At 36.1% G+C, this 288,358-nt stretch overlaps 1 protein-coding gene across 9 annotated transcripts; it reads right to left on the bottom strand.

The window, feature by feature from the left end:
* Nucleotides 1–101,704: 101,704 nt before the first annotated feature.
* GABRB2 (gamma-aminobutyric acid type A receptor subunit beta2) lies at nucleotides 101,705–280,031 on the bottom strand. 9 transcript variants are annotated; one of them, XM_068697748.1, is made up of 12 exons: nucleotides 280,010–280,031; nucleotides 258,697–258,814; nucleotides 257,661–257,893; nucleotides 257,446–257,537; nucleotides 256,436–256,503; nucleotides 199,187–199,407; nucleotides 168,705–168,787; nucleotides 127,452–127,589; nucleotides 126,099–126,251; nucleotides 124,627–124,871; nucleotides 107,389–107,439; nucleotides 101,705–103,879 (listed from the first exon to the last, which is right to left on the bottom strand). In XM_068697748.1, exons 3-12 carry the CDS (start codon nucleotides 257,735–257,737, stop codon nucleotides 103,532–103,534), a joined length of 1,476 nt encoding a protein of 491 aa, XP_068553849.1. In that variant the 5' UTR covers nucleotides 257,738–257,893; nucleotides 258,697–258,814; nucleotides 280,010–280,031; the 3' UTR covers nucleotides 101,705–103,531. The 9 variants fall into 9 exon arrangements, with proteins under 9 accessions (XP_068553849.1, XP_068553847.1, XP_068553845.1 ...); XM_068697746.1 differs by lacking the exon at nucleotides 280,010–280,031 and adding an exon at nucleotides 259,665–259,790; XM_068697744.1 differs by lacking the exon at nucleotides 280,010–280,031 and adding an exon at nucleotides 259,524–259,657.
* Between the last annotated feature and the right edge of the window lie 8,327 nt (nucleotides 280,032–288,358).

Here is a 288,358-nt window from a genome sequence, read left to right as displayed (position 1 = left end):
CACTAGAAAAATATAAAGGAAGAAAGAGGCCCTTGTTGAAATGTAACATCTCATTTATGGTGAACGATTCATATTAGAGGGGACTTTACTGAAGAGAGAGCGAGGCTGTGCTTTTTAACCAAACTGCTGTACATCAGGAAGGGTTGATTACACAAACCTGAATCTTTTATAGGAACACGTAAACTTCATCAGCACATGGTAAAGCCTTATGCCAAAGCTTTCCTTCAACCAGCATTTGTATGCAACTAGTAATGAAGAGTTTCAATGTTTATTTTGCAGGAAATCTTTTTGTAATTTATGTAGAAAGGAAATTGGCCTATTGTCAAAATTGTTCAAATTGAAATTCAAGATTCAGTCAGTTCAAGATATTCAGCTACCAACTCTAAGAAAGAAAAATCCTTAACTATGTTTATTTGCTATAGTCTGGTTTATATTATAAGTTGCCTATGTGGCTTAGCAAAAAATTGTATCATCTACAGACAATGGATTGCTTTGGCTAGTTGTGCAACATATCAAATGGCACATATTCCTCATTGAGAATAGACCAACAAAGTAAGTAATATTATGGCTGTAATGAATAAATTCCTTTGTTAGATGCAATGTTATGAAAGTAAAGGAAACTATTTGTACAAAGATGGTTCATTTTTTCTCTATATGGGGGGAAACATCTTTGGTTATCCCATTATTGTTAAAGACATCTGAGAATGTCTAAAGTAAAAAGATAGAAAAAAAAATGGAGAAGGATTTGACAAGTTTCAGTCATTGTATGCATGATGTATGTGTTCAGATTGGTAAAACTGTATTGCATTTTTATTGTTTCCTGTAATAAACTTTCTGCCACATCACTGTCCTATACATTAAACAAAATAAAAATAGAGTAAGGATACTAATTTTTAAGCTGATCACCATAAGTGCCCTCACTTGGAAAGAAATAAGTGCTTTCAGGGGTTGTCTAATTTAATTCCAAGCTAGTATGCAAGAGACACAGAACAGACTGCTTTTTAAGATTCTTTATTCTCCCCATTGATTCTACTGGGAGCCTAAACTAGATGCCTTATTTTTGTATGTCTAGAAGAAACATTCAGAAAATGCAAACATATATTAAAAATTATCTAGGAACTGAATTTAGCTAGTTCTAATTGACAATGGCTAAGTGTTAATGAGAGTTCTGAAGCTAAAGACACAATCTTGGACATTATGTTATTTAAGCTTGTTCATATTTCCTTTTCTTTTCCCTGCTCCTTAAACTCGAAAATAAGTCCCTCATTCAAAGTATTTGTCAGAAAAAACAACAAACAAGGCAATGCCAGCTGGCTTTTAGATATCATATAATATTTCTTTAGATAACTCAATACGAAATGGCAAAACAAACAAACAACCTACCTCATTAAAAAGTGGTTTGAAAAATATGAATTCAATTGTAAAAAGATTTTTCTGAGCCTATGTGGATAAATACAGACAAGAGTTAAGTCATTATAGCATTAATATGGAGGAAGAGATACCTGTAAAGTTTTGCACTTCCGTGCAAAATTTCTCTAAAATTTTACTCTAAAATTGGATGAAAAATTATGACTGCTGAAGTCACTGCTGCTGCACAAAGGTGACCATAGCACTACTGGACCCTCAATAAAACATGAAGGTAAAGTTTCATTGTGTTATGCTTCCATATTCAGTGAAACAGTGATGGAAATGTTATACATTCCAAAAATCTACACACTGCTTGCTGACAATATTCTGTTTTAAGATACTGAAGAGCATCATAAAACTTGATCCTGGCATTCAAGAATTAGACATTTTGGGCAGAACACAGAAGAGTCTGCATTCCACCTTATGGTAATTCCATAAGGGGTTAACACCACATTCCTGTATCACAGCTGTGATCAGAGAGGAAGCTTGAAATCTTCTGTATGAAAACTTGTGCATTCCTTTAAAATTGAACTTCCTTTAAGTGCCTCAAGCTACCCCATCTTACCTCTTACACAAGGTGTTTGATCCATGGATTTTATAGTACAGTTGCTGGAAATACGTGCTCTAGGCGATTTTAAAGACCCATATAGTACATAAAAAACTGCTGGGAAGACGAAAAAAGTATTTTCAGTTTTAAAACATTTCAGTTTTTGCCCATCTCTTCCTTTTTTTGCACGTCTCTTTCATTGAAATCTTTATTTCTTCTCTAAGCAAAAGAATTAATTGGGGAAAAATATAATATAATATAATTAGATAGAATGGGCTGTTTGTGGAATAAATTGTGAATTTGTTGAATAGATCTGCACATTTGTAGAAGATGTTTTAGAAAGAGCAGTGATGTTCCTTAACTATCAAACTGCATCCTTTATGCCACACCGACAATGGCCACATTTAAATGATTTAATGATTTTTTCCAGCCCCCTTTGTCTTATCTACACCAACAGTAGATGTAAAGTTTTGAGCAGTGTAGTATATGGACACTTTAATGCCCCAAAGCTTTTTTCTATTCTATATAACTTACAGAAAGGGTTCCTACTAGAAAGAGTATAAAAGAACAATAGTGAGAACTGTTCAAAGTATGGGTATGTTTAAGCAGTGCACTAGTCATCTACTGCATCTACTAAGGACCACAACAATTCACAGGATGAGTACCTTTATTAAAGCGGAAATGTAAATGGAAATACATTATCTGGATTAGTCATTCAGAAAGAATTAGAAAATGTTGAAAATGCCCCTATACAAGGAAACTTTAGTAACAAAGTGATGATGTTTTCTTCACTAGTGACAAGTTTTACATTTAAATGCAGTATTAAATGGCATACAAATGAAAGGCTCTAAAGTTGCAAGGTAGTTCACAAAAGATTCAAGATAATAATGTCAAAAGCAATGCCATTCTGTATTTTTAAGTGTTCAACTCCAGAATACCTAATGTTTCACTGATGGAAACCAAGTTTTTGCTTCTTCTGTTCCTCATGACAGTGGAAGAAGAAAATAGCATGTTTGAAATGGACACCTACAGACAACATTCACTTTGCTGACTTCAGGCAAAATAAATACCCTAATAAGTATGTTAAAAGTTTTGAATAACAGTAATAATTGCTGTTTAGCAAAGACCTGATCTTTACCAGGCCCTAGCTGTAATGTTTAAAGGATTTACTAGAGGCATTTTTACAGCAGATTTTTCAATGTGCTCAGAGATAAGTGTGAAGATCTTCACAGAGCTTCATTATTACTAGACAAAACTTGAGAAACAACACCACACAAATAAATTTATCAAACTGGCATCTTGTTGCTGAGAAATGACCACTTCAAGGACATACTTAATTTATCTACTATTGAAAAACTAACAACTCCCCTTCAGAACCTAAAATAATAGATTATCAAATAATGTGCTACAATCTGCATATAAGGTGGAATGAAATATATTCATAAAGATGATTATTGCTTTTGTCACTCAGTGACGTTTGTTCCCTGTGGTTTTTGAAATATAAATTATTTAAATTAATTGAGAGTAGCATGGTTTAAACATTAGATATCATCTAAATATTCACAGTACAAAAGCATTCCTGTTGCTTAGAGTGTTTAATAAATGACATTATTTGCCATAAAGAGTCTACAAGAGGCAACAAAACTATTAACTTCACATCTCTTTAGCTTAATATCATTCCTGCTTACTGCACAGAACACTAATAGACAATAAATCCTCACATTAAAAAGCACTAGAATTTACAGAATAACTTACATCATAAGTCATGTAATCAACCCTTTTATTGTTTCACCTCTAACGTTTTTTGGGGATTTATCATCTAAATAAGTTTTAAGTAGTTTTTATAATTCTATGCTTTGGTCATAGTTTTCTAAATGATAGTCAATCATTTATTAATGAATTCAAGCATGGTTTATGGGTGAAAACACTCTGGCATATGAACAGATAATCATGCATGCACATTAAAAACAGACTAAATAGATCTCAACAATAAAACAAAACAAATAAAAACAAAAACATACAAACAAACTAAAAACAGAAAATATAAAGTCTCTAAGGGGGTATATATTTTGATGTGCTGTGCTTTTAGTCACATTACCTATCCAGCCTGTGACTAAGATAAATTTGTCCTGTTCTGCTTCTAAGAAATGACGAATGGAGTAATACTTTTCTAATCGTTTTGTGGAACTGACATCAATAGTACGCCTGCTCTCATCTCTGCATAAACAAGAGCTAAAGTTGTCCACTTTTTTTCAGAACTGTTGTAAAATGGACTTACAACAGTACATCAATATATGAACCGCAACTTTCAGAAGCTATTGTGTTAAAAAAATTGCATGAGTCAAATACACTAAGCATCCTTTGCCTACCACAGCCTGAATACAGAAATTTGAAGCTGTACCTTGAATATCAATCAGACTTGGACTCTTTGTTTTGGTCTTACCACAAAACAGTTTCTGAAACAAAGAGCTGGTGTTCTACTAAAATAGAACAGCTGCTTTAACTCTACAAAGCCATGGGTAGAACCTACAAAATGGCTAACATCTGGCTGTACTACCAAACATTTGATTATCTTTTACATTATAAAGATTTTATCAATGGCATAATTGTGATTCAAGTTCTTTGTAATTATTGTAAAGCTCATGAACCGCTTCTTGCATGTTTAAATTGACTGAATAGGTATTTTGTAACTGCTATATTGAATTTAATCTCTTCTAATTCTATTTTATTTCCTTCACCAGAACAAGCCTCTGCAAAAACTCTAATTATTTTTCTTTGGGAACGAGTTTTGGGCACCCCTTCACTTTTAAATTTCCTTTGTGTAATTTTGGATAATGATTTTCATCCAAGAAGCAAATTGTACTAAAAAAAAAGTAAGTATTATTTTAGTCCAGAGAATTTTCACAAAATGATGACTTTCTCTGCTGGGTTTTCTTTATCATGTCCCGTTATTATCTGCAAAATAGAAGATTTTTTATTTTATTTTATTTTATTTTATTTTATTTTATTTTATTTTATTTTATTTTATTTTATTTTATTTTATTTTATATTTTATTTTTTTTCCCCTCAGAATTACTAGCATAGTTGGAGTAAATAGAGAAGGGAACTACAGAGATAGTACATTTTCTAATTTGTAAACACTAGAAATTTGAAATAACTACCATAAAATGATGCATTCAATTCCTGCACAAATTTCAAGCAACATAATGTGAAAATGTATTCATCTTTACAGAGACCATTTGTCTTGCAATATGTGATTTTCCTTTCATCATTTCCAGCCAAAGCAACTAATCTCTGTTGATGATGCTTGTGGATTATTTCCAGTTGCCCACTGGACTGACTGAATAGGAAAGGAAGGACTGTCCAGAGGTTAGTGTGTGTATGTAAATTAAAGACTTTCCTTCTGACTTTAAACTGAATGTTTAGGCTGAGATTCTGCTCCCACCTAACCCTAACTATTTCAAAGTCTACCACATTACTGTCTACCACTGACTAATTTTAAGGGCATATCATTCATCTGAATTAAGTGACTTTTGGCTTTAACCTCACAGAATCTCATTTTAGTATCTGGAATTAACACCATTATTGAATCTTCCCTGTTGTGGGAAGAAAGATTACAGATGATGCTATGTTTGAATATTTGGAATGAGAAAATAATCTAATATCAACTAGAAAATTTTAGTCTGTAATCTTCTAAAATTATGTACTCTAAGTTATGTTATGCTGAGAAGTTGTTTTTTTTTTTTTTTTTTTTCCTCATGTATTGTCACAGTCAAAGGGAAAATGAAGGAACAAAAGGGAACACATGGGCAGAAAGGCTTAAGCCACAGCAGCATGAGGCTGTGCTGTTATGTCCGGAAGATGGCAGATGGTCTTAAAAGCAGGCTTCAAGCCTGGCTATGGCAGTCAGCACCAAGGACAGCATGTTGCCCTGGGATGGGTTTGTATAACCTACAGGTTATACAAAACCACATTTCCCCCATATTCATATCAAGGCTTTCTTCACCTCTACATTTGTAGCAGGGATCAAAAAGGACAGCTGAAATTGTGATCAAAATCTTAATTAGGAAGGAAAGCCAAACTGATTTGCAGTTCTCTGTACATTTTTTTTCCCCTTCTTCTTAAATAATAAACAGTGAAGTGGCATTTCCTGAAGATTCTGCCTGTGGCATTCAGGCATCCTGACATTTGAAAAAGGACCTGTACTGAAGAACACTAAGGCAACACAGCATCTCCCTGGAACAGTATGGTCTGGTCATTTTATTATTTATCCTTCACTAGAAGCAGTGGAATAAAAATAGCCCTAATCAGAAGAAGAAGAAAAAAGATTGCTTATGAAGATCTGATTATCTTCTCTTTATTTCTTCTTCACAAGCACATAGTGTGCCCCAGCAAATCTATTAAGCTTTTATTATGGTTTTTTAAAGCTTGGGTTCCACACCACAAAGCAGGCTAGGGGGAGGAGCATGAGATACGCAGTCCAACAGGCCACGTTATTTTTCAAGAACCCAAGCATTACTATATCATGAAAAAAAGATAAATAGACAATCTCAGTAATATGGTGACTGGGTAAATAAGTGTCACAGATACTGGAACCCAAGACCCCTTAGGGGAAAAAAAAAAATAAAAGTACAGTTGAAAAAATGTCACTTCTTTCTAGAACTCCTTAAAATATTATTTTCCAACAGATGGACACACAGTACTCCAAAGCAATCTACTGGAAATCACATGACCTTCATTTTAAAACTTATTTCACAAAGTGTACACCCTAATGATGTGAGGAAAGCGAGTGTAGCTCTATAAAACAGTTCCTCATTAAAATCAGAAAGGAAAAAAAGTCAGCTTTTTATTTAAGAAGTCTATCCTAATTCATTAAATTCAGACTTAAGTAAAAAAAGATAGAAAATAGTCTATTTGCATTTCTGCATTATCCTCATTTTCTAAAACAATAAAAGAGTGAATTTAATGATATCTGAAGATAAAAGATTTGGAACATTTAAGATAAAAAATAAAAAATAGAATCACCACTGCATAGTACAAAGATCTAGGGTAGCTTTTAAATTCTGTGCAAGTACATCCTTATCAGCTATGCTAGATTTCAGAGTCTAGTGCTGTCATTTTAAAAAGGAATAAAGTACATTCTTTTTTCCTCATTATGAATCATCAATTTTCATGAGAAGAGAAGAGAAGAGAAGAGAAGAGAAGAGAAGAGAAGAGAAGAGAAGAGAAGAGAAGAGAAGAGAAGAGAAGAGAAGAGAAGAGAAGAGAAGAGAAGAGAAGAGAAGAGAAGAGAAGAGAAGAGAAGAGAAGAGAAGAGAAGAGAAGAGAAGAGAAGAGAAGAGAAGAGAAGAGAAGAGAAGAGGGAAAGGCAAGGCAAAGCAAAAGAAAAGAAAAGAAAAGAAAAAGAAAAGAAAAGAAAAGAAAAGAAAAGAAAAGAAAAGAAAAGAAAAGAAAAGAAAAGAAAAGAAAAGAAAAGAAAAGAAAAGAAAAGAAAAGAAAAGAAAAGAAAAGAAAAGCAGCAGGAGATGGGGGTGGGGCAGGAGTTGGAACCAGCAGAGAGCTTAGGGCATAGAATGAAAGGGAGGCCATGGGGTGGGGAAGAGGATGCTTGAAACATCCAAAAGTATCGTTGATCTTTGCTGTGAATTGATCCTATGAATTTGAATCTCCTAAGAACAGTATCTTTTTTTATTCACTTCAATGGACTTGTATCAGACTCTTAAAGTCTTGTCAGCTAATTAATTCCCTACAAGGCAGCTAGTGAAACTTTTGAGCGATATTACTATTTTTACCTTAATTTCTTTTTTCAGCTGAAATAAAAGCAGATCACTGACTAGATTATTAAATCTTATACATACAAACAGAAAAACACATTTTAGTAGATTTTTTTTTCTGCCCCAAATTTCTATGGGTTGGTACACAGTACTTTCTGTAAAAGTTATGTTCTTTCTAGAAAATATTCAAAGTCAGGAAGCCAAAAATATGCACACAGCCTGATGGATCTTGTTTCTGAAAATTAGGTGAAATTTAGGCTGAAAAAATTTATATTTTCTTTCTTACCATGGGAATTATTATGAAGAGGTAGATTGTATATATATATATAGTATATATAACTACAAACTATATATAACTATAAATTATATAAATATATAGTATATATTAAGTATATATAGCATATGCATAGCATATATACTAAATATATAGCATACATTACATAATATATAAATTAAAATATATGTTACTTATTTGTAAGGTAGTTAGAAGGCTTAATATAGACTTCTAGTGAAAATATAAATCTAAGTGTCTCATTTCAAGTACTTAGATTTTGTTATTATAAAGTAAAATGGAAAAAGTACATTTCCTGCTTCCTAGTGTTTTTAATATTTCTAACTGTTACATGATCAGCTAACTTAATAAGTCTCCTGATAATACTCTATCTACATTTTTTTTTTATTTGGCTCTTGTGAGTCCAAGTATTTTAATACTTTTTTTTTTTTTTTTTTTTGACTAACTTTTACTATACCCTAGTCCCCAAAATTTATTTATTTATTGCCTAAACTTTAGTTCTAGTTCTGTATGTTCTCCAATACAAATTAGTACTAGAATATATTTTAGGACTCCAGAGAGGTAGGATACTGTATCAGCTCAGAAAAGAGAGATAAGTTTACTGGACACAACATTAATCACAGAATCACAGAATCACAGAATTTCTAGGTTGGAAGAGACCTCAAGATCATTGAGTCCAACCTCTGACCTAATACTAACAGTCCTCCACTAAACCATATCCCTAAGCTCTACATCTAAACGTCTCTTAAAGACCTCCAGGGATGGTGACTCCACCACTTCCCTGGGCAGCCCGTTCCAATGTCTAACAACCCTTTCGGTAAAGAAGTTCTTCCTAACATCCAACCTAAAACTCCCCTGGCGCAACTTTAGCCCATTCCCCCTCATCCTGTCACCAGGCACGTGGGAGAACAGACCAAACCCCACCTCGCTACAGCCTCCTTTAAGGTACCTGTAGAGAGCAATAAGGTCACCCCTGAGCCTCCTCTTCTCCAGGCTGAACAAGCCCAGCTCCCTCAGCCACTCCTCGTAGGACTTGTTCTCCAGACCCCTCACCAGCTTTGTCGCCCTTCTCTGGACTCGCTCAAGCACCTCGATGTCCTTCTTGTAGCGAGGGGCCCAAAACTGAACACAGTAATGAGAAGGGGAAAAGGGAAAACATAAAGAAAGATTACTTGCAGAACCTCAAAGATTTAATGAGGAGGGACCTGTTCTATATGAAGAGAGGATGAGAATGTGTATAATGAGAACTGTCTCTTATCTGACATGGGGCAGCTTCTGGGCTCTTCCCACAGAGACCACCCCTGCAGCCACCCTGCTATCAAACCCTTGCCAGATAAAACCCACACACAAACAGACAACTTTTGAGTCATTCAAAGTTTCTCAGCAGTATAATCAATTTTAAATAACTTCAAAGTAGGTCACGGTTGAGATTACAATATTTTGTGATTAATCAAGTATAAATTAGTTCTTTCATTAGTGCATGCTAAGCATCACAGGTTACTCTGTGAGCACAAAACCAGAAAAACAAAAAACATAACAGGTAGAGTTTGTGCTGGTATGTAGGCCGTGTATACATGTAAGATACAAGGTAGAGGAACTAAAGCTAAAGTGCAATCACGTATCATCAGAATGTATGCAAAGCAAACGATATGTAACAAGTATGAACCAGAAGGTTGAAAATGGATTTTTGGGAGCACAATCTCACAAGATAAACAGTACCTAGGCAACCATGTAAGTAACACCACAGAACATGAAGATTACCTAGGTAACAATATCAGATATATCAGTTGTGAGATTTAGCAAAACTAAGATTAACAGGAACAAATAGTTGGGAAATAATGATAGTATCTCTATACGAAAAATTAACAAAACAGCTTTAACAAAAGTCAAAAGCAAGGCTAGTAACATTATAAAAAACAGCAACATTTCATTAGCTTTGTGATCCTGAGTTATGTCATGAGAGGAGCTTGTCTGGACAAACAGTTTGTCTGGACAAACACACACATACAGAAGGAAAACATGCTAACTAAAAGAGTAGCAGAGAAGTACCACTTGCAACAACTATGGGCAAAACAATTGTATTGGCCAGCTGCTTCTCTAGCAGATTTTCAAGGACTAGTTTCAAAAGAGCACACTGGGAAAGGTTCCTCTGAAACAAAATAGCTCCATAGCATCTGGCTAGTTCAGCAGAACTCTTCTATACTGGATTATGTAATAGATTTCTTAACAATGGTATAAATACAATTTATGTTAGGAAAAGTGATAGATCAGTCTCAGTGGTAACCTGGTCTTGAAGAGAAGTAGCATAGGAATTGAACTAAAGATTTGAGAATTTGAACCTAATGAACCAATTTCCTTGTTGCCTCCTATCATCTCTTTCTGAGTTCAAACAAATTTTCACTTTTGTTTAAAGTGCTGGTTTATACCTTATTTTAGAAAGAATGCTTCACTTCATCAGAGAAAGTAAAATGTATTTGAAACTTCTGGTTTCCAAAACTTTCTAACTGCTGTACAGGCTTGCAGCACACTAGGATGTACATATGCATCCCACAGCTCAGCCAGTAATCATTCTGGGGAGTGCTAATCTCAATGGGAATAACTTTTATGTTTCTCCTTCTGTTAAAGCAAACGGCACTGGTGTGTGACATTGCACTGAAAGTGAATGCACGTTCCATGCATTAAAAACATCCATGAAATGCATGCATATTGAGTCTCATTTTCAGTACAACTTAAGACCAACAAACTTGCAAGATATACAATGTTCCTAGGTGCTTGAGGCAATTTTCATTATTTTGGTAGTTCTGAGCTTTTTTTCTATTTAATTTTATAAAAGAACAGATAAGAAGCAAAACAGAAGGATGCACTGAATAATGTTCCACAAGTGTATGTTCTTATTCCATAATTTCATGTTATCCTGGCAGATGAAATAAAGATTAGGTTTATTAAATTTGCAGACTAGTATTAGTACTTTGCCAGTATGCTGAGAACTCATATTGATCTTGACAAATGGGAGATTTGATCTGGAAAAAAAGGATGCTATTCAAAAGGACAAGATAAATTTGTTATATCTAGGAAGAATTTTAAGCTACATAAAATGAATATGGGCAACAGTTCTGCAAAAGAATTTCTAGGTGCTGTTATGGATCCTTAACTGAGACTATTTCATAATAACAGGTAAAGTCAGTCACAGTGTTACGATATAGCATCAGCTGATCCTGTGAGAGACATGAAGTTTGTTTTCTTGTCTTTACTGGTATGGAATACACCCCAGCTGATGCTCTAGATCTTAGGCACTGCCAGGTGGAGTATCCAGAAAAGAATAAAGAGAATGATACAAGATGTAGAAACAGGTCCTAAATGTGAAAATATATATATATATATCTTTCATAAGGAATAGCATAGATACTGAGATACAATGAAAAGGGTTCACTATATAAAACAGTGTTTGGGAGCACAAAGAAGCAATCTTTCTTTGCTGTTTGGTGGAACGAGACACGAAATAATAGCAATAAATTTCAGGAAGAAAGATTCAGGTGACACATTAGGAGAAAATTTTTTAGTAGTAAGGACAGTCTAAAGATCTCTCAGTGGGACTATAAGTAGGCATCAAATAATGGAGGTTATACTAGTGGCTTATAAAAAATATGATAGCACGGTTGACAATGAGTGAAGATTGGCAAACAGAGGAGATGAGATGAACTTTCTGCCCTTGACTCTTTTACTGATATTTAATTGTGACTGAAAATGCATATGAAGTTAAAACATGCATTTTAGTAGTGGGGACTGTGGTGGGAGAAAGGAAGAAAACCCGCAAAATATGATTTGTCCATGAGCCTTGCTAGTGTATTGACATTACTTAGAATTTATCCTAGGACTTTTGGAGTGAAGTCTCATGAGACACACAGACATCAGGGTCACTTTTGAATTACTTGTTTTAATTTCAGAAACCTGGCTAGAATGATTCACAAGCATGTTATGATTTTGAATATTTTTGTAGCATTGCCATGGCAACCTGATGTGGTATAACAGATGCAGGGGATACAAAAGGCATAGAGGTCTGTCTGAAAAGATGTTGAGATGTTAAGGAGAAGAAAAGATAGTGAAAATAAAATATAGAATGCATACTTGCAGCACCTAGATGTTACTAGATAGAAGGAAAACAAGAATTTTCCATGTAAATATGGCATTCTTACTGCTACTAAATGCTATTGTTAAAATAAAATATTACATCACAAAAGGATCTAAAAAAGATTTTTTTTTTTTTTTTGATCTAATTCATTACAGAATTTCAAAGGAAGTACACGTTTTAGAACTCACGATGAATACTGCAATTGATGCGCTACTACACCACGTACACTGGAATACGAGAAAAAATCAGATTTGGGAGCACACTGCTCTACAGATCAGCATTGCCTACTAGTGATCCAGAAGCTTCCATGGGGGAAAGAAAAAGAAAAGGTTTACAGTGTGGGGTGAGAGATTTATCCCATGACTTTGGTGCCACACTACACAAAGGAAAGACTCAAACTGGTACAGAATCTAACTAAAAGTGTTATTTTGAAAATGACAGCCCTGAACTCCTGAACTGCTACTGTTGTATGGTTAATTAGATTGGTACAGGCAAATCCATGATAGTTTTCTAAGTAAATAGAGACAAGATATGCAGTGGTAATGCCACAGGCATCCAAAAGAATTGGCGTAGATTGCAAATGCTCTTTATGTGTCTGTGATTTCCTTCACCACTCCCAATTTATCTAATGAAGAGGGGAACAGATGCTGAGGGAGTCTTGGACCAGTCTGCTCATGTTAAATTGATTCTGTTGGCAATATAGACTCAGAGTCAATGGAAATGTAAGATACTGTAACTTGTTCCCTTTCATACTAAGCATGGCAATTTTAATGAGTAGTTGATTCATAAAACTCAGTCTGTTCTGATAACCCAATACTATAGGATATCTTGCAATATCATGCTAGAGAATGTTTATGGTCTATATACAGTTAGTGGAAATACTTGGTATGGAAACATGTCTTTATGGTATATACTGTGCCTGATTGATAGTATATGGGTGCATATTGATATGAATATGGATATGCATATGGGGAGACCTAAATGTTATTCTAAATCACACCAACCAAATTCCCCCTTGCCCCCCCACAACCAAAACAATATGAGAAATAAATAAATAAATAAACAAAAAGAACCACAAGCCCCCCAAAACACAAACATCCCCCCAAAAACCCAAACCACACAAATAAATATAAGCATGACTTACAGAGGTGGGTTGGAAATATGACTTCATTTCCACTTATACCTTTTACACCTTTAAACTGATTTATTTTATTTTCCCATTTTGTCCTAAAGTAATAACAAACAGAGGCTGGCATTCTCTAACCTGGAACTTCAATACCAGGATTTCCATTTCTGTAGGAGAAACTGTCCATAAAATATCCAGTTATAAAGCAATAACGGTAATGTCATCTTTTATGAAGATTTTATTTTTTTTTCCCTTATGCACAATCAGATTTCATTACTTCTTCTATTTTGTAATAATTTTATTACAAAAGATTTTTAACCATGGATAACAAATCACAGCAGCAGTTTCAATCAGCAACTCCTCCCTTATTTCCAGTTATTTCCAACTCCTCCTGTCTTCAGGAGTTCGATTCCCCCAAGATTACAAGGACTAAATCTTGATATTATTCCTTCATTGGAACTTCTTGTATTTTTCTTAGTCAAACTCCTAATTAGATAACCAATTAAATAAAAGATTGCGATAAATTTATTCTATACTCTTGGACACGTAAATCTTTGCATTTGCATCTCATACAGGAATTTATGCATTTTCCAGAGCACTGAGTCCTGTGACTATGAGAAAGGACAGGAAAAGAAACATTTCATACTTGCATGTTTTCACCTATTTATGGAAGCTATGATGTGGCAGTTCCAAGAGTTTTGCATGCCATTTTCTCTCATAACCTTGTTTTAGGGTCAGTTAAAAAGGCAGTTAGTTCACTGCCTTTTTAAAGGGTAGTAATTGGATGCTTATTAATTTCAGAAACTCATATTCATTATAGACAATATCTTGAGAGGAAATAAAAACTGTAAATAAGACAAATGCATTGCATCTCTTGACACCTTGCTTTCACTGCCTGAGCACACAATCACCTTGTTTTTTTTTTTCCCATTTCTAACAATGTTCTTGTTAATCAAAAAGAATAAAGCAAGTGTCATAAGAAGTTAAGAAGTTAATATGACATTAGCATATAATTGCACTTGTTCTTTGAAAAGATATCTCAGGGGATAAACACAGAATAGATGATTGAACTGTGCTGCCTTTTTCACTTTACTAAAAACTCACACAAAAGACTAATAGTTTGAAATATTTGAATCTAATAAGCACACATATTTACCTATTTCTACCTTTAGCAACATTCAAAAGATAACCCTGGAAATATCTGTATTTAATTAAAAGTCTATAATTGTATACTGAGTGAGAAGAAATGAGAGCATATTCTGAAGATTCAGATAAAATGGATTTAAACCATCCGGTTGTTTCCTTTACTTCTTCCAAAGCCTGAAGAATGACATGCAGTGAAATGAAAAAAGCTAGTATGTTACTAAAGGAAATTTTGAAGATTTTCATAGTGATCAATTGTTGTTGGTAGTCAAGGTCAAAATTGGAAGATAACTGTATTTGAGCTGTAGCTGAGGAATTTGAGACATCAAAGTCCTATTGATTAAGTCTAACACTACTTTGTCTTGAATTCATTCTTAATGCTGTTGGAATAAAGAAAAAATCAGCTTATTATTCTGTGCTTGTATCTCATGGCACAATGAGATTTTTTTTCAATGAAAAGATACTGCAGATAATAAATAGTTCTTTTTTATTTTTATTCAGTTTTTGGTAGTCTGTATAATCTTTTCAATGGTTAAGATACTTTAATACACTATACAGACGGCAAATTCATGCTGATAGCAGAGTAACTGCTCTAGGGACATAAACAGCTCTCCTAATCTAGAGAAATGAAATTAAGTGAGACTTGAGAGTTTCACAGTTGTTAGTATAAGACTTTATCTGACAGAGATCTTCCTCGGTGTAGTTTCACTACCTGGAAATTGCCAACAGAATGTGGCATGAAGAATAGAAAAGGTTTATTCCTTGGTGAACTTCTTAGTCACTGCAAGAAGATTTTGAGGTCTCTGAAAAACCCTCTTCTATATTGTAATTATATCTGTAATTCATACACAGATAAAGAGGCTTACAAGATAACCTACATTTCAAACAAGAACTATCACTAAGTGTAAATTTTTTTTATTATTATTTTTTTACAACAGTGAAATTATATAATTATAAAACATTTGAGCATCAGAGAGTGAACTTCTGACCTAGCAATTGCAGAAATGATAAGAGGTGGTAAAAGTGGAGAACTGAGTTAGAATTCTTTTTTTTTGATGTCATTGTGGCAACTAGAAAAAATGTGAGGCATTATATATTATATATATATTATACTATACATAATATATATATATAATATATATATATAATTATATACAATATTAACAATATATAATATATATTATATATGCCACATATATTATATATGATATACATTATATATATCATATAATATATAATATATATTATATAAAATATTATATGTATTTTATATAGTGCCCAAAATATAATATTTTGGGCACTATATAAAATACATATAATATTTTATATAATATATATTTTATTATATATATTTATATATTACATTTATATTATATATTTTGGGCATTAACATGTAATTATAATTTAAATGGATTTTGTTCTTGTAAAATATGGTTTGTGATATATTTTGCAATTTCAGAAAAGGTTTTGTGAATAAATATGAAACTGATATATATATTTGTCAAAAAATATTATTAAAAGTGTTACTAAATCATCAGATTTATTTATTTTGACATTTTATTTCACTTGCTGAGATTTAAAACCATTTAGGTAAATTAACAAATACTTTCTCCTTCACAAATTTGTATCAGAAAGAAACTCAATAGCTTGGCTTAACCAGTAATCATCATCATAAATTTACAACAGGGTCACTGTGCAGCTGTAAATCTTAGTGCTATCAAAGGGCGAGTCTTCTGGATACCTTAAAACTGGGATAATAAAATCCAAAGAGATAAGAAGAGACTATATATATATATATATATATTTTTTTTTTTTCTTTTTTAACTAGAATCTTCATTTTCAATGTGTCTATTGTGAAAAATTTAGCTTTGTTTCAGGTTATTTCAGAAACCTGGAGTAAATACTTTATTATTGTCCTTATTATTAAAAACTATCAATATGACTGCTCAACTTTGGATTTATTTATTTATTTTAAAATTTTATTAGCAGTACATTATTGATAATGTAGTAATGTTTGCAGTAAATGGTAATGCAAAAAACAGACAATTTTGTATATATGCTGAAATTTAGCTGAGTCTGCCAAAGCACCATGGATGACAACTGCTATTGTATTCAGGTGTAGAATTTAATTCTGAACACTAATATTGATGCCAGTCCACTAATAACTACCTGAAGTCAGCAATTAAAAGCATCTTTGAAAAGAAGGATGGTTCCTGGTTTCAGATGACCATTACAAGTAGTCTTTCCCGATCCTTCACTGTCCTCAGAATTGTAAAATATGGAAAACTAATTTTGACTATTATTCTACTCAACCCACTGTAGTACTTCCTGACTTATTCTTGCTTGGTTCTGAAGATTAACATTATGTTTATCTCCTAAACTTCTACAGGGATGTCCCTACTTTTAAACTTCACTATTTATAAATTGTTGTCCCAGCATTTTTTCTTCCTTTTAATTTTCCATCCATATTTATTTTGGAAGTGGATTATACAGCAAGACGTGAGACTGAGCACACTTCAGAATATCAATGCAGAACATCATCTTTTAATGTCTAAATTATTGTTTTCTAATTTTTTTTTTTTTCTACCTCGTTTTGAATTCGGATGGCCTCTAGGTAGCCATTTTATGTAAGGTAGAAGCACAAAAAATATTGCTGAATTCAATTCCAATTTCTGTAATCCATCATTTTTTTTTTTTGATTTCCATAAAAAAAGTACAGTTTATTTTCAAATATACCTTTTGACTGTGACCTGATCAGAGAAATTATTTCTGCTGCTAAACCTTCTATCCCCACCTAATTCTGAAGTGTTTTTTTTTTTTTTTTCTTCTTTTTTTTTTTCCTTTTCTTTTTTTGTAGCTGGGTACTTAATTTCAATTATAAAGCAGCAAGCAGCTTTCGCTTATGTCAGAAGACTAAGACAATAGAGGTAGGGAGACAAGGCCTTCCATTGCCTAGACAGCACAAAACACACTTCTGTCTCCTTTCCAACAAGAAGAGTGCTAGTTACAGCAAGGAAATGAAAAGTATGGTAATGATCTAGTTTGGCCCTCACAGTTGTCTCAGTTCCTTCTTGTAATGACAGATGAACTTTAAAACTCGTCCTGCCTCTGGATTAATCACACAGCAGATAGGTAAAATTGATTTTCCTTTTCAGTGATATATTGGGTTTATGTGACAAGATTTGGTAGCAGGAGGGCTACAGGGGTAGCCTCTGTCAGAAGAGTGCAGTAGCTGTCCCATTGTAGATGAGTCAGTGCCTGTTCACTCTAAAAGGGACTTGCTGCTGGTGGAGCTTGGTTACCTACTTGTATTAAACAAACATAAATGATCAGTGGTTTAGAAATAATTACTGCAGTGTCAAAATATGTTCAAGTGGTAGGATTGCATGATGATGAAAGCATTCCTCTCTGCTAGAGACTTGTCTGGGAGACTTTGGAATTCCCTCAAGAGACAATCCGTCTTCTTTCCTACATGGCTCCATCTCTGCTATGCCTATGCACTGAATTAAATGCCAACATATTATGCATGAGTTTGCTCAAAGAATTTTTCTGCTGTTCATCAGTAATAGTTAATTGACCAAGAAATTTCAGATCCATGTCAAAAATGCTCAAATTAAAAGTATTATACCAAAGAAGCTTTACATTATGAAATATTATTTCAGGGATGGTTCTTTCTTTTGATTTATAAGGTTAATTTAATTTTATTGTGGAATAATCTTATTTGCTTTAAAAAAATAATCTGAGCTTTTTTTTTTTTTCAACATCATCATGAAAAAGACTCTGTATATAAAGAATTTCATACCTGAGAGATATTTTTGGTAACAATCTATTTTTATTAGGCACAATATCATCATGTTATCACATAAACCAATGGGAGTCTTTTGCTTTGGCAGAAGGAGGATGTGATGAATCCCACTGAGTTTACACAAGCTTTCAGGATCACTTAGAGGAAGCAAGAAGTGTCTTAATGATCTGCCTACTATTTTTATACTTTTGGAGGGTATTATATCATTTAAATTATTATTTTACTCACTTCAGAGCAGGCAGATACATGCATGCAGCTGCATTTTTCTGTTATCACCTTTCCTGATAAACAAGACAAACACTTTGCTCTTCCTGGCCTTCTGCCTTCCAAACCCAAACACAACAAGTGGCATTGGAATAGGTTGCCCAGGGAAGTGGTTGAGTCACCATCCCTGGAGGTCTTTTAGAAGATGTTTAGATTTAGAGCTTAGTGATATGGTTTAGTGGAGGACTTGTTAGTGTTATGTCAGAGGTTGGACTAGGTGATCTTGGAGGTCTCTTCTAACCTAGACGATTCTGTGATTCTGTAAATTACCATTTTAATAGGCCTGCACAGAGCTGTATGGGCAAGGATGCTCCATAGGGCTGCTCAGCTGCAGGAATGAAAGGCCACATGACAGTGCCTTCAGCCATCTTGTCTACTTCTGAATTCCATCTAAGAGAAACACTAGAAAATCCAGAGCACTTCTTATATATCACAGCTTTAGAAATATGGGAAAGATTTCTGTTTTGATTTAATTTAACAAAAGTTTATCGGATTAACCCACAACACTATGTGCAGAACATTCTCTTTCCTTTCCTAACATATCACAACAGGAATCTTACAGTCTCTTATATCCTACATATATTTATATATGTTATATACTATATTATATATATATATATATAAAGAGAAAAAAAGTTGGGAATCATCTCTAGCTGCAAGTGTACACAGCCAAGAACAGACAAATATACACATCCAAGAACAGATATTTTTATATTCAGAACTGCCTCTAGTCATGATTTTTTTCAATTGGCTACAATGCTACTATAACTGCATTAATGAATTACTGGTCTTTGTGACCCTATCACTGTAGTATCTCCTTCAGGTTCAATAATACTGACCCTATCTCGGTGTAATGTAGCTACACAGCTTTGGCACCAGCCTTTCACTATATCTTCCGTAGAACTGGCTGCATAGTATCAGTCCAGTCTTGTCAGTATTAAATAGATCAAAGCAAAGTAGCTCTAACAGGTAGATCAAAGCGAAATAGCAGAGCAGATTCTGGACAAGTACACCAGTGCTTTCACTAAAGGTTCAGGAGATTGCCAGGCAGATGTAGGCAACTATATTTACATGGCAATTCAGTTTTCATAATGAGGCCTTCACAGCAACACACAACATAGGCAGCCCGGCTGGCTGCAATATTCCTCCATCTGTGATTAGCAAAGTACAAACAGACTCCTCTTGGTCTCTGGACTCTCATCCTCTTACAGACTTTTAGGAGTCACATGGCATCAGCTAGAGGATTGAACATTGTCTCCAACATAATTATTTTGATTTCGTGTTTTTTCAAATGAAAGTTTCTATACTCCTCTCTGTTCTCAATTAATAGATATAACACTCTAAGCTGAATTCTCTCTCTTTTTTTTTTTTTTTTGTATACAAATATATGAAAACTTTTAGACACTATTTCCAAATTTGTTTTCAGAGAGTAACATAAATCAACAATATTGTTACTTTATGTTTATTAAATGTGGAATTTTACTACCATTAGCTGTGTGCGAATGGTGAGAAAAGACTTAAATAATGGGGAAAATTCCTGTACCGTACATTCATGTATGTGACTGACAAGTTCACTTCCTCCTCTTCAAAGTACTGCCTCAGACAAAATCTCTATGAATCACAGATAGGAACCATTTGCTACAAGTGATATCTGTCATTTCTTCCAAGGGTCTCAGAAGAGCTCTGAGCATTTCTATGAGCTCTGGACTTGCCCTCAACTGAGAATGAATAAGTTGAATATGAACTAAATGAGGCCTTTTCTCGAATTGCACTATGTATACTGTATCCAATTTTACAAAATAGCAGACCCATCAGCTGGATATTTCACCAATATGCTCTTTTTGTTAAAGCCTCATAAATTCATCTTTTAGTAAAATAATTTGTTAGAGATACTGTTCTCAATATTTTAAGAAGGTAAAATGACTCTACATTACCCCTATCTAGCAGTATCCCTCTTTTCCTTTTATCGTATTTTTTAACACCATTATAACAAAATATGTAACCCTTCATCCTGAAATGTCTGACTGAATAGATTTTTGAAGCAAACAGCAATCTAGATTTTACCTAGAAATTCTAGAGTGCTACCAGAAGAGTAGCACTGCTGTCCTCATATATGGATATACTGAATTTTCACTGCTTCTACAACAGCAGATTGCCAGTCCCAGAAATCCCAAGAAGCTCAGGCTGATTACAGTTTATTTGCTGTGCTTGACACCACAGGATAAATGGAAAGCCTTCTTGGAAGGATACCCATTCCCCCTGGCATAACATTCATTTAATGATGTTCACAATTATCTTTACAGCAAAGATACTGGCTTATTATGAGCTATCATTTAGCCTGTGGTGCCATGTCTCTCTCAAGAAATTGCCAAAAATGATACAGACTGCAATGAAAGCAAGCTGTGTAAATTAGCTGTGTAGGGAGTTGCATAAAAGTCACAGTGCATGTTAGGAATTAAGATGGGGACACTCAGTCTTCTGTATAGTAAATATCAGTATGCAGTCACACGGTAAAAGTGGAATATAAGGTTTTCATATAGATGTGTCCATGGCAACTGACAGATTGTTTTCATTTGTCTCCAAAGATTTTTCCAGCATGAAGGACTCATAGAAAATGAAGGACTCATAGAAACCTCATAGATAAAAGTTAACCTCAGAAAGAAGACAATCTTTTAAAATTACATTCTGTTTTTAGAGGGGAGTGGGACTTAGTTGTTTCATAAACCAACTCCTAATCATTTTATATGACAGGAAAAAATGAGGGGGAGTTTTTCATATACACAACATATAAAAACCTAAGGATTTAAGGTGATTGTAAAATGATATTGAATTAAAATTGTAACATTCTGGACCTGTTTTCCATTGAGTGAGTTGTTACAAAAGGTTAAATGTAACTCATGAACTTCAAGAGTCAAACTAATTAACAATTACACATTGGAACAGTTGACTGGAACATATAAGCAAAAATGCAATACAGAACATAGATGTGTGACTTACATGTAGATCCTGACTGGTGTTTCCCTGACACAACTGTAATGTTGAAATATTTAATAGGCCCTTGAAACTGGACTTCCCAAGCTGTAAGACATGCTGTGAGAATGCCAAGGAAGTAGAGCTCTCTGGAAAACGTATGACCATTAGATTACAAGGGAATTACACAGTTAACGATAGTAAGAAGAATGAACCACACAGATCCCTTCATTAAGATGGCCACTGAGAAGATCTGTGCTGGGGATTGCAATATTACAAGAAACTAGATATCTGTTTCTAAAGCAGTATATCTATTAAAAATCCCTACCACAGCACATGCTGTGTTTCATGCATTGTCTTATAGTAACTTTAATTTTTGCCCTAGTGTTGCAACTTTTCAGGGTTCTTGTGACTCTGTTATAGAACAAGCTCTCTTCTCTTTCAGTTCAACATTGCTTTAACTGAAAATCAAGCAACACATTTTCCATGAGAGCTAGACATTATTTTTATTTTTACTATGTGTATCTTTCATTATTTGTTTTAATATTACTAGATTTTCAATAACATTTTTGATGCCAGTTTTTACCTTTTGTCTAAGCTTTATGACGCCTGAATCAGATCTCATTGTTGATCAATCTGTCTCTCCATTCCCTGGGGGCTCATTGCATATTCCTAATTTTCTCCTCTTGAATCCACTGAGTGTCTTTGAGACCATTTCCTTCAAGGAAAGGAAAAGTTTGTAAAGATGACTCTGAAGAATTACAGACTTTTATTTAATAGCAGAAAAAGGAAAAAAAAAAAAAAAAAAAGGAACAAAAAAACCAAACCTCATCCCCACTAAAAAGCTGGAGGTCTTCAATACTACTGAATTCACTGACAATTTTACTTTCTTAAATCATGTCCTTTTGAGATAATAATAAAAACAACTTAGTAAGCTATTTATTTTACATTTATATTATATTTAAATTGAATTTAAAAAAAAAAGACCAGAAGACCTGTGGCAAAATGAACAATTATCTGTTTGTATGGACAGAATAATAATGAAGACATACATCTTTTTGGTAACTATTATTTAACCACCACTTCACCATCTGCAAATCAGTATAAAACAGCCTGTTGCATAGTTTGTCTCCTCTGCCTTGTTTAGGAATTAATTTTGCATTTTTATACTTATTGTTTTTTATTGGATTGTTGATATTATAGATTTCTGCTCTGCATACACAAGCAGGTTCTGTGAAGCCTATTTTCATTTAATTGTATGAACACTAAGAATTTGTAAGTTTAACTTTTTCTTAATTTAACTCCAAACAGCAAATCATCATTAGTTAGACACCCTGCAGGAACAGAGATTAGAGATACAAAACCAAACCAAAAATCTCTCTCTTATTTTTTTTCTTTTCAGTTCCTGCTATGCAATATTTACAAAACTATATCAGAACACTTTGAGTATTTGTTAAACAGCAAGAGTATGTTAACAACTAATGTAAGAGTAAATACTTCATGTTCCTTGTTCTCTTCCCCAAGGAAAAAAATGCATTTCAGGAAGCAACAGAAGCGACCAAATTATGTTGCTTAGATTACTAATGAGATCTGACCTTGAGTTCCCCTTTCCTTGAATTTGCTTAGACCATCAGCACTCTCATTTTGCTTGAAGATGGTGACTTACAGTTTGAACCACTCATCTCAAGTCTGCTCAGTCTCAAGGTACATTTAAAACTAACTGCTGCCAAAGCATACTGTTATATTGCTGATGTTTGGCCCATCTGTGATTAGAAACAAATTCAGAATGCAAGTGGATTTCAAATTTCTCCATCCTTTACTGGATGCGGGGGGAAACTTAGTTACAAGAGATGAGGAAAAGGTGGAGGTGCTTAATGCCTTCTTCGCCTCAGTCTTTAGCGGCAATACTGGTTGTTCTCTGGATACCCAGTACCCTGAACTGGTGGAATGGGATGGGGAGCAGGATGTGGCCCTCACTATCCACGAAGAAATAGTTGGTGGCCTGGTACGGCACTTGGATGTGCACAAGTCGATGGGGCCTGATGGGATCCACCCAAGGGCACTGAGAGAACTGGCAGAGGAGCTGGACAAGCCCCTATCCATCATTTATCAGCAGTCCTGGCTATCGGGGGAGGTCCCAGTCGACTGTCAGCTAGCAAACGTGATGCCCATCTACAAGAAGGGCTGGAGGGCTGACCCGGGAAACTACAGGCCTGTCAGTTTGACCTCAGTACCAGGGAAGCTCATGGAGCAGATTATCTTGAGAGTCATCACGCAGCACTTGCAGGGCAAGCAGGCGATCAGGCCCAGTCAGCATGGGTTTATGAAAGGCAGGTCCTGCTTGACGAGTCTGATCTCCTTCTATGACAAAGTGATGCACTTGGTGGATGAGGGAAAGGCTGTGGATGTGGTCTACCTTGACTTCAGCAAGGCTTTTGACACCATCTCCCACAGCATTCTCCTCAAGAAACTGGCTGCTCTTGGCTTGGACTGGTGTACGCTTTGTTGGGTTAGTAACTGGCTGGATAGCCGGGCCTGAAGAGTCGTGGTAAATGGAGTCAAATCCAGTTGGAGGCCAGTCACTAGTGGCATTCCCCAGGGCTCGGTGCTGGGGCCAGTCCTCTTTAATATCTTCATCGATGATCTGGATGAGGGCATTGAGTGCACCCTCAGGAAGTTTGCAGATGACACCAAGCTATGCGCATGTGTCGATCTGCTTGAGGGTAGGAAGGTTCTGCAGGAGGATCTGGATAGGCTGCACCGATGGGCTGAGGTCAACTGCATGAAGTGGCCAAGTGCCGGGTCCTGCACCTGGGGTGCAATAACCCCAAGCAGAACTACAGGCTGGGACATGAGTGGTTGGAGAGCTGCCAGGCAGAGAAGGACCTGAGAGTGATGGTTGATAGTCGGCTGAATATGAGCCAGCAGTGTGCTGAGGTGGCCAAGAAGGCCAACAACATCCTGGCCTGTATAAGAAACAGTGTGGCCAGCAGGGCTAGGGAAGTGATTGTCCCCCTGTACTCGGCTCTGGTGAAGCTGCACCTCGAGTACTGTGTTCAGTTTTGGGCCCCTCGCTACAAGAAGGACATCGAGGTTCTTGAGCGAGTCCAGAGAAGGGCGACAAAGCTGGTGAGGGGTCTGGAGAACAAGTCCTACGAGGAGTGGCTGAGGGAGCTGGGCTTGTTCAGCCTGGAGAAAAGGAGGCTCAGGGGCGACATTACATTTTCAAAGGTGCACTAGCAACTGAGATGCTTAAGAAAGAACTTACTCATTTATCATTTTATTTAGGTTTTAGAAAACCCTTATTCTTATATATCTACCTGTATCTAGGTATCAGTAAATTCAGTTTTAAGGCAAATAAGACATTATGAGTCATAATACAACATTGAAAACATTGACAACATTATAATCACATTCACTAAATTGAAGGATTTGTTTTTTAAATAATACTTGTATATTTCTGTGTGTGAGCAACAGGAAGAGGGAGAGGTGGAGACAGACAGAGACAAAGCCTACAGGCAGGAAACTCAGAAATATCTCTTGGGATTTTCCTGTGAATATTATAGTTGTGAAATGGTAGATTACCAAGTCTGCCCCCAAATCAGTCACAAAATTCCACTGAGATAAAAACCCGTGGACTAGCAGTCTCCTCTGGCAACGGGCACAGGTAAACTTCAGAGCAGATTTTTCTTTCCACTTTTTTGACTCAAGTAAAATCCTGGTGTGTAACTCAATGCTAATTTAAGAACATGAAGACCATGCATGTCCTGGTGGATAAGTTTTTCATTGGGAGATATTCTGCTATTATCCTTTAAGAATTGAGCTGATTGTGGGGAGTTAGCACAGTTTTCTCCTACTTTTATTTTTCCTGAATCACATCTCCTGCATTCTACAGCTGAGTAGTTTAATCTGTCTAGTTGCTGCTGTATTCACTGCTATTCACTGCTAGTAACTATAACCTCAGTTTTTACTATGGCCTCCTTTGCTTTATTACTTCAGCCGACTTGTATTCTGCATTTCTGAATTATATTCTACATCATATTCTGCATCTGCAGTTTCCTCCATTCTAATATTTTGTCAGCTTCAGTTACTCTTACCATTTGCTTACTTAAAACCTTATTTAAGCTAATCACTTTACAGTTCTATTCCCATTGTCTGTTTTGACTGCTTTCCTATGACTAGGGTTATTATCAAAAACTTATCAACTTAAGGCATGCTGGGCTATGCAGGGGAACAAACAGTTTCTAGCTAGGGAGATCAGTCATTAAGTGACACCCTGTTCAACTGATTTTACTTGTACTTAAGTGGAAATAATCAAAGGTTATTACTCCTCACCTGGAGTACTGTCAGGCCTCACCTGGAGTACTGTGTCCAGTTCTGGGCTCCCCAGTACAAGAAAGACAGGGATCTCCTGGAAAGAGTCCAGTGGAGGGCCACAAAGATGATACGGGTCCTGGAGCATCTTCCCTATGAAGAAAGGCTGAGAGACCTGGGTCTGTTCAGCCTGGAGAAGAGAAGACTTAGAGGGGATCTCCTCAGTGTATATAAATATCTGAGGGGTGGGGGACAGAAGGATGTAGCCAACCTCTTCTCAGTGGTTTGTGGGGATAGGACAAGGGGCAATGGCTGCAAGTTAGAGCACAGGAAGTTCTGCACTGACATGTGAAGGAACTTCTTCATGGTGAGGGTGACGGAGCATTGGAACAGGCTGCCTAGGGAGGTTGTGGAGTCTCGTTCTCTGGAGATATTCAAAGCCTGTCTGGACGCCTACCTGGGCAGCCTGCTCTGAGGAACCTGCTTTGGCAGGGGGGTTGGACCCGATGATTTTTCAAGGTCCCTTCCAACCCCTACAGTTCTGTGAAAGCAGTAAGCCATTTCTCATCTATTCACTCTGTATTTATGCATAGAGATTAGCAAAAAGTTAATCTTGTTTTCAGGCTTTATGGAGGATGTATTTCTTTAAACAAAACTTCTGAAGTTCTTGGCATTTGTCTTTTTTTTTTTTTTTTTCCATGGAGAACTACAGAAATATTACAAAAATATGGATGTGTTAATAAGATCTATTTTTAATTTCACTTATCAACTAAACAAAAACATTGAGCAACTCATTTAGAACGAAATCAAAAGTTATTTTCAAATTTTCATGTATTTGAAAAATAAGGAAAACTTCAACATATGTATTATTTCCATGGTATGCTGAACGTCATTTTTCATTCACATCAGATTCACTTGGTAAGGAAGTGATTTTGTTGTCTAATAAATCTCTGTAATGTTAATTACGTTTAAAAATATTTTTCCATAGTGTATTCATAATGAAGAAATGATCATTCACCAATGAACTACTTACATACGAATTTTCAAGTGTTTTCTCATAAATTATACTATAAATTCTGATTAAAACATTTATAAATCCATCTACTAATGGCAAGGACCCTGCACTCCTTGACATTACACACACTTGCAAAACTCTTCTCAGAAAAAAATCAGTGCAGAATTATACACAAGAAACAAAGTTTCAGTGAAAAAGTTGTTAAGTTAGAAAAAGAAGAAAACCCAGGTTTGAATATCCAGAAATCTGACAGGGCTTAATCCAATAAGTAGGTTGAACTTACCCATCTAAATCAACCTGATCAAAAAGTTGATCCAGCGTCTTCATTTTCTAAGAAAATGCTTTCAGTATTATCTGCTCTGGTATTTTCACCCTCTCATGGTTGTTTTCTAGGGTAAAAAGAATAAATGAGACTGTAAATAAATGCCCAAAGGTACTTGAGACAATGTGTACTTTCCCAGAAGTTTCTTACATTCTCATTTTATAGAAATGAAAAATTTCACTGAAAATTTAGTGGCATAATTTTTTGTAGTATTTGCAAAGATCTCATAAGACACTACATTGCTGTAAACGAGGCAATCTTTTACATGATATATTGCTCTTCCTGATGGATTTTGAGAAAAGCAAAAAGTTATGGTAACTCTGGAAGTATTCAATTTTAAACATAGCTTTGTTTTGCTAGACTTTTCACTAGACTAGACTTTTACTGTACTTTAGCTTATATGGACTCAAATATCCTCCAAACTTATAATTTTATACAGCTATAGGTCAGATACTGTTCAAAGTCACCACATCACCTCATGCGATTCTAAATTTAGGCTAGCTCTTCACAATCTATGTTCCTTAGTGCTTTGATTTGGAATCATGATGTTTGACTATGTAAACTGTTTTACAATTTTGATTAGCAAAATATTTTTTTAAAATTTCACTACCATTATAAATCACGTGGTAATGCAAGTCAGCAACAGAATGAACATCCTCCTATCTTCCTTCTTTTCTATACATTACTTCAAGTTCTTGCACCCTTTATTCCAAGCTAAAAAGACCGATAGCAAAAGTGGAACGATTACTGGTATGGTCAAATGTGAAATAGATTTGTGTTCCTATTAAAGATTCTCTTTCTATAGGAAAAATACATTTTTGTTTCCCAAATTCATATATATATACATATATTTGCCTATGACTTAAATTACAGATTGTACCTGAAATTTTTCATGCAGATTAAACTGCGTTTTTATGCATTACTTAATTATTTTGTTGGTAATAATATGGTTTATTAATAGTTATATGCTCTTAAACCCAGTAAGATTTAAAGAAATATGGAGAGGGCAACAAAACAAGTAATACAATTTTTGGTAAAATGGATAAATCTGGATTTTCAAGCTACATTAAGAAATATCAAGAGCTAACACTGTCATACTCCTTTAAAAGGATGATATTTTAATATAGTTCTTTTGGTGTAATGATTTCCTTACCAAATTAGCACCCACATATTTGCATACTGGTTGCTTTCTAAAATTTGGAAACACTTGCCTAAATAAGCCTGGATCCTTCCTTGTAATTGAAGGCAATGAGTTGCAAGACTTATGTGTTTCTTCAGGACTCTGACAGTGCAAAAAACAGTAGCCATATTGCCTGCTTAAACTTAGCTGTTTTATTCCACTTCATGAGTTTAGCCTGCATTCCCTGTTTCTGCTAAAAAGTTTTGAATGTCTTCGTCTATATCTAAATTCTTCCTAATCCATATTCACAAACACTGTTTAAATAACTGAGCTAAATCTTTCTCTTTAAAAGACTCAGTGTTTTAAGGCATTTTAAAACTCCTTAAAGTGTTTCAGAACTCCTTCATTTTGACAGTTTTGTTTACTGGACTTCTTAAATCTCATATAAGAGCTGCTTTCATGGATTAATGACTTTAGGAATAGTTTATTTATAGTTCAGTTTTGGTGTCTGTTATGTCATATTTCCATAAACGCAACCATAAACCAAAAAAAAAAAACCCAAAAGCTCATACAGGCACTCCTATTTTCAATTTATAATAATGTCAATATTTATAACAAGCATAACAACTCTGTCAAGTATATACAATCATAGCCCCATTCTTCCTTCAGGCACAAATTTATCCCTGATGGTTTTCAAAGGGATAAATTTTGTTCCAAACCATTACACATATAGAAAAGCAGATTCCATGGAAGTAAAAGACTAGCACATTGATATTATGGTTCACAGAAGAAAATGCTATACTAAACTTAAATAATATGCACCAGGAAGATTGGCACTATTCTAAGGTTTGTTCCTTTCTATCCATTTACAACAATATTGGAAGTTTTACTGAAACAGCAGCTTACTAATTATCTTGTGCTTATAAGGTCATTTGGTAATACTATGGTATGAGTAACTGAATTCAACTTATGTTCCAGGAAGCCATTACCAATAACTTATCGTATTCATCTGGTATTTCTACTCTCCCTCCTCCCCCAAACACCTCAAAACCTGGGATCAGTGCTGGATTAAACTCATATCCTCTGTGAATACAGCTTTTCCAAACTCAGAATTGATCATCACAATGGAAGTACTGTAAAAGCAATGGAGCTGGCCGTTTTTCACAAGCAAGAAAAATGAGCCTCCAGCTCAGGAACTGGACCACACTGTCTGTAATATTTTGTAACATCTTGTTATCTAATATCTAAAATGAAAAGTTTGCTGTATCTATTTTTTTATGGATATTTGTTTAAGACACTGTGCTATAAAAGAAACACAACAAAACAATTTATTTGAATTGCTGTGACACAGTTAAATGTAATTCTGGGTTGATATTGTTTTAATTTTATTGAATATAATTATTTAAGTATACTTACTATGGAATGATTGTTGTATTATTTTATATAATTAACTATGTATTGATCTGTACAATTCAGCAGAAAATTCTTTTATGATATTTTAAAAGTCAAATAGATATATTTCAGGAAGTCAGTTTTAAAGTTTTCAATATGTTCTGGCTCATTAACACTTTCAGCCTTGTAGACACAAGGCATGGTAGTCCTTGACCACAACAAACTTCCAGCATGTCATTTACTGGAGGCTGCTAAGCCCTCTCAAATTTACATACTCAACATGTATCTTACTAGCACTTTTGCACTTTTCAGTTCTTTCCCTGGAACACTGAATAACTACTTCATCTTATCACTGTTGGCTTGTTTGTTTATTGTCAGCTGCATACCCAAGAAGGAACAGAATCACATTGCAGTTAGTGCTGTAGGCAAATCTAATCCAAAGAATGTACTGAGTAACTTCAGCTGAATAACATAATAAAATGACAATACAATACTCGTAATGATTGATTACATATGATTCTTATTATGAGTATCTAGTGAATGATTTTAAAACTGCTTTCCAAACAGGTTAGTTTACTAGAGCAAATTTTAATAGGTTTAATTCCAAAATATATATTTATGAATTAACAGGAGATACTCTTAAGACCTTTGATGTTATGTTTTGAAGTATAATGGACTGTTAATTGAATCACACTTGTGTTGGCTTTGGCTCACTGCAGTCTTTCCAGTGAATCACTTTTGCTTAGAAGCAAGTTATCTATAGACTAATAGAAAAGCATTTAAAAAATAAACACTTACAGCAGGGCAGGATAATAGTGAGAAACCACTAGGTTTTGACTGGAACTTGTCACAGTAAAGAAATAATTTGTAACAAAGCTTTCAATCCTTTCAGTGATGTGGAGTCTCATTATAGGAGAAGTATACAAACCAGGTCACTCCTACCATGAACAGCTCACAGTTAATTCTAAAATTAATTAATTCTAAATTAGAATTAAAACTAATTCTAAAAGGTAGTAACATAAAGCACAGAAATAAAAATACAAATGAGTATGAATTTGCTATTATTCTTAGCCCTTTTTTCCCCCTCTATTCAGTTGGACTTTTCTATTGCTTTAAGAATGTTTATTGTTGTTCTTAGTATTGAAGCATTAATATTAAAGTAAAATAACTACAATTCTATCCTCAAATTATTATACTTATTGGTCCATTAATTTTTATGTTCAAGGACTTTTGTTTGATTTTTAAGTGGAGCAAATGGAGAAAATCCCAGGAAAGCAGTAATAAGAAGTAATCTGCAAGCATAAAATATGAAAAATATTTGAAGGAAGTGGATTTGGTTAATCTAGGAAGGAGAGGTGTAGTACAAAACTTTATGTACATTAAAAATACCTGAAAAGAAGGAGAAAAAGAAGATCTGTTTTCTCCTGTCAACAGAGGATATGATAAGATACAAAAGTCTCTAGCTGGACAGAGAGGAGAGCTGGAATTGCAAAGCACTGATTGTCTGTTTTGGACTGACTGGTTTCATTCAGTCTATGAATTCATCACCCCTCACTAGCTTGTTTGGATTTTTTAAAGTAAAACTAAGAACTGAAAAGACAGTTCTTTTCGATATTAAATGAAACAAAAATAACACTAAAAATGACACTATTCTGACAGTGGAACATGATGCCAGTGTGTGTGTAGGTGTTATTCCACTCAGGAATGTAAGACAGCAGCTTCACAAATTGCCATAGTGACTCTAGAACTCTGCAGTCTCCATGTTCTTCCTGTCTTCCATTAATAAGACACAAAGACAATTGTCTATTTTTGGTCTCTTGAATTCTTCTGAGGTAACAAATTTTGCATTTTCTTGAGATGTAAATATAAATCATGCTTGGCTGTTATACAATTAATTAGGTACATAATAATTAGACATTACAGATCATTTATGAAAGAGCCACAGGCAGTAGTCTGAAAAATCACAATTCTTTTGGTCTGTAAATAAAAACAGAAAGGTAAGAAAAATTATGAAGTAGAAGAAAAATTATGAAGAAAGTAGAACTAGAAATCACTGCAGGTCTCAAACATTTTTCTACAAGAGTAAGTGAATTGAAAAAATTTGCCTCATACACAATGATACTTCCAACAAAATTATTCAGAAATGATAGTCCATGAAAGAGTCCACTTTTCATGTTAGAGGTCTTAAGTAATATGTGGGTGTTGTATTGATGGACATCCTTACATTAGGCCTATACTTCACCCTAGGCTTTCTCTCCCTGACATTACATGGTCTTTTCTTTCAACAAGGATACTTTATTTTCATGTTATGAACCCAACTGCTGCTATACTTTAAGGCAGTAGAAAACAAAGCTTAGGAATAGGAGTTAAGATATAGACAATTAAGGCATAGGAAACAAAATGGGCCATCTCAGGCCTAATCTAGTACAGAACAAAGATAAGTATATACAGTTTTCTACTTCACATACTTACACCACTGAGACAGCTTGTCTGCCAACAATGGAAAACACATCAAAAACCTCGTAATACAACGCTCTGTTTTTCAGATAGGAAAGAGAGAGAGAGAGAGAGAAGTGTATGTGCTTACTCTAGAACTGTAATGTAAGTCAGAGTAAGAACACCAAATAAAACGGTTATTCCCCCTCCATCTTCACCATACACACACACTTTTGTTCCAGACATGTTCTTCACTTACTGGATCAGACCTGACTGAACAAAGGCCAAGTCAACTCTTTTAAGAAAAAATGTTAGGAACATGATTTTATTAGTGACTGCTCTCTCTCTCTCTCTCTCTCTCTCTCTCTCTCTCTCTCTCTCTCTCTCTCTCTCTCTCTCTCTCTCTCTCTCTCTCTCTCTCTCTCTCTCTCTCTCTCTCTCTCTCTCTCTCTCTCTCTCTCTCTCTTTCTCTTTCTCTTTCTCTTTCTCTTTCTCTTTCTCTTTCTCTTTCTCTTTCTCTCTTTCTCTTTCTCTTTCTCTTTCTCTTTCTCTTTCTCTTGTGTGTTAAGGCTCACAAGCAATTTCAGCCAACTGATGATCGTCAGGCAATAAACAACACCTTGTTCTAACATAGGGCATCCTTAAGCACTTTCCAGCAAGATGGGTAAAACCTTACTTGTTCAAGGTCACTGAAGTGATGGAATTTGTCATTCTCAACCTGCCATTGACCTAGGTCAAGTTAGTATAGAACAGGTTGGTACTTAGTTCAGGGCTTCTTGTAACCCGTTGTTATTCTGAACTGAAAAAGAAGCCAACAAATCTTTTTCCTGTGTTATCTGGAAAAAAGCAAGTTCAGTAAGAAAAGAAAAAATCACATTAAAAATACTTCTTTGGAATTTGGAAAATTTGATTCAATGTGACAATTCCAACAGCATTTTCTCATTTATTTTCTTGAGGCTGTGGTAAAACAAATTAAAAAAAGGGAAAAAATGATTGAAAGAAGACAAACAGGTACAAGGTTGAGATTACATCCCACAAATCAAACAAGTATATTAAATGAAAGATATTTTAGGTATATTTAATATTTAATAGCAGTAATAACACTTTTTTTTTAGAAAATGTCTCAGACTTTAAAGCAGACCAAGTTATTGTTAAACAGTTTTATAGTTAAAGTCCAGCAGTTTCAGAGACAAGGCTCAGAGGAGGTGATAAGTTGACATTTTTGAAGTTTGGCCCACTGTGCCAAATAACCATATAATTTCAATTATGCAACCATATAATTTCAGTTATATATTATACTAGGTTTTGATTTAGGATATTTTTCTTAATGCATAGGTGTATTTTCATAGAATGACATGATTGCAACTGCATGTGTCCAGCAGAAGGAAGAGTTAAGTCCTCTAGGAATTGGAAATTCATGGCTCCATTAGTCAGTGTTAGCTTTTCAGCTTCTATATGTTTATTACGTTCATTCCTGATCAAAATGATTTACTACCCAATCTCCATATTTTATTATTTTGCCTTACACATCTTTCACTCAAGTGGCTGACTATAATTCCCTGCAGTTGTTCCAATAATAAAATAAGTCTGTTAATATGATTTCATCCATAGATCATTTAATATCATTTAATATTCATCACACCTGGATAACATAAATGATTTATGTTAGGTAACTGAGATAAATGGAAGAAAGAATCCTACAGCTCTGTTCAGAAAACTGAAAAACAGTGCCTTATTACATCTTTATTATGTCAACTAACCCATTGTGATCACAACTAGCCCATTTTGATCAACACTTCAGATCATCTGGTAAAAATGAGCTTTTGGCCAAACTAAAGAACAAGAATTCAATACCATATACATAAGTCATAATAGCAGCTGGTCAGAACATGATATCTTTACATAGTTCTGTAAATCAGATTTCTGATTTACATAGTACTGTTACATAACAGTAACAATATCCATTGTATCAACCGAGGCCAGGATTTCACCTTTGACCTTACAAAACTAACCTCTTAACATGTATTTGAAATATTAGGCCTGATGCAATGCTGGATCTGTTATATTTATTAAAAAGCCTCCTACATAACTTTGAAAGGTTATGTTATGTACCTGTCTTATAAGAAAGAAAATATTTACTGTTAGGCAAGTTTTACACTTACTGTTCCTAATTATATTTATTGAAATATAGCAGGATTAAAAAATATACAGAAATAAAAAAGACAACAGTGGAAATAATATTCAGGAAAACATGGTGTAAATCTAAAATTGGAAGGCTGAATTTTGAAGCAAGTTCAGAAACATTTTCTGAAAAAAATAATATATCTTGGTGGACATAAATTTGAATATTACTGTAAAATACTTTTGAAGTGGTGACTTCCTTCTTGATGACTTTCTAATACTTGAACAAATATTAGTGGTGGTTTTATTATCATATACATAAAAATGAAGATAAAACAAAGTACACGGCCCAAGAATTCTTGGGCATGTCTTGCTTGAGTGGTCACGGTTGTCTATTTCTGAAAATCAACAGTTTCAAAGGTTCTCATCTTTTCACAGAGCGTATCCCAGATTAGTGCATGAAATGAACCTTTCATTTTATGTGTAAAATATTTTTTTTGTTTATGATTTGTCTTTTGTGGGAACCATTTTAATAATCTATATTTCAAAAAAAAAAAACACAACTGTGATTATAATTTTAAGCATATGTACAATATATCAGAGAAAGCAAATCTATTTTTTTCTTACATAATATCTCAAAACCTCTGCAACAACAACACAGTAAAGAAATGACATTTGCTTCTTTGAATTCTTACATCTCAGATATGTGCCTATTCTTTGATTGAATGTGTCAACGAGACAATAATGATACGTAATTATGAATGTGAAAAGAATATGGAACAATAATGTTTCTATTTTACACAGCCATAATTGAGATGCAAATGCCACGGTTTACAAAGTTAGAGAAGCTATGTGTATAAATTCAGGTTACATATTTGCCAAATAAATTTCTAATCAACAACCTTTTGAGAAAACTGTTTCCATCTGGACTACTCACTTCTTGATATTTGATCATCTTGGCAATTTTGCCTCTTGCCATAAGATAGGCTGATAAGGACAATTGGAAAAACAGAAGTATTAACTTAAATGGTAAATGTCAAAATGATTAGATAACAAAATATTGCTTACTGTCTTTAAAATCCTAATACAGAAAATTTTAGTAAAGGACAGCAAGCATGTAGAAGAGCCAGGAAAATAACTTAGGTTTTATGAATTGCTGAACAATAGATAACTACAAACCAATGCAGATTACTAATATGGTTCATGATTTGAAAAGGCTCTCAATGTTTTACATGCTTATTATTTGTTCTCAAAGATACATATGAGCAAAGAGACAGATTGATACTTTGAGTCAACAATAGATATCAGGATACCTTGACGACCACTGCATGTGAACTGAATTAGCACACTGAAGAACCTACGGTTATATCCAAATACTTGTGAATTTTTGGAGAATTAAAATAATATATTACATTATTTCCCTTATTATAATATAGGAAAAAAAAAAAAAGGATTAAGAGAAGTTGACATGAAGTGGACAATTTTATCAGATACCAAGGAAGAAAAGGCAAATACTACCCATGACGGCTTTTAGGTTATTCTTCAAGTGGAAAATTTTAATATCACATAAGTTAGAAAGGCACACAGCACTGCATGTTCTTACCTTTCACAGAATGTTTGAAATATTTGAATGTTTGAATATTTTCAAACCATTTAGAAGAATAAAAAAAAATTAATCACCTCACTTTTTGTTCAGAATCATGTTCAGTATTTTTATTAGACACAAAAAGAGAATTCTGCATAAAATGGGATCAGCATAAAATGGTAAAATATATTTATTAACTACAAAAATATTCACTCTGTCAAAGTGGGTACTTTCATTTGACATGTTCACTAAACCAATTTGAGCTGCATGTCATAGTTGTCATTTAGTTAGGAGTAAAGATACCTTTTTGCTTTCATACACACAGCTCTCAATGTATTTATTATAGCTCATTTTTGTGCTCCAGAGAAACTACCTGGAATCAGTGGAAAATACCAATAAGATATAAATAATTACGTCTAGCAAAGGGAGTGATAGGTGATTGCAGCTTGTTTCATCCTAAGTTCATGGAAACTCCTTACAATGAACTTTTGCTCGGGCCATATATGTCCTAATTTGTAAAACACCATAAACACCAATTGTACAACCTTCTTCTCAATTTGGAGATCTCTTAGAAAATAGGAAATACCACTTCGCTTTGTGAGACATAATAAACTTAGCCTCAGGACCAAAGCTGTGACTTAACATGAGTGCATAAACTGAGAGGCCAACAGTGTAGAAAAATCCAAACAAACACTTGGATATTGTTTTCAGACACCAACATTTCAGCTACTAATACTGAATTGATAGGGTCAAGCTGCACACAAGCATGCCCTGGGGCTAAGGGAGAAATAAATCTTCAGAATCACATCAAGGAATTAACAATTCTTTTCACTAATTTGATCTATTTTTGAGCAAGTCATGTGTGTGTGTGTGTGTGTGTGTGTGTGTGTGTGTGTGTGTAATACAGACATTGTTAACCATGAGTAATTAAGGCAGCAACAACAGCAGGACTTGCATTCCGTCACTTGCAACTTATAAGGACACTGTATTCTTTAATTTCTTTGCTCAACTGGATTAAGATTCAGTTGAACAAATATATTTTGTCATTTACTATTTTGAAGGATACACCTCAAATAAAAATAGCAATCTCTTCAAAGACTCAATTTTCACCTTCTTAGTATGAAAAAGCAGTAATTTATGGACATCATAACATTGGTTTTATGCACCTTATGTTTGCTTTTTTATATTGTAGACATTACCACAGTAGTTCTTTTGAAAATCCATACTATTAATTTGAAATATTAAAGACTCCATAAACTAAACAAGGGATTTTTTTTTTCTTTCAAGAGCTATTACCAATATCAAGATTTCTTAGAAAAAGTAGAGCCAAGGTCAAGAACTGAACATGTTTTTATTCTGCACATTCATATTTGCAAAAACCTGCTACAAAAATCAAAGATGATAAATAACACGTAGTTTAATACATAATCTGTAACAAAATAGAAAATAGTATTTAGTTACCTGGAAAACCAGAAAAAGCCATATTTATATACAGATACTTTATATACTGACACAAAAAGATTTTTTATTAGACAATTAGAGGAATGAATGTCTTTGATATAATTTAGATCATATTTGATAACAGCATCTCATAAAATATGTAATCCAGTCAGTAACAATCTAGGTTTTACCATAGTTAAAGGAAAGAGGGGGGAAAAATCTTGCTTAAGAATCCTGAGGCAAAAAGATTACTTTTGCAGTAAAGATGATTTCCTTGATCTCTAGAACAAATTTGCATTTATAAACAATTATTTTTTGCTTTTCCTATTAGGGTACATCATCACAACTTAGGTCCCAGTGTTCCATTGCCAACAGGTACTTTTTTCTAAGTGAAAATTTTCAGTAGAATGTAGAATTATATTAGAATTACTTTAAATTATAATTTTTTTTACTCAGGTTTTAAAATAGCATTTTTGTTTCTATGAAGGCCATATTTTTGCTAATTTTACTTGACTGTCAGAAAATTTTGGAGGGAACAACTGATATTATCTAATTTCAAAAAAGTGTTTTTTTTTTTTTTACTCGGGAAAAAAAAATCCCTTGAAAATATCCCTCACAAAATTTGAGGACTATAAACCTTATGCCTTACGGTCTGTTTTAGACTTTGTAAGGTTATATCCTTTATCAGACATTGTCAGTTTTAATTCCCTTAGCATAGCATTGGGCAACTTAATGTATTTTAACAGAATGAATTTGGAGAGTTGAGGTAAATAAACAAACAAAAAACAACATATAGCCTGGCCTGAGATAATATGGCTCCCTAGATCACACTTTACTCTATTGCTTACTTCAGAATTCATTTGTTGACCCTGCTGAATCAAAAGACTCTTTCAATTAATACATCTCTGTTTAAAGGGTGATGGTTCAAACCAGTAGCTCCCATTCAGCAGCTGAGGTTATAGAAGTGGCTGTGTGAATTCATTGATTTCTATATGGAACTAGAAGGACAGAAAAGTTCATCTGTAAGTAATCACTCATATCACTGGGTCCTGAGTATGTTTAATTGTTTATCAAAAATGTATGGAAAAAAAAAAAAACAAACAAAAAACAAAAACACAACAAAAACCAAAAACCTAAGTAAACTCAACATAGTTCAGAAAAGGATGGAGATTTTTAGTTTTGGAAAAAAAGGTTCTGCTCTTCCTTCTTCTGACTAGTCGAACCTCAAATAGTTGCTGCAGACTCATTAAATTTACACTTTAGAATTTGGATAAGTTGGACATAATAAATAAGTTGTCATAGTTGATAATTCTGAGGACAGTGGCTGAATTAACAGAAGGCAGAATAACTTTGGAATAGAACAACAATAAAAATAGGTAAATATTCATATGGAGAGATGCAAATCAAGTTGTTAACATAAACCTACATGTTGTCTGTGATATTGGGATAGACAAGCCAATAGTAAATTTTAAGAGAGAGATTCTTGGAAACATAATACAAAATGGGGTGATAAAGTAAGAGTAATTTTATTTATAATCCTTGATTCTACCAGTAGTATCCTCTTTCACAGAGGTTAACACCTCAAAAAACTACCATAGGTTTTAGAATGTCTGTTAGGAATCAGGAGTATTAATATGTAACCTAGTGAGTTACACATTGAAATACCTGCTCTTGTTAACTTGATTTTTTTCCACTTCAGTGTACAAGTAGCCTTCACCTCTAACAACTGATTTGTGTTCCTCTAATTAGACCCCAGCTTGGCTCAGTTAACAAAAATGCCCTGCTTTTATCCTTAAAGTTATGATCTAAGCACCTGAAAGAGATTTTTTTGAGAGCAAATCCATAATTTGTTAAGAACTTTAAAAAATGTAACTCTACTATTGTAGCTGATTCTCAAGAGAGTCTATTCATGTTCAAGTATGCTCTTAATATCCTCATAATCAACAAAGATGAGAAGGGAAAAATACATTCTAATATTCAAGAGGATAATGAAGCCCAAATGACTGAATTTCCTGGCTTTCAAGACAGAGTATAACCAGAGGTGTTAACCATTTGTTTATTTTTATTTTTTTGACATAATAGTATGCCTGAACAGTTACTGGACCCCATTACATAAAGGGCTGTATGAGTAATATTGCATTTACCAGGTCAGATTGGTACAGCAAGGTGAAAAACAAGATGTTTTGTTTGAACTGTATTAGCAGTATCTGATGAACTTAACCTCCTTGAGCAACTGCAGTTATCATTGATGTAGTAAGACCAGTAAAATAAATTGGAAGTAACTCTTATTTTGTAACTGTTGTTAAATTACGTGACATTTCTGCCAAAAAAAGCCTCACAAGCTGCCATACCAGCTGGAAATACTTCTGTTTAATATAAGAAGTGCAACTCTGAAAAGCTTTTATAGATATGACTAATTCAGTTTAGCTTCATTGTAAATTAATGTATTGGGACAGCCAATAGTAAAGCTATCAAACAAATGAAACAGTGGTGGAATTGTCAAGATTTCTCCCTTAGCATGCATTTAAGAAGATAATTACAGCTACATGGGTCTCCAGTCAGTGGCAGAGACTGTCATACATTACATTCAAACATACATGAGATTTTTTTTGGAGAAAGGACTTGAGCAAAATAATCTGTCTTACCCACTGAACAGTACTATGTGCATGCAAATTAAATTTAGTTTAGTTAACAAGACAAAAGGGATAACACTGCAATTAAACAAAGAATGCACCCTATCAGGAAAAAGCCTGTCCAAACAGATGGGCTTTCCAATACACTTGAAGGTCAACAGAATCTGAATTTGCCTATGCATTTGTCAGTAATTGTAAGAGATGATAGTCATTTTCTATTGAAGCTACTGAATCTAACCTGTACATTTCTTGGCAATTAAAAGGTAGGGCGCATAAAGTAACTACCAAAGCAAATTAAAAACAAAAGTATGTCCTGTTTTGTTAAAGAGAAAATAAATTGTGCTAGCCCTAACTGGGAGAAGGTTGATAGGCAGTTTTAGTTTCACTGGGGGCTATTTGAATTTTGTCTGTAATCACAAAAAAAAAAAAATAAACCAACCAAAAAACCAACCCCTTCCCCTGCCCCAAACACTTAGAAACTACAGGGAGAAAATTTTCTAAGATCCTTCTGTCAGACTGACTTAGAAAAGAAGGAACCTTTGAAGTAAGGAAATGTAAAACCAGAGGTAGTCTGGGTTGATCATCAAAGTTTTTGTTGTTGTTGTATATGGAAATTCTTTTTCGTTTTGTTAAATGCATCTCAAGGGTAGTTCTTTAAAAGTGAAATTTAAATGAATATACAAAATGGACTTCCACATGGAATATTGATGTTTTAGCATGACTTATTGGATGCTCCATCTGTACAGTCAAAGCAGGCAATTCTTATTTGAGAATATTTACAAATATATGGATAGAAGATGAGATGTTGACTCGTGGAAAGCTGACTCCACAATCAGTAAGACTGTAAAATAGGTATGTTTATTCAGCACTGGGCAGCACGGGGGTTGGTCCCACCAAAGTCGTGCACACCTAATGTGGCAATTTGCCGTGGTTATATGCAGTAAAGAGTTATATATATGTGAAGTTTCCCAATACACCTATACATATACATAACCCGTCCCTGCTTAGTATTAACATTAGCTACAAGAAGTCATTTCCATAAATTCCTCTTGTCTGCGCTTGCTCAGTGCCTTGTGGTGGTGGGCGCTGAGGGTAGTGGGGATGAAGTAAGATGTCTTCATCTTTTCACCTCATCTCTGTGCATGCTGAGGCCTTGGTCACAATCTGGGCCATAAGGTTGTTTTGATCTGGTTCTTGGGGTCTGAAGGGCTCCTGTTATCTCGAGGCCTTGTATGTTTAACATTCCTTATCTTGTCCCTTTGTAAACAGTCCTCCTTATCTCTGACCCCTTGGTTAAAGTCTGAACCATGAGGTTGTTTTGATCTGGTTCTTGGGGTCCGAGGTGCTCCTGTTATCTGGAGGCCTAAGCGCAGCACAGGCGCAGTACATCGCAAGTATAGCACCTATGCATTCTTAATCAATCACTCTCTAATTTCTAATCCCAATGTTTCAATGTGAAATTCTGAATCTTAGCCTTTGGCAAACTGAATGGGCAGGCTGAAAAGGACCTTTTATTGTGATAGGTGTGGACAATGTCCTGGCACTGAATATTTACCACCAAATATCACTGCCTTAATATTATATTTTCAATAATCAAGGCAAAATGACCTTTTCTTTTTTGCATTGATACAAATCTTACATAGCACTATTAAAATCAATGAAAGATCCACTATATAACTTAAAAATAAATACAGAATTTAACAGTTTTTCACAGTCAAGTTTTCCAGGACTAAGAATTTAAAGAATAGCAGAGTTTGATCCAAATTAAAGTGGTTTATATATCCTCATTTCTCATGTACCCTTTTCTAAAATCCATGTCTTCACTCAGTTTCTTTCTTCCATTTACTTTTCTTTATTACTCTCCTTTAGCTTTAGAAGACTACATTTGAATAATAAGCACCTATAGAAGGTAATACTTAAGTAACTCAAGTCTTGCTCTCAATGGGGCTTTATTATGTTTCTTATTCTGTTTTACTTCACTCATCTATCTTCATATTCAGCCTATCACTCCATTCCTTCCTTTTTCACTCTTCATTTTAGTCTTCTTCCTTTGTCTTGGAAAAAGAAAAAAAAAGGGAAAAAAGCTCCTGGAACCACTAAAAACAGACCATCCATTCTGATAAATTACCAACACTGAAGACTTAGTTGGAAGAAAATTCTAATCAACTGGGAACACTTTCTCAGGGAAATCTCTTACCCTAATATTCTTACCCATCCTGACATCGTGGCCTGAATAACATAAAAGCAATTTATTTCTATTTCTTATGTTTCTGAAAGGCTGCTCTCATCCACCTCTCAGCATCCTACATTGTGTTTCTCTTTCTGACACAGAAAACCTTTGGATCTACCAAATTTAATTTGGATTTGTTTAAGGATAAACCCACACAACCAGCCAGCCAGCCAGCCAGCCAGCCACACCTCCTTCCCCTCCCCCACCCTAACATACCAGAAGGAAAATAAGAAGGTAAAATTTAAACACTGGTGGCAATATGGCTCACCCAATCTTCTCAGATGTATACAGTATACAGTACAAAACGTTTTCATTACTAAACCTTATTTCTTCATTTCTTGCCTAAATCTTAAAACTACAGTTTGAACAATGAATAATTATCACCATTGTGCTTTGTAGCACCTTCTGAGGTTCAATTCACTGCAGTAACCCACAGAAGTATCTCTATACTATATATCTTTGTAAATAAACTCTAAGAGAGATTTGTGTTTTAAAATAATGAAATATGCATCTCTGCACGACCAGTATCACAAGTCAGAATAAGGACTGATACTCTTTAAAAGAATCCTTCCCCTTAGCTCAGCTCAAAAACACAATTCAACACAGGTTTTCAGTAGAATAAAAAGCCAGCTTTTTAATTTTAATGAAAGGAAGCAATTGTACAGAAAACACTTTTGCACAGAAGTAATCAGATGTAGTGTATACGCTTCAGATTATTTGCATAAAAAGATAGGAAGATCTTTCCTCTGGCAGAGGACAGCCCACAAACACTATTCATGTTTTTTTAAAAGAATTATTAAATATCAAAAAAGGAGAAATCATCTGGATAATAGTATATGTGGACTTCTAAACACTCTACACTATGTTCTCTGCAAAAACACAAAAAGTCTTTGCATTCATTTGCAAGAAAATGATTTTATCTTGAGAAAAAAGGGAAGACACTTTTGTCAAACAAGAAAACACAGGTAGAGATTATACAGATTATACGATTACATAAATTCATAACAATAGGATTTAAGTCTCAGAGAATTATATACAGCACCTGTGTTGCGGATATACATACTTATATGATCTGAAAAAATCTCAGAATACTAAAATTCCTGTGCTAAATGTTTCATAAAAAGTAAAAGTAAAACTTACTACAAAGAGCTGCAGAAAAAAAATCTCACAACATAACATGGCTTGGCAATAAAATTGCAGATGAGATGCAGTATGAATACAAATTAATACACATAGGGGAAAAATCCCTAAGTATATACAGATAGGCATGGGTTCTAAAATACTACAATCAAGAATAAAAGTCTATGGGAATATAAGTTATTTCCTCCACAACAGTCAAGGAAAATTTTAGAAAAATAGAGAAATGGTTAAAAGAACTGAGAGCAAAACAGAAGGCATTTTAAAGTGATTGTTCAAATTCATCTTTTAAATAATAGTCACCCAAACACAAAAAAAGATGTAGAAATAAAGTGTAAAGACCAGGGTGACAAATAGGTATAGAAGACACACCAGAAGACTGTATGGCTGAACAATAAAATGAATTGAAAACTATGCCGCTTGAGGGAGGAAAAAAAAAAAAAAAAAAGGGTAAAATAACAGTAGTAAATTGAATCAGTTCTGTTATCAGAATCACCATATGGGCACAGAAGCACTTATGCCAAAACAAGTGGTAAGGCAACATGGGGACAGGGATTAAATAACTGGGGGAATACAGTGATTACACCTTTCAGGGACGATCCTGTCATAAAACATTTTTAAAATAACAGATTAACTAGACCACAACACTTCACCTCAGAAAGAAAAAAGCAGTCAAGAAGGGATATGAAAGCAACGGAACAAAAATTTCATAACTGAGCTCCTACATACAATATTTCCAAAATCTCAACTGAAGGGAATGAATTTTTGCTTCACCTCATTCTCAAAATCTCTTGGGTACCAATTTACCATTATTTGACAATCCCTTCTGTACAACATGGTTCATTCTTCAGGCACTATATTTATGTTAATTGAAATGTTTTAGGCAACTGAACAATTTGTCAAATACAGAAAATGTTAATATACCATTTTTTCAGTCCCATAACTGCTCTAAAGGATACATTATTATTATTATTTTTTAATTTGATGAAGCCTCTGATCAATAAAAACTGATTTAATGTTTTTCTATAAGATTTACCATTTTCAATAAATGTTTATATCTTTTGATCTACATCTTGCATTTACACTAATTTCATCACTTGCAAGATCAGAGACTGAAAACAGAAAGGACAATTGATAAATGAATGAAGTAACAATCATGAATAGATAACCTGAAATTTGTAACACGTACTCTTCGTAAAATTCTTTCAGGCTCAAATATTGACTACTTTTTTACCCCTGCTTTACAGTAAGATAACTTACAAGTTACCCATTTGCAACATATTCAGTAGAATAAAAAGTCTGAACTTTTTTGCAATGACTATTCAAAATTTGGAAACTACTAACTTGTTTTTCCTTTATTTCTCTTCTTACAGTGGTTTGTTTAGTTACAGATGGTATTAGGACAAAAAGAAAGCAGCAGTTTTTAATATTATCCACATCCTAAAATGGAGCAAAAACAAAATTTCAATTTTCCCAGTTTCATTATTTCCCCCAAAGCTCAAAAGTGAATCAGATGTTCATAGCAGAAATATAAATTAGAAAGCAATATATGATGAACAATGATTATAAAACACTGGTCCTCACAGAAACTGAAAATCAGATAGTTCTGAATTTAGATCTGTCTTGAAACAAGTTTTCCCTGTAGTGTTACAGGGACGCTTTGCTTCTTGAGGGAAAATAAACTCATGTCCTATTTAGAAGATAGTATATAAACTTGTGGCTCTCAGAGAATATAAAATAACCAACACCTAATTTACTCCTTTAGTTGTTTATTTTTTTTCTTCTTTCTGTTTTTTAATCTTTCTCACTTCGTTAAAAAAATTCTTCAAGTAATGCTAATAACTAAGCTTCTTCAGCTTATGAGAAATTATGTAACAACTCTGGGAAACCCATATGGCAAAAAAGTTTCAAAGTTGAAGGATAGTTAAATTTGAATCACCAGAAATATCTTTAAATAAAATTAGTGGGAGAAAGACTATTAAGCATTCCAAAGGGCTATTCTTGCTTTGGTATGATTCATGCTGGCAAACAACTCTTTTTTTTTTTAAAACTAAACAAGGCCTAACACAAAGTCAGCTGAATTAGGCCACCATCCTGATGAAGAAAGGCTCCAGATAGCTGATCTTGATGTACCTGTGTGCTGCTAATTTCATCTATGCAGAAAATGAAGGTGAGTCTATGCACCCAGCATGTCAGTTGTAATAGTTCCATTATACATTGAAATTATATTAGCAGGAAGGATTTTTCATGCAGTTCTAGAGTGGCTGTGTACAAATATTTTTTTATGCTTTTTCCAGATCTGCCTGACAAGTCTTTAAAAGCTGCCATGATTTAGGAATCCAGAGGCAGGGATTGGTTCATACAGAAGAATGCTGGGATCAGCATTGAGAAGATCTACAATAGAGAATAGTGGAATGAAATGTGCAAAGCTATGACAAAAGAATGACTTGAGAATAGGAATAGAATTGTTTATTTGGGATTTAGAAGAATTAAAACCAGTATATCTTGGTGGTTCACTGCTTTACCTTCCACCAACTGAGTTAGAGTCTGCGTTAGAACATACCTAAACAAACACATATAAATGTTGGAGATGACTTACACTTGCATAGGGAGATATATCTGAATTGTTCTAGATAAAAATTGTAGTACAACGATTAAATTTCATCACTTAGTACAGTGTCACACCTATCATGCAGTCAGTATCAAGTCAGTATCATGCACTGTAGATCTTGTTTCCAAGCAATATGCAGGCCTGAGCTGAATAAATAAATTAAACATGGCAGGCGATGCCCTCCCCTTCCGGCCCCACCTTCCCAGGTGCCCTTACGAAACAGGTTTGAGGCCCTGGAGATTGAGAGACCAGCAACTGAGGAAGAGGTAGAAAGTGTTCCCAGGAGGATGCCTAGGGCGAGGAGGTCGACTCCACGCCTCAGGACTGCCTCCACCAAGAAAGACAGGAGGGTGATTGTTGTGGGAGACTCTATCCTTAGGGGAACAGAGGGTCCTATTTGTCGGCCTGACCCTACCCGTAGGGAAGTCTGCTGCCTCCCTGGGGCCAGGGTCAGGGACGTCGCCAAGAAAGTCAAGCGCCTGGTACGGCCCACTGACTACTACCCGCTACTGGTCTTTCAGGCTGGTAGCGATGAAGTAGCAACGAGAAGTCCGAAGGCAATCAAAAGAGACTTTAGGGATTTGGGGCGACTACTTAGAGGATCAGGCGCACAGGTTGTGTTTGCCTCTGTCCTTCCGATAGGGGGTATCGAAGCAGAAAGGTGTGCTGTTCAAATAACCTCATGGCTTCGAGACTGGTGTGACCGGCAGAACTTTGGGTTCTTTGATCACGGGAAGGTCTATGCTACACCGAGCCTGATGGCACCGGATGGGAAGGGCCTCTCTCGGAGAGGGGTAAGGATCTTTGGTCAGGAGTTGGCAGGGCTGATAGATAGGGCTTTAAACTAGAGTCGAAGGGGGAAGGGGCTAAAACCAGTCACGCCGGTGAAGACCTAAGGGATGGTACGCTAGAATCAGAGGGGCTGTGTGCCAGTGAGGTCCTTCGGTTAGATCCACAAGGTGCTGAGTGTAAGGAGACGCACCTGAAATGCTTCTACACGAACGCACGCAGTATGAGGAATAAAATGGATGAGCTAGAAGTCCTGGCCTAGTCCCGCAACTACGACATCATTGGCATAAGCGAAACCTGGTGGGATGAGTCCTGTGACTGGGGTGTTGCGATAGATGGTTACAGGCTCTTCAGGAGGGACAGGCAGGGTAGGCGAGGTGGTGGGGTGGCGATGCATGTGAAGCAGGGGCTGTACTGTGTGGAACTTCAGGTTGGCGATGGCAAAGTTGAGAGCCTCTGGGTAAGGATCAAGGGACGAATGAATAAAGGGGATGTCGTTGTGGGAGTCTATTACAGACCGCCTGGCCAGGATGATAGCGCCAATAAATTATTCTTTACAGAACTAAGAAAGGCCTCGAGATTAACTCCCCTTGTCCTTATGGGGGACTTCAACCTGCCAGACGTTAACTGGGAGTGCCACACGGCTGACACGAGCAAGTCCAGGAGGTTCATGAAGCACCTAGATGATAACTTCTTGGTGCAGGTGCTAACGGAGCCAACTAGGAAAGGTGCCCTCCTAGACCTGTTGCTAGAAAACAGAGAGGGTCTGGTGGGAGATGTGGTGATTGGTGGCTGCCTCGGTCATAGCGACCATGAAGTGGTTGAGTTCAAAATTTACGGTGACAGAAGGAAAAGTGCCACCAAAACCTCATCCCTAGATATGGGGAAAGCGGACTTCAGGCTGCTCAGGGAACTAGTCAGCAAGGCCCCCTGGGAAGCTGCTCTTGAAGGCCTCGATGTCCACCAGTGCTGGTCATTCTTTAAGCGATGCCTCCTAGAAGCACAAGATCAGGCAATTCCTAAATATCGCAAGTCAGGCAGGCGCGGCAGGAGGCCGGCGTGGCTGACCAGGAACATTCTGATGGAGATTAGGCAGAAACAGAGAGTGTTTCGCTACTGGAAGGAGGGCCGGGTGTCATGGAAAGAGTACAGGGATGCTGTTCGTGTTTGTAGGGAGAAAATTCGTGTGGCTAAAGCATACCTAGAGTTGAAGCTGGCTGTGTCTGTGAGAGAAAATAAAAAGGGTTTTTTTAGATATGTGAATGGAAAAAGGAGAACTAAAGAATACATAGGGCCGCTCCTTGATAGGGAAGGTCTCCTCACAGACAATGACATAGGCAAAGCAGAGACGCTTAACGCCTTCTTTGCCTCTGTCTTCTATGCCGATAATGGGCTTCGGGACCCAGGGTGCCCTGAGCTGGAGGACCAGGACGGTGGGGATGACAAACTCCCAACCGACCCTGAACGTGTGCGGGATTTGCTACTCCACCTGGATCCCTACAAGTCCATGGGTCCGGATGGGATTCATCCCCGGGTGCTGAAAGAGCTGGCGGACGTCATCGCGGAACCTCTCTCAATTATTTTTCAACGATCCTGGGAATCTGGAGAGGTCCCGGTAGACTGGAAGCTGGCAAATGTTGTGCCGATTTTCAAGAAGGGTCAGAAAGAAGACCCTAGCAATTACAGGCCTGTCAGTCTCACGTCAGTGCCTGGTAAAATCATGGAGAAGATGGTTCTCGAACTTATTGAGGCGCACCTGGGGGACAAAGCAGTCATTGGTCCCAGCCAGCATGGGTTTGTGAAGGGTAGGTCCTGCCTAACTAACCTGATTTCCTTTTATGATAAGATCACCCGTATGGTGGACCAAGGGAAACCAGCTGATGTGATTTTTTTGGACTTCAGCAAGGCTTTTGACACGGTTTCCCATAGGATCCTACTGGACAAAATGTCCACCATACAGCTAAATAAAAACATCATACGATGGGTGAGCAATTGGCTAACGGGCAGGGCCCAAAGGGTTATGGTAAATGGGGCTGCGTCAGGCTGGTGGGCGGTCACCAGTGAGGTACCTCAAGGCTCCATTTTAGGGCCGGTACTTTTAAATATTTTTATAAACGATCTGGACGTAGGAATAGAAGGTATTTTGAGCAAGTTTACTGATGACACCAAACTTGGAGGAGTTGTGGACTCTGTTGAGGGTGGAAGGGCCTTGCAGAGGGATCTGGATAGGGTGGAGAGCTGGGCGATGACCAACCGCATGAAGTTCAATAAGAGCAAGTGCCGGGTCCTGCACCTGGGACGGGGAAACCCTGGCTGCACATACAGACTGGGCGATGAGACGCTGGAGAGCAGCCTAGAAGAGAGGGATCTGGGGGTCGTGGTAGACAGCAAGTTGAATATGAGCCAGCAGTGTGCCCTGGCAGCCAGGAGGGCCAACCGTGTACTGGGGTGCATCAAGCACGGCATCGCTAGTAGGTCGAGGGAGGTGATTGTCCTGCTCTACTCTGCGCTGGTGTGGCCTCACCTCGAGTACTGTGTGCAGTTCTGGGCACCACAGTATAAAAAGGATATGAAACTGTTGGAGAGTGTCCAGAGGAGGGCTACGAAGATGGTGAAAGGCCTGGAGGGGAAGACGTACGAGGAACGGCTGAGGGCACTGGGCCTGTTCAGCCTGGAGAAGAGGAGGCTGAGGGGAGACCTCATCGCAGTCTACAACTTCCTCATAAGGGGGTGTCGAGAGGCAGGACACCTTTTCTCCATTAACACCAGTGACAGGACCCGCGGGAACGGGGTTAAGCTGAGGCAGGGGAAATTTAGGCTTGACATAAGGAGGGGGTTCTTCACAGAGAGGGTGGTTGCACACTGGAACAGGCTCCCCAGGGAAGTGGTCACTGCACCGAGCCTGACTGAATTTAAGAAGAGATTGGACTGTGCACTTAGTCACATGGTCTGAACTTTTGGGTAGACCTGTGCGGTGTCAAGAGTTGGACTTGATGATCCTTAAGGGTCCCTTCCAACTCAGGATATTCTATGATTCTATGATTCTAAAATAAAGATGGAAAAAAAATCAAAATATCTTATAGTTGTCTTTTTTTCTTATGAAATCTTCAACAACATGTTTCAAGCCTCAGATTGCATACGATGAACACAACTAAATTAATCAGAATATATTTTCTTTCTAAAGCAAATTGGACAAATTCCAGGGTTACCAAAAAAAAAAAAAAAAAAAAAAAAAAGAGTAGGACTGTTACAGAGAATTGAATAAATCATATTCTCTTGTCATTTTGTGACCAATTTTCAACCATCTGCAAGTTATTACAAATTAACAATTTTTATTCTCCCCTGACCTCAGCACGGAATTTATTTCACTCTCTAATGAAAGGATAATTTGTAATAGAACATACAATCATTTTGCACATCACCTAGGTCCTCCTAGCTGTTATTTCATATTTCACACAAATATTTGCCCACCTCCTTTTCAATGAAATGCCCAGATTCTTAAATCTTTTTCAGAAATGCATACAAGAACTTATTTCTTGGCAACGTGATTCACCCCAGTGTCTTAGCTTCATTAGTAAGCAAGGCAGATGCTTGGATATTACTGCTGTCTACAGCACATGTATTTTTATTTAGTGTTTCATTTATATCTATATTTTTATATAGCATATCATGTAATGTAGATGATATGATTATACAAATATGTATACAGAATGTATAAAAATATATATATGTAATGCCTTGTCTTGGGAAGAGAGCATGAATTTTTGATTGCATGTTAACAATTCTCACTCATACTTACAACTATCTTATTTACTTTATTTCACTGCATGGTTTTCTTCTTCAATTTTTGTCATGAATTATGACAAAAGAAGAAAATAAACCTCCTTTGGGACATTTCATCTGAATGCATTATATATTCCAAAATGCCAATTGCAGAATCTCTTATGGTTTAGCAGTTGATAGTCTGCAGACTTTAATCAAGCCAGAAAGCTTTAATTATACTGCTAGAAGCATCCAATTAACATTTATTTCCTTTAATAAGAACTCTGTGAGAAAAGAAAGAAAGAAAGAAAGGAAGGAAGGAAGGAAGGAAGGAAGGAAGGAAGGAAGGAAGGAAGGAAGGAAGGAAGGAAGGAAGGAAGGAAGGAAGGAAGGAAGGAAGGAAGAATAAAAAGAAAAAAGAAAGAATAAAAAAGAAGGTAAAGCTTGCAGTTCATTGGAAAGAAAGAGGAAGACACTCCTCTGTTTCTTAAACACAACCAAATATGAAAATTATCACTATGAAAGAATGATATAATTTGTTTTCTTTCATGGCAAGGAAGATACTGTTTGATACTGTTAATCATAATGCATTTGGAAAATGCGACTGTACTAACGATAGAATTCTAAATAGAATTCTCCTCCCTAGCCATTTCCCTTTTCTGTCTTCTGGCATTTAGTACAGAGAGTGGGTAGCCACATGCAGTTGGGATCTGTGCACCTGAGCAAATACAGGTGTAAGAACAGCATGCCACTTGCCCTATTTAAGCTCACCTTGAACAATGTCAAAGCAGGGGATTTTAGTTTGGGAAATGGAGCATCAAATATAAGGCCTCCTCAGATCCCTGCTTTGTGAAAGAGACCATTATAAAGTGATAACATTTTGCTGAATCTGTTGGCTTTTTAAACAGATTAAAGAAAAAAAGAGCAGAAAGACTTTGCTGTCACCCATCAAGTCAGACTTTCTCTTCATTTTGGAAGGACAGCATCATTTCACATAATAATTTTTTTTATATTTACATGGATGTTCCAGCACTGCTACTAAAGTCATGATTGCAGTTATTTTTGAATATTATTATTTGTTATTTCATGAAATAAAAAACATCTGTGGAAGTAATGATATACTTTTGATCATCTGTACTTTTGGGCATGATTTCATAATTTGCCTCAAGTTTTCTCTGAGAATGAGCTTATTAGCCCCAGGGTTCCTGACTTTTCTCCAATTCAGGTAGCTCTTCTCCACAAATTCTCTTTAATCTTCATTTGGATACAATATTTCTCTCCCTGTTCTGAAAGTACTATTTATGTAACATTACTATTACAAAGTTTTTCCTCATTCATTGTACTCCACATTTGGTAGCACCATACGAATGAAAAATAATATATATGTGATCAGTAATGGCTGTAAAGTTACAGCTGGAAGATATATGATGAATAGGACTCTTAATTTGTGTCACAGTGTCAGGTATCAGGATAATAGACAATTTGGCTGAAATCGCACTTTATACAAGATCAGCTCTGCTGACAGACTTCAAGTTTGACTGAGCAAATATAGCACATTTAAAACAATGTAACTGCCCCCCAAACAGATAAGATACCTAACCACAGCTTCAAAAATGAACTTGAATGTCTAATACATCAATTACATGGAATTTAAGCTCCCAGACCCAAAGATAAAACTTTTTGAATATGCCCTTGCATTATTTGGACTCTAGGTAGCATATAAAATAAAAAGGAAGTTCAACATTACAGTCCTCCATATACACAAATTTCTGCTTCTCTAAATGTCAAGAAACAAATTGGTCACAATAGGCTTAAGTGTCAGGTACCTCACTACAGTTGGCAAACCTAACCATTCCTCTACCTTACTCTTCTAAAAGTCTTGAGCTAGCAGGTTTTAGAGTGCACCACAATCAAACTAATTTCCTCTTAATAATAATAATAATAATAATAATAATAAAAATCTCAGAAACTGTTTTCTATTTCAAAATGGCCAAAAAAAAGACTTAGATTGTCCTTCCTCCTAGACAGAATAGCGACCATGTTTCTGTATCCACCATCCAGAAAAAAAAAGGACAACTGTAATATAAAACAATAAGGAGAAAAAGTGAAGGAAAGGGGATCTTTCCTTAAATGTTGTCCATTTTTCTTCTTTATCTTCCAAATGGAATTCATCCAAGACAGCATAATAATTTTTTGGAGATCATCCACAGCTATTTCATAAAGAGAATTGTACATCTTCACTGCCACTAATTATAGTAATCATGTTCCTCCATAACAAGCCAAGAGCTTGTGCCAGAGCAACTAATTTTGCTTTCACTCCTGACTCCAATTTGTTACTACACTGTCCAACCTTCTTTCCATTAGATTGTCTAAATGTTTAGGTTGACATAAAGCAGAACAAGTAATAATGTTTGCTTCAAGATGAAGATCAGTTTCTAGATGTAGATTGTTCAATAATTCTGGATTTAGCAGAAGAAAGAACTACATTTTGAGGTGTTTCTCAGGAGACTGGGTGTCAGGTATGTTTTAATATCATGTTTACAAAGAATCTACCTTTCAGATAAAAAGCACTTCAGAAAGTCTTGTTATGTCAGCAAGAACAGTTAAATCATCCCTCAATATTATCTCAGTTTTGATGAATGAAAAAGGACTAAACAAGCCAGCTATGTCAGAAGTGTAATTTTCTGAGGTGTCAAAAAGTGTACTAATTATTTTTAATTAACATTCGGTAGGTAGTTATGGGAGCCAAAAAAAAAAAAAAAAAAAAGAAAAAAGAAAAAGAAAAAGAAAAAGAAGCACTGGGAAATAAGGGGAAAAGGATATACTTGTTTAAAAAAATAAATAATTACATTTTAATATCTGTGACATTCAGAAAATTCCTGCAGAAGTCTCCTGATTGATCTGAAATCTAGTTGTAACTTTGAAAACTACAGTACATATTAGAGTGTGGATACTATTCAGAGAAATTAAAACAATAATGATAATAGAAAAGATAACAATTATTTTTTGCAGTAACTTCCTCTAACAATTACTGATTTTTTAAGAACAAAGATATTTATCCTGTCTTGTAAGCATTGTATCTAAAGTCATGTTAGATTAATTCTGTTCCATGTTTTTCCCATTGCTAATACTTTTGTGATTTTAAAATTATTTATACCTATGCAAGCTAGAAATTTTCAAACAGTATTTTAATTTATTTTTTGTGGTCACAAATTATTAGTTAGATGCACAGCATGAGACTGATATGACTTCATTCAGACATCTAAATGATACATTAGCCTCAGCTAGCCTCTTCAGTATCAAATAAATAGCCACCCTCTCTCTCCCCTTAATACTTAACAAATAAAGGAATTATCCCCCAAAACTAGACATATGATTGTCTTAAAAATACAGAAATTTTCTATGTTGTAGTGTTCTAGTCACAGTCCAAGTTAAGAGAGTGCAATGAAAGTCATAGTTTATTGCATAATGGTGCAAAGTTTCCACATGTTTTCTGTACTCTTCACTGCAAATACCAAATGTGAAAATGAACTTACTAGCTTGCGGTGGAACTTCAGTTGCTGTTCTCTGTCTTTTCATAGTTTTACTGTCCTTAAGTGCCCTTGAAGGATTAGGATAACCTTGAGTTAAATAAAAATAAAATAAAATAAAATAAAAAGTAATTTATTGTGAACAGTACAACCACAGAAGCTTCATGTTGATAACGGAATAGCCCTGGAAAATGACAAATGCAAATAAGGCAGGCAGTAATGTACAGCATGTTTAAGAACTTATGTTCTTAAGTACTTCTTACCAAGTACTGGGGAAATCATTTCTTATCTAGTATGGCAGTTTTTGATAGATTTGCAAACACCATGATGCCGTTCTTAGAAATGCACTGTTTCTTATCAATCCTCCCACCCTTAATGTGTACATATATACACGTTTATAAACATGATTAATAAAAACCCAAATCAATTCAAAAACCATTTTACGTATTTTACAGAGTGTGCACTTATGGGATGAATTTTAAGTAAAACACTCAATTCAAAGTATGTTTCAGAACAAGTTATTGCAGCTCTAGTTTGAAGAAGACAGGATATTTACAAGGTAATTCTAATTACCTAAAAAGGTAATTATGAGAACAATGTAAATAGAAGTAAGTAGAATCAAAAACATTCAGAGCCTCTCCCCTCCCTCCCCCCCAAGTTTTATGAAGTTACAGAATTAAAAATGGAAAACATTAACAGAATGCAGGTTAATAGCTTGGGTTTTGCTTAGGGAATACCCCTTTTTCTGTCCCATGCTCTCCTGAAAGCATTTTGGATCCTTCAAGACTGCAGCATGATAGATAGATGCTCATGTAGCTATTGCACAAATGAGTTTGTACCTCATCCAGCCTGAAGTTAAGAAAATGAGACACAATAATAACATAATAATAATCAAAGTGATAGCAATTTATCATCTCTTTCATTACTCAAAATTCAGATCCCTTTTTCCTCCAGCATGCTGTTTCATTGCAGACAATTATACTATCAGAATGTTTAGTATGATGGTGCTTCTCCTATGAGATATTTGCATATTTGATATATTAGATATGAGATATTGCATATTTGATATGCAATGAAACATTATGTGGGTTGGACCCGATGACCTCTTGAGGTCCCTTCCAACACCTACAATCCTACGATTCTGTGAATATTCTCTAAAAAGTCTTAGAACTGTTTTCCTGTTACAAAAATAACAGGAAACAGATAACAGACTGGCAAATAACTCTCTTGGTCACTTTCTTCTTTAATCTTTTTTATATCTAGAAGGTTATCTGTTCCCTTTTTCTCATTTGGAGAGGTATTGCACTACACAACACTTACATGATAAGGTACCACATTATTTTGTCTCATCTTCAATGAGCTAGTCAAAGAATGTGAAAGAAGTTTAAAAGATATATAATGTGGCAAAATATATTTCACATAGCATATGAATAAAAATGGAGTGTCATTAAAGCCAAGCATACAAAGAAGTACTGTCAGAACCAGAATGTTTTACTCAGCTTGATAAAAATGTCAGAGAAGCAACATTCGAATACTGTATTTGAATTTCTATGCCTGTCAGTGATAACTTTTCAGAGTGACATTTGAACATCTTATCCGCATTTGTTAACTGAAACTCATGACGCTATTCCTGCAAATCCAGGAACTGTATGAACATGAAAATTTTATAAGTAGAGGAAACAAGGAAATTATGAATCCGGTGTTCCAATACACCAAATTCTAATTGCTCCAGATTTTTGCTTGAGCTGATATGATAAATATTTGTCAAAATAAGAAAACAGTTTTCCAGCGTCTTGTACATAAAGTTATTCTTCCTGTGTAGCTATCCCACATTCATGTATTTGGAAGACTGTGTTTTATCTTTTATTACCTAAAACTGGCATGGTTAATCTACTGACATTTTCAAAAACTACGAAAGAAATCTTTGATCCTTGCTGTAGCAAAATCTTTGCTTTACTGACCAAAAATTTGATTTCTACTTCCTTAGGAGTAACAATTCTAAAACATTTTCATATCCCTTTATCTGTTACTCAAATGTCACCTTTTCTGAATACTTTTCATTAAAGTTACATTTTGAAACTGAGTTCAGCTTTTTGGTCAGAGTAAATCACAACTTTTTTTCTTTAACTTTACACTTTTTCTTCAGCTAGGGTTGACACAAACTTTTTTCAAATATTCAAATTATTTTTCTCTAGTGGAAGTTAATATAGGTTTGCACAGTATATTGTTCTCATATGACTCCGTCAGCTTTAACAGACTTTTACCTCACCTATAAGGATGTTTTTCAGTGATATATAAATCAATAGTTCAGAGACTTCATTGTCAAACAGTTGATACTAGGCACTAATACACAAACCATTTCAATGTATAATATACCAAACCAGGAAACTTCCTCTCTCCTATTCCCTAACATCATTCATTATGTGAATCTTTACAGCATGGCTATTGATTTCCTAATACAAGAACAAAGAATCTTTTATTTCTCCTTTTCTTAACACAAAAATCACTTTTAAAATCACTTTTAGACACCTTATACAAGTTTTTTGCTCTATTCCACCCACTAACTTGGAGGAAGTGAGACTGAAAGCCTCTTATGCCATTGGTTGAGTTCACTGAGACAACTACAGAAAAAATAAAAATCTCAATTATATATTCACTCTCTGAAGTTTTCTGTTTTCAGAGAAAAAGCTTTTTTTTTTTTTTTTTTCTCTCTCTAATGATGTTGCCTGGCTTTAACTATGTTCTTGTTCGTTTTCCTAGATTATTTGAAGTGAAGGTGTATGCAGGTGTCCTATTTTTGAGGTTTGAAGCACTGGTGGGAAGGGGATCAGGAAATTACTGCTGCAAACATACCCAAAACATACCCACATAAACCCTTTAACTTAGTTACTTCCTTTTTGTGTTGAGGTGAAAATGCTAATACTTTTTTTTTTTTTTTTTTTTTTTTTTTAAATGATCTTTGGGTAGGTGTGCAGTCTCTTATGCGATTTTCCTCATTCCAGTCAAACAAATTTTGTTACTCTAATCTCTGTGTAAGAAAGCTTATGTTGAGTAATTCGTGGCTATTGGAATTTGTATTCCTTGCACAGGCAGAGCACCCACACTATCTAGCTCATTACTGAAAATTGCTTCAGAATGCCTTCAGTATGAAAGGTGCTATTATAGTATCAAATTCTCCTCTAGTCTGCATTTCAAATTCTTGATTAAAACAGTATTTTGGGGTAACAGCTTCTCCATTAACAACTCACCTATGTTTCACCCTGAATAATTCTAAATGATTTGTTACAGCCAACGAAGTTTAAGGCTGCTTAGAATAATAGCCTACTATCATTGCTTCAAATGAGATGTTTATTGCAACGTTGGATTTGTTATTATCAAATATTATATTCAGTCAACCACTGCCACCAATAGAAGCTTCTAAACTCCTGTGATGAATGGGAGCAATTCAGGGCTAACATCAAACACATAAGTGTATGATCTTCAAATGTATAAGTTAAAGGTAGATTCAATTCAGATTTATTTTTTTTCCATGCATAACAGTCTGAAATACAATTTTGAAAAATTGCCATTTAAAGATACATACACAGTCTTTGCAGTAAGCATTACATACACTTCCTTTTGCAAGAGTATGAACAGGACCAGGTTGTCTTACTCTTGCTTTTGGGAGTCTGGTCAGATGCACAACCTTAACATAGTGGTCTCCACAGAGACAAAGACTTACAAAAATAAATTAAAATGAAGTCCAGGACACAGAAATCCAAGGCCTGTTTATGCATTAGTTTGTTTGGTTTAGCAGCGGTTACTGAGGACTAGAAAAAGTTAAGTATTCTGTGGGAAATGGTGCCATAGACTGCATTTCTTGTGTCCCCATCAAAAAAAAAAAAAAAAAAGTTCCAAAAACACTGAGTGGATGCTTTTTGTTTTGTTTTGTTTTGTTTTGTTTTTGTTTTGTTTTGTTTTGTTTTTTTGTGTTTTATTTTGGTTTTGTGGTGGTGGTATATCAAGGTAGCAGAGGCCTAATCTGATTACCAGAGGTCAAGTCTAGAGGCATTGGGTGCTGAGGATGTCAGGGACCAAGAACACCATCATAAGCCTGGGTTATGGTTGAAAAGGCAGAGAAACCCTGAAAACACCAAATAGCTGTATCCCAACTATACAGCTGAAGTTGGGATTGTAGGACTTGGAAACCAGACTGCTAGGAGAGCCTCTGTGGAGAAGACCTGAGTAGAGCCTCCCTGGCCCTTTGTACCAAGCAGCAGCAGGTCCTCAGTGTTGGCCTGAGCAATGGTGTCCCCACACCTGCGTTGGCCTTTTCACTGGCTGATGGGACATCTCAGCCTGCCCTCACTGTGGACCAGTGTGGTGGCCAGTGGCTAACCTCAGTTATTGCCACCAGTGGCACCACTCTCCCTGTCAGATGCAGAGGGGCTGCAACTGGTGTGTGAGGACCCCAGCAGCCATTTTACCTCTCCTCTGCTGCTCTCCAACAGGATTTTCCTCAGAGCTGCTTATCCTCCTTGCCTCCCCACAAGCTTCCCAGCACAGCATCAGGAGACAAAGGCCGCCTTCCCTGCAGGCCTGTGTGGGAGAGCTCATGTTTGGCATACTGTTACGAGGCCTGACTCATGGCCCATGTCCTGCCACAAAGTGCCTCCCACCTTTGAAAAGAAATCTGATTGCCCCATTCCACTGGCCCCAGGACCTCAGACCCTGGATGATTCTTTGTCATCAGCACAAAGACTTTTATTTCCAGGTAAAACTAAATTGCCAACACACCTCATGCACTGAGATACGTGACAGAACTGCTTTTCTCTGCACAGGTATAGCTGTAAGACAGTACCTCAATGATGTTTGACATTGGATCTTCTCCCCAACAGAGAGGCCCATGTCCTGGAATTCAGAGGCATAAAAGCAGTAAAGCTGCTTCAGAAGAGTTTAATATGCAAGACAGGAGTGAGTAGGCAGAGAAAAAGACAGCTTCAGAAGTGATCTAAGAAATTGGGTCAGACCTAGTTCCCATGAGGGTATGCCAATCCCTTAAGCGACTTAAATATGCATGTAAACTGCTTTATCAAAGTACTTCCTGACATCCTTACACAGAGAAAAGTTTCTTTCTACTATTCATACAATTGATTACCAAATCAAATCAAAAGTAGATTTTAAAAATCAAATTTGTGAATTTTGAGGATGTTCCTTTACTTCTAAAAAATAATGTCACAAGTTCCCAAAGGAAAAACTGCCAAAGACAAATGTGCAGGATGACTTGATACACAGGACACTGCAGCCATATGCTGGATTAATGGTAGAGAAATTACGAAATTGCATCTGCACAGGTAAATGTCAGACACCTCAGGAGCTAATCTAGAGAAGAGTAAGAAAAAATCAGACATATTTTAGTCTTGTACCATAACTTGGTTGAATAATCTTCAAAAATGGTATATCTAGCAGGAATATATCAGAGCCATTTTCATCCACATCTGAAAAAACATAATACTGAAGGTTGAAAATCTGCAATAATTTATGGCAGCTCATAAAATTCCAAAAAATCAATCCTTACATATCTTGGATGATATTTACATTTTCAGAAGAACTCTTGATTTAATTACTCATTATAAACATTCTACAACCTCTGGAGAAGTGTGCAGGTGTTTTTCCCTCTACATCTTTAGGAAGGATACCAATTTGGTCCACAATGATCTGAGTAGTTTACAGAAATGTGGGAGAAAGAAACTGAGAGGTAAGCCTTTTGCTTAATAATAATACATATCATCCATGAAAGGCATAGCCTTCAGTCAAGTACAAGCAATAAAATCAATTAGGATAAAGTCAGAAATGAGATTTTGATCCAAAAAAAAAGTGCAGACTAACTATTCTGTTATTTACACTTCCCCCAATAAAGAAGTTTGAAATAACGTTTTCCCCCACTGATAGCCAAATAACTCTAGGCTATAATGATTCTTTGATAAAAGTATAAAGCAAAATACTTTCAACGCTGCCAAAAAAAAAAAAAAAAATCCACAAGCTCAGCCTCAGTTCTGATGACCTTGATCTAAGTACCTCACATAGACTTTGAAATGACGAACACAGCTTAAAAGGAAGGACAAATAATTTGAGACCTGTTCTAGTTCAAAGTTAAAATTACATATCTTCCAATAAAAGACAAAACATGAAAATTACTTGATTTTGCATTATATTGCTACATGTTCACCATACAGTTAATGTTGTCTAGCAGGTCTTCACTATGATGAATTTATCTATGCATTTGAATCAGAAGCAAGCAAAATATGTTCAAAATTAAATTCAAATCAGTTAGATCTATTTAATCTTCATTTTGGACATGGTCCTGGCCATGTACCACCAAGAGGACACTATAATCAGATATAGGAAGAGGACAAATGGGTGGGCTGACTAGACCATAATCTGAACAATGAGTCTACAAAGCATGAGAAACAGAGCCACTAAGTAAACAGGTAAAGAAAATTAAGTGGAACAAGCTGAGATAGAGAAGATGTGGATCTACAATTAGAATAAATAAGACAAAATGAATGGGAAAGGATTATACATGGCAAAGGAGCACAGAAAAATCTTTGACTGCTGGCGTAAACCCTTCTTTGGAGTTCACATTGGAAACAAGATTCCTGACACTTACTGTTCTGTCAGCTACGATCCGGAAAAAACATCAGCCACGTTGAAAACACAAAGTTTAAATTACAGCATTTACTTTTTTTTTTTTTTTTCCTACTGTTTATTTTGAATCCATAAGATTTTCTCTTAACAGATATCTGGAACTTTTAATAAGTAACATTCAAACATTTGGTTATTAAATGAAACTCATTGATTCTCAATTCAATTTAGAATTCAACATTTGCTCATGTCTCTGACTCAGCATTCAAAATCAATTTGCTCTATTGCACATTGTTTTTTATTTATTATCATCCTGGTACATGTGTGTGTCTGTAACTATTCTGTTCAGTTACATATAAAAATTCTAAAACATTAGCTATATTTAAATGATTGCCACCTTCTGACCATGAATTCAAAATTGATATTTCTCAGCATCAAACAAGCAATCCAGGTAGCAAGATTTGATACAACATCCTACTTACCTTACAGCCCACGTTAGACTGGACTAGGAAGAGATGTAAGCTCATGGACTAATGAACACAGTTACATATATCTCCTAACTTATTAAGTTAGGCAAGAATTAACTTGACAAGAATTAACTGTTCCAAAAGCATTGATTGTATCTTCAGTGAGAGTAACTGTTATGGTTTCAGGTGGTACTGACTCAGTGATATTCACACCATCCCTCTACTATAGATGATGCCATCTCCCTGGGGTGCATCAAGCACGGCATCGCTAGTAGGTCAAGGGAGGTGATTGTCCTGCTCTACTTTGCGCTGGTGCGGCCTCACCTCGAGTACTGTGTGCAGTTCTGGGCACCACAGTATAAAAAGGACATGAAACTGTTGGAGAGTGTCCAGAGGAGGGCTACGAAGATGGTGAAAGGCCTGGAGGGGAAGACGTACGAGGAACGGCTGAGGGCACTGGGCCTGTTCAGCCTGGAGAAGAGGAGGCTGAGGGGAGACCTCATCGCAGTCTACAACTTCCTCATAAGGGGGTGTCGAGAGGCAGGACACCTTTTCTCCATTAACACCAGCGACAGGACCCGCGGGAATGGGGTTAAGCTGAGGCAGGGGAAATTTAGGCTTGACATCAGGAGGGGGTTCTTCACAGAGAGGGTGGTTGCACACTGGAACAGGCTCCCCAGGGAAGTGGTCACTGCACCGAGCCTGTCTTAATTTAAGAAGAGATTGGACTGTGCACTTAGTCACATGGTCTAAACTTTTGGGTAGACCTGTGCGGTGTCAAGAGTTGGACTTGATGATCCTTAAGGGTCCCTTCCAACTCAGGATATTCTATGATTCTATGATTCCCTTCAAAGTAAGAAGGACAGAACAAGTGCCCATCCCATGGTCTTTTAATTCAAATTCATGTTTACCTGCAACTTCAATTAAAGGCCTAGAAATTGGCTAGAAATGGTTGAAATATTATTTAATGTTCCTGATTCTGTTAAGAAACCTGACACTTCTGACATAATTGGCAATAGCAAAAAGCTTAGGAACTGCATTTTATACATCTGTCTTTACCTGTGAAAGATGGAAACTTGTGCCTTTTAAAGAACCTAAGTTTTTAAATTTGTCATGTTATATTTACAGAGATCAAAATACGCATGTCTTGCTTACTGCATTTCACAAAATAATTATATCTGTATCAAACTCTGAGCAGGGAACAAAGCCTTGCAGGAAACAAAGAGGCAGCTCTCTGGAAGTGTGGTACTAGACCAAGTAATAATTGGCTATTCTACTTACAAGAATGCAAGACATGTAACAGTCAATAACAGAACTCAAGAATGCACTGGAAAATGAAATAGGGTTGATAGTGCTTTGCACTGGAATAGTAAGTGTAAGAAAGACACAATCACATAATCCTTTTTGTTCAGATAAGAATCTTGTCTCTCCTGTGTTTTTTTTTTTTTTTTCTTGTTTTCTTCATTTTATTTAGTACTGCAGACCATAGATCGTCCATGTCAGTCCCGGAAAAGCAATTTTTAGAAAATAAATTGAAGGCTTTACTTGAGTTGCCTGAATGAGGTGACTTTTCTGACTCTAAACTCTTCAAAATTTAGAGCTTTTTATTTTTATTTATTTTTTTTTCCTCACATCAAAATGTGTCAGGTTCTGAAGCATTCAAGAAATCATTATTTTCTTGCTATCATACATGCTCTTTGAGGATATAAACTCTTTCTGCTAGGACAAGTGAAATCAAGACTTATCATCCAGGATGGTATGTATACAGATCTCATTCCTTGACTCCCTGTTGCTCACAGGGTGATATTTACATTTGTTTTGCATAGAAAGGCTCAGCAACATTTGCTTCCTATATGTTAAACTGTAATAACTCTACTTCTAGCAATTATTTCTTGAACTTTGAGTAAATAATCTGTCAATGCAGATGCCTCTAATGCCTTTTTTCCTCAGTTCATATTTTGCTACATTTCAAAGAGAAACTGGCTGTCCATTTGAAGTACCATGCTGAACCACAGAGGGTTACAGCCCACACCAGCTGGGAGAGCCTGTCATGTGGTAATGGTGTCTTAATATATAGGTGATTGCCTAGTTGGCTCATAAAAATGGTGAAAAAAGCTAAAAATCGCTTCCCTAAGTAAAGTCAGCTGAAGTAACTCATTTTTGTAACTAAAAATCTCCCAAACCACATTTCTGCAGAATTAGCTTTTCAAAAAAGGGGGCATTTGCACAACTTTCTAGAGAAAAGTCAGCATAATGGAGAAGAGCCACATGGGAGCAAGAGAGTAGCCTGAATAAAGTTTGATTTATTGAACAAAGTAAATTGAAATATCTTGGCAGCATCATTTACTAAGTCCTGAGGAAGAAATAATAGAATTATTAAAGCTTTAAATGGTTATGAAAATTTTTTCTCACATTGACTGAAGTATTAATGTTAAAATTGCCTAGCTATGACAACCAAGATAATGTTATTCTTTTTATGTTTATTGATTCTTTTTTTAACATGCAAACACAGCTTCATTTTTTTTCCAAATATTTTCTGATGTTGATACATGAAGACATTATTCTCTTTTCATTTATTTTATTATTTCTTTCCCCTAACCACTCAGATCTTTGCAAATTCCTCTCTACTCATACAAAAGCTTTGTTTGGTTGATTTTCAGCATATTTTTTTCTCTTTTTATAATACGCAGTTATTTGCTAAATAATATACGTGGCAGAATTTTCTCTCTTGTAAAGCTTAGAGGGAAGAAGAGCTCCTTTGATTAAATTTGCCTGTAAGAGGATAATATATTGTAAATCAGCAGTGATAATAGTCCATTACAATTAAAACACAAGAATTAAATGACTACTTTATGACAAAACATTTAATAAACCACAAAAAGTAATTTCAGTAAGAAGTATAAACTTGGAAGAAAAAAAAAAGTACAGCTGCATATGCCAGTTTTCACTTGTTTGTTTGTTTGTTTGTTTTCTTTTTAAGTCAGGATATAAGATGACTGTGCTGTCAAGTTGCACATACATTTCAAGGGATGTGCTACCATATTATGATATGTATTAATACAATTTGCATTAATTCCTAATAAAAATATAAATTTCATGTTAACTTTTTGATAGATCTCTTTATAATTTGTCTTATGCTAATATTTGAACTCATTCTCTGAGCCATAAAACATTATTTGAAACAAATTAACCTCAAACCATAATCAAATCAATTTATTTGCTTGTCTGATAATTTGTAGGATAGGCTATAACATCAATGACTGTAAAGTGATGTAGCCTGACCACATCATGTGAGATCACACTATCAGATGTTTGAAGATGTGGCCTTTGTTTATTTTTGTTTAGGAGCTATATGTGATATAATTATTTATTATAAATATCACATAGCTGTCAGGTTCTCTGTATGGCAGAAACTATCTAGAATATCAGAAATAAGTCAGAGAAAGCTATTTGTGAGAAAGCAAATAAGAGTCAGCCAATAAAGGCTTCACACCGAGAAAGGTTCTTTATGTACATGCGCAATTAATTACTAGTTCTATTATGGCCAATACAGATGACACAGTTTTCACTTCTTAAACTGAAGACATGCCAAGTGAGTACAACTTTTGAATCTGGAGTAATAAGGTAGTGACAGAGAACAGGAAGGTAGTGAGGAGTTCACAGGACTGAGATAAGTGTTTCTGACTCTCCCTCTATGTGGCAGAATGTGCTCTACTAGTTTTCTCACAGATTTTAGTCCTTTTCTATCTTCTTCACAGAATCACAGAATCACAGAATTTCTAGGTTGGAAGAGACATCAAGATCATCGAGTCCAACTTCTAACCTAACACTAACAAGTCCTCCACTAAACCATATCACTACGTTCAACATCTAAATGTCTTTTAAAGACCTCCAGGGATGGTGACTCCACCACTTCCCTGGGCAGCCTGTTCCAATGCCTCACAATCCTCTCAGTAAAGAAGTTCTTCCTAATATCCAACCTAAAACACCCCTGGTGCAACCTTAGCTCATTCCCCCTCGTCTTTCACCAGGCACATGGGAGAATAGACCAACCCCCACCTCGCTACAGCCTCCTTTAAGGTACCTGTAGAGAGCAATAAGGTCGCCCCTGAGCCTCCTTTTCTCCAGGCTGAACAAGCCCAGCTCCTTCAGCCGCTCCTCGTAGGACTTGTTCTCCAGACCCCTCACCAGCTTTGTCGCCCTTCTCTGGACTCGCTCAAGCACCTCGATGTCCTTCTTGTAGCGAGGGGCCCAAAACTGAACACAGTACTCGAGGTGCGGCCTCACCAGAGCCGAGTACAGGGGGACATCCACTTCCCTAGCCCTGCTGGCCACACTGCTTCTTATACAAGCCAGGATGCCGTTGGCCTTCTTGGCCACCTGAGCACACTGCTGGCTCATATTCAGCCGACTATCAACCAATACTCCCAGGTCCTTCTCTGCCTGGCAGCTCTCCAACCACTCATCTCCCAGCCTGTAGCTCTGCTTGGGGTTATTGCACCCCAGGTGCGGGACCCAGCACTTGGCCTTGTTGAACTTCATGCAGCTGACCTCAGCCCATCGGTGCAGCCTATCCAGATCCTCCTGCACAGCCTTCCTACCCTCAAGCAGATCAACACACACACCTAACTTGGTGTCATCTGCAAACTTCCTGAGGGTGAACTCAATCCCCTCATCCAGATCATCGATGAAGATACTAAAGAGGACTGGCCCCAGCACCGAGCCCTGGGGAATGCCACTAGTGACTGGCCTCCAGCTGGATTTGACTCCATTCACCACAACTCTTTGGGCCCAGCTATCCAGCCAGTTACTAACCCAACAAAGTGTGCGCCGGTCCAAGCCAAGAGCAGCCAGTTTCTTGAGGAGAATGTTGTGGGAGACGGGGTCAAAAGCCTTGCTGAAGTCAAGGTAGACCACATCCACAGCCTTTCCCTCATCTACCAAGCGCGTCACTTTTTCATAGAAGGAGATCAGACTCGTCAAGCAGGACCTGCCTTTCATAAACCCATGCTGACTGGGCCTGATCGCCTGCTTGCCCTGCAAGTGCTGCGTGGTGACTCTCAAGATAATCTGCTCCATGAGCTTCCCTGGCACTGAGGTCAAACTGATAGGACTATAGTTCCCTGGGTCTACCCTCTGGCCCTTCCTGTAGATGGGTGTCACGTTTGCTAGCCGCCAGTCGACTGGGACCTCCCCCGATAGCCAGGAGTGCTGACAAATGATGGAAAGCAGCTTGGCCAGCTCCTCTGCTGGTTCTCTCAGTATCCTCGGGTGGATCCCATCTGGCGCCATCGACTTGCATACATCCAAGTGCCGTAGCAGGTCACCAACCATTTCCTAATGGGCAGTGAAGGCCACATCCTGTTCCACCAGTTCAGGGTACCGGGTATCCAGAGAACAACCGGTATTGCCGCTAAAGACTGAGGCAAAAAAGGCATTAAGCACCTCCACCTTTTCCTCATCTCTTGTAACTAAGTTTCCCCCTGCATCCAGTAAAGGATGGAGATTCTATTTAGTCCTCCTTTTTGTGTTGATGTATTTATAAAAACATTTTTTGTTATCTTTAACAGCAGTAGCCAGATTGAGCTCCAGATGAGCTTTGGCCTTTCTAATTTTGTCCCTGCACAGCCTTGTTACCTCCTTGTAGTCCTCCTCAGTGGCCCACCCTTTTTTCCAAAGACTATAAGCCCTCTTTTTTCTCCTAAGCTCAAGCCACAATTCTCTGTTCAGCCAGGCCGGTCTTCTTCCCCATCGGCTTGTCTTTGGGCACATGGGGACAGACCGCTCCTGTGCCATTAAGATTTCCTTTTTGAAGAGCGCCCAGCCTTCCTGGACTCCTCTGCCCTTCAGAACTGCCTCCCGACTCTACCAACCGGTGTCCTGAACAGTTAAAAGTCAGCCCTCCGAAAGTCCAATACAGTGGTTTTTCTGGTCCCCTTCCTGGCTTCTCCAAAAATGGAGAACTCCACCATTTCATGGTCACTCTGCCCAAGACAATTTCCAACCACCACATCTCCCACCAGTCCTTCTCTGTTTGTGAAGAGAAGGTCTAGCAGGGCACCTCCCCTGGCAGGCTCACTAACCAGCTGTGTCAGGAAGCTATCTTCCACGCTCTCCAGAAACCTCCTAGACTGCTTTCTCTGGGCTGTGTTATACTTCCAGGATATATCTGAGAAATTGAAATCCCCCACAAGCACAAGCACCGACAATTTCACAACTTCTGCCAGCTGCCTGTAGAATTCCTCATTCATCTCCTCATCCTGGTTCGGCGGTCTGTAACAGACCCCCACCAGGATGCTTCCCTTGTTGGCCTTCCTGCTGGGGGACTCAACCTTATCATTCCCAGCCTCAAGTTCCATGACATCAAAACTCTTTCTGATATAGAGAGCCACACCACCACCCCTTCCATGCTGCCTGTCCCTTCTGAAGAGCCTATAGCCAGACATTGCAGCACTACAGTCATGAGAGTGGTCCCACCACGTTTCCATGATGGCAACCAAGTCGTAGCCTGCCTGCCGCACAATGGCTTCCAGCTCCTCCTGTTTGTTGCCCATGCTGCGTGCATTAGTGGAGATGCACTTCAGTTGGGCCATTGCCTTGTCTCCCAGCCTTGCCGTTGTTACCCCTGGCACAGCTCTAACAAGCCTTGTTTCAGCCCTGTCCCCCTTCTCACCTAGTTTAAAGCCCTCTCAATTAGCCCTGCCAGCTCTTGGCCTAGGATCTATTTTCCCCTTAGAGATAGGGACCCGTCTGCAGCCATCAGGCCGGGTGCCAAGTAAAGTGCCCCATGGTCAAAAAAATAAATAAATTCTGTGTTGGCACCAGCTTCTGAGCCACGTGTTTATCAGGTGGGCTTTCCATGTACTCTCTGTACCCCTCCCTGCCACCACAGGGATGGACAAAAACACCACCTGTACTCCCACTCCATCCACTAACCGTCCTGGTCCCCTAAAGTCCCGTTTGATGGTCTTCAGGCTTCTCTCTTCAATGTCATCACTGCCAGCCTGGACTAGCAAAAGAGGATAATAGTCACAGAGGTGAACCAGGTTGGGAAACTTTCTGGCAATGTCCCTGACCCTGGCTCCAGGGAGGCAGCAGACTTCCCTACGGGTAGGGTCAGGCCAACAAATAGGTCCCTCTGTTCCCCTGAGAAGGTAGTCGCCCACTTCCTCACCCTAGGCATCCTCCTGGGTAGACTTTCTACCTCTTCCTCAGCTACCGGTCTCTCAAGCTCCAGGGCCTCAAACCTGTTGCGTAATGGCACCTGGGAAGGTGGGGCCGGTAGGGAGGGGCACCACATGCGATGTTGAGCAGGGACCTGTCTCCATTCCTCCTCAACTCCTAGGTCCCCTACCTCTGCCTGACAGCAACAGGGCAGGGGGTCCACCCCCATTTGGGGTATCTCATCCCAGTACCTGTCCTTCAGGTCATGCAGGGAGTTGCTCCACAAGTCTATCTTGCGCTCACACTCCCTGATATCCCTCAGTCTCTTGACCTTCTTGAATTCTGCCACAAGGCGGACCAGGCCGTCCACCTGCTCACACCTCATGCACACAGTCTCTTTGCCCCCCGCAGGTGGTAGCAACAGGCTCAGGCAATCCCTGCACCCAGAGACCTGAACTGATGCAGTTTTGAGTGGGCACTCGGTCTAGGTGTGTACAGACTTCCTGGAGAGCACCTGGTGTACACCATTGCAGCTGAGCTAGCAGTGCACAGCCATTAGAGGAGGTGTTCGTATGGGTGAGGGGACACGCTCTGCCCTTCTTGCTTGCCCTGCCTGCGCGAACTGCCGCGCCCTTCTCTTCTGACACGCCACGCCCTGTTTGCCCGTCCTGGTCAGTCATGCTCTCTAGGGGCAGCTTATGAACGGCCGGGGAGGGGGCGCTGCTGGCTCCGCCTATGCCTCGTTCTCGCCTCCTTCACCTCCCTCGCGAGGGCTGCCGGGTCCTGGTGGCTCCCTCGAGGGGGCTCGGTGACGGAGGAATTAGCCCTGCCAGTCCGATCCCCCGCTCTGCTGCAGAACGCGTCTGCCCTGGAGCCGATCGCATCGGCGAGTGGCTGCGAAATGGCAGTGGCACCTGATTTAAATGGCCCGCCGCTGACGCTGTTGGTTTCCTTTCTGTAAAGAAAACAACAACAACAAAACAAAACAAAAACAGCCCACTGTTTTGAAAAGGTTTCAAATTTTTATATTCAGGTATGGTCAGTCTTTTAAAAGGAAAAACTCGTAATTGCTAATTTGCCTGTCGTGTTTAAAATAGTCTGGATATAGAGAACAAGTTCTGTACTGTATTAAACTGCAGGGCCACCCAACTTAAGAAGATGAATTATGTTTATATATTATCTACCAGGATAATTGCCCTTCCTTGCAAGAATACTAAATTATTGGTGTAATAAAATAGCCCCGTTTAAAATAAATAATTCAATGTACACAAACAGGATAGTTTTTAATAAATGTAAATTAACTGAGGCTATATAACCTTCCCTCCAGATCTATTTTTTTTTCTTTTTAGATTTAAATAGCATGTCATTTCTCTCTGTACTGGGTCCGGCTGGTATGTTAACTTTCCCTGCAGCAGCCCATACAGTGCTGTGCAGACACTTGTAGCTAGAACAGCAGTGGTATCACACCTGTATTGTGTCTGCTGCTGAGCAGTGCTGGCACAGCATCAGGACTCTAACCCTCCTAGGGAGTGGGCAAAAAAAGTGAGAAAAGAAACATCACCAGGGCAGCTGACCTAAACCAACCAAAGGGATATTCCATACCATCTGATGTCACACCCAGCAATAAAAGGTGGAAAAAAGAAGAGGGGCATGGTGGGCTCTCGTTGTTAAAACAGTCCTCCTCCCAAGCACCAGCTATGTGCATTGAGGCCCTGCTTCAAGGACATGGTCAAGCATCACTCATTTGTGGGAAGTAGAGAGTTCCTTTCCTCTGCACTTCCACATAGCCATTATTATTATTATTATTCTATTTTTCCCTTTCCCCCTCCCTTTTTCCTTTTCCTTTTTTTCCCCCCTTTAGTTAAATTGTTTAGTTAATGAGAATCTTTCCTTAATGATAATAATCATTATTTTTCCTTTAATTAAATTATCCTTATCTCAACCCGTGAGTTGTTCTTTACTTCTTCTCCTCCTCATCTAAGGAGGGGGAGTGAGAGAGCAGTTGTGGTGTTTAGCTGCCTAGCACGGTAAAACTACCCCACTCTCTATAATACAGTCTAACTTCTTTGTGTTCACTGGAATCATTTTTTTTTTCTTTATTGTCAGTTTAAATGCTCTACAAATCCTCCAAAGTTTCCACGTGAACATTATCATAACTACCAAAAGTTTTTTCTGTGGTTTAGTAGCAGCATCAATATCACCAGAAAATCCATGGAATTCTTCTCAGTGATCTCTTCTTCCTTGAAGACTTAGGACAAAAGGTGAAAAAGTTGGGACACTGTCTTCCCGTCTAACAGAACACTTTCATTTGCTATCTTAACCTCTATAGTCAAGTTTAAAAGTCATGATGCTATTCAGATAGGTTCAGCTGAACTGTTTCATTTAATTTTACTTTATCTTGTGTCTTTTATACACAGAATATTAGTGCTTTCTCATTAAAGATAAGAAATGAGAATGAAGTGCTCTAATAAATTGGGTAGATTGCCCTCATACAAACAGAAAGACATATGATTTTTGAAAATTTACTGAAGTCTGAAGAATGTGGATAGTAATTGCGCACAGCAGGAAACAGTAAAAGATAGAGATTTGAGTAAATCTTTCAATAACTAAATAAATGATCTGTGCATTATCCACTTGAAAACACACAGCCCAGCTATATTAACTATTTATAATTTTCTCTTTTTATAGGTACTTCAAATTAAATAACAAAAAACATTGGTTAAGAAAATGACCATACATGCACATGTTCATTTTATACATTTTTTTCCCCCCAAAAAGATATCTAAAAGATAATGTAGGAGGAGTAAGACTAAGTCACAATATTTCCTCTCCAATCCTATCTTTTGTAGAACAAACTTACATTATTCGCTATGCTATTGCCATCCTATTATCACAGAATAGCAGAATCACAGAATTTCTAGGTTGGAAGAGACCTCAAGATCATTGAGTCCAACCTCTGACATAACACTAACAGTCCCCCACTAAACCATATCCCTAAGCTCTACATCTAAACGTCTTTTAAAGACCTCCAGGGATGGTGACTCCACCACTTCCCTGGGCAGCCTGTTCCAATGTCTAACAACCCTTTCGGTAAAGAAGTTCTTCCTAACATCCAACCTAAAACTCCCCTGGTGCAACTTTAGCCCATTCCCCCTCATCCTGTCACCAGGCACATGGGAGAATAGACCAACCCCCACCTCGCTACAGCCTCCTTTAAGGTACCTGTAGAGAGCAATAAGGTCGCCCCTGAGCCTTCTTTTCTCCAGGCTGAACAAGCCCAGCTCCCTCAGCCGCTCCTCGTAGGACTTGTTCTCCAGACCCCTCACCAGCTTTGTCGCCCTTCTCTGGACTCGCTCAAGCACCTCGATGTCCTTCTTGTAGCGAGGGGCCCAAAACTGAACACAGTACTCGAGGTGCGGCCTCACCAGAGCCGAGTACAGGGGGACATCCACTTCCCTAGCCCTGCTGGCCACACTGCTTCTTATACAAGCCAGGATGCCGTTGGCCTTCTTGGCCACCTGAGCACACTGCTGGCTCATATTCAGCCGACTATCAACCAATACTCCCAGGTCCTTCTCTGCCTGGCAGCTCTCCAACCACTCATCTCCCAGCCTGTAGCTCTGCTTGGGGTTATTGCACCCCAGGTGCGGGACCCAGCACTTGGCCTAGTTGAACTTCATGCAGCTGACCTCAGCCCATCGGTGCCACGAGCAGACTGTTTCTTGAGGAGAATGTTGTGGGAGACGGGGTCAAAAGCCTTGCTGAAGTCAAGGTAGACCACATCCACAGCCTTTCCCTCATCTACCAAGCGCGTCACTTTGTCATAGAAGGAGATCAGACTCGTCAAGCAGGACCTGCCTATTATGCCTATTATGCAACAAAGTTATGAAATTCTTAGAATTTTTGCCAAGAGTGAAACTAAATAAAGAAGAAAAGAAAGAAAACCCAGGACATTTCAACAGCTGTGGAAGCAAAATTATTCCTATTTTTAGCATTCAAATATAAATACTAAAAATAACACAAGAAATAGAAACACTTACTTGAAAAAAAGTCTGTTGAAATAAGGAAACACTTTCAAAATTGACTGGATTATGAATGGAAGAAAGAAGAGGAGATTGGATTTTGAGATCATGTTTATGGAGTTAAAAATTCATCTCAGTATTCTGTGATAGATCAGAAAATCAGAGGAGAGTGATGTGGAATTCCTATAATGGATTCTGCAACCAGTAAATATGGTTTTGCAAAGGATCTGAAAGTGTACTGCCAAGTGACATTCACTAAAACTTAATTCACTCTCCTTTGGCAACTAATATATGAGAAATTACTTGCAAACCTTGGTGTATGTGATTGAAACCTTCTAGTAGTTTGTAGTACTAGAATATACAAGAATATGTAGTACTAGAAATACAACAATACTTCCTTTCTTATAGTTACCCAGGAATAAGCTGGCCCCAGGATTTGGCCCTCTATTTTTTAAAAAACTAACTCTTCAGAGATATGATTCTGAGTCAAAGTCATAGCTCTATGCTGCTCTCAGACTTCACTGGTATGAATCCAATTATTAACTTGAATTTTACCATTGCACTTACTGTAATTGTTTCTAAATCCCAAATATAATTTTAGATATTGAAATCCTGAAAAGATTAATTCTCTTTAAAAGTCAGAAGAAATAAAAGAGCTGGCAAGAAGGAGTAACATGGAATATCTGATTTGCACACGGAATGAGCATACTAGTACCTAAGGACATTGTTGTCCTTTCTATTTCTTTACTTTATCTTACCAGATATATGTGAAATTGTGTCTGAATTAACCACTTCCTACAGTAACTTTGAAATGTGAGTTTCTGCTGAAGAGAAGTAAACTTCTGATCTCAGCCACTGAAAATTTCAATGTCTTTTACTCAGCTGAGTAAAACAAAGGCTATTTGATTTTTCTGAGGTGGAAGGGTGTTATCCATACACAATAAAATAATTAGAAGTATATGAAGCAAGTGTTTTATTATTTAAAGACTTTCTTCAAACAGTTATCCCTGGACATTACATTTATTGCTAAATCTACTCTCATTGCTTTTATTTAATGAAATGCATCTTAAACAAATGCGTTTCTGATAGTTCTGTCACTTTTTCCCTTTTTAAAAGATGAGTAATAAATGCATTAGTCATAAGTGTTTGTTCTGTAACCACATATGTATCTTCATGGCAGTGAGGAACACTAAGTGACTAAGTATTATGTTCAGGGTTACCATAAAAGATTAAATGTAGACAAAGTTTCTATAAAATATATTAAATTAAAACCAAAGTTAACATGCATGCCCATCAATCATTAGATACATTACAAACTAGATAGAAGACAACTTGGTAGAAAACTGCCAGTAAAAATGCTGTTGTAAAATTTCATTGCCAAATGACTAGGTCTAAAGTTAAGCTTATAATTTATACTTGAGAGATAATCTTTGTGAGACACTATGCACTAAAACAGTTGCTGTTGCTAGAAGGTGTCTGTATTAATTATTGGATCCTCAAGATAAAAGCTCCATTCATAAATTATTTTTTGAACAATTCTTGAATGAAAGTACTTTGAAGTGTATTAATTTGTCAGAAAGTAAAGGTGGAATTAAGAAGGTAATACCATTTAAAGAACACAAGTTAGCACTACTTGAAAGCTAAGTCACTCCTCACAGAACATTTTTTTTTTTTCATTATTGATTCAATTTTTGGTAGAATAGAATCAAGGAAATATCAGGAGCTGAAACAGAGAAAGCAGCTGTGATTCTAACAAATTACATTATTTAAAAATTAAGCTGTTACTTCCTGTAAGAGAAAAACGGAGCCAAAATTCAGTGTTTTGCTAGGAAACTGTCAAAATCCTTCTTCAATTGCCAAGTGGCTCTAACTTAAAAGAAGAGGGACTAGGAAAGGATTTTGCTTAAAGTGAGTTGTAAGTGAACATGATGACAAACTTTTAGTACATGGCTAAAAATATCATGCATAATTATCTTCTAACCTTACAACAAATGTGGTTCAAGTAAACTATGGAAAACACTACAGAAAAGATTTTACTTTATCTTCCTTCTTGTTTTCATTTATAAGTAAAAATTAACTTTCCTTTCTCAATACCCCTAAAGCACTTCTACAGTCTCTTCTTCTCAGCAATTCCTATAAGCCTGTTTCTTAGAGTTGACACATGTAGATTCCTTATTCCACCCCTATACACATACTTAATATCATTATGTAGTACTGTTCAACATTCTCAGTATTGGCCTCATGAGGAAACAACAAAGGTTGAGGAAAAAAACCACACAAAACAAACAAACAACAACAATTAAAAATCCCACAAAGTAAAAAGAAAGAAAAGTAGTAAAGTGGTCCCATACAATTGTACAATTTAGGTTAACATTTTTAGATTGGCAAGCCAAGAATTCTACAATATCATTTTTCTTATGCAATTAAACAAACAAACCAAAAAGTATAATTCCTGCTATTGTTTTGGTAAAACCACCTTGAATACATTTTTATTGTGTAGCCATGTCTCTTCAAAGAGAAGAGCCGGAATGTTACAAAGAAAGCAAAAACAAGGCAGAAGTCTGCAAACTTATTTTGAAAGGAAATTTGTATTCATATTAATGAGTAATTTGAAGCAATAACAACAAACCTACAGAACAAAAGAGTTAGTACTGAGGCCTCAATTTTTGCACTGCATATGGTCTGAGTTTTATTTCAATATTCAGTCTGACCCTCTGGACCTCTTGCCTCCACCAGTAAATGGTACAGAATGCTCCCTATCCTTGTTACTATTCCCAGCTAAAAGCTAATTTAGACAGAGCTTGCAAGTATTAACACAAACACACAGGAAAAGGGAAAAGAAAAAATGGGGGAATTTCCCCTTTTCCTCCCATTGTTCCATCAAAATATTTACAAAATGATGAAATATTTGTCCTTGGAACACATACCTGTGCAGAGGTTTGCATTGTGGTCTTCACTATCATCTTGATAAACCAGGCAGCGACATTATGCTAGAAAGCAATGTGAATGCGTAAAGAAACATTTGCAGGAAATATTTTATTGTAACAGTTTGCTGCAGGCTAACATTCATTGTAGACTCACAGAATAGTCACAAAGTTAATGTGAACAGAAACACCTGTTGGAAAAATGGCATACTGTTTAGAGATAGCCCATTAGTGTTCATCATAGTTGGCTTTTAGAAACACTTGGACAATATATTAATGTGCCCAGAAAGGGAAAAAAAAAAAAAAAAAAAAAGCTAAAATTGGCAAAATAATTTTTTCAGAACAGTATAACTCTCCACATGGGTGTCACAGAGAGACATTTTCTCTCAATATAGTTTTTAAGGTAAAAAAAAAAAAAAAAGAGCTAACCCCCCTTCCCCCCCCCCACCCCTTATCTAGTTCAGGTTAGTCTACTGCCTTCAGTGTGAATACCCCTGTGTACAGGAGTTGGCTCACTGTGCCTCCAAACAAACCAGAAAGATCACTATTTGCAGCTGTAAATACTCAGACAATTTTCTTTTCTCCTCTGAGATAAGTGAAGATTCTGGGTAACTGACTATCCTGAACTCTAGTAGAAACAGCATCTTCATATGCTGTATCTACTAGAAAAAAAAAACATATGTTTGTTATTACATTAAAAAAAATATTAACCTTGACATTTTTATTTCTGGCTTCAGTATCAAATTTTGTTTTTAAGCTTTAAATCTCTGAGTGTGTTGATTTTTTTTTTTCAGATGCAATGACAGAATAAAAATGTCATAGATTATGTATATGTATGAATTGTTATAGCTGTACTATTCCACCATAGTTTCAACAAGCAAGGGATTTAATGTATGAAGACATTATCAGCAGTCTCCTTTCAGTACCTCATCATTTTAAACCAAAATTGACTTAATGGGCTGGATGAAAGATGGAGTTTCCAATTAGGGAGGAGGAAGTCATTTAAAAGTGGGCTGGTGGAATTTAGGCTCTTCTGAAATAACAGCATTCAGCAAACAATATTACTGTTTAAATCCAATATGTAATAAAAGAAGCAGATGGATGAAGTAATTCAGGTCAATATGCATATATAAGCTGTATGACATTTTGGCAAATACACAGTTTGATACAGTTTCAACTATTATGACTGCTCGTGCAGGCCAAACAAATGATAAAAAGCAAGGCCCACCTCTAGTAATGAACCATATCAATGGCCACAAAAAATCCCCAAAGTATTCAGGTACACCTCTAAATATTAGGAAAAAACATTGAAACACAACTTGGACATTCCCTGAAAAGCAAAACAAGATTTCTCACATTACTCACTGAAGAAATAATATGGAATTTTGGAAAACAAACCACAAGAAATGGCTTATATTACAAGTATGCAGAAAACTCATAAAATTATTTTCCTGCTGCCCCGTGCCACATAGAAAATCTGGTTAATATCTGTCACTATTCTGCAAATCAATATCCAGTCTTACAATATTTCAACTTATTGCTGCTTCTTAGAGGAGGCACCCTGGGAAGGGAGTATCTCTGAATTTCCAAATTCAAGAGGTATTGGTTTCAGCTGGTTAGAATATTTTCAGAGCTCTCATAACAGCATTGCAATTATTATACAATAACTTCTGCCTAGATGTTGTTTTCACTGACCAAAATCTTGATGAGGACACACAAGTACTTACTAGTAGCTAGCTGCTCTCTTCTAGAAGTCTCACTTGTTCAAAGTTGACCCCACTTCAAGGAGATGCTGAAATTCATCAGTTTGAACATTACTTCAAACTATGGGTTTTAACACTGCAGAAGGATTATTGTCTGACTCTTCCCATCTTTACAGGTAATACTTCAGAATGATTAGACTATCATTTCCTGAGTAAAGCGTAACTTACTCATGTATCTACAGTACTGACATGAAACCTCAGGATGTTTTTCCACAGCACTGATCTAAAACAGTGCTGCCATAATTTTGTCAACTCTGTCTTTCTCTGGTAGTACATTCCTGCTTCTTCCCTGATGTCAGCAATCATGACTGATGAATTATGAGGTGGAGAAGTTCGGGAGCTAACTGGGGATGGACTATTTCTCAGCAGTTTTAAATCTGATATAATACAATGCACAGACAACGAAAAGGAAGGGACAGCTTACCTGGATAAGCATACTTAGTACCTTGTTCTTTATAAACTGAAAGCTACACAGATACAATCATCAAGAGAACTGGGCACAAAACTGTGTTTGAAGGTCCTGTGACCACTGGCCATAGAGGGAATCAAGCCATATGGGATGATAGAGGTTTTATAGCAAATTCAGATTTTGTAGATCCCAGCAACCCTGTGATATACCTGCTACATATATGATACTTCTAAAAACACCTAGGAAGGCTACTAGATGTGGTGTCAGAAGCATTCACCTGTCTCAGAGTTCAAATATAGTATGGATGAATGATGCAGAAAAAAAACACATGAGCACATGATGGAGTGAAATCATGGTCTAGAACATGGTCTAAACTTTATATTTATTTATGTGCCTCTAAACAGTTGATTACAGCAAAGAGCTACAGGTTGGCTGTCTTTTGGCTGTTGCTGCTCTCTGGTATGATGTTGCCATCATTAGAATCAAACTTAGATAACTGCCATGCTGGATAAATAATGGAGGCAGATGGAAGGACAAAAACAAACAAAACAACAACAATCACAAAACAACAACAACAAAAAGCCAAACCAACAAAAAAAAAAACAACGACATAAATATTAATTTCCACATGGCAGGAACTTGACATTAGAAGAGCCCTAAGGTGGGTTCTGCCCCACATTTCCTCAAAATAAATATATCCCCATCCTGAGTTTCAGTCTCTAAAGGAAGATTTTATTACAACATGATAAACCTGAAAAAAATAATGAAAAAAATGACAACTTGAGGTCATCTAGGTGAGACAGACCTTGGGAGTGCCAATCTGCCCAGTTACCTGTGTCCTCAGAGGGCAGCTCCTTGCCCCTGTTCTTTAGTGTCTTTGAGATCTAAATGAACCCCATCCATTTTGCTGGCCCCGGCAATGTCCCTCTCTCATCTTGGTGGCTTGGCTATGTGTTCACCCCTTCCTGCTGCCAGAAACCTTCCTGTCAGCTCCCTTGAACCAACCTCTCAAACTTTTCTTTTTTAAAAGTCCAGAAAGCAGAGCATGTTTTACTTGTCTAAGTAAAAATACATTCTCCTTACTAGAATAAGTGATCCAGGATACCCTGCACAACATTGCCAACCCAGCTGAGTCTTTCACCCAAGTGCTGCACAGTACCGCCTCAAATTGCTTATACTTACACTCTTCATCACAAACAGGATACGCAAAAGGCCCTGAAAAATGACCCATGTCCAGCAACAGGGAGAAGTGAAAAAGTTACCAGATTTTTTTTTCCTGTTTGTGGTATTGTTGTTAGTAGTTATTAGTGGTTTTTTTCTACTTTGAATTCTTTTTTTTTTTTTTTTAACTAAAAAAAAGTAACCTGGAAGGAAATAAAACATTAAAATATAAGCTAATTATATAAAGTTCTATGAAATAACAAAATCAAAAAGTAAAACAGAAATTACTTTAAAGCAAATCTGTCAGTCTTTCACTCTGCGGTGCCACTTGACTCTGTGACATTTTACCACCATATTTGATTCTTTGTGTTTACACAATTACAAAATTTACATGATTCCCAGGAGACTGCACACAGTTTCCCCTTTCTCAAGAGAACAGTAACTAAATCAAAAATAGCCTTGCAACATACCAAACATACCAAAAGGTGCTAATCTGTAAGAAAGGAAGAATTTGAAAAATAAAAGAGGTTAAAATGAATTCTGCCCTTCTGCTCAGGTTTTGTGCTCAAGCCAAGCATCCACTTTTTAAATACTCAGTTAAAGACTTTCTACTGCTGCTTATGCCTGGACCACCTGTTCCCATCATGCACTCATATCAGCAGGTTTTGGCACTGTGGGAAATAGTTCATAAAAATACTAGCTCAATGTCAGGCATTTGGGGCGAGCAGTCTGAACCGTGTGACCTGAGTGCTATTTCATTAGCATGAAAAAACAAATGGTTAGGAGGAAGGAAAGAAGGACAAATACTGTGTAAAAATTGAGTACTGTATGTCAAGTTAGTAGAAATGAAGAAAAGAGTTGGAAGGAAGTTCTAAACTGTATTTAACAGGATGAGAAGGGAGGAATGTGGATTATAGTTTCTGGAGTATGAATGATGTTGAATAAAGAGGTGAAAGAGGCAATTTTTCTATTGATAGGTAAGAAGTGGAAGAGCAGGTGATAAATAATCTTATGCAAAGAAGCAAATAGGTGGTATAAAAAAGATCAAGGGGAAAGGAGCAGGTGAAGTGATCGATGGTTAACAGATTGAATAGGCTAGTTAGATAAATAATTCCTGAGTGCCAGTTTTAAAAGCTCTCTGAATTATAAATTTTAAATCAACCCTTGCATCTGACCTCTAACAAAACTTTGTTATTGATAGCAATATATTCACATCTGGGAGAAAATATCCAGAAAGACAGTTACAAACCTTCTACATTTAGTTCATAAGAAACCCTTCTAGCTGCAAAGATGGAGATTTCTAGTCTTTTGTCTTTAAATTTCTCTCATTGTTTCAGACATTAGACTCTGCAAATAGTTCACATTTCCTCAGGCAATGAGTGAGAAAGTACTGCCATCCCAGGAGGTGATGAGAAAAAGGGGCTCCTTCTCTTTTTGGAAGGAAGAGCTTGTCACTCATTCCAGTCATAATAGCAGGCCAGACCGCTGTCATGCAGAAAATACATTTTTTCATGTAGAAAATATTTTATTCCAGGTCTTGGCATGGCAGTGTTATTTGGCACTCAATCCACAGGGGTATTATCCCACAAATAACACCATACTATAGGTTAATTCCAGACTTTTAAATAAGCAATATGAAATCTCATCCATTTCTTCCTCAAAAACAAACAAACAACAACAAAAAACAACCAACCAACCAACCAACCAAAAACAAAACAAAACAAAACAAAAAATAAGGTCTTTTTATATCCTTTCACCATTTGAAACAGAATGTACAACCTTATCAGGTCAGTGCGCATTACATATTTCCTGGTAAAACAAGAGGCTTTCTTGGGTAAAGGTAGCTTTCTCTGAAGAGAACATGATACTTCTTAGTTAATTGGAACGTTAGTTCTGGAACTTGAAGAGGGGTTGAGAGATGGGTTAAAAAGGCAGTTCTTTGTATGAAGCAGATCACAAAGGTAGAAATAAATGAATACTGGAAAAGAATAAAACTTTTTATATGCCTGCTTGTATCTGGCAGTGCTAATACAGACTCAGAGCCAGTAAAGCCCCCAAATCCCTCTGGTCATTCTCTCCAGTTTCTGTGCTTGCAGACTAACAATTATGAGCAAAAGGTGTGTCCATTATGGCTGGAAATGTACAGCTGGCTTTGATCCATAATGCTGAACAGTTTCATAATATCCATAATGATTTCTTCATACACTTTAAAAGCTTTTATAGCTCTAATGTTTCATTATCCATGGCAACCTGCAATTCAGAAGACAAGTGAGAGTTGGCACAATTAAATATGTATATATATATATATTATATTGACTAGGATATATATATATAATCCTAGTCAAAGCAGAAGTCTAAATTCTTAGTAAAGATGTCAGGGAATTAACACAACATGAACCTAAATAAATATTACAGGAAAATACCTCATACTTAAAATGCATACCTTCCTTTAGGATTCTGCTCATCTACATACCACCACATGTTCTTTTTCGATTTCACCATGCTGATATCAAGAGTCATTGTTGAATTTAAGACAATTCTCTGAAAGAAATTTGGATTTTCTTAGTACCTGAAACTGAAATTAAAAATGATTCCTCTGTCTCTTTGTTACACAGGACTGAGCCCTTTTAACAGTGCCTTTGTGGTGTCTTACCACTTAAAAAACTCAGTACACAGAAACAGGTAGAAATTATTCACATTTTCTTTTGAGAATACACACTACATTGCACTGCTTATTAAGCTGTAGAACCTGTTCTTTTCTATTCTTTTCTAGGAACAAGGATTAAGTTAGTTTTCAGAGAGCTACATTTATTTTGTTATTGTCATTTCTTGATGAAAGTAGAAGAACTATAATACTGTTTTCTTTGAGTGATGTCCAGCTTGTCCTTTTGTTTGCACCTCTATAGAGAATTTTGGACATTTGCCCCTGCATTTTTGTTGGTTTGGATCCCTCCACTAATCCTGAACAAATGCATATTTCCTACACTTTCTGACATCGCCAAGCTGGCAAATATCTCTTCCAATTGCTGCAGCAAACCAAGACACTGGCATGGCTTTCTTGAATGGTAAATATCATCAATGGTGTGTAACAGCTGAGAATGTTGCCTCCAGCATCTGCCCACATGCTGAAGCACTATCTGGCACACCCGCAATCTGTCTGCTACCAGAAAACTGCAAAACAAGCAAATCAAATCAAAACAAACAAAAAACCACCTCTCAAAAACACCAGAACTTTCAGCTTTAAGTGAATTTAGCCCTTCCTTTAATGAATACAAGAACATTACCATAAAAAAAAAATAAGGTTAACAAGGAGAAAATCACTTATGCTACCCACACTGGCTCCTTCAAAGCTGCAAACATGATACAATAACAGAGGAAGAAATTCTGTCAAATTTTGTGTGGTTACTGTTGCTTGGGAAACCACTTCCTTGGTAACTACAATACATTCTCAGCACGTCTCAGTATCAATTTCTCTCTGTCTCTGAGAGACACAGACCTGCAGTATTGGTGTGAAGACAAAAAAAGGAAAAACAAAACAAAACAAAACAAACAAATAAACAAACAAAATCCCAAAACAATAACAATAACAAAACAAACCCGAAGGAAAAAGGAGAGAACGCGCTAAAGATTTGCTGTTGTTGTTCTTTCAGATATGTCTAAATGAAAAATAACTGAAAAAATAACTGGGAGCTGTTTTTAACATTGTTAGGAGTCAAAATTGCTGATATATGTAAATAAGTGTGTCTGGAATCATAAACATGAGGTTGGAGACAGGTGCTCGTGGGGCTCTGGATTACTGGTGCAAAGGTGGCTGTTGCTGCCATTTTCTCCTCTCTGATCCACCATTTGTCAGTGCATTTGTTACTGAACCAATACTATGTTGCAGAATTCAGCTTCAGAAAATGTCCCTTAAGATAATTTCTTACCATTTAAAAATAATTTCTTAGCAAAATCATTATAAAACAAAAATACCGTAAGCTACAGAATTCTCTTACAGACTGCTCTATAGTCATAGCTACAGGAAACAGTGAACTTCTCCATCTCAGCAAATGTGGAAACTTAAACAAGAATGTTAAAAAATAATTCAAATCACCCTTGTTATCACTGTAACAATGCATTCTTTTTATATGTATCTGTGTGGATGTGTCTGTACATAGGTGCATACACATACTCCTGTATTTAGTCCTTTTGTTGCTATTTTTGCAGACAAAATAACTAACCAGCTGAAGTTCTTTTTGTTCTCATAGGTGCAACATCATCCAAAACCATTAATAGTGTCATTTTAACACCCTTAGTTCAATCAAGCCTTCCACCCACAGTCCAAATGGTGGAGGATGTATGTAAACCACAGCTCTTCCAGGAATTCAGTAATTTACCAAGTCAGTGGAAACATTGGTGCTAAACTACAGTAATGTACTCATCCATTTCCCAGTGCTGATTCCTGGATTAAATATGAAGGCGAATTAAGAAATTTGAAAACTGAAGACTAGACTTTAAAGTGTGGTCTCTGAAAATATAGCAGTTTGTATGATATCTACAATATAATGTACGGCTAGTTGGGAGAGGGCAGGAGGAATACTTTTCTTATTCTGATTACAAGAAAACAGATGATGGAGGGATACAGAACTATGTGACAGTAATGGAAAGTATAGGAAAACTCTTTCTGTGGTCATCACCTGGGTCAACACTAGTTTCTCACAAAGTATGCCTTAATTTATAAAAATAAAGGAAGCTGTCCAGAAGAGTTGGGCTGATAGTCTATTGGGCTACTCTTCCCAAGTACTTGAAATATGTTCTTTAGCATATGCTTATTGAGCTTTGAGAATGAAAATGATAGTGGGAAATGCCAAGTCTTCCACATTACTGCCATAGCACTTGAAAAGGTTTGGCAGTACACCTTTCTCTCCCTGTGGAAGTTCAGTTACTCTATCCAAAAGCACCAACTAGCCATTAATATTAAAATTATTCAACTATGGATGCTATGAAAGCTCTAGTGAATGTGAACTCTAGGGCATCTGATGTATTTTATTGTTACCAAATTAATTTTGACAAAAAGTTACATATATGGAAAAAAAAAAAAAAAGATAGCAGAGAGGCCAAATCAAGACTGTATGTTTGAAGTCTCTATATGCTGACATTTAACCTTCTCTGTCTTCAAATGTGAGCTAAATGAGAAACTGCCAGTTTCATTAGGATGACATTCTGATTTTCTCACAGCACATTGGGTGACATCTTACTTCAAGAGCATCCCATTCACTCTGGGTGAGAGGACTTACTAGAAACATTTTAGACAAAGAATAATCTAGGAAAAAACAAAACAAAACAAAACAAAAAACTATAGAAATTTGACGGAAAAAAATCACTCCTGTATTGTCTCATATATTTTTGCTTACAATCAGATTATCTGTTCCTCCTCTGTTAAATAGACAGATACCACTGATTCTTGCATATTGTTGGCTTGATTCAAGCAAATCCATCTAGCTCTTTAAAAGTCACTGTTTGTATATTTAATTTCTCAGAGGATGATTCAGTTATACCTACAGTCCATGGAAGTCAAGTGAGATAATTACTCTTGCCTCCCAAATATTCACTTGTAGGTGTATCAGGTTTCTATGATTTTTTTTTTTTATATTTATGTTTGCAAAGATATGCACTGTCTCTTGCACAAGGAGGTATACATTAATTTACCTTTATTTGCAGCATGTTAAAAGATGAATGGGAGTTTATTATTTATTCTATGTTAAAATAACTTCTCTTTTATTTCTATTGCAATGAGGGACTGTATCATCATCCCTATTTCTTAAATGGTTTCATTACAGAAGTCTGCCTTTCTCCTGAAATGTTTAGCGTCTGTCTGTGAAGCTTTCCAAACCATTCACAGCAAGCTGTACTGCTCTTAAATATTGGAATACGCTGATAAAATTTCAAAAGAAAGGCTTTTTAAAACACCAAAAAACTCTGAAGTATTTTTATGTACAAACATATTAAGAAGGGCTTTACAGAGCAAAACTGCACTGAACTAGCAGTGATTCCTAGCCAGAGCAAGGATTTGCACAGAACAGGGACAAATCTCTCTCTCTCCTGTGCCTTTAGTGGAAGTCCTAATCACTGGGATATTGGTATTCTGCACCATTTCCCGTACTTCTTTTAAATATTCATCAAACTAACGAAGGGTGATTTGGAACATTGCCCATGACTTAACGAATCAGGAAGCACAACATCTCAAACCTCAGGCTCCCAGCAGCTATTCCATTGTTGCTCTCTCTGATGTTTTCACAAACTTAATTTGCATAGTCTTAATTTGCTTCAGTGCAGAATAAAGAACGAATGTCAAAGCCTTACAATTTTAACAGAGCTACCAGTTTTCAATCAGCCTTCCCTGCCTTTTCTAAAGATTTTTCCTATTGCCCAGCAGAGTCACATTCTCATAGACAAAACCTGAACACAGTCCCACAGAAACAAAAGTTTTCACTGAACTAGGATAAAAAAGCAAGTAATTTGTCCAAATGGTAACTAACCCTACACCCCTGCAACCCCTCCTCCCGCCACCTCCCCTGTAGTTGCAGAGAACTCAAGCAATATCAGCTCGAGACAAGCTGATTTTGCAGAGAATGCCAGACCATTTGGGCCAAGCCAAGATCTTATCTTTCCAAACATCTATCTAAACCCCAGCAAGGAGCCACAGGTGGCACCTTGAAGAAAGCAGTAAGGCAACAGACCAAGTTCAGAGAACACCACCAGGAAGTGGGCATAAATATTACAGTGGTAAAGCAGGGATCTTTCAAAGGGAAATCCACAGAGTTTTAACAAGACTTTCATCATGTTCAGCACATAACTTCCTCTGTTTTGACACTTGCCCATCGCCACCATGATGCAGGCTTTTCTCCCAAGTTTCTACATTAAAAATGCTTTTTTTTTTTTTTTTTTTTTTTTTTTTTTTTTTTGTCGCCCTTACTCTGTCACCCATTGTTTTTACTGCTTTGTTTCCACTTGAATGTGTTTTTCATCTGTAAGTTTGAGGGGGAGAATGTATAGATGCTATAATTCTGTTCCTTTTCCTTGTGTTTTTCATCTACTTCTCTATTAATTATCGTTTAAAAAACAAATACAGACCCCTCCTCTTAGACATGATTATTACTAAGAAATAGTAACTAGATTTTCTACTGGTGATAACTTAAATGCAATTGAACCAGTGGTACCTGCAGGAGGCAGGTTTTCAAAAATTAGCACCTTAAGTTAGCTGAAAGCATTCCATATAAAATAGTTCCTCTCCTGACAAGCATCAGTTTTCATCCCAAATTGCACAGCACACCCTGCACAGCTAAGCATTTCTGTCTTCTCTTTCTTAATTACTACATGTCCATATTCTCTAAGATCTCAGCAGGGTGAATTTGTAGCAACAAAATTTCATATGAATTACAGACCATTGCAAATTCTCAAGCTACTTTGTAAAGCAAATATGTTAAAGGCAATGCAAATAAGGTTACCACTAAATACTCTGTCTACCATTAGGTTATTTGCTTTTTCTTTCCAGCCTCATAAATAATACTCTTTTTACAGAGTATTCCTGTAACTGAAAAGGTTTACGATATGTCTTTTAATGACATATTAACATTTTTAACACAACCAAATGCAGAACATACAGAACAAAGTCAGTGATCTTTGCTCTCATGGTTTAAAAATTCAACAGCATGATTAGCCAGGGAAGGTAAAGATAGAGATGAAAGGGAAATACAATAGGGATCTATAAAGTTTTCAATCTTTTCTATGGAAAAGTTTAGGAGCAGTATTCATTATTTTAATAAAATGATGGTGAGCCAAATGGAGAAGCTTCTTCACACAAACTCAGCTGTAGAGATTATTGCTAATGCATATCTTAGATTCATAAGTTTATGTAGATTCTACAAGTACATAGACTAACTTGTGGAAGGAGAATCACAGGATAAGCCATCTCTGATCCCCCTGACAAATTTTTGTGGCCCCATACCACAGGCAGAATACATTAGATAATCATACATAGACCAGTCCAACAGAGCCTCTAAAAATGGAAAGCTCCAGCTGGTAACTTGGACCAATAATTTAGGACACTATCTATGTGGATTTAAACACCATTAGGGTGTTGTAATGTCTACCTGTAATGAGAGTAATACATGTATTTGAAGCCGAATGATGACTGCACTGAAAGTTTGAGCAGGCTCTTTATAATCTAGATCATAATCAGTATCACAGAGGATGCAAAAACCATCATTTACTCTTATTTCTACAGATAGTTAGTGTATGTCTCGCTTTCCAGTTTCTCATAGACTCTATACCTGGACCAATGGGCCCAGATATAGAGTTGACCCCAATGGGTCAACTGCAAGAAGTTCAACAAGGCCAAGTGCTGGGTCCTCCACCTGGGGTGCAATAACCCCAAGCAGAGCTACAGACTGGGAGATGAGTGGTTGGAGAGCTGCCAGGCAGAGAAGGACCTGGGAGTATTGGTTGATAGTGGGCTGAATAAGAGCCAGCAGTGTGCTCAGGTGGCCAAGAAGGCCAACAACATCCTGGCTTGTATAAGAAACAGTGTGGCCAGCAGGGCTAGGGAAGTGATTGTCCCCCTGTACTCAGCTCTGGTGAGGCTGCACCTTGAGGACTGTGTTCAGTTTTGGGCCCCTCGCTACAAGAAGGACATCGAGGTGCTTGAGCGAGTCCAGAGAAGGGTGACAAAGCTGGTGAGGGGTCTGGAGAACAAGTCTTACAAGGAGCAGCTTGAGGGAGCTGGGCTTGTTCAGCCTGGAGAAGAGGAGGCTCAGGGGCGACCTTATCGCCCTTTATAAGTATGTTAAAGGAGGCTGTAGCGAGGTGGGGGTTGGTCGATTCTCCCACATGCCTGGTGACGGGACAAGGGGGAATGAGCTAAGGTTGCACCAGGGGTGTTTAAGGTTGGATATTAGGAAGAACTTCTTTACTGAGAGGGTTGTGAGGCATTAGAACGGGCTACCCAGGGAAGTGGTGGAGTCACCATCCCTGGAGGTCTTTAAAAGACATTTAGCTGTAGAACTTAGTGATATGGCTTAGTGGAGGACTTGTTAGTGTTAGGTCAGAGGTTGGACTCGATGATCTTGAGGTCTCTTCCAACCTAGACAATTCTGTGTGTGATTCTGTGATCTTCCCTTTATATATTTTTCCCCCATATAGTTTTGCTTAAATTTGACTTATTCCTTCAAGTAATGTTAAACACACAAATCATTTTAAAATATTTCATTTTCTTAACAATGACATTACATTTATTTTAGATTTCCACAAAAGTGAATAAAGGGATAGTCTGGTCTAAAATAATATTTTTTTTCCTTTTTACATATTCATCTAAACACACAACAGTAACATGACACTGTACATATAGAACATACCTGTGATTTTGGGTATAAAAATAATGCAGAAATTAACAGTTTGCTACAGAATCAATACTCTATGCACAGATCACTACATTTTTAAGGTTGTATTAAAACAAAACAAAAAAAACAACCCACTGTATCATATGTAAGCATGGCCATCAGAAGTCAAGAGTGGCTTTGCCTTTAGCTGCTGGCTATACTCTGTACTCAAATACTGCCCAAAATACAGTTGGCTTCCCTGCTGCAAGAGCACACTAAAGACGCAGTCATCTGCTTTTCCCCAAGGTCTCTTAGGCCCTTTTCTCCAAAGGTGACACTTCCTAAAGGTAGAAAACTGCTACTCACAGCATAAGAACTCCATTAAAACCCAATTTTCATATTCTTATCCACTTTTACAATATTGATATTTATGAAGGCCAGAAAAAAGCCCATATTTTGAATTATTTTAAGCGCCTCCTACGTAATCATCAGACCTAGCAAACAAATGCTTTTGTTACTGAATCTGACAGTGATCTTCATTTAGACTGTTGAATTATTTTCCTACCCAGAAGTAGTCCAAATAATGATGCAGAACAGTACTGTATTTCCAGCTGTATTCATAGATCAGTAATTACAGTCTACATTAACCTTTTCTCAATTTAAAAACTAACCTATGAAAGCTCTGGTTCTTCATTAAAATGAGCTTAAGAAAACATTTTTTATAATTCATGAACCTTCAGGTTATGCATGAACTTTCCTGATGACCAGAGGATCAAAAGGAGTTTATTAGCTCCCAGACTTTACACAGCCTGCAAGGAAAGGTTCAGGTTTTAAATCCTCAAAACTTTATTTCCTTCCCTTGCCCCAAACTCTTGACATTTTCTCTAATGCCATTTGAAATGGTAGCATATATACTGTCCATTTATTTGAGTTTCACTTAAGTATGTCTTCTCAGTGCAACACTTTAAAGACAAAAGGAAGCTGCAAATGCATGTAAAGATTTTTTTTTTTTTAAATGCAAACACAGGAAGATATGTTTAGCAAATTCCTTAAGGAAAGTATTTGTTAAGGAATATGTTTTACTATGTATTTTGATGTCCTTTCAATTCTTCAGAGAAACAAACCTGATTTAAACCCAATGCATTTTGAATATATTATAAGTTCAACTGGAATGCATCTCTTCCTGTCCACTGTTGCTAAGAGATACACCTAATCTAAATCTATTTAAAAACAAAAGGGACTGGATGCACAACGTTGTAGAAAGATGAGGATAACTTGAGTTTGAAATTTTTAAATGGAGACATTGAAATCTGCTCCTTTTTGAATGATAAGAGAGAAGGAGCACTGGAGACAGTGAGGACTCCTCCCTTTGGGTTTCTTAAGCAGAACCTCAGTCCTCTCCTGTTCTGGAGATAGAGAATTATTTTCTGCAGAAAGCTCCAAAGGAAGATGAAGGGGTAGAGGCTGGGACAGCTTGATATTTACTATTGCAAAGACCATCACTGAAACATAATTCTAGCCCAACATTCAGCTAGTCTAATGCAATGTCAAGACACCTGGAGGAAGAAAACATACTTTTGTCACCCATCTCTGCCTATCCAAGAGGGGAAATAGAATCTGTGGAGAGATGAGTCCATTATCACTGCCCATAACCTCACTTCCATAGTTATCAGGACCAATGGATGTTGTGCCATTTTCTCAGGACAAAAATCATGTAGAATCACTTAAGCTTGAGGAGATGTTTCTTGCCTGAAAGGATGCAATTTATTAAAGCCTAAAGAAAAAAAAAATCAAAGCAAAAATCCTTTCAATTTAACATGCTTCTCTTCTTTCATATAAGCTTGTAAACATCTACTCTACACTTGTAAACATCAACTCTGTTTAATAAATTATCAGCTACTTGACCACATGAGGAAGCCACATCAAACACTAACATAATAGTCCTCCATATATTCTTCTACAAAATAAGGAAAGTTTATGGCAGAATTCATAGGAACGTACTTCTTGTAGATAATGGCTTATAATAATCTGAAGAGATTTTGAGCTTGAGTCTGCTCTTTCTCTCCTCTAGGAGGGGGGACAGTTATGCTTTGCTTTTTTCATTTTGTTAAAAACATGCTGGAATTTGGAAGGATTCTTCTCACATCCTACTTCAATAATGATTAAAAAAAAAAAAAAGCTTTTAAAATAGCATCATAGGGCATATTTTGAAACTGTGCAACTAAACTGACATTATCTATATGTAAGGGCAACTTCTGCTTCACAGTCTTTTCTATTTGCTGTGCTGTTTAGTGGCAGAAGAACCTATAAGCTCCAGGAGCCAATCTGCCACTGTTGTCTTTTTATATAATCTGAGAGAATTTACATGGGCTGGCAGACAAAATTGCCCTTTGTATGCTTTGTCTCTAGGGGAATTTGCAAGTATGTTCAAGTTTTATAAAATAATGATAATCATTCTATACATCAAGCACAAAGGACAGATTTTCCCAGAGAGTCTTTTCTGAGCAAGTTAAAACTGTGGACAAACAGAAAATAACAGATAATACTTAAAAGAAAACCAACCCATTTATGCATCAAAGTTAAAGTGGGTCACTCTGCAATGTAAAGCACATTTTTACTGGAAATAAATTTAGCAGTTCTCTGCAGCACTATGCATGACAGCAGTCTTGTGATATTTCAAGTACAGAATGGGTCCTTGGAGACATCATGTAATTTATAATGGACTAACCATAATAAACTATAGCTGTCAGAAAGGGAGCTGCTTCCAATGAAATAAGGCATGCTGGTTCATTTGTCTCATAGGAAAGTCCTGTTGAAGTTCTAGCTTTTCTGAGGTCAGCTAGGAGGCTGGTTAGTTGTTAAAAATATTCCAAAATGGAGCCTCTCCTTCTTCGTCTTTCAGAGAGTAAAAAACAGAGAGGGAGAAAAAAAAAAAAAAAACACAAAGGGAAAAAACAAAACAAAACAAAACACAACACAAAAACAACGAACCAACACACAAATACAAAGGATCCCAGTATACTTCTTCCATCAATTAATGTCCCCCCTGTCCCCCAAGTGCACAGTAAATGCTTTAGTGTTCTTTGAGCTGGCAAGGCTGTATCATAATTGTTGCAGTAACAAAATCCAGCAATACCTGAGGGATCATACGTACTGTCTTCCTCAGGTTTTACTGCAAATTAATTAGATGCCAGCTGTCTACAAAGTCTCTCTTTATTTTTGACATATCTGTAACTTCATTTTTTCCACACAGTCCTTGCAGGAAGACTGTGGGTGTCTGTTTTCTCTGTTTGTAGCTACTGAGGGTTGATAACCCAACAACTCATGCTCTGATATGAGAAATGATAAGTAGATTAAAGGTGCTCTTTTCCAAAACACAGATGTAGCTAGCATATCCACTCAGCACTGAAATCTACAAGGTCCACAATTAATGAAAGAATTAGATTTGGTACTGGTATTCAAAACCCAGAACTTATTTTCTAGATCCTAAATTCTTATAGGCCTTTGATGACCTGATAATCTAGAAAAGATTGGATCTCTGAAGAGAAAAGTTTCGTTTGACTTTTTCCCCATTATGGCACTTGATCGTTTGAAATAAATGTTAAAAAAAGTTGTTCTGGTTACACCATATTAATGATATAATGAAGGCATAAGTAATTAAAAATGTACTTAACATGAGATGTAATAAATTGAAATACTTTATATTTAATTTAACAATAGTTATGAGAGGTAAAAGGCTGCAGTAAATCTTGTAGGACTGTTCTGTTGCAAGTTGTTAGCAGGTGTCACTGACCTAGGCTGTGCTGTGTGCTCAAGGTGTTTCTCCTTGAACTTTGGTGCCATCACTCACTCACATAACACCAAATGTGAGGACAGCAGAGGGCATTTTTCTCTTCAAGGAGAGAAAAAAGGGAGATGCCACATGGGATACAAACCTCAGGCAAATCCCCATCTGACAACAGTCTTATTGTCTAGCTGCCAGAAGTATCTAGACATCCAACAACATCTTTTGAGTTCACACTATGCAAAAGCTATGGTAATCTTGCATATCATGATATGCAAAAGCTATGGTAATCTTGATTCAGTTCCTCAAAGCAAATTGACCTGGGTACAGCAAACATAGTGATACTAATAAAAAAATAAATAAATAATTGATTGCACTTTGCATGCATGTTCATGGGTCCTACCTTGCAGCAAGAAGAGAAGTTGAGAGCAAACAGAAATTGAGGAGACCAGGTCTGCAGAGAGAGCACCACACAGGCACCCAGTACTCATGTTTTACTAGGTCTCAGAGCTTTGAGCATCTCTCATATAAGAATTTTAAACTTTTAAAAGAAATGACAACCAAATCAGTTATACAGTGTACAGAATGAACCAGAAAGTTCAAGATTATGGCCACCAAAGCAGGCAGACTGAAAATGCCTTCATTGCTAGAGTTTTCTTGTCCATTCCTAATTCCTCATCATGCATTCAGAAGGAAGCTAACTGCTGAGTTGAAGTACTTAGATTTTATTTTTTCCAGAAAGCTTGGTGGAAAAAGAAGATAACATTTTAGCAAGCTTAACATAAACACCAACATTTGACATAAAAAATAAAAAAAAATATTTTAGTTGAAAGTAAAAATAAAATCTCCTAGAAAAGAAAATCACTTCCATGGGATATTAAAATAACTTTTTTTTTTTTAGTGTTAAATAATGTACTAATACAGTAATGTTTTTTCTTTTCTTTTCTTTTTTTTTTTAAAAAAAAAAAGCTTTCCTAAGATACGTATTTTGTATAAATTTAAATCCAAAAGCATCACAAAACCTTTCAAGGGTATAAAGTAACAAATACTAACTTTTCAAAAATAATTATATCCACATAGCATATATTTTTCCATAAATATTTTTGATATAGATAGACTCATCTAACAAGAAATGAACAGTGTTTTCTCCAAGCAGTCACAATTAAGCAGTCCAGCTATCAACAGGGATATAACTTTTATAGCAAACAATCATTGCATCTTCACAAAGCAAAATGTTTGGGAATGTCAAATTTAGACATCTTGCTAATGAAAACAAACAAACAAAAAACACAAAAACCCAAACTCATCTATTATTTTATGCATTATGATTCACTGACAAAGAAATGGTTACCATGTGCTTTTAAGCTGGGAAAGTAGTGGCACAATTCTTATCCTCTTTCAGAGTAGATCTCACAAATACAGAAACTAGCAAGAGGCATTCTGCATCTACTAAAGAATAGTGGTGCAGAGGTGTTATAAAATGACTTTTCAAAGTAATATGCACAGTGGAATAATATACGTCATTAGAATTAAATAGCTCACTTTACATCTACCACTAAGGAGAAAAGCCAAATCTGTTCCCAATACCACAGAGATTTTACATACGGTGTAGTTTCCACTTAGCAATGTGTGACTTCTTGCAAAGTCTAACCAAGTTGTTTGAGTTTATAGGCTAACAGGTTTGCATCGTTATGTCAATTATTATTCAAGGAGGAAGATCTTCCCTTCCCTTCCCTTCCCTTCCCTTCCCTTCCCTTCCCTTCCCTTCCCTTCCCTTCCCTAGCTTTCAAGGTGTGCCCAGTAAAGAGAAATGATTGGTTTTATAAATGATGTTTAACCCCTTGTGAAATCCTTTGGGTCTGAACCTGCTCATCTGTGCAAAGGGAGCAGGATTTGGTATTTGTTTTCAAACACTCTCAGCTGTGAAGTATACCCCTGGAGAAGAAGCATGGACTTATGCTGGACATCCTTCCGGCTCATCAGCACCAGGAGGGGCTTCCCTGACCCATGACTTCCCTGTAAGCAATCTGAGTCAGGGAGTGAGCGGGTGATGGATGGGCAGGTTGCAGTTAATAGACAGAAATATACTATGACAGAAAAAGAGCCTGAATGTAATTAAAAATCTTCTAGCATGAGTGAGAAATTGTACTTTATGCTTTATTTGCCTCTTCTATCCATTTTTTATTTTTATTAAATATTTCTTGCTTTTGCAAATTTCCATTTGGATCTCATAAAAAGGTGTTTTTTTGTTTTTTTTTTTTTTTCCTTCCCTCTTCCTCTTATCCTTAATTAGTGTGAATGTCAAACCTGTTCAGTAATCATGTAGCTTTGGGTAGTAATGAAGGCAAATAAATAATGCTTAACCTTTCACAGAGAGATCTGGAAACCCTTCCAAAAACAATTAAGACTTGTATGATTCACAGGAATTAACAAAGGTCAGCAAGTTAAGTTTCCAAACTTGTGTAAAAACAATATCATTAAAATAAGGTTGTGTGTGTGTGTGTAAGGGTGGAGAATAGATAGTCTGTCCTTCCTACAATATTAAACCCCTCTAATTTTAAAGCATTTGTTATGAGTTGGAGAAATTAGGCAAAGTTGATTATGTGCTGATGTTGGTTGGGAGGATTTCCCAAGCTGTGTTTCTCTTGCTTTCTTCTTATCCAACACTCCCTGTGAATTTTCTTCTGCATGCTTGGCACACACTTTTCTTTCAGATAAGTTTTGATGCAAAAACAATTTGATGTGTCTGGAAACATTGCAGACAAATCCTTCTGTCCTGACATGGAGGCTTTGGCTTCTGTATTACCACATTTCTTTTCCAGACAATGCCTTCTCTCCTCTAGGAACAATTTCTTTGCATGACATGGAAGGGGAAAATATCATCCTCTATAATGTAGCCATTTCTAGATCCTTTCATTACTACCTCAGCTTTTGTGCTGTTGGTTTATCACTGCACATCTTGTCCTTTTCACTGCTGTCAAAGAGCATACAAAGGCCTTTGTTCCCTGTAACTTGCATGACATTGTACACCTGTGCCTGCCAGTCATCTCTCCTCACAGGGTTTTATAAACATCAATACTGTAAAATTTCAATAAAAAGTTGAAAATTAAAGACAGAGATGATCAATCAATTTTTCAGACAAGATCTTTGGAAACATCTAACAAGGAGATCTCAAAGGCCTCATACCACTCTTTTGTGAGCTTAGGAAACATCAGTCTTTAGACATATCAACAAAACTTAGAAATGTAAATATGTGTGACTATGCACATCAATATATATCTACATATCTCTACTCAAGTAGTATTTGAACAACAATTAGCACCAGAAATAAAATGTGCACAGTTTACATGATTTAGGTTTTAAAGTAAGGGAACCTGAGTCAATCTAAAACCCAGAACTACAGGAAGATTTTTTTTCCTTAACTATATTCTGTCTAAAAATGGGAAAGTTTAAAAAATGGTCACAGCTGGAAACATGCTGTTAAAGTGCCAAAATGAACATCATAAATCAGCCCTGATGACCCATCAGAAATATAGAAAAAATAATCTTTTTCCAAGAATAACATATTTTCAAAAGCTTTGCCCTAAAATTAAAAATGAAACAAAACAATACAATCACAACAACAACAACACAAAAATAACAACAACAAAAAACCTTGTCTTGGCCAGAGTCTTAGTCCAGTGAAGTGTATCTCTATTTGCATGAATAATTTACATCACCTGAAAATGCAACCTCATTTCTGTAGGTAACCATCCCTTTTTAATCTATTGAATACTTAGACTCATGAACATCATAATAAATCAGTCACTCAAAATACCCTTCAAGTATAATAAGCATTAAAAATTAATAATGTCATGCTGGTTATTAATTTTGATAACCAAATAATTTGCATTAGTGAATTTACTTGCTATTTACTTATTAATGTTAGATTTATTTAACATGCAACAGTTACAATGTGTTACAAGCCAGTTCCCACTATTTGATTCTTTCACAGCTGTTCAATGTTTGGCTGATGCATGTTTGTTCCTTTAAATAATGATTTCCCTTTTATAATTTGAGAACTGTGATATGTTAAATAATTTTCAATAAAACATTTTGTTACTCTTAGATTATAAAGAAATAGTCAATAGTACAGTTTACCAATAAGAAGTTGGTATTAATATTTCTAAATTGCAGTCAAGTAAATTGAATGAAAAAAGGACTTTACCCAAGTTGTGAAATAAGTGTTAAAACTCAGAATAGAAAAAAATAAAAATCAGATATTCTGCAGCATAAGCCCTATTTTTGTGCCAGTGGGTTTGATATAACACTTATTAGGATGTGATAACATTAAATGTATTTATAGATACAGCAGATAAAAGGGTAGATATATAATTGCTCTCTTTGGATTTGGAAATTATACTAAAAATATTTGAGATATTTGATACTCAAATAAAAATATTCTTAGACCCCAAAATCATGAATCAGTCTTAAAACTGTAATACATTTATTTCTAGCTTGTAACAACCTCTGAAAATAAGGGGCAACTGTCCATCACATACTTGTAACAAAGCAAATGTGCTTACATTTAAGTGTTTTCTCAGAACTCGGATCTACAATTCAGAAGCTCAGAGGAAGATGCGATATATTACAAAGACTGAAGAGCTGAAATCATGCTCGAGATTTCCTTAACAGTCTGTAATATTTTACTTCTCTTGTATGTTTCCTGATGCATACCCAGCATCCCGTCATGAGCAGCTCCTCACCTCAGTACCAGATGGCAGACTCCGGATCTTCCCAGCTTCAATCTCCACTCCTTTTCTGCAGTAAAGGTGCTCTTTATCCACAGAAAACTGATACAGAACAGATCAGCCATAAAACTAAGACTGTTGGGCTGGGAACAGAGGGTAGCCAGGTGGATTACTTCAAAAGGAATTACCTGCTGCTGTCTGTGTTTTCAGACAAGAAAGAAGATTTGGCAGTTTTAGCCTTTGGCAGCCTTTTGCCTGTTGGCCATTCGTTCTCTTTTCTGGTGCTCCATCTGCTCCCCCTTGTTGGGCCAGCTAAAGAATCCAGTTGTGGCAGGACCTGTGGGTCCTTTATGCTACCTATAGGTAGCCTATAGGTAGCCACATAAAGCTACCTATAAATACCCTGCCATCTCCCCCATGTAGCAATACTTAGGGTTTGGAAACACAGCTATGAACTCCCTTATGAGCTTCTGGCTGGGCTGTCATAACACAAGAAGAAATAATAGACATGAACTGTTCCCTGAGCAGCTTGACAGAGCTCTCTTCCTGGTTTGTTAATCTTGAATCATCTCATGCAATAGAACAACTCCAACTGGAAAAGAGCTAATTCCACTATCCTTAAAAAGTCAATAAGTTGGTTATCCGGGCCGTCTCCTGTTAGAGGTTAAGCAGAAAGAGGAAGGAACAGAACTTGGGTTTTCCATATGGGAACACTACATAAAAGACTGTTTAGACTTTCTTCTCTAAAAGGGAATACTATCCCGCCACAAACAGCCACTGCCATATTTCTGTAACTAGGGCACCAGCAACTGATCAGAAGAGTTGACTCTGAGAAGGACTTACCAAACTTCCGAAGAGAGATTTTCAGCTGTTTCCCTTCCCTCAGCTTTTTCTGATTGACTAGCACTAAACTTCTCACTGTACATTGCTGATGTTCCTGAGATCACCGACTCCCCAACTACTGCACAGGCAAATCAACACCAAGTTATGGGTTCCCCTTCACACATTAAACCTACACTTCAGGAATGCCCAGCTTCCTTTTTTGACCCCAAAAATCTTAGGCATTCACTTCAGATGAGAGCTGTGACCGTTAAATCTTCTGCAGCTTTGAGAAAAGAACCTGCCCAATATGACACAACTACATATACATCTTTTAGGTTTTCTTTATTTATATTTTTTTTTTAGTTCAAGAATTACACACTAGCCAACATTATTATATATTTACATGCTGAAACTGGCTGCAATAATTTTAAATTCAAGAAAATATCTCTTATGTGCTACTCATTTACAATCATCATTTTACTACCTCATATATCCCAGAGGTTAGCAGTCCTTTTGAGAAAGACATGAAGATCTGATGTGATGATATCCACTAGTATTTTGCATTTTCTAGCCATTGGAAAATGTGCATTATGTGCATATAAGAAAGGCTACAAGGTCATTAGTAAGGCTGATGATTACTACATTATGAATTAAATTGTACTAAGTAAAAAAGATAAATCAGAACTGTGCAAAGACAGTACTAACAGAACCATTTAAACACCCATGCAAATAAAAATGTGATAGAAATCATATCATAGTCAGCTTGTTAGAATTAATAATGTTTCAAATGTTCTTTTTGTCTTCAACTGAAAGTAACAGGACAGACCATGAACAATACAGCCTGGTGAATATCTGTCAAATGACACTAACAGTGAAAACATACAAAACATTATCAAATTGGAATAGATGACCTTATGTCTGAAAAAACATTAAAAAAATACAACCCTTAGTATGAAAGTATATGTGAGATTTTTCATCATTTTTTTTTTTTTGTCAAAGCACTTACAAAGAAAATACTTTTATACTTATGAAATGTTTCTGTTGCATATTCTTGTACAGCTGAACTATTTCAATTTAATATTAATGGATATTTAAATCATTACTATTTTTACAAAGTAAATTGGGCAGTATTTTTGATCAACATTCCATTTGCTTCTTAAAAATTTAGACAAAGTTCCTAGTGCATTTTATTAAGCTTTACCTTTGGTGTTAAGCAGTGACTTAATAGATTTCCCTTTTAAACAATTTCTGGAGTTAAGATTCTTTGGCTTTGGGGGGACTATGCTATCTAACGACAGTCAAACTTTTTTTTTTCTCGAAAGAAAAAATGTAAGTCTACTATTAGATATCATAAGAGATACAGATTTCAGAAACAGACGCAGTATGCAGGCTTTCTGTAACAAAATCACTAACAGCTGAATTCTCATCTACCCTGGATTCCTTCATATCACCACTCACAGGAGCAACATAAAGGTACCTTATTGTATGTGAAAATCAGGCCCTATTTGTTTATGCTATCTGAGTACTGAGTGCCCGACTACTGTCTTCTGCTGCTTGAACATTTTAACCATACCAAAAAAAAAATAAAAAAAATTGTGCTAGCAGTAATAGAATTGCAGCGGCTATTTTACACAACAGTACTTTCAATACATTTTTATATCTAGAATCCAAATCTTTTTATGCAAAAGGGTGTTTAAATTACTCTGCTAGAGCACTGCAATTATTGTACTTAGTAAAAAAAAAAAGTCACTAAACAATTACTGTATCTACTGACTGCTCATTTACAGCTTATTTAATTATTTACATAATTTTAGGACACATTAATCTAAACCATAAATAGAATTAGCTTTTTGCCTTACCATAAAGTACAAATTAGAAGTTAAAAATGTTTAAGAAATCTGATAATATTTACACACGCTCAGCTTAAGTTATGGTTGCTCACATTTAATGTTTTATGTACACATAGCAAAATGTTATGATCTCTACTGATATAGTATTGTACCCTGGCCATCCCACTCTAGATTATTTTCTAGAAATAGTTAATATTTTTGTCATTTTTTCTTGGTTCCCTTAGGACTGTTTTTGAAAACTTACTAGTGGACAATGTTGTTATAAAAAGAGAGAGAAGAAATAGGCAAGCAATGTGAGGACTAGTCTAATTTCAGATGCTAGGAGGTATAGTACTATCATCATGTCAAATGGTGCAATGCTCCATATGAATTATATGCATTGATCTGCTGATATAGAAATGCCCAGTTACCCTGTATAGTAAGTTGTTTTTTTTTTTTTAAATACATGAATGTTTTTTTTTTTTTCAAAAATATATTCATACACTGATTGATGGCAGAAACAAAACTATTATTAGCTTATTCCTTTAACACACCAACATATGAATGTGTGTGCATATATATACACTCATCATTTGTGTATATACACACATATGTCCATACAGACATTTAGACATATGTCCATATGCACATATAGTTGGATAATGTTTAACATTTGTTCTCTTATGTTCAGTACTGTGTTAATTATAGAATTGTAACTGACTAATAATTATAATGAAAAGTATTTAACTTTAATTTTAATGCATATTTTGTCTGAAATAAGTAGGATTTGCTCCCCAGGTGTGAGACAACCTCTCATTTTCTCTATGCATTGTGCTTTTGTACCTTACAGATTTTATGTCTTTTGTATTAGAATGTAAAAAATCTCTGAAGAACTCTGTGACATACTGTTATCCATTTTCCTCCCCTGGGAATGAGAAAATAAATGTTCAAAATGTCATTGCTTGAGTCTTTCTTCCCAGTCATTAAACTGTAATAGGAAAGAAACATAACATTCCTTATGCAAACACATAAATATGCTGCATGGATTTTCAGTTCTGAAAATGTTTATCATACTTATTAGCAGTCATATACAGTAGATATTTACAGATTGATCTCAAAGATTTCATTAAAACTGTGCCATGTTACAGTCATAATTTGCCCAAGATTTTCACAAAGATGAAAAACACCTTAATTGCTGGCTATCATGTCTTGTAGAACAATAAAATGTGCAACTATAATTACATTACAAGGTTCATCTAAATTATTAACTTTTATATTTTGCTTATTGAAACTAACAACAACCAACAGGATTAGTAAGATCTAGAATGTTGATTTTCTGCCAGTTCTAAAGCAAAAGCAAATTTCTTCTTGTTTACCTGGAGGGTAGCACACCCATATCTCACGTACATTGTCATAATTTCTCACTTTCACTCAAGTATCTCAGAAGAGGAGTGCTCACCTTGAGTTCTACTTTTCCCTTGACAGTGCCTTACCAGTCTTTCTTACCCGCATCTTTTTGTATCACAGTGTTCAGCCTTAGTAAAATATGATAACCACTCCTTTTCTGGAAGAAGCCTTCCCTTTCACTGAGTTTATATATCACATTAATAGCCAGAAGGACATAGTAAAAGCAAAAGAGCTCCTTCCTCCCAGGTAATACATCTGTCCTAGTGGTACCTGAGCAGAAACCAAACATTCTCTTTCACGCTCTGAATAGTGACATCAGAGAGTATTATGGCTTATACTATAACTTCAGATAAATTGATGTGCAGTTCTAGGATTCAGTTTTTGCAGCTTTCATAATTAGCTCATTCAGTAAATCAATGCAGAGAGTCAACATATTCTCTGTAGGGTTTCATATTTGAGGTGTATCAACCACAAACAGGTTGCCAGCTCCCTGTATTCACTCTATGCTTCTGTGAAATAAATAAATAAATAACAAATGAAAAAACACAAAGGGTTGGTTGGTAGCAATTTAAGAAATGAAAAAAAAACTTCTACAGAAGAATACTATAAGATGGCTTTTATTTATGATAATGGGTACCATTATTAAAGAACAGACTTTGAAAAGAAATTCTGAATTGTAATGTGGCACTTTTGAAGTTTTCTTTGAATTGGGAAAAAAAATCCAACATGATTTACTCCTAACACTTGAAATTCCACATGCATCTACACAGCCTAGTGCATTGTGCATGAAATGCAGTCAGAAAGTAAGTATACGAATTAAAAAGCAACATTTTTTGACTTGGAAAGTTTATCATATGATGAAAGCTTGACTCCTACATGTTGCAGACTCCAAACCTGAAAGTAGTACGTGAACATACAACTCCATTGAGAACAATAGATGGTGTCTATGCCCAGCAAATCCCTTTTCTGGCTTAAAACTATTCTCTCCCCATTGGAAAAGGAAATAAGCATGCCACATGCTCAAAGCAAAGTCAGAAAATCACTTATTATTTCACAGAACTGTTTTGTTCCCATCACTGTCATTGACTGTTAATGGGGGGTGAGGGGGAACCAAACACACTAATTTGCAAGAAAATTACTTAAAGCAAGAACAACAACAACGAAAATATTTTATGAAAAGTGTTCCTATGAACTACTTTAAAGCATTGCCAAAGTTAAACAGGGAAATAGTAACTGTCTGAAAAAAAATCTTTTGTTAGTTGGAAGGTACTGGAATTGGAATTTATTTCAGAAATATGTACGCAAATGAGAGGTAGCATAGATACAATAACATGTGGCTTTTGCTTCATTAAATATTTTCTGTTAAACAAGACTGCAGATCTGATTTTTAAAAGCCATCAGGAATTTACACTTTTTATACCATTCTTGGAAATGTTTATTTTTTTCATTACAGAAAATGTTTCCACAATGGACTAAATGGCAAACTCCACTTTAACCTATAAAATTTTATTTTTGTCTATTCTGTTTTGCCTATAAAATTAAAGCTCTATAAAAAAATACCTTAAACAAGTTTCCTACAGCAAAAAATGAATTTTGCTAGTTTGTCCAATGGAAAACATCCTAAAGCAGGAGACTTGCAAAAGGGTGGTGAGGCACTGGCACAGTCTGCCCACAGAAGCTGTGGATGCCCCATCGCTGGCAGTGCTCAAGGCCAGGCTGGATGGGGCTTTGAATAGCCCGGAGTTTTGGGAGATGTCCCTACCCATGGCAGGGGGTTGTAACTGGGTGATCTTTAAGGTCCCTTCCAACCCAAACCACTTTATGATGCTACAGTGTAAGTAAACTATTAAAGCGATAGCTACCAAATCTTTCCCTTTAAAATAGTACATTAATCAAAGCAAAACAAAATGTGAAATGGTATTACCTACTCCAGACTGAGAAAATACCCTGTCAGTATCTTTGTACTGACATACATATGCTCAGATATTTACTGTTGAAAGAGGTATGATAACTTTAATCAAACTGAATGTTATGTGTTAAGCATAATGACAGTGACAAGCATAACACTAAAGAGACTGCAAACTTTTAAGAAATCACACAAACCCACATGAATATTTCAGACTAAGGTACATACTATGATTGACAACATTCATTTGCGATGTTTGTGTATTTATGCCTGTATACACAGACAAGTAGGTATAGGAATGCACACAGACATATATACACACACACACTCTTATGTAGCCTTATGTAGCCTTAGCGTATGTAGCCTTGTTTTTTCTTGGTGCTTGATTTTTAACTGTTCTCTGCCTTTCAGTAGAATGCCAGGGCACCATTGATTTCCTTCAGCCACCTAGAGAATTATCTGGCCAACCAACTTTTGGCACATTGGAAAAATGATTCCCCTTCCCCAACACAAAACAACAGCATGTCTACCTATTCAGGACATGATCACTTGATTCATTTTTATACCACTGCTACATTCCTCTACAGATCACAACCACAGTCATTGAGACTCCAAGCATATGCTATCTCTTTAAAACCCAAACAAAACTAGTGCTTTATGCTTCAGCATCTGTGCAAACACCCAACCCTAATATTATCAGTCAAAGGTTTAGCTCATATAATAAACAGGAAATACCTGAATATGATTGGGAAACCTCTGAGCATCATCATCTTGGAAAGATGATAGGCACTACTTGTTTTCAAGTTTACACCTTTAAAAGGTAAACCGTGTGTTTTATAAGCATGATAGCAGTACACTCTCTTAAGTTTAGATGCATGTCTTGTACACACAGTTTCACAGGGAATGGTATATACTGCTGTTGAAATTAAAACCTGTTACACCTGTAATTTGTGTCACTAAACTTACATGAGCACTAAAAGAAGATTGCGGGGGAGAGCGAGACAGAGATGATTGTCAGAATCTAATTTGCATTTGCATTTGAATGCACTTATAGTTTGATAAGGGTATGTGTCTATACTGCAAATGTACATATTTATGATTTAGCAGGAATAACCACAATGTTACAAAAGCAGACCAGAGAGTGGGCCAGCAACTAAGGTGTTTTAAAATAACTTTTTGTCCTGAATAGAATTTTTCTAAGTCCCACTTTTGGCTGTACAACTGATTTGAAGAGAAATCCAGTTCTTGCTTCCTGTGTGGCTTTGTTTCTTAGTTCACATAGTAAAGCCAATAGACAATATTGAAGAAGGAAAAAACAACAGGGAAGAATATGCGTGACCATCTATCTATGGCATTTACATCAGTCAAGTCAGGGATGGTAATTTTCAGTTGAGATGCACGTCTCCGTAGCCTACTTTTCTTCTGTGCCACGTGCCGCTCCAGGGCATTGCGACCAAAGCTGTGTCTGGGTAAGCCAGCTTTCCGGTACTGGATGCTTGAAGTGTCATAGGCCAGCATCGTGCTCCTAGGGTCCCCAAGCCCCATCACAGCCTCAGAGGCAGCCATCTCATTTTTAATTTCAAGTGTGCTCAACAAAATATTTTCATGTGGATCCATCTGTAAGAAATAAGAAGGCAGATTTAACAAGGTAAGAAAAGAAGCCCATTCAATTGCAAATTGAAGCCATGCTGGCTACTCATTCTTTGGATGCCAGCCTGTCTGAAAGACTTTAATCATAGCTGTGGCTATATTTTTTTGCCAATTATCTGTGAACTCAGGGAGCAATATGGCTGATATCATATAATGAAATAAATGTTATCTCTCTAGACCCTATATTTAGTCAGCAGAAGCAATACCTGCATGTGGTGTATATGCTCAGCTCCTGAAAGTGAGATTTTGCCATTGGGTAGGATATCTGGGGCTATTATTCTACTTAGTAGGGTTTATGGAGTGAAAGCAGGTGGAAAAGCCTTTGCTTTTTATTTGTTTGTTTTGTTTCTTTCAAATGAAAGCTTCTGCTCTGACAAGAACTTCAGGTATTTGCAAGGTGTCTGCCTCTATAAAAAAGAGGCCTGGAGCATTGCACAGGAGGATGCACCTTTTCACTCCCCATTTGCAGACAGGACTACTGCTTACATGGGGAAAGATTCTGGCATAGTGTAACCATCTGGAATAGTATAACTATCTCCACTCCCCAGTGCTAATGTGTTATGTAACTACAGTGTGCATGTTGTGGAGACCTGAACACTGGAATAGCAGATGGTTGCAATTTAGAGCAAGGAAAAACTCAGACATATAGTTCAGAGTGTAATCACATCAAATGTGCTTTGAACACTTGTTTCAATAAACAGTTTTGACGAGTATATTTATATATATATATTTAAGACAGTTCAGAGAGCAAATGTGAGTGCAATTTTGAATATAAAATCTTAGAAAGTTAAGATTTCAAATATGAACCAATTCCACTCTTGGTCAATCTGAAATAGATCTGAAATATCGTAGAACTTCAAAATAAGTAATATATAGAAAACTAACATAAGGTCATTTAAGGAGTTCTAATTCTCCTCAGCCTCTCCTCCAAGCATATATTTTGAATTGTGAGTATAGAGCATAATTCAATAAAAATACTTTCAAACTCAATAATAGCTAGTGAGCAGCTAAATAACTACACTGACTTGAGTGATGGCAGTGCAGGTTATACTCCAGGCCAAATAAGAAGTGGAACTGTTCCAGAGCTCCTTTAGGAATAACTCATCCATTTTAACCATTTATCATGTACATATTATATACTATGATTATTATTGAAAGTGCACAAATTGTGACTTTTGTGAATTTCTAAACAGTAATATAGAATTAATTCTTTTGTAATATTTAAAAGCCATCAGCCACCACCAGGCACCTCAGTGTGCTACCTGATAAAGCACAGTATTTGCCATTAGCTAAAAAAAAAAAAAAGAAAAAGAAAAAAAGCTATGTCACTTCTTAATAGCATCCATTGCATAGTGAAAGATAGGTACTCACAAAAGTACTTTGGACCTACTGAAAACATTGCCATTTGGAGTGATTACATCTGTTCAAGTGATGCATGAAAATCAGCATCATTGAGATGCCAGATTTCCCTTCTATTTTTCTCAATTTTTGAGAGTTTGCACCCCTCTAGTTTCATTATATTTTACTTTTAGATTAAATGTAATGACTCAGTGTGAAACAGCCAACATCACTTACTTTGCTTGCTTCCAATCACAACTATATGAGATCTCTGAATTTTCTAGCTAGAGAAATCAGCGTTTGCTTTTGAGAAGCACCAGGAAAAATAGGAAAGTTGGGCTGAAACTCATGAAGAATTCCTTTAAGTACTTGATAATGAACACAGCAAGGAAATACTGTGTTCTAGCCAGGAAGATCATCAAATCAGTTCTCATACGCATGAAGCAGAATTAAGGCAAAAAGTGTATTCTGCTATTGTAATACGAACAAAAGCAAACATACAGAAAATTATCAAATAGATATATGAAACTTCACAAGAGGGTCTGCAATTATTTCCTTATAATGAGTACAGTTATTTAGAAATTTCTGAAGAGATTTCTGGAGACAAAATTGGCTGTCATAAGACTGAAAATAAAAACGATTGTTAGATCTCAAGAATTTAAAAAAAAAAAAAAAACAACAGGTAAATTATCTTACAAGAGGGGTGCAAAGACATTTTGGAAACTACATTGTTCATATTTTCACATATCCTTACAAAGACAAAATAAATTTTAGTTCCAATGACATAAGGGGAAATTTGACATAACATTTACTAATACAAGGGCTTTACCCCAAAGCCTAGAGCTTGGGTTATTTTCACCTTTGTGTTGTGCATTCTAAGACACTATCTTTGGAAAGATGTCAGTGCCAACAAATTTGTTCACCTCTTAAATATTCTTAGTCTGAATACACTCTAAAAATTTTATCCTTTTGATCTGCAATGATATTAGAAATTTGAGTGCTCTTTACATACTCATACACTTTGCTATGGAACACAAATATAACAAAAGTTATTTTAGTCTACCAGAGTTTAAAATAGACAGTGTACAGCTGTTATCATTCTCTCAGTTAACTTTTTGCTTTGATTCATTTGACATTGGATTTTATATTAAAATCAATGAAGTAAGAAATTTACTGAATATATGTTGCTAACACAGAAAATTGCTGCATATATCTGGCAATCTTCGGCAGTAGTTAGCAATATTAGTGATGGTGGGCAGAAAGAACATCCAGCAATATTCTAGACTATCTTCTAGGGCAAAGTGTCTTCTTCTGCACATACCACACTGATATAGGAGTTGGAACAAAGCATTTCTCAATATTCCAAGAATTTCTCATAAGAAATAATTTGAAGTAAAGTAAAAATTAGTGATGGGCGAACCTTCAAGTGTTAGAACAGACAGGTAAGCACCACAAAGTTCAGGTGCTTCTCCAGCACAAATCTGAATTTCCTGCACCCATTACAGTGATTGACAGTTACAAGAACTGATTTTTTCATAGTATTTTGAAGAATTCCAATCCAGTTCCAATCTAGAAGTACAAGTAAATGAGTAAATATGAAAATAAATGAAACAGCAACAATAGAACAAAATTAACCCGACTTTTCAACCTCTGACAAAAGTTTCCTCAGTAGATTAGAGAGAGCTGGAAGTGTTATTTTCACCAAGCAGGTTCGCCCAACTCTAATAAAACATGCTTCACAATTAAGGGAAGTGTGAGATAGAATGTTAATGATTTACATTTATTGTACACACCACCACCCATTCAAAAGGATCCCAAAGCGCTTTACAAGCATTAGAAAGTAGAACCACTTCCCACTGAAGTGCAATCACCTCTGAGGTGAAGTGCTGAACAATACGCTATATTTTAGTCAAGGAAATGGAGAATGCTGTAGCCAATTAAAACTATGGGGTGGGTGAGTAGTGGTGGGGAATGTTAGGTAAGCAGAACAGTTACATAAATTGATATTTGGCCAGATGCTTGGGGCTGAGATGACCACTCTATAAAAAAAAAGTGCCATGGGATCTTTAATGACCATAAGTGGTCAGGACCTGAATCTTAAGTCTCTGAGGATAAAAGCAGAAAACAATGAAAGATACCTTTGTTGAATACATTTCTGGACAATGATATGTGCCAATTATTCTTCTGTCCTGTAAGTTAATAAAATCAAGACCAGTTTCCTTAGAGATAAGGCAGCTATTATCTTTCATTTAAAATTAAAGCACTCTAGGGTATTAATAGGACAACTAATTAGAAGATACAGGGACCTCTAAGCCAACAATTATCATAGGTATATTCTGGCTTCAGAGGTGCCATTACTGCCTTGCCCTGGTACTCAAGGTAACATAACTTTGTGATGTGAATGTATTTTTTCCAACTGGTCACTGTGACCAAGGAAGATATGATGATATGAAAACAACTGTTAAAATTATTCTGGGGGAAAAATAAGTGTAAAAGTGATTTAAAAAGAAGGTGGCAGAAGGTTAGAAAGCTCTCTCGGTGCTGAAGGATTGTTCAACCATACAACTAGACTCTTTATGGTGAACAGGAGAATTCAAACAATGGAAAAACTCCCAGGGGCAAGGAACAAAGGGAGGATGTGAAGATGAAGAAAAAGCAGCAGCAAGGGCCATGAAAATAAAAAAGGTGAATGTGGAAGTGAAGGAGAAATGACCAGAGCTCAGCAACCATGCAAGAGAGTTTGTTTTTTCTTAAAATCAATCTTAAAGGTGGATGAAAAAATATATGATATAAATGATATTCACTTATAGGTCCAGGTCAACCAGTGAAAAAGCTGACTCTGGAGCCTAGAAAGTGGCCATGACATTTTGATGGCCTCAAAGAGAATAGAGGAAAGTGTAGAAATGTTACCATTATATATTCTTCCTGCTATCTAGACATTCCAAAATGATGGCTATCTTGAGGAATTCCTCTTATGCTAATATATTAGCAACTGCAAAATACAAGGAAATTACAACTCTCACAATCATACATGCAGGCAGACATATGTACATTAGGAATCCTCCAACGATGACCACATCTCTGAAACTAGTAACATCTAGTAAACCAGCACCTTGGTGATTAAACTTTGCTGTTATGCCAAACAATTCAATAGTAGGAGGTAAATTCATACTCATGAATTGAAAAGATATAGTATTGTCCCTTTTTGCTTTCTCATATTCTATTCTTTTTCCCCTGTAAGGTAATCTTCAATTACAGGCAGGTACTGGTGGCTCACTTTATGGCAGGATGGCACAAATACCATGGATGAAACACTCAGCAGGACTGAAATTTCCAAATGAAAAACTTTATGAAACAAAACATTTGTAAATTCCATAGAAATAGTTGTTTGATAAGTAAGGCTGCCATTAACTAAAAGAAAATATGGTAAGCTAAACCAAGAATGGAGAACAGGAGTCGCTGGTCTGCTACAAAGTTAACACTACAGATTAGGTTTCAGCATTTATAGGTCCTGTGAACCAACATTCTTAAGAAGTGAAAACACAGAAATAAATATCCCTGTAGCAGTGAAAGTCAACGTGGCATGCCTAGATATATAATTTAATTTGTTAGAGATAAAACTCTTAGTGTTATCCATAGCATACTTTCCCACCTCTTTGTTACTGAACTTAGAAAACCAGTAACAACCCATTCCTGACTAATCTTAGTAGCTCTATCAATATTAGGTGACAGTGCAAAACACTCTTTACATATAATAGGGACCTCCCACTTCATCAGTAAGGATTGCTTTATTGTTCAGGAACCACTGATCTCTGGGGATTGCACTGACTACTCAAGGTAACACATAGAAGGTTTTATATAAGATGCTGCAAGTTTCACTCTGGAAGAAAATAGAAAAAATGATTTTCAAATGGCACCTACCTACAGTTGTACAGACAATTCTACTGAGACAAAGCTATATCAACTAATAAAGCACAAATGCCTAATATTTTAAAACATCTATATGTGAAACAATGCCCCTAGGAACGTAACTAACACTGTATTTCCATTGTCTGTATAAGATGAAAATCATTGCCAGCATTGTAGTAACTGTTTATGAAACCACATTAGGATACTTTGACTCAGTTTGTGTTATACACCTAAGACATGAGTCAGGCTGTAAAGTATGCAGTTAGAGGACAATAAAAATAAGTTGACTTATAATTTTGGATTATTTTATTTAATTTCAGATCAGAAAATCCAGAAAAACTCTCCAAATTCAGTTGTGATTTTCTTTTGGGTCTTGAGCTTCTCAAAGCCTAAAAATCGAAGAAAAAAAAAAAAAAGGCAAGCCAATAAGAAATAAAGAAAAAAAATCAGAAAAAAATGTGAGATCTGGACACAGAGCTTTAAACACTTTTCTAATTCCTTGTAATTCAGCTTCTAAGCATCTATTTTTACCCTGCAACATATGTGATTTCTTGATCATTATCATTAGTAACACATCAGTAAATTAGTCGTTAAGCATTGTTGAACTCTGGAGTAATGGTTGAAAACATATGCATTCTTTTGGCATCTATTACTTACATACAAGATTCCATACTTAAGACATTCTAGAATAAGTGCTTAAATAATATTAAAAAGGGTGAACTATCTTTGACTTGAAACCGGAATAAAAATCGTTTCATAGGAACTTGTGCAAACTACTGCATGGAATCTAACATTCTGAACCAAAATCCAGCAAGCTAAATATACAAAACCAGGGGGAACATAGGGAGAAACAGTAAAATTGCCCTTATTTCTGTCCTGAGGCCTGAAGCTTACACCAACATCTTGTGAAATATTATGAAAAAAAAATATAAAAATTCTGTTCTGCTTTTTTTTTCTTTTCCTTGAATAAAGTGGGCTAAAGCACCTTAGCCAATCAAGAAAGAAAGATGTAAAGTACACTGTAATCTACAGAAATATATACAGAAATACAGAAATGCATCTTCTTCCATCTCACCTTTGACCAAGATAATTCAGTACAATGCAATCTCTAATATAAAGTGGAAGGAATAAATTACTTAAGGTCTTGATCTTGCACATAAAATTTCCATTCCAGTATAGAAAATATAGTATACCATAAATAGTAAACAAGTATGTAAATCAGGAATGGAGCTTGTGACTTTCTTTAAGTGGATACATTAATTTAATGGGACTTAAACACATACTTAGGTTAAGTCATGCTTTCAAGTGATTTCCTGACCTGTGAATGAGACTGTCACTTTTAATCCAAAGCCGCAAATTGTTTCCTTCTTCTGTGTATATGCAATGCTTTATTTTAGTCTACAAGAATATGTTACAATGGTGGATCTAAATACTAGTTATGATGAATTCTAGCTGGTAAGTTTTTTTCATTTGAATAAAGTTTGTATATTTAAAGGTAGTTGCCCTCTCTTCTGGAAGCTTTAGGTACAGATTTCTTTTTTTGTCCTTGAGACTGCAAAACAATCATTCAGATCAATGTCTTGAGTAAGTGACTGCATTTTAAAAATTGAACCTTTCCACACACAAACAAACAAACAAACAAACAAAACAAAACAAAACAAACAAACAAAAAACAATCAAATAAAACCACAATTCTTCTACAGTAAAGTGTAAAAAAATCTCTAGGATAAAAGTTGCAAAAATTAAAAATGAATCTCTCTGAACCACCTGAGAGCATGTATTTCTACAAGGCCAACGCTATAAACACTAAAATGGAAGAAAATTAATCTTGAACCAGAAATAAACATAAAGAAAGTGATTTAAGTAGAACTGGACTTTTTGAAAATTCAGCTTCAATTTTCAACCATTTTTCTTTACTACTGAAACATTAAGAAGGAAGCAAAGGTAGGATATTTAGAATAGAAATCTCCTGGAGTACTGATTAATGACAGTCATACCTTTTCACCAAGAAACAAGGAATTAGGCAGCTCTCATTCTTATTAATACTTCTCTAACAATATAAATTGTTTGTTAAAGTGTCATCAAAGTTACATGTATGCATTTAACTCTCTTCAAGATCCTATAAATGAAAAACAAACCTGCAAGAGCGTTCGAGCATTTTCTTTCTGTAGTAGTTTCCATTTCCTCTATGCCCATAAACCACGTTTCCTATTATGCTGTCTTGCAAAATATACTTTAACTAGCTAGAATATATAGAGCTAGCACCAGAAATCTACTACAGAAACACAGTAAAATTTCTTCGATATATGTAGAAAAGCTTCATGAAAGATGAAAAATACATGAAACATTTGATTATCATTTTAACTGGAAAAATTTCAAAGGTATAATTTGAATATAATTATGGTTCTGATATATGAACTGGGCAGTAAAAATAGGGTTGATAAAGTAGCTTTTCTAGAACAGACTTTTATAAAATTCATAGATGCTACTTTTCTTGCTTAAAGTCAAATACAACATGGAAAGCACGACACATCATGCATTTGTCATAAAGGTCAGTGGGCTGTATGGCAGTCTACCAATGTTTCATTCTCCTGAAACTTCCATCCATTTGCCTACAGACTTAGGCTTGTGATTTTGTAGAAGAACACCACCATGATTCATGGGCTCAGCCCAAAAAGTGACATGGTCAAAGGCAGTAGAACATACAAGGAAAGATTTCAGGAGCAGTGACAAATGTCAGACAAAACAGTAGAGAGAAATTCAATTGTGGTGAATTTGACTCAGGAAATTCCTGAGATTTTTTATGGAAAAAAACAGTGTCACATTTTCACTGTGGGGAAAATGAAGATGAATTTCCAATTTTTGACACTATATTTTCAAATTAAAAAAATCTAGAAATGTACTTATGATCATGTTCAGGGCTGATATAGAAGCCTGAAACACTGCCAGTTTAACAGCTATAGATTTTGCAAGGCTCAGAGGACTGGTTCTGACAATATTAAAAAGAACAGTACTTAAAATAATCAGAAAATCTGAATTTGTTGACAGAATTAGAATATTCCTGCATGATTCACTTGCATGCTGATAGTCTGATGTTTTGGGGAGAATCTAATGTTTTGTCACTCATTTAGAAATGAGTGACAAGAATGAAAAAAACTTTGTTGACAAGAAATGCTTAGTCATTTCAGATTTGTTTCTAGGTAAATTTCTGTATATTCACTATATACCAATATTGTGTATCATGCAAATTATATAGCAATATTATGCACCTTTGCAAATTTTGTATTGTACTTAATTTGTTTTTGTGTATGAATTAATCTTAGAGAAAACAAACAAAATTAATTAGTCTTCTTCCTGTCATTTTAGTGTTCTTTTGTGCTTATATATTAAAATTGTCTTGAGTTTGATTAGTTAAAAATGTTATAGTTTTATAGTAACATATATACACATACAAAATATACACATTTGAATTGTAGGAAAATTTCAGAAAACATTTAAAATGAAGAAAAAATGACCCCCTCCCCCTCCCCCCCCCCCCCCCCCCCCCCCCGTGTTTGGAGACCAAATCTAGATGTATTTTTATGTTGCAAATGATATATGCCTCATACACATACATATGAAAAGGAAGAAGAAATATAGAAATATAAGTTGAAGAATTCTCTTCCCCACAGAAACCCTCTTCTAATGATAACTACATAGAACTGGCTTTAGATCTTCTCCTCCAGACATATTATCATGTATTTTAGTAAAACCCTCATGTAACAATTGAAACTTATGTAAAGACACTTTTCCTATCCCAAATTACTATATCTTTTTGAAGCATAAAACCCTAGAATACCATCTAGCAGAAAGTAAGCTAAAATCTTCATTTTCAAAAGACTTTCTTTTAAAGTTACCTGCAGAAACCTTTGAATAGTCAAATAAATAGTAAAAAAAAAAAAAAAAAAAAAAGCCAGAAAACATTACCCTAAAATAATCATGCTGCTTTAGGCTGTGTGACCTTTACTGTTACGTCCCTCAAGCCAGCCCCAAAGTGTTAAATTTCTGACAGCTAAATTAACAGAAAGCTGAGTTCATTTTGAGGATAAAAGCAAGAATAAGTAAGCAAGGTTTTCTGTAAAATGCATTAAGTTCAGGGAGAAGACTTAAATTTTCTGGTTGGGGAAGAAAACTAAATTTCATTCTCTCACACCTCTAAAAAGAGCAATGGAGACATACAGAAAAAAATAATAAAATCTCTCTCTATATATACACACAGTTCTATGTTTTAGTATCTTGCATCATTACGGAGTGATTTTTAAACCTAGTGTCTAAAGAGTACGAAAGATATATTCATATATATACACATTTGTATATATACATACAGATATATATTTTAACTTTACGCACAGTCTTATTAGTCTCCTAAACCTTTTCCTGAGTTAGATAAAGAAAATAATACCCCATGTCTATCTTTCTCCATATGCAGGATTCTGAGAAAGCAGCTAGTACCCAATGAATGAGTAGCAAATTGCATTTACAGAAAACTGTAGGTCTTCGTAGCCCAGAAATAGTCTTTTTTTAAATTTAACATACACATATGCAATACACTCCCTAGCACCCTTTAAAAATAATATTTATAAAGAAATATAATAATTTGCATAGGTCTGTATGCATGCCCTGTTCATATACTACATGAGTAATATTTTGCTATGACTAGTGTTCAGCATGTTATTTCTAGGTTGCATGGGCTATTCTGCTCATTAACCTTGCTCTGTCTTGATCTTCATGTAAGGCATGCAGTGTCTTTGTGGCAGGGTGACTGGATGGTTTCTCCCCAAAGGAATTAGAACATTTCCACTGTTGAAAAAAACACGCTACTTTTGAGGAAGATGTGTTTTTGAAATATTGGGAAAAAAAATCTTTAAGATGTGTTCTACCACAAATATATATATTTTTTATATATTGTTGATCATGCAGCTTAAAGTGTAATAATAAAAATAAAGTGTAATAATAAAAGGTAAGGCATCATAATTAACAGTTACAGATTGACTACAAATGGGCAAAAACTACAGAAGAGGAATTTTAAATATCTATCTTTCTTACTAGTTCAGGATTATATCATTCTATTTATAAACAATTCTGATATGAATTTTAGATTCTGAATTTAGATTTTAGCCTGAAATTGATTTCCCCTAAATTAGACAACAACAAATTGTTGTTTGCTAAAAGAAACTAAAGAGATGATCATTCCAGTCAGTATAAATAAAGCAAAGGTAGCAGGGTTTGACAGACACTTCCTACATTACAGTAATATTTTTACCACTTAGTGTACATACAATCCAGTGATCTCAAGATTCATCAACACAACCAGGTAACATCCCCTAGCATACAGCATTTAGTACAATCTTTATAATGAGTTATGAATTTTTATTTTTTTTAAATAGGAATTGACTGACTCAGGGCCATTCAATTAAACCTTGTGAAACTCTTCAGAACTGATCTGCTTTGGGAAACCAATTCCCCAGATTAACTAACCAGACATCTCTTATAGATTGTAGTTTAGTACATTGCTTCTACTTCACTATATATATATATATATTTTTTTTTTGCTTGTTTGTTTTTGTGAAGCAATGCTTTTATTCACCTGCAATCTGAAATAATAATATAAATTGTATTAATAGATTCTTTTTTTTGTTTTTTTTCTTAACCAAAAGTGTATTTAATTCAGGGTCACTGGTGGATGGCAGGTTTGTAGATGAGCTACATAAGCAAAGGGAATAATATGCTTTCAACAAACGGATTGTACAGGCACTGTTCTTATATTAATTAAACATGGCATTCAAAGGAGTGCAGCTGCAGAAAGAAACCCTCATGCAGTCGACTTGACCTTTATTCAGATGTCATGTTGAATATCACTACAGTTCACGGAAATAAATCACCTTCTGACTGCTTCTGCAAAGTGCTGCAGGCTAAAACTGGAACTGCCTCAAATTTCACTCCTATCATACCCCCCTGTTTCAACAGCACATGCAGAGGCTGGCTGAGCACTCTGCATTGCTGGTTGTTTTGTTTGCAGTAATTCATGGAGGTCAAGGAGGTGTAGGGAAAACGCAAGAATGTAAATTGAGGAGAAACGCTGAGCTTTTATAATCCCTGCCTACTTTTGCTCCATGTCATTCAATAAACTTCAGTGTAAGTCCCTCTGTCCCTGGCTCAAGAATCAGTCCTCATGCAGTTTTATGTGTCCTTCAAACAAAAGAAAAACTCTCCTTGGAGAAAAAAGGAAGAAGAAAACTACCACTGAAATCTGGACAGTGGCAGAACTATCTCAAGTGATACAGAACAGAGCGGATATAAGATTTTAAACTGAAATTTTAAGAGCTTTATGTTGCTACAGTGTTTTAATATCATGTAGAATTCATTAAGTGAGTTAATGATTTAAGTGAGTTAATGTTGTACATAGGGATCTTAAAATTCTTTTTTTTTTTTTTTTTTTTTTTTTCCCCTATGCTCACAAAGACTAGAAGCATCTCTCCTGCTTTTGGTATAAGGCATAGTTGTATGTAATAAACAACAATTAAATAGTTCTTCCTCCTCATCAGACATGCATTTACACAATATTTTCAGAGAGAAATGAACAAATATATGTATTTCCATGAACTGAAAAGGATGCAGGGATGCCAGAATGGAAATATCAGAGAAAAATCAGAGTGGAAATAAAAGCATTAGCCAAGGCTAAACTAATGAATGTTGCTTTGGAGCAGGATATATTATCTCAGGCTTGGGCTCTGTTAATGCATCTTTACACCACAGTCTGAAAACTGAGGAGACTGACCTTGTGCATTTGCAGTGTACCAAAAGCTATCACAAGTTAGCCTGTAAAGGCCCATATGTATATATCTGTGCATTCTCACTGGCTGACATTAATGCAGTCATTCCTCTAATTCTACCCCTTTTTTTAAAAAAAAAAAAAAAGACATATGTATGGATGTGGCAGTAAAAAAAAAAAAAGAAAGAAAAAAAAGCAGACTCTTCCATTTATTCATTGGTAAAGAAAGCTAGGAAGCAGTCATGATGTCATGAGAGAAAAGCTAAGGTGGCACAGCAGTACCTGAGCTCACTCTATGCCATTACAAAGCATGCTACTGTAATGGGTGGCACTGCAGACACAATGAAACAGAGTGTTCTGTCTTTGGGTTAGAACAGCCCATACCATGCCAGTCAATCTAATAATGGGCACTCGGAGAAGAAGGATGCATGTCCTAGACCATACAATGGCCAGAGACCATCTACTCCCAACCTGCCCAACTCCATAGGCGTAAGAATTAGGTGTGATCACTTACAAAACAGGTTATTGCATACTTTTGTTTGTCTTAAACTCTGATAATACAGTGGAGTCCTTTGAAAATGAAAGACCTAAGGACAAGTTTTCTGGTTAAACTTTGTCTAACTCTTCCTCGGTCAAGGAGGTGTAAGGAAAAACTCAATTAGCAGTTGACACAAAATGAAGGGAAAGAAAGTTACCATGTTAAGTGCAGCTGAGGGGCAGGTTAGGCTTTTATTTGCTTTGTTCTTGCCATCTCCTTTAGCAACTGTGTGCTAATTTGGATATAAAACAGTGGGTCAGGAGGGCAATGAATTGCCAAGATACCTATATTTGCTTAAATCTTCTTAGCTGCCTAAGCCCCACATTCATTCTTCTAGAGAACATTTCTATTGTTATTCAAATCTATTAATATCCAGTTTAATCTCATTATCATATTTAAGTTCCATGTTCTCTACATGGTACTCAAATTTCTGATAGAAAAAGGTCTGACAATTAGTCTGACAATTTCTGTTGGTCGTGACTTGGCATTGTGTTAACAGCAACACACTGCAACTCTCAGGCATACTGACTTTGAATACCTTACGTAAGAGACTACTGAGTAAAGAATTACTCATAGTTTCAAAAATACATGCAGTATATTCTTAAGAAAGTCTTTGTGTCCAGAAAAAAACACAAGCAAACAAATACCTCCACAGCTTATTTAAACTTGTAGAGGCTAGCAATATCAGAACCTATATTTCTATGATTTTATGTCAGGGACATTTATTTAAAAAGACACTAAAAAAATATGAACAGTTTAATGAAGTGTTGCACAATATGCTGACATACTCCCCCTCTCCCCCCCCTCCTTTTTTTTCCAGAGGGAAATTTCTTTATTAAAGCTTACAAAAACAATCATGTGATTGCAACATCAGAGGTAGAGTTTTATTTACATGACTTATGTCATCACATACTTCAGGTATATAGCCTATACACTTGCAGCTTCTCTTTGCTTCAAGCTAGGTTGGTAACTTCAAGGCTTCAATTATTACTGTAGTGTGAACATTGTGATCTATCTACATTATGCAGAACGCTTCTATGAATGCAAATCAAATTACTTTGAATCAACATAATAAATAAATTTTATATAAGAAATGTTAATTTACAATAGCCACTTAATTTTTCTAAACATAGCTGACCTAACTGTACAAAATAAATATGATTTTGTAATAATTCAAACACAGCCTGTATAACACACACAAATGGTAAGCATAGGACTAGAAATGAAAGGCAAAATGCACCTAATGTTAACACATCTTATGATAACACATCTATTAAGGGGATAGGGAGCAGGAGGTGGCCCTCACTATGCGCGAAGAACTGTTTGGCGACCTGCTACAGCACTTGGATGTGCACAAGTCAATGGGGCCAGATGGGATCCACCCAAGGGCACTGAGAGAACTGGCAGAGGAGCTGGACAAGCCACTATCCATCATTTATCAGCAGTCCTGGGGATGTCCCAGTCGACTGGCAGCTAGCAAACGTGACGCCCATCTACAAGAAGGGCCGGAGGGCTGACCCGGGAAACTACAGGCCTGTCAGTTTGACCTCAGTACCAGGGAAGCTCATGGAGCAGATGCTCTTGAGAGTCATCACGCAGCACTTGCAGGGCAAGCAGGCGATCAGGCCCAGTCAGCATGGGTTTATGAAAGGCAGGTCCTGCTTGACGAGTCTGATCTCCTTCTATGACAAAGTGACGCGCTGGGTGGATGAGGGAAAGGCTGTGGATGTGGTCTACCTTGACTTCAGCAAGGCTTTTGACACCGTTTCCCACAGCATTCTCCTCAAGAAACTGTCTGCTCTTGGCTTGGACTGGTGCACGCTTCGTTGGGTTGGAAACTGGCTGGATAGCCGGGCCCAAAGAGTCGTGGTAAATGGAGTCAAATCCAGCTGGAGGCCGGTCACTAGTGGTGTTCCCCAGGGCTTGGAACTGGGGCCGGTCCTCTTTAATATTTTCATTGATGATCTGGATGAGGGCATTTAGTATACCCTCAGGAAGTTTGCAGATGACACCAAGTTAGGTGCGGGTGTTGACCTGCTCGGGGGTAGCAAGGCTCTGCAGGAGGATCTGGATAGGCTGGACCGATGGGCTGAGGTCAACTGTATGAAGTTCAACAAGGCCAAGTGCCAGGTCCTGCACCTGGGGCGCAACAACCCCAAGCAGAGCTACAGACTGGGAGATGAGTGGTTGGAAAGCTGCCAGGCAGAGAAGGGCCTGGGAGTATTGGTTGATAGTCGGCTGAATATGAGCCAGCAGTGTGCTCAGGTGGCCAAGAAGGCCAACAGCATCCTGGCTTGTATAAGAAACAGTGTGGCCAGCAGGGCTAGGGAAGTGAATGTCCCCCTGTACTCAGCTCTGGTGAGGCCGCACCTCGAGTACTGTGTTCAGTTTTGGGCCCCTTGCTACAAGAAGGACATCGAGGTGCTCAAGCGAGTCCAGAGAAGGGCTACGGGTCTGGAGAACAAGTCCTACAAGGAGCGGCTGAGGGAGCTGGGCTTGTTCAGCCTGGAGAAGAGGAGGCTCAGGGGTGACCTTATTGCTCTCTACAGATACCTTAAAGGAGGCTGTAGCTGTAGGTGGGGGATGGCCTGTTCTCCCACATGCCTGGTGACAGGACGAGGGGAAACGGGCTAAAGTTGCGCCAGGGGAGTTTTAGGTTAGATGTTAGGAAGAACTTTACCAAAAGGGTTGTTAGATATTGGAACAGGCTGCCCTTGGGAAGTGGTGGAGTCACCATCCCTGGAAGTCTTTAAAAGACCTTTAGATGTAGAGCTTAGGGATATGGTTTAGTGGAGGACTTGTTAGTGTTAGATTAGAGGTTGGACTCAATGATCTTGAGGTCTCTTCCAACCTAGAAATTCTGTGATTCTGTGATTCTGTGATTCTATTAGGTTATATATCTAAATTAAGAAAAAAAAAAAGAAACCAACCTACCAAACAAACCAAACCAACCAACCAACCAACCAACCAAAAACAACCAGCCAAAAAAAAACCAACAAAACAAAACAACAAAACCAACAAATTCAAATACTCTGTCCTGTTTCTAGTTAATATCTAGTAAGGAAAACACACACATGTCCAAAAAAATACCGACAAGATGTTCTATGTGGAGATGGATCTGTAGCCTTTCTTTTTACAAGAGTCTTGATGAAGGAACTGATACCAATACTCACAGCCAGCACCATTTCTCTGCTGCCTGACACTCTTCCAGTCTGTTGTTTTGGAAGAGGACGGCATACAGCTGCTTTTCCATTGTAATCACCCCTTTTCAAATGTACAGCTGGTACTACCCAAGAAGTGCTTCTTTACAGAGGAAGAGGCCATAAATCAGCCTTTCATTCAGCCCAGTATGTTTACCATGTTGTTCTTTAAGATGACAGTTCTGATTTCCATTAAAATACTAGATAGCTGTAGTGAATGTTTTCTGATTTATCTAGAATAACAAATATACAAATATCACTGATATTGAAAAACATTTTCACCTTCCTTACACCTCCAGAGAAGGTAATATATTTAGTAATCTGAATTAAATGAGCAACTGTCGAGAAAACAGCAATAAATCCAAAAGACATAACAATAAGTAGCAGGTTGAATGGGAATTTAATAACACAGGAAAATATACTGGAAACCTGACAGGCAGTCAAACTGTAAATCTCATGCAACACAAAGAGAAGATGCAATGGACACATCACAGTGATCACCAAGCCCATTCAAACCACAGTTCCGGGATGGAAACAACCAAGCTAAAATTAGTGAATCAGCAATGCAAGAGAAAACACCAAAATTAATGAAAAACTAATTTGGCTATTGGGATACCTGAAGAAATTTCTGGGGAATAAATCAGTACTGAGAAAACGCACCAAGAAGTTTGAACTACAAGAAAAGAAATTAGTTATATTAAAATGGCTGTTGTACCAAGTTTACACTGAGATCCTGGCTAGGCTAATCATCTTGAAGATGAAATCAGGCTTTATAAAGGAGAAAACTAGGAGGGCTGTATCACAGTTATTTGTTTAACAGATGGAAGTTATGGAATTCACTGAAGCCTTTGACACATGATCTTAAAAACTGAGGGTAAAATAAGACACAGGTGTGTGTACAATTGCCCACAGGAATAGTCAAATGAATTACATTTATGAAGCCAGAGGTTATAATTTACCCCCCCCCCCCAACCCCAATATGTATATATGTATCTGTTAATCATGGGAAAGAACCACGAGAGAATGAAACAGATTAGTGCACTGAGCCTAAAGAAAAGTTGGCACAAAATGTGACTACAGAGGATCAAAAGAATACAGACTCCTGTCAACATTCCTATAAAAAATAAAAAAGTCCATAGAATAAAATTTGTGAATAAAGTATCACAGAATAAAATAAAGTAGTTAATGGGATAGAGTATATATATATACCATAGTTCACAACACATTATATCTTCAACAGCAGAAATGCCACACTCCCTGTTTATCCACCCTTCCATGTGTGTTTGCAGTATTATGCACTTCAGAACAGAAAAGATTCCTAAATCAGAGACTATAGAGATAATAAAGGCATTGAAGAAATAAGGGAAGATATGAGGACATGCTTGGAAAAGAGATGTGAGGAGAAATGCCATCTCCAACAATGGAAGGATGTCTAGAGTAAGAAGAAAGACAATGTAAGATAATTTACCTGTAAGGAATGTGACTGTTTACAGAGAGAACAATTAGCCTTGACAAAGGCAAAAGATGATGAGAGTTAGACTAAAGGAATAAACTGCTGAAAACAGCTCTAGAAGTTTCAAGAGTGGAATGATTACACACACAGTCATTTCAACATGAAGTCATGGCAAAGAAAACTGAGCATGTGAGATTTAATGAGTCTGTGATAGCATATCTAGGGAGCATGAGTCTCCCTTGACTTTATGTCCTTTGAATTTATCCATGATTTTATTATTCACATTTTAGAATGCAAGAAGAAAACCAAGATATAGCTCTAATCTCTTCTCTGCTTTTCCTCTCCACATCCCAATCAGAGCCAATCTTTGAAAGTAAAAGAGTATATAAATTCACAATCTTCTATTACATGACATTTCAAAACAACAATAAACCCACAACCAACCAAAAACAAACAAACAAACAAAATAAACCAAAAAACACCACCAAAAGAAACCCACAAAACCAAACTCACCACATTTGGCATATGACATTCAATCTAAAATTTAAAGAAATATTTGTCTACAGTTCCATCTGGAATAGCCCAGGAGAAGCTCTGAAGCCAGTCTGATGGTGTGTGCTCATATAGAAAAAATATGGCATTCTCTTTCTGAGTCACCAAATCTCCAAGGGATTACTTGGGATTTAGCTGATACCTCAGACATGGAAGAGCAGATTCTGTTTTGCTCCTCTGCTAGTTTGTAGACTCCGTGGTATCTTCTGAATAACACTGAACAAAAAAATGAGAAGCTACCAGTGCCTTTACCTGTCCTAGAACCTTTCTATACCAGAGAATTTAACAGCATAAAGGGCATAGGTATTAACTGGTGCCCATAATTTTGCAAGTATTTGTGGGTGGAAGAACTAATGGACACTTCTCTTATGACCAGCATTTGCTATTCAGACAAATTCTAAGATGCTGTTACAAGAATTGTTGTTAGAAGATGAAGGAATTTATTATAGATTTGCTGATGTATACTGTATAAACAAAGATGCTGCACTGCAAGCAGCAGTTCCAATAACTATTCACCTGCCTTATTTACAATGTCTATATGCAGTAACAGAGCTGTATAGAAGTGTTGATCCTCATCATTTCAAGGTTTATTGCTACTGCTATTATTTTTTTCCTCATGTTGTATCCAAAGACACAAGCATAATTTCATAATATTCCATGTACTGATATTTGAGGAATCTAGTAATATCACAAAAGAATACTTGTAGTTCATAGTCCTTCAATGTTGGATCCTAATTAGACACAGAGTGCTCATTAAGGCTCGTTAAGACACGCTTCTGGTTCTTGTGCATGAAAATATTGCACAATATAATAAAATATTATACAATATCTGTCCCCCTTTCAGGAAGAAAATAACTAGGTCCATTAAATACAAACCTTTTTTCTTGTTGATGATCAGACAGAAAGAGCAACTGTCAGCTCCTCTCCTCCTCCCCAAAGCTCTCTATGTGCAGCAGGACAAAGTTCTCAAATTACTGTTCTTTTTTCCTCTCCTATTTGGTTCTCTGTCTGTTGCTTAAGGGATTGCAAACTTGATCATCAGATCAAGGTGTGATTGGGATCCCAGAGCAGAACTGCCACAGATTATGAACTGCACTGGCCTGGTAAAGCTAAAGGTTCAATTTCAAAAATGTAAGTACTGTAAAGTTTTCCCCAATGTACTCCATGTTAATGCTGTGAGCTAATGAATTTCTGCAACAGACATTCAAAAGGACTAGTTAGTGCTTTCAAATTCTAGTTCATGATTAGTGATTTGCCAATAGACTTTGATACTCTATTATATGAGAGAATATCAATATGATATCAAATATGATAGATCTATTGTATGATTAAGTATATAGAGAATCTCACAAGCAAAATAGTAGAGGGGCTTGGAAGACATGCTGATATCTAAGAATCTTAAATTTCCACATGAAAGGCCTTAGGTAGATGCAGACAGAGACTCAGAAAATTATCTATGTTATCTATAGTTTCTTAGTTAATGGCTTTCATTATTTAAAGGGAACCTGATTATTAAAAAATAAAGTTGAAAAATGAATAAAAGGCTATAAAAAAAATGAAATACTTTTTATTATTTTATACATTACTGAAAAATAACCAATAGAAAGAGAATTTATTTTGGATTTAAATAGCAATCATGAACACTGCAGAAGTAAAATGAGCAGTAAAATGAGTAAAATGAGCAATCTATGGTATCATACCATCAAAACTAACCTCTTCATTATGTATTTGCCCTCATTCATTAAAACATGTCTCTCTCAAATTAAAAGAAAAAAATAAATTATTGAATGAGTGAGATCTCAGCCATGAAAATGTAATCCTGCATCTTAAAATACTATAAAACTATGTACACCATAGGCTTTAAAACTGTAACTGTTTAATATTACAGATATGTGAGTTTTTGCAGTTCCATCTTCTGTCCATGGGCACTCTATGACAGCACAGAAATCCTGAACAAACATGAGAAATTCCACCACTAGAGCTGTATGAAACTTTTGTTTCCACTCACAAATATATTTTTTTTCTTTTTCCTTTTCTTTCTGATTTAGATTTTTTTTTTAACCTCTCTTCGAGTATCATGCTGAATTATGAATACAAGAAGCTTTCCATACCAAAAGAAAAAAAGAAAAAAAGGAGGGAGTATATAACTTTATTTAACTTTCTAATTTTGCATCTGTGTGAAAGTTTATACATTTCACACTGAGTACATTTTAGTATTCAGCCCAGATTTGCCACTGTGTGAAACTCATCAAAAATGGTCACAGTGAAAAATGACAAGTGCTTTATGACAAGTGCTCCATTTTCATAAAGCATAATGGATACTTTTTCCAAAAGTGTACATCTTGGCAAATGTCTTTTCTGCCTTCAATTCTCCCTCCCCAGGGTACCATTTTCAGATTCAGAATTAAGTACACAGTAAGTTGATGCCTTATTTCTGAGCAGTTTCTTCTTTAGTCAACAACATTCTGGGCCATTATATGTTGAAAATATGCAAACTTTCCAAGCTTTAAACACTTCTGTAACAAACATTTACTATCTAGGACATTTGAAAGATTTATTGAAATAGGTTAAATTTAATTTTTCTTTCAAATGTTCCATACAGCTCTTACTAGAATATCAAATATAGCCATCATTTTGGATTTGTTCCTTTGCAAACAGATTAGATATATTTAAGTCTACAACCCCACTGAGAAAACAACTCACAGTAAAGTTTATCTGAGTGCATGCCTTAGAAAAAAAAATCATTCAATTTTCCAGGCTAGAGGGCAGCATTCACTGGTGAAGTGGCTAAATATGCTGCTCTACAGAAAGCTAAGGCAAAATCATAATAATTCTGCTGCATTCATTTTGTATCAGAAATAACATTTTAAAGCTCTATCTTGCAGACCTGAAAGTCAGCTTATTGTAAGATACCTTATTGACATCCATTCGCAACTTCTCATTGTTGGCACTGGCAGCTTTTTCTGCTGCTTTCTTCTGACGCTGAGGTCCCCTGCCAAAGAAGATGTAGTTGACCAAAGCATACTCCAACAGAGCCATGAAAACGAAGACAAAACATCCCATGAGATACATGTCAATGGCTTTCACATATGGAATTTTGGGAAGAGTCTCTCGAAGATGGGTGTTAATTGTTGTCATTGTGAGTACAGTTGTGATTCCTGAAAGAAAAAGAAAAAGAAAAAGAAAAAGAAAAAGAAAAAGAAAAAGAAAAAGAAAAAGAAAAAGAAAAAGAAAAAGAAAAAGAAAAAGAAAAAGAAAAAGAAAAAGAAAAAGAAAAAGAAAAAGAAAAAGAAAAAGAAAAAGAAAGGAGAAGTCTGATTGAATTCATTTTTAATTTTCTAACATTTTAGTTCATAATATTCAAGTGATAGTGCTGAAAAAAATCTAGGTGCTTCTAGATGCTTTTTTTTTTTTTTTTCTGCTAACAAGCAACTTCTGTTCATATTCCTTCCTTATCCTGCACAGCAAAGAAAATTACACACATAACTAATTGTAATCAAAGAAAGAAACAGTAGTTATATTCAACAAGCATGCTTTTAACCAGCTAAACCACAATCTTCTCTAACAATCTGTTATAAATTACCAGCCTAGAGTCATTGTATCTTGCCTTCCTCCAGCATTTTCATGCTGTCTGCAGACTTAAATTCTTACTACAAAATGAAAAAAGGCCTGGAAAAAATAAATGTTATATAAATTTTAAATGTCAAATTCTCAGTTGTCTTTTGTGGTGATTTACTTACTTATCTGATTCAGGACCATGCAGAAATCAGTCTGATTTTACAAAATTTGACAGTAGATACTCATTTATTTTTGTAACATGCTTGGATCCTCTGATGAGGGGCACAGTATAAACAAGGACACGGGATTACTGATGAGATATGAGTTCTCAACAAATTAATTAGGCAAATGGTTTTACTTTTAGAATGCAAGGTAACAGTAAGGAAAAAAAAAATTAATGAGCTTCAACTTCAGAGAAGTTACCTATAAAACCTCAGTAAAACTTTATTTAATTCATACCCAAAAGGAAAAGCAATTTGTATTCCATAATATGGTGCTGAATGTATATTCTGGACTGCCATGAGCAAAACCAAATGAAATGCATTCTCTTTGGAGAACAAGCAGTAAAACAACAACAGAAAACATTGAGACAATTAGGCTAATTCTGGTTACAATGATTATACAGTTAGCTAATTCAGACATGAAATCACTTTAATTTTTATTTAAATTGGGATGATTTAAATGCTGATTCAAAATATACAAAGCTTACAAGCCAGACATAAAAAGATCTGAGATTTATTTTTCAAATCATGCACTATCCACTAAGTCACAAACAAGAAAAAGAATTCAGTTAGTGCACACTACATGAGATGTGTAAAAATGCCTACCTAAAGCAACTCTTGCAGCTGAAGCATCATAATTAATCCAGAAGGAAACCCAGGACAGGATAGTGATCAGAATAGAAGGCATGTAGGTCTGTAGAATGAAGTAACCTATGTTTCTCTTAAGTTTAAAGCTGAGAGACAGCCTTGGGTAGGCACCTAAAAGAGAATATTTGGTATGGCCATAATTTACTTGCACAAAACCTGAAAACACTTTCCTGTCATTCTGGTTTTATTGCTTCATGCAACATAGAGTACACACAGGGTTGAAAGATCCAGGATAATAAGCTGTAGAATTTCTAGCAAGAATTGTGATTAAATAATCTTTTATTTTAAGGGTAACAAGGATGCTGCTAGGTTCTTTCCTGATGGTAATTATAATATTCAGGAATCGACATCCAAAACATACTTCACAGAATTAAAGCATAAAAATGCTTCTTCATTGACAAGTTGCAGCATGCCTCCTTCAGGGTAACCTTTGTTCTAACCTTCTATCCAAACAACGCAATACTTCACTTCCCCTTTGTCACTGGACATCAGAAAAAAAAAGTATATGAAACACTTGTTGAAATGGGTACCTACAGATCACTATGTATTCAAGTACTGCTCTCCCCAGTTTTGAAGAATTTGGAATGCACAGTCCTTCTATACTCCTTCCCAAGATGATTTCTGTCCATATCTAAAAAGTGTTTTTTTTTGTTTGTTTGTTTGTTTGTTTGTTTGTTTTCTCCTAATTTTATTTTGAACATACCTAGCAGCTTTCTCAAGTAGGTAGAGTACATAAATACCAATAGCCCAAGTCTTGTTTCCCTTGAATGATTTAATATGTCTTTGAAATGTTTTAGTTGTTTGTTCGAGAATTCCAATCTTATTTTCCACTTCTTGTCATACAAAATATTTTCAGCCTTCCAAAAGTCATATGTTAGCTAGCATAGGCTAAACTATAGTCCTGTGGAAGGAGGACATGAAAGATTTTACAGTGAAAACAAAATAATTAACCTAATACCACTTGGCACAAAGAACATCTAGAAACAGTCAGAGAAAGGTTTCTGCAAGCTGGGCTATATCTAGTTGGAGGTAGGGCACCAAGGTGGCTTAGTCAATTTTCATAGAAAAATAGAAAAAGACTTATTTGACTGAGCTATAACAAGACAGGCTATTGTATCTCCATCATATGTTAATGACTGATACACTGTGGAAGCTGTAATAACAACTACTTTATTTTTTAAAAATTCAGTTGCTGCCTTAATTTACTTCAATTTCTAAAATTTTTGTTCAGAACTGAACTACATATTGAGAACTTGCTCATTTTTAAAAGTCTTTCCAGTGAATTCCCCCTGTAGCTTCCCCTCCACAAACCTGTAGAGAAAACAACATTCTTGGTGATAAGCTTGTAGTCTACAATGGAGAACTGTGGCAGTTCGATCTTTGTCACTCCTGTGACTGCATTATCACCCCCTCGCCAATAAAATTCAATGTCATCTGTTGTATAGCCATCTATAAAACAGGAGCAAAGAGTTAAGATACACATCACTTCCCACATCATGGAGAACAGTCAAAAGAATTCATTCATAAAATACTTTCAAATATATTTCTACAGCACTAGCGATAAAATAAATAAGTACACAGACAGACACAGGTAATTCTAAATATCATTTCAAATGGCAATTCCAGGTGTGTATATACACACACACACACATATATATATTTAATACTGATATATTCATAAAGCAAACCTTTAATAGGAAATTACAATTACATACATCCTATCTATGGATAGCAACTGCACATTCAACAGCTCAAGGTAGCAGCTGATCCCAAGACTGAAGAAAACAGTGTGGCTTTACTGCAATTGCAACACCTGAGCCAAAACATCAGCAATGGTAACCAAAATGTAGCCAGGCCACCAAGAGAGGTACAGAAGAGATGTACTTGTTTTGTGCAACCTGGTCAACGTAGGAAAGAGGACAGTGAGAGGAACATGGTTAAGAGAGAAGTTCAGCATACAGTGTCTTATGACGTTTGCTCTGGACACAGTGTGGTTTATAACCTCATCTGTTATTTAATTTAATTTTTTTTTTTTGGATGAAAATGAAAAACTCTGGTTCAAACCCATTTAGATTTACTTATAAAACAAGGCCACTCCTTCTTCCAAAAGAGGCTTGAATGCAAGAAAAGACAGTCACATTTGGTGTGGCACCCACAAAAAGCAACACTAACAGATTCAAAAGACATCACACTCTGCATAGCTAAAACAAACAACAACATCAAAACAAACAAACAAACAACCAAACAACCAAACAACCAAACAAATAAAAAGATAGGAAAAAAGAAAACAGCATTAGTGTTCTCACAGTCATAGAACATATGCATGAAATCTGAATCTGGGTTCTCCTAGCAGCTGTTGAGCTAACCTAAATACTCTATTGGTGTAGAAAACTGACCAGTGGAGAACAGAAATAAATCTGCAACAAAAATAGGAAATAAGACCCTCTCAAATGTCTGTAACTTATTAAAGATTTTTGCTATTGAAAATTGAAAATATAAAGAAACAGTTATGAGCAAATAATGACTATTACCTTGTGGGAAACTCACAAAATTATATATACATGTATTTGAGTTTGATCTTGCCCACAGACAAAAAACAGAACAACACTGAATGACATTCAAGAGTGCTCAAATGTGATTTGATTCCAAGTAATAATGCAAGTAATATATATTTTGTGATAACCCAGAATTTATAAAAACTGGTACCATGCATCATTAATTTTTGATAAACCTAGTATAAACCAGGTGTACAGCAGTAGCAGAAAACTAGCAAGTTTGAAGATATGAATCACATAATACATGAAAACACTGAAACAACCATAAAAATCTATTCGACATACAGTATTAAAGTTTTAAAGTATTTTGGTAGTCACGTTCTTACAGCATTTTGATGGCAATTCCAGTTTTGTGTGTGTGACTCCTATTTTTCATGATGCTAGTATCATGAAAACCTAAATAAGTTTGATGGCAGAAAAATGAAAATTAAATTCAGCAACCAGAGCCATCTTACTTATATAGGACAGATTTTGAACATATGGTTGACATCAAGAATTCAGGATGGAACCTGCTCTTCTTTCAGAATTGCTGATATTAACAGCAAAACTAATGATAATAGATTTTTTCATCTCTTTGTGAAATATGTTCTTTCTTAACCTTGCTTTTTATCAAAAAAAAAAAAAAAAAAAAAAAAAGACTCACTCTGACTGACAACATAAACCAAAGAAAAGAAGAGACCCATATCTTCCAAATAAGCTTGTGCAGGGAGAAAAAGAAACAAGCAAACAAACAAACAAAAACACACACAATGAGAAACATGCTATGCCTTTTGATGTATTCAGATTCCTTAAGAAACAGAGTTTGAATTCACATCATCAAAGAGCTTACATCAATAGTTACCAGTTTGTTGCCAGTCGTACTTTCTCTTTTGCATTATCAAGAGGAAAAGCAAGGGAAAAAATTAACATAATTTGGACTAATAGCCTCACATAATATTTAGCTTCCCTCTTCTGTTTGGACATTGCCATCAAGTAAATCACCTAAATTCCTCTATACTGAATTTTTGTGAAATGAAGAATCTCATAGATGTCAATTTTTACATTTAATGCATATTACCTGTTCATAGTCTAAAACATGAGAGATCTGAAAAGAAGCCAAGATTAATGCTATCTGTCAGTGGGTCTAACCTTTGTAATCAAATGAGCAGTAGCTTTGATTACACAATTGTACTGATGCTTCTTACATACTTTGTGATAAAACACACGTTCAAGCTTTCACTTTTAATCATCAGAACCTACCAGTTTTGATTTAGCTCATGTAGAAATTTACACCATAAAATTGTAGCCTGTTGACCACGAGTTGCAGTATCTAGAGATAAGAATAATTTTAGCACAACTACTTCCGATGACTATGCAAGACATTCTTTGTTCAGCCAAGCCTCTTGTTAGAACTGTTCTATAGCATCAGTTAAACTATTAAAAAAAAAAAAAAAAAAAAGTCAAATTTCAGATTTACCCAGGAGAATTTGTTCTCATGAGGAAATAAAGTAATTTGCATAATTATTATTTTCTGAAACTGCATAATTACATGAGTGCCTCCCTTCCTATCTCTCATTTCTTCAGTTAACCTTGTTATTTTTCCTCAACAGACTAAATCCAGCAAAAGGTGGTTGAAGATGGAAGGATGGAAGAGTACAGTACTTTAAGTCTCTTCCCATACAAAATGTCCTGAAATACTGAGGCCCTTCTAAGTATTTAACATGTTAAGTAATGAGGAATTAGTTTCTTCAACCAATGAATCCAATCTGTGAAACATACAGCTTGAAAACCTTTAATAATAATAGTAACAACATATACAAAGCAAGTGATGCACAATACAGTTTCTCATCACCTGCTGACTGATGACCATCCCTTCCCTAAGCAGCAGCAGCCCCTCTGACCAGCCTCCCCAGTTTTACTCTCCCCTCATGATGCTGCATGGTACGGGATGTCCCTGTGGGCACCCTGGGTCCTGCCCTGTCCTGGTCCTGCCCCTTCCCAGCTCCTGGTGAACCCCCCGTCTCCTTGCTGGCAGGGCAGCATGAGGATCTAAAATGTCCTCAGCTCTGTGTGAGCACTGCTCTGCAACAGCTTAAATATCAGTAATGCAGAAAGTAAAGCATACTAAAAACAAAGTTCTGCAAGTATTTTTTGCAATAATCTGATTTTAGTAAACAAACAAACACACTACTATTTGATTTTGATTGCAAAAGAGCTATTGTTTTACTGTATATTAAATTGTATGTAGCACTGCAACCAGGACAGAGAATCTGATTGATTGCTTTTTCCTAAATCATTTATATATCATCAGCAGCATGATTTACTTCACATTCAAAATGTTCAATTTCTCATTTCTGTCATGCATCACACATCGGCAGTCAACCAAATCAATACATTGCCCTGGAAATATGGCACCAATCCTGAGAGAAGCAAAGCATTCTCAACTCCCATTAACAGGGACAGGGTATTTATCATTGCCTGTACTTCAGTGCTTTATCATCTGTCATTCCTTGTAGAAGGAAAACAAACAACTAGAGGCATGAAGAATAAAAACCTCTTCATACACAAAGTACAAAAAAATTAATAAAAAATCAGTCTTTTTATCAGAAATAAAATTTATAAGCTCTTTAAATGCAGACAACCTCAAATGAAAGCTGTAATATTACTAGCTGAGCATGAGATTATTTAAAACAAGAGAGTTATCAGAAACACCACACATTGTTAAAAAATGCCAATTTATCTAAATTGGATTGATTAGAGGGATTCATTGCCTCACAGTGCTTTTGTTTGTACATGACAGCAGGGCTATATTATTGACATATAAAGATACATGTACACTACTAACGAGCAGTGTACACTCCGTACGGAAATTCACGTAGTCCACATAGTAATGCTACTGTAGCACATGGAGACTAGAGATAAGATATTTGTTGTTTTAGGGAAAAAAATAATGACAAACATGAAAAACAGTGTAAATACAGCCAAAAAGTAGAGAGGATTCCAAGGCTGTGAATTAATGTCATTCTGTTCTGAACCATCAGAAAATTGTCTGAGCAGGTTTAGAATATTGTTGGGGAATGAAAGCTTTCATTCTGCATCATGTCCAAACTAAGGAAAACCACTTCAGCATTAACAATAAGCCAAAAGGATGCTGTTGGGAGCTATCTTAATCCTAACTCTGTTCAAGTTCATCAGAGTAAATGTCCAAGTGTCCCTCTAGTTAGATCTTCTATCAATTGTTCTAGGCATGATTTATCTGCGCTGAAGCATGATGTAGGACTACTTGGCCACTCCAATGAGATTTTTGCCCAGCAGGTCTAGAGGTTTGGTAAAAGCTGACGTTGCACAATCTTTCTGATGACCTAGCATATTTGACTTTTGGTCACCACCACCAAACACGTAAAAACTAAGCAGCAGGATCTGAAAAGAAATACTATTATAAAGCAACCTTTTACAAGAAGAACAGCACACATGTTGTGGAGAATAATACAGCTGTATTATAAACACTATTTTTTTGAAAAATGACAGCATCTTTGCAATATACAAAAATCTATGGACTCATAGGCCATCATTAAGCAAATGGACAGTAGTTCTGTTCAACTGTAATACTTTCACTGGATTTGTGCAGTGTTTTATTAACTTATTCTCTAAGGGACTGAATAATTAAACAAGTACTGTATTAAAAACAAACAAACAAACAAACAAACAAAAAAAAAACAAAAAAAACAACACTACAACTTTACAGTTCCTTTAAAAAGGTCTGTATTATTTTTTCTACATAACAAGCACACAACAATTGGATAAACTGATTGAGCATACTGGGGGCAAAATCACCCAAGAAAAAAAGTTAGTCATAGCTGTTTTAAATGAGTGAAAGGAAGCCACAAATCTCCAAGGCAATAAATACCATGATTTCTGGTCCTACACTATTTTCTTGCCCTCCTTCTTCTGTTGATGGTACATTTCCTCAACTGAAGCCATTTGAAGGCATTCCACTATCTTAGTCAGCCTTAATCTGCTTAGTCTTCACTTGTCAAGTATCCTACGCTATGCATAAATATAACTGAGGAAAAAAATTGACAGAATCTACCTCATACATTTGAGGAAATACCTTTGTCATTAACAGAAGGACATACTTGCAAAATAACTAAAAATTGAATAGATTTCGCATAGGTAATCTCTTCAACTGAATTCAAAGAATCACATATGAAGTCTCATGTGTTTTTAAATGACACACATGCAACTGAAGATTCAATTTGTACTTTTTAATTACATTAACAAAGTACTGTTATCTTTTGGCACAATATTTAGGATCCGGGTTGGGTGTGGAGGGAACATCTTTTTGGATTTTGATGCAAATATATACTCAATTTCTCAGTTGTATCTCAAAGAAATAGTTTAGAAGGTTGATAAAAACCCGAGCTTTATGGACAAAACTCAAGATTGCTTCTATGTTCAAAAACAACTATTAGTAATTGTCTTCTGCACCTGACTAGGAGGCTATGTTTTCAGGAAGAAGACTCTGGTAATAAAATGTTCATCGACACTGGGTGGGTAAAAATAACAAATATTCTCCTCCTACCCCTTACTATGCACACAGATCAAATGAGAAAAACAAATACCTACATTTACACCAATGCCATCATTACAACCTGTATTCATCCTCATATTTGTTCTGATATCTACATTTTTACTTTGATTGGCCACATTAATTTCAAATATATGCCTTGGAAAATCTGTGTACAAAAATTGTATATGTTCCAGAAGAGATGAAAGGGTTCAGACATTGAATATTGTTTTCTAAGAGGTAAATAAATCTCCAAATTTTCTGATTTAAGAGAAGACATCAGTGAAATACTGTGTATGTTGGAATTTTCCAATCAATAAATCTGATTTGAGATTTAGCCTTTTCAAAACTGAAAATAAAAAGCTGAGTATATCAAAATAAATGAAACAGTAAAGCATCATCTACATAAGCTCATTTTAAATACCTTACAACATTTGGTTTTGATATCCAAGTTCCCCACAACCCATTATCAGCCTACAATTCGAACACCAATGTACATTAAAAAAGAGAGAAAATTTGAACAACATCTGGCAACCTTAACATACTAGTTATAAAACTGCATTAATACTTCACTTTGCTTAATTATTTCATAGCTATACAAAAAAATCCAAGGCTGCAAGGAGAAAAATGTAATTTGTAGAAGAAAGCCCTGCTGTCTGGTGCCTGTGCCATTTGTTCAATTTATTCATTAAGATATATTAGCTTGCAGTGATGTGCAAGGCAATGCTCTTGAATATTATTCTACCCTTACATGCAGGTATTCAGTGCATCATAGTAACCAAAACTTTCTAAATAAAGATTTTGTTATGAAAGCATAGAAACATTGCTCCCTTTTTCAGACATTGAATATCTTAAAAACTTACTGATAACAGCTAGACTTCATCAGAATTTTGGAAAAAACAAACAAACAAACAAAAAAAAAACAAGCTGTATTTACACACACATAATTAAGGTTGGTTTGGAACACTTAATTGAGCTTGCAAAAATTAGTTTTCTTTTAGTGGTTTTCTATAGTTTTCTAGTTTACACACAGATTTTGGAACTTTTTCTTAATATAGTATACTGTCTGAATAAGTTCTCTGTCTTCTAAAAGCTTTTTCAAGGATTACATGTACCCTTACTGTGGACAACTATTTATACAGTACTGTGTGAATTAAGTTTATGGGAATGTTAATTATATACACTGATCTTGTTAGAACTTCATCAGTATTTCCTCAGAACTGCCAGAGACCTGGAACATTCCTACACGACCTTCACACAGGCTGGCTGGTATGGGAAATCACATTGCTGCCTTCTCAAAATATTTCAGCGGGAACTGTGCACCTCAAGGCTCAGAGGACTTTTCTGTAGGGAACTCTGTTGTGACACCTATATCAGAAAAGACAGCAAAGGTTGGTTGGCAGTATTGCAACTACTTTCCTAGGATACTGAAAGAGGTGAGAATAAATTATTTTGACACCCCAAGCCTCCAGGTTGTACATGCAGTATACAAAGAGAAGTTACTTGGTGGGTAACTAGATGCTAATGGTTGTGGATAGGTATGCACAAGGTATCAGGAACTGGAATTGTTTTTACAGGAGATAGGACAAGGCCAAAGGAGGAGAAAAATCTTCATCTCTATTCATTTAAGTGACACAGAAGCTGTAACCCTGAAGGGCCCCAAACTCTTTGTTCAGTGGATGACTTCTGTAAAATTCACAGCAGAAGCAATGTCCCTTCCTCATGGTCACTGGAACTGTTCACTTACTCTAGTCCATTTTAAAGTTTTGTCTTTTATGTGACACAAAACTGTGTGAAATCCTTCCCTACAAGTACTATCCTGCTTTATCTTGTATTCTCTGCCACTCTGTGGTTGACCTTGATGTTGCCAGGCACCACACCAAGATGACTTCACTGCATTTCACATTTCAGGAGGGTGAGTTAACAAAATTGTATAAAAGTTAACATTCACTTCTCTTGTGAGTAGGAACTCCACACATAGCTTGAGGATGTACTTATTTCATGAAGTTGATGTGACTGAGAAAAGATAATGCCAAACCTTAAAGGAACTTTTCTCTGAAAGTATATTTTGACACACACTGTTAACTTTTATTCAGTTTTCCTCTAGTTCTAGTATCGTAACTGTGTCAATATGCAAATATGTATTACATAAGATTGCCTCTTGGGCTAGAAAAGCAGGATATCTGCATGTAAATGTTCATTAAACAGAATCCAGTACAATATTTTAACATACATAAAAGGAAATCAGCCTCAAATACAAAAGTTAAAGCACTACATCTTTATGCTGAAAGCCCCATGTGGACTGCACCTCTCCCATGCCTTTGAAATAAATGCCCTTCTTCAAAAAACCCAAAGTCATTTACTAAAAGAAAAACACATGAATAATACAATAATGTATAATACACAACGCAGCAATGGAAAATGCTATTATTAGTACTTTGTAGTCACTACTTCTTCTGAAACTCAGAACTGCACAACTTTATTCTTGAAGGAATTATGACTCAAATTCTGTCCTGAAACAAACTAAAATATCAAGCAACTTGACATTTTCACATGAGAGTTCACAGTATTCCATAACTATGCTTAAGTGTTTCCTATTTAAACTGTCTTCCTTTAAACTCCCTTTGCAGTGACATTCCTAGTATATTCTTTCAACCCAAGGCTTATTTGCATCACATTTTAGTACCTATGTTTATATTCTTATTTCCTAACTTCATCCTTCCTTTAAAAAGTGTTATCCTGCATGTATCATGTGTCATTCATTCACTGAAGTTATTTTATGCAGGAAGCGTGGTGCTTCTGCACAGGAGCAAGAGGCTGCAGGTACAGTGAGCTCTGTTACCACATGAAAGCTGTTCCTCCCCCCACACCAGCTCTGTGGCATTCTGGGCTCAGGAGCACATCAGTGCTGCAGGTATCTAACAGTCACTTTGTCAACATGTTTATTAAGCCACTGTCATATACGCAGTGTTGCCAACTTTGTATAATATTTGAATTACTGTTGCAGTCTGTTTATATTATAATTACTTATATGCTATAGTATTTATTATGATAGATTTTATTACTGCTGTTGTACGAGGTAACTATTTGTCCAAAGCTAGGAATGAAAGGCTTCTTACATAGCTAAGTATAAATGGGAACGTGCAACATGCACTGGAGGCGGAGTTGAAGATACTGATACATCTCATGGAGGTTTTATCATGTAACTTTGTCACAAGTTAGAAGTGGGAACGCTAAAGAGCTGAACTGCCCCAAAGTGGCTTTTAACAGACATGTTGACTTGAAACATCTTGTGGAACTGTTAGACAAATTGAAAGGCTGCAAATCCAATGTTTTCCTGGGTACAAGGTCTGTCATTATACCCAGCTAGCATGTAAAGTGCTGAAATGGCTAAGAACACTACATACTCAGCACCAAGCACTCATAGAAAAACAGACTAAAACCAATTATTGCTTTACAAAGTACTAAATATTACTGAAACAAAAAGTGCATGTTGAGTGCTATGCCTAATAGTCCAAGGTGAAGAAATAGGATATTTTTTCTTTAAGGAAGTGAAAACCAATTCGTGTCTGCAAATTTATACCAATGCAGTACTATTTAAAAACTGTTGGTGAAGATGCATTTAAAAACCAAATGAAAAGGGCTAAAGAAAAACAGCCCTTATTGGAGAGCCTAGTGGGTTAGACTCTTCATGTTGTTTGGCAATTAACTACAGTATATTATATAGTAACAAATGCCATGAACATAAATGCATGTTAACAAAAAGGAGGTTTCCTTCCTCTTCATTCTCCACTCCTCCCCTCAAACAAAAACAATAAAGCACTTGTACGGCTCTTGTCACAAGCATAGCAAATACCAGCAGCCCAGCAGCACAGGCAAAGCTCATATAGCAGCTTTCTGAGAGGATGCACCACCAAGCTTTAAGCTACACACAACCACTGCACAGCCTCAAACACATCCAAAATCCCTCCTGCAGCCTTACTATACATACAGTTGGAAGGCACCACTTAAAACCTTTCAACATCAGAAATGTTATTAGAGAATGGAGATAACATCTATATAACACTTCGCATAAATGAGGAAAATGACCTAACAACATTTAATAATGTCTGTGTGGTTATATAATGACAAGTTTCCTTCCAAGGCCTGTTTGTTTATTTTGGATGAAATTGTATACATAGGAAGCAGCACAGCTAAATTAAAATAAAAATCTATGGTGCACTGATCAAACTGCTGTCATATTCCCTAAACTAAATATATTCATGACCCTGTTCATTATAGCTACTTGATGCATCATTAAATAAGGAAAGTGACACCATACTCTTAACATTTTCTGTTTGATCATCAGCACACTTAGAATGTGGTCAATAGCTGAAGACATGGAATTAACATAATACCAACATTTAAAGAACATATTGGCAAACTAGCAAACAATCCACTGAAAACAATAGAATATGGGGAAAAATGGAATGGAGTTCTTTTCTGAATGTATACATTAAAAATGCTAAAAGTATTTTTCAACATAGAGATTTTGAAATATTTTCCTCTCTAATAGGATACATGGTATAATGTATAAAACCATGCATATAAAAACATACACAGTGGCAGATAATCTCTACATAATTTGAATATCAATTAAATCAAAAAAGATCACATACAAACAGCAAATATCAGGGAAAAAAAAAAAAAAAAAAAGACATCACCAGGCAGTCATATTTGTTGTATATGATAATGGCAAAATTCCTGAGAGCCTAAATCTGAACTGCATATTCAGGAATGATGCTCTCTGCAAAAAGTATTTTCACTTAGTTTGTTGAGAATAATCTTAAAAATACAATTGTACTATGAGATTTGTCAGAAGTTTCATTACATCATTTGTGTTCTGCAAAGCTATCATATGCCAATACTTCAGAGTCATCGGTAATTTAGGAAGTGCAGTAAAATTGTTTCTAAGAAAAGAGATACAGTGGCAGATGATCAGATGGTGTTGACCACCAATAGAGTTGTGAGAGTTTACACCTTTTGAGGATCTGCCAATAAACTTTTTTCAGCCTGGAAAGATGATATGAAAGAATGCCACATTAATATTGAGTACATGATTTTCAGTAGCTTTTGTTGTCATGACAACATTAAACAACATTAGAAACTGGACTGTATGAAAAACAGCATAATTGAAGGAAAATTAATGCCAGCTTACAAAGACTAAAAATATTTAAGCACTTAAATTATTGGAAGGCAAAATCAAATCAAATTATGAGAAGAAAAAAAAAATACTGCCACAAAGAAAAAAGAGGTCTTAAAACAGAAAATGAGTTAGAAACATGCATGGGAAAAATGCATGGGAAAATTTTTGTTACAAGCTGTCTGCCTTCACTTCAACTTTCGTAGACTACGAAGTGTCTGTGGCTCATATCTAAATTCGGTTCAAGTATATATTTAAGGTATGTTCAAATTCATGCATAGTGTGTTATGAAGTGCTAACTTGTGAATGGTCTAACACATAGTGAATAACAGATTTTAGTAACATACTTCCAAACTTCCTTATGAGAACAAGTAGTGTTTCAGCTTAGTTCATTTTATAGTTTGTCTTTATACTACATAATGTTATTAAATTTGTTCTCAGCATAGATAGAAGTTTTTTTCTTTGTTTCTTTTTAAAGAAAGGGACAATTTACAGTTCTACCTGAACATTCCCATTAGACAATTCTCCAACAGAACCTTTAGCTGAATAAAGTCATTTGGGAAGACTGGGGGAACCAAGAAATAGTTTTGTCTGATGAGGATTTCATGAATTGTAGCTATCAGCAATAGTAAATTTTAAACCATTTCACTAGTGATAAAATATTTTCTCACCTTGTATTTGGGGATAAGGAATATGTCACCTACCAATTAAAGGCAGCGATTTAACAGCACAAAGTACCATCACACAGCAATTTATGACATACAGTGAGGAATACAAAATCAAATTAAAATTTCAGGGGGAATTTAGCAGGGCAGAATTTAATTAGCAAAGATAAATTTTTGCCATGAGACTGTGGCTAACACCTGTTCTGAAGGGTAAAGTGACATGGAATATGCAATAACAAATGTGTGGGTCATAATTCATGTTCTGTTGGCTACACAGCTCCTCTAGTCTCATTTAGATCCTTGTTTCTCTCAGAATGAGAGAAGTACTGCTTCCTCAACTACCAGAGCTGCTTACAGAAGTCTGACTCATTCCAAAATTCTAATCCAACCCAAGCAATTCTGTTTGAGCACTGAAATATGCTTATTTTCTCATTTCTGCACAGTTTAAAACCCACCGATTATCACCTACTGTGTATGTGAAGAGCTACAATGCCTTCTGTAAGCTGTTGTGAGTGGCCACAGGGATACAATAGTTGTGCCAACACCACATAGCAAAAGGACAAGGAGGACTTGCAAACTATGTTGTGAGCTTCTTCCCTTTGGAGGAAAAGAACTGGATACAGCTGCAATGTACCAACTGTGAAGATGGTTGAAAGTACCTCCTCAACAATGTATGCAAAACCAAGACGACTCAGTTTCATCCCGTTCTTGAAGTTAACTTGATCTCAGAGTTTTCTAAATCCCACTGTGAATCTTTTGCATGTCCAAACTAGCACTGACCACACTGATTTACTTGACAGTATTGGAACACCTACAAAAATTAGCAATCTGTACTTCAGTAAGCATTCCCAACAGTTGAAAATTCAACAATAAACTAAAATTATAAACTCAATCATCACCATTTTCTGTTTTATTCTTTTAACTTTGGAGAAAGTTGGTATTCCTTTGATATGTATGCAAAACATCCACTGAAATGTACCTTTCATGTCCATTTCTAGAAGTGCTATCTTGCAAAATTGTGATGAAAGTATTTTCTACATCTGGCAAGTTGCTACAGTAACCAACTTTGTGAATTAAAATCCAAATTCATTTTTACAAATTACTGCAGTTAATGTTTTTCTCTGGCTTCAGTGATTATTTAATTAGAATTAACAGTAAGTCACTGGACTACCTCGATGAAAAGATGAAGTCACTAAGCTATTCATTATATCCATCCGCATTATACTTATGAGTTAAAATCCTACGTTATTAATGATGAAAGAAATAAATATTAGAAGCCCATCATTAAAGAACCCTACTGTTAGTAAATCCACATGTATCTGCAGTGTACAACAAATAAAACATCAAGATTAAAGCTTTGATAATTACATAAATAACGAGAGAGAAAATAATTTTGAAAACCGCACTTAAAAAAGCCTTGTCAGAGTCTCTAAGTGGAAATGCAAAGAGCGTTTCAAAAAATGTTCATTGTTGCCTCAAGGCTGTCCTTTCAACAAAGGACATCTGGAACACCATTACTTTAATTGTCATTTAGCATTTTGAATTCTATATTGAAAATACAAGTTTTCATCATAAAATTGTGTGCTCTCTATTTCTTAAAATTACTTTTATTGAAAGAAAAGTAAAACCTTGCAATTTGAAGAAAAGAATGTGAACTACGTTTATGTATTACAGATTACTCAGATCAGCTGCTACAACTTAAGGTTTTAATTAAAAAAAATATATGTTACCAGCTCAGCTGCATGCTGTGTACAGTTGAACATGACATTGCCAAATTACTAAGCCGTCTTTTTTGAAAAGTGGAGAGGGAGAACACCTGGTACTAGATAATCTGCTATTATAACTAACATGTCTCACTCCACAGAACAGCATGGTTGAAATTGATGGCAACGATCACACTGTATATCATAAGGAGGGGCAGAAGTAGTTAATCCTTCAGCTCAGAGGTACAAAGTTACTTATGGTAGTAGAAATTCAGTAAGCATCTGTAGAAAAAAAAGCTTTATAATTAATGTGCTGAGAAAGCCAGGCCCTTTTTAGTGGCATCCACTGCAAGGACAAGAGGTGACCTCCAGAGGGCCCTTTCAACCTCAACCACTCCCTGATTCTTCAGAAACTTGAGCCACTTTATGTTTTAGCAAACAAGAGGATTCTAAAGAAGTCAAAAACTATCTGACTGCGACTTATATTAATTTATGCAAAATGTATTATGGCCTGACATTTTAATGAGAATAGATGGGCAGGACATTACAGAGGAGTAGGACTGACTATAGAAAAGCCTCTTTGTGGCAAATCTCTGCCTTACTGTCTACAGACTGATACTGATGTTCTTCTTCCTCTCTCCCCAGCTGAAGCATTAATGAAAATATGGAACTGCACATTTTTCACATTGATACAAATATAGCTGATTGCAGCTACAACATAGTAGCTAAGTGGGTCTGTGCCCATCAAGGAAATGTGAGGAAGCATTCTTAATGTTACAGCCGCTGTAGCCCAGCTGCTAAGATGTATTTCCTTTCTAGAATACATACTTATCAGTATTCCTGGCAACTGGTATCAATGCAATGGTTAAGAATTCAGAGCTAACATTTCTTAACTGTTTTTCCTGGTGGCATAAATAGAGAGAACTAAAGCAGTAGGTTGTTGCAGAGTGGAAAAAAAAACAAAAAACAAAAAACAAAAAACAAAAAACAAAAAACAAAAAAACAAAAAACAAAACACAAAAACAACATGAACATGTAGGCAATGAAGGAGGAAACGTTTAGAGTAATGTATCTAATCTGGCTGGAATACAAACAATTACTGGTATAGATGAGAGAAAACAAGCATATTCATGCAAAACCATCAAAATGATAGAAATGTCTGGGTCATTTCTGTAGTGCATTCATTATATACATACAGCTTTAACAAATCCTGTTTACTTTGTAAACATGTTTTAGAAGCAAAGTTGCTTTTACACTGGCAAGAAAATTTTCAGGGCATGATGTGTGCTGTGCAAATGCTACCTGTTTGTGCACTGTGGGGTTTCCTTCCCACTTCTCACCAAGAGCATTTGGTTACCCTAGCTCAGCTCTCACTCAGCAAGTGACATTAATTATCCACTGTAAAACAGCTGTGATCTGTTTATTAAAAAACAATGACTTGATTCCTGTGTATGCACATAGAATCAATTACAACATGCACCTATAAAATCAGATATTTAAACTGATTTTAAATCACTGCAACATATAAGAATTGATATAAAAAAAATAAATAATAATTAAAAAAAAAAAAAAAAACAAACACTAAAATTTGACTTAAGCTTTCCTATAGGGAGTTCCACTTCAACAAGCTTGATTTCTAAGGAGCTTCTTAAAAAAAAAAAAATATGCTGGCTGCAGTAGTATCTCAAAAGCTCTGTAGGGCTGTGATTTTTGAAGCATAGCCCTTAGCTTAATGTCTCCTGCCATGAAGCCTTTGCACTTCCACAGCTCACCATTAGCATTCCAGAACAGCAGTCAGAGGAAAGCATATCTTCCATCTAAAATATACAAGCATTGAAGGAAGAAAGAGTGATGCGCTGTTAGGTTTTGAGTTAAAACATGGACCCAGGACTGGCAGTCCTTCCTATTCTAAAAAGCTCCTCTCTGGACTTATTTTCCATTTGTCTTTTGCAGATGGTCTCTTTTGCAAATTGCCTTTTATAGTCCGTGCTTGCTCTAAGTCTGTCTGACAAAAGATACAATGATCGAAGCATTATAGCATAGGCTTGAAATTCCACTTTCCATTAGTCTCATCTCCCAAAACAGAAGATACCACTGAGGGAATATGCCATCCTGAGGACTCCTGGGATCAGTCGATGGGCTGAGCCTCTCCTTCCCCGCCACTGGGATGCCTTTGTGTGAGATCTGAACACTTGGTTATACTGTGTGTCACTGTGGAAACTTAGAAATCTCTATAGAGTCTTTGTGCCTTTTAACGCGTTAATTTCCAGGCTGAGCACCTGTGTACATGTATTCCATGCATGCTGGCTCACTTTTGCAGACAGTAACTATCACCTGCAATCCAAAGAACCTGTGTACCTGTTGCTGTAATAAATTGCACTTGATTGCATTGTTCCTAGTCTTGACAGTTCTCATTAAATGTGACTTGAGTAAGGGTATACATAATCCGTGACCGTGGTAGTTCAGTGTTCTGAATCCAACCAGACCCCTAACGGTTAATGCATTATTGGTGAATCTGTGGTTGTGATAGTTCAGTACCCTGAATCCGACTGGACCCATAACTGTTAATCAGCTACACCCCTTAATGCGACAGAGACATTGGCAACTAGGAGGTATTGCAGGTACCATGAAATAACACACATTCCTGGTGTTTAGGCTGGGACACACAATGATGCAAAGTCATTCATAAATTTTTCACTGTCTAGTAACTGAAGCATATCTATTAATCAACACATATATATAACCAAACAGAAGCACATACATAGTTTTAAATGAGACATAACTGCAAGAGGGAAGGTAAGAGCATGGATATGTTACAACATTTTTCTCATCTAAGCTCCCATCTGGTTCATCTTCCCTTCATAGTAATAAATTACACATTTCTTGCATGCTTGCTTTGTTGTAGTTGGCTAAATTTGACAGAACCTTACAGTGAACTTTTTATGCTTTTTAATGCGTGTAACAACAATAGCAAATAGATAAAACAATCCGACAGAAGTTCTCTTTGGCTGGTCAATAGTTTAAATAGCTAATTACTTGTAATAAATGTTTCTGCAAAGACAAAAGAACATTTCAGGACACTTAAATACACAGATCACTCAACTTGATTGAGATGCAAGGCACTACTTTATAATCAAACCTGTAAATAGAACCATTCCATCTCCTCCATTGATTTTTGTACATTAACTTTTGAAACTAACTAGATTTCTGTGTTAGTATACATATCATTCACCTAGTACTTGGAATAGGCAACTGATGCTTTAGAAGAAACAAAAATGCTACTTCATGTTGATTTATATACATATGTGCACATATATACACAGTCTTTGCAAATCTTTAAAAGAAATCAATTTCAAAGCTTTTAACATGTATACGGGTTTTCCCCCACTAAGCAGTTATAAATTTCTCATTTTCTTAAGACCTATAATGAACTGCAGGAATACATTAAAGAATTTGCAATCCCTAAGGAATCAACAGTTCCCCAGACTCACTTACACCAGTATCTTAATGATGTGCTTGAAAAAAAATCACAAAATTAATACAAAAAACCACTAATTCCCACTGCTTATTTTCTGTCTAGGAATAACACCTCGAAGCTGGATCAATTATTACTGAAAACTGGAGAAGTCCCACCTCATTGGCATTTAGACAGGTTTGATCAATGTGCAATGCTGAGAGGTAGCTAGAGACTTTACCGTGTTATTTTGTCATGTAATACTGTTCCTTCCTCCTCCTAATAATGAATTCCCTTAATAGGAAAAGCTTTACAACTGAAATGAGACAAAGCAGCTGTAAGAAAACTGAAGAATATACTTTTACACATTACTTTGGATTTATCCGTTTCATACTTATCAAAATACTAGATTTAAGCAATTAACAAAAAAAGTGGATTGATTCATGACGCAACTGTACTGATTAGTACTCTATTCCTTTTGGCTTCACCCTTGTGGTTTTTAATGCCTGTGTCTTTCACACAGTGATGAAGCCAATTATATCCAATTTAGTTTTCTTCTGAAATCACGGCTAAGTATCTGTGATCTCAAGAAATATGCTTTGTGCATTCTGTATCGTTTTTATATTGTGCACAATAATAAAGCAGGTAATAGCATAATCTCATCATCTAAATTTGCAACCCAGCCTTGAACAGAAAGCCTTACACAGTATCTTCTCACAGCTAATTAAATTGAAAGTCATTTGCCTCATATGTTCAGTATGATTATTTGAAAGATAAGATTGTTTTCCTTGTATTTCAATAAACTTGCAGGCCTTAATTTAATAATACTGACTTTATCAGGATACTATAACAGATTTCTCTGTCTCATTGAATTGTCATACCATAGATTGTTGCTCAATATAACTAAAGAAACTCAGTCATCCTCTAATGGTTGTATCATACAAAAGAAATATTTACATGTGTCAGGCCTAATCCCTAGAAAAGTACACTATAGCATCCATTTCCACACATATATATCCCCTGAGTTTAAGAAAAATTGTATTTAAGGAGGAGGGAAAATTGTCAAAGGCATATACATTCCACATTATTACAAATTAAGTGATCTCATATCCCCACATTGATTTCAATGGAAGTTGGATCTATATAACACTTTCAAATTGAATGCCCTGATCACACTCCACTGTTGAACATTCTTCTGTAAAATTCACTGCCTTTTTCAGAAGAAAATGGAATTTTCTCAATGGAAGGAACATTGTGATTTTTGCATTCTTCTAGAGAACTAACTAGGAGCATCCAGCTTCTGGCTTCATCCTGTGACCTCTACATCTTCAGTCCTGAATTGTCCTGAGCTTTCACCCTTCCTGTCAGGGTTTACACTACAGGAGAAGCAGGAAAAGAAAACAACTGAAAACCCAAAGTGCCAACAAACAGCACTCAAACTCATCCTACAAACCACAGATGAAAACACTGGCTGGTAGCAAAGATGACAAAATAATTGTGGCATCCCAAAGATCATGACCTTGTTGCTCAAGTTTTGTTGAAAGCTCTGACCTCAGCATTCTCATAAAACCATTTTAGAAACAATTCACATCTTCACATTTCCTTCACATTCTGTTTCTGTTAATAATATATGCGCATCGTGGCTTATTCTTCTCTCTCTCATTCTTCTCTCTCTCTCTCTCTCTCTTTTTTTTTTTTCAAGTTGAGCAAAGGAGTGTCTGTTTCCTGTGACAAACATTTATTCTCATGTTTGATAACTCACAGTTTTAAAAGCAAAGATTAAAAAAATGCCCTTGTTGAAGATAGGTTATGGCACAAAAGCAACTTTTTTTCTCTGCGCTGCACTTACATTCTTATGTGCCAATGTCCTCAATATTTGAAGTGCATAGTTTTAGCCTATCTCAACTTCCTCTACAGTCAAAAATAAAATGCAACATGAACCATTTCAAATAGAGGGAAGGTGGTCTGGGTGTTCTGGGTGATTCTGAAAATTACATACACCATCTCTTAACTACCACAATTCCAAGAATTTTTGTATTCCATAAAAAGAAAAAGGAGATGTATACAGGCAAAGAAAAAGAATGAAGAAAAATATCAGAAATTCACGCATATGTTACATAAATGCAATCAGGTGAAGTGCATTTTATCCCTTGGATTTCAAAATACCTGCTCTATTTTTCCTATGTTGTTAATACTGTAAACCTCTTGATTATCTGAAATAATTTACTTCCCTTGAAAATACATAGATACATAATACTGAATTAATCTTTTTCTAACATCATGTATGAGTCCTGATATGATATGTAACTCATGTTTTGCTTTTTTGTTTGTTTGTAAACCAGAGGTATCAAAAACATAATAAGATGTTAATTGTGTTTAAGCAGGACAGACCACATGTAACCTTCAGGAACAGACAAATCAGATTAGAATACTCTCATATATACCATCTAATGGTATAAATTTCTGCTTGGAATCTGTAAGAAAAGCAAGAAACAATCACTGGAAAATTCATGTGTAACAGACTAATGTATTTTCTTATTTTGTGGTTTACACTAATGGGGCTAATCTGTATATGGTGTGTTTTCTCCTGAGGAATCATTAGATGCCTGAATCATAAAACATTATGTAGAATAAAAGAAAAAGGTTTAGAGAAAACAGCTTTATTTAAAGAGGTGAATAGATGTAAAGGGTATAATGCTGATAGCAATTATTGCTGATAACCTGAAAATACAATGGGCTATTCAGTAGTTACTTCACTATATTACCATCCTCTGTTTGAAACTATGTGATATTTTATCTCTATTACTATTAGCAGCCTTTTCTTAAAATTCTGTATAATAACAACTAAATTATTCTAGATTACAACAGCTTCAGTTTTTACAGTTGTTTTTGGGTTTGTTAGCCAGAGAAGCACTTATATATTTAATAGAGTATATATTTTATATAAGTAAGCACAAACAGAAATATGCCACCATATGTCACAGAAGTGACAAAACTAGTAATAAACATAGAATCAGAATTCAAGTCCGTTCCCCAGTCTGGTGCTACCTCAACTCTGATGCTCACCCTTATTGAGACACAAATCTCCTAAATGAGTTCTCTTCAAACAACACAAGATTTTATCAGTCTAGCAAAGAAAATTAGTGACCTGATCTATAAAAAGAAATGCATTTTCTCTTACACCTTACAGCAACACTCATCAAGTGGAAACCTTTTTCATCAGGTACAGTCTACAAGGGCCAGTGTCAGTGTGCATTACTCTAAAGAGGGTTGCATACTTGAGGTATCTGACTTTTTTGCTCCTTTTCTTTATAACAACTGTACTTGTGTATCTATTAACATTTAGTCATTGATTTCTTCTCCAAAGTAACAAACAATTTAGGCAAAGCAATACTATTCATAATAGTATGGAATGATGTCACCTGGTTGGCTTTTAATTCATCCCAGTGATAGATACAGATGCAAGCTGTTTCTCTGCATGAGAAAAACAGACTTGAGTGATGGTCTGCGTATATAGCCCAGAAACTAAAAAATATCAAGGAGAATATGCACACAATATTACAGACACTTATATAGAGACATAACATAAGAAACTTTGCTTCTCTAGCCTGGGCAACCTATCATCCTAAATATACCTTTGGAATTAACACATTTTCTTTGAGATAATCTAAAGATACAAGTACTTTTAAAATTAGGTGTTTTTTGAATGAAAAACCTCCAGAAGAGTATTTGCTTCCTCTTAATATGGGTGCAATAACCCAGTTTCTGGGGTATATACAACTGTCACTTGACAATACAAGGAAGCCTAACAGAATATTTAGCTGACTTTCAGATGACTCCTTAGGTGACCTCTGCTCTAACTCCCAAGGCAAACTGCACTCCAAGGCTGTGTTGTTACCTTAATAAGCATCTAAAAGAGTTCTGCAGAATCACAAAGCAAAATGATGCTCTTCTGAAGAGGATAAAATTTCTTTTACTACTGATCTTATACTATAGAAACAAACAAACAAACAAACAAACAAAAACACTAAAACACATAAAAATGTTATGCAGCTACAGACAATCCCTGTTCATGAAACAATGTTTAATTTGCCAATGAAACTATGCCATTTTTTATCTCCTGTAAACTGAGGACACTAATAGCCTCAAGACATACAAAGCTTCACAGATATGTGAGGTATGCCACTGGGAGATACCTGATCTATAAAAAATGAAAAGGACTAACACCCTCAAATATCCTAAACCCAAGAGTAGATCCTTGTTGTCCACCTTTGTTACCTGAATTTGCTGAGTTGTGTAATTGCATTGTTACAATCCTTAGTTAGGCAATCACATAATGTTTGTCCAATGTAACTCCCCCTAGCACACAAAAGTCAACAGTGACTTAACGAGCACGATTCTCTCAGATACAGTGGTTCAACAACTACAAATAATTGTGCACCTGTACATCTTGTTGCAACCTTGTCCTTTTATATGAAATAATTCACAAAACTGGGCACTGATTTCTCTAATACTATCATTAGTTAAGGAAAAAAAAAAAAAAAGAAAAGTAAGAATACATGAAAAGTATAATGTTCAGGTGCAGATATCTTCTTCCTGGATATCCAGAAATATCTCACAGAACAATATGTATGCAGTCATAACTTTCATCCTTATATAAAAGGAATTATTCTTCAACAGGTATGTATCAGATATGACTTGCTCGGTCTGTCTGTAATGTATTCAAAATAATTATTAGATCTAAAAGCCAGGCTTTAAGAAGTGGCTACAATATGTCCATTTGGACAGCTACAGATGTGGTGAGAATTAAGACTGCCTTATGATTTCTGAAGATTCAAGGCCTTCTAGTTCCTGGCCCTAACAGCATGAGGCTGACAACTTTCCCTCCAAGGCACCAACACTCCCTGGGTGCTCAGGAGAGCAGACTGCAGTGAAATGGCTAGGGATATGTGACAGCAAGCACCAAGACAGATGTGCCACCCCTCTGCCGTGCCTCCCAGCTGGTTGCTCAGAAGACCGATTGGGAAAAGCCTCCTCACTGACACATGCAAATGCTGCCTTGCTGAGACAGCAAACCCAGCAAAAATCCTCAGTTACATTTAGCCCAGGTTTACCTTCTGGGAAAATAAATAAATAAATAAATCTGAACAACTTTTCCAGTATTTGATTAATCAGTGTAACTATGACCACTGATGTAAACTAACACTGGAAAGTACTTCATCTGTGAAATTTTAATAAAATACATGTAAAATACATTTTTATGTGGCACTAGTGATATATTACAGCTACAGTTACATTACAAATCATGTTCACCAAGAAGATGAATTGAAAAACACATAAATGTATTTACTTAGGAGCAACAGGAATAAAAATTCATTGTGATTCAATTACTTTTTCATATAACATCTCTGTAAAACCATGAAGCATGGTAGCCCAAACCAAAGCCTATAAATTGCAGCATATTAGGATTTTTTTTATTAGGATTTTTCTCTAGACAGATGTTTTAAAATTCCAGTTCCACTGGAAAGAGCTTCACTTGATTACTGCTACATGAGATCTTTTCCCTCAAAACTTGCTCTGAACTAAGTTTTGTCTTCCACTTGGGCAAGTAGTTCCACAATTCATACCATACTTCTATCATGTTTCTTTGCTAGGCTACACACATTAATGCTGAGAACAGCAATCCAAGGTAACAGAAGACAGCAGCACCACAGATTTCCATACAGCAGGCTGCCAGTCTTCAGGACACCCTAACTAGTTAGAAGAAAAAAAGAAAATTTGGGTTCCAGTGGCAAGATTGCTTTTGAGTAAAACTTAATTTATTGCATTGTTCCAAAACCACTAACTTTTACTATCCTAACAAATTAACAAGTAAAGACATCTCTGTTGCAATCACGTTACATAAACATCTCACCGATAGAGATATATCATTATATTATATTTTAAGCTCCCATATGTCACTAGAATTCATGCTGAAACAACCTTACAATGCAATCTTTATGACAGATTTCTGTGGATTAAGTAGTTTCCAGTTTTCTCTGACATTTTGTTAAAACTTTAATACTCTAAGCGTTGCCTTTTGACATGCTTTCTGCCATTACTTTTTCCAAGCATAACCATATGTTACAAAACAGTAAATGTTGCTCTTCGATTTAGGACATTTAGCAAGAAAATAATTTTGCACTTATACTGCATATTGTTTTGAAAGTACAAAATGGAATAATATTTCATTTTATACACATGTGACTTCACTTCCCCATGTTTTGTTAGCTTTATCACAATCTGTTTAGACAGAATATTCTGTGAATATGAAATTCACTGTCTATTTCAATAAGCCATCCCTATCTTTCTCTATCATAACAGGGACCTGCTAAGGTTAATCAAAGGAAAGTCAATTTCTTGCAGTTAAAGAGTAGGACATAATATAAAACCTAATGGAGAGGAATAAAATCATGGTGTATGAAGACAGAAGATGGACAACCTCTACCCACTTTCTGGGTCACACATTTATACAATTGCAATGGCAGGGGAGATACCTGGCATATCTATGTTTGATGGAATAGTATTGTCCTGTCTTCTTATTTAAGGTGTAATTTTTTTTTCTTGCCAAACCTTGAGTTAAGAGAGATAACTTTTGGACTTGAAACAGTTAATACAGCATGAAGAATCCAAACTTGATTTCTGTTTAATTTCTACACATTCATTTGAAAAACCCTGGAAATATTTGATGCAACAAGGGATCTTTAAGTGATACAGTATGACATCCCCTTGCCTGCTGAATTTATAGAGAGAAGTGGAACCACACCACCACCATTTCTTTTCTCACTGGTCTCTTTGGGATATTAGGACCAGTATAACTAATACATGATTATGATCCCCATAAGAATGATGTCTTTTAAGCAGTAATACCAAAAGAAAATAAATGAGCAAAGAAGGAGAAGTAAAAAAAAAAAAAAAAGAAAGAAAGAAAAAAAGAATAATATTTTCCAGAGTAAAATACTGGAAGAAAAACAATGTCAACAGAAATATATTAGTTCCTAAGCAGTAACTCAGAATGTTGCCAATTTCCTGGACATGCAAAGTCAGCACTACTGACAAACTGAAATTGCTGAAAACCTAGCAATGCCAGTGTTCCAGTTCCAGAGGATATTAAACCTGCCATCAAGTACACAGTTCCTGGATTAGAACATCATAAGTTTTTATGGGCTTTTCCTTTTCCTATCAAAAGCAACAGAAACAATGAATAAAACACACAAAGTAATGAAGCCAGGTCATGTCTACAGCCAATCATTTTCCTCAGGAAAAAAAATACTAGTATTTATCCTCTTTTAAGCTGTTTTCATAGCACAGAAATTATACACAAAAGGCCATTCAGACACAATACCTATTTTCCAGGGCTATTCTAGAGGAAAACCCAACACAAATTTACAAAGTCAGATCCTATAAACTTCAACATGTTTTACTGCTGCAAGTAGCAAAGGGCTCCCTTATTTTGCATACTTAAATACTACTAATAACAACAGCAAAATACTTATAATTACTGATCCTTGTATCTCAGGAGTAAGTGTGTACCACCACATGCAGAAAATGCAGAAAGCCACCTACTGGAAAACAAATCAAAATAAACTTCTACTCTCTAGAGCTCTGAAGAGGCAGGTGAAAAGAGAAAGACAGTCATTGCTACAGATTAACCTCAGAGATATTTATCCTAGCTCTGCCTCAGGCTGTTAGGAGGAAATGCAAATGTAGTCCTTGAGTGTCATCTCCTTGAACTATTCGGCAAACCTTACTTTTTTTTTTTTTTTTTTTAATAACTGTTTAAAGAAGAAGACAACAGCATGAAATTGCCAACCTGCTATTCATGCAAAAACTATGCATTAGCAAGAGTGGTGGCAAGTGCATCTCCACAATTACTATCAGATTTTTTTTGTTTGTTTTGAAAGCCTACAGTGAGTGAAAGAGCCACAGACTATCCCTGTCATTGCTTAGTATAATGATGGTTATCATCATACTCTTCCATACCCACCATGTTCAATTTGAACTTTCACTGGTGCAATTTAAACTCTTATACTTCTTATACTAACCAATATCATAGAGAAAAATATTATTATATTCCTCTCTGCAGTACATTTTGTATATTTGAAGACTCATTCTCTCTCTTCCTCCGATTCCCCTTCTCTTACCAGAACAATGTCCATTCAATCTAAGTGTCATTTTCCAGGCCCAGGATTAAAATTTAAATTTATATATATATATAAATTAATATATATATGTGTGTATATATATGTGTGTATATATATATATATTTGTATATACATATATAAATTAATATAATTAATATATATGTGTGTATATATATATGTGTGTGTGTGTATGTGTGTATATATATATATATATATATATATATTTTTTTTTTTTTCCCGGGGCGGGGAGGGGGCTTGTTTTCTTTTCTTGTTGATGTTCACCTCCCACTATGGCAAGGGATTGACATCCAGCTCGTCCTTTCCCAATGCTGTGATGTGTGCCATTCTTAGGTGTAAGATTTGGAATTTCATAATTTCAGGCCACCTCTCCAGATAGCTGAGATCCTTTAAAACCCAATTCAGTCTTTCAAGCTGCTTAAAGGTTTAGGCAAGTTTCATTATTTTCAGATCATTAATGAAAACACTGTAGATGGACTTGATTCAAAATTCTTTCCCTCCAGTTAACTACATAATCATGTCCCTTGTGTTATTTTACAGGTATGGTTCCCTCTGATCTGTGTTTTCCTACATTCTTTATAAGAAAGTCATTTGAGACAATGTCAGAAACCTTATTAATGTCAAAATGTAGGACATGGTCTGCCTCCAGCAAACTACTCCACTGTTTAGAAGTGGTCCAGCCACTACCACATGGGATGCACTCATGAAAAGGAATGTTCAGTTCAAAAATTAAAAGACAGTCACACAAATAGGAAATATTTGCACTGTAGGGGCCATGTAGGATACACCTGTCCAGCTTTGCAGACTAGGGTATTAAAAAAATAGTAATAATTGGTCAAACTATTCTGTTGCTCATTTAAAAGCATAAACATTTCTGGCTCTTACTGTGGCCGCCTAGAGGTGATCTTTCTCTAGAGACCTACACTGTGCTGCCAGCACAGTGGCACCTTCAATGGTGCCACTGTGCTGGCAGCAGCCTCGGGCTACTCAGTGGGCAGCAGGGGCTGTAAGGTCTCACGGTGCTGCTAGATTCATGAATACTCTGGTGAATGTTTTATTTAACATAAGGAGATCAGTTCCCTGTTATAATACAAGAATTTAGAAAACAATCACAGATTCAGCAAGAAATTTTCAGCAGTTGTATAAATTACACTCCCTGTAAAGTTGCCCCATAAAGTTGCAAAGTAAAGAGACAAAATGCATAACTCCTTATTTGTGCCAGTGCTACTGGGTCAGGATATATCATTAAAAGCAATAAGGAAAAAACTAGAAATACCTTTTCTGAGTGGGGTATATCTTACTAAACCTCTTAAGAGATGCATACAGGGAAGTGTATCTGTGCATTTATTCCTACAACAGGAAATGATGACAAAAAAACAAGGTAGAATAATACAAGGAAAATCAAAAATAGAACGACAAACAAGAAATCCAAACAGCCTAGAATCACTTTCATGATCAAAAAGGATAATCCTCTATAGGCAGACATTTCTGAGGAAAACGCCCAAGAAAACATTTCAGGTTTGTTCAAATCTATGGACAAACATCACAGAACATTTAACATGCCCAAAATTATGGAGGAGATTTTAAGGAACTAAAACAACAAACATGTCTAGAAATAACATGGGAACATGTGAGTAGTCAACTTGGTTTACAATAGATAGATTAAAACAGCTAAGCTTGTACTAACCTACCATCTTGATATTGCAGGGTTTATCACTAAATTGTTTGACTGTGAGTCCACAAGAACTTTGTTGAGCTTTGGAAGAATCCAGACATTTTAAGAATAGCTGGAATTTTACAGACATGTGGCAAGAGTTTATTTTTTATTGTTCAAGAGGTCTGTGATTACTTCAGCTTTCTCTAATACAAGAGAGAACTTGTCAAGTTAGCTGTTCCCTTGCATTACTAAATTGAAGATTAAATAAGCAAGAAGGGGTTTTCTTAATAAATCTGACGTTCTAAGACTGGTACTTTAAAATAGTTTAACAGAAGAGATGGAGAAATTAAGACTGGCCATGTAAAAAGAAAAGTAGTAAAAGCTGAATTTAAAGAGTAAACATAGGATCAACATGGGATCAGGGAAAAACAACTACAAAACAGTGTAAGGGAAACACCAGGGCCACTGAAACAGAGGATCTGCAGTAAGATCCTAGAAGACATCTTTTTTTTTGTATAAGGAACACAGCAGTGAATCATAAGTGTAAGAAAAAAGGCAAATGGGATGAAGGAAAATTGTTGCTTTTTACAAAGAAAATATGACAGAGGGCTGCTGACACAGAGCCCTCCTATCAGCCACTCTACCTGCTCCACCAGCTATATCAAAAGGGAAACAAAATTAGATTTATTTTTTATTATTATTATTCAGGGTGGGGCAAAAAAAAGTCTTTAATACTTTAATTTGTATATAAATTACCTGCTTATACTTGATTCTGATAACCTCATAACCTTTGAACTGACATGGCTAGTCTTTACAAAGATGCTCATATTTCTTTACGCACAAAAGATGAAATGCTCTGTAAGGCATCAACTCCAATAAGGCAGCTTTTCTTTCTTAAAATGTCCTCAAAGTAACTCTTTTTTTTTTTTTTTTTTTTTTTTTTAATAATTCTTTATAGCCATCAGTTTTCAGATAAATTCTATAGTTCCTAAGAATAAAGTAAAAAATGGGTGAGTAATGAACAATAAACATGTCCTATAGATGAAATATTAAACCATTACTAAGATTTATGGAAGCACAATCACACTTTCATAAGCCAGTATATCTATCCTTGCAAAACAGAAATTTCTGAGATATCTATCTGATCACATACATCCCAACATCTCTAGATCACATACATCCCATGATACTAGCCTGATCAATTGAAAATGTAACTGTAACTGAGCTGCAGACACCCAGTAAACACTACTAAATTGCTACATTTATTCTGAAAAAAAAAAAAGTTTCACAAATTAGCATTTATTTATTTATTTATTTATTTATTTATTTATTTATTTATTCCCTTAATTGTAATGTTGTATTTTCAAATGTGTCTGTTTATCACTTTGGAAATATCAGGAAGGTTTTCATGCTGCATAAACTGAGGCACTGATGCCAAAGCTAGTGGTCTACGCATATAGTCACCGTGGATGGGTCACCTGAAGATGCCACAACGCACCAAAATCTGCCTTCTCTGGATGGTGGTGATTCAAAGCAGACTCCCAACTTGAAGTCTAACAATATCCATCAAGAAGAGATTGCACAAGTTCCTTTCTGAACAGATGATACAAGAAAAACATCATTTACACACTATATCACACTGATGACAGCAGCATGTTTCTGCAGGTAAACCTTTGTAACCTGATTTCTTTAAAATAAAGTTTAGATGACACTTTTTTCCCCCCAACTTCTCATGCAATTATTTGGAGTTGAAATGCATTTTTGAAAGGCTTTTGGTGTCACCACACACAAACAATAATAGGTATTGCAAGAGACCGGAGACATTCATCTCAGAGGTACTTTCAAATCATGTTTCAGTTGTAACAATGTCTTTAGATGAGATCATCTCTTCTCATACACGCATCTTTAAATGGTAAGAGTTCTTACTCACTGTTTATTTGGGTCAGATTTTAATGAGAGATAAGGACTCTGCATCTCTGTGTCATCTACTCCTTTACCCACATTCAATGGGAAACATCAGCCATTCCTATCACAAGTAAAATCAGAATTTTAAAGCTCCTTGTGCACTCTGGGATGCACCACAGAAAAATAACACTTGAATTACTGTTAAATACTCCTCTTTGAAGAGAGCTGCAATGCAGTGGATAGATACTGATAACCAAGGGGCTGAAAATAGTCCAGGTTAAAGAACACAGAGCTCCACATCAGCTCATCTGCCCTTCATCTTTGACTCTGTAAGAATAGATGCACACTATCTGCTAATTATCTTCCTCTGTGCAACTGATTATTATATTTTGTTCAGATATTTTTACAGCATACTTTGATATTTTTATCACGGATAGAAAAATAATTTAGATAAGGAAAGATCTAACTAAAAGGCTTGCCTACTCATCATCCTCATAATTATTTAAGGCTTACATTTATCCTTCCTTTGGAAGCAGTTTGTAATCTATTCTGAATAACTCACCAGGGATGATAGCACTTGAGCTGATAGCTGAGCTCACTTATTCAAAGGTCAGACACTCATGAAATAGCCAATATTCATGAGCCAATTAGGAAATTTGGAGATATATTTGTCATAACAGAAAGATAGGTCTATAGGAATAGCACTTAAAATAAGGTATTATCTCCTTTCTAACAGACTGAGTTCATTTTTGGCTGGTCAAGTGGCCTCATGTTAACTCATGATCATGTGGAACCAACAATGCTGTATTTTCAGTCCCAGCTGGAATCTCCCCAGTGAGCTTTACTCTACCTTCTGGCTAAAATACTTTGTACAATCATCCAAATCCCTGAAGGGAAAAAAAGGATTAAAAAAGAATACAAAACACAAACAAGCAGCTGCTCTAGGTTGGCTAAACCACTGTATTAAAAGAAAACATGCTGCATTCAAAATACTCCATTTTCCCTGTAAAACCTAATAACTTCACAAAATAACATTGTTTCTAAATCACAGAATCACAGAATAAAAGAATTTCTAGGTTGGAAGAGACCTCAAGATCATCAAGTCCAACCTCTGACCTAACACTTACAAGTCCTCCACTAAACCATATCCCTAAGCTCTACAGCTAAACGTCTTTTAAAGACCTCCAGGGATGGTGACTCCACCACTTCCCTAGGCAGCCCGTTCCAATGTCTAACAACCCTTTCGGTAAAGAAGTTCTTCCTAACATCCAACCTAAAACTCACCTGGCGCAACTTTAGCCCATTCCCCCTCGTCCTGTCACCAGGCATGTGGGAGAACAGGCCATCCCCCACCTACAGCTACAGCCTCCTTTAAGGTATCTGTAGAGAGCAATAAGGTCACCCCTGAGCCTCCTCTTCTCCAAGCTGAACAAGCCCAGATCCCTCAGCCACTCCTCGTAGGACTTGTTCTCCAGACCCGTAGCCCTTCTCTGGACTCGCTTGAGCACCTCGATGTCCTTCGTGTAGCGAGGGACCCAAAACTGAACACAGTACTCGAGGTGCGGCCTCACCAGAGCCGAGTACAGGGGGACATTCACTTCCCTAGCCCTGCTGGCCACACTGTTTCTTATACAAGCCAGGATGCTGTTGGCCTTCTTGGCCACCTCAGCACACTGCTGGCTCATATTCAGCCGACTATCAACCAATACTCCCAGGCCCTTCTCTGCCAGGCAGCTTTCCAACCACTCATCTCCCAGTCTGTAGCTCTGCTTGGGGTTGTTGCGCCCCAGGTGCAGGACCTGGCACTTGGCCTTGTTGAGCTTCATGCAGTTGACCTCAGCCCATCAGTGCAGCCTATCCAGATCCTCCTGCAGAGCCTTCCTACCCTCAAGCAGACCGACACACGCACCTAACTTGGTGTCATCTGCAAACTTCCTGAGGGTATACTAAATGCCCTCGTCCAGATCATCGATGAAGATATTAAAGAGGACTGGCCCCAGCACCGAGCCCTGGGGAATGCCACTAGTGACCAGCCTCCAGCTGGATTTGACTCCATTTACCACAACTCTTTGGGCCCGGCTATCCAGCCAGTTTCCAACCCAACGAAGCGTGCACCAGTCCAAGCCAAGAGCAGCCAGTTTCTTGAGGAGAATGCTGTGGGAGATGGTGTCAAAAGCCTTGCTGAAGTCAAGGTAGACCACATCCACAGCCTTTCCCTCATCTACCAAGTGTGTCACTTTGTCATAGAAGGAGATCAGGTTCGTCAAGCAGGACCTGCCTTTCATAAACCCATGCTGACTGGGCCTGATCACCTGCTTGCCCTGCAAGTGCTGCGTGGTGACACTCAAATAATACTCTCAGATTCTTTTCATGTCCAAATAGCCACCTTAATATCATTGTATTAATTCAATGTGATGGTTTTCTATTTATTTATTTTTGTGGTGAACTCTGTTGGAGGTGCTGCCTTATCCTCTGGCTTTAAAAGCCAGATATGCACATATTGGCTACTGAAACCAGCACTATGGCTGAATGAGGGGAAAAAAAAAGATCAAATTCCAGCATGACTCTAGTCATCAAATCTTACCAAAATGCGTGCCCAATATCACTTCATGTTAAAGGCAATTAAACCAGAGAAACTGTATTGTGTTTGCAACCAAGTTTGAGAAAACACTACACTAGAGTCACCTATCAGAAATCCAGCCATCCAACCTGATGAGATCCCCAAATGTTACTGTACAATGACAGGGGTTACATTTTGCTAATCTAAAGAAACCTCTCAAACTGAGAATCTTTGAATTAAATTATTATCTTTACCATACTGGAGTCCATGACATCATGTCCCCACCTCTTCTCTGGTTTGTCTCAAGAAAGAAAAAATATAGGCTAATTTTTTTGTTAAGCATATTGACCTAGAAAGGCATTTTAGACATTTTCTTCTGCTTTTAAGACAAAAATTAGTTATACATTTCATATACAGTGTCTGATAAATGCCTTAACTCAATACTCAATCCTGGAACCAAGTGATTCTAAGACCCCTCCATAGACCCCAATTTTATGTCACCATCAGAATTGGTCTGTGATCTAAACTTGGTTTTTCTGAATGCCAGCTGTAAAAAAGACAAAAGTAATGCTGTTCCCACATATGCATTGATAGAGAAAGGTACAAGACTCAATTCCTATCTCACTGTCACATAGTTCACACAATTGAATCAAAATAGTCACCTAATCGTTTAAATTACTGTGGTACCTGTTAAAAAATCTACGTGAAACAGAAATAAGTCTAGAATAGAATTAATTCAGTTTTTGTCAATACATTAATGCCTCTGGATGGATATTTAAATAAGAGAGTAATAAAGATCCACAATTTCAACACCTAATGCTGTGAACCAGAATACTGAATGTTTTTTTCTAGTTAACGTACAGCGTTAGAACTCTTGTTCCATTTTTAAATAATGGATAAAAAGTGAAATAATTTTCCTAGATTAAATATGCATGCTGATCAAACTTTGACATGTTTCTAGACTCCATGTTATTATTTCTTCTTCTACAGAATAAGTTCTATGACAAAGACGCAAGAGATTAATTTAAAAAGCATCCACACTTTTTTTTTTTTTTTTTACAACAGCACGGGTACAAGCACTAATTTTACTAAGTTGTGAAAACAATTTTCTAAATAATGTAAAATAATGTCAAGCTAAAATTTTTGATTTTATTGACTTTATTAAGTGATCTCTCTCAATCTTTCACTCTCACAGAGTATTTAAAAAAATCAGTACTAAAGTACTTGTAAAAAATGCTTTAGGAAATAGTAGCGGTCTAATCTTACTGTCACTGAAATAATTTGGTTATGTATCATTTGCATCAAGATATCTCAAAGTACTTTAGAACATTGCATCTGTAAAAAGTCTCCCTCTTCCACTAAATGATTTTTTTCTTTTCCTTTCTGTTCAATTCCATATATTTTTTTATTTTTATTTTTTTTTAAAAAGTACTTTTCTGATGTCTTTTGAAAAGCTGGAATCCTAAATCAAAAACTCAGGTTTTACATCTTTGAACACATTTATCAAAATTCTTCCCTGCAGAAGCTCAACCAAACAAGCTTGACCACATCCTAGGCATACAGGTTATCAGCTTAAGTAAGTGTGATCCAAATAGCCCAAATAAGGTTGGAAGTCCTAAAATTTGCAACTATTGTCTACGTTTACAAGCAGAATGTTTTCATACGTTGAGCTGTGGCTTTGTCTCAGCATGGAATTGTGAAATATTGCTTGCCTAATAGGGTGGATAAAAAAAATTCAAACAAAACTTAAGAATCACCAGTCCACTTCTTTGTTGCCTTCTCACTCCCCACAGTAAATTGCTGATAAGCTTTCCTGATGTTTTTTTTTAAAGCAAAAAAGACCATATGTGAAATATTTTAAAATAACAAGCCTTTAATTTAAGTTTACAACATTATCATGAGGAATTGCTGAAAAAGACAGGTGTGAAACTGTTATCTGTATTTGCAATACTCTACCTTGAGGTCTACGAAGCAAATTGTGGACTAAAGTGGAACTCCACTTTTCCACTTTTTTTTTTCAAAAAAAAAAAAAGTTTGCTTATGTACACTTCAAAACCAGAACAAGTTAAAAAATTGAATGGCAACAGAGACTGGCTGACTTTCACAAGGTCACTAGACAGTCAGAAGATACCCTTGCTCAGAACAGCAGTAACAGAGCTGTGGATAAAGCACCCGGGCCCCAGTTCTCAACTCTGATTCAGTATTCCTTGATGATCAAAGCTCAAGTTGTAATTAGACAAGAGAATTTCCTGTAAAAGCAACTCATTTAAAGATATGTTCTAAAGTATAAGACCATGTTAAGAGGCCTGTTCATACATGGCTATTATAAAAATGAAATCATCCTTAAATGACAGTTACACCAATGTATGTACAATTTGATGTCCAGTCAAAAATTATAACCATACCATTTATAACAGGCACAATGACCTAATTTATCAAATGTCACCTATGTGTTCCTTAAGATAAAAAGCAAGTTGGCATCCAGCCACAGAATAATCTGGCCCTGAGTAGTTTCAAGGCACAGCATGTACATATGCCAATGTGTGCAAAAAGAAGCACACTGGTCTTTTGCAGAAAGATGGATGTTCAAAGAAAAAAAAGACTAAAAGTCTGTACATGCAATACTCAGTAGCACAAACTGACAGTGACATGCACAGCACAGATGCTACTTATATTTACATCACTTTCAAAATCTCCCATCCAAAATAGAAAGATGACTTTTTAAATTGGTATATGAAATAAAAAAATTAACTGTCGGGGATTCAAATCATGTGGTCATCTTCTCTTTGTAGACTTAGTTTCCTGTGTCTTAGTGTGTTTAGAATTCCTTTATAATGAAACAGACAGAGACATTAGTTAAAAACCCAATTTTATTTCTTTAGAAAAGTTAACATATTTTGTGATTTTGTAATGAAAGTAAGTTTTCTATACTCATAAAACCAATTCCATAGTATTATTAGCAGCACATGAAGAGTCATTAGTCATTATAGAGTACAAATAGGCTATGCTGTATATAGTATATTTTAGGCTACAATAAGAATTTTGGACGTATAGTGAGATATAGGTTTTTCTTCCTTCAGAGCAAATGTGAAGCCCACCTCTTTAATCCTCTCCATAACTGAAAACAAGTAAACAAAAAACCATAGACGAACACATGGTAGTTCCTCTTGGTAAACAACAGAACAAACTTGGATAAGATCTTAGCTAGCTTTTGCAAGAGGAAAGTAACATTCATTTACCTAATAAGACTGTAGGTCTTTCTAGACCTGTACAAGGTCATTCTTGAAACCTGAAAGGAAATGAATGCTTTAGTTAGTAAGTGTACACAGGACCACTAACACCAATTACACCACAACAATGGAAGAAACTTACAGTATAAATGCATTACGCTTGTAGCATTATCCATTCCTTTGATGCTCATCTGCTCCCATGCATATGTTGCTAAATCTGTGTTAGATGTATATGAAGAATGAGAAGTTCCTTGACATATATGCCCTCCCTAGGACAACAATTCTGACCGGAGTTACCAATGTTAATGTTGATATTACTCATTTTGGCTCTGCAAAGATGCCAAGGAACAGTAGGTAAAGAGGAAGAGAAGGATTCACTTTGTGTTCTTGGACCCTGTCCAAAAACTTCCCCAAAACAGTGATATAACACCTGTCAGATAAAAGGTTACAAAGGTTTAGACAAACAATAAACAGAAGAATAAAAGCAAAATTCACAAGCAAAACTTAACTTACCAGTATTTCAGCTTGTCTGGGTGATGTTGTGGTACAGGTCATTCTTCCAGAAGTGAGTTGAAGTGACTTGATCATTCCAGACTGTGGTGAAGAGAAAAACTGCTCATTTGAAGAGACCCAGATGTGCGCAGATGAGCTCCCAAACAGTAAAATTCTGCTGTACTTAAGTGAAAATAATTCTTGTAGCAGCCTACAACAGGCCTTTGCCTCAAATAAAGCTGTCTGTTAGTGAACACATAGACACTTCTAATACAGACTGATTGTCAATTAACCATTTCAGAAAACAGAACAAGAGTTGTGATTTCACCAGGAACTTATATTAGGATATAAAAAAACAACATCAAATCCTTGGATAAGCATCTTTCACAAATCAATAGCGTACCTGAATTCAGCACAGTATTTCACTCCATCACAGACAACTACAAAACAGTTTCAATATTGTGTAATCTCATCTAGAGCACAGTATCTTCACACATACAATGTCAAAGTGGAAATGTCCATTCTTAAGGCTAAATACTGACCTTGACCAAATCCTCGTTTGCTTGTTTGTTGTTTTGTTTTCCTGTTATTATGTAAGATTATTGGCTGGACTCGTAACATCTCAGCTTCTGGCTATGGTAACACATCAACCACAAGATGTGTTATAAGGCCATATGATACATGTCTATAATGTAAGTAGTGGATTTTTCTGCAACTGAAGAGTTGAAATTACATACCACAAATTCCAAAGCTATGACTTAAAGGAATGCATTCCAGCAGATTATCCAGATGTGTGCTCCATACACAATAAAGATGACTTGTGCATTGTGCAGTTGCAAAATATAAAGAATTGCCTTTTAGATGTATATACAAAAAGAAACTTTTTACAGTCATTCTACCAAAAATTCTTTTGCTATTATCAGGGGAAAAGAATTCTTATTTGATGGTGGAAAGGTTTGTATATCACAGGATCAAGAGATATGGACCAGATCAAAAACAGAAAGAAAACTTTATTTCATTAACTCAAAGATGTCTTTATCAATTTATAGGACTACTTGTACAGTATATGATTTTTTTCAGAGCATTCTGATATCATTCAGTTATACAACTTATAAATTCTATTCTTACAAGTCAGTTTGCACAACACTTGCATTCTATTTCAGTTTAATAAAAATAAATAATTCTTTCCGAGGCAGATGCAGCCAGTACATGATAAAATATAAAGCAAATATTTCCCTTTCCACAGCTGCTGTGAAACTTCTTTAGGACGGCCATATTCTGGAACAGGTTGCCTAGAGAGGATTTTTTTTTATTCTTCGTCTTTTGAGATTTTCAAGACCAGACTGGACAAAGCCCCGAGCAACTTGGTCTGATCTTAGAGCTGACCCTGTTTTGAGCAGGAAGTTGGAAGAGAGACCTCCTGAGGTCGCTTCCATCTTGAATTATTCTGGAAGTATGTCTTAAAATATAAGCACACATTAATAATAATAATAATAATAAAAAAAAAACTTCTCCTCCCTCCCCACATTAAAATTTACACTGAACATAAACAGAAAATAAATGATTGAGACTGTAATTTTTATGATTCTCTCAAACTACTAAGACCTTTCTTAGATGCATGTTTTTTCACAAAACATTTTTGAGAAAACTTATAGTAATATAAATAGTCTTCCCATTCAATTTTGACTTTAAAGAAATATAGCATGAAAAAGCTATGAAATATATTTATCTAACAGATAGAACTTTCATAAACAAAAGATCGAACTCTTGAATTAATTAAATGAACCACTATAAAGATTCTAACCTTTAATGGTCCAAACGTCACATATTCAGCTTTCCACTTACTGTGTAAATGTTGGAAGTGACATATTCACTTCCAGCAGAGGTACCCTCCTCTGCTGAACATCCCATTTCCCAGGGATCAGCAGACCCTCTCACCTGGTATCAGGCAGATCCACCTCTAACCCAGAAGGGTACTGCCTGGTCAGCTCCTGCAGTTCTACCATTTTATATACCCTGATTATAGTTCTGATTTCTGACCAGAGCAGCTGTCTGCAAAGTACTCAAAACTTCAGCAATAGGCAACTTTTATTTCTTTCTAAAGCTTTAAATGTGCTTATAAATTGACCTTCAACAAACAAAAATTACTCGTTTCTCTTGGTGATGGGCTTTCAGAGGATCTGATTAGAAAGTGTTTGATACACAGTCACTGGGAGGAATGATACACTTTTGCCTCTGTTCTTCCTGCCTTTTTCTAGATTCTTATGCAATGGAAGTTTTAAACTGGTCTTATTTAGTGTGGTACTGTTGCCTTTTTGCCATGATACAGATAAAATAATTTAATTAATTCCTGGTCCAAATGCCCGTAGCTATTAAATAAAAGAAAGGTCCCAAAACAATAATTCTTCATTTTTCACCAAAACACTCCCTTTCCGCCTCTCCCCCCCCCCCGCCCCATATATGCAAACTGCCTGTTTGCTGTGGCTTCAGACAGTAGGGCTTTCATATGCTGCTTTTTTTTTTTTTTTTATTGCCGTATCTTTAATAAACTATGGAAAACTTTTCTGAGACTATGCTTCTAAGGTGAGACTCAGTGTGTTTTTGTTTATTCAAGAGCAACAAAGAAAATTTTAAAATATCATTGTCACAAAGCAAGCATTTTCTGAATTACACCGCAATATAACAAATATAGCTATGCCTAACACGTTGTCAAAAAATAAAGAGTTGGCGTGAATTTTAATGTCCTTGTGTGTCACTGTGTAATTAAAGTTAACAACGGTCAAAATGTACTAGATGAATATTGAATGTTTACATTGGAAAATATTCAAATCACAATAATTTCTCTCTGTAATGCTAGAGGAGTTATAATATGGTATCTTATTTATATCAGTATGAACCAGTATTCTGCAAACTCCCTCGTGCTTCTTTTTGCCTTTTAACTCCCTCTATTATTTAGGCTGATTAGCTAAGGAATTCCTTCAACAGTTACAACTCCAGAAAGGCAGGAGACAGGAGAGAAACACAAGTATTCTAGAGCATCATGAGAAACATCATTCATACTTCAGTGGCAGTTGTACAGAGCAGAAAGGAGAGGCATTTTACTGAGACAAGTCAAAATTCAAGTAACAAGGAAAAAAAACACTCTGTTGCCTGCAAGCTGGGTATCTAAGAAATGAATGCACAATAAAAGTGATTTCTGGTTTTATATCCCCACAATTCAGCGTCTTGGGAGATAAAAGAAAGAGAAGAGTAGCTAAATTATACCCTGATGTGAAAGACATTGTACAGGTTTAAAAACATATTAGGAAAACTAAAGATTCAACATGTTTCTGCCCCCTTTTAAGTGTGAGAAAAGCAAAATAAAATGTTCAGAGATGTAAACTGCCTATATGTTAAAAAAAATTAGATTTCAGTTCTCAAAACTAAGGCTCTTTGAACCAGTGAGGAACAGTCCTCTCTTACGCTTTCAGTATCTAATCTTGTCACTACTAATTTAAACTGAAATGGGTAAAATACTGCCTCTTGTATCTAACAAATGATACATCTTTCCCCATTTTATGTTTCAGCTTTACCATAAAACCCTTCTCTGCCATAATTCCTAATTTTTAGATTCATCTAGGTTTATGTAGATTTACAAAAATTTGACACGGGACCCAAAATTCAGTAAACACAATGTTGTGTGATAAAGCATAATCCAGGCATATAACAAGAAAAAAGTCGACTGGCATCAGTAAGACAGAAGCAGTGAAAGAATGGAAGAACTTTAAAGACATCAATGTGCATGGAACTTGGATAAAAGCCATCATGACATAACTCATAAAGGTTCTGGCTAGCTGATAACTACATTTCTATGCAAAGTACAACTAACCTGGAATTTATGAAAACATTTGATATAGGACTATCTGAGAACAGACAATTAGTAAAGATTTATAAATAATATGTAGAAAATTGTACTGCATTGAAATAATAGATAGTGCTCAGTATAGAGAATGATCATAAGATCATCATAAGAAGATCATCATGATCTTTGTTACCATTAATATTATTTAGTGTTTGTGTGTGAAGGATATTCTTAATGAAACAAAATATGCAGGTGGTGATCAGATGATCAGAACTAAAATACCAAAAACTTGATAACCTTGAGGACTGTAGCAAAATTAAGTACACTGATTTATGTGAAAAGTGTTATGAAATGCTAAGTCACGTGTTCTTTGAACTATGCAAAAATATTTCTATCAAGAGCTAGATCCCACTGATGGAAGATGAGTGAAGGCAAAATCTTACCGCAATGTTCCAGGAATGGCTATGGAAGTTATGCAGTTATGAAAAAAGGCAAAGGTCGCTCTTGGAAAAAAGGGCAGGGTAAATGCAATACAGATTTCATCTGGGATACAGTTTGTGGTATGGATTTATTCATAAAGAAGGATGATAAACTATAGCAGTTGTAGAAACTAGTATTAGCTAGTTCTGCATTTCTCTTAACATAGAATCACTGAATGCACTTGCATGAAAAAGCTAAAAGAGACCAGTACATTCAAGTTTCATGAAATGAAAGCTATGAGAAATTAAGACTACCTTCTTTAAATACATTGTGAGGGTCACAGCAGGGGTGGGGAAGACATTAAGCTTGAAACAAAAAAAAAAAAAGAGGGGGGGAGAAGACTGTTGACATAAGCAATGAGTATAATTTTATGCCTTCTTGGCCATGAAAACACTTACAATGGAATTTAGTGTTTGTAAACATCACAAGAAAGCAGTAATGAAACAGGTATGAAACAGAACCAGCAGGCCAAGAAACTATGATACTGTCAGCATGCAAATAGTTTAAAGAAGTGATTATGACTTGAGTACCTGCATAAAATGACTCAAAGTCACTTTCATTCTTATTTATTCTACCTAACTGCCTACTAGCATTTTGTTTGAAGCAATTTATAATGATTAGACAGACTCAGGTTTTTACCTGGACAGAGTGACATGTTAAAGAGTAATAATTTTCTAAAGCAGCAATAAAGTTTTCCAAAGCCTCATTCTATCCTCATTCTTTAATGACCCTTTTTACTACAGTCAAAGGCAGACTAGCTACATACAGTATCCTATTTTAGAATTCTTTTTTACTTTTGCAAGGCTGCAACAGAGCTAAGAGATCCACAGAGGAGCTGTCCTATCCTAACCACTATGGGAAATTAACCCCCCACCCTTTCTATGATGTAACAAATTCTGTATTTTTCATACTGCATGAATAAACAGTGTCAAGAATCTCTGTAAGCCAAAATACAGTTAGTCTGTACAGAATTCTCTCACATTACTAGTAGAAGTGGGCTGACTTCTAGAGGCTGTACATGTCAACATAGAGAAGGGGTGAATTTTAATGATAAAAAATTCTTTTGCTTACTTTAGGCATGTAAATTATTTCAACCAGCAGTATCACCAGTGCAATTCAGGAAGAGATTGTCATGTCTTTCAGTTACACTAAAATGAATGAAACCTGGACACAAATTTAAAGCATATTCTTAAATGCTTTCTAAAACAGGAGAAAGAAGCTGTACCAAGCTCTTACCAGACTGTAGCACAAGCTATGATCACTTTTCTCATGCAGAAATCCCATAATGTTTTAAAATAAATGCTATTTTAAAAACACACATTTTTTCATACTGTATCTTAATGACATTACTTTTCATTTTGCTTGCTGCATTCACCTCAATAATAGACCCCATCTATTCCCTATGATTCTCCTGGAAAAGGAAATGTATCTTGAAAGTGCTGTTCTTCATTAACATCAAGTATTGCATATTTACAATATTGTCTTTATATAAGTGATGATGAGTAATTTTTTTTCTCAAGTGCTTATAGTACCCTAAAGAATATACATTGAAAAGATACTGGAAATTTTATTTCATAACACAAGATTTATTGACATGGAAAACTTGATAGATAGTCCCGCTATTAAATCAGTATATATAATAAACTGCATTGCATGAATTGAAAGCTTAACTACAGAATAGGGTCTAGAAAAACATGCAAACCACAAAACACCTATTGCAAAAACAATTCTGGCCTCTTGCTATCTTTTATAAATGGAAACAAGCTGCAACATAGCTCAGCAGTAAAGGGGGATAAAAAACTGATAATAATCCTCATGCTCCTCACATGAACTCCAACGCCTTTGAATGAGACTTTTAAAGCTGAAAATTGTCCATCAAAACAGAATAACTTTTGTTAATCCTTGTGCCACAAATTACTAATCCATCTGGAAAGCTTTTTTTTTTTTTTTTTTTTTTAATGTGTTTACAAGAATCTAAATGTCATTGGAGACACAACTAGGTTAGTAGCATATAAAAAAAATAAAAAAGAAAGATGGATAAAAAGTCTGAAGCAGTTGACTACAGAATAAGTAGGATTTGTAGAAGTACTTACAGCTCTCAATCTCCAGCGTGCAATTCTGCTCATCCAGCGGATATCTCCGTAGGTCCATCATACAAGCAGCTGTCGTTGTAATTCTAGGAAGGAAAAAGAAGAGCTTGTTAACGTGTCTCATTCCAATCTTTCTTTGATTGCACTTGGTTGAAAGATCAAAATATATTTTTACCGACACTTGACTATTTTTACTAAAATACTGTATACACTGATTGTTTGTAAGTAATACCACTGCAAGGTTATGCCACTGGTGGGCAATAGACAGCTTCCCATTTATTCACCATTATCACAGTACCACAAGCTTTAATCATCAGCAATCAGTGTATCCTGAAAAAAAAAAATCATCATGAATTAGAATACTACTAATTCTTTCATTATATAGTGCAGCAGTTTGAGCCAAAAAGGAAATTTCAATGGAAAGTGGCAGAGGAAATCTAGGGATGAGCAAAGAAAGATGTGTACTTCATATCCTGTGTTAATACCCTAATCCTTTCATATGAAATTTAATTCTGTCTTCTTTTCAACAGTGCTTTCTTTGTAAATGAAATATTATTTTAGCTTCACATTAGCAAGTGAACATTTTCAGGACTGTTTTCACAAAATGTTTAGACCATAGTTGATTTGCACCCCCGAATGACTCGAAACCTTAACACAGGTCAAGTGTTTCTTTTAAATGTTCAGACAAACATCTGTATTATTAACAGACTCTTTTGCTGATAGACCTCTTGGAAGAATAATCCTGAGCATAATAATCTGAACCAAGGCAAAATGCTCAGCAGTCTTTTATTAATGGTTTACCTGCAAGTCTTCCTAGAACATAAACAAAAATCAATTCTATTTTATTTTTTCCTCCCTCCTCCTGTGAATATGCAGTATCTGTAGAGACTGAAAAAACACACCTAAAATTTGGAATCCACCAATAGTCAAAATAGGTATATTCTGCACATACTCTAAGTAGGGCCAGGTGGGAATTTAGTGCATAAGCTAGAGGTTTCTAGCCTTTCTTCTCTCCCCCCTCTAGTCTCTAAGAGCCCTTCTCCTGCACAGCTGCTAAAACCTGGCAATTTATACAGCATCCTCAGACAAACAAGGATTTTCTTTAGTCCCTGTACTTTTCTGTTAAGCACAGCCGACTGGCCATCTGTATCTGGAAAATCTGCTTCCACATCCACAGAAGAACCTGAGCACTGTACAGCAGCCAAGTATACATTTTTTTTTTCCAGCTGAAAGTTAGGCAAATAATTTAACTCAAATCACAAAATCCAAGATGATGTAGGTGTGCCTCCAAAACGGGACCCAACTTGATAGATGAAGTGTTTATAGCATGTGCAGACACCATACCACCTGATGGGATCAGCAGTTGGGATTCAAGGGATGACTGATCCTGGGTGACCAACCGTTTTCTTCTCAAAATCTTGTTGCCCTGTATGAGGGTTACTAGTCCTCTATAGAATATATTGAGACTGTTGGATAATGGCTCAAAAACTTCTTTTCTACTCTTCAATCTGACAGAGAACTCTTTCACTTGATGGACCTCAATCTTTCTCCTTAAATACCTAATGACAGTTCATTAGAAGCAGAAAACTATAACTGCTAAAGATAGATTCAAAATTGACTTTAAAAGTTCCTTCCACAAGGTATTAAAAAGTGTTCAAGCAATACAGCCCTCTCATTAGTGTCCTTACAGTACTATCTACCAATGCTTTGCTGTTGTTTACAGAAGAAGAAGAAGGAAAAAAAAAAAGCCCTGTAAATTTCTTCAACAAAAGGAGGAGAGCAAAAGTGGAAGCAAGTTACTCCTATAAACACTGTGGAAGTCTTACCTCTTTCTTGTACATCTAAACAATATTCCTTAATTTTACATTTTAACCATACATATCTATTGGGTTCTGAGAGAATTCAATAATAAATGAACACCTTTTGGCAGTAAGTGCCTGCTTCAATCACTACATAGCTACTCACAGAATTGCTTTTGAAAATATGTTGTTTTCCATCAGTGTGGATCACCACAAATACTTCAAAAGAAATCTTCCTGAAGTGGACAAAAGCAGGGGAGAAGAATCTTTTGGCTCCTTTGGATAGATTATTTCCAGCATTTAACAAAAGCAAAAGCAGAGTAATGAAAATGATTGGTAATTCAGTTCACTTGATCATTCTTAACCATAATGCAAATTCACTGGAATAAAAAAGGAAATCTGTCCTTTCCTCTCTTCATGCCTCCCTCATATTTTTACCCTGAATTTTCTCACCTTTGGAAAAATAGAAATAGTTCTCTCTCATCTTCAAAATTATTTAAGCAACAAAGCTACCTTTTAATAATTATTAATGGCTTGCAATTCACATTGAATAGCTAAACAAAATTACTAATGCAAGAGCACAGAAGAATTGCCACCTTTAAATGCTCTTAAATTCAAGACTCATGATCTATACCTTTGCAGAGGAAGAAATAATAGTTATAGCAGGTAGGAATGCCTGAAACAGGCATTCTGCATCTTCCCCAAAGCAGAGCTATTACAATTTTCATAAAGGGATTAAAAATATTTTTATATAAATATATACTAGCAAGGACTAGTGCACAAAATATAAAATTGTTTTTTGCATAACATAGCCTTGAGTACAAACAATGGAAAAAATTACAGCTTTTAAAAAAACAACACTGACTCAACACACTAGTCATTAGAATGATAACAGAATAACAGTGCTCTCAGTGTGAAATGAAACACATTACAGAACTGTTTCATACACTGATCTTTTTATCTGCTGTGAAAGAAAGAGAAACCTTATGATGTTTCATTTCATGACTCTTAATGATGCAAACCAGTGCAAAGAAACCTTCACCCTGATTATCTTTCAGGGAAAGTGAAGTTTGCTGTCAATAATTCCAAAAATAATACCTATTACTTTTGAGAAAACAGAAAATCTGCCCCTGTCTCCAAACCTTTGGGGAGGTTCTGTGCTTCATAGGACCTGGAAACTGACACTGCTCCTTTCTCAGGCCATAAGGAACTCTTAAAACACTTTCATATTTTAAGTGTTGCAGAAAATAATACTGTGCTGGTAGTTGAATAATATGACTGTCCTACTAATGGTTCTTTTTTTCAGTGCTACACAGGGGACAGTTTTTCAAAATTGAATAGATGTTGGCCTTCCTACAAGTTAAAGTAGAATTTGAAAATCAAAAAAGCAACTAAAATAGTTCTGATATCGCTGTAGAAGAAAGAACACCACTAGAGACTGGAGAGCAACACTACTGATATGTGGAGACGGACAGAACACAAAGCCCTCGTGGAGCTGCTGCAGCTCAGCAAAGCTGTAGGGAATGCCACAGCAGAAACTTATCTTTGCCCTGGAAGGAAACAGGTCTGACCTATTACAGACAGAACAGAAATGATGAGAAAGGAGGTGACAATTTCAGATAGTTCCTCAGAGCAGAGTGGTAGTATGAGAACTATATAATACTCTTAGCTCTAGCACTGACACATCACAATCCTAAAGAAAAAGAGACAAAGCTGAAGCCCAGGAAAATGAAAGATCAATTATTTCTTCAATTGTATGCACGTATACAATGTCCAGTCAAAAGCAACATGAGATTTTGCTTCAGATCTCTGTGTCTGAAGGCAGAATCTGACTCTCCATTAACAATTTCTGGACAAATCCAAAGAGTTTGCAAGGAAGCCATGCTCTTTAACTGACTATCTCTATCGGGACTTCATCAGAATGTTATGTGCCCACCAACTGGCAATCACTCTCTCTCTCTCTGAATTCGTTACTGAAACCACGCACTGCAGCTATACCCACTGTTCACTTCTGCTTCTTGGAAACAGTCCTGCTGCGTGACAGTTGGAAACAGCAGCAGCAGCAGCCAGCATACCCAATTTCAAATACGTGGAAATCTGGGGAAAAAAACAACACTGTAATGTGATATATCACTCTCCTGAACACTAATACTGGATTTAAACATGTGTCACGGTTGCTATAAGTACTAACAGATTGACATTTAAATTAAAAAAACATTTATTACTAATTATAGAGGTCATGGAGGTCTTCTTCCTTCTGTTTATTCACACCAAGCATAAGCTTCCCTTATATAATCTTAGGTTAAGAGCTGGCTTTCACAAAGGATAAACAGTGACATTTCTACAAGTCCATCATGAAAACCAAATATTCAGCTACTGACTGCTATGATCTTTCAACTTTAAATTGTGCATAGAACTCTCAGTGTAGTTTAATGTGAAAAAAAGTATAAATGGTTTTGCTGATATTGATACCTTTGTTTGAAATGAAATGATAGTCAGGCCACAGAGAGCCTGTAATATGCTCTCTTCTAATACCACTTCTCCAAATTTCATGAGTATTTCAGCCTAGCTTGTTTTTCTTATTCCTTTCCTCATTTCCTTAGTCATTACCCTGTCCAACCCTCACATACTTAGATACTCTCTCAAAACACTAAGTGTTATTTGTTAAAGCTAGAACTCATAACCATAAGTTAAGCATATGATGCTTAAACCTTTTCTATGGATAATACAAGATTCAAATCAAATTCTGGAGCTGACAAAAATCAAGGAGCTGGAACAAATGCAGAAATTTCAACCTCTAAGTTTTGTTGGTTTACACTGTTGATTAAAGAAGAATAAAAGATGTTTTAGAGGAAACAAATATCGGTCTGTGATCTTTTTCTGGAAGAAGCTCTCCATTTCTCTGCTGAAGGATTGGCTGTTGTGCTATCTGCTCATGGAAAACTGGTGAATTTGGCTCTTATTTCATAGTAAAAGAATTGTGATTCTGAAGAATGATAATTTTGTTGCAGCAAATGATAATTTTCATGCAGCAATGCCCAGCTTTCTACTCTCTCCCCACAAAGCTCTCTAAACTGTTGTTTAAATTAGATAGGCATTGCCTTCTATCCTGTCACTGAGTCCAAAACTCAGCCACAACATCATGTTCATAATTTAAATCCCTGCTAAAAGCAGACGTCACTCTACAGAAAATCTTCTGGTACAATAATCTCAGCTTTAGACTGAAGGTATTCAGGCCTCTCTCTGAAATACTACATGCTCCTTAGAAGATTAACACCCATATAACACAATGAAACAGCTATGCCAGAAGAACTAGGAGGAGCACTTCAGATTTTTAATATTTTATCACTGGGAAATACATCTTCATCTTTCAGCATTCACTTCACTTCTCCCTTTCAAGAGAAATAATAAATAAACAAAAGGAAGATCCATAAAAAAACTATAGCATTTACAGAACAGTGAAGCAATATAAACTGTGCTGACAGCACACAGAACTACAGGCTTGGAGGAAAAATCCAGTACATCTCCTCCGCTTATACATAGTTCATAGCCCTTTTGCTTTATGCCTAACAATATAAAACTGAAAGTTTTACTTTCAAACATTTTGCAAAATGTTTCTTATTCTGGTTGGAAAGATTACATGTCCATTTCACTAAGATAACATCAGCACTGCAACAAAAATTGCTTAATTTCAGCTTCTTTCTCTTAAAAATTTACACTACTACCAGCCAAGACATGCTGCATACAACAGATAAGTTATATATACAAAACACCTTTTAACAAGTTGTGTTCTTTTTAATGGAAAAAAAGTTTATAATTACTAAAGTTCTAAGAGAAAATTGTTTAATTTCATGTGTTTCAGAACATATGAAACACCTTTTTCACAACCTTTTTTTTTCTTTTTCTTTTTCTTTTTCTTTTTTTTTTTTTTCTTTCTAGAAATTCCACTTTATATACAGGAGGGTATGAAAAGAATAAAGTTTACTGCATTCTCTTTTAAAAATAGTTACTTAACAATTCTGAAATTATCTATATAATCTAGATTCTCAAACTGTGGAAGTGAGCTAGAGCTCTCTAAGGAGACACATGGATTTGGTTCTTTCTCAGTGCCTAAAATAATTGGTAGCTCGTTCTGGTCAGTATGTTGAACTGTATACACATCCTACATTAATATTTTTTATTCCTGATGATAAAAATATAACACTTAATTAAATAATTGAAGAACTGGGGTGGGGGGGGGGGGGGAAGGAAATAACTTCTCCACAGGATATGTACTTTTCAGTGCACAAATTTTGGAGATAATGCTGCTGCTAAAAATGTAGAAACATTAATTCATATAGCAAGAGCTTTGCCCACAGCCTACCTGTTTATGTCTACAACAGCAGTACCATCCTATACTGCAATGCTTTTGTTTGAGAGGACAGTCTTATTTTCCCAGGAATCTGCATCTAAATGTTAAATCATGTGCTTCTTAGAAACAAATGTGTAACCTGCTTCCTACCCACAAAACCTACCCACAAAATGTCTGCAGCAGCCAACCTCCAACAGCTGCTGTGCACAGCTCCTCATGGAACCAGCTTTCAAGTCAGGTGGTGGTGGTGTTTACACAACCTGCAGCTCCTGCACTTTTCTCTGTTGGTGAAGAATATGTACTCTGGATAATGATCTCACAAATAAACTGCATTTGCTATTTCTCCATCTTCTTAATTTGTCATTTGTGACAGAATTAATCCTGCAAAACTCTTTCTTCTCACAAAACACCACCAAGAATATTACCAATTACATGTCCATCCAAGGAAACATCCGAGTGAATGATCTGACAATATGGTATTTTCAGTATTCTGGAGAAAGGAATTTCTACCTGAGTTAAAAATTAATATGAAAGTCAAAACAACCTGCAGTAGAAAAGGCACATTCAATTTTACGATTGCAGCTTATTTAGTAATTCTTACAGAAGAAGCATGATGAGAGCCCAAATCATCTATTGCTTTTGTTTTTGGGGGTCAAAATAAGACACCTCATTTTCTACAGGGAAATGTCAATAGAAATAATAAATTTAAGTAAATTATACATGAGCAGAAATACTCTCAGATCTGAAAAGGAGAGAAAAAAGTCAAACAAAAACACACATCTCTAGCGCAGACCTAAAATTTTGTTTCCTTCAAGAACCTTTAAAGCAAAGCAGTGGCCTGTAAAATTCTAATGTTCACAAAATTGTAAGACAAGAGTAAAACAGTAAAATGAAGCCTCCCTGTCCTAAAGTGGGACTGGTCCTTAAAAAGCAATCACACAAGGAGGCAGTTAGCAGTCAGAATTAAAGCAAACTGTGTAAAATACTGTACGGTGACAGACACAGGTTAATCCTTATTAAAACAATTATGATTACAAAAGACTGGAATTGAGGATAGAGGCACTGCCTCCCTACATGATTGTAGGATTTCAGTTAGACTAGTGCTTTCTATGATTTTTTTTCTCATTAAACAATTCACTATGTATCTTTATTATTTGAGGAAAAACAAAAACAACAACAACAACAACAAAAAAAAAAAAAAAAAAAAAAAAAAACAGCTCATAACTTATCATTTCTTTCCTCTTCACCTTGTTCTAATAGAACTTCATCATTGTTAGGAATGAAGTGTTTAATTATCTTGTCTTCATTTACTCTTCTACTTTCTCTCTATAAACAATCGGACATTCCCCGAAACAGTACCAATTTCATACACTACAGTGCAGTTAACTCACCTACTGCAGCTCTAATGTGCTCTGCATGCCTAAGTACTCATGTAGAATGGAGCCCCTTACCTCTATTAATGCAATCTTTCCTCCTCTACCTGAGAAAGGTCACCCACTATCAAACAGCTTTACAAAATCCAGAATAAAATTATTTATTTCTGATGAACGTTGAAAGCACAGGCAGCATCTAAGCACATCAGAAAGGCCCTCGTGCCAGTGCAGCTTAATTTCTCTGCTGTTCTCATCTTCCTCTAAGCTTAACACAATACAAGCAAAAATGGGAATGAGAAACTGTCCATTTTGTACTACCAGTAAGCAAGGCAGTCCAGTGTAAGTGTCCAATTTAAGAAGTCCAGTGTAATCATTCAGTAGAATAAACCAAATATCCTTGTAATTGACAATTATTATAAGATCAATATCTCTTGCTTTGTTTGAATAAACATTTCAGCTTTGCTCTGGTATTTAGAGAACAGTAAGAGACACTTATCCAGAGACATAATTCCACCCCACTGACATCCTTTCAAATATCACTATAATACCAACCGTCAATAAAGAAGGAACACAAACAAATAACACAGATGATCTTAAAGTCTCAAAGCATCTGATGCATTGCCCTCAGACTATAGGCCTCCAATGCTAGCTGATATTAACATCACCATTGTCTAGATACAAAACATCGATACTAATGTATCGATGTAATTTCACCTTTAATTTTACTGAATGACCATTGTTTGTAGTTAGCATGTAATGCTTCACTACCCTCCTTTGTCTCAAACTATTTATTTCATTTATAAAGTTCATGAGAGATTTTGCTAGGCTCACGAATACATATATCACTGCTCCTGGTAAACTAAAAAGTAAAGGGATTATATTTCAGTGAAGTTGAGATAATCACTATAGATTTTAACCTGGTATCAATAACAGCAATGTATGTAATACTAATTGCAAACATACTTGAATATACCCACCTGATTAAAAGATTGGCATCTCCAATGGGCATGTACCAGGTTTTAAATATAAGTAAATAAATGAAATTACACCTGTAATGAGAAACCTGCTTCCTCAGTACCTTCCTCTTGTGTTTTTTTTTGACTTGGTATTTTCAAAAATACATCTTTCAGGATCCAAACCAAATGCCTCTGGGCAGCCAATTACTCCTTGGAATAATAACATATAATTATATACATACAATGTATAATACATAATTATATATAATTATATAACAATTCTCCTCCCTTGTTACATTCTGTTCCTGCTTTCCAGGGCTCCTCCCTGTAGTTGTATGTTTCTTTTTTACAGCCAAATACTATACCAAATCCCTACCAATCAGACTAAGAATTGGTTTTCAGCAATTTAGAACCATTACAAATCACCTAGTTTGTTATCCTCAATTTTACACAAATCTTTACTGTCAACAACTCCACATTGTACTTCACCACTAGACCATCAAAGTCAACGTATAGATTTCACACAGCAAACAAAATCTGACCAAAATATGAATGTTATGACACCCCAGCTGGAATCTAGTACTGATCCATGCAGTTTAATTCCTAGGTATATTAGCTTTTTCCATGATTTTTATCTAATTTCTTTGCACCATTTTAGTTACTAATTCCTGTAGCTCATAGGTTAGCAATAAATCATATATATATATTTTTTTTTTTCCCCCAAAATTTCAATTTTATATTTTAATATTTACAGCAAAGTTACTATTACATACCTGGGAAGAGCAATAAAAATAAAATAATTCAGTCAAATTGGATTTATTTATTTTTGAAAGCTACGGTGTCAGCCCATTATAACACTGCAAGCAAACATCATGGGCTGGTTTCCACAGTCAGTTTTTAAAACCATTCATACATGCATTTAGAGTGCAGGTATAGCAGTACTGTGGGCCTACTTCGAGACAGAGTGTGACAGCTGCCGTAGTACACAGTGACCTGGACTGTCTCATAGAATTAAAAGGGGCATTGTGAAATTACAGGCATATGCTTGGGGGAAAGAGCTCGTGGTTCTTTCTGAGGCTATTGTCATGTTCATAGACTAGTTATTACTGAACAGATTGAACATATCATTTGAGTCCCCACAAGAGAAAGCTTTTCCCTAGAAAAGGCAGAAACTGAAAGTGTTGAAATCACTCAAATTTTGGAAAAAACAAACAAACAAAAAAGAGTACAAACCCATATACCTCTGATAAAATTTTCACTTCCAGCTACTTCTCTTGCTTTTAACTTCGAACCAGTCATGAACCAATCATCCCCCCATATTTGCCATGGTCTACAGAAAGAGGATGATATTGCACTGGTAAGTGAGAGGGAGGCTGTGTTATCAACCAAAGGACAAAGAACTATCCTGCTCATTGCATTTGAATCGCTTGGTTTTGTTTTGTTTTTGTTTGTTTGTTTTGTTTTGTTTTTGTTCCTAGAAGATTCACTTGGTTTTATTAAGCAAATTAGGTCATTTATTAGGTAGAATATACTTTTATTTAATGTTTGAAGTATATAGATTATTTAACAATTAGTGATTTAGCACTCATATTCATTCTTCCAAGCTACTTTGCTAGGCATTTATGTATGCCAAACAGAATATATCATAAATGAATAATTGAATCATTTATAGGTTTATGGATGAGACAGGTTTACAACTAAAGTTGTTTTCTTTCTCCCTCTCTCTTTTTTTTTTTTTTTTTAATAAGGGAAATAGTATGTGTGGTAAACAAAAACCACTTTGAAGTACAGAGTAAATGAGACACTATGTCAGACAAAAAAAGTACAATAAGAACACAAATTATGGGTATGCAAATAAGAATCACAGAATCAACAGAAGGTTGGAGGAGACCTCTAAAATCATCTAATCCAACCTTTAACCTAGCATTAGGAAAATTGTTCACTTAAAATGACTCCTAAAATTCTTAAGATTAGCAACAATTTATTGTTTATTACAAACCATATTTAGCCAAAAAAGCAGTATCCACAAATCATTGAGACATTTTGTAAAGCATCCTACACATGGGCATGAAGAACAAACCCCCAGTGAGACAAAGCTACAAAACTTCGCCCTTCACCTGAGCCCTGTACATTCACCAAGCATCAGTGAAGCTTCCCCACCCCAATTAACAGACAGATCTAGTGCAGTTTAATAAATCTTTAATCTTAATGTAATAAATCTTTAATCCTTTAATAAATCACCTGTTTGTGTTGTGGCCACAAACCACATAACCACATCTGAACAATTATTCCATGTGAACACTGAAGGACAAAATATGAACAGCTTATTCTGCACATTTCACCCTAAACATTGTTCTTTTTCCTACTCAACCTGATCAGCACATAGGCATCTGTGGAGAAAGCTTGATTTATTTATTTTATTTTTTTTCTCCTGACACCATACCTAAGCCATTAAACCTTTTTTAAAAATAAATTAATAATAAAACTACCTTCTATCACATTTTAGATGTTGTGCCTGGACTCGGCACTTTTCTCTTGTATTGTGTTAGGCTCATAACTTCAATTCTCTGTCTTGTATCTGGTTTATTTTAAATACCAAACGCATTTGCAACTTTCAAGCTGTTGAAGAATTCAGCCATTTTCTGCTTCCTTTAGTATTTAGCGATGGTACTTAATGCTACCTTTTAATTTTTGTTTGCAGCAATATTACTTTGAAAATGGGAATCCATGTTCTCCTTTAGCATTTTCAGAACTGTATCTACATTTCAGAGAAATTCAACCTAAGCTAGGGGTTTATCGACATATAAGGATAGCATGCAGTTTTTTTTTTTCTTTTTCTTTAACAGAGTCAAACCTACTTACTGCAATTAACAGGCACCTAAGTTAGCTCCAGCTATCCTACTGAAATTCAGTTTCCCGAGGACTACACGCACTTCTGTGACAAAATTAAGGTGTTCAGTTATGACCCTTCTGTTTCTTATCGCAGAATCTTGGAACAGCTTGTGTTGGAAGGGCCCTTAAAAATCTACCAGTTCCACCTCCTTCCCTCTCCCCCCCCTGCCATAGGGAGTGACACCACCCACTAGATCAGGTTGACCAAGGCCCCATCCAGCCTGGCCTTGAACATCTCCAGGGAAGGGGCATCCACAGCTTCTCTGAGCAACTTATTCCAGTGATTCACTACCACAGCAAAGAATGTATTTCTGAATTTCTTTCTTATCTTCATTTCAGAGGAACATTAACATCATTTGAAACAGAAGTGACAAAAAAAAAAAAAAGGCAATCTTCTGACATACTAGCAGCATCATACTGTCAACAAGAACTGAAAACCTAATAAGCTACAGAAAACATAATACATAAGAAATATAAAGACCACTTTTGTATGCATTGAATATTCAGGTGGTCCTCTCCTGTTTTTAACCTAATAGCTTTGAAATTTCTCAGTAACTAGATTTCTGGGGAAAAAAACACAAATCCATACACTGGAAAAAAATCATAAAAATGTTTACTCCTAAAAAAAAAAAAAAGCCATCAATATATTGCCGCATGGGGCTTTTAATAAATAAAATGTGGTAATTTAAGACAAACTCCAGTAATTTTAACAGGGTCCCTTCTCTCTTTTTCCATTTTAATGCATGTTTTGTTGTTGTGTTTTTTTTTTTTCTCTTCATTTTAAATTTTAAGATCCATGTTTTTCTACAATTGGTTATTGGCATTTGTGATCGAAGTTATTAGATTTGGAAAATACATGACTGTGACTGGCCAAACAGACAGATGATTCTGTACGCAATGCTGTTATCATACAACAAATGACTCTCAAAGAGTATCATAAAACTTCAACTGATTCTCAGAGTTTATTTACATTTCTTATTTCCATGTATTCCTGCAGAGGACAAGCAACACTTAACATTTTGCATAACCAGATTTGCATATTACCTTGTAGCAGTGGAAGTTGAATCAGTGCCATATATATCTCAATGACATATAATAAATATATATATTTATTTATGACATGCAAAAATATATATGAAAGATTTCTTCCATATTGTGTACTTGTATAATTTACACAACATGCTCACCATTGCTTTTAAAGAACCACACTTGTAACTTGACAGGATATTCCTGAGACTTTCTTTTTTTCCAAATAGAAGTTATGACTAGCTCACATTTTAGGTAGATGAAGAGTCAGATCAAAAATATCAGTCATACCTGAATATATATATATATAATATATATATATATATATATATATATATATATATACACACATACTAATAAATATATATTTGACAGGAAAAGAAATGCTTATCTAAGACATGTTGGATCTGTTCTGGAGCCATTCCATATATTAAAGGTTCTTTTTAAAGTTGATTTTTTAAGCACTGTGATGCTTAATAAATAAATAAATAAATAATAATAATAATAATAATAATAAAAAAAAAAACAGTCTCTTTCTACAAGCTTTTTTTTTTTTTCTCTCCCCCAATAAAATCTCTGAAAATAACTTCTGTGCTTTACTTAAAAGTCTCTTATACATAAGCAATAGGACAACACTTGCTGATTTTCAGTAAATTAAATTCATAGCAATGACCATTATGTCAGGATGACATTTACTTGATTAAATGCACAGGTGCTTTGAGCTGAATGAAAACACTGGCACAAACCCTCAAGGTGGAAGCACTGCTTGCATAGCAGATTCAGCACAGACTCAGAGGCACAGCAGTGAGTCTGACGGGGACCATGTCCACTTGCACACATTGTTATTTACTTATGAGCCTAGGCATGGAGTAATGTCCATCCAGCCAGAGCCCTTTGGCACGATATAGATGGCTTTTTACAAACCCAGCCATTTTGATAGGCATTAGAGGAGGGAATTTCCAGGAACAAAAGAAATACTTTGTAAGATTCACATTTATAAAGCAGGAATTTCACAACTCAGATCAAATTTGTTCCCCTATGTAAAATCTGGTATTTTACAGAAGACTCCCCACTGAGCATCTTTTTAAAATATTTTTCACATTATGATGTTTGATACCAAATGATGGCACAGAGGAGATGACAGTATGAATCAACTACCTGGACAGCACACATTTTAATTTTCTTAGTGTACAAGGATAATAAGAGGTCATACCACTCCCTCCATGAGACATAGTACTTATGGGAAAGATAATAGCTGAACAGAAAAGTCTTAGCATGGATGTAGACTTCAAGTCAGCACTGTTTGCAATATAGGGACAGTATATATAGGGACAATGCTATACAATGAACCAGTCACACTTCTATGGGCAAGCAGGTTTCTTCAGAGAGAAATAGGGAAAGGCTCATGAAAATGATCTCTACTGTGTCCGGAACAGGTGAGTTTTTTTTATATTGGCTTATATAGAACAGCACTCTTCTCAAACTCCTTCATTTCATGATGCATATTCTCGAGTATCTGATTAAATGTTGCACAGGTAGAAATATCCAGAAATATTCTCCTGTTTTTTCTTGTTTGTTTGGTCACAACATTTCAGTATTTCACTTAAAATTTTGTTTTCAGATATTTCAAACATTGACCAGAATTCATCACTAATGCTGTGTGTTACATATGCTCATTTAACCTAAAACTAGAAGTAGTGACTCTGCAAATCATCTCTTATAGGTAGTAAATCTAATTTTTATCAGCAGACTACAGCTTTAGCAAGTAATGCCAGCAGTTAATAACTTCATTTTTAAGGTTAAATATCTTCCCCAATGTTCCTCCAAGCTGACAAATGAGAAGACTAATCACATGAACATCAGCACTGCATTAAGGAAGCAGGCTCTCAGAAGTTCTATGGAGTATGCTTATATTGTAACCCACATTTTACACAGATACAAACATTGAGATAGCAATTAACTTGCTCAAATCTGCTCTATTTTTCTGAACCTCCAACATTCGGCAATCTCTAGACTACAACACTGAAAGCATATGTTTGTGCCACAGTGGGTCTGTCTCAGTTGTCATTTACCCCAATAAAGCCATTTTCTAGTCAATTGGTTTGTTTAATCATTGCAGCAGTCCCTTAACAAGGCCCTATTAACTTCATTCTTTTTGAAATAGCAGTATGGCTCCTAAATTCAGAATACCAACACCTCAAATCACAGGGCAAATGAGGTACACAAAGTCTTTGACATTGTATCTGTGTTTGGGAACAAAAGCCAGGTACTGGGTGCAAGTCTACTGTTCCCTACAGTAGAAGAAACAAGTTCCTTGTCCTTCAGTCATTTCTCCACTCACACTTGTGGCCATCTATATCAGGAATTTTGGCACTTAGCAAAAGTAGCTCGCAAAATTATTAATCTCTCTTACAAAGCATCACTCCTCTCTGACCCAAAGGCTCACTGTGTCTCAATTTTCACAAATCCCATTTGAAGAGAAACCCTGTACTTCCTTTGATTGCAACTGCAATGCAGGATCTTTCCTAAACAAATGAAGAGCAAAATAAGGCAGGAAGTCCAAAACCCATTGTCCTTGTATTTGCAAATGATGATCAGGAACCCAGGAGTAATGCTTTCAACAAAGCATTTCAACAAATCAACAAAGAAATGAAATTTTAAGAAATTATCTTTATTAGTTGTGCCTTAATTATTATTTCTCCTGTCTTTTACAAACTGTAAGAATTAATAAACATATGAGTGAGAAAGAAAACCAAAACAATGTGTAAGTATTTACTTCGTCACATACAAATCATATTTTATTTCTAGTAATTTAAAAAATGCTTGCAGTGAAACCTAAATAACTTTAAACCTTGTGTTAAGTTTTGGCTAGTTTACAGGCTCTGAAAAGTCTGTGAATCTTTTGAATGCATTAGGAATGACATAGTTAGTCACATAAAAGAAGCACTGCAAGTTTCACATGTTGTCAGTAGGAATGAAGATGAAAATTCAGTGCTCCTGGCTGTGATTTGCTTGAAGATTTCAGGCAAAGCTTGGCACAGGTGTGCTTAAAAGGAGAAAGCATCGATCCAAATTCTGCCTCTTAGCAACAAGATGTAATCTTAGTACTTGATTTAAAAGACAGGTGATGAATCACAAGTCTTCATAAATAAGGAGATGGCAATACACTCTCTTTACATGGTGTAAATGTCATGAGAGGAGGAGATGGAAAGCAAACTATCACATAGCTAAGCTGCTACCATCTGCACAATTACTATATGTTCTAAGCAGCGAGGGAGTAGGAGGGAAAAGCATCATCAGTTATGACTATGCAGTCATTAGCCAAGATCCCAATCTTCATTAGAAAAATGGATTAAAACTCACCATTTACTGTAGATGTCACAGTGGCTCCAAAAACAATACAAACAATGGCCCACTGGAATTGGGTAAAAACCATGCATTTTGAAGTGCTTGTTAGTTAGCAGAAGTGTGACATCAAGATAAAGTGATTAATGCTATTAATTTAAGACAACATCTTCCTCCCCCCAGTTCAAGCAATTTTTATTATAAGGAGGAAGAGAAAATAGAGCACACTACAAATATTAGAAGAAAATGACGGCTTGGGATAAGCAAGGTCTGTAACTGAATGAAAAACTGACCACAAAACTACAACAAGCTTTCAAAAAGGTTTAGAGAACATATAGACTTTACATTAGGAAATTGCAGAACAGAAAGCCTGGATGAGCACAGGGAGATGAAGCAAAGAGTGTTAAGAGAAGCCGGAAGGGGAGAGAATCATGCATTTTTGAAGCAGATACAAGAGAGGAAAGCTTTGTCAGAGTTAAGAATACATTTGATCAGCCACAGATCTAAACTTCCCTACTCAGTTTATTTTCATTGAATTCAGTATTGAAAACACAGTAAAAGTAATGCCCTGACATCATGCAGGGAAGGAAGGGAAGGAAGCCCCTTCCCACCTCTCTTTGGTAACATAGACCCTTTTTGCCAATACCACTGAGTTTTTGTTTGTTTGTTTGTTTGTTTGTTTGTTTGTTTTTAATTGGAATGGAAACTCTCCCATGGTTTTAGCTATGAAATGGCTTCTGGAAGACCTTTTCATTTATTTATTTATTTTGCAGATAAAGCCAATAATGCAGAGCTGACATCCTACTCTCTCTTAATGGATATCACATTTTCAGGATGGAGTACAAAAGATATTTGTCACACCAAGTCCAAGCTATCAACTTCTACTAAAAAACATTTTGGATATTGTATTTTCCATAGCCAGTAAGAACTGCTGAACAACAAACTACTGCAATGAATAAAACTTTTTGGTTATTCATTCCTGTCAAGGCTAATTAATACAAATGCTCCCTCACTTCCTGAACTTTTCTCTCAACTGAAATGGAGTTAAGAAATCTGGAAGTATTAGGACACCTTTCTTTTTGCCTTATTTCTATGCACATTTGTGTTTTTCCTGCTATGGGCAGAAGATTTACATTTGCTACATTTCCACCCCATTTTGCAGACTTCAGAAATTCAAGAATATATTGATATTCTGAGATATTCACTCAGGCACAACAAAGTTTCTAGGTTTATTGTCTTGTCCATCAGTAACATATCTAGCATAAGACAAAATGCAATATACAAAATACATTACTTAATGTAACAAAACTAAAAGCTATTTTTGTTATTTATTGCATGGACAAATGTATCAACAAAAACAAAACAAAACAAAACAAAAACATGGAAAATAAATCTAAGTGAGAAAGATTGCTTTAGCAATGCTTTCTTTTCTTTCATAAGGTTAAGTCAATCATCTTTCCCATCTTGAAGCTACATAGTTCAGGCATCTCATATACTAGTCATGTATTTCCTAATCGCTTTTTATTGATCTAATATCTATTCCCTCGTCTGAATAAATTTCTAATAAGATTCTCTAATAGCTATCATGAATAGTGAAGGTACCACTAAATATTTACTTTCATTCTTGACATTAAACAAATATAACTCTCCATGCCCTTTTCCTTGTGCTCAATCCTGCAGGGGTAGTATTCCCTCTGCTAACATTCTTCAGTCTTACCATTATTTCTATGACCAGGACACAGCATATTTCCCTAGTAATCCCATAAATCACATATATAGATTGCATTGAAATTAAAGCTGTTCTGAAATAAAATGAACAGATTAGGCTTAAAGAAACTTAAATGAGGTGAAGCAGACAAGACCTGATAAGACAGATGGAATTAGAGTCTATATACTTCAATATATTCAAAATAACTTCAGTACTTATAGAAACAAAATACTAACACAAAGGGGGGAAAAAATATATACTATATCACCACAATAACACATTCTGAGTCTTCCCTATAGGTAATGTTTTTGGACAGTTTTGGAAATAATTCATATCAGGTGTTTAATGTAATAGAAGAAAAGGTAATGTAGCATTTAAGCCCCTTATCAGCTTTGGGTCCATGCAGCTAAATCAAAGGAGTTGATAGCAAGTCTGACTTAAACAACCAACTACAGCTGCTGTTGATATACATGAAAGTGACCTCAAATGCATCTCTACAGAACTACCTGAGCAGAGGGTAGACTTCCTCTTAATCCTTGTACACACAAAGATCATCCCTTCCAGAACTGTAACTTGTACTCATCCCTCCTCAGATTTTTTTTTTAATAATTAAAAAAAAAAAAAAAGCTATTCTAGCATCTTTGAAACACCAAACTCATCAAACTCCTGCTGTAGGTACCCTATGGCAATGAATCCTGCAGAGTAGGTATCTGGAAAGGACCTGAGGGCCAGGCTGAAGTTTTATACATTTGTAATATTTAAAAAAGACATATATAAATGCAAATAAAGAACATCTTCCTGAATGCCAGCATCAAATATTTTATCAATATTCTCCAGTCTTAATGACATGCAAATGATTCTTCTGAAATCTTATCTTCTCTATGAAATCAAATTATCTTCTTGCATCAGAACCTGAACACTGGCTCTGAAAAGGAATTAATCTTGACTATATCTTCAGCATCTCTTCCTTCAACAGGAAATAAACTCCTTGGTTTGGGTTGGGCAGAGAGGGGTTGTGGTTGTGTGTTTGTTTTAAATGTGTAGTAATGCCCCTACAGAAGCACAGTTCCTTTTCAAATAAATAATTCAGCACCAGAATTTATTCTGTTGAACGCATACCAAAGTTATGTGAAAACAAATAATGGCACAACTGTCTTATAGCTACTCCACTACCTCTTTAAAAGACCAAAAGCAAAAAATGCAATTATGAAATAAAATTCTAGTGTGTACTATTAAAAAAAAAAAAAAAAAAAAAGGGATGAACTTCTGAAATTTCAGTATGTGCCTTCTTGCCTTTGTCCTTTGCACCAATTGACATCTCTTCTTTTTGCATACTGAACCAGATGGAGTAGATACAAGCTATCTTCTAGAGAGATGGGAAGATGAACAAACAGATGATCTCTCACTGGAAGATGGAGCTTACCATCAACCTCTATAAATTATTTACATCCTCAAGTGACCACACAAAAATGTTCTGTAGTCACCTAACTTTAGGAGACTTTTCTCTTTTCAAGTAGTTTTTGTTGCCAGAAATTTGTGATACTTATCTACATTGTGATAAACGTTATGTTCATGGTGAATTAGTATTATGTTGCTCTCCCACATAAGCAGGGGCATTTAGAACTCTGGAGTACTTCTTTCTGTGCACAGTATCAGCTACATTGCTTGTTAAGATTAATGGTTATTATTCATTTAAAAATAAGATATTTTAGAAAAAAATGAACCATTCAAAAATAAATTATTATAAGCAATGGTACCTGTCACACACAAAGGCCCACTGAACCACATGGTTCTTCTTAATTGACACTCAGACCCACAAATAGGAAGGAAATCAATATTATGACTTAAGTTGAACTGAGTAAGGACTTGGAGAAGACCCCATCATTTATCACTTTAGTCCCTAAGTACCTTATATATCTGTATAAACTTGCACTTCATTACAACAGAGTTTAAAACACTTAAAACTTACTTTGCAACAGCCACTTACTACATTCTTACACTCTTCTTCAGAAAAAAAAAAAAAGAAGAGAGAAAACCAAACCAAAACAACAACAAAAAACAGTTAAATACCTTAATAGTTTGCATACAAACTAAGAGCATTTGAACTCACCAAAACCAAAGGGAAATGGCTGTCATTCCCTGTGATTTTGCACTGAGCACGTTTTTTGTTAAATTTTGCTAGTTAAGAGTTCTAAGAAAATCCATGAGATGGAAGCCTGCAAAACAATTGCTAGAACACTTTGATCCTAACCATATTGCGTCAGTTTCAGTTAACACAAGTGAAACAGATCACAAAGCATTTCCCCAGCAGCTATACATCCCTAGCTCTTTTCCATTCTGATACTGAAGAGGAAAGTGACATAACATTTTTCAATATATGCTGAATACATTTTCTATCAACACTTTAAATAGGCAATGCAACACCTTCTACAGTAAAACCTAGTCTAGCAGTGGTTGTTGCCTTCCTCTACATTTTCTAAATAGAAAAAAATGTTAGCTTTATAATTCTCAGTGGTTTCACAACCCTTCAAAGGGCTGTGAAAAAAGTAGGAGGTTTTTTTTTTGGAAAAAAATGGAAATACTTTAAAAGATTGTATACCTTTATATACCTTTCACTTTTCAAGATAAATTGTTGGAAGAAATATTTTTAAGCACCAGTTTTAAAATACATCTCCAGGAGAGAAAGCCTTGTCAGTATAATCTATAGCTTTTATTTATTGCAATTAAAAAATAAGAAGAAGAAAAAAAAGAATTTCAGTGTGTTCTTAAAGAAGGACACGTTGTATCACATAAAAATGGAGAAAAATGCAATGATCTCAATTCAGAGATCAGCTGGGAGGATAACACACTGGCAAATCAACCCCATGAAATGCTAAATCTGGATTTACAGTTCACATGTAAGAAGAATTTAGAGACATGAGCACTTGTTCTTTTCTGGTATTCTCCCAGAACTGAGAGTGTCCACAGACTACAAGCCATGGCATATTGATTATGGTCCCTTGAAACATCATCTGCTATACAGACAGCAATTTCCGAGGAACCAGTCTCTAGGTCAGGCCACTACAGTAATTGCTAAGGTCCTTTTTGTCCTGACACTCCAATCACGCCTGAATGCTGAAAGAACCCGGTTCTTTTCTTGTAGTCTTCCTCTGGCCCTGAGACATACTTCCCATCTGCTCATACAGATGGTACGCTCATGTGAATTTAGGAGAATGGTTTTCCGAACTTTGTTTTCTCTCTCCTTAAATTACATGGTTCTAGACTTGTAGAAGTAGAATGTGTTCAAGGGATGCCAACTCAGAAGAAAAATGTGTACACGTACACACATAAACACAGACTTGTTTTCTTAAATGTGATTTAGCACAGAAACTACTCACTAAATTGCTACAGCAAATGCCTGCATTGCAGCTAAACAGCCAACATTACAATCAGGGATAAGCATGGCTTAAAAACATTCTTCTGCAGATGTTTACATGTATCCCTTGAGTCTGAAGAACTTATCTGGAAATACCACAAGAACAGAATTTCTTGTAACATCCTAGTTTCTCTCCTTCTAAGCAGGATTAAATATTCTTCCAGGAAAGGCTTTCCTCTAGTCCTCTGCACACTGAGAGTCAAATAAAATTTATATTTATGGAGGAAAAAAAAAAAAGTCCTGAACCATCTAGACTTTTTAATTAAAAAGTATTATGTAGATTTTAGGAGTTTAGGTGATTACTATTTCTCAAAAACATATTTACCATTTTAAAAATCACTAACAAAACAAGATAAAACAGCAGGTTAGCAAGTTAACTGTTCTCTTCACAGGACGTGCATTGAAAAAGTAAATGTAAACATTTAAATAAAAAAATCACTAAAACTAGATACTTTGCTAGAATGAAAAATAATACCAAGCAAAAATAAAACACAAGGAAAAAACTCCATTCATTTAAGAAGTAGTTTCAAACAATGCCTTATAACAATGCTCATAACAGTGTATAGATAGATTTTCTTTTACAATCATAACTAAAGCATTACTACTTGTGACTACAGGAGGAATAATATGTATAATCAATTCTAAACATAGACTCATAACATTTATTTTTCTTAGACATGCAAGGCCTTACAACTTCATTCTGAATGCTCTCTGATCCTGTCCCAACTTAACAATGTCCATCTCAGAATTCATCAGATTTTTGATTACAAAGAAATGCAAATATTCATACATATATACATATGCTGTACATATACAGCAAATATACACATCATATACTTAAGCATGTGTACAGAAACATTATACACAGATTTAGCACCCATCTCATTATCTGAGTCTTGATCAGAGCACCCTGAAATAAGATTTTATGTATACCTTCCCTAAATGAAAATTTCCATTGTCACAATCAGAGAGTACCAGCAAAAGTGATATGATAAAACACATCACAGAAAGAAAATCAGACAGATTTGTGTTGCTGTAATTCTAAATTATGCTAATATTTAAATTTCAATTCAAGATTAAGTGTTTGATGTCTCTTATTTGTTTTTGGAATACATCTATTCAATGTCTTTGGAGCAACTTAAACTATTACACAGTTCTTTAGCTGATGGAGGTTTTCTTGCTAATAGAGAGTAAATGTCACAGTTTATCTGTTAGGGTATAAAACTCAGAATTTCTTTCACTTCATTGCAATATAGTTATCTTGGATAATAGAGCTTTCAATGGAGGATATTCCTGTGACTTAAAGCTTTTTCCTTATTAAGCTTAATTGAGTTAATTATTCACATACTAATAATTTAACAGCTACTCCATATAAAATAGAAGCAAGAGACCATTTTGAGCACTTATGCTATACTTAAAATCTAATAAAGGAACTGAAATAAAAAGATACCTTTGTTGCACAAGGGGAAATGGGCAAAAGTTGCACCAGGGGAGGTTTAGGTTGGATATTAGGAAAAACTTTACAGAAAGGGTTTTTAGGCATTGGAATGGGCTGCCTAGGGAAGTGGTTGAGTCACCATCCCTGGAGGTCTTTAAAAGACATTTAGATATAGAGCTTAGTGATGTGGTTTAGTGGAGGACTTGTTAGTGTTAGGTCAGAGGTTGGACTCTGATCTTGGAGATCTCTTCCAATCTAGATGATTCTTTGATTCTTTCAGATGTGGAGGTATTTAAAATCCAACTACCCTCTCTCCTGCTGTGGACGGAGGTGTTCTGAAATGATATCATCCCAAATCCTACAGCAAAATGCATCTTTAATCTATCAGTCCTTAATTGAAAAAAGATACTTATGACATTCAGTGATCTCCTCTTTATTCCAAAAATTGCATCTTTCCTAAAATTGGCTTATTTTGTGATTGTGTTGCTATGTAGGAAGAATGGAACAGTGTGATTCTAAGGACAATGGAACAGATTTGTATCTGTAAAACAGCTATCATCCCAATGTGCATATCAAGGCTGGCATTTTATAATTCTTCATAATAATGCTTGGCACTTACATACTGTTTAATGGGATCAAAATACTTTACAAACTAATTAATTCATCTTCACAACACCCCTGTGAGAAGTTAGGTTTTACTATTCCAATTTAATAAATGGAGAAACTGAGGCAGAGGAGTTGTATGATTTGATTCGTGTCACAAAGGGAGCCTAGGTCTTCAGTTTGTAGACTAGAAATAACAGCAGCAGCAGTTCTGTGGCAAATTCCTTGGGACCTTCAACTGAACTATTTGCATGAGTAAGAAAAACAGAATATGGCCCACATCTTGAGCCAGAGTTGATGCCTTGTTTAGTTAAAACTACAGTTAATTCCCTTAAGGAATGTGCTGGGATTCCAGAAACCCAACTTCCTTTCCTCATGTTTGATCTAATTGACTGTGCAAAGCAAGAGCTGGTAACTTGTCCTGCCCTGGGATTTCCAGATAATGAGACTGGGGGAATGCTGCTGCTTCTCTGCTCACACCCTTGGATGCTGTAGGAATTGTTAATTCATATGCTTTGTACACAAAATTCTACATAACTGTGCAGAATTCTTAGGCAACTCAAATTTTCAGTCTACATAATAGCTTCAATTTGAGACAGTTTCTATTACATTTGCATTTATTTTTGCCTGTTTTCAAATGGCTCCTACTTTGAATGGCTGCATGCAAGATTTAAGGGTTCTTATAAATGTGTATGTATATTTTAACAGTTTGAACATAGAAATCCAGTTCACTCCTTGTGCAAAACTAAACTGCATGTCAGACAGAGAGACAGAGAATTAATTTTTAGCAAGTGTTGGCAGCTGAAAGTTCAGTAATTGCTACTATGAACATGCACAGTAGCACAAAAAATTACCCAGGTATCATAATAGAAACACTTGTTCAGAGTATTGAGATTCTCAAGTTCAAACAAGTCTTACTCAAATTACCTTTCTCTTACTCTTTGCAATGCTTGTATAGGCCAGTATCGTCCTATTATGGCATTTGGTGTTATATGTTTACATGACATAAAAAAGAATGACAAGTGGCATCCAAAGCTAAAAAAAAAAAATACTTATGTTTTAACTACGTGTGACAACAGTATGGTACCATTTAATTTCTTACTTTAAGAAAAAATTTGGAAACTTTGCATTCCAGAAAATATTTTTGATCTGATTCTGTATCTCATTGTATGACATATCTTTCCACTGGGCCAAAATCCCTAGGACAGAGCCAATAAAAGGACCTAATATCTCCTCAGAATGACATTTAATAAAATGGAAATAATGAACAGGTAAGCCACTACATGCATTTTATCCACATAAGTATCGGGAATAAATTCAGAGCTTTTCCCCCTTAAACTCATATTACACTTTCAGTGGTGATTTTATATCTCTTACATGACATTTTTAACACCCCTTCTGAAGATATGCAGGATATCTTCTGAAGATACCCAGGATGTGGTCACCAGCAAAAGTTCTGGGTATATTTTGTTTTAAAACAAAAAACCAAAACCACCAACAATAAAATCCACAAGTTTCAGTCACAAAAAGCATAAAACTAGTCCCCTGAGGAAATGGGACATTCTTTGTTATGCAGTCATCAGTCCTCAGTGACTATACACTATCCCAGTGTTCACTTGTGAGGACTGTTAGAAGTACAGAAGGGTAAAAATCTCTATAGATATCCTGGTGAAAAACTATGAGAAACATCGTTGTGTTCAGCCACTTCAACTATATTTAATCCTGCTATTCTAGTATTTATTTCATCTGACACACATCACCCATATGCTTACATCCAGCAAAGAGACAAATTCCAGGAGGACCACCCCAAGAAACAGTTACACAAGTAGAAGCTCCAAACTGGCTAACAGAAGTGCCTTGTCTCCCTTATCAAAACATGCATTCTAACCTTGGGAAAAAAATAAAATAAAACCATAACTAAAAATTCCAGTACTTCTACAGGCTGAAGAAAATCAGAGAACTGTTTCTTCATGTTGTGGTTTAGCACATCAGGCAGCTAAACACCACACAGCTGTTTGTTCATCTTCTTCCCACCCCTCCCCAAGAAAGATAAGTGAGAAAACTGGGGGGTGGAGGGTGGAAGGAAAGAGGCAAAAGCTCATGGCTTTAGCCAAAGACAGTTAAATAGGACAGAAAAGGAAGGAATAACAATAGTAATAAAAAATAATATACAAAGCAAGTGATGTACAATGCAATTGCTCACCACCTACTGACCAATGCCCAACCAGACCACAAGAATCTACCCCCTTCATGCCAGCCACACCCTCCCCCCCTGCCCCCCTGCCTCCCCCCAGTTTTACTGTCCTGCAAGATGTGGCATGGTATGGGATGGGTATGGAATGTCCCTGTGGCCACCCCGAGCCAGCTGTCCTGGTCCTGTCCCCTCCCAGCTCGTGGAGCACCCCTGGTTTCCTCACTGGCAGAGCAGCATGAGCTACAACATCCTCGGCTCTGTGGGACACTGCTCTGCAACAGCTAAAACATCAGTGTGTTATCAGCATTATTCTACTCCTAAATCCAAAACACAGCACCATACCAACTAGTAGAAAGAAATTAACTCCATCCCAGCTGAAACCACAATACTTCAAAACATGTCAGAATTATCTGTCTGCATTTTGGAATAGATTTGATGTCAAAAGTCAGAGGAAAACTATATACATTCACTTCAGAAATAAATTTTATGTGCCACAGCAACTATTTCTGCTATGTGTATTATATAAATCAGCTATTTTCGCACACAGAAATTTAATTAAAGCCATATCTTTTCATGAGTTCTGGCTGCATATGTTGTTCCAGATTTTTTCAACCTACAGTCAGCTGATTATTTTTCTAGATTTGAATCTTTGTTCTCAAAATCCACATTTCTACACATGTTGTCAAAGCACTTATATCCTAATGAAAGCCTTCTTGTCTACTAATAATCATTTTCCCTGTAATGACTTAATTTCAGCCTATATCTTGCAATTTTCTACCATTTTTGTGATTTGAGTGTATCATCTCCTGAATGTTCTATCCTTCACATATCTGGCAAAGAAATTTTCTTTTCAGATGGAATATGGAATAAAGTCATTTTTAAATTGCAAAAAAAATAAAGTTCAGTCATTTTCTAAAATACCATCCTAAAACTTGCACGGGGAAAAACAAATATCTTTCCTTTATTTCTCCAAAACATAAAGAGCTGGCAGCTATCCCTCAGAAATATAAATCTTTCTGAAACTGAAAGTAACCAGTACATCACATTATCTGTAAAAAAGCTGGTCACAGTTCAGTCATGCTCTTAACTAAAGCCCTACAGGAGCAACACTGCAGGCTATGAGAACATTGTAACTACTGTATAGATGTCTACATTCACTGTTAGCCATTTCTCATTCTCTCTCTCCACTCAGTGACAGCATAAACCAGTTGCTTACAAAACAGTCTCCTATATCTTCCTGAAATTTACCTTCACAGTGTTAAATCTAATCAGATCTGACATTCATACCATGTATGGGTTCCGCTAGGAAAAAAATGAAGAACAATGTTAAGAGATCACCACTTGCAATATCCAAAATAGAAATTAAATTATAGGAGCATAAAAGAATGGGACAGCTACATGTCTTCATTTTAAAGACCATTCATTTAAGACCATTTTTGTAATATGACACTCACAATGCATTTAATTATGGCAATCAAGGTAAATGAACTTGAATTCATAGAAACGCATGTATACATGTGTATATGAATTTATACATACATATTCATGTATGGAGAGGCAAGAAAGCAAAAAATTAATGTTGATATTTAAAAGAATCTTAATTTTGTAGTGTACATCTCAAAGTAAGAATATGCCATTGCAAGTATAAGCTAAAACAAATTATTAATAACAGTAATTTCAGAACAGTAGTAGAGTGCAGGTATTTTTGTGTGTGTGTGTTGGGGGGGTATTTAAGGTAAGTGAAAACTAATGTTAAGCCAAAATTAAATATATCTCTATGATTGACACTTTAATCACGTAACCTTGAATTCATTTTAGATAAAATAGCTATTTAATATGATTTAAAGCTATAAAACAAACCTTAACATTAGAATCATAACATTTATTGCCACATGCCCAAGTAAAGGCAAAAGCAGAATATAGGCAAATGCATAATGGTGTTTTTTTTTTTTTATTATTATTTTTTTAATCAGCATGTATGCTTACTCCATCCATCCCCTGTATTTGACCTCCAAAAACTTTCTGAAACCTACTCTCATGAGTAGGTTTCAGGAAGCAAGGATTTTTTTCCTCCTGCAAGGAGCAGGAGGAAGGATTTTTTACATTTCACTACAAAGATTTGTCCATGGATCATAAATAATTAGGGAATATAAGAACAATTTTTGAGTGTAATTACCCAACTATCATAGAATTATACTGATAATCAGGTTTGCCTCTTGCCTTTGGCAATGCTTTTCTTGGAAATGAGCTGCATCCCAGGAATGACAGAGATAGAAACCTTACAGAATTGACAAGAAAAAGATAAAGCTAGAAACGCACATATAAAAAAAAAATAATACAGCCTATGCAACAAATTCCCAGCAAGCATTGTGATGTTATAATACAAACACATGTATACACACATGCAGTCAAGATTTATTTAAAACAAACTTTCTTTTCCAGGAAATCGAGACCAAAAAAATATTTTCATTGACAGTCACTACATATTTTGCCTTTAAATATTTTCATTTTCTTTCTAACCAGAACATGTCACAAAAGTTAGGAAAAAAAAAAAAGATTTTTTTTTTTTTTTCATTTCAAGCATAGAGTTATGTTTCCTCCAAAAGTCAGGAAAAGAGAGAGTGTGTGTATGCGTGTGTTATCTTGCAAGAAAGAATAAATGCAATGTTATTTTGTAAGAATATGAAAAGTATATATTTTTTAAAAATTGTGAAAATTAGATTTGCCAAAAAGAAAAAAAAAAGTAAAACTAAGCTTTTTGTTTCCACTTTTTTTTTTTTTTTTTTTTTTTTTTTTTTTAACCAAATATATCATGTTTCTTTTGGGAAACAAAAAAATATAAAAAAACATTTTTTCACAATTTTTTAAACATTTCTAGTGAAAAAAACTTGCCACGTGTTTCTTCTACAGAACAATCTTTTTTGAGTTTCACTTCATGTTTACCAATATTATCAAATAGAGAAATATCAGTTAAGTAGTCAGAATGAAAAATAACTTGTCAGAAATAGCAATGAAAGAGTCAGAAATAGTTATTAAATCTGATATTTGTATAATAAATTGTTTCAGTCATGAATTGAAAATCATACTCAATGCTCTTATTACTCTCATTCTGTTGATACAAATGTGTTAGGTAGTTACTTCATACTTTATTGTTTCTGTCAATAGAACTTTTCAACATTTTAAGGTGCCAAGTATCCATCATTTCATTGAACAATAACAAAAACTCAACCTGCTCCCAGCTTTTCAAATCAAAGTGAATTCCATTTAGTTACAAATAACAAAACATTTCTCTACAGTTCATAAAAATACTTAGTCTGTGCTGCATATCTAGGAATGAAATACATTGTTTCAAGTTTCCTTTATTAAATAAATAAATGGACTTAATTTGTATAATTTTTAATTAAATTCTCTATCTCATCTCAAGTTTTATACAAATTTGTATGCTGGTGCTCTAAAAAAAATAATTAAAAAAAAATCTAATTACTTATATACTATTCATCTGTGGTCATAACCAAGAAGCCATACTTTTGATGGCTAATAAATCCCAGTAGTCAATTCTGTTTATTTTTAGTTAATTGTATTTGGTTTTGTAGGTTTAACAGCCCTTTATTTTTTAGGTAGAACAAACAAACAAGCAAACAAAGAACAATAAACAAAAATCTGTCAAACATAAGGAGAAGCACTGCCTCTTATCTCCAGGGTAGAGAAAGCTAAGGAGCCAGGAAAAGCCCAGATCAGTCCTACTAAGGTGATGACATTGGTTTTAGGTTCTACAATGAAAGATGATATCAGCGTGTCACACATTAGGAGAGTGCATCAAAACCATGAAGTACATTGCTAAATGAACATTTGCACACTTTTTGTCCCTCTTTTCTGAAGGTGAATCACCATCTGGCAAAAACTGCAAGAGTCCAAGGATCAACCACACAGGAGGTATTTGATGCCAGACTCCAGCATAGTGGTGAGAGCACTGATCTGATATCAGTCTCTTGATCTCAAGGAAAATGGTTTCTAACTAAGCAATAAAAACCTACTATTCTGAGAAAGGTATTTCCTGGCATAACGGAGTAGGCTAAACTTTACTACCCTTTCCTACCTGAGGAAACTTTCAGATCAGGGCATCAATACTGAAGTCAAATGCCAAAAGCATTAAACCTCAAGTCCCAGAAGAACTTAGGACTTAGTTTTAGACATTTAAGTTCCAATTTAGGTAGCTATGATCTAAACAAGAAGCTCTAAGGAGAATTATACTTAAATATAAGAAGATTAGTTACATTTTCTTAGTGATCTCATTGATCTAAGGTAAGGATTCCAGAAACACCTGAATGGTTAAAGTGCAGTAAGAAAAGCAAAGGCATCTAGCATTTTCAAGACTAGTGATTTCTAACAGATGACCTTAATTAGATATGGACTTCATGATATGTATTTGTTAAAATGACAGAACTAAATATACAAGACTGTGCTGCTCTCCTTTACATCTGAGTAGAAAATAACCAAGTTAAAAATGCAACCTCCTTGTCCTCAGTTATAGTCAGACAGTGGAAAAATCTTACTGAAAATGAAAGATATACAGTAATAAAAGTTTTGAGAATTAGTATTCCCCAAAATTAATATTTTGAATTTTCCTCAATATGAAAATATCATTCTAAATTATTATTTATTTTTTTTAAAGCCACTCAATGCTTTTTATCTTGTTATCTACTCACTCCATATTAAGTTAGTCATCTCTTGCAGTAATGTATTTAAATTACCTCTCATGGGAACTGCTTTTTCTATGAATACTACCAAACAGACATTTTCCTCACTTGGACATCTGCTCAAGTTCTTCTGCTGATTTGTTCAGTCATTAAGAACTTTTTTATTTAACCACCGCTTTCCATGTAGTCATACACTAACAACATTAGGTTGAAGGACATTTCAGGTCAAATGTCATCAGAAAACTGATTTTCATGAGAGCAACATACACACCAACTGAATGCTCAAAAATATTTATAAAACATACCATTTAGTTATACAATCAGTCCTGTTACATAATTTCCCCCCCTCTAATTATCACTTGGTATTTCTTATTTCAATTCCATTGTGGAAGCAGTTCTAAAAACAGCTTTTAATCCAGAATGTGTATTTACAATAGTATTTATATCCTTATCTGTACCTAAGTATCTTTGAAGTGTACTAAGAATGGAAGCTCATCTCAAAACTTTATCACAAAAACCTTAATCCATTCTTAAAACACTTAAATTGAAACTGTTTGTGCAATATCAGCAGTTTTATAGAACATAGCAATACAAAAAATAACATTTGAAAAAGGCAAAGAAAATATATGAATTTGAAGCTGTAATTAAAAGACTAAAACTAGAAGAGTCAGAAATGGTTTGTACTGACCTTAGTCCGTAAAGAACTGTCCCATCTGGATGCAAACGGATCATTCTGTTCTTCACAGTGACACCATGTACAAATGACTTCTTGTCATTCAGAAAATAGGTATCGGGAACCCATAGCTGATCAGCTACTCTATTGTCCAGAGTAAGGTTTAGAGGTATTACATTATACGACAGCCTCTTATCTCTCCAGGCTTGCTGAAAGTACATTGTCAAGGTATAGTCCTGTAATTATAAAAACAACAGAAAATTTGTTTTTATTGAAATAACATACATATACTAAAGGCGCAAATATACATTTACACATTGTGACTTTTCTTGAAGATAAACATTTCAGTTAGAATTTCTGTAAGTAATTTTATTTATTTTTACAGTACCAAAGAGCTTGTGTATGCTTAATGAGAGAAATAAGAATATAGAAGTGTAATTAATATTTGGTGAATGACTTCTGAGTTCTTGTTTCAATATTAAAAAAAAAAAAAAAAAAAAAGGAAAATATAAGGAAAATATTTTTAAATGGTTAACAACCAGCAATATCTATAGCACTTTACAAGCCTGCAAGTTCTGAAAAACAGGAACATTTACAGATCTGAATTTCGTCTCACGGTCTTCACTGAATTCAGTAAAGCAAGAACTCTGGATCTGCCCTTGTATCTCAAAAATTGCAGCTACCCATTCAAATACTTCTCTAAATTAAAATCTCTTCAAAGTCTGTTAACTTTCCCCTGGGCACTGAAATCAATGGGAAGTCTCCAAGGTTTCTGTGCTACAGAGTCTTATGCTTATGCTTAATTTTACAGATGAAGTAATTCTGGTTACTTCAACGGGACGATTCAGAGAGCACAATTAAGCATCTGGCTAAATATTTGCAGTATTAGGAGACTGCCAGCTTTCCTTGTCTCAGTGAAGGCCACTAATGAACAGTACTTGGGAGATATTTTTATGTTTTAGTGGACAAAATAATTACAAAAATTACTAAGACCTGTTAAACAGACAAAGAACAGTCATTATATATTAGCCTATATATAAAAAACAAAACAAAACAAAACAAATAAACAAACAAAAAAAAACCATTAAAAATACAAAAAGGGGCTGCATATCTGATCACAGGTCCCAGGATCAAGGGCTGAAAAACAATACTGAAGGAACACCAAAGAAAAACTATTCTAAACCCAATCTTTTTTACTTTGTTTTACAAAATCATAATCAGACCTCACACTATTTGAATTGATCTGATCAGTCTTCACTGATCAGTGAGAACTGGTAGCTTACAAAAGCTTGTTTTCAACAAAAACGTCACCAGAAATTTATCAACAGCGCCAGGATTCAGCCATGTCATAGTATAGGAGCCTGCATCTATGCGTCAGTCTGGGGCATTTGAAAACAGGAACACACATATACACACACCCGTTTTGAAGAAATAATTACTTATTGTGGTGACATATCACAAACTAATTTCTAGCATTGAATAACTGAGAAGATCTTATAAGGTATGAACATTTTGTTGCATAAATTGCAATATGAGTTCTCAGTTAGGAATAGAGTCTGCTTTCAAGAATATCCCACCTACATCTAAAGAATGTTACTGTTGTGCTTCAGCACTGTACTGCAATATTTGCTTCATAAAGAGATACTGGAAAATGTTCAGTCATATATTGCCAGAAAGAAAATGTATTAGTCTTCATTATAATAACATACCACAACATAAAGTAGACAAGCTGTAGCAATTGCTCCCCTATTATCCTTGGGATATTGCATTTTATTCCTATTCTAAAGTATAACCTACATGTATTAATATAAAACACATATATAGAACATTATTCCCTCCTCTTTATACCTCAGTGAAAGCAGAAAAGTAAAGGAAGAAGAAAACTAAACAAGCATGGTTCAGTGCATAAAAATGAATTACATAAACCTGTGAATTTGGAGCACTGGTATAGCAGAAGGAAAAGCCAAGTCATCATGCTGGAGGTCAGAACCAAACACACTGTGTTCCAGAAACAGAGCTGATGTACCAACTAAAAATTAGTTGGCATCAAATGGCCCTAGATTTCATATGTGCTGTTTTTGATGGTCGAAATATACCTTAAATATACATATATACACTTTTATAAAATGTATAGGAGGAGGGGGAGGGAGAGGTAGTGGAGGTATAGGCACTTAGTAATATTTTTGCAAGGTAATGATGTTCTTAACTTCAAAGAATAAAAGTCTTAAAATTTCACAATAAATATGGGAATTCCCATATTTATATGGGAATTCTAAACTATTCTAAACATCAAAACAAACACAAATGTCTTTTAGGAAGACGGACACACAGAAGGCTGTGAAGAAGTGGAAGAAATGAAATGTCTAGTAAAGGATGATTTTACTTTGGTAAGACCATAGCATCCTATTAAATTCACAGAACGGGATTGGTAGAATCATAATTTAAGTATAGAGATGAAGCAGGAGCCAACTCATTTGAGAAACCTGGCACAAGACACTAATTACAATAGGGTAAAAGAATAATGAAACAAAACCTCACAGTGACTGTGCTGACTATGCTCTGTACACCATTACACAGACAAAAGATGGGAGCATAGAATATTTAAAATACTTGCATATAGATACATTTTACAACTTGTAAAAATATAGGTTTGTCAGTCACCCTGAACATGAGGCTTAAAAAATACATTGTGTAAATTTCTACAAGCATAGACAAATTTACAACTAAAACCTAGAAGAGACAATTAGTGTATTTTCTTAACATACACAAATATTATTATTTTGTACAGCTTCTATCCATTCTTCCATTGTTTACAGACATTTACACTTGGCAAACTTTCTGATTCTAACCCAATGCAGAAATGGAGGCAACAGAAAATGGATGGCTACTAACATTCTATCCTGATCCAAGAAGAGATCTCTTTTCCTCACCAGTAAAATTTCAGCTTCTCAGTTTTCCTCCTTTATTTCACACAATATACAGGAAGCAACAAATAATCTTAAGGCAAATTTTCCTCATACCATAATAAAAAAAATGTTAATTTTTAGTATAAGTTAAATTTTTACCATATTCATGAATATTTTTATCCTGAGTTCATGAGTTACCTGTATGTGGTAGTTGTCCAGAAACACATTTGCTGCTGGAAACATGTATACAATGGGAAATTTAAACCCAAATTTAGATCGATAGAATTGTTACAGACAGCCAAGTTGCCAGTTAATGGCCAATGATCCATGGAAAGTTACTGTGCAGGAAAGCATTAAATCTGAAAACTGGGAATACTACTTATATCATCTTATTTCTATTCATCTTATATACATGCACACACATATGTGCATGTTATATGCATAAAGAAGAATAAAGGCAAAGAATATCTAGGCAAAAAAAGAAATAAGCCTCCCAAATGTGCAAAATGACAATGGGAATCTAATGCCAAGGATGGAGACAGATACCATCTAAGAGGATACTCCAAATTGACAATAACATTTAAAATACAGCTTTTTTTTTTTTTCTTTTTTCTTTTACATTACAGACAACAAGGCTGATTCACAGTATAGCCTGACAATGTGTACCAGCACTTTTATTAACAGGGATATAATGCAGCTACTGAAACACTTTGGAAGTAATAAAATCAGAACAGCTAGGCGAAGAAAAATAAGTAAGTATAAGGAACATTTTGTGTTTTATAAATATGACATACAGCAGCAGGGAGTTGAATAAGCTATTTATTTCTACTCATTAGTAATGAATGGAGAACTCATCTGCGATTTGGCTTAAGTCCCTTCTCATTGCTTTCCTGGTTATTTCTAACTCGCATAAATAAATGCTTTACTGCACTTCCCAGTATTTTTAACGCCAGCTAATTTTCTTTGAAAATGCTTGAAGCTGAAGATTTTGCCTGAATGCTATATTTAACGTGTACGTATAAAAAAAAATAAAAAATTCTGTTAAAAAGTCTGTTGATGACATATTTAAAAGTGCTGCTTAGGTAAATTATGAAAAATATACATCCACACTGCAAAACATATCTTAATATATTAAAAATTACATACTCAAGAAGAAAGGAGTAAATGTTAAGTCTACTCAAATGAAGTTAGACTCAAGTGAATGAACTTAGACTCAAATGAAGATGAAGTTACCAATGAAGGACGCAGTTGCACTGAAGCACATGGTGTGTTTCACTATTCAAACGATATGGAAAACAAGCCAAAATGGAAGCACTTCAAGCTAAAGCAGCTTCAGCGAATTTACTTCAAAAGCAATGGCTTTCCCTGAGAGCTGTTCACTGAAAATCCTTTCAATCCTTATTTTCTTCAAAAACAACCATTGCAACACATTCCGTCCATAACTACCTATCTCATGTATCAAGAAAATTACCACGGAAAATCACCACTAAGTGACTTACATGAAAGCAGAATAAACTGTTGAAAAAATTGGGTTTTAGGAATGGATAATAAAAAAGAAATGCTAAAATAAATTGTCATGCCCTTTATAAAAAATGTATTTTTCACATTCTGTAAATATTCACTTCAAAAATGACAATGAATACTTCATTGACATCAAGATCCTTAAACAAAGTTCAAGTAGAACTCTCTTGATCCATTAAATCCCACTTCCCAAAGTGGCTCCAAAGCCATGAAACACTTCTCATCATTTATGTCTGCTAAAATTTCATAGTTGATTTTTCTTGATGGGAATTGTATGATCTGAAGTCTACAGTATTTCCAAAAGGAAAAAGATCCCAATACCTAAGCTCACCATTTATTCTGCAGCAACTATCCCCAAGTTATTTATCATCAATTCTCATTTCTCAAGTGAACAAATAAACAAAGATGTGCTGTTTACCTTCTGCAACACAGTTCTTAGAAAAACACAGTATTATTGAATCAAACAAGAGACTTGTGTAGGAAAGCCAAACAGATGTAGAAGAGATGTGGAGTACAAATGTAGTAGAGCTTGAGCACTAGACATAAAACTTCTTTCTACTGGTTTTATGAAATTTGCAGTAAGGGACTGCTTATCATTTCAGTGACAAGACCATGAATATTTGTCTCCTTAGCACTACTGACAGTAGCCAACATTGACATTGTTTCTCCACAGTGATTTATACACTGCATTGTGATGCTGTATCATTGTATTTTGTGCACTCCAATGAAATTAAGCAGTTATGGCTAACGTGTTCCCTGTCAGCTCAATTAGTTTAGCAAGACACTAAGACACTTGATTTTCATTTCTGACAGTCATCCAGACTGAACAATGATACTGCACTTTTACTGATCAAGCAATCTGCACGTCGTTCCACTCAAAAAGCATATGCCATGAGTCTTAGCTTTCTAATTTGCTGTCTGGTGATAATTAGATGAAGATTGATAAAAGTGAACTTGGACTGAAGGCTGTAATCTAACTCTGCTATTTGCTCTAGAATCACCCATTTGATATCTTCTGATTTTTCTCTTTTGTCCTCTCTTTGCAGGATTTTCAGTTGAACAATTCAAATGCGAAGTAAGATGAATAGTCTAAACTGTACTCACTTGAAATAAAAGTTACGGAAACTGTGTTTTTTTTTCCCCTCAAGACAGAAAATTAAGTGGTATTATTATTTATTTGGGTTTCTGAAGTACAATAAGCTATTTTAAGCTACAAGAAATATCCAATCTGTTTATTTACAATTGTATTTGAAATATTTCTTTACTTGTATATTTCTATGTTATTCTTCTAGAGAGGATAATTCTGAGTTCCTATGTAATTGCACAATGCTATAGATCTTAAGCAAGGTAAATACCTAGAACAGCAACCATTTATATTGCTATCAGTTCCAGGTTTCCCTTACTGTAGGTTAATAGCAGCATTTCAAAAGAGCAAAAATATTATTAAAAATTATAAAGAATAAGGAAAAAATACATCTGCTTAAATAGAGTGGAAATAAACTGGTGATTAAGCAGACCACTAGAGATGTAATTAGAAAGTTTGATTAGTGTAAATGGTGAATGAAGCTATTGTTTTGAAGAGACTGCTACCAGAAAATTGTATTACTTAGTGATAGTTTTAAATAATCTTAAAATAAAAGTTTAAGATATTTTTTCCAGGATAAGAATGCAGTAATTGATAGTGAAATTGCATCTGGGTAAAACATGGGAATTTTGTGTTTAGATGCAGAGCTGAACTAGCATGACATTTGGGCAACTGTTCCTTTTCCTGGTGCTTTACAGTTTCTTGAAATACTAGCATGTATACGAATCCTTAGAAACATATTTATAAAGTAAAAGAATTGCCAAGTCAATGATGTTCCATATCATTGTAAATAATGTCTGAACAACTTAAAACAATAATGAAATGAGTGGCTCTTCATTTAAAGCATGTGATACTCATTTTTATGATAAGTATTTGCATTATTTTTCAAGGAAAATATCAAACAATATATTCCTAGAAAACAACATATGCACACATACATATACACATCTTTTAAATATAGCCCTGCTGATGAAGAATCTTTCTATCAAAAATCACTCCAAGGCAAGGAGACCCCAATGACAAAAGAGCCATTACTATGCCTTTTGTGACAGCTACCTCCACCTGCCTGTTCACATCTAAAAGGCTGCACAACTATCCCTAAATTCCCAACTGCAGGCTTTGGTCCAATAGAAACTGAGTTTTAATGAGAATAAAACAGTTTGAGGTGCACTCAGCATTTTACTACCAGAACAGGTTATTTACATCCTTCATAGTTTGCCAAAAGACAAGAATAGAGAAACTGGCTGCCCGTTACAAAACCTGCTAAAGACACAAACAATTACAGTCCTCCCCTCTAACATGCAACCTGCTGACATTTTAAGGAGTCCTGCATCACCTTGCTTAACCTTACAGGGAGTTCCTTTGTTCTGAACTACTGACAATCATCAACAATTCAGGACATTTCAGCTTCAAGAGTGAAGGTCTGAAGTGCTATAAGCAGAGCATTGTCAGTATTGTCTAAGCTTGCAAATTGTACTTTACAGGTAATTCCCTAAATTGCAAACTAAACCAGAAAAAAAGTACCCTCACCCCCTACCCCAAAATAAATAATTAAATAAATAAATAATTCTCAAAGCAGTCACTTCTGCTGCTTCAGCATTGCTGAAATGGAAGTATATTCATGCTACGAAGATACAGTGGATCTCTGAGGAGACGAGGAATTCTAAATGCTTACAATACCCCTGAAAAAAGCAATTGCAACACTCCAATTGATATCACATCAGTGATGACACAGTCCTCCCTTCAAAAATGTTCATTTTCCTTAACATTTTCAAGTCATTTTTCTATTCTGCTGTTCTGTTAAATATAAATGGTAATACCCTATGTCAAACTACTTCATATTCCCTCTGTATCATGGAATAACAAAATGCTTTGGTTTGCTTTCAGATACATTTTCTGGCCTTCAGGATATTTTTTTCTCCTATGAATTCTTGCACAGGTGAGAATACTATTAGTTTTTGCTTTGCTTGTGACATTGTATCTGCACAAATTAAAAAAATAAAATATTAACGTATGTGACAATGCACTTTTGATCTAGAGAGGACCAAAGACATCTCCTCTGATAACCTTGCTATAAGTATAACCATTCTTAAACTGCTTGAAAATAAATAAATCAATAAGTAATGGTGGGCTAAGTACGAATGTTAATCAATACTAAGGCACTATCTTGAGCCTTACACAAGTGTTACATACCAACTGCATATTACTGACAAAGATGTAAGGAAAGGTGAAAAGCCCAGACTAAAGTGTTCAGTCATAAAAATTTTAGGGTGCATCAGCATGAAATTACTAATTGATCTGAGCAACCCTATAATTTTTTTTTTTTCCAAAATTTAACTGAAATTGCAGTCAATAGTTTTGATTACAGTACCCTGTTATGCCACTATTGGAAACACAGACAAAAACAAAACTGCTCTTCCAAATGTTGCCCTAAACATGATGCCTGATAACTCAGATAACTCATTAATTCTTGAGATAATCACTGAATTCAGTGCTCGTTTTGACACTGAATGCTGCCCCATCTCTTTGAACTTGGAATAACCTTTAGCAAGATTCAGTTAATTACAGTTCATTTTTATCAAACCAGTTACAATTATCTTACATCTGAAAAATTTTAAACAAAATCATTTACACTGAAGATTACATTCCATAAAAATTAAAACTTTAAAGTAAATTTTAAGATCACCTCACAAAGTAGCATTTGATCCTATTAAATAACATACTCATGGGCAACATTGAAATAATAGAGACTGAGTGGGAATAGGAAAAGGAGGAAAAGTTTTTAGAAAAATCTCTCCAAGACTTATTTGTTTAAAAACGGTATGCATCACATTTTATTTACTAATGTATAACTGGAATAAAGTTGGACTAATTTATTCCATTAGCCTGTAACGGTCTCCAAGAGCTTGCTTCACAGAAATTTACAGGAGAAAAATACCTGGGACTGTGCATAACACATCCCAATTTATTTATTTGGCTCTGTTTTAATTCTAAATGAACCCAGAGTCCTTCTTCTTCTATTTCTGTGTGACAAAATATGTACATGGAGTTTTCAGGTTGGAAGTGTCAACAAAGTTCAGGTGAGTGATTATTCTATTTTTTCTTTGTCATTTTAGGCTTTCAAAGAAAAGAATTAATCTGTAAGGATTAGCATTTTAAAATAAAAAATTCAACTACTAAATTCTACTACCAATCACATTAGATGTTCATGCTGTTTTTCTTGGCCTTGTGTTTTTCAGTGTAAATAAAAATAATAATAATTAAAAAAATAGTAGAAAACCTGGATACCCACCTTGCTCTTATCACATGAACCCACTTTGGGAGCACAGACGAAAATAGTTCCAGACAACAGTAATCTGCCCGTTATTTTTAAAGCCATTCCCCACTCACATACAAAGCACCAGCAGCAATTCATTTCTGTTAAACACTTTCACAGATCCTGCTACTCTTCATCTCTCTGGCCTGCTGATTCCAAGTTCTCTAAAATGGTTCATTAATCTGGTAGTGACAAACTGATGTCTCTAAGGCAGCAATGTACTCAGGAGAATACAAATCTCCCACAGATATGTTGTTATAAGCATTTATATATCATGGTCTAATACGCTGGAGGCTACACAATGCACTTCAGACTAATGTGTTTCCTTCCTGTTTACATATAAATCTTGTGGGAATAGACCAAACACCCTGATTCAGCTGCCCTCCTCCTCTCTGAATCCTCTAATCTTACATACAGATTTCATGGGGTTGAACAGTGAAGAGAGTGAGGATGAAAAAAACAAACAAACAAAAACAAAAACAAATAGTGCCATGTCATCTACAGTAGGCTTTTTCAGTATTTTAAATGCTCTCCCCATTACCCAGGATGTGACAGGCTGCTTCTCTCAAAAATGTCAGGCACTGCAGAGAACTGGCATCACTGAAATAAAAGGACAATTTTAAATAAGTACATATCATCTCTTTCATAGTGATGACAAGCCTGTGGAAACTGATAGAAAGTCCAATTTGCATGACAGCCGAACGCTTAAGCAAAGAGAATACACTTCATAGAGACACTTCCAAGAAAATCAGTGATGTATTCAGATGAAAAAGAAATGAATATTATGTTCTACGCTGAAAAGTTTGGGGAAAAATAATCTGGAAAAACATTGCATCTTTAATAGTCATTGCACCTGCATTAATTATACTTTAAATTGTGTATGGTTCAGCAATACCAAAGCCTATTGGAACAACCCACAGGGAAGAATTTCCATTTTGAGTGCCTCTATTACAAAGGTCTATTTTCCCTGACAGATACAAAAAACTTCTTAGTAAAGAACAGCTGCAATGCCCACTAAAAAAAACAAAATCCCAAAGCCACCTAATTTTCATAACCAATCTGCATATTTAAGCTACAAGAAACCAACACAAAATTAACACAGGAAGGATTTGCAGGGAAAGTACTATGCCATTGTTTTCACAATTAGTGTGGTCATGGTCAACACAAACAACATTTTAATAACAATGAAATTTAAATTTGCATTTAGAAAGAAATTTCTTATGCTTCAAAACAAACAAAAACAAACAGGACGGTCACTCTAATATCACAATGACTGCAGTTTAATTTGTTTGCTTTAAAATCTCTATTATCTAATATTTAGAGGCACTACACACTACAGCTTCTACCTATTGTGTTTAGTGTATTTTTATTCCAAAATATGTGTGCAGACGTGTGTTATTTGCTTGGCAATTCCCACAGTCATTCTCACAACTATTTGAGCCACTTAGAAATCAACAGGACTTATTCACTGTTGAGTTTTAACGGCAACACCAGTTGTTCTCTGGATACCCAGTTCCCTGAGCTGGTGGAAAGGAATGGTGGGCAGAATGTGGCCCTCACAATCCACAAGGAAATGGTTGGTGACCTGCTACAGCCCTTAGATGTACACAAGTCGATGGGACCAGATGGGATCCACCCGAGGGTGCTGAGAAAAGTGGCAGAAGAACTGGCCAATCTACTTTCCATCATTTATCAGCATTCCCCTATCAGCAGAGGTCCCAGTCATCTGGCAGCTAGAAAATGTGATGCCCATCTACAAGAAGGGCTGGAAGGCAGACCTGGGAAACTATAGGCCTGTCATTTCGACCTCAGTGCCAGGAAAGCTCATGAAGCAGATTATCTTGAGTGTCACCATGTGGCACTTACAGGGCAAGCAGGAAATTAGGCCTAGTCAGCATGGGTTTATGAAAGGCAGGTCCTGCTTGATGAACCTGATCTCCTTCTATGACAAAGTGACGCGCTTGGTGGATGAGGGAAAGGCTGTGGATGTGGTCTAGCTTGACCAGGGGAGGTTTAGCTTGGATATTAGGAAGAACTTCTTTACCGAAAGGGTTGTTAGGCATTGGAATAGGTTGCCTAGGGAAGTGATTGAGTCATCATCCCTGGAGGTCTTTAAAAGACGTTTAGATGTAGAGCTTAGTGATATGGTTTAGTGGAGGACTTGTTAGTGTTAGGTCAGAGGTTGGACTCAGTGATCTTGGAGGTCTCTTCCAACCTAGATGATTCTGTGATTCTGTGAAGAACAGTTGAAGGACAGCAGCAAAGATCAGAAAGAATATAGCAGAGATGCCTTTTATCGTTTGTATTTCAGTGACCAAATGGAAGTAACAAAAACAGCACTTCTTCCAAGCTCAGGATTGGTGCATCCCTAAGAGTAGGAAATAAGGAAAGGGGGGCAGGAAACCTCTGTGGATGCGCAAGGAGCTCATCAACAAGATCAAAAGGAAGAGGATGCCTACGGAAATGTGGAAAAAGGGCCTGTCCTCTTGGGAGGAGTACAGAAGTGTTGTCAGGGCCTGCATGGACACAACAAGTAAGGCTTGATAAAGATAAAGATAAAGATAAAGATAAAGGATAATAGGAAGTGTTATTTTTAAGTATGTAAACAGTAAAAGGAAGACTAAGGATAATGTGGATCCCTTGCTCCCACGAGGTGGGTGTCCTGGTAATGGTAGACGCCAAGAAGGTGGAGATACTGAATGCTTTCTTTGCTTCAGTCTTTCCTTCAAGGACTCCATCCTGGGACTCCTAGACCCTGGAGGGAGAAGAAAGGGTCTGGGAAATGGAGGGCTCCCCACTGATTGATGAGGGAGTAGTTTGGGAGTGTCTGAGTGGGATCAGTGCATACAAATCCATGGGCCCTGACGCGATGCATTCACTTGTGCTAAGAGAGTTTGCAGAAGTGATCACCGAACCATTCTCTATCATTTTTGAAAGGTCCTGGAGAACAGGAGAGGAGCCTAAATACTGGAGAATAGCCAATGTCACTCCAGTCTTCAAGAAGGGCAAGGAGGAGGATCCAGGAAACTACAGGCCAATCAGTCTCACCTCTGGCCCTGGAAAGGTGTTGGAACAGCTTGTTCTGGATGCCATCTCCAACCAATTGGAAGAGAAGAAGGTTATGAGGAGTAGTCAGCATGGATTCACCAAGGGGAAGTCATGCTCAACCAACCTCGTTGCCTTCTATGATGGCATCACCAGCTGGGTAGATGGGGAGAGAGTAGTGGATGTCATCTACCTTGACTTTGGCAAGGCTTTTGATACTGTCTCCCACGACATCCTACTAGCAAAGCTGAGAAAGTGTGGGATAGAGACAGTAAGGTGGGCTGAGAACTGGCTGACTGGCCAAGCTCAGAGGGTGGTGATCGGCAGCGGAGAGTCCGGCTGGAGACCTGTGACTAGCGGTGTTCCCCAGGGGTCAGTGCTGGGTCCGGTCTTGTTCAACATTTTCATCGACAACCTTGATGAGGGAATAGTGTCAAATACGCTGATGACACAAAGCTGGGAGTAGTGGCTGACACGCCAGAAGGCTGTGCTAACATTCAGCAAGACCTGTACAGGCTGGAGAGATGGGCAGGAAGAAACAAAATGAGGTTTAATAAGAGCAAGTGTAGAGTCCTGCACCTGGGAAGGAACAACCTGAAGTATCAGTACAGGCTGGGGGATGACCTGCTGGAGAGGAGCTCTGAGGAGAAGGACCTGGGGGTCCTGGTGGACAACAGCTTGACCATGAGCCAGCAGTGTGCCCTTGTGGCCAAGAGGGCCAATGGGATCCTGACATGCATTAAAAGGAGTGTGGCCAGCAGGTCAAGGGAGGTGATCCTCCCCCTCTACTCTGCCCTGGTCAGGCCTTACCTGGAGTACTGTGTCCAGTTCTGGGCTCTCCGGTACAAGAAAGACAGGGATCTCCTGGAAGGATTCCAGTGGAGGGCCACAAAGACAATACGGGTCCTGGAGCATCTTCCTTATGTGGAAAGGCTGAGAGACCTGGGTCTGTTCAGCCTGGAGAAAAGAAGACTGAAAGGGGATCTCATCAGTGTTTATAAATACTTGAAGTGTGGGAAACAGAGGGATTTGGCCAACCTTTTTTCAGTGGTTTGTGGGGACAGGACAAGGGGCCATGGCCACAAAATGGAACATAGGAAGTTCTGCACCAACATGCAAAAGAACTTCTTCACTCATAGTGAGTGGAGCACTGAAACAGGCTGCCCATGGAGGTTGTGAAGTCTCTTTCTCTGGAGATATTCAAGAGCTGTCTGGCTGCCTACTTGGGCAAAAAAGTTGAAGGGTTAATTGGAAAGGACATTAAAAACATTTATTTCTGGGCATTAAAGCACCGAGTTAAAAAAAAAAAAAAAAAAGAAAAAAAAAAAAGGAGAAAGAGAAAGAGGAAGAAAGAGGGAGAAAGAAAATGTATCTAAATATGTATTGTTCCAGCAAAGTAATTGTGTTTCCATAATAAAAACAACCTTCTCCATAATGTGTAATTGTGTGCCTGCCTACCTCTTTTATAATTTAAAACCAGGTAAGAAAAAAAAACACACAACATGATTGGCTCTCAGTCACTGATACCCATATGTATATTCAATGTTATCCCCTGCCAAAAAAACTGTCATTGCACTGTATAACTTACAGTTCCATAACACATTACATTCCAGTTATACAGTATCCATAGCTTCGTGGTTCCATAACCCATAGTAAGCATATATATCTTTGAATGTATACACATTACTAAGAAAACCCATTTTGAACAAATCAAGTACACACCAAAAATAATAAATAAAAATCAAAAAGCCCTGTTATGACTCTTCTGAGACTGTCCTGAAAATAATGACCGTCTCTGGGTCTCTATTGGCAGCTTGGTCAGTCTTGAGTTTGTTTGGTTGTTGGAATTTGTTTTGTACCTTCACAATAAAAATTTGGTTTAATATTTTAGTCTTATCAGCTTCAAGAAGACATTAGATCATATGTTTTGTTTATTCTCTTGAATGATTAGACTTTAAGCTGTTACAGCACAGCTTTAGCAGGTGTTGAACAAGCAAAATCTCAAATAGCTCAGACTTCCAGCCACTACCTCATATGTGCTTTATACAGTATTTCTGCATGAGCACCCTATATGTTAGATGGCAAGCAGAACGCATTGATTTGAAATCCACTAGTTTGTAGATGTTTAATTCATGCATGAAATGTGTGCATTTATACATCAGTTCACTGGCTTGATTTACCACACATTTATTCTTTTAAAATAACATGGTTTCCTGCTCAAGAGTCACAAAAACACTTTACAATGTATTCTCATATTGCTATACACTAGTTAGTTGAAATTTATGATTTTTTAAGAGATGATTTTGTGACACATTCTCGACAATGTCAAAGTGATATACAAATTCTAAGACTTTCCTTTTTGAAAGGATTTTGCCCAGTTTGTAAAAGTGAAATCTTAAGCGCTACACTTGTCCAGAAGGGTGTTTCACTGAAGTGATAGTTATTTCTCATTCTCTCTCATTTTCCTCACTCCCATTATGATGAAAGCTAGTACAAAATCCTCAGCACTGTTACTTACACCCCATAAGTTCATTCCATAGGGTTTTGCTTATCAGGGCCCTATTCTTGAATTCCAATCACCACCTTTTCCATGGAAGTTTCAGAAAGATGCTACTACAATTGCAATATGAGAAAGGACTCAGATTCACCTTTGTAAGGAGATACAACAGCATCCATTTTTGATGCCAACATCACTGAAAAAGGAGACTTAGGTTCCTTTATAGGCAGTTTTTTTTCTTTTTTTTCTTTTTTTTTCAGCTGGTTCATAATCAACCATTAACAGCTTGATATTTTCATTACTCTAGAAGAACTACAGGAAAAAGTAATTAAAACTGTAAAAAGAAGTTAATACATGAGTAGTAACCCATATGCACTACTTTATTATTGAAGAGATATTAGCAATACTATTATTTTGAGACAAATGTGCCATTCCTTATACTGTTTAAATTTAAGGTAAAACTTTAGTTAAAAATCAGTTGTATCAGTATAATGACTAAGAACCATTAGTACAGACTAAAACTTTTTTTTTGTTTTGACTTGAAATCTACAATATGAGAATGTACCAAGTGTTTTCACATACCAATTTAGAATTATGAACATGCATAGGATTTTGAAAATTCAATAGGTCTTGCTGCAGACATTTATACTGCCTTAATCCATTGCTATCCCAATGCCTAAGTCAATCCTAATATAATTAAACAAAAGTCTTCAAAAAACAAACAAAAGTGACCATTAACTTCAAATAGCATTTCAGAACCACCATTTATGTTCTCTTCCTGTAAATGCCTTCATTGATTTTACTGTCTGATGTATTATCACTTAACACTTGCATATCAAATTGACTTGAAATTTTGATTTATATCTCCACTATAAATTCTTTATTGTTTGTTTTTTGCTTTGTTACTTGATGCAATATTTCTTCACCTGTACCAAAATTCTGTTCCCATTTGCTGTAGTATACTATGATGTGTAGAGTCAATCGTATTGCATTGGTAACACCTTGCCTACTAGTGCCCAGGCACAGACACTCATGTTCTAACTCAGTCTTATCTAACAGAACCATTGCAAGATTCTTTTTTTTATTATTATTATTTTTAATTCTCCATTGTGAGATGCAGGCAAAGATGACAGAATGGTTATAAGATTGTTGTGCTTACTGAACATCGAGACAAGTACATCCTAAATTAATTGCTTAATTTCTTGAATTAGAAAACTTATTATTAATGTCACCAAATATTACAATTAAGCACTCCTCTTAAATTATCTCCTGATCTCTACAGTGTTCAAAAAGTCAAGCTAGACCTCAGCTGGCCTCTCGCATAACATGATTATCTATAGCAGTTTATAATTAATGAATTAAAGCTATGCTGCATGCACTCTCAAACACACTTATTTAGGAACTCATTGAAATGTAAATCTTAGCACCTGCTAGTTTGAACTGTGCAGCAACGAAAATGAAACACTGAAGTTGTTCTCAAAACCTATGAGAATTAAAGACTGTTTAGATGAAACAGGAAAAGAAAAAAATGTATAGCAGATTAAGTACCTAAAACTAATCATATCCTTCAGCAGCACTTTCCAAAGGTGCTTTGAGCATTTTCCCAAATCAATATGAGAAGCACTTAAAAAATAAAACAGATGAAAACATGAGGAAAAAAGTTCATTTTTATATCTACATGAAGGCCCAAAGATTTTAGGCGTAAAAGTTCACATAGTTTAGTCATCCTATACCAAGTAAAATTATCAAACTCCAGTGCTGGACTATGAAAAAAATGTGGTACTATTATGTAAGACTATTTATACAGATAGTCACAATCCTGAGCTTCCCTGAATTGATGATACACGCATGGACTGTTTATAAGAGGATTCTTAAGATTTTATTTGATTTTAAGATTCTATTTAGATTCCATTCTCTAGATCTAGGTGCATGGAAAGCCTCTACATACCCTATTCCATTAGGAGTAACTTTATTTCATTTGAATTTTATCTACATTGCTGTCATACTGTGTCAGGAAATTAACCATTAAACAGTCTCATAAGCAATAAATATCCTTTTTATTCCCTAGCATAAATTTCTTCTAAATCCCTACACAAGTATGATTATGCAAGGAGTGTGATTTAAAATGAAGACGCCATGCTGCCATAAACCTCTCAATATTTTTTTTTTTTCTTACAAAGAACAAAATTATCTCTGCATTCAGCTGTATTTAAGATGAATACTTGTAAATACCTTTTTGGATAATTTCAGAAATGTACATCTCCATCAAAAAATTACTCCATCTTTCAGAAACTCCCTGCATGATATAGAACTTTGAGGACCTTTTTTTTTTTTTTTTTTTTTTTTGGGGGGGGGGGGTGGGGCAGGGTAGGAATGGGGGGAATATGTAATTCTGGTGCTTCAAACCAATTGGAAGAACATTAAACCAACCACTGCTCAGTAAACTGCTGATGACTTAAATTCCTTCTTAACTCCCCTTTCAGGTATGACAGTCTTTATTTTGCAAGAAAAAATATTTCTGTTATCGTCATTGCCAAATCTTTTTTTGTTGTTGTTTGTCTTTATATCCTGTGATCAAGAATAGTGAAAATCTCACAGGAACTTTCTGATCAAAAAGTAAATCTCAGGCTAGTCAGTAGTCCATGCTTATTTGTAGCACAAGAACAACTTTTTGCATTAGTCTTAGTTCAATATAATCAGTCACTCTGCTTAGAACAGAACAGACAATGAAAAAAAAATCAGTCAAGGGGTAAATCAGGCAAGATAGGATTTGAATTCTAACCATTGTATAATTTACACAATACTCATACATATTATCTATTATTAACACTAAAACTCACAGTTTGTAAAATCCTGGATGTTGAAATCTAGTATTCCCAGCCAACAGTCATGCACAGAAAACTGCCAGGCTAATACTAAAGAAAACAAATTTTTATTCATTTACCTTCTGTGTGAAATGAACTGTATAGTGAATTATTTAGAAGAGGAAAATTGTAATTGCATGTGTAATAAAGCTGAAAATTAAGGAGAAGCAGATGGAAGACTAAAGTTCTTTTTTTTATTTTTTTATTTTTTGTAAGTGATAAGCGGATGATTCATAAGTATTTGACATTAGTTAAGATTATTTATGGAACAAAAGTTTACGGAAAAGTGTTCTTCTCAGGAAAATATGCCATCACACAAGCAGCAGAGAATTACCTCAATTGAGACCCCTAAATCAAAAAGGAGAAAAAGAAAAACTCAGAAAGATGGACAAAATTTGTTCACTTCTTGTAAACTTATGTGACTTGTGTCCTAGTTTCCCACCTGAAGAATTCAGGCTACTATCAGAAAAATCATAATTACTGTAATTCAATTAGTTTGTAGTTTTAAGACTATTTGATACTGTCATAAAATGGTAATTCACTTCTTAATGTAAGCTAAAAAGAAGTTGGGAAAGAATAGGTGCCAGTCACAGATTTGTGAATTTACCTCTTTTAAGCAACTCTTTGAAAGGGCTATTTTTCTCCCCACCTTGAGCATCCAACAAATTGTAGAGAATACTTGAAATGAAAGACAATGATTTTATATAATACTTACATTGTTGTATATTGCTTCAAAAATATTAAATGATTATTTTATGTATAGCTAAACTGTTAAAGCACCAAGAAATGAGATAACGCAATTCCCTAATGTCATGTCATTAAAAATGCAGCTACCTAACAGATGATCCTTCAGGGATTTTGTAATAGTAAATAGCCTACCATTTTCATTATCCAGTCAATATTTCTCTTCATTCTACCATTAATACACATGATTCCCATGCAGCTCAGAAGCTGGCCTTGCTGCAGTTGGAGAGGATGGTGCAGAATACTTGTTTTTTGTTATCGTCTTTCAGCAGCAGAGAACACGTATCTTTCTATTCTAGTGCTAAGAATAATTGTGCTTTAGCCCAAATCTTTTGACATAGTAGATAACTTGAGTTTAAGGTATAATTTAATTTGTACTAGAGTTGTGTATGCATCTGTAAGAGGTTTTTTTTTTTTTCCTCTTAATTCGAGATACTTGAATTACCTTCATTCAAGCTAATTCAAGTAAAATTCAAGTTACCTGGAGCTAATAATGCAGTAAAGCAATATCTTAATTTTCCTTTTGTTTTAAAATATACAGCTGACTGTTATTCATAGCTCATACTCTGCTATACCGCATTCTGAATCAATTCGAGAGGCAGGAGACCTTTTCTCCATTAACACCAGCGACAGGACCCGCGGGAACGGGGTTAAGCTGAGGCAGGGGAAGTTTAGGCTTGACATCAGGAGGGGGTTCTTCACAGAGAGAGTGGTTGCACACTGGAACAGGCTCCCCAGGGAAGTGGTCACTGCACCGAGCCTGACTGAATTTAAGAAGAGATTGGACTGTGCACTTAGTCACATGGTCTGAACTTGGGTAGACCTGTGCGGTGTCAAGAGTTGGACTTGATGATCCTTAAGGGTCCCTTCCAACTCAGGATATTCTATGATTCTATGATTCTAATTATAGTCGCATATTCATAGGTATTTATTAAGTATGTTAATCATATCACATAGAGGTTTTCCTGAGAATTTGAATAAACTAGTCCCTATTAACTGTCAATATGCATTTTAAAAGATCTAAAAAAGCTGTCTGCATATTAGGTTTCCTCTTCCATGCTGGCCATTTAAATTGATTACTGATAATACAATACGACTAATTCACTCTTCAGTATTGTCTGGTGACAGAAAATAAATGGCAAAGTGATGTCTGCCAAAATTTTGTTTCAAAGTAACCAGCCACTCAAATTGTACTTTGGAGTTAAAAACTCTAAGGCAGAATCCCAAGAAGAAAATGTTTGTTGCCTTTTTTTTTTTTTGGTAGTACCTTAATATTCTGTTAATTTTTATTATTGAAGTTTCATGCCATGACAGGATTAGCCTGCACAAGTGATTATTGCTGTCTTATTTTGCTCACAGAACTTTTTCACTTTATTATCAGATTGAAGAAAGTACAGTGGCTTTAGTATGTTTTTTCCTTCCTGTTAAAGAAGACAGGTTATCATATGGGTTGAACTACATTAACTCTTGGTCTTACATGACTTAGAACCGTGATGGATGTTGTTCAAACTTTTACATTTAGGCAATTGAAGAGCATATTCTCTTCTTTAAAGACCAATGAACATTATTTTCACACCTCTATTAACTGTAGAAAAAAATATACCTCCCTGAATGACAATATATTCATTAATACATTATATCTTGTTCTTAGATAATTATTCCATCTTCACGCAATGTTTAGGAACTATGAGTTCCTTCATGTCCATCTGGTAAATCTGAGCATGGCAGCTCATAACACATTTTATGGAGTTAATGCAGCCTTTCAGTTTACATTATTACACTAATTGTATCATTCTTTCTTCCTATAAAGGAAGATATAGTGACTAGATATAGTGTTCACATCACAGCCTTCAACGTTTTGAGAATTTATGTCACCTAGCATTTCAAAGAAAAAATGACTTCTCTTCCCTTGGATCTCTCTGATTCACTTATCTGTCCACTAGGCAGGTATAGAACTCAGAATTATTCTTAGCTGTGAGGTGTCCCTCTGTTTAGTTTTTAAAATGGTTATCAGAAAACCAGCACTGCTAGTTCAGCAGCAAGTATTTTAAGATTTCTCATTGAAATGTACCAATTCAGTACTAGAGTTTGTGTGACTGTGCAGTCAGACAAGCAGGGGATCTACATGAGTGGAGAGCTTTGGTTCTGGTCATGTTCCATATTAGCATATTGGACTAGACATGCGGTAATTAGAGCAGTCGAGTTCACCTGTCAGCTGCTTAGAAAGTCTTCCAATCTTTTACTGTGCCTCTGTGTAGCATAAAATTGGCTTATGAATATAAAGGAACCTAACTTCTGGGAAAACCTTAGCTGAAATAACATTAAGGAACACCCTGAAAAGTCCTTCCCTCTTCTCTGTGATAGTCTATTAGAGTACAATAATACTTAAAGGTTTTTGTTCAATACTAACAACAGTCATATCATATCAAAAACAAGAACAACATAACGTACCTGTTACAATGCATCACAATTTCACAATAGGTAGACTTAAGGCCTATGTAAGTTGAAAATAATGCATTTTGAAGGACAAAACTTCTGGAAAACTTAGAGCCAGAAAGCCTTTCCAAATGTGAAAAAGAAATACCTAACTAAACAGATCTAACAGCAAATTGCTTGTCCGTAAATGCATCGTAATATTATGCATTTCTTGTTCTGCAAGACAGCATTTTCTATCTACTGTTTTAGACAGAGAATGGCATTATTATGCATTGGAAATATTTAACTGGAGCATGTATGTCAAATCAAACTTTCTTGTGACAAAGCAACTGTAACGGATGGTTTTTAATATCTAGGGAAATCAAACCGTGATCAGTTTATTTTTCCCCCTGTAGAGATCAAGGATATTCAGCAGCTCCTCCTCACATGCTGATGTTTGGATACCCCTACATATTCATTCTAATTAACTGTTTGTATTTTGATTTTTATTTGGTCTTCTTATGATCTATCATTGCAGGAAGTGGCATGCTGGTACCACATAACACATGGCAGAACCCAGAACCTTATGTAGTGGGGAATGTATTTTGTCATTCAGTAACCTGTCTTCCAAAAAAGTAGAAGGTTGGCTTGTGTGGTTTTGTAATTAATTTTTTCAGTCCAGTGTCATTGTCCCCCCACCCGAAAGCACCAGCAAAGAAGATTGCCCTTCTTAATTTTGTTCAAACCACATGCAAACTTTCCTGCAAAAAAAATAAAATACTCTGGACCCATCCTTGCTCACTATCCTGTCTCAATGAAGGAAAGATTCAGAAGATCAACAGAAATTACCTACATAAACATAAATTTTGGATTTACATGTGTGGGGTTTATTTTGTGTGCATGTGTAGAAGGAAACATGCCTAGATAATTTTTTTGTGCAATATTGTGTTAATTAAGAGATAATGTCAGTGAAATAGTGTATTGTTAGAAGATAATGGTCTCCTGCTGCTATAAAATGCCAAGGCACAGCTAAGCCATTTATTTGCAAAGCAGGAGAGATTAATCCTATGATAATGTTCTACTACAAATGACATTTCTACTATACTGAGTAGAGTATGTTGATTCAATCATGTGATCTAATACCTGTGACAGAGCAGCAAGTTCAGAACAATTATATTGTTCTGAACTTGCAGCATTTGAACCGACCTCTGCAGAAGCACTTACGCCGTTCATCCAAGCATGTAAACCTCAACCAAGTCTCAAATAACATTGGCTAAGTATTCTTACAGCCATTTTGTAGACAGGGAAACTAAGACTTGCCACAACTTACAGTACAGCTTAGTAGAATGACCAGAAGCAGAAATAAACATTTACCTTGAAGGATAAGTACACCCTTCTATGTTCTTGGGTTCACAACCCTTTGCTAGCAGCCCAGGAAAACTTGCATATGTTACACCAGCAGCATGAAGGGATGATTTTCTTTCAGCCTTCCAAATGAGGTACACTGTACACTAACAAAGGGCATAGAGGGCATGTGCATACCACATTTCAAAGAGTTTCAGGTATCTGGAGAAAGCAGACTACTCTTTTCCTTTGACTTATTTTTCGTGCAGCAGTCCTGCACAGTGGGGACCTTAAAGCAGTAATAACTTGGTTTGAAGTCTCAGAAGCATGACTCAGTCACTACTTGAAACATATTTGTTTTCTGAATTTCTGCACAGAAATTAACAAGCAACTTAAAAAAATGCAATCCTTCTTCCTCTCGGGGAAAATTTGTGCAAGGCTTCACATGTCCATGGACTGGATGTGGCTTCACACATTTTCCATTTTCTTCAGAGAGGTGAAGATTTTGTAATGGTCTGTGTGGCAGATTCTAATGTAAAAGGAACCTATAATGACAGAGCTTGTTGGTGAGTGTCTTGGTGAGCACCCATAGCTCTTAATAAGACCATGCAACAGCAGTGGGTAGAGCTACTGTTGCCAAAGTGCTGGTTCAGCAACAGTCTTCCCCAAATTTGTAAAGAAGCAAGGAAGTTGCTGTAACTGTTGAATAAGGATAACACTGTTGAAGAAACAGAAGTGCTTACACAACATCCAGAGACGGTGCCAAGACTATTCATATTGAAATGAAATTGCTTCGGGGAATCCAAAGCCATATGGGCTAAGATCCTTAGCACCAGTGGTAATTTTGACTCTTGCTGCACAAATAACTGCTAGCGAGTCAGTTTTGCTCAGTGATATTGGCTGGTTCATGGCACACAAACATGCAGGCAAAACCACATCTCTTAGGACACGTGATGGCTGATGCACCGGTGGTGCATCTGAAGCTTTTAAGAGCTTTCAATATCAGAGTAAGCTGAAGAATCTGAATCTTTTTATGCATCAGCTTTATAGCCTTATATCTCGGCACTGAATAAGCATCTCTGGATTTAAGTAAGTACCACCCACCGGCTGGTTTCCTTCCTTCACAGCAGGTGAGGTGGTTTCCTTATGGAAAGCTGACAGAATGGATAAGCACAATAGTGCAGTACAAACTTAACCATTATTAGTTTATGAAAACAAACAAACAAACAAACAAACAAAAACACATAACTGAAAAGCAATTTACTAATTAAAGCAAAGATTCTCATGAGGTCCAACTGAATATAGTAAAAAAATTAAACTTGCCTATAACTCAGACAATGAGCATTTGAGAACAATGGCACACAAGATGCATTTAACTGCTAGAAGTATCTTGAAGTTTGGGAGCCTGAAACACTTATACATCCACAGCAAAACAAGTATACAATCCATGGAAAGAAAACCAGGACTGTTCTAACAATTACCATGATCATTTCAGCTAACATTAAAGGACCTCTGCAGTTATAATTTAATGAAAATGTTGATTTTGTAAGCTTGCTTCCAATCCTTTATTTTACACAATTAGTGCAATTGTCATCCAGCTACCTCCAATTGCCTGTCATAGGTTTCACGTTTAAAACTAGATGTTACTATACAGTTTTTTCCCTTTAGAAATTTCAAGTTCTGTTGCATCTCACAGAACTATTTATTGCATCATTATTTCTTCTTTCAATTTATATCTGAATTATGAGTCATTTTTCAGGAAGCTTTCACAATTAATAAAAGCACTGGCTCCATCACAAGTTAAATCATCCATATAATTCAGAGGTAACTTGTATTATTAATGCCCATCCTGTTCAGATGAGAAAAGCATACGCACATAAAGCCAACATGATATAAAAGCTTAAAATGGTCCTCTCAGGGAACTCCACAGCATACAGCTTCTCTTCAACCCCCCTCCCCCCCCCCCCCACCCCGCCCAAATAATGGCAATTTTTCTCTCGTATTTAATGCAAGGGACAAACCAGTCCCAGGACATTTTTATACCCTTTTATCCAGTCTCACTTCCTCATTTGGTGGTCTAGTAATGGCAGTAGACCTCAGTAAAGTTCATCTGCCTTCCAGAAACTTTTTGTGTATTCAGGAATAAGTGACTGAAGACTCTCTGTGAAGTCAGTTATATTTTCCTGCCTTTGTATGGTGAGGGATAAATATATTAAAAGACCTGGACATGCCAAAATTTACTATGGTTCCACCAGAAATCTATAGATTTTTAAATATATCTCAGCAGACACTAAGAAACTGCTAAATGCTCTAGAGGTAGACTCAAATTGTGTGCTCTACACATTTGTGTTTATGTATGTCTGAATAAAGGATAGTTATTTGCTTCCTTATACTCCCTTTGGCATAAGGTAATGTGGTATCTAAAGTAAACAGCACCAGACAGACTTAAAAATTGATCCTGCAGTTCATTTTACATTTTCCTAAAGGGCCTTTCATTAGCAGTATCCAAAGGGTGAGAACATAATTTACCTTATGTAAGGTATAGTTAATTATCCCACATTAGAGCCCCAGTGACCAATCTATAAAACAGCTGGTAACATCTATTTTTAATTGCAAAAGCATTGTTTCTCTTTTCTTTCCAGAACGTTATGTGCAATTTTTATTAGTAATTTTTGCCTGCCTCATAAAAAGCTGAGCTGATTATCTTCAGATAAATACTGCATTAAAAATTTCATAAACTCATAGATGCTATGGAAAACCAAACTTCACTTCTGTGAAATCTAAATGATCTTAATGTAACAGCACAGAAAATGTAAAAAAAATGAAATAAAATATATATCACTTTTGCATGCATTCTGCACAATGCATGAACAATAAATTCACACTGGATTAGGACTACCATGGATAGCCCTACTGTCCTCTAATCAGAGGCTTCAGACTCTGTATAAAAAACATTGTTCCCACTCCCACACATGAAAGGCAAAATACTCCTTCAAGAAATGGAAGTTTTCTGAAGAAACCTCCTTTGTATTAAGAACTGCATGCTTATAATCTATACACATTCTCATGACTAAACTTTATAAAAAAAAGTGATAATTTGTGGACACAATTAGCTAATTGAAAAGCAAATGACACTCCTGAAGGGGGTTGGGGGGTGTGGGAGCATGTGTGGAACAGAACACAGCCAACCCTATCTGACCAGCAACTTGCATATACTGCTAATAATCACAGGTCGAGACAACTATAAATAAAAGCAAAAATAAAAGCTTTTAGGGATATCTCTTCTGTTTAGTTACTCAATATTTAGCAAAGCCATGTTCTATGTTACCATGAGCAGCAACATGTTCATCTTAAGCCATAACCATTATTTCAAATATTGGAAATAAAAAAAAAGAAGCCTGAAATACACCGAAGAATACATATTTCTTTCCATTTCCCATTACAAAGCATGCAGTGGCAAGAACCTCAACACATCACTAGGCTTTCCACATCTAAGGCATTTATATACAAAGATAAAAACAAGCAGACAACATATTTTATCACTCTTTGATATACTGCCCAAAATCTCACATTGCTTTAAGCAAGATAAAATGTATCCTCGCCTCATTAAAGGTGATCCTACAAACCAAAAACATACATGGTACAACACAAAGGTATCCACAGTCCATATGTGCTGGGTTTGTTTTGGTTTTTGGTTTTGGATTTTTTCAGTCTGCCTAGTATCTTGATAGGTTCTGGGACCTTGGTATTTTGGAGAATAATGGAACAAAACAGGAGAAATTAAATCAACTGAACAACTGCATTACAGTTGAGTACAACAAAAAAAACCTGTGAGAACATGGAAGAGATTGGGGTATCATTAATTGTACCCCTTTGCCCTGATGATTCCACTGTTCTCTATTTTTCCATTCTCCCCATCAGATCATCCCAGCTGGCCAGCACAAACTGAAAGGGTTGTTAGAGAATAAAATATCATTGTAGAGTTATTACAGAACCATTTCAGATGTTTCAGATCATAATCTAAACATCAAGTGCACTAGTTCTTGCAGGTGCCTTTTTTTTTTTCCTTTAAATTCAATTCATTGTGCATATGACACCAAAACAAATGCTAACCTTTGCTGATATTCAATGCATTAATACTACTGGAGAGAAAAACGAGAATACTTTTTAGAAAATTCTTTTGCTCAGGAACCTATAAAATGCTACTAGTTGCATGTGACTGCAGCTACGGCAAAGAAAGCTTAGTGGAATTATTTTCTTTCACATATTTCTTCTAACAAGAACAGAACATTAACAACAATATTTTTTCACTTGCTCATTTCCTGCCCCCTCCCCCCCTCAAAAAAAAAAAGGGGGGAGGGGGGGAGAACCTCCCCCCTTTCTTCTTTCTCTTGCATTTTTAAAAATCCAAAGCACTTAGAATGAACTTCCTGCTGCAAAATGTTCAAGTGACATTACTGATACATTACAGAAAAATCTCACGATATTACACTATGAGATGATCAAGAAAGGTAGAGAAGCAACAATGACAAGTGTGTTCATTTTGAAGCATGGTATTACCTATTAATAAGGTATTGTCATATGCTTCACAGGTATGAAGCATATGATTGTTTCCTTTTTACACTTGACTATGTGCAAGAAATAAAAATCAGATAAGGACACTTAAAATGAAATTGGTGACCATATCTACGTAGTCATAAGTAGTCCCATTTAATCTTAAACTCTATGCCAATTAACTTGCAAGCATAAGGTAAGGGTCTATTCTGAATCATTATCATGCTCTAACAACAAGTTGCAGTACCATCAATTCAAGCATCTGCCTTCTACTAACATTGCTCTGAAACCACAGGTATTTCCCCTCTTTTATTCTGATAATTTCTGATCACTTTCCCAAACTCCCATCACAATCTAGATACATTTTTCAGATGGGTGAAAGCACTGTTCAGATTTCTGCTTTAGTTTAGGTGTCAAATTAAGCACGCAGCTATTAAATGATAATTTGGCCACAGAGAACGTACAGGTAGATTTAATAAGTGCCCTCCTGTGTCCCCAGTAATTCATAAAATGGAAAATTACTTCCAACAACATCCCTAAAATCTTCAAAAATCAGTTCTTTCTACAGTAATGCACAAACAAAATTTCTGGACACAAATCTACAACCAAGTATTTGTAGAAAACCGGTGATCAAAAATTCTCTTACTGTTGAAGTAGCAGTCTTTCAATTAAAGCTTCCTTATAATAGGGGTCTTGCAGAAAGGTGCAAGTCTCATAGAATTATATGTTACTGTTCTTTACAGAACCAGATGCTAACAAAGATACTGCCTTGAAGCAGAAAAACTCACCATTTGCATAAATTTTATCACAGCACATCTGCAAACGTGCTGGGAAATTAATCAAAGCACCAAGCATACACATCTCAAAGAAAACAAAAACCTTTCAAAATGGTGCAGAAGTTACACTTGAGATCCAAACTTGTCCATCCTGATCATTCCTGTGTGGCTAATGGGTATTGCTTTGGTTTGACAGGACATTTGTCTTCCTGAATCTATTTCTGCCCTGTGAACAAGACCTCTCATAAGCTATTTTGCGGCATTTACTACAGAAAATATTCTTCTTTAAAAGTGGAATAAACCGTATTTTTCCAACTGTAATTATTTTTACCATAGAACCTTCTCTGGGATGTAGGTAAAATATCTTCGTTTTGTCATCCTGCTGACAGTGTGAGGAAGGGAGGGTAATGCAGAAAGGCAAGTAAAAGCAAAATTCTTTTTTTACTACTAAAAGTTAAAAACAATTTTTCACCTTATCTGGGGCTTTGGATTGTAAATACTGCTATTCAATGAATCTTAATACCTCCAAAAACATGGAAGAAGCATACTGATTTCTCTAAATTTTGTAACAAATGTTCCACCAGACAAGCACTGACTTTCTCCGCCTGACAAGGGCAAGTGCCGGATCCTGCACCTGGGGCACAACAACCCCAAGCAGAGCTACAGGCTGGGAGATGAGTGGTTGGAAAGCTGCCTGGCAGAGAAGGACCTGGGAGTATTGGTTGATAGTCGGCTGAATATGAGCCAGCAGTGTGCTCAGGTGGCCAAGAAGGCCAACAGCATCCTGGCTTGTATAAGAAACAGTGTGGCCAGCAGGGCTAGGGAAGTGATTGTCCCCTTGTACTCAGCTCTGGTGAGGCCGCACCTCGAGTACTGTGTTCAGTTTTGGGCCCCTCGCTACAAGAAGGACATGGAGGTGCTCGAGTGAGTCCAGAGAAGGGCGACAAAGCTGGTGAGGGGCCTGGAGAACAAGTCCTACGAGGAGCGGCTGAGGGAGCTGGGCTTGTTCAGCCTGGAGAAAAGGAGGCTCAGGGGTGACCTTATCGCTCTCTACAGATACCTTAAAGGAGACTGTAGTGAGGTGGGGGTTGGTCTATTCTCCCATGTGCCTGGTGACAGGACGAGGGGGAATGGGTTTAAGTTGCGCCAGGGGAGTTTTAGGTTGGATCTTAGGAAGAACTTCTTTACCGAAAGGGTTGTTAGGCATTGGAATGGGCTGCCTAGGGAAGTGGTGGAGTCACCATCCCTGGAGGTCTTTAAAAGACGTTTAGATGTTGAACTTAGTGATATGGTTTAGTGGAGTACTTGTTAGTGTTCAGAGTTAGTGGTCAGAGGTTGGACTCAGTGATCTTGGAGGTCTCTTCCAACCTAGATGATTCTGCGAATATTTGACATGGGAGAAGGTTACACAGTGAGAAGAATACAACACACTGCACAAAAATGCATTACTTTCTCAGCAAGTCCAGAAAGACTAAAGGTAACAATGCCAAACTACTCAGCTTTGGAAAATGCAAGGAAATATTATTTCATCGCATAAGAAAAAAACATTATGAAATATAAACCTATCATATTATTAAAACTTAAAAATGGTAGACAGACATGGATAAATCATCCATCATAGTTTACATTTAGATCATAGCTTTCTTTTGGTTGGTGCCACAACAGTATCAAATGTTGCAACACGAAGTTGACAGTAAGTAGTATTCTTTCCCTACCTAAGGAACTGTGAAAAATATTATCCTCTTCTTCCATAATATTTTTTTACCCCTTTTCCAAAAGACTCCATCTTTCTTTTTCTTGTTCAGTCAGCACAGGTTTAATAAAGGCAGGTCCTGGTTGGCTAACCTTGTCTTCTATGACGAGATGACATGCTTAGCATCCTGCACAATGTGCTTTAGGTGATATTGTTTGGCAGTGGGTTGAACTAGATGATCTTCAGAAGTCCCTTCCAACCTCAAACATTCTGTGATTCTGTGACAGGGGAAATACTGCGGATGTTGTTTACTTGGGCTTTAGCCAAGTATTTGATACTATCTCCCGCAATATCCTCCTGGAGAAACTGGCTGCTCATGGATTGGATGGATGTATTGTTCAGTGGATAAAAAGCTGACTGGATGGCCAGGCCCAAACCATCATTGTGAGTGGAGCTAAATCTGGCTGCCAACCAGTCATAAGTGATCCCCAGGGCTCAGTATTCATGCTAGTTTTGATTAATATTTTTTAATCGACAATTCCGATAAGGAGATCAAGTGCACCCTCACTAAACTTGCAGATGACACCAGGTTGGGCAGCAACCTGGATCTACTCGAGGGGAGGAAGGCTCTGCAAAAGGATCTGGACAGGCTAGATTCATAGGCCACATCCATTCACAAGACATTCAACAAGGTTAAATACTGTGTGCTATGCTTGAGCCATAACAATCTCATGCAGCAGGATGGGGGAAGAGTGGCTGGAAAGCTGCCCAGCAGAAGAGGATCTGACAGAGCTTGTCAACAGCCAGATGAACAGTGTGCCCAGGTGGCCAAGAAGGCCCATGCTATTCTAGCTTCTATCAGAAGTGCGGCCAGCAGGACCTAGGGAAGTGATTGTCTGCATGTGGCACTGTTGAGTCCACACCTCAAATACTGTGTTCTGTTTTAGGCTCCTCATGAAAAGAAGGACATTGAGGTGCTGGAATGCCTTCAGAGAAGAGCAACAAGGCTGGCACAGGGACTAGAAAACAAGACCTATAAGGAGCAGCTGAGGGAGGTGGGGCTGTTCAGTCTGGACAAAAGGAGACAGAGGGAAGACTTCATTGCTCTCTACAACTGCCTGATAGGAGGCCGCAGTGAGGTGTGTTGATCACTTCTCAGACAAGAAGTGATAGAGGTTGAGGAAGTGGCCTCAAATTGCACAAGTCAGGTTTAGATTCCAGGAGGAATTTCTTCATAAAAGGGTGGTTAGGCTTTCCAGGGAGGTGGTGGCATTGCCATCCCTGGGGTATTTAGGAGACACATGGATGTGGCACTTCAGGACATTTTAATGATTGACTTGGTAGCATTAGGTTGATGAATGAACCTGATGATCTTACAGGTCTTTTCCAACCTAAATTATTCTAAAATTCAGTTTCTCTTCTTTTGTTTCCTATCTCCTGAAACGTCTTCCTGTACAGATCCACTCATTTCCACATAGTTGCAGGGAAACAAACAGCAAGGTGACCTACATTCATTACCTCCTAGCTTCTAATCATCTAATAGCTCTATGTTCCTGCTGCTATTACTGACCCTTCTGCATTTAAATGTTTCTGTGTGGATTTAAACACCTTAAACTTATAAACTAAATAGCAATGTATAATGATAGCTCTGAAAAACAAATCTGCCTGTAATTAACTGTTTTATCAAACACAGATAAACAGTTATGCCTCTTTCTGAAGACCATTTGTCTCGGATTCTTAGTCTGACAGTAATAATTGCACAAATGTTACTGCCTGTGATTATTGCCCCAAAGCTCTGACAATAGATTGAAGTTTATCACTGGTCAAACACGTAACTGAAGAATGGTCTCCACCTCAAAAACTCCGTTGAAAAAAAATCACAGTCCAGCATATTTAACTGTGCTGACAAATCAAAGCTGACAGAACTGCATCTTCACAAAGATTTTCAACTCAAATACCACTAATTCTGCTCTTCTTAATTACAGATGAATTTCTCCACTGCACAAAACCATCAGTTTTGGCTGACTTCTCATATGCCAGCTGTTTGTCCTCTTTCTCTCAGGTCACAGCCCTCAGTTAAATATCCGTCTGTATCTTTTAAAATAGGTGCCCACTTCCTCACTCAAATTCCTTCTTTAGACTGAATTCCTCAGTGCTGTTTTGCACTTTTTAGCATTGGCAAGATAAATTCCAACTGTAGTATATTTGAATTAAAATGTAAAGTCACAGGTCAGAAATGTGTTCAGTTGTACGTAAAATAAATAAAAAATAAATAAAATAAAAAATAGAATGCTCCAGAAATAACTGTTTCCCTCGACAGAAAGTAGAGACATTTTACATTATACAAAACAAAGTTTTGTCTTCTGTCTCAACATGCAGTTTATGTAACAACGTTCAGAACATGGCAGGTATACAAGCAAATAAAAGAAGACCTCAGGGAATGCAGTTCTGATACACAGATACCAGAAAGGTGCTTCTAACTAATCTGCTTGTGTGAAGAAATTTGAAATTGCACATGCTTATCAAATTGCAACTCTCATTTCCTATCAGAAAACCCTTAATCTACCTGTGCAGAGGTATGAGAGAAGCCCTGAGTAAAACATGGTGAAGATGCAGGAAAGCAAATATAAGGTCTTAGGAGTAGGCAGGTAGCAGGCACCTACACAAGAACCATGCAAGAAAGGTAGGAGAGCTGAAGAAACCACTGGAGACAGAACCTTGAATAAAATTCAGAAAGGCTGTCTAAAGGGTAGCAACAAGTGATGAACCAGATACTTGCCTTAGGGTGCACCCAAATTATACATTCTTCATACCCCGCTGGAGGGAAAGAATACAAACGAACTTTCATTCCACCTCTATACTCTCCAATTTATAAACAAACTATATGGCCAGAGAGGAAAAAAGCAAAATTTCCCAAATTGACAAGACCTCCACATTCAACATGTTGGAGAAAAAAAAAAAAAAAAAAAAAAAAAAAAAAAAAAACTCTCTCCCAACATTTCCAAGTAAAACAAAACATGAGAACTGAGATACCACAGCTGATATGGTCAATAAAACCAATTCTATAATTACTATTATTTACAACAAAGAGATTGCAAACTGAAAACTGAGATCTGTCTCTTGCCTCTCACCATAAATAAACTATATATTGCTCACAGCAAGAAAGTACTAATTTTAGTCTATTATGTTCAACCTCATTCAATTCTTTAGTTCTTGTTCATTTGACTTACTGGCATAAGAAGTAAGACTAGACTTAAAAAAAGAAACAAAGCATTTTCCTGACTACTAAACACCAGTTAAGTAACACTTAAGACTGATGAGCTGCTGCTCTAAAATGAATATTTATTAGTTCCTGGACTCATCTTTTTTTTTTTTTTTTTTTTTTTAAGATATTGCAGTTGAGATATTATGAAAGTAAACTGCGGAAATAAGATACGCAATTTTCTAGCCTAAACACTATGCAATGGAACTAGTCAATGCCAGCACTGAGAAGTAGGTTATGTCATATAGCTGTGGTCTAGAACAATCGTTCATTACTACAGTCTGCTGTTCTTACATGAGCCACATAAATTGTGCAGAAAAATTCTAAATGAAAAAAAAAAAAAAAATAAAAAGAATTTTTAAAAAATATAAATAAATCCAAAAAGCAATTATTGTAATACTGAAGCTTTCTTTAACCTTCCTTTTTCATACAATTGAGGTCCTTGGAAATTCCAGTCATTATTAATCACATTGCAGATGTTAAGCTTGAATTGTCCCCTCCCATGAATGAGCTTCTCAGATGAAGTATTTTAAGGCACTCGTGCTTCTGTGTTTCCTCTCTACTCTCAGTCTGTGGTTCAGTCCTGAGAGAAGAGAATTAGTTTCTGGGAAGCTCAATTCCAACCATCTTCTCCTCATACCACTGGGATGTCACAAAAACACTGGTTCCTAAAAACACGGGCTTACAACACAGATTGATTTAAAAACAAATGAAAAAACAACAACAACAACAAACCACTCACATATCAGGAGTACATTTTTGGAATTAGTTAACAACTCTGAAGTGCCAGAAGAGTTTGTGTGAGAACACTTCTGGAGAAAATGCTATGTATTCTACAGTGAAGTTTCCACAATACACAAGTCAAATAATATTTTCCTTGAGATTTTACTTTCTCTGGACTAATACTAGAATTTTTCTGCTGTCTTTCATCATATCACTTGTCAGCTGGATATCATCCTAAAAAGGGTGAGCAGGCCAGTAGCTGGTTACTAATTTTAGCTTGTTTTATTCATTAAAGTTTTTTTTTCCTCTTGTTTACTGTAACCAAAACAAAAAACAAACAAACAAACAAAAACAACAACCAAACAAAAGACATCTCCAAGAGGCTTCTTTGTAATGATTAATGAATGCTTAAAGATGAGCTATCATTTTGTTGTTAGGTGGAACACAGCTCCACTGCAGGCACATTTCCTGCACTACTTCCTACATATTCAGGTATGTTCTCATATGGATATACTCCAGTTATTTTTGTTCCTTATCTCAGTGGAAATGCTATGGAATATAACACACAATAATACACAAAACAGCAAAATATAGCATATATGCCTCTTTCAAATTAGAATCTGATACAATTTACCTCTGAAACAAAATTAAAAAGTCTGTTTGTATGTGTATATTTCCCATCAGAATGGGATGATTCTAAGGGACTACTTATGGAGTGCGTGCACATGTCTGTATACATATATAAAATAACGGAAGTGCCTTAATATCCAAGTTGGAATTACTTTACAAACAGCTGTATTTTCTGTTGGGGGGATAAAACTAAGATAACAGCAATGCACCTCTGGACATACTTGTAGAAAAACTGAAAAAAATCTACTGCAGGAAAGCACCTGGACTTTTGCCTGTATTTACTTGATTAAAAAAAAAATAAAAAAAATATGTTTGAACATTTGAATGCTCAAACAGCCTTCTAAAAAGAAGATGGCATTTGCCAAAACTGTACAAACATAGAATATTGGTATCAAAAGACTGCCACATTTGTCAAATCACATTTACATGTTCTCCAAATTCCATAATCTATTTTAGTTTCTTTTTCCTTCCAATCTAATACACATATAGATATTAAGCAATTTATAATTAAAAATTTTAGAATAGTCCTATATAATAAAGCACTCAATTGAAGATACATACATGTCTTCTATGCCACTCTCTTGTACTCTATTGGCATGAGAATGACATCAGATTGCACTGAAGAAAATTTCTGTAAAGAATTTAAACATCTTATTCAGGTCTTTATGAAAATTTTAAGAAAAACTCTTCTCTGTAGTATTCAGACAGAGGCACATAATCCTTTATTGCATGTGTTGTTCAAGGCAGGTTGCCCTCATGTGACAAAGTCTGTTGCTACCATACCTTCTGATGCACACTAATAACAACATGAATAAAATTAGTCACAAGATAATAGCACATGCAAAGCTGCCGAAGCTGAAAATTATATTCTCCCAGTAACTTGAAAGAAAAATCAAATTACTGAACAACAAAGACTGAGATAATCCTGCAGAAGTAAGGCTCAACCACTATCCTTAACTTGTACTATCCTGTACCATCTTGAAGCAACAACTTAACTTTCAGTTGTTGACCTAGATACTTAGCTTGCACTCCGGATGTTCAGAGTCTTCGCTGCTGCATTTCATTTGTTACAGGCAGTATCAATAGGTACTCCATTAAAATTCTCAAAGCACTAGACAAGGTGAGGAATACAGAAGTGTTATTCAGTGTTTCTTAATGCTCTTACCCTACATTGTTGTTTCACTATTTTTGTTCAGTAATGAAATGTTTGGGAAGCACTAAGGAAAAATAAAATTAAAAAAGCAGTTAAGAAAAATGTTTCAACAGTATCTGTAGAAACAGTTAACAAATAATTAAGTATTAGTAGTACTTAGTATATCATCCCTTCTTCTGTGGATGCTGACTAGAGAAAACTCACAGAAGCCTCTGACCTGAGTGCTACCATCACTACTTTTCTATCTAGGCAACAAAGCAAGCATTATGTCTGTGATACAGACAGCCCAGAGCCAGACATTTAAATTTAACTAGACTGCTCATTTAATTTGCCATTCATACTACACAGAATTTAAAAAAAAAAAAAAAAAAAAAAAAAAAAAAAAGATGGTTGCTGAGGTCCTCACATTGAGAGTCCATACTCATACAAGCAGGAATCCACACAGCAGGGACTTCACACAATTTCCTGGTTTATAGGGATGCAAAAAGAAAACAGAGGAATACATTAACTACATGTATTTTATAAAAATGCTATCAGACCTTCCCAGAATAGATAACAATGCATTGTAGGACAGCATTGGAAGTGTCAGATTGAAAAGGCAGCATTTATCTGGAGCTGGTATTTGCTGACATTTTAAAGAGGTTATTATCAAATACACAGAAGTTTTAGCTCCATTACCACTGCATGGATGTCACTGGTAAGTGATAACTTCTTAATGGCAGTCACTGCAGAAGTTAATTCAAATATTTTAAAATAATCAAATCCACATCCAATCTCAGGGATAAACACACAGCTAAAAATTTTAGATACTGTCTGAAGACTGTTATGGCTGTCACTTTGACACCTGAATGATAATGATAACTTCTAAACAAAACAAACGGCACCAACAAAAAAAGGATTGCATGCACACAGACTGCACAGCCTTCAGAGAAATATCTTGAGTGCCAACACACACCTAAGTTGGAAAGTATTGATAGCCTTCAGCTTTTGAAAGCAACACTATTTACTATAGAAAACATAAGTTCATAAGGAATTGTTTCTAATTATTATGAACACTAAGATTAATTATATCCAGGAAAAAAAAATGTATATATATTATCTTGGGTAAAAAAAAAAAAAGACACCACCACCACCACAGCATGAGTAACAACAACAAATGCTCATCCAAAAGTCACCTGCTGCCTTTGTCACACCTTGTCTCAGAACAGATAGGTAAGACAGACAAAAAAAAAAGTAAACAAAAACAACAACAAAAAACACCATGCAGAAATTTAAAGAAAGTCAGAGTAGTGATTGCAATGGTGGAGGACAGGGCAAAGATCACAGAGAAGATTTACAGTGTGTCAATGTGAGGCAGATGGATTCCTGGAAGAACTGAAGCCCCTCAGTTTTGCTATGCTGTCATTACATTGCAAACCCTTTTCTACTGAAAGAGAGGAATACTGAATAAAATACCTATAAAATCTTAGTGATGGTAGCTGAAGGAACGTGACTTTTAAATAATTGCACTTCTGTGAATATCAGGCCTGAATGGTGAAAATGATAAATCATAATCATACCTCTTTCCAAGCAAATGCATGAAAGTAACCCTCCCCCCACCCACAAAAAAAAAAAAATAAATAAAAAAAAGGGGGGGGGTGGGGGACAAAAACTGAGTATAAAGAAAATGATCAGAGATCTAGCAAGGTTATTGAGACAAAATATTGGTTATTTTATTTAATGCACGTCACCTCAAAACACTATTTTCATAAGAAAAATAATTATGGAAAATAGACATTGCTGGTGTGTGGGAAATATTGGTTTACCCACATTCCATTTATTTATTCTCTTTAAACTTCCTGCCCTTCTGCTATTCTGGTTCACATCATAATAAGACTTTAAAGGAATCATTGCCCTTACCCTATAAAAAAAAAAAAAAAAAAAAAGAAAAGCTTTGGGCTGAGAACAGAGGAAGTGAAAATCTCAGAGGAAGGTGAATAATCAGTACTCTTTCAAAAGCACGTCTTGAACACTCTGAAAACTTCACCACAGTTGGGTGCCTATAAAGAGGAGACAACTCAAAATCACCAGTCTTGCAAAGCTCTACTCGTTAGCACATTAAGAACTCTGCTTAAAAGAGTTCTTCATACAGAAGGACCATTTTCATTTCTGCCAAGTTCTGCTCACTTATAAAATAAATGACTAATGTGATATTTTATCTAGACATATTAATGCAGATGGCTTCAGAAACCAGACTGCTGTTGAGTTATATTTAGAAAACATGAGGGAAAACAGCTCAACATAGCAATTCTTTTCTGCTGCTGAAGACTTCCAAGACAGAAGCAACATGGCAACTGTTCTTACCTTCATGAATAAATATCTATGCAAATTCCAGCTGTGAATTAGCAAAAAATATCTTTACAAAGGAAAAAAAAAAAGTTATTGTTAAACCCTGTAACATAAATGCTGAACGAAGGGAAAATTTTCCAAAATCAGTAATAATGGCACATGACCATGAAAGAGAAGTTATGTTTATAACACAGCCATTTGTGTAAAAAGCTGTCAGAGGCATGCAGAGGAGACATAGCGAACAGCACCATTCCTCCACCTCACTTAAAACACATGAACAGTACATTGGAAGGCAAGGCACCAGGGATTTCCACCACCAGAGGAAAGTCTGCTCTTACTTACAAGCTTACAGTCCAATGACTTTTATAGTCATATTGCTAAAAGCCCAAGAAACTACTTCAACCTTCTGTAAAATAGGATTGTTACCTGGTTGGTGGGACAGAGGGTCCCTTCCATCCCTTCCTGCAACCCATCTCTCAAATATTTTTATAACTTTCATCAGATGTTAAGATAACAATCTGATGATATAACAAGTTAATGATATCCAAGGGTTGCCATCCTTTAAAAAAAGGTGTTATCATTAATACTCATTCACAGTTGGTATAATTACTTAGAACTGGAGACAGAATTAAACTTGCTTGTAAGTAGACATAAAGGTAAAATGAAATGAAACAAGAAGCTTCTGCCCTCTCCTATATTAGCCAGGTGTTGGAGGTCAACCAGCAGTTACCATCACAGATTTGAAACAAATGCATTAGAAGCTGGGAAGCCAGAAATGATCTATCTCAAGGAAGAGTTCCAAGTTTCTCCAGCAACTTATTCAAGTTTATAAGAATGATCTTTAATTCATTCTGTGTGAAAATCTCAATCAAAACTTTAATTCACTATCACCATTAATTCCCACATCAGTTCATTTAAGTCCTACATTCTCTTAATATCAGAAGTATAACTACACAAAGAAAGAGAAAGAAAAATCTAACTAGCCCTAATAAACCTCTGCCCATAAAACTAAGCAACTCCAGACATTTTGCTTTTTTAAGTCATAAACTTAGTTGTGTTTTAAGATAACTGGAAAAGAAGTGTCTAGACTTTTTTTTTTTTTCTTAAATACAGAAACATAATACAAGCAGGACAAAAATTGGCTGCTCTAGAGGCCGATGTTTTACACTGGAGAGTTTGCAAGTTTATGCTACACTGCCACTGCATTTGGAAACACTTTTCTTACTAGTGAGCTTCAGAAGTAAGGTTTGTTGGAAAACACTACACAGTGACAGCCACGCAATCACAGACTCATCTAGGTTGGAAGAGACCTCCAAGATCACTGAGTCCAACCTCTGACCTAACACTAACAAGTACTCCACTAAACCATATCATCATAAGTTCAACATCTAAACGTCTTTTAAAGACCTCCAGGGATGGTGACTCCACCACTTCCCTAGGCAGCCCATTCCAATGCCTAACAACCCTTTTGGTAAAGAAGTTCTTCCTAAGATCCAACCTAAAACTCCCCTGGCGCAACTTAAACCCATTCCCCCTCGTCCTGTCACCAGGCACATGGGAGAATAGACCAACCCCCACCTCACTACAGCCTCCTTTAAGGTATCTGTAGAGAGCGATAAGGTCACCCCTGAGCCTCCTTTTCTCCAGGCTGAACAAGCCCAGCTCCCTCAGCTGCTCCTCGTAGGACTTGTTCTCCAGACCCCTCACCAGCTTCGTCGCCCTTCTCTGGACTCACTCAAGCACCTCGATGTCCTTCTTGTAGCGAGAGGCCCAAAACTGAACACAGTACTCGAGGTGCGGCCTCACCAGAGCCGAGTACAGGGGGACAATCACTGCCCTAGCTGGTCACACTGCTTCTTATACAAGCCAGGATGCCGTTGGCCTTCTTGGCCACCTGAGCACACTGCTGGCTCATATTCAGCTGACTGTCAACCATCACTCCCAGGTCCTTCTCTGCCTGGCAGCTTTCCAACCACTCATCTCCCAGCCTGTAGCTCTGCTTGGAGTTGTTGTGCCCCAGGTGCAGGACCCGGCACTTGGCCTTGTTGAACTTCATACAGTTGACCTCAGCCCATCGGTCCAGCCTATCCAGATCCTTGTGCAGAGCCTTCCTACCCTTGAACAGATCAACACACGCACCTAACTTGGTGTCATCTGCAAACTTACTGAGGGTATACTCGATGCCTTCATCCTTAACCCAATGAAGCATACGCCAATCCACGCCACGAGCAGCCAGTTTCTTGAGGAGAATGTCGTGGGAAACAGTGTCAAAAGCCTTACTAAAGTCAAGGTAGACCACATCCACAGCCTTTCCCTCACCCACTAAGCACGTCACTTTGTCATAGAAGGAGATCAGGTTCATCAAGCAGGACCTGCCTTTCATAAACCCATGCTGACTGGGCCTGATCGCCTGCTTGCCCTGCAAGTGCCGCATGATGACTCTCAAGATAATCTGCTCCATGGGCTTCCCTGGCACTGAGGTCAAACTGACAGGCCTGTAGTTTCCCGAGTCTACCCTCTGGCCCTTCTTCTAGATGGACGTCATGTTTGCTAGCCGCCAGTCAACTGGGACCTCCCCTGATAGCCAGGACTGCTGATAAATGATGGAAAGCAGCTTGGCCAGCTCTTCTGCCAGTTCTCTCAGTACCCTTGGGTGTATCCTATCCAGCCCCATCGACTTGTGTACATCTAAGTGCTGTAGCAGGTCACCAACCATTTCCTCGTGGATTGTGAGGACCACATCCTGCTCCCCATCCCCTTCCACCAGCTCAAGGTACTGGGTATCCAGAGAACAACTGGTTTTGTCGCTAAAGACTGAGGCAAAGAAGGCATTAAGCACCTCAGCCTTTTCCTCATCTTTTATAACTAAGTTTCCCCCCTGCATCCAGCAATGTTTCTGTTTCTTTTTGTAGATGCTTTTACATACATTGCTAAATGAATCTTTTGGATATTCTTCTAAACAGCAGGGGAACTAGTGTTGGTTGCCACTTCGAGACAAAAAAAACTGTAGTTCATCTCCTCCAAGCAAAAAATCTTTGTCCTGATCACAACAAAATTATTACAAGGGCTTTTATCTGATCCTGCAAAAGAAACAGCAACTGTAGCACAACAAACCCCACAATTTGGAAGTTGTTATTATTCCATGTGTGAAGAAACTCACAAGATTGTCAAGCAGAAATTATAAACTGAAGTCAATTTTTACATAAATTGAATTAAACCTTAATTCAAATTAATGAAGACTTTTTGTTTAGAAAGTCACGGGGGACTTGACTTCAAATATCTCAAGACCACCAGAGATGAATCAAAATTCCAATTACTTTCCCTAATAGTCATTATATATAAATATATATATATATATATACACACACGCACACAATTTTTTTTTCTGGGATATAATACCAAATATCATATTTAAAAGTGCATGAAGTCTATGAGTGTGCAGGAAAAATGTGACAAAGTATTTGTTCTACTAATACTATGCGATACAGTTAATACAAATGCTTTTTTCTCCCATTGCTATTTGTATACTCTCAGTAATGTTTGTATATTTTATCCCCTTCTTTTCTTTAACACATTTGTTATGCATTGCCATCACCAAGATTAAGCTCCCACCCCAAAATTAACACCTTTCTCCCTTTTCTCTAGAAGCAAAAGGCTCAGGCCTCACTGACCTCTAACGGAGTATTTTTTTCACCTTGCAGTTTCAGTAGACCATGTAGCATGAACTCAGTAACCATGGCTTTTTGTTTTGTTTTGGTCAAAATGGTAACTAATATGAGTGCTTGTCTGCAATGGTACCAGTTACATACTTGCATTTTTTTCTAGAACCTTCCTATACCAGGCTATCACAAAGGCAGTAAATGAAGTTACCTAAAACTTCCCATGCCAAGTGATGCCAGAGCTCTTATTCCAGACAAAAGTTGCTTTTGGTCTTCCCCCTTGACCTCCAGTTTACTTGGTCACTGTTCATTTTAAGGGACGGAGTTATTTAAAGTATCAGTTCCATATCCAGCATCACAAATCGCTATACTGTTATGTATTCTAAATGCAATACTTTCTAGCAAGGTAAGCTTTCTAAAAATAATACTAATCATCTATAAAAAAAAAAAAAAGTCTGTGAAATCTGATGACTATAATCAAAGTACTTCTTAAATCCTTGACTCAGGAATTGAGAATTTTAAATACATCAATTACTTTATTTCATATTTGCTACTCTTATGAGTCAGCTTTGATCTGCCAAAATAACATACAAAAGACATGTTTTTTTTTCCCCCTCGAGATTTTTATTTCTGCATGACAAACAAAATGATTCTTTTGTTAGCATTTAAAAATGACATTAAGATGACACAGCAAAGTGGTGGGGGTGAGAATGAGTGGGAAGCTGATTAGAAGCACAACATGCTTCTTGGATGTTCAGAGAACAGATGAAGCCTCAAGAGAAATTTGGAAAAATATTCTGCACAGAAACAATACTAGATATATACTGCATTTTAATCTCTCTCTCCTACGTGTTTTTTTTTGTTTATTTGTTTTTTCTCTCCAATGAGAATATTTGCTGGAAAATGTATTTTATTTATTGATGGTTGTCTAATCTGCCACATACAACTCAAGGCATAATCCTGTTTATAACATTACCGTTGGTTACAATGTGAACTTCCCCACCTCTTAGCTAAATGCAATTATCCAGGCTGAAAGCAGGATGATCAAAAAAGGCTCTGTTCAGCAAAAAACTTACAAGCTTTACTTCTAGCACATGCTTGTGTCTTCAGCAAATGAAGGTGTGAGGACAGAATATACAGAAATTCTTTCCCTGTGCTGGTAAGCACTCAGGCTACCATTATTGCTGCGCTCTGTACCATGATATAACCACAGCAGTGCCAGCTGGGTTAATACTGACTGTCAGACATTCAAAGGCTACAAATTCAATTTCACTTTTTTTTTTTTTTGTAAATGTGTTTACATTTGCTGAACCATTAACGCTCAACCATTTTTCTACACCAGCCAGAGTAAACATAACTGACCCAGGGAAGCAGAGAGTGCCAAGTGTTACAGAAGCATGTACAAGGAGAAGGAGAAGGAGAATACTCTGCTGAGCCAGTCCTAAGACAACAGACATCAATGAATATTCGCAGAGAACAAGCATGAAGAACAAGATGAAACACTGGTGAAACAGATAGTTATGATGAGGACAATTTTGTACTTCATCAATACGTGACTTCATGTTCAGTACAAGAAAGTCCAGGCATGCAATCATCATTTAGATACTCCTTGTCTGTGTGCTTGTATTACCCAAAGTTGTTCTGGCCAAACACCAAGTGAAAAATATGACAGGAAAATGAAGATGATAAAAGTCGCAAGTGATGACTTGATCCTGGGACCAGGAACATTTCCCCAGATCATTCTGTAATCTCTAAGAAAACAGGGCTGTTCTCAAAAATGCAGAAAGGACTCCCAGGCAGCCTGTCTGCAACAACAGAAACCCAACTTAAAACAGAGATTGGGGGACAAAGAAAAAAAAAAAAAAAGAGGAACAAGTTGGGTTATGGTTTACCAGCTGACAGTACGACAGTAAAAGCAGACAGCGGTATATCTGCAAACTGTCTTTATATTTATTTGGGGGGGGGGGAGGGAGGGGAAGTGGGGAGGAAGAAGAGGACTAAAGCACAAAAAAATTATGTTATAAGGCCAAGATTCTCAAGAAATGTCATGTTTCTTCATGCAAAGCAGGGGCACACTGGAAGAGTGGCATATACCAATTAAAAGAAGATCTCAGATCTAACTTTTGAGACAATTTTAAGTAAGCACTGGCTTATACAGCTGGCATAATAAAATTAAATGAATGTTTAAAACTCAAAAACTCAAAACCAACTACATGCTTCATAGATTTGCTATTACGGACAATTCAAGAGCATATTGATGATTCTGTTAAGGTTGTTTTAACATAAGATGGAAGCTGTGAGTCAGAAGTGGCATATTTAAAACAGAATTATGTATTTTCTCTTTAAATATCCATGAGATCTGTATCAATTAAGACCATGTTAAAATACAGAAATGCTGATTTACAAAGCTCCATCCATAACTTATATTCACCTTTCTCATTAAAGCTCTCATTTATATCTTACTTAAAAAGGTGAGAGAAAATTCAAGTACATATTCTGGGTTTTGGCTACAGAAGTAGAAGTATTGGCATGCAGTTTCACCTGTTACAGATGAGATATCCTTTATCTGTCTTTATCAAAGAAGCTACCCACACAGCTATTTACACCAGCACACAGCCATTTACACCAGCACTGTCTCCAACCTAAATATATATATATATATATATACACACACACACACACACTTTTGTTGTCTCTTCTCATTTTTTAAGTTTGTAAGATGCACCAATACATGTCTAATTGAATATTATCATCAAACATATACTAAGACTCCAGAAGCAAGACTTGCTTCAACACACCCCTGTGTAAGCCACTGCTTACAGGCTGATATTAGCTGCAGCCATTGCAAAGGAGCCCTTCTGTCCCCAGCAGCTGACAAAACCTCATGTAATTTATAGAAACCAAATCCCCAGTTCCACAGCCATAAGCTTGCCTTACAGTCTGCCCCTCCTTAAACTGATAAAAAAATAAACAAATTTATATACACACACACTGGAATGTCAATCTCAACACATTCAACTCTAGCCATACAACATACCTTAGATAATTGCTTGCACTGACACTTGCATAAAACCAAGCAAAAAATATACATATATAAAAAAAAGAAAAAAAGAAATCCATGTTGGTATGTCTATGAAAGGTATAATGAATGGTTCCAGAATCTCCAGCCACAAATGTTAATCAAGATTTAAAAAACATGCATTTCAAGGTAGGAAGTCTCTTTCTCCCAGAAAAACGCATATGATATAACTATCTCACACAAAACCAAAGCAGTATTTTCGTGATTTATCCCCATCAGATATAAAGTTATTTTTCAATTTGTGGAAAACAGTCTGACTTCAAGCTTGGGAAAGCAGTCTGTCATTTACCATCTGACCTATGAAACAATATTTATGTACAATAATTTATGTATTGACAATGCATTAATAGTATTAACCTATAAATCTGTGATTTAATATTCAGCTCCCAATTACCTACTACAATGAAATGCAGATATTGGATCATCCCTTTATTCCAGAATTCAGGCTACCAGAAGATAGCTCCTTCCCATTCAAGTTCTCATTTAAAAAGAAAAAAAAAAAAAAAAAAGAAGAAGAAGAAGAAAAAGTAAACAAATTAAAATCTTTGTCCTAACTGCAATAAATGCACGTATTTAGGATGTACAACTCCTGCTGCACATTTCTGAGTCCAAATTCTCACATACTTCTCCACATGCTAGTTTCTATTATCCACAGCCTGAAGGACTCACTGATATTCTCTCCCCACTGAGTTTAGTTATCCAATTTTCAAAACATGACCATGTTTGACGTTCTTTTTTTTTTCTCCCTGATAACCAAAACACACAAACAAAAGTTAATTTCTCCCTAATTTCAGTGATTAACCCCCGTCATATTTCACAAGTATGTCCAGATCTTTTCTGTGTCTAGCAACCATTCTACAGCTAGACACAAAGGTGAAACACAAATATACTTCATCCGCACTGGAAGCTATAATGACTAATCAGTGCAGTTAATGTGTATCAGCTTTCAGAATGGATGCAAAAATAGATCAACTAGAAATAGGTGAATCATTAAGCAAAGCAAAGGCTCAGGTACAGAGCAAAACAAACAAAACAGTTTGAACATGAGTCCTTACAGCTCCCCCCAGACACAAAGGGAATTTATAAAAAGCTTGCCCTGGACTGGATTCACATACATGCATACACATCCAGAGATGCCCTTAGCCAAACAAAGCCTTTCCTATTCATCATGACAAAAGAGCAAAAACTGGACTGAGAAGAACCTCACGGTAGCAGCTAGCCCTTCTCTTTCTCCCAAAGTAGGATCAACTGTACCTCTGACCTTCTGTAACAAAATCAGGGTGGTCCTTGAAGAACAAAATACATGATCAATTTCAACACTTCTGTATTTGTTTTGCTAAAAGTTTTGGCTAATATTTGACCTGAATATTACTGAATATTTTGACCTGTTGTGCTTTTGACATGTTGCATCCTGCAGATCCCAATACTAAGTTTCAAAGTGGCAGAAGTAGACACAAGCCCCACACCAGCCAAACAACTCAGTGACATGTTTGCTTTTGACACATTTTGTACTTGAGGAGTAAACGTTCCTCAAGTACAGAAGCCTCCAAAATGATTTTCAGGAGTCAAACAGCAGTTTTACCACTGAGTCACAAACAGCCGCTAGCATACAGGGATTCATTTCTAAAATGGAAAAGACACAGTGCAGTATAGTCAGAAAAAAAAAAAAAAAAAAAAGGCAAAAGAGTTGCGCTATCTTCTTAGTTATAAACTGAGAAAATTTCCAATATTAATCTCCTAATGCCTACAGAGTTAAAAGGCTGCGTATATTGCAGTCAACATATTCTTTAACTATAACAACACAATATCCAGTTACTTTTGAGTTAACCCGAAAGATGTAATTAAAGTCACATGCAATATGAAACACTACCTTGCAAAAACAAATTTTCCATGTGAAACAATTATACGAAAACTCTTTTCTATACAAGAAATAATTTTGAATGAAATCTCTCATTTTGATCTTTCCTGAATGACTGCTGCCTTTATGCTATTACAAAACTGTTACCTAGTCAGAATGTAACTGTAGCATAAATGCCTCTCTCTAAAATGTCAAACGACATACAAAATGTTCATACATCATTCTGTTCTCAAAAAGTCAATCCAATTATGAAGTTAATCAAAATTAAAATATATGCTTAAGTCTTTTCATTAACAGCAACCTTAACTATGATGATTTTATGATTTGGTACAGAAAGGTTTTTTGTTTTGTTTTCATTTGTTTTGTTTTTTAACTCAGAAGTCTAACTGGATGCCAGAAAGATATAGCTGTAAACTGATGTCTTCCATTTATCAATGGTGGAAGTTTGGCCCTGGCAGGAACCACAGGAGCCTCCTAATGCTGCCTCACCAAAGCATTTAGTTATAGCACATTACAGACGCAATCCTTAGAGCAAAGAACTTCCTTCCTACACCTAGAGTCTCCAGCTTTAAAAAATCCTTAAACCAAATCTATGCGCAAAGTGTAACAACTTTCTGGCCAAAAATAACTACCAAGTACTATCATTCATTTCAAAAGAACACCTATCACATGGTAATAATTTTGAAAACTAGTACCCTGTTCACATTCACGCAATGTCTGAGAAAATACAGGAGCCACATTTCATTGTATTTCAAGTCTTCAAAGTACTCACAAATCTGTGAAAACAGTCAGAAATAGCATCAGTGGAAAAATCAGCATCAGATATGAACATTTTAAAACTCAAAACAAGTCTCGTGTGGGACTTGAGCTCACACAACCACGCTGTAAAGCCTATGCATAAATCTGGATATTTCTAACGTTTTGAATGCAGCCAGTTCACTAGAATTATGGATTTGTCTGTAAGTGGTCACTTGTGTCACATAATACTAGATCAATGAAAGCTGTACTCATTCCTAGGCTAACAAGACCAATTATAGTTAAGGGTCTCCTGGCATTTCCATTACAAATCTATTTTCAGGGACTTGTATATCAGCTATAATAATATACTTCTGACTGAAACTTAATCTGAACCTATGCTTAACTCAATAAACATTCCTACACCTTTGAAAAGGCTTCTTTCAAAACTGGAAATAAAGCAAGCAATTTTTCCATCTACTCCTGTCATTAAGTATTTTATCCTGAGCAACATAAGGAGGCATATGCTATTAGATATAAATATTACATATGTAATTTTATTAGGGATGGAATTACTAAAAGCATCTCATCTTGCAATCTTGCAAAGTGTCAGTGAAAAAAAGCAACAGGACAACAGAATTGCTTGAATGTTCACATAAACTTAAGGAAGATTTCAAACTGAATAAAAGGCATTCTTGGTCATTTCTGGACTTATGTAAGTAGTGAAATGATGCAATTAGTTGTAAAATACAGCTTCTCATTTGTAAATATGACATGCATATTTGCTTAATCACATTTCCCTCTTCTCTGTATGTTATCTGAAAGAATAAATCACTTCATAATAAGGAATAATAAAAGAGTTATGTTCCTAAATTATTTAATTTAGAAACTCAATCTAATGAACCTTCAAACTAATTTTATTTTACTTAAATTGTATGACTCCTTCAGTGAACATCTTGTCAAACACGGATTAACATTGTTACTCTAGTGCCCTGAAGGGATCCCACATAGGTCATCAATTCTTGAAAGAGGAGAACAATTCCATAATGCTCAACAAATTCCTTTGGAGCTGTAGGGTCTGTTAACTCAAATATATTTTATAAAAGAAACATAAATATGGACTCAAAAAATGGATCATAATGACCTCTGGACTTTTGGGTAATAATTGTTATGCAAATGACAACACATATTGACTCTTTCAAAACCACAATGAATTGAACTTACCTCACTACTTTTGTTAAATAGATGCAATAGAAGCATGCATATAAGAAGTTTTTAAAGACCTATAGAGAAAACAAATCTGAGCACCAGTTTTACGCAGTTGAGCATAATGGATCTCTGTTCCAACTATTAAAAAAAAACAATTTAGAATTCAAATAAAAAATCATTTACAGTAGAAATTAGGACCAGATTCTCAAAATGGCTCTACACTCATAGAAGTGAGTAGTTTTTTAAGAGGCTTCGGTACCTTGTTCACATACTTAAGTATTTTTTTTTTTAAGTTTGTAATTCTCACTGAGAAAAATTGCCTTCAGTTACTTAAAAGCAATAGGAAATTCTGGCTGCTTCATTTAGGTACACAATGGAAGAAGTTGGATAATAAATACTTCTAAACATTGTTATCCATGTGACTTCAGTTCTCAGACATCCCCAAAATTATGACATCTATATTTCAAATTATATATGAAAATCCACAAGTGTTGCTGTAAACCCATTTCAGATGAGAAGGGGTTCAGCACAACCTTTACCTAACTCTATGCCTTCAGCCCAATATTTTTCCAAAGGTCATATTTAAACTAAACACCACACAAACATGCACCACACTACATTTAGGGCATATAAAGGGACCTTTGTACTGTGTTAATCCAAAACAACTTTTAAAGAAAATTCTTTGTGATGACTCATCTCTGGAAAAGTTTACATTAACAAGTTTCCATTAACAAGTTTCTGCCAATTTGACTGCTTAGTTTACTAAGTCCTGAAGAGTTGTACTGTGTTTCTACTCAAGACAGAACTTCTACTTCAGTAAATTCAGAAAATATAAATATATATATATATATATAAAATGAAAAAAATAGATAAAGCTAATATGCTCAAGTCATGTCTAGAACAATAGCAAGTCAAGGCTACTGTCATTCAAAACAAACAAACAAAAACCAAACATTTCCAGTGACGGAGTAGAAGGTAAAGAATGTGATAGCCTTTCATGGGTTAACTTGTGACAAACACCTCTGTTCTTGGCTCTCTGCAATCTAAATGCTTCCACTCACAACCATCAAAAGCTGATAAACTATCTAGAATAGGGGTTCACTGCACTCAGGCTACTATGCAGCAAATAATTCAAAATTAATGGCAACAGAAATGTAGCATACAAAAGCAAAAATCAGGAGAGTCAAATGTGAAGGTAAATTCTGTTTTTTAATCCATTTTCAGAATCACTTAGTTAATGGAGATGACTATTCATTAAAGTAGAAAAGAAAGAACTAACAGCACCGAGAGCAAAGACTGAAATGAGGACTTTCCATTTCAAGCAGCTGGTTCTCAAAACACATACATTAGGGTAATTTAATATACTACCCCATCGAAGCCCAAACTTTTTACAATTTCCACTGATTTTGCTACAGATAAACCACCAAAGTGCCACATCCTCCACAACAGTGCTCACTGGAGGTGCAACACACATCTCTCAGAAGGGTTGCTTTTACTACATAGCTAAATTCTTTTTCGTCTGGGCCTAAATACTAACAAAATGCATTTGTTAGTATTTACAGAATAAAAATTAATAGTATTTAAACTTGATATGAAAAAAGCTGCTCAGGATGATAGTCCCTGCATTCTTTAAGTCTGGGGGAATAGGAAGACCACTGACTCAAAACACTTCATCTAGACTGTAACAGCCCACGTTAAATACGATCTAAAAATACTACATTCAGTTGCACACATACAAACTTCCTGAATGTTAAGTGTCTTTTCATATTTAGCACATAAATTTTAATTTTGATTGGCAAGTATGTACATAACTGTTTGCAAAACTCATTCAAAAGGACACATGCAATAGATGAGATGCAAGTCTCAATCTTTGCACTGATTAGCTAATTTGAAAATACCTAGCCAGATAATTAATATGCAAAGATCTTTCTAGACAAAAACCTATGAAGTGAGAGCACCTACCTGTCTGAAGGCCAGGATATGAAGCAAGACTAACTATATATACCCATCATAGCACTATTTCTGCAAGACTTGCATTATACTAGCCATTACAGGATAAATACCATTGTTGTCAAGCAATGTGAGCAGGGTAGGCATCGTTGTAGAAGCACAGCAAAAATAATTACAATAAAGCACAAAGGCTGCTTCTGTCATGTTTATCTTTTCGTAAACCCATAGTATGCCTATACATTTAATGTAATTATGCATATTGCTTTATTTTTAAGTTACAGATTTTATCCATCCATAGTAGACAGTTTTTTTTAGTACTAAGAACTCAAGATGTGACTGTTCCTGAAGCTCTTAACACTAAAGACAGGCAATGTTATTTTTCATTTCTTTCAAAAAGACATTAAAAAAAAAACAAAACAAAACAAACAAACAAAAAAAAAACAAAAAAAAAAAACAAAACAGACAAACAAACAAACAAGAAATTATGGAAGAGCACCCTCTTTCTAAATGCAAGGACCAAATCCTGCTTACCAAATCCATACAAGCTCTTGCAAAGACCTATGGTATTAACCACTAGGAGCCTATGAGGGATTTGGCTTACTTTTAGAAAAAAATAAAAGAGTTATTACCATATAAGACGGTACTTCTTAATGGTTGAATACTAAAAGCTGTAATATAAACTTTAAAGAGAGCTGCATGGGAAATGAGGAGAAAAAGGGGAGAGACAAAAAATAAGGATTTAGTTGTGGTATAGTGACAGACTTTAGAGTCACCAAGAAGCACAAATACAACTATGGGAATAGCTTAAAGTTGTAACAAGTTTATAGAGCACAAAATAAAATTTCTCATTCTACTACACAGCTCATCTATAAAGATTTTATGTGATTTTCAATAGAGAAGTTATGAAATAAACCAGCCCTGTACTAGGAACCAACAAAGTGCACTTTATGTTCATTCCCACTCTTTACCACCAACACACTGACCATAAAACATATTAAAAACAAATATATTTTATTACATGTCAAGTGTCAAATTACTTAAATATCTATAGGGCAAGGTTTACTAAAAACATTGCGGCATTAATTATTATTTTAATTGTAGAAATTATCTCCAAGTCAATCTCTTTAACTTACTGATAACCATGCCCTAGCCTGCAGAATACATCCAGAGCAATCACTTTGAAAAATCAACAGTAGGAAATCTTCTTGGTTCATTGGTGCTGATTAAAGTTTTCCACTACTGTAGCACACAAAGAACAATACAATTAACTAACTACTTATATTGACCTTAAAAAGAAACAGAACAAAAATTATGTCATGCTTCTAGGAGAAAAAAAATAATAAAAAAATCCCTGTTACAGTTTTCAACAAAAATTAAAAATCTTGTCTTAGCTTAAGTGCTGTAGTTGCTTAGATATAAGTCAAACTGCTTTGTACAAAATTAAAGAGTGGTAATTGTCCCCTATACATGTCACCAAGACTAGGACAGCTGATTAATTTCTTCTATTAGAGAAGATGAAAAGAAGGAGGAAAAAAGAAAACACACACTAAGAAAAAAAAAATGCCAAAAAAACACCAGCACCAGCCTCTTATTGCTACCAGTAGTGTCGCTGGCCCCTCACTGCCTTCAAATAAGAAGGTAAATAACATACTTTCAGAAAATAAATAAATAAATAAATAAATAAAGGATAATGCCTACAGGATCAATAGCTATAAGTAATTTGCTTCTCATCTCTGCACAATAAAAATTCATGCTTGGGTCTACTGAGACTCCATAGTGGAACTCACCAGAAAACAACAGGGAAGTAAATATACTGCTGTAACGACACGGGGTGCTTACCAGGAGCTACTTTTTTAAAAACAAACTAGACGAGGATACAAAAACATGGGTTTGACTGGACAGATGACTCCAAATAGGATATCTATATAGCCATTTTTTCCACTTCTCAGTTAAAAGTTGCATGAGCCTGAACCTACAACTACCATGAGTTCTGACAGTGCTAAAGAAAAGTTTCCACCTGTGAAACAAAGAAAAAAAGAGCAAATATACAAACTCTCAGTCTCCAAGGCTGGGAAGACCTCAAAAAAAAAAATCCACATGAAGTTCAGCTAGGCAGGAATTAATACCATCATAACAAGATTTCACCAAGCACAAGATAAACCAAGGAGTCAATATTTACCTCTGAAATCTCTAAGCAGAAGCTAGGACATATAAAGTAAGTACACTGTGGAATTAAAATGCCTTTCACTCCCTTGTTGAAATTCTTATAAAAATATATTTCCAGACACTGTTCAAAGAAGACACCTAATGATAGTATTTATGATACTAGTATATAACATATCATGTATATAAATATATATTAATTGCTTCTGAGCTGACTTATAAAAGTAGTTTCCAACATGCTACATAAGTGTGTATGTTCTAAAGAAGCAATTTCAGACTGTGACTATGTGTATTCTAGCAAAACCAGTATGAAAACTTCAATCCATAGGTGGTGTACCATAGGAATATATGCTTTGGTCCCCAAGGATAAACATTAAAAAATAACTCCCACGTTCAAATAAATGTTTACATATCTTAAAACTAAAACAGAAAACTGCATGAATTAGAGACATAGTACAAGAGATGCTAAATGGAAATCCATATTAACGTATTTTACTACAGTTGGAGAGGAAAGGTCTTCTGATGCCTTCCCAGACAATAATCGAAGAAACAGATAAAGCAGGCCTTTCAGTTTAAAAAAAAATAAAAAATAAAAATAAATCAGTTCCTAAGATAGACATCACCTACTTTGCATTCACAGAAGTCTTTGTAGATAATTCAATACAGGCCAGCTGTGTAAGAGCACAGTAATTTGGCAAAATAATTTGGCAAGAGCCAAACTCAAACTGTCTGCCAAGAAACGCTATTTTATGCGAAGAAGCATATACATCTACGATACAGAAGATATAATAAAAACAACCATCTCTAGCAGTGGGAAGCATTTAAGATTAGCAAAGCAACACCTAACCAATATTTCTAATATTTTCCTTTCTATGTATTTCAAATTCTACTGTACATGATCCATAGAGAGTACAATGTGCACAACTACAATGGATCAACGAAAGAGGATACTGCTGACAGAAAACATTTTCTCGCTTTCCTCCATACCAGTGTACATAGGGCACTCTTCTCTATTTTGCTATTTTCTTTGTCACTCCCTCCAATTTTATTTACCTGACCTTTATCCATGTTTTACACTGAGTTTTCTGGTTTGGAACAGCTCCATGCTACTTCCTTACCAGTTAACCCCTATTTCTTTTTATATCACAAGCTGTCTCTTCCTTTTTCACACATAAGGATAAATACTGCTACTTGAGAGGGAGCAAGACAGCTCCTGTTGTTTTCACAATATGTCTGTTGAGTTTTGTTAATGAAAACACCTCAAGGAAGCATGAAATATTTTAAGAAAACCAGTAGTGGGCCTCTGTAATGAAAAGCAACCAAAAGCCAAATGTCTATCGGCACAATACAGCTGTGTCTGTTTTTTGCTGGACTGAGATTATTCAGATCTCTGAGTATTGTGCTTACTACTGGTATATCCTGACTACAGAATTCAAAACATGATACAAAAAGCATTTAATTTTTAGAGCTCTAAAGTTATTAGGCTTGCTCTGTAAAACTTGGCATATACTAATAAGTAAATCTCACCCTGTTAGATGACGATCACTTTCTGCAGCTCCCACTCAATGGGTTATGCACTCAATCAATCCAAATGGCTCCCACTAAGACAAACCAGTCTATTGTGTCTATTTAACTCCATGTACACATCCTAAATCTGTGCCAAAATCTGTAAAATGGTAGGCAACCAAATACTTTAAGTTAAATAAAAACTGTTCAGATTCTTCTCCACAAACCCTCAATGTGAAGAGTTGTAATTAATTAAATATACAAATCATTACTTAAAAAAATTATATTTGCTGGGTAAAATATATATATTTATATATATTAAAAACCATGGAACATCTCTGCCTCTTTTCAAGACATCCTGTACTAGATTCCCAAAATAGCTGTAGACCAAGGGAAGAGGAAGACGGGAGAGGAAGGGTTGATTTTGACCTATTTAACACAGAGTAAGCCAAAACATTGAAAACCACCACGTAACCAACATTATCCACAGAAATATTTACGTCTTATCTAGATGGATCAAATGTACAACATATTTGCAATCTTCAGCTGCTTCTGAAAAAAGTTATTTCAGTACTACCTAATGAACCTGCACCATTTTCTTCCAGCAGTTTATGAGGGAACTGTTTGGAGAGAATTGGAGAAAATGAAGATGAAGGACTGTCTTGGTCACTGTGTTGTCAACTGGCCTGCCCAACAGTTAACTATGGAGATGAAGATGGGGAAAATGTGGCATCCCAGCTGGCATTAGTTATTAAAAAACAAAACAAAACAAAACAAAACAAAACAAAACAAAACAAACAAAACTTAAGCTCCCTAGAGGTATTGTTTTTATAATGTATGTTTATTATGAAGGAAAATAAAGCTAAGAAGAAACAATCAAGTAAAGTAACAAACACCTGGAAAGTCTCTTGAGAATATTGCATTAGACTCACTGAAATATATATAATCTTACATAAAATCAAAATAATTAACATAGGAAAATATTTTCAGTTTGAATAGCTTTCATACCTCTCCATGTTGGTTTTCTATAATCACCTGAATAAGATAAACTTAAAGAAAATCTACAGTGTAACCAGCCTAAAGCATATACTCAACAAGTGCACGGCCTGGTCCAAAGAGGTGAGTGGAGTTAGCCATAGTCTCTACTGTACTGCATAGAATCATTACCTGATGTATATTATTTTCTCACAGAATGCAAGGACTGAGTATGAATAGCCATGACACCTGCTGACAGCCAAATATGCCTGAAGCTCTTACTTTTCTCATGTTTATTCAGTGTGTTCTGAATTATGTTCAAAAGTACCAGTACTTAAAAAATATTTTTATAAAGTAAGATAAATGCCAGTTCAAGTTTCTCTCTACAAAAGGTTAAACAAGCAAACAGCTTACAGATTTAACTCTATTGGATACAATAAGACTTTGGAATGCAACTGTAAAACATGTTACACTGTGAGATGATCATAATGAGAAATCTTCAGCAGCTCTATAAGAACTCAAAGTCTAAAAGCATCCCTAACATACATTTAATTTCTGTAACAGTTGTTCTAAATTCTCCTGTTCAACAAAGTAAAAGCTTTATGATATTTCATGATACTGAAGACAAGCCTTCTGCCTGCAGAGCAGACACCAAATGTGACAGGACTGGAAGAGAAATGCAAGGCTGGTAATTTTAAAGTAAGTTAACATTAGAATTAACAGAAATGAGCTCAAGCCAAATAACAGTCATTGTTTAGTCTAACCTCAAAGCAAAAATTTGATATCATTAATGTTAATACATGACCCCAGACAATGGTTTGCATTTATCTTAAGTCATTGGTGTTTACCATGACTACACAGTGAGCAACAGCAAGCCCATTTCTCAGAAAACAGGTCCATAGATCCAAAAGATTATTTCCATGTGTGTGTCTCTCTCACATTATTTCAAAAGGTTTTGTATCTAGAAATTACAGCTAGTATTCAATGGTATTCCTTTTGGTTTCTACCAAAATCAAGGCCAAATTCTGGTGACTTTGCAATGAACAAGTTAAGGTCTTGTATGCCAAGTGTTTTGTTCTCCGCTTGAATGCCTCTCTTCCCATTTACTTCAGACCTATCAGGATATATTAATATTTGTGTACAGTTCATTGCTAAATGAACTTTTACATGTTACATTTAAGCAGATATATATATAATCATGGTTCAGAATCTCTTCTGAAGCTGTAAAATGAAAGAAAAAAGCTGGAAAATTAATGGCTCTTTTTAAGAAGCAGGTATCATCTTCAGGTAATTTAAGACTTTAGACAAATGTGTGACAAAATGAACTATACATGACCCCCCAGCAGTTCTACAGACAGTCTGGAAAAACTTCTATCAAAGGTCAACATTTCATTATAGAGACATAACAAATAACAAACTGACTTCAGAATACTAAAAATAATATGCAGTTGTATAGTCAGTTTGCGAGCAGCATATCACAGTACTGTAATATGCTATCACCTTTAAATGAAGACCAAATTTCTGGAAGTCACTGAAACATTCTCTCTTTATCTAAACAAGAAAATATTTTGCACTACCTTTCACTTTACAAGGGGTGAGATGTAACATGGACCTAGCAGACTGCAGTTCCATCAAGAAAACCCTCATCATTCCCACACTGCTCCTAGCAGCCTAGGAAGTAAGTATGTTCATCTCTCTCCCTTCCAGACTAGTTTTAACGAAAACTCTTTTCATTAGGCAAATTTTTTTCTTTGCTCTTAAAGCTCTGGAAGGGAGAATCCTAAACACTAAAACAGGTCCTATATTAACAGTTTAGTGTAAACAAAGTTTAGAAGTCCATGTTAGCCCCTTACTTCACAAGTGGTGTTGCTCAAGGTGAGATTATTCAGCATTTTCCTGGCATCTTGAAAGAGCAGCATCAAGTTCTCTGTCACTGAGACCTCACAACACAGCTACTATTAAGGTCATCCACAGATTAGGCCCAGGGCTATAGCTTACATTATGGAAAAACTCCTGTACATCACAGAATGCCCCCAGTTTGAGAACAAATGCTGTCAACACTTCTGAAAACACAAACATGCCACTAAGGCATTAAACAAAGTATTTCAGTAGAACAATCACATTAATACAACTGATAAATTTCAAAATATTATTTCCAAATGCATCATTACAATTGCAGCAGTATCCCTAAAATCCCAGTTCTGTTTAGAAAGATGTTTCTTTACAACTAGTTCAAAATAACTGAAAGGTTCTTTCAAACAAAGTTATAGAAGTAGTAACAAATGTTACACGAAAACACATTTATTTTGTACCAGTTGCTGCTACCATGCTTCAGCATCTTCTTGTCTTTTGGATGTAAAGCCACAAGAGTCTAAGGCCAAGTTTTATTCTTAAAGTGTTGAGATAACTTCAAAACTTGACCTCAAACATTTCCAAGTAATCAAAGTAAATGCTAGACAATTTTAGTCTAAAGCTTTAACAGCCTCTTCAGTAAGAAGAAGCTGAGACTTGTCTTATTTCTTTTCTTATATCTGCTCTTCTTTAATTTCCCAGGTAATTAAAGTAAAACACACAAAGCATTGAGCCACTGTCCTATGAGCAACTTCAGCAGCTGAGCACAGATGGCTGAAACTATTCAGATAAGAGAGATAAACATCTTGAAAAATAAACACATAAACTTCTTTCACTCTGCCATGACCATGAATACAGCTCCACGCTAAAAAAAAAGAATGGTGTTTTGGTTACACACAGAAGTAAAATCTGCCTTTTATTATTATTTGAAAGTGTCCTGGTCAGACAAAACAGCAAACAATTTGTAATGCTTAAATAAAAAGGGGGTGTTATACCTACAGATGGCAGCGGGGGGGCGGGAGCGGGGAGGTGTCGAGAAACAACAGCAGAGGTCAGCTTTTTTTTTTTTTTCCTCGCCCGGAGGCGAGGAGGGAAGGCCGCGGAGGGCTGCGCGGGAGCGCGCCAAGGCGCGGGGATGGTGGCGGCGTGCGGCGGGGGCGCGCGGCCGGCAGGGGGCGCTCTTGGTCGCGGTAAGGCGCGGGCACAGCCCCGGGAGCTGCCGCAGCCGAGCCCGCCTCCCCCAGCCCCATAGGTGGGGGGGCGGGGGGCCATAGGGGGTTAAGAAGGTGGGGGGGTACACACACGACGCCCCCCTCCTGGAGCTCCGGAGGCCGCGGGCAGCGCTCCGCCTCGGAGGAGGAGGTGGGGGGATGCGAGAGCCCCCCCCGCGGAAAGCAAGCAGCCCCCAGCCCCTAAGTACTCACCATATTGACTTCTGACACCATATCTATACTGGCAATGTCTATGTTCATGCCAACGGCCACGGGGGGACCTGCAAACCGACAAGATGGTCTGCAATGTGATCGCGAAGAACTTAACTCATTCTTACCAGAGTTACAACGGACTAAGGCATGGCAAAAAAACGAAACGAGGATTATGAGCACGAAGAAGAAAAAGCCAGGATGACAGCGAGGTGCGGTGTGTGTGCGCCCCCTCCCCTCCCCTCCCCTCCCTTCCCCCCCGTGTCCTCCCTCCCCAGCCCCCCTAAGGAAAGCAGCCTGCCACCATCCGCGGGGAGCGCCGGGTTCTGCTTTTATATAACGTGCACACATGCGGGCAGCTGGGCTGCGTGGGGGGGCCGGGGGGGACGTGGGGGGACCCGAGGGGACGAGGGGGCTCCCCCCCCTTCGCGCACCGGCAAGCGCCGCTCCGCCGCCGGCCGCCGCGCTCAGCCCGGGACGGGGCGGCCCCGGGGGCTGCGAGTGCCCGGCCCGGGGGGGGAGGAGGGAACACAGCCCCCAGTGGCCCCCTCCGAAAGGGCTAAATGGCCGGAGAAAGCAAATAGTGGGAAGGGGGAGAGCACAGGGGGTTAAATGCCGTTTGGGTAGCAGCGAGCAGCGCAGCTTGTACTCAAAAATAGTAACCGCGGTGACAGGCACGTTAGGCTCTGAGGAGCCAACGTTGGGTAAACTTGAGGGGTTTGCATCTCGAGAAAGCCAGTTAAACGCGGACTGAATTACAGGTTAATTAATTGTCAGCTCACACACACAATGAGGGACCAGTTCTAAATATGCAAGACGTGTAAACGATCGCGTTAAGAACGCCCTATGCTAAGAAAATCGAGTACCAATTGGCTTAACTTTGGATCAGCTTTAGAAAATGGCATCGCACACGCTCCAGAGCAACAGCATCCACAGCACGCTTCAAAACCATGCACACGAAGGTACAGCAGCCCAGATATGTAACGTCTCCTAGTCAAAAACTGTCAAATTACCTCCAAAATCTGGCCTCAAGCGAATGTCATAGCCCTTCAGCAGTCTATCCACGGTCTCTTTTACCAGTGACATATTACTAGGGTCATTGACACTAAAGAAAAAGAGAATAATCATACATCATTTCTTATTTCTCAGACCCCAGCTGTACATTCCCCTTAGCAGTAACATGCAGAGCAATTCAAAGTAAAGCAAAAGAAATATGTTCATCACTTACCTCTGAGCACAGACCACGGCGATTATTAAAGGGAAGGACCAAATTCCAAAGTAACCCTTCTTCCGGACTCTCAGCATCCCTTTAGCTTTTGATATGATTTAGGTTTTCAGTGAAGAGAAGAAGAGATCCAACTTATTCTGGCCAGTGCAGTAATTCTAATGTGAGGCGCATGCGCACGGCGTACCACAACATCAAAAGGAGCAGTGGTTGCTGCTGGAGATGGAGCAAATTTCCTTGAAAAAAAAAAATTAAAGGGGAAGAAGGAAATGCATTATAATAAAAAAAAAAAAAAAAAAAAAAAAAAAAGTCATGCACAGGAGGCTCGAGTATATTTTTGTTGTCCTTTTTGTTAGCAGCGAATATAAATCCCAGCAAGCAGCGAAGTTTTGGGAGTTGTGCAGGGCACAGCGCCTTTGTAACCCAGTTTAAAGGGGGGGGTGGGGGCTGGACGGGCTGGGATTTGACACGGAGTGGGAAAAGGTTAGAAAAGGGAATGCACCGGGTACGTACGGTGCCAGGGGCAGGTGGGCAGCCTAACTTTTCGTCCCTGGAAAGACCTGCCTGAAGAGCTGCGAGGTGCGGACAAAGGAGACGGAGCTTGCAACGGGGGCGGGAGGAGGGGGAGGAGGGGAGATGGGCGCCTACAGGATTTCTCACGAAAAAAAAAGGAGAAAAAAAAAAAAAAAAAAGCAAGCGATGACGAATAGTTTATTGTAAAAGGGGATTAGGCTACTTCCTGCCTTACTATGCTGCCAGGCTCTGGTCCTGGGGCAGAGGCACTGGGGCGGGAGAGGGGCTACAGCTGTCGCCGCCAGCTCCCCCCGATCCCTCAGTGCCGCCCGCCCGGCCCCGCTCCCCCCGGCTGGCTCGACCAGCGCAGTCTCCGTACCTCAGCCCGTGGTTAACCCCGGGATGCGAGGTCCTCAGGTAGAGAGAAGCCTAAACGGGGAAGGGGAAAAAAACAACGCCCCGAAAGGGAATCTAGCGTTCGGTGGGCACAGAGACCTGGTGCAGGTTCGCAAGCCAGCCCTCTTACCTTCGTGGCTGAGCCACCCGAGCTCTCCAAATGCAGCGTGTGATCCAATTAATGCCTCAGAAGAAACCAGAGACGAGTAGAAAGCTGATTTGGGGATGCTCTGAGTGACATTTAAATTCTGAGCAGAAAAGGAGAGACAGAAGAGAGAGAGGTGAAAAAGAAAAAAAGTACCACTCAAAACGAACCAAAAAAAAAACAAACCAAAACAACAAAAAAAAAACAGTGGATTATCAAGGATTCCTCGCCAACCTGCCTTGTGCTCACAGCACCTTTTACACCATCTCCTTCTCCTTCTCCTCCTCCTGCTGCTGCTGCTACCGCTGCCCAGAGCCGCCCGGCACTGCCGGAGAGATCGACGTTGGGCGTGCACACGGCCGGGCCGGGCCCGGGACCACCGGGGGCGTCAATTACCAAAAGAAATATTTAACTAGCTGCAGGAGGAGGGAAGAGAAGGGGGAAAAAATGCAGCGGGGGGAGGAACGAGGGTGAGGTGAGGTGAGGTGAGGGAGCTCCGGAGAGCCGCTGTGCCCCAAACCAACGCGGTCCCGCACGCCCCGTGCCCGGCCCGACGGCCACGCGTGGGGCTGGGGGTGCTGCCCTGAGAGGAAGAAGAAGAGGAGGAGGAGGAGGTGTCCCTCGAAGGACGAACTGGTTGCAGAGGCGGTGGGACGCCGTCTCCCCTGGGGGAACCACAGGGAACCGAAGCCGGCGCAGCGAAGAGCCGGCGGACCCCAGCAGCAGGCGGCCATTTCGCGCAGCCCGGCGCCTGGTGTGCCGGGCCCCGCAGCACTCCCCTGCTGCCGAGCCGGGACGCTCGGAGAGCTCACCGGGATCCACCGGAGCCCTGGGGAGTCTAGGGGAGCCGCCGGCGGAGCCGCTCCCCCGGCCCGGCCAACGGCAGAGGCGCAGGTGCCACAGGCACGAAGGAGCCGCGTCCCCCCCTCTCCGACACTGCCTTAAAGCCCCACCTTGCACCGCCGAGAGCAAGTGTCGGGTCGGTTTTCTGCTTGCAGGGGAAAAGGGAGCTTCCTTAGGGCTGCTGGGAGGGAGGGGGAATTCACTAGGGCATTCTCACTTTCCTCTCCCATTTGAAAACCATGACAATTACAGAAGGAGAAAGTACTTTTCCAAATGAAACAGACAAGACTTGCTGTGTGTGCGTGTATGCGCGGACTAAATATAAAAATTCCCCTGAGTGTATTTAAATGGAGCCCAACTGCAAGAGACTAAGCACGAACGGGTGCGCGGTTGCCCGAGGCAGGAGCCGCCCCCGGCACCGCTGCCTCACGGAGCCGCCCCCGGCCGCCGCTGGAGGTTTCTGCTCTCACGGTGCTGGGCTGCTTCGCTCAATCCTCCTGAAATACAGCCCCGAAGGAAGATGGTGGATACCGCATGCTGTGAATCAGGTTGCTTTATGTGCATAACAGGCATTTTTTCCCCTTCTGCAATCATACGGCAGGACGGAGGGCTCAAGGTAAAGCACGTTGGTCCCGCACTGTGAAACTCACCCTCGGGTGCTAACGTGGGACCGCATCTAATGATGCTCATCCCTCAACTGGTTCCAAGCCTCAGCTATTAATTGCCTTTACACCACAGAATTGGTGTGTTCACCGTGTCTGAACGTGAACCAGCTTCAAACAAGAGCCTGAGAGCTGGCAATAGTCAGTGCTAGAGCGACAGGACTTGTAGATCTTAACATCGGGGCTAGAAAAGAACCGTCTTTCCCTAAAAATGCTAGCCTAGGGCACACACTGAATTCGAGAATTCGATGTATCCAGCATTTGTTCCTCGTGCATGCACGGATACCGAGGGAACGTTTGTTCTGCCCTAGGACACCCCCGTGCAGGGAAACCTGCTCTCAGGCTGGCTGCTCCAATAAAGAGGCACGGCGCATCCCTCAGCCAAATGCAGTGCATATGGATATAATGGTGCACTCCATGTGGAAGAGAGAGTGTATATCCTTTTTAAGTTTGAAGCTTCTGTTGAGCCAAGCTTGGGATGCTCTCCATATTTTATGATTTTGACTTGATGTGAACAGCCCCCTGTCTACATGGGTCTCTACCAGTAACATATCCTACCACCATGCCAGTCCTTGTGTGATAGAGATATCATCATTAAGTATTGGCACGGAGTACAAAGTCATACAATACTCTACTTTTTGAAAACTGTTTAATGATTTGCTATACACTTTTGACAGTACCACTTTTTGTCTGACCATGAGTTCTGGTCTATCTCAAATTCAAAATTTCAAAATTAAAAATTTCTTAGCACCTTCATTATTAAAAGTTTTTCTGCACCCTCAAAATCTCCATCTTATTTTAAGCAACTTGTCAAATAAATGGTTTCCTCTTTCTTACTTGTGTCTGTGTGTTTGCTTGAAAAGGGAAGGAAATGACTGTAATGAACAACAGTATTGGCAAGATGCAGAACCATTTGTGTAACATATTTAGGGATTGCTATCTAAGATTTGGGCTGTCTTACAATGGAGAAACAACCCAGTTCCTGTTTGGATATGATAATTACTTTTAGCTCTAAAATTATTACGAGATTACAAATACTACAGAGATAACAGAGAAACCAAAAATTTGGATGCCAATTGCAGATCATTGTGATTCTTAGCTTTCATCTTTGAACAGTGCAAAAGAATACCCAAATAACATTAAAACACGCTAAAGTAGTCTGCTATCCTTGTTGGCCATTGTGTGACACTGTATAAGAAATGGGCTATAGGCAATGTCATATTTTGTTTGTCTTGTCAACCCTTGACTGTAGCAATATATTCCCGTCACCATGAGCAATATCCCAGGCCATGTACCAAGAACTGCACTGAAGTGATTTTAAAGTACTTTGCTGTAAATATATAGATTTTGCAAAATATACTTTCAGATGGGATAAGAATTTCCAGAGAGGTTCTCAAGTGAGCCAGTCACTCCAGCCCTGAGACAAAAAAGCTGCTGATTTATGGCAGCCCAGGAACTGCATCTCCGTACCATGAGTAATATGAACAACCCCTCTTTAAAAAGGGGTAAAACCCCACTTTAGAAGAAATCCTTTCACTGCATCTCAACAGGTAGGTATGCATACTGTTCTTTGGAAGTAATGTTTCCCAAGTTCTTGAGCATTTGGTAAGATGCAGTAATACTGGAAACACTCTGTTGAGAGTTGTTTCCATCTATAAAATTTTATTCAGTAATTTTCAGCAGAATCCTTGTAATAATTTACTTTGATGCATTTTCTATTTCCAACTTCTGTGAAGTTATAGATGCAAGTAAAATCAAACAGACAAGCCCAGTAAAATTCTCCCCAACAGAGTTTGAATGTACTCCCATCTTGGTTTCACTTGTCCTTTTAGGTGGTCAGATCATGTCAGCATCCATGCACCATACACCATCCTATTTGCAATCAGCCCATCAGTATAGAGATTGACATTACAACACATGCACAGAAACAAATGATTCATGGAGATGCACCTTGATTTTACTCTTCACAACCAATGGAATTTGGTTTTGTGTAGTGAAAATCATCTGGGATTTCCTGATTCCAATAAGCTTTGAATACTGTATATCTAGAAATCTCCAAAGTGGTAAAGCAACCTAAGACAATAGTGTATGACCTGCCAATTTTGGCCCTTAAAAACAGGTGAAATCATCAGTACTGTACAAAAACTGAGTGTGATAAATAGCTTAGGAAATAAGTATCACTTGATACAGTGAGAATTCCATTTAATTGTGAGAGGAAAGCAAACGAGAAGGGCAAGTAAGTCTCTTTTTGGTTTACATCTTTACGTAGAGCTTCATTTACTGGGGTTCAGATTTGTTCATTCTGTGACTCATTGCATGGTGTCCCCACAGGGTTAAAGACATTACAGATAAGAATTTAACCCAGCTCATGACCCAGATAGTTATTTGATTCAGAAAATGCTGTTATATCTTTTAATAAAAATATAGCCTCTTATTTTTTGTATAGCCTGGGATCAATATGCCTTACATGTATATAGAAGAAAGTCTTTTAATGTGAAATCAAAGTACAGATTCAAGAATGGAAGTAAAAGGTTGTATGAGAAGCACAAGTGCTTTGATTTAAGGCAATTGTCAGCAACTCAGTGGGGACTGGAGTGAAATACAAAATGTGCAGCACCTGGAATTATGATGGAATGAAGTCTACAGTCCTCATATGAGGCACCACAAAAAGCCCCATTTCCTTCAAAGTGGAGGAATAAATTAGTTTAACAGTTACACAGGCAATTTTTGAATTCCTCAGTTTTGGTTACATTGGCATTTATATAGCTAGGAAATATCTACAGCATACACATCCTTTGACAAGAAGGCAGAGCAGGGCACAAGGGATGACTGCATAGGGTAAGGATAGTAAAACATTTAAAAGGCCACCCAAAATGCAGACCAAGATTATGTCACTCTGTGAGTAAATCTCCTCCACTCTCTTCTCGTAAGATTCAGCCCTGAAAGCAGATTGCAGAAACCTGTTATTAAATTAATGGAGTGGCATTTGTCTGCATCAATTGATTGCAGGATTTGGTCTTCATTTCTAAGCTCTCTTGGACAGAGTTGACTTCAGAATTTGTTGTTGTTGTTGAATAATCCATTCCAGAATATTGTTAAAAACAACATCTGAGGGTTCTAGAGCTTTTAGGTTAGAAGCTTTTGCTGAAAATTGAAAACTATTTTATTTTCAAGGCCATTTAAGCTTTTAAAACCAATTTTGGGTCTGGTTAAAAAAAAAAAAAAAAAAAAAAAAGTATGCAGGTTTTAAGCCTAAATAGAGATCTACGTATTTCCAGATGGATTCTTCCCCATTATGGCCATCACCTTGACCAGTTAAGGGGATGACACTAGAAAAAAAAAAAAAAAAAAAGGCAAGATCTGAGATAGAAAAAGTAGTGAAGTGGAAGAGAAAAAAAGAATAGTAGATGCAATGATTATATTTTACTGTGTTGAAGCATAAAGAAAGGAGAGCCATTTATTTAAAAGGGAGGCCAGGGGAAGAAAAAAACCACCTGCTCATTTAAAGTAACATTTAAAATGTGAAACAGTACTTCTATCTCAGAAATCAAGCACAGCTCTTACATGAGTTCTTTATTCTCTGGACAAAGGGAGACTACTGAAGTGATCATTGAGACTCCTGAGCTCTGTGATATCAACTACCAAATATGTTTTGATCCAGATTGAGACTTAAAAAATATATCTTATTTTCCTGTAAATAAGGAAACTTCACAGGATACTTTTAATCTAATTTGCCATTTGTAGTTGTAAGAGATTTCACATTAAAAATGTCTTAATAAATGTAAACAAAACCCAAAGAAACCAACTGTGACCAGAATATGACAGCCAAAACATAATCATTGGATCGATTTTAAAAATGAAAAATATTTTACATGTTTAATTAAAAAGATGCTATTATTTGATAAATTTTCCAACTCAAACAAGATCCTTATATTATCTGGTAAACAATCATTCTGGTTGAAAACAAGCAGAAAAACAGAGAAACTTCGTGACAGAGTTCAAAGAGAAGTATTATCAATGAACATAAGCAATAATTTAACTGCTCTTCAAGCATTTTCTTTCTTTAAGAAAACTAGGAGAGTACAGGTTTGTATCTGACTGTACAATGGATTATAGCTGTCCTTTTACTGGTGTGCTAGAAAGGGAGATGAATTTGCCATCTGCGAACACACAGAGCTATTACTTCCAGCCGTCTCTGAGAACAAATGGAGAACACACAGTGCTCCTTATCGTCTTGCACCTTCTTGCATTCCCACCCCAAATGACTCAAGCCAATATTCTTCCTTCCCCTCTACCTTAAAACCTTGGCTAGTCCTAGAGTAGAGCATATGTCCTAAAGTGTTTCAATAATCATAAATACATGGTTTGCAGCACATTTTGCCCTACTGGTGCTTTCTAACTTTGTGCATACAGGACAAACGTATTATGGAATCACTACTTGGTGTACAAGTGATCTGCCCCTATTTGCAGATTCTGGAAGACAGAAGTTTCAAAGATGTTTCTGTTCAGCAGAAAGAGACCAGAATAGTTTGCTGAATTGATTTGAGAGTATTTTACAGAGCTATATCGCTTTTCTACAGAAACGGCATTATTACTTAAATGGTATACCATGGAAATGGACTTAAGGCCAGTCAAGATGGCAATGTGCCTGGCCAGCAAATGCAAATACACTATTTTGACTTGTCAGAAAGAACATTTTAAGATGCAACTTATGTGTACATATCTAAAGCAGTGCAAATTACTTAAAACCAGATGAGTGAATGAATATGAAAAACAGAAAGTGAAAACAGGAAATAAAATTAATTTAGTGTGGATTACACAGGTGCTGCAAACATGTCCTAGAAAAATAACATGGGAAAACAATTCAAAAGACCAATACAAAACAAAGCAAAAACAAAACAAACAAACAAAAAGACAATCCACAAGCAAACAAAACCACAAACAACCAAACAAAAACACAACAAAAAAACCTGTAGAATAATCCTTCTCAAGAAGCCATACACTGAACAAAACTTAGTGATACCATCCATATTTATCACTTTGCATCCAAGGATCTGTCTAAAATATTTCAATGTTTCTGTGGGTATTACCATTCACGCTCTTCTGCCACCCCATTTTGTGCTCATACTTGGTAACTTACAAACATCTATGATCTGAAGGAGGTCTCATTAATGCAAATGAGTTACTTTCTGTCATATTATGCCAAATCTACAAATGAGATAGATGAAGCTCATGCTGGCTAAGTGCCCAGGCCATTTCCTACTGAAATTAACAGTAAAAATCTACATTCAGCTCAGGAGTAGCAACATCAAGACCCATCTTACAAAGCACCAAATGGCAGAAAACTGGAAGAGTGCCCAAGAGCCCTGATTATCCAATCTTCCTACCTATATGGTCTATACCACATTTTCAGGGAAATTAAAAGGAAATAAGTTGCAAATTTTATCTAACAAGGTACTAGATAGAAATGAAGTAATCCTCATATTCTTATGCTTTTTGAGGCTTGATTAAAAGTAATACTAGTCACAGTATTGACTTTGTTAATTTACTCTCACAGGTGAAAAAAGGCAGCTGAGTAATACCTATATTTGATGTTACACAGCAAAGTAAGTACTGCTCTACATTTAAATAATGCTCATGTCTTAAAATGTCAATTTTTGACATCCTACACCAATGTAAATCAGGAATAACTCCACAAATTTCACATCATTATAAAAAAAAAACAAAAAACAACAACAAAAAAAAACAAACAACAAAACACAAACGAAGTTGAATGCAGAATAAGACCTCCTCTGTATAGTGCAATAATTATTCATCTTTGTGTATTTAGCTTAACTTTGGTTACAGCTAGCTGTTTAGCTCACTATGAAAAGCCAAGCATGCTTTTTGTAATTTACACAACAAAGCCTGACAATCTCACTCTGTATACATGAAAATCTTGTATATTGAGCACATCCCAGAGTTCAGGTAAGTCCAGAAAGAGAGAGACCTATCTTTCAAATACATTTTCGTTTCTGTAGTTACAGTCTGTAAATACTGGTCATTTGTATCACCATAAGGAATCAAGACACATTTGAACATATCAAGAAATGAAACGCAGAAGACCAACTACAAAAAGCTATAAAAGGAAGAGTCCCTTTTTTTTTTTTTTTCTTGTTTTGAGTTTGACCAGCTTCTGCTTCCCTGCATTAGTCCCTATTGTGACCTTTTACACTAAATAAAAGATAGAGTTAGCATGGTCACAACCTGTTGTTGAGGTTACAGATGAGAGTTCTCTTTACAGGGCAAGACTGATATATGTTGCTGTCATATGCACTTGGCATTTTTTTCTGAACCTATCAATTTTCGGATGGTGTTGTATGAGTCCATAGCCCCACAGGGGAACTTGCCATATGCACAGAAAGTATAACCATTATTCCACATATAATTATGCATGAATAGTGTTTTTTAAGGTTATTACAATATAATTTTGTATTTCTACATAATATATTTTTTCTTTTAAAAGTATAACACCTCTAAAATAAAAGTGATTATTTCACCATTCAGTCTTTGACTTTGTTTTGAGGAAAAAACAGAACAACTTTCTATTTCCTTTTATTTCATCACCTTCAAATACTTTTATGTATTTGCAGAAATGAACTTATCTCTTGGAAGAATGCATACACTCCAGGCATCATTATGTTTTGAATATTCTCATTAGTAATCCTGCCTTTCTTTTCAGGAAAAGGATTTTAAAGTTCTCATTCCTACGGCCTATACCAGAAGAGGAAAACGGTGAACAGTATGAAAAATCCTTTCAAAAATACAATAGAAAAATAAATACATAAATAACAATTTGCAATGAGAAACCTTAAGGTAAGCTTCAGAGATTTTTTGAGAGAAGGTTTGCACTTTTGAAACAAGACAAGATAAATTTTTCAGTCAGTGCTAAAGACACATATATAAACGTATCTATAAAGAAAATTGTGTTGTAACAATTGGAATATATATAGTGTGTTTCCATTAGATATCTAAGTTAGATATGCATATAACCTGAATCCTGAAAGGAAAAATGCAAAATGCAAGTCAAATATTGTTTATTAATATTACCTTTGGCTCTTATTTGCTTAAAACTGATGATGACTCTACTGATGACTATACATCCAATACACCATTAAAGTATTTTGAAGTCCACACTGATTTTATGTTGTCTTTTTTCACTGCACTGAATCATCATTATCAATGTGACAAGAGGCATCCTGCCTGCCTTCTCCACCCAAAAACTCCTGACTTTTCTCCACTAGATAGGCACTGGGTCACTACACAAAGCTTCTGATTCTGTGTACCTGATGGATAACTCTTATACTAAAGTGGTGTATCCTGAGCCAAGTTAGCAATGTTTCTAAATAAGTTTTGTTCTGTTCTAGTTCAGATGTCAGAACCTAGGATCATGCACATGCTACTACAAGAGACAGGTTATAAGAGCACCCCTACAGCTGAAAGCATTTGCTGGTCTTCAGAACAAGTAGGATGATCTATAACAAAGTCTGCTAGGAAAATATCGTACCAAATATAAATTAGTTGCATGCCACATCACAACATAAATTGGAAAGACAATTTTGAAAGTAATAAACAATCGCATCTTAGAACAGCACTTTCTGAAGCATGCAGGAGAATAGGCTATTCTTGACTTTGCTCTAAGTGACTTCCTGAAATAATTCATGTAAATAAGTATGGTTGAAGTAGTATGGAGTAAATATAATTTAATTAAACTTGGCATGTTTTGTGAGATCAAACTAAAAGATAATATTGTGACATTGAAAGTCAGGACCCAGTTACTTTTCAAATGAGTAAACTACAGCAGTTATGAAGACAATGAAGAAAACTCAATGGAAGCTAAAATCTGTAGGAATCAGCCTGGACACTCTCCTTTTAAACATTTAGTGAGTATATCTGAAAATGTTTGTATAGTAAAGTAACACTTTTTCTGAATGGAACTGTCAAAGTTAAGGCTGGAAGATTCTAAACAATGTCTGGCTAGAAGGTAGCAATTCAAATATGATTGCCAAAAATAGGAAGAACAAATTACGGTTAAAAAAAACCCACCTTTGGAATCTTTGCAGAATGCATGTGGGAAGCAAGTACCAATATAAATCTTTAAGTGAGACATCTTTTGTTTTGTTTTTCATTTAGTTCTTTAGATACAGTGAATAGGAAATATGCATATCCATATATATATTACATGTATTGTTTAGCTTGGAGAAAAGAAGATTCAAAATTGTACTTTACAACTACCTCAAAGGAGGTTGTCGGGTGGTGGAGATCGGGCTCTTCTCCCAAACATCAAGTGATAAAATGAGGGGAAATAGCTTCAAGTTACACCAGGGGAGGTTTAGGTTGTATATTAAGATAAATTTCTTTACAGAAAGGGTTTGGAATAGTCTGCTCAGGAAGTGGTTGAGTCACTATCCCTGGAGATCTTGCAGAAATTTGTAGACATAGAACTTAGTAGCATGGTTTACTGGTGGACTTCAGTACTAGGTTAAAGGTTGGACTAGATGATCTTAGAGGTGTTTACCAACCTGAATGATTCTATCATTCCATATAAGAGAGAAAGAGAAGCACTCCCAAAGAAAGAAATATTAAGTATAAGAGCAGTGAATGAAACAGCGATCAGATTTTTATGTGAATTACATGACTTCAATAGTTTTGAAACAACTGAAGACTGCAGTAGCAAGCACTATCAGACAACCTATAAAAGTCAGAGTTAAAAATTTTTATGTGCATACACGAGACTAAGTTTTGAATGAATTCTGTTTCTCTAACTGATGAGCACTTTTCACAACTCTTGACAAATTAAAGATAAAGTGAAAAACTGGTAGATAGTATTTTTAGGCCTTTTAAGAGTAAAAAAAAAAATATTTCAGGTTACAGCTGAACATACATAGTATGCTATGTGGATTCTAATTAAGGACTCATAAGTATGCTAATATTATAGTAAATTTTTTACACTAAGAATGCTAAGATAAATATAAAATAACATGCCACTTCAAAGTAACTCTGTTAGTCAGATGAAGCATATGCAAAAGGCTGCAACTTTCCCAAGAACACAGGAGGTGTCCCTATGCAGGGCATGCAGGATGAAACTAGGCGATATCTAAGGTCCCTTCGAACTCGCACCATTCCACAATTCTATGAACAAACAGGAAGGCAAAACTAGAAAGGGGAACACCCATTCTCTGCTATGAATGCTGGACTGTAATTCACATATAATCATAGGATTAGACTGCAACAAGATGCCAAATCAGTTGCATCACATGGCTTCATACCTCCCTCTTAAGTCCTGTTATTGACCACTGAAGCAGGTGGACCACTATCCTATTGTACTTATTCTATTCAGAACTTAGGATAAAGTCTTTGCTTGAATCTTTCATGTCTAGATGCAGTATGCAGAGAACTTATGCTGTTTTTAATTGCTGCTAATTTTGGAGTCAGTCCATACTCTTCCTCATGACATAATTCAGGACAGATTTAAACGAATAGTAGGGAATCAAAACATTTAGAGTAGGCTACAAAAAAGTTCTGCATTACTCCTATCCCACTGAAGTCCTGTTTTGATTCTTCAAGAAAGATGGTAGTAGTACATTAACTCTCGACTTGTACCTTTCACAAAAAAACTCATACATTACAGTATCTTTGACAGGGCTTCCTGTGGAACTATATTTAGCCTTGGTATTAGAAGCAGCATGAAACTCAGTGTGCACTAATTACTTAGGCTTCTCAGAAAGCACTTGCAGGCCACACTGAGCTCAGTGACACTGCTGATATTTGAAACACATGCTAGCCTAAAAGTAACCACATTTGTGACTGTTGCGATTGCAATATAGGGGACTTTTTAAAAAGAAAAAAAAAAAAGGTATTTTGCCTTTTATTGCAAATATCATTGTGCTTGAAAACAAGACATCAGGCAGCTGAAGATTAACACAGGCTAGACATATGTGCATTATGTCATGTCTGACTTATCTTTTCTATATAGTCATGTATAGAAAATAGGTACCTATATTATGTGTATATACTTTTAACACTTCTGTCATCTTCATTCCTTTGCTTCATCTGAAATTTTATATTATGCCCAAAACAACTGAATCATGAATAACAAAGACATGTTATTTAATTCTTTTAGTGGAGACCAGCAATTATTATATACTGACTGTTCAAGGGTGTTATTTTTGTAAACAAGAAAAACTAAATGAGCATAGAATTCATCATTAGGAAATGGTCTCTTATTCAATTAATGCACATTCAAGAGAGCCCCATATGCATGTGCTCTAGTCAGTGAAGTACTGCAGGAAAATAGGAAGAGATCTCCCAGGGTGCAGCACACCCTGCTTTCTCTACCATATGCCTTCTAAATATGTTCCTCTGTGTCGCTATACTCACAAAGCAATTTGCTGATTCTTGGCAAATTGATTCAGATACATGAAAATTTTATTCCTAAAGAACAGGCTTTACTTGTTAAAAAAAAAAAAAAAAATTAAAAACAACAACAGAACCCATTCAAAACATTGTTACAGAAATGACCAGTCAATTCTGGAAACAAATACATACTTTCAACATTGTGATGCTGTCCTTTACTTTCTGGAATAGTTCCATTAAATGCTCCTTTCCTTTCCAAGGTATTGGATTTAAGAAGGTGCTGAAATGACCTACCAAAGCTTAAAAACCTTAAGATACTTGCATGAAACACAGTAGCAGTATTTGGATGAGGTCCTACAGGCAAAAGTTATTATAAATTTAAAGAAAGCATGACATAGATTCATGAAAAATTCAGCCATTAGCTGCTTTGAGGTGAGCCTAAATGCACATTAAAAAATTGAATTTTCAGGAAGAAAAACATACGTTGCCTGTTTGTTTTTAATATAAGGTTAGAGAAATCCTAAAGGGTTGGAATAATGAATCAACCGCTACCAAGTCACAAATTCTAAGCAATATACTAAAATCGACTTCTGCAGCATACATCTTAAACATTCTATAGGTTATGTGACATATTGGGGTAGAAAGTTGTGTTCCTAAAGTGACTTTTTAAAAGCCCTCCCTATATCCACAGAATTAAGGAATTATTAACTAAGAGCAGATGGGGAAGGAGAACACAGGAGAAAGAAACATGTGATTTATATAAAATGCAAAGAACATTAAAACACTTTAAAAGGATATTTGTGTGTTTAAAGAAAGAACAAAAGATGAACTGAGGTGAAGTGAGGTTGGATAAAGGTAAAAATCTTATGCAATAAATTAGTACCCACAGGTGATGTGCATGATTAGAAATTCAAGAGCTGACATTAGCAATTACCATTAGAAACTTTTTGATAACTGAAGAGGTATCAGTTGATTGGAAACCAATGACTTGTTTCAGTACTTAGAACAGCTTTCTTAGAACTGTTTAAAATAGGTACACATCTGCAAGTTCTGCATACCTTTACTGTGGGCTTTAGAAACACAAGTTTCAGTTTGTATTTGTCTATTTGCTTCCTAAACTTAAAATTGGTAAGAAAGTATTTTTTCCAACAAGATAGGAAACCTAAATTTATAACCACACAGCTCATAGATCTCCTAAGAACTGCGCAGGTCTGGGGATAACAATGTACTAGCTAACATGTACTAGTCCTTAACAGCATTTTGCCCAGGCATGAATTCTACACTACTTTGTCATGTTTTTTCTCAACTTGTGCTGTCAGTCTCAATTCACAATTGTTCTGGAAAGTACTCTTAAAACCAGTTCTATGGTTTGGCAAGGTTCATTTTGAGTCCAACAGGCAGAAATAATAAAGGAAAAAAAAAAAAAAAAGGATATAAGTGATTAATAATAAAAGTTGCCAGGTATCTTAAAGACATCACATTAAAGGCATCACATCTATTTATGTAATGCACTCTATTTGAAGTATCAACTGGTTAAGTGTCTCAAGACTGAGCTTGATTTTTAACGTATATATAGCGTGTACAAGTGTTCCGTATTAATCAAGAAAGATTTGGAAATCAGTGCTCTCACATTACTTCATATTACGTGGTATAGTAAAGGTTTTTACAATATGAAAATTTATTTTTAATACAGAACATTTTTACATATGGTTGTTTCAAAATACGAGCAGAAAAGTCCATCTTCAAATAAGATGGATAATCAGGGAACTGGTGAATATTTGCTGGGTAGGTACATACAATTTATTTTCACTGTTCTCAAAGAATCCATCACATACAATGTAGAAATGATGGGATCTATGTTAAGGATCTATGTTAAGAAGATTTCAGTGTTTAGGAGGCTCAGTATAAATCTTTTAGCAAAGTAAACCAAAAGCTAAGTCATTGCATGTTATGGTAAAGAGAATAAGGAAAATTTCAACTAAAACTTGACAGTGATTTCTGCCATAATATCATAATTCTTAGAAAGCCACTGCTCTAATTTTAAGAAACGTAACCATGTTATAAATCACAGATAAAAGGAGCTCTCCTATTCTATATTCATAAGCACCTCATATAATGTGTGACACATTTGATTTTTTTCTTATATTCTAAACATTCTTTAGTTCTACAATAATGTATAATAAAAATATGCAATGACTGCCAATAGCATCAACAATATAGTGAGTTACTAGAGAGTTGTTTTTGATTGTTTGATCTTTGAAGAGAGGCTTTCTGTTGCTCAGAAAAATATGCTATTCAGCTTCTGAATCTGAGCTTTTTACTGTACACAGAGAGATATCCCTGTACTTGCTGAATTTTACACTCCTTTCAGCGAGTCTCCACCTATACCCAAGGTCTCAAAGATACACCACATGGCCTTTTTGCCACAACTACTGATTGCTTTGAAGACTCATGTGTTAGAATTCCTGTGTGAGGACCACATTTGTATGTTACCAACACTGTTTTAACTTGCTGTCTTTGGCATCTATGGGTCCCTGGCTCTCAAGCCAGCTCCTTCACTACTCAAAATTTCATAGGTTAAAAAAAAAATTAAACATTTTATAAAAATGGTCATCTTGAACAACAGAGAATAATGTAAAAACTACATTAAAAAACTTACACTGTTCAAAGCTTGACAAAGACATTTTTGAGATAAATAAACTGTCCTATGTGCAAACTATTTATACACAAAATTGCATTCCAGCTGTTCCATGACATTAACACTTTGCATCTAATTTTTGCTTTCTCAATTTTTTGCATCAATTTTGTCTGTGCAGATCTCTCTGGCTATTCACATTTAAAGATCCCTTTGAGACCTTTTCAAAGTGTAGCCACTTATGAGACCGATGATTATGAGACCTACTAGTTTTATATTAGCATATGGAAAAATGAAACAGTTTCCATCTGTATACCTATTTTTATTGCTGTTTCATCTCCTGCCCTTAACCTAATATAATAGTTCTACTTTATCTGCCTTGCTATAGCATTGGAACAGTAATCCAAAATGGAAAGTTTTCTATGATTGCTGCGTAAACCAGTCTAGAGAGAAGCAGTTGCTCTTTTGTTATTATCTTTTTACTATATTGTGCATCTTAGAATAAGAACTATAGCTCTATTAAATGACACCTGAATTTAAATTAGTATTTGTTTAGTTAAGTTCATTGTGTGCATTCAGCTATTTTGAATAAATCAAGATGTATAGAAGTCTTGCATTAACAGCAAGTACATGAACTGATAAGTGATATGTTAAGCATCTTTTCCAAGTTCATATATTTAATTATTGGCTTTGCCCCTTTCACATGTAAGATGTATTTCACAATTACTTGTGAATATTCAATGTAGTACATCAGGTTTAATCTCTAGTATCCAAGGCTGAATATTCTAATATTTTCTTATTAAACATATTAATAAATAAATCCATTTTCCACTGGAACTCTGCAATGTAATATATATTTATGACAGACTATCTCTTGCTTAGGATTAAGCATCAAATAGGTTTACTGTTGGATTCATCTTAGAGAGAACATTAATTATTCTTCAATGTAAAAGCAAAATTATGAGCATTTCCACACTAAAAAACCATGTAAATCAAAAAGACAAAAAAAAAAAAAACTTAAACTGTGAAGTATTTGATCCTAATTTTGTCTATAGGTTGACCCCAGCAAAGTCACTTAGTCATATCTGGAATGCCAAGTTAACTTTTGCTTTAGAAAAATATGTATCAGCCAGACCACACACATTTGGCAGGCAGATGAGAGAGCTTTTGGCAGGAAGTTCTTGATAGACTTAAAGGGGGCAAGGAACTCAAACTTGAATGACAGGTCATTGCCTGCCTTTGCTGTTCTGCTGCCCCTTTCCTAAAGGACAGAAAGGAACACAGTATGATACAGTATTTGCAAATGGGGTACTTCAGTGAGCTGCTGTCAATGGACTTTCAGTCAATGGACTGAAAGAAGTTGCTGAATTCCCTGACTGCATGCTGCTTGACCTTGCCTGGGTCAGGGGAGGCAACCTTACACCACCCCACAGTACCCAGCACCTGATCACTTTCAGTCCAAGCAGCTGTAACAAGTGAGAGAAGTTCGTATTGTGTAGCTATTCTACTTCCTACAGCACAATGCCTTGTTATTATTGATAAATCATATTATAATATGCTTCTCAAATGAAAACATCTGATGATATTTCTTAAATAAGTAGCTTTTATGAATTTTAAGCCACTGTAGATTACTACTTGTCTAAATGTAACTCCGGAAAGAAGAGAGAAGAGGGAAAAATGTAGGTATCCTCTGCCCATTCTATTGTTAGGTTTCTGAATTTATTTTAATAGTATATTCAAGTTGTGTAAGTACTTCTGGAATCAAGTATTCTTCCAAACATCAGTCTGGAAAATGTGTGCGCACATGTGTATGTTCAGGTAAAAAACAAAACAAAAAAATACATACATGATATAGTCTGACCAAAATTGCTTGCCTGGAAGCATAGATAATAGATAAAACAATACTAAACAGAAAGCTACCTCTAGAAGGCAGGATTTTTCTTGTATTAAAAATTCACTTTCCAGAAAAGAAACTATATATTACAGATAGAAGAAACTGAAAGCAGGCTTCAGAGTGGCCTACTTACCAGAAAGGTAAATCCTGTAAGCTGCTTGACACTCATTTCTCTTTCAGTATCTCATAGTTCATATATATTTTAGTTAATATGATGCAGTAAATGAAACTGCCTAGTTTCAGGTAAAGAGGAGATAAAGCTGTGCCTCATCTGAGAATCCCCATAGACAAGAAACAGTATTTCCAATTTGATTAACCTATTTACTCTTGAAAAATTATTGATATAATGAAGCCAGTGGAATAGCCACCATATATTTGTCTTCTAGCAGTGCCAATACCTAAATTTGGACTACAAAAAAAAAATCCCTGCCTTTTCTTACGTAAATCCAGCCAAACAAAAATTTAGTTTCTTTGAATTGGGCCGGTAAGCAGTCTTTAGGAAGTCAAAACATTGATACCTTTTTTTTTTTTCTTCTTTCCCATCACCAGCTGTGGCAGCTGTCCTGTATCTACCAGTTCATCACAGTGAGTTTCTTAGGATCCAAATACTGTCTGATCCAAGTGTGATCAGGGTTACAATTCTACACCTGATTTAACGGGGAGATTCCAGACTGAAGTCAAGTCAGCATTATTCCTAAAATCAGCTCAATTATATGAACAGTTGAGATGTTACAGGAGACAATTTCCGAGTCTAATGCTATATTCAAAACACCATCCATTAAGTACTATTATATCCTCACTGCTTCAAACATAGCCACAGGGACCTGATGCTAAAAACAGCACTTAATAACCAATGGAATCATTTGGTAAACCAACATGCAGCCTGGGAACTGCATGGCACTGCAGCTTTCTACCTGCGGTAGATGTTTGAGTGTCTCCCAAAACTCAGAAAAAATAGAATGAAAAAAATCAAGGGTTTCTAAAGACCAGCATATTAAACTTCCCAAATATATGATTGTACTAGAAAGAGACAAGTTCAATTCAAGGATAAAATGAAGGTGGAAATTAGGCTAATAAAAGAAAAAAAGGTAAGGAAATATTAACTAACATAAAGTAGAAGTTATGTAGCATAAAAAATTGATCGGATAAAGTTAGTGTCTTATCACAGCAAGTCTTAAGATATTTAAGCATATATGTATTTTTTTTTCATAGTTTTATTTTAGGATTAGTGGTACAGAAAGCTTTATTAACTTCTATTCTACACGTTTTAATACGAAATTTACAAATGATAGCCATTCCAATCCATTCCATCTCAGTTTGGAATTTGGAATCCTCTCCTAAACAGTTGGACTGTTAGGATTAAGTCAATTCTGTCATTTCTAATTTTGAATAAGTTTTAAAGTTGTTGTTTGTTTTTTTCCCCCCCTTGTAGGTACAGTCAACCTTAGTATGCTATTTTAAATAATTTAGTACAATTCCATGAAAAGTATTCCCCTACAAAGGAGAAAAACAACTGTAGTAACAACATGTATACAATACCAAGTAGTATAATTCATATTTTAATAATTACAGTTACAATGAATCCATATATGAAGAGTCTTTTATTGTGAAGGGAGGTGGGAGAGAAATAGAAGTTATTGCAGAGGAAGAAGGCAAAATAATTTGTTGACAATTAATTATTAGTAAGGATGCTAAAAAAGACTTACCAGGGATAACCATCTTAAAATCAGGAAATCTGGGGAGCAGAATCTATCAAAGAATACTAAAAGAGCATAGGCAAATAAAGTCTCTTGTCTGCTAGCATTAATTTTCTAATAAATTATGGAAAACTGGAGAAAATCCAGATTAGAAGAGAGCCAATGTTGTGCCCATACTAAAAATGCCAAAAGGGATGAATCAGGTAACAACAGGCCAGCTGCCCAAATTCAGTTCTTGGCAAAATAACAGAAAGCTGCTGTAACAGTCTGAAAAGTTATAGAAAAATATTTAATGTCCAGCTACCTGATTTTAGAGACAATTGGTCTGGGCAAAAAGCTTGATTTTAATCTTTTGGATGATTAGAAATTTGTTTGATGAAGGTAATTGCCTACATGTAATAAACAATTTCTGCAGGGCATCCAAAAAAAAATTGTACAAATTCAGTATTATACTCCATCCATGGTGAAAAGGGTAGCTGACTGCTGTGGAGAGTTAGTCCATGAATTCCTGAGGTTTCCTGCTTCGAAAGAATGAGTGATATGGCTACAGGGGACCTGAACAGAACAGCCCTACAGAAACCTGTGTCTGGCTGTCTTCACTTACCTTTGGCTGACCAAATGGAAACTTGTTGGAAATACAAGAGTTTGCTTCAGATCCCATTTTCAATAAATAAATAAATGAAAATAAAAAGAATTCTGCATCCATCCTCAGAATATGAAACAAATTTAAACATTCTCACTCTATCCAGTCCAGGGTTAAATAGAGCACATAAGTCACAGGGTAGACAAATGAAATGTCTATCTAGCTGCTTGTCTGGCAAGAGACTGAGAGGTAGCCTCCTAGATGTATTTATGTATTCTCACACAATGAGAGAGGCATGAAGTACTATGGAGTTCTTTAACAGGACACAGAGCAATGGAAACCAATAGCTAAATGCTACAGCTAGAGAAACAAGATCTGGAAATAAGTAGAGATGCTTCATAAGATAGGGTAATTCAGTCTGAGAGAGACCTGAGTGGTCATTTACATCCCAATCTCCTGCTAAAAGTAGGGTCAGCTCTGATGTCAGAGACTCTCACTCAGGGTTTTATCCAGTCAGATTTTGAAATTTACCAAGGTGGAGACCGCAAAACCTGTTCTATTTCTATTACTTCCATCAGGGCTGAGCAGAGGTGAAAATATACTTCAGCTATACAATTTCTGAATTGAAATAATGTCTACAACTAGGAAATAAGTATTGGTGTTGTTCAGACATACAAATGAAGATGAAAAAGCTACCCCTGAGAAAATGACAACTAAAAAATAAAGATGCTAAGTATACTGTTAAGTGGTATCATAATTTTACTCCCTGTACGTTCATATTCTTGTCACCTAATACAACCACTTAAGCATCCTAGAGTAATCTGGGACATTAGCTCTTTGCAAGATGATATAAACTCTTACATCAGATATTGGACTTGAGGCACAATAATGGTCAATTAACCTAAGATATTAAAGACAACCCCTGTACAAATGCAAAGAATAGGGAAACTATATAATGATTTTTTTCTTTATGCCGTATACTTTGCCTTTTAAATGTATATGAGAGAACTTGACAAAGTCTTAATCACCAGTGCATTTTTTGGTTGGGATAAAAAAAAATAGTCTTCCTGTACCATTGAATGGTTGATGTAAGAATAATGCTGTCTTCAGGATCACTATGTACTGCAAAGTGAACCTCATCATGCAAGAAAACAGTGATTTTTTACACTGATATTGAGCCTGAAGTATTTATTCAAACTACAATAGTGTCTACATGTCTCTCCCAGCACAAGGGCCTCAATGAAATGAGAAATCCTGTCAAACCTGTCTCCTTGAAGTAGTCTCATTATAAAAGGGACACTTACAATATGGATTTTTGTTCCTGAATACCTAACTCAGTTCCCAAAGGAAGGGAAAGGGAGGAGGGCAGAACACGGAAATAGTCTTATGCACATCTGCAGGCACAAGAACTCTGTTCCACACAACTGCTAGAAACAAGCTGGAATTGTAAGAGCTCCATTAGATGCACCTGGGACTTTGCTGATGTTAGTTTCACCTCTGAAATGTTCCTGAAGGAACTGAAGCATAAAGCCTTCTTTGGTAAGTTTAGACAGACAGTAAGCCAAACACTGATCAACATATTGAAAGAATTGAAACATTCTGAATCCATAAAAAAAAAACAAAAAAAACAGGTTAAATAAAATCACCACAAGTAGGTAAGTAAGCTTGTTTCAAACACCACTGGTATAAAATTTTCATGATGCACTATCAGGAGTCTTCAGTGACTGTCATCCAAATTCGGGGCAACATGAATCATTCTATCTGCATTTAGTTCTCAGCCATCTTGAATACAATCAAATTTCAGAGACAGATCTGAGCGAAGAATCAGGGACCAGGCATTCTGACAGATGTTCAAGAACTGCATCCTATTCATCTCTGAAGACAAAAAAGAACATTGCAACAGGATGCTCTTGCAAGGAAAATTCTTAAGCCATGATTTAGACAAGTATCCATCAGCCATGATTATAAATAATTATTTATATTGTTTATATATATAAAATAATTAAATTAAAAATAATTAAATAATTATTTATATTAAAATAATTATTTTAACCATTGTGCCTTCCAACTGTAAAAAATACTATATATTGTTACATTAAAAAAGAACATACACAATTCTGCTTTCTAGACTTTTTTTTTTATGATTCAATCCCTTTGCAACTCTTAATTCATTTTTCCTCTCCTCTCTGAGGACTTCTTTCAATGCCTTTTCAATGCCTTCTGTGCTTTTCTGTGCTTTCTTATTCTTCTTTGTACCACATGCCTTTTTTCTTCTGCAGTCAGTGCTCCCATCCACTTTTGCAGGTCCTCTCCCCCCCCTCCCCCTTCTTAGTACCAAGCATGCTCCACAAAAGATCTTAGGAATGGCTCTAGACATTAAATGAAGAGTTAAAAGTATTGGGGGGGGGAGCGGAGGGGGGAGCAGGGGTAGAGAGCAAATACTATCCAAATAGATTTTTTTTTTCAATCCATTTCTCATTCAAATCAAACTTTAAAAAGGTATTACTGACATAGCGCTTCATGCGGTTTCCTTCAAAATAATAATAAATAAAAGTAATCTTTAATCGTGAATCATTTAGTGCTACTTACTTTGTGCAACCTATGACATGTCTGCCACTTGAAACTGCCCACGACTTTGGTAATCAGTTGGAGAAAGCAGCCAATCAAATTTCACCCCACAATAGTTTCCAAGGTAACCAACAAAGATACTGACATGGGTTGCATGCAGTAGAAAGAAATGTATGAAAAAAGCTGCCGCATTTCTACTTTTTTCAATACTTTGGATCATATATTATAAAGCGTTATCCAAATGCATCAGTATTGTCAATAAACAGTAGCAAAAAATCCAAAGCAGAGTTAAAAAACAATGATAAAGCACTTCTGTCTTCAGTGACTCAGAAGGGCTACAATGCCTTCTTGAAGCTTTGCCACTTATGAACCACAATAGGGACCCCTTCTTTCTGGAGAACCCCTGAAAATACGGGCAGAATATCCTAAGAAGAAAGACACCTTTTGTTTTGTCCCTGTAAATGGTTGATTAAATGCATATTCAGTGATTAAAGCAGGAGTGAATTACATTTGTCATTGTGCAGATTTTTACACAGATTTACATTAGAAGTTTAATTTACCAGCTACAAAAATATATATATATGTGTGTATATATATACACACACATACACACAAAAGTCAGTACTGCTTCAGTGTAAAAGAGGAATCAAAACTACCCATTAGAAAAGCCTTCTTCCCCTTCCCCATTCCATCCTGTCATTCAGAGCAGGATGTGCAGGGAAAATAAATGTTTGATTTCTTTGATTCCCCCTGCTATGCCTTCATGCTAACACCAACATTTCAGGTCCTAGTTCCTTTTAAATTAAGATATCTCAAAATAAGTGGTCTTGGTGGAATTTATCTCAAAGAGCCAAGCTGGGCTGCTATTACTCAAAGACTTAAAATTGGGATTTAGCAAAACACAGGTTCTGTGACAATAGCATCAAGCATCATCTACACATATATCAGGTCCATCTTCAATGGTTGTTATAAAGAATAAAGCTCTTGAACCCAATAATGGGCTACAGATTCTGGTACAGAAAGGTTTTCCTGAAAGACATCTTTATATCACTTCTCTAATTTTGAGGTTTTCCTGAGCAAAGATTGTGAATTATGTTTCTTAGTACAGAGCCACATAGTGGGTATACATCACATTCCCCAGAATCTAACATAGTCCAGAGGCTTGCTTTTTATTTCTTTTCCTCATGAATTCATGAAGAACAGTCTTTGATCTCCAGAACAGAGAAATACTTTCTGCACCAGGAAAAAGCTGTTTTGTCTACAAATCTGCCTTCAAACAAACAAACAACAAAAACAAACAAACAAGAAACCCCACACCCAGACTCCCAGTCACTGGAGCTATTTCACTATGCTTTCTGTTTATCACCTTACAGGGTAAAGCTTTGGTGGTTAGAGAGGAATATTTGTTCATGAAGACAAATCTTCTCATGAAAGCATTCATTAGCTTTTATGAAGTGCTGACTGGCACAAAAGCTGTTTGTTGAGGCTTGTGAGACAGACTCTTCAAGCTCATAGATTGGTGAACTGATTACTGAGGAGTTTAAAAATCATTTGAGTTGGTAGTATATTTCAATGATTTCAGTCAATCTGGTTAGGTTATTAAATTAACAACTGCGCAGTAGTCACTAAATATTTTCAAATGCAATAATACTTTTCAATTATTGAAAAATTTAACACTAGCACTCTAAGATAACTAAATATATAAGCATTAGAGAAGATCAGAAGTTGGCAATCAAAGAGTAATTTTGATTACATGTACTTCATATTAAATCTTGCTGTAAGACAAAATGGTTTCAGAACAACCCTAATTCATTTATATTCCACAGCCCTTGTGAAATGTTGTACACTGGAATCAACTTCCTACATTATTTAATAAACAGCTCTGTAAATAAGATGAAGGGCAAGTTTTGAAAACAAGGTGCAGGCAATGAGACTGCAATAACCTTTGTTTGCACATGCAGACATGATAACTACATACTTAGCCATCTGTCTGCAGAAATACCAGTTTTTCTTTGACTCAGAAAAATACCGTTTTGAAATTGTACCCTGAAACTTCATAGAATAGAATACAATAAAAAGTAAGATCCATTTTTATAGCCCTCATACTGTATAGTAGTAAACAATAACAACATTTCTTGGAAATATTAAGATGCAATTCTTCTAGATCACCCATTTGCTTTACATCTCCATCTATTCAGACTGCATAAAGGAGGGAAAAAGAATGTGCTTATTAAGAATTTGTATGAGAACAGATTGACCCAAATGTCTGTTACCAAAATAGATTATATTAGCTAGAATGGAGTGTGTTGCTTCCATGCAATCAGACTTATGAAAATGTCAACTCATATATACATTCTGATCCAGGGTAAGTCAAATTCTTGTTCAAGTCTGTAAAATAAACACATTAGAAATACCATGCTTTGTACTATGAACATAGACTATAACTCACAAAATAGTATTCTTTGCAGTCAGTTTCTTTCTACACTGACCTTTCTTTATCACTCTTGGTAGACAATCAGAATAAACCAACCAGTTTCAGACAGTCCTCTCAGGTCCTTAATCATTAAGATTGGGCAGATAGACAGTAAGTATGATCAATAGTGGCCTCTGATAGACCAGTCCAGAGCTCCCTGTGTTTGGTCGAATCACCACTGAGCAAAAAGAATACAGCAGCTCATTCTTCTAAATTTAGGATAATATACAATTATGCTTTAAATTGAAAATTATAGGGAAAATGATGCTAAAAAACAGTGCCATACTTGCATTTCTTCTTAAATATAAGAAGGAACCACTTGGCATCAGAAGAGCCAGAGTGTTTGTCTGTGAAGCCAAACCTTAAACACGGTACAATCTGCTCTAACGAAGAGTGCACACCTTGTTCTGTTACTTTTTTTTTTTCCCCCTTAACCATTTGTCACTTCAGCATCAGTTAACAGCATCTCTATAAGGGAACATGGGGGAAAAAGGACTGGTTTAGTCACAGTAAGTTATTTTACTTTTATCCACAGTCTTTCTATAATTAGCCAACATAGGAACAGCAAAACAGTAAGATCTGGATTAAATAAAAAGTCACTATAGAGTGGTATCTTAATTGTGAACTCCAGAATGTTTCATAGCACCATAAAATCATGTGGTAAACCAGTAGGTGTTCATTCAGTTCCTGTTAGGAAAGATATAGCAGAGAAAGAAACAAAACAAGATCACAGAATCATAGAATACCCTGTTAAAACATCTAACAATATCAAAGCACTCTTACCACAATAAATCCATCTCTCGGTCATCAGCATTGCTGGAGAGCACGTCTAGTTGCAATCTTTTCTTTTTGTCTAGCAATCATACCAGCTTTGAGGTGTTAAGCAGCAATTTGGTTATTTAGAAACACTATCTGAAGCACCTAAGATGTATAGAACATCTTGAAAACTGGAAGTTACATTCCTTTGAAATCTCTCAATTTCAGGACCAGAACATTGTTAAATATTGAATATATGTAGCCCACACATTACTAAATGAGCTCTTCATTATTTTCAAAACAAAATACTTCCATGAAACTAAATGAACTACAGTTGAAATAAATGTAATGATACTTCCCTGTGATGATGTTATCAAACATCCCCAGAAGAACAAAGGTGAGACTACCAAAACACACAAAACTGAACGAGCAATTTACTTTAAGATTTCTTAATTGAGACATTTCACTTTGCAATTTAGTAAGAAAGTGTTTTTTATTTATTTATTTGTTATTAAATATAGTGTTTTTCTATTTAAGTGATCTCTCTCATCAGATACTGCCCTAAGAGCTCTGACTGGCTGATGGATGTGCCAGAAGTGGCTTCTCTTCCTCCCTGCTCTGCGGTGGTAACTGATTAGAGACCCATCACTCACCCAATTTACTTCCCACATCCAATTTTATAAAAGCAATTTTTTTTACTTCCCACTTCCCTATTTTATAAAAGCAAATTTCAAAATGGATAACCTTTGGATACTCTAGTTATAATATATGGATCTCCCTTCCAGGGGTTTTCTTATTCTTCATTGGATAAAGGGAGAGAAGCAATTTCTAATATTCTCTGAAACTCCAAGAAATAATAAATAAATAAATAAATAAAAGTGCTAACCATTCCAAGTTAGGTTCTGAACCTACACAGTCATATGGAAAAGCTTGACTCTTTCCACTCATCTTTCTCAGCCGATACTTCTGGCAGAACAGCATGGAATTTGTTTCCACATAAGTGACTGTTGAAGATTCTAAGAAAAATAAATAGGCTTTGCAGTAGTTTAGCAACCTGGATTAAGTAAATTGTTATTTTAGTTTTTAAAATCAGATATTTCTCTATAAAAATCTTAGAACAAATATAATTTACACAAAATTATCTTTGAATCTTTAGGTAGTATTGTTGCAAGTTATCTGCTTTGAAAAAGCTAGATAGTAGCATTTCAGCACCTGGATGGTGATTTTTTTTTTTTTAATTTTTTTTTTTTTAAGGCAATCCATACACCCCTGTATTGATGATTGCAGATTAATAGAAAAGCCTGATATATCAATTAATATTTAGCTCAAGCTATAAGAATTTAAATTGCAGTTCTGGAATTTCACTTTTTAATTTTATCATTATTTTAAAGTTCAAACGTCATAAAAAGCCACAGATGCTTTGTGTACATAGTTAAAACCTTTTTACATTATCGAAGTAAGAAGACAGAACGGTAGGAGAAGAGTTACCTTGCTTTTTCTAAGCATCAATTTTAGATATTTTGTAATCAGGAGAATCAAAGTGGAATCCTGAACAAAAACTTAGTAAGATGATAAATTTAAGAATTAGAACTTAATTACTGTAAGATAGGTTTTCCTATAAGCTGTGATTTATTGAACTTACCCCATGTTAGCAGATGCATAGCCATTTTAATTGTTGTAAAGAAAAAATATTTTCTTCTCTCAGGTTGAAGTATTTGGTAGCACTGAAAGTGAATAAAGAGTCAATTGGAATCTAAAAGATGAGTGATAATGAACTTGAATTTCCACCTTTACTCGTTTAGAAAAATGCAATAAAGTATTTTTGAAACTTGCAGGCACTCAAAATATTGCCATTAGTCTTCAGGGCACCTGAATACCTGGTGTTCCGTATTTAAGGTGAAGACTCCTTTATCCTCATCATTTTCAGCTCCTTTAGTGTAGTAGCATTATGTACACTATTTGGAGGGCAGATCCATGAATTATAAAAAAATTAAATATTTATCACACTGAAAAGTAAGGTTATGTACAATATTTAAATTGTTATTTATTTAGGCTATAACTCAAGTTTAAGTTCAACAAAGCCATTTTGTTTAGGAGCAAAGCAGAAAGATTTAATCTTGCTTGCAGTAAATGGAAATAAGATTTTTTGGAATTTACTTCCATACTTAGAGTTGGTCCATACTGTGAAAAGGGAAACACCTCAATGAGCTTCAAATCAGGCCATGAACTACTGAACTTCTAATTACCTCCTTTCCTGGAAAATTATTTGTGATACTGTGCTAATATGTTTGCAAATGAATTCCTCTACTATACTCTGTTGGAGATGAGAACATTGAAAAAAGGAGGTATTTTCATACAGGTCAAACAATTAATGTTGTTCCAGTAGTTAATTTCTTTATGATGCATTACAGAAATGCCTTTTTTTTTTCTTTTTAAGAGGTTAAGTTGTTAGTCTGAAACTACATGACAGTTTTAAAAGAAAAAATCTTCCACTACCGTCCTGTATTCTTCCCCTTTCCTACCACCCTCTTCTCTCCCTCCCATAAAGGAAGTTGAGATTAAACCAATTAAACCATATACGTATAAATAACAGTATACAATAAGAATTTACTTTGCCTCCTTCTGAATTAACTCAGAGACAAGACAAGTCAGAATCAGATCACATCTCAAATATTCTGTAATTCCCTCCTTACTAAGAAGACAGGTTTTTATGTGGATTTCAGTGTATTAAATAACTTTTCTAAATTACAAAATACAAAACCTCAAGTATACTTTTGTCCTATTAACACGGTTCTACAGATCAAAATCTTTCACCTTTCCCTTAATAATAATAAAAAAAATCAGTACCTAAACTGTATTTTCTGACAAAACAAAAAATTATCACTTAAAAGAGACAACACTCTAAGCCTGAGATCCTGAAACTGAGAACATCACATAACTGCAATGCAGGTCAATGCGTTTGTATGTGTTAAACATAAAAGTATAAGTGTGCTGAAAGAAACAACTGTCCTTATAAGGACTGAATCACACGTTATCTACAGTTACACCTGGGCAACAGCTATTGAAGTTATACCTAAAAGGTCAAATATTTTTTCTTCCATACCAGCTGCAACTTTCCTTTAGTGTTAATGACAGATTATGCATTATCAGGTCTATTCCAAAATATCTCATCAATAGAATATCAATATCACTGGCATCATTCAGGAAATTAGGGGTTTCATGCCCTGATAGTCATCAGGAAAGACATCATCATAACTGGAAAGATTATGGAAAAACCAATAAATTAAAATCCTCACAACTGTTTTGTTAGATTTTCATTGAAAAACACAAGGTATTTCCTAAAGGGACTCAACAGATTCCCAGTTAAATCATCATCATATTTCTAGTGTAGATCAACTAATGATTTGATTGAATCCCATTTAAGCTGTAAGTTTAACGTTTCATTAAATTGGAATTGCTTATTTATGCCATGATCTTGAAAAAAGTTTAAAAACCAACTTCTTAGTGGAAAAGTTAGTGATGGTAGTAAGATTTAGAAAAACTGGAAAAAGAGAAGAGCTTACTAAAAGTGCTATTTTTATTAGATTATTTAATTTTTGCTAGCAAGGTAATCACAGAATTGAGACTCCACCTCATGCATGACATAACTGGATTTTAGAAATTACACAGTTTCAGGTTTAGATGAGGTGGATTTTGCAGAGGTTGAGAAAACTCCTCACACTTGTGGCATACACAGAATAGCTCCTAAAAATGGGGATTATATAACAGATTTGTACTACCATTTTGTTTTAAGACTTCTGCATAAAGACATGTATCCAATAAAAATAAAATTATTTTCCTGACTAAGCTATTTGGAAACTATGGATGCTTCTGTTGACTAACCAAGTCAGAAGTTCAAACAACACAAAGTGCACAAACAACACTCTGCAATGAATCTATACAATTACCTAAGAGAAGAGAAGAGTTCTAAAGGTGTTATCTTTTCATATATTGCTGATTTGCACAGGAGTCAGATCAAATGGAGTATCACAAATTTTGTGAGAGAATGTACATAATAAATAAGAAAATGGACTTCAAAACACAGATTTTGTTATGTATTAGAGAAGGGGTGAGCTGTCCTTCATTAATGAATTTCTGAAAAAAAAAAAAAAAACAGTTCCCAAAAATCTGTTGTTATTCTGTTATATTTCTCAGCTGCTGAATATCATTTACTATGGCATTGTATCAAGAATAGTTACTTTTTAAATGCTGAACAGCCATTTTAAATCTTTTGTTTTCTTCTATATTTGCCTGAGTGAGAACTGGAAGACTCTAACATACACATAAGAAAAATGATGTAAGTATCCTTTCAAAGGAAAGCCTAATTTTAAGGCTGCTGCTGAATCACTAGATAAGTAATTTTCTAAAATTAAAGGAATGGATATTATTTCCTTCAGGAAAGGTATTTCATCCTTAGAACAGCAAAATCTATGAACTTCATAGCAGTTTCATGCACAGCCACACTTTTATCTGGCTAGGGCCAGCTAAGCTGAGTCACAGTATTTCATACAAAGTCTTCAAATACAACAGAATATAACATCAAGGCTGGCCTAAATTCTGAACTAAATTTTGATTTACATGCATTTTTATTTTTATTTTTGCCTTGAAACCAATGCTTTATAGCTGAAGTTGTCAAGAAACAAATGTACATTAAGACAACCTACATTTAAGTTGGTTATATAACATCCATGTTACTTGGTTGTTGAAGTAAGATTAAATTGTAAAATTCAGCAAAATATAATCATCCAAGACCAACATAATTTTCTTTAGATCAAAATTATCATTTTATCATTGTAACTGGCTTTGGAACAAAATTAATAAATTCGTATATAATGAATTCACATCAAAACTTCAGTTTGATTGTAGCTCAAATAGGAGAAAATAGAAAAATAGTAGCCTGATCATATTCTTGAAATAAGTAGTAACTACCAGACTGTATTCCAATAAAATTAGGATCAGACCTCCTAAGGAGCAGAAGTTACTCGTGCAACCATGTTGAGATAAAAGGGAAAATAAGTTGGAAAGGTCTAACAAGAACTCTCAGATAACTAGTGAGATTCACATATGGTTGAACAAACATCTGTATAGATGGTATTTGCTCA

The sequence above is a fragment of the Anas acuta genome, chromosome 14 (assembly GCF_963932015.1).
Source record: "Anas acuta chromosome 14, bAnaAcu1.1, whole genome shotgun sequence".
Classification (NCBI taxonomy): Eukaryota; Metazoa; Chordata; class Aves; order Anseriformes; family Anatidae; genus Anas; species Anas acuta.
This window is presented reverse-complemented; position numbering and strand designations above follow the sequence as displayed.

Bases quoted from the DNA above. Each gene is read 5' to 3' on its own strand.
- GABRB2 (XM_068697748.1), bottom strand. From the start codon at position 257,737: ATGCTGAGAGTCCGGAAGAAGGGTTACTTTGGAATTTGGTCCTTCCCT. The intron at 257,538-257,660 runs GTAAGTGATGAA...CTTTTTCTTTAG, and splicing joins GCCGTGGTCTGTGCTCAGAG to TGTCAATGACCCTAGTAATA. The intron at 107,440-124,626 runs GTATCTTACAAT...ATTAACTTACAG, and splicing joins TGCGAATGGATGTCAATAAG to GACAGAAGAATAATTGGCAC.